We start from the raw sequence: 288,358 nt of genomic DNA, 5'->3' as shown, positions 1-288,358 counted from the left end.
TCAGTGCCAGGGGTACCATTTACTATGGACTTATAGGGGTGCCAAAGTTATTGCCAATTGGGGAACAATTGCACAGTTTTGGGGAAAGCGATCTGGCACTGGGGTCCTGGTTGGCAGGAACCCAGTGAACTTTCAGTCAAAATTGTATCGAAAACCGGCCAAAAATGGGGGCATGATCATGTCAAAAAGGGGCACTTTCCTCTATGCCCTCGTTAGAGTGATGATTTTCCAAGACTACTTGGTGAGAATACAGCACTGGCATTCATCTTTTCTACTTATGAGGTACAAACTAAGGGACATGGAAGTGCAATATATGCTGTTTCCAGCAAAATTGAAAACAATGGCAAGGACAAATCACTCTTACTTGCCGAGCCCTAAGTCATACAAGAAGCAGATCCTGATGAATAAAGAAGCCTTCCCAGTGGCAGATGCAGGATGGAAAAGAAGCTGCACTGGCAGCACAGCTGGGTTCAGAAACAGGCTGTTGTCAGGAAAAGGCTCAAAGAATACCTTAGAGAAGGATCTAGACTTACCAGAGATCTCCTAAGGATTGGCAGATGATTTGAGATGATTCCTATGCCAACTTATATCCCAACTTTGAGAACCACAACCTATGTGGCTGCTGGGTCCACAGTTGCAGTGTTATTTTTAATAGTATACATCTTAACAGTTATAATAAACATTCATTTAATAATGTAATAAAATTGTAGCATGGCTATCGAGGCTTAGCTATATAAAGAATATGCTGATGTAAAAGACTGAGAACTGGAGTACTGTCCTGGGGAGGCAGCTCTGTGTGTTCTACACAACACTTGTCAGATGCTTTAGAAGCCACAGTTAATGGGTTGGAAGTGAAGAGAACTGTGGGAGATATGACCCAAGGGAAGACCTCTGGGGCACATGGTCTTCTGGTGCAAATTTACTGTTATTATATGGACATATTAGCACCTATATTGGTAGAGATACATTCTGTTGCCTTTATAAAAGGTTCCCCAGTGAGTGAGACATTTAAAGTGTTTCTCCATAAACCTAGAAGAGTGCAATTAATGAATATCATACAATCTTATATCAAGGCTAGGTATTGATTATAAGATTCTAAATTAAAGTCTGGACTGTAGGGTCTTCCCATTACTTCCAGAAATGGTATATCCAGATCAAAATGGATTAATCCCTGTACATAATACTTTCCGGAAGGTAAGGACATTGCATCAGGTAGAGAACGTATTGAGACTAAATCATAAATTGTCTTGTTTACTTAATATTCTTTCATGATCATTCATGTCGGAAGGTTCAACTATAACGGAGTCACTGTTAAGGTTTTGTGGCACTCATGAAGAAGACTGAAATGTGGCTTTTTATTTTGAGTGCACCTTTTGTGTTAGCACCACTATGATATGAAATCTCTCTTTGACCTACTCCTTTATTGTGGTCCCTCGGAAACAACACTGACATTCTATTATTCATTAAATCATTCAATATGATCCATTATTGCTGTCAGGGAATATTCTTCAAACCTTGTTTGATTACATTTTCCTGTAGTCTATGTGTTGATATGAACCTTACCATACCTAGAATCCACTCTATTCGCTAGCGGACCCACAACCACTTCAGCAAATCTCTCAGTACATTTATTTCTGTGCAGGGTCCGAATGCATTTTCATTTGTTACTCTTTTGAAAGTACCATTAGTACCAATAGCTGAAATGAATGCTTAGTGAGGCAGAAGATTTCTTTAGTCTCTGCACTATTTGTTTCTGACACCTTTTAGTGTAAAGGGATACAATGTAAATTTAAAACATTGTGAATTCATTGATTACAGAGATTCATGTGGAATACCAGTTCAGCTATTTATGCATTTGAATCACCTAATGTATATGATTTATTTTAAATTCAGAATCCTCAAACACTTCTACTGCTAAACACGCAGCAGGGTATCACTGTTCGGTGCCTACTGAATGTGGTTCCTTTGCATCCATGTGAAAATCGTTCTGTGATTTTATTGATGTGTTATATTGAATTGCCTGCAACTATTGAACGCATTCCCATGTGTTTAATGTTGGCTCATACACAAACTGAATGTCTGAGCTGGTTTAGCTTGTGTCCTATTGCAGCCAATGCAGTTGTAAGACTCGAGATTTTGGTATGACTGATATAGACCACACTATAATCAATTTCTTACCTTACCTTGAGCTATAGATCTCTATTTAATGATGGCTGTGTGCACCAAAGTAACAACTTTAATAGAGAATGAATGTGATATGTAGGCACTTGTATAGTCTGTCCTTCATTGTATATTATGTGGGTGAACCCTGCTGACTAGAAAGTATTCTTATTACAAAGTCGTACTTGATCTCCCATTTTTGCAAATATGCTGTTAAAATCATATCTTCCTGTAAGTCCTTGAGTGTGTTCCACCTTCCAGTTCATCCCAATAAATGCAGAGGTCATTAACTAGAAGAATGGTTTTAGTACCACCAAATGATGTGGGAGATATGTTCAACCAAATTTCAGAAAACCCATTAACCTCTGTAGTTTTTTTAGAATGTTTGGGAGTTCAAATGTCCCACACTTATTTAAGGACGTGTAGTAATTGTGCATTGTTGATTGCAATTGTTAATTCCACTTCAAAGAATGCCTTAAAGCTTTCCCCTCCAAGATTAACAGGGCTCCTCTTACCTGCAGGCATTTCGTTTGAGTGTAAGCATTTTAGGTGGTTGGCTTACCACTGTGCTGGGGGCTCCAATAAAAAGAAGTAAATATACCTTTGTGTACTTGTGTTCTTCTTTTACAAGTTAGTGATGATCATCTCCTACGAGCCTCAGTGCCTGCTGCTCATGGCTAGGCTGGCTCTGGAGCCCTGTTCTGCCAATCTTCCAGCTGAGCCTCCGCCAACAAGTGTGCATTGTCGTGCTGTCTGTGTAACCTGTTCATCAGATCACCTAGGAAACATACATAGCCCTCACATCTGCCTCTACTGCTTCACTGACTCATCCTGACGCCTCCATTTGTATGTTGGCCTGCACTGTTCCCGTCATAAGCAGGGGACAGGGTGGACAATTTCTTCTGCTATAGCATTTTTTAGTTTCTTAGGGCAAAAGCCATTTGCCCCGTTGCCTAGGGTGAGGGCAGGGTCTGCCTCAGTTATTTATGCAATAAGAAGCCATACTGTGCAAAAACTGAAAGGCTTCCACCTTTTATACTGGTCTACACTCATTTGCTCCAGCCAAACCATTTGTTCACATTGTTTCAAACATATATTTCTTTTATCATGCTTTATTCTTCAGTCTTTCGTTTTTATTGGTGTTGGATGATCCTTTTCTGCCTAGCATACACTGTAACCCACCACTGCTTTTCCTAGATTTTTCTGTGGAGCCTTCTAAGACAAGGGAAGGTTGGTTTAATTTACTCTTTAATTACATGATCGCAGTATATTGAAATATTGATAACCGAAGGAAAACAGCATTGCTGCGTAATATGCCTGCTAAAGAAGCACAAATATTTTCTGAATATTTGCCAACACATCAAGCTCAGCAGGTACGTCGGTTAGTAATTATAATGAATGCTTTGAAGTAGTCGATCTCTTTAAGTGTCATTTCACGGATGAACTCTACGTTGACATGGAAAGATGTAAGCTTTGTGTTCTGGTTCAGCTGCCCAGTGAACCCGCTGACTCATATCTGGAGGCTCTAAGAAATCTGGCATCTTATTGTGCGTTTGAAAGCAATTTAGACCCAGATATGATATCAAATAGTCTTTTAATTAAAAAGGCACAAGATCAGTGGCGTGTTAAGATAGACTATTGGCAGTGAGAGAGAGGTAGGTGTATCACAATCATCTGTAAATTCATAGGGTGACTTGAAGCAGACTGTATGAAGTATGCGCCATCAAGAGCTGAGCAGAAGAAGAACAAGAATGTAAATTTAAGGACAACAATAACGGTATTTCTGCATCTAATTTCCATTGGAAGCATTATCATTGGAGATCATGCCCTTGTGCAGCTAGCTATAGAAGTTGTCCAGCTATGGCAATTGAATGTTTTAATGCAAACGACTGCTACGGCACTTTCAAGAAAATCAGCTTACATCGAAATGATGAAAAAGGTAATATGGATTTTCTCCTGTGACAAGAAGTGTCATGTTGATCAAACAATATGATTCTTCTTTTCACAGAAAATCTACAGTCAACTGAAGAAGAAATCATGTCAAACAACATGCTGGAATCAAAAACTGTGCATTAATGATGAACCATTTATTTTTCCTATTTGTGAAATTGCTATTAGTTATGCAAATATTACAGTATTAGTGGAGTTGGCTTCTCCATACAGTATACTGTGACTTAAGACAATATTTTTATGAGCAAATGATGTGACAATCACTTGAAGGATCTAGATGTTTCAACATTCTCCTTTTGTGGTAGTTTGTTAGATATGTTGGGATATTCCATTTAATACATTCGGTTAAAATATAGGAACATTGTTGAAAAGGTTTATTTAGCAAAAAAAGGTCAACATATTTTGATATAATGTTACAGGATCATTTAGGTATGACTTTGAGACCTGGTACTGCTGTACCCATTTATTATATTTCAGAGCAGAAGTAGAATATTATTCAAATTCTTGCTAAACATTAGAAAGGATATTTTGGGGAAATGTATAGGAAAAGTCAAGGGATTTCAGCATGAAATTAAACTTAATGGAAATGTTGTTTCAGTAGAACACAATCTACTCAATCTGCCTTGAAATAAGTGTGATCGGTTTTTCAGAACAAAAAAAAAAAACACGACCGCCATTGACATAGAAATAGGACTGACCGTTGTGAGAGAGGGAAGCCCTGCAAGACTTCTGCCTGTGATCTAGACTGGGGGGCCAAGGCCTGCTTGTCTCTCTGCTGGGTGAGGGGACATCACGCAGGGAAACGAAGATCACCTGCTATGTAGCCTGGAGCACAAGTGTCTGCTTGCCAAGATCAATGTGCCATGTGAGGAAGAGAAGAGTGTTGGAGGAAGCAAGGTCCAGTTGGAAGCCTTCCCGAGAGGACTCCCTGAGTGAGGTGGGATGAAATAGCTGTGACTTGGTTGGTGCCCGTGTGTAGGAGTGATTAAGCACTCCTGTATGCCAGGAGCGGGCCGCCGTGCCTGGTTGCATTGAACTTGTATACAAGAGGGCGCCACCATTGAAGTTATTGTTTTCCTGCAAGTCGAAACCTGTGTCCGCATTAGCAGCAACTACATATGTCAGGAAGGGCCATTGCGGTGTGGGCAATTGCAGCAGAAGAGTCTGCACCTATGCCAGGAAGTACCGCGGCAACCCCATATGACACAAGAGGCTGCCGGTACCAACATTGCCAGACGTTCAGGTTGTTGCCCGGAAAGAAGGTTTAGGCTGTGACCGGCAGGATGGTCCATACACCAAGACCTGTCCCCGACTGACTGCTCCAGCCCCCTCACCCCCAAGGACCATAAAGGTCACACCCTCACTGGGCTCCGGTCGGGAGTTGGAGGATAGAATCCTCTTAGCCCTTTAGAATCCCACTTATCTCATCTTTGGGGATTCTGAGCATTGCAGATCACTGGGAAAAGCCGGAAGTGCCGCTCGAGCGAAAGCGCCAGTGCCTGCCAGGTTCTGCTGCATGTACCGTGAGCAGCCTGCCTTCTTGGAATGGGATCAGGACTTGTGAGCGCCTGCAAAGAGGGCACTCCCGGCAGTGCTGAATGCTTCCAGAGAAGGGGGTAAGACTTGAACTGGGCACGTTTGACTAATTACTAAAGAATCAAAAGGGGACTCTTCTGAATTACCTACTAGTGAGCATTCCTTGGATGCAGCCACCAGGGAATGGAGAATATCCCCAACCATGCTGCAAGGATGAGTGGGACAGGAATTTGCCTAAAATGCTAAAGCCCTGATCTACAGGGGATTGTGTTATTGCTTAAAAATGTTGTTATTTGAATGTGCAGAGTTAAAAATAAATACTTAATTTCTTATAAAAGCAAGCATTTGATTGGACAGTGATTTATTGACAATAATGCAGTGTAGGTCGTGTTCACTCACATGTAGCTGCAGTTGCTTAGGATCAATGCTAGGTCAGGTCCAGGACATCAGGAGTAAAAGGCCTTCACACCCATGATTGGGCACAGTAGCTCCTGCATGCCCTGTGGCCCTCTGAAGGGGGTTCTGACAGGGACATTGCATTGCTTTGTTTGGCTTCAAAGGATGCCTTATGGCTTTCCCCTTCCAAGATTAACAGGGCTCCCGTTACCATCATGCATGTTATACTTCATAACCTAGTCAGGTCCAGTGACAGCCAACAGGAGGAGAGGAGGGGTGGGAGACAGCGAGACACTGTATAGCACCAGCCCACTGCCCCAAATATGCTATGTGCATTTTGAGCCTAGACTAATTAAAAACTGCCATCTGTTTCACAAATGGCTGTGTGTCGCATGTTCAAATGAGCGTTTCATGCCAATTAGAATAGCTAGATTTAAACACAGCATAACCACAACAAGTTCACCAGTTCTACTGTACTCATTTAATGATCTCCAAAGGGACACAATTTGGCCCTGCTACATTCTAACAGTATTCACTGGGGTACAAGCCACCCACGTTAGCAAGCATCTTAACCCATTAAGCTTTCCTGCTACCAAGTGTGCCTGTGTACTCCTTTAGCACTTGACTGACAGTGGTAGCGTGGGTCCAAGACTTCTTGAAAGGGAGGTAGACACAGTGGGTGAGCACTGGCTCACAACTGAAAATACTCTCAATAGAGTCAATAAATGATTGTCCACTCCTTACTTTTATGACAAAAGTATTATTTATATATGAACACAAAGTGAAATAAAACATAAACAAAAAATACACACAGCCCCCTGCGGTCAGAGCTCTAGTGTTTAATGGCAGTCTCCCAAGTCCCACTTACCTCTCAAAAGTGATAGTGGCATCATTCAGGTTAGGTTGCATTAGCAGTCTGAGTCCAAGAGTTCCATTCCGACTCCAATAAAAAAAACAAAATTGTTCCAGAGTCTCAACACAGACAAGTTCCCCCGGAGTCTTCCGGCCCATAGCTCAGTCTTACCCGCACAAGCAGGGATTGTCCAAACAAAGGGTCCAAGAGAGTCTCTCTCTCTCGTGGGCATGGCAGCTGCAGTGGCTGCCAACTTAACCCTGCACACGAGCAACAACCCAATCAGTGCTGTGCCGTCTCCTCACACCTCCCTACAGCGATCCAGTTGCCAGCATCCCGCACTGGACATCACTTCTTCCAGCTCTCCTCTTCCTCACAGAGCTAACTGGTCTTGGCAACTAGGTAGACATTGGTGCTCCAGGCTCTAGTGGTAGGTAGTGTTGGATGTCCTTGAGTGATTTTCCCTCACCCAGCTAGGAGACTGGCAGCATCCTGCACTGGTCACAGGCTTATCCTCCTTGCACAGCCCATCTGCTTGATAGTTGACAATTTTGGGGGTCTTGCGCTTCCCATCCTATTGGCCATTTCCAGGCACCAAATTTGATTTAGGGTCTGAGTCTTGAAAGTTTGTGTTGGGAGTCTGCTTCCTTTTGAAGTGCCCTTTCCTCTGCCCTTCCTCCAGAAAGAGGTCTGTCACAGTAGGAGCAACTCCTGATATGATAGCCCCAACAACACAGGCGATGAGAGTGAACAGAGGTTCACACTTGGTTGTCAGACACAGTAATATGAGTATCAAAAGTTCACCCTAGGGCTCAGCCCTACTCTTTATGATTCCCTTATTGGCTGTATCTCCTTCCTGAGTTGTGTCCAGACCCTTTAACTGTGACCTCTCTCTAAATCAAACAGCACCCTTTGAAGTGGGCTGGAGATCCTGGGTCTCCTTCCTCTAGTGTGTGCCCCACCCATCTCACAGGAATGTAGCAATCCACAAATCTGTCTGGGGGATTTCTCTACTGCCAGATGCTCCTCCATTCAGCCCTAGATCCCCTAAAATGGAACCCAGAATCTTCCATATGTTGTACCATTCACTGGCACACCTCCCCCCAACACATGCATACAAACCCACAAGCACTGCACAGCACTACTTACTAACATGATGTAGGCCAAGGGTGAGATAAGCGCGCTGCAGCGGAACTTTATATAAGTGAGTCTGTATGCCTCACTCCAGTGATAGAGGTAAAAAAGGCCTGTTCACTTCTATCTATCACTTCACATATGCTGCCATCATCATACTTGTGCAGCCTAACACCTTGCATGGGCAGTAGCCTTTTATCACTATGAGGGTAGTGTTTTGAGTGCCCTTCCCGGTCAAAAAGACCACTAGCTGTGAAACAGGCCTATGTCATGGTGCACAGACATGATCTATGTTCGTCCATGACAACAAAAGTTTGTACCAGTGGATCCACATATAATTGCAGTTGGGGGCACTCAGAACAGGAGTAAACATTCATCACCAGACAAGGGACTTTTCCGTCCCAATAGAAAATCTGTTAAATCAGAGAGTGTGATGATGGATTTGCTTCTTCTGAACAACTCATACTTTCATATAATAATGCAAGTACGTTATTCTCCTGTTTTTGAGGTATATTCGAAAACATGAACCCTAACTTGCAGGACAATTCTCTACCTATTAATATTGTTGGAGAAGTGGGCTTAAGCAAAAAGAAGTGCTTATTACTAATGGGAACCACAGAAATGGACTCTGGGTCAGTAATGGAGCAGAGAAGTCTTTGATTGGAAATACCGACTTTGTCTATGGGCCTGCCCAAAAGAGGTAAAGAAGGGAATTCAGAAGACAAAAGAGCTGAGTGACTTGCAATTGTCAGTAAGTGGCACGTTGTATGTTTAATGACCCAATTCACTCAAGAGTCTTTTTGATTTACAGGTATCCAGGATTACACAACACAGTTAAAATCTGTCAAGCTGTCCTAAAATTTGGAGTAAGGATTCTGAGTAATTTGATGATACCCCGGTTGGCCAAGGAATCCTGGCGCGTTGGAGGCAATATTAGGTCAGTCTCATCACCCCAGCTGACCACATGCAAAGCGAGAACGTCTTAACACTAGGGCCTCTTCTCAACCCGTTCCATTCTCCCCTTCTAATTCTCCCACACCATCTCTCCTCTCTTTGTTGAGCTCCTCGGTTTAACCTTTTGATTACTTGCTGAATATTTTGCAATTTCAGGGACCTCAGTTTCAATTCCACATTCTGTTTCTTTTTCTACTGTTTTGTGACAAAGGTGTTTCTCTTCGGACAGAAACTCTGCTAGTTTTTAAGTCTGCCATCCAATCCATGTGGCAGTCAATTGATTATTAATATTCCACCCTAATCCTTGCACAAACTCAGCACCCACATGATGCAGCTACTCCAGCTACTCCTTCCCGAGCGATTTACGTTGGAAGAGCCACCCAAATGCCTTTGAAACACATGATTAATTCTGTCTAAATTATTAACCAGCACTTCATCCCCATTGTTAGAAATTGAGTTTCTGGGTGGCTAAGGTATACACCAAAGCCAAGCAGAACTCATTGCTCTAGCCAGGGTAAGTTAGATACACATCGAAGATAACCTGTGCTCACCCTCTGGTAGCTTCGCACAGAGCAGGCAGACTAATCATCAGAGGCTATGTACAAAGTATTTGTGCAACACATACACAGTAAACCAATGAATGCACCACAAAAAGAGACTCCACACTGGTTTAGCAAAATAGGTTTCTATATTGAGAATAGAATAAGACCAAAATTATAGAAATCCTGTAATTACTACTCAAGTTATACTTAATTCAAGTATACAGGCGATTGCAAAGTTTGGGCACCCTCGCGCTCCGATTCAGTTGGTAATGGTAGTGCTTTCAATCCATATAAGAGATTGCGGAGTGTACACGGGCACCTGGCGTGCAAATGCAGCACTTGTCAATGAGTGGTGTGCGGGTCCGACATGACCGGCATGTGCAGGGAGAGTCAAGAGGCCCGAAGAGTGCAGGAGCATGGACCTCTCAGTTTGTGACACAAACACAGTACCTTTCTCAGAGCAGCGGGGACTCCCATTGAGTAAAATGGATGTCGGTATCCTCAGCATTGGATGCGCTGACTGTTACCCACACCACCCGGCGGGCCCGCGCAGACCAGGTTTCTCCCCTGGCACTCTGGGGCTGGGAGGAAATACACGCTGGACGAGTTGCCACAATACCACACAAGAATTTCTTAGTCGTAATGATGAAGTTGAGCCAACCCAGCTGGTGGACCAGCTCAGGGGTGTAAAAGGTGCAGGGTGAAGGTTGGACTGAAGTCTTTGATGTCCTTAAGACTTCAGGGAGTACAGGGGGCAGGCCAAAAAGCCCTTGGAGTCACTCTGGTTTTAGCCCTAGGTCCTTAGCAGGGCAGAGGTCAGATGGCAACAGGGCAGCTCAACGAGGGAGAGAAGCAGTTCCTCAGAACAGTCAATCACAGAAGAGTGGCAATCCTCCTGCATAGCAGCCTTTATTCCAGCACAGTTCTTGTCAGGTCCAAAAGTGTACTGATTTCAGGGTGTCAGAGACCCAGTACTTATATCAAAAAGTGCCTTTCAGGTGGGGGGTGAGTTCAAAGGATCTCTCTGAAGTGCACAGATCCTCCTTTCAGCCCACCCCTGGCTCCAGTTGGGGATAATCAGCCCTTTGTGTAGTCTTGGGCGACTACCCTTTGAACTGTAAGTCTGAGCCTTTCCCCTCCTCCCTGCCCAAGAAGACCCATCAGTATGCAGATAAATGCAGATGCAGTTGAGTGTCATGCATGTTGGGTGTCTGGGACACATGTAGTTCTCGCCCAGCCCAGACCAGACGTTTATTGCAGACAGGCTGTCAGGCACACAGAGCAGTAAAAGCATAGAAATACCCACTTTTCTAAAAGTGCAATTTCTAAAATAGTGATAATAAATCCGAATTTACTACTAAAGATGATTTATCATTACCATTCCAATGATATGAAATATGATTCAGCTACTCCTTTCTGATCAGGAATTACAGTTTAAAAGTATATTAAGGAATTCCAAATGCTGGCCTAGAAGAGGTACAGGCCTCATAGAAATTAAACACGACTTTTTCATTACCAGTACATGTAGAACCTATAGGTACATGTCTTGCCTTTTACTTACATGTCACACTGCCATGTGGGCTACCTGGGGTCTACTTTAGGGGTGATTTATATGTAAGAAAAGGGGAGTCTAAAGATTGGCAAGAGGTTTTAAATGCCAAGTCGAAGTGGCAGTGGAACTGCACACCCAGGCTCTGCAGTGGCAGGCCTGAGATATGTTTTACAGGGCTACTTCCTTGGGAGGCACAACCAGTGCTGCAGGTCCACCTGTGGCTCTTAATGTATATTCCCAGGATATATGGTATACCACTTTACACGGAACTTGTAGATAAATTAAATATGGCAATTATGGATACACCAATGTTACCAATGTTAGGGGAGAAGCGCATTAACTTTAACACTGATTCACTGTGGTGTAGTGCTCAGACTCCTAGGGCCAACAAAAAGATACAGCAACAAAATAGGAGGTTGTAGGAGGCTGGACTGGCTTGTAGTGAGTACCAAGGGGTACTTACACCTTGCACCAGGCCCAGGTATCCCTTATTAGTGTATAGGGTGTCTAGCAGCTTAGGCTGATAGATAATGGTAGCTTAGCGGAGCAGCTTAGGCTGAACTAGGAGACGAGTGAAGCTCCTACAGTACCACTAGTGTCAAATGCACAATATCATAAGAAAACACAATACACAGATATACTAAAAATAAAGGTACTTTATTTTTATGACAATATGCCAAAAGTATCTCAGTGAGTACCCTCAGTATGGGGATAGCAAATATACACAAGATATATGTACACAATACCAAAAATATGCAGTATAGTATTAGAAAACAGTGCAAACAATGTATAGTTACAATAGGATGCAATGGGGACACATAGGGATAGGGGCAACACAAACCATATACTCCAAAAGTGGAATGCGAACCACGAATGGACCCCAAACCTATGTGACCTTGTAGAGGGTCGCTGGGACTGTAAGAAAACAGTTAGGGTTAGAAAAATAGCCCACCCCAAGACCCTGAAAAGTGAGTGCAAAGTGCACTGAAGTTCCCCAAAGAGCACAGAAGTCGTGATAGGGGAATTCTGCAGGAAAGACACAAATCAGCAATGCAACAATGATGGATTTCCAGTCGAGGGTACCTGTGGAACAAGGGGACCAAGTCCAAAAGTCACAAGCAAGTTGGAGATGGGCAGATGCCCAGGAAATGCCAGCTGTGGGTGCAAAGAAGCTGCTACTGGACAGTAGAAGCTGAAGATTCTGCAGGAACGACAAGGGCTAGAGACTTCCCCTTTGGAGGATGGATGCCCCACGGCATGGAGAGTCGTGCAGAAGTGTTTTCCTGAAGAAAGACCATAAACAAGCCTTGATAGCTGCAAGTCATGCGGTTAGGGTTTTTGGATGCTGCTGTGGATCAGGAGGGACCAGGATGTCGCCAATTGCGTTTGGGGACAGAGGGGGCGTCGAGCAAAACAAGGAGCTCTCTCAGAAACAGGCAGCACCCACAGAAGTGCCAGAACAGGCACTACAAATAGGAGTGAAACGATGCTCACCCGAAGTCGCACAAAGGAGTCCCACGTCGCCGGCGGACAACTTAGAAAGTCGTGCAATGCAGGTTAGAGTGCAGTGGACCCAGGCTTGGCTGTGCACGAAGGTTTTCCGCCGGAAGTGCAAAGAGGCCGGAGTAGCTGCAAAAGTCGCGGTTCCCAGCAATGCAGTCTGGCGTGGGGAGGCAAGGACTTACCTCCACCAAACTTGGAATGAAGAGTCACTGGACTGTGGGAGTCACTTGGACAGAGTTTCTGGATTCAAGGGACCTCGCTCGTCGTGCTGAGAGGAGACCCAGGGTACCGGTGATGCAGTTCTTTGGTGCCTGCGGTTGCAGGGGAACGATTCCGTCGACCCACAGGAGATTTCTTCAGAGCTTCTAGTGCAGAGAGGAGGCAGACTACCCCCACAGCATGCACCACCAGGAAAGCAGTCGAGAAGGCGGCAGGATCAGCGTTACAGAGTTGCAGTAGTCGTCTTTGCTACTTTGTTGCAGTTTTGCAGGCTTCCAGCGCGGTCAGCAGTCGATTCCTTGGCAGAAGGTGAAGAGAGAGATGCAGAGGAACTCTGATGAGCTCTTGCATTCGTTATCTAAGGAAATCCCCAAAGCAGAGACCCTAAATAGCCAGAAAAGAGGGTTTGGCTACTTAGGAGAGAGGATAGGCTAGCAACACCTGAAGGAGCCTATCAGAAGGAGTCTCTGACGTCACCTGCTGGCCCTCGCCACTCAGAGCAGTCCAGTGTGCCAGCAGCACCTCTGTTTCCAAGATGGCAGAGGTCTGGAGCACACTGGAGGAGCTCTGGGCACCTCCCAGGGGAGGTGCAGGTCAGGGGAGTGGTCACTCCCCTTTCCTTTGTCCAGTTTCGCGCCAGAGCAGGGCTGAGGGGTCCCTGAACCGGTGTAGACTGGCTTATGCAGAAATGGGCACCATCTGTGCCCATGAAAGCATTTCCAGAGGCTGGGGGAGGCTACTCCTCCCCTGCCTGAACACCTTTTTCCAAAGGGAGAGGGTGTAACACCCTCTCTCTGAGGAAGTCCTTTGTTCTGCCTTCCTGGGCCAAGCCTGGCTGGACCCCAGGAGGGCAGAAACCTGTCTGAGGGGTTGGCAGCAGCAGCAGCTGCAGTGAAACCCCTGAAAAGGCAGTTTAGCAGTACATGGGTCTGTGCTACAGACCCGTGGGATCATGGGATTGTGCCAACAATGCCAGGATGGCATAGAGGGGGCAATTCCATGATCTTAGACATGTTACATGGCCATATTCGGAGTTACCATTGTGAAGCTACACATAGGTAGTGACCTATATGTAGTGCACGCATGTAATGGTGTCCCCGCACTCACAAAGTCCGGGGAATTGGCCCTGAACAATGTGGGGGCACCTTGGCTAGTGCCAGGGTGCCCACACACTAAGTAACTTAGCACCCAACCTTTACCAGGTAAAGGTTAGACATATAGGTGACTTATAAGTTACTTAAGTGCAGTGTAAAATGGCTGTGAAATAACGTGGACGTTATTTCACTCAGGCTGCAGTGGCAGGCCTGTGTAAGAATTGTCAGAGCTCCCTATGGGTGGCAAAAGAAATGCTGCAGCCCATAGGGATCTCCTGGGACCCCAATACCCTGGGTACCTCAGTACCATATACTAGGGAATTATAAGGGTGTTCCAGTATGCCAATGCAAATTGGTAAAATTGGTCACTAGCCTGTTAGTGACAATTTGAAAGAAATGAGAGAGCATAACCACTGAGGTTCTGATTAGCAGAGCCTCAGTGAGACAGTTAGTCATAACACAGGTAACACATTCAGGGCACACTTATGAGCACTGGGGCCCTGGCTGGCAGGGTCCCAGTGACACATACAACTAAAACAACATTTATACAGTGAAAAATGGGGGTAACATGCCAGGCAAGATGGTACTTTCCTACAGAGGTGAAAGGCAAAATCTCCAGGGTAAGACCACCCTAAGGCTGCCAGAACTAACATTATTTTACTTACAATTGAAAATGTTAGTTCAGTCAGTTTTCATAGGATATTTTTCCAGAATTGCATTCAACAGTGCATCCTTCACAGCATTCAACTCCCTATCATTCCCTGTGGCTGCTATGGACAATTGCGCATTCTCCACCTGTCTTTCACTGTACTTGGCACTATAAATTACAATAATTGATTCTTTGGAATCTATATAACACAAACACCCTGTAATTCCTCTAGGAATTGAGTTGACTTCTCCCAAATGTCGGGGAACTGTTTCTAAATGCTAAATAAGTGAGTAGAGGCCCAGGGAAGGTGGACCATAACTGTACCCCAGGCCACTGGGTATACTTTCAAAGGGGGAAGGGAGGAAGGGGATAGACCCTCAATGGGTGGGGAGAGGGCAGGGGATGTTTAGATGGAGGCCTGTGGTTTGTTTCAGGATTTCGAGAATGGTCGTAAAACTTAGCATTCGTCAGTCCCCATGGCCCATGGCAGAAAATGCATATCTTCTAGACCGATCCACCGTAGTACAGTCACCCTGCTGTCCAGCCGCTTTGCTGTCCGCCAATCGCATTGCAGTGCTTGCACATTATGGCCTTGTGCTCCAGCCACCAGTGATATTGGAGGTGCTGCTCTGTTTCTGGGTGCAACAACAGCTGCACCTTCAGCCACATCCGTCAGCATGGAAAACAAGTCCAGACAATCCTTTTCCGCTGGGTTTTCACTTTCTTTCTTTCTTTCTTTCTTTCTTTCTTTCTTTCTATTTTTCCTGCGGTTCAGTGGTCCGAGGGAATAGATATTGAAGAAGCAGAGCAGTTTGAGCACAAGCCCTCACTCTGTCCCAGAAGTGGCTAGTTTGATACTGTAGCTTCTCCTAAATATCTTTCAGATGTTGGACCTTGGATTCATGTTTTCACATGTGTGCCTCCTCATGCCAGTGTGTAAAGAGTGGGCACTGTTTGGCATCTATTCTGTTCTTGGGATCTTTCAGTCTTTTCTGTAAATTAGCAGATTTTTCTATGCCGAAGGTACCATGCTCTAAAAAGGATTATTTTCCCCGTCATCATTAGTGCATCCCTCGCACCCCATTAGATATTTGTTGTGCTTTACCATATTACTCCTAGTACGGCAAGGAGTCATTTTCAGTGGGAGCTTGTTATTCTAAGACTGTATAGCCGGCATTGTGAGATCATATATTCTACTCACACTCGGCGAAAGGGTCTGCAGGCCTTCTGTACACAGTTTATCCTGTAGAGTGAGGTAGGGAAGGAAATGTAAAGTTGGATATGGTTTCTCTTCGGTTAATATTTATCTTCTAACTGATCTCTTGAAGGGGGGAAAGGAAGGGTATACCCAAAGATCCCCTAGCATTCAATGAACCTTCAGTCTACACAGTATTGGCCTTGCAAAACAATTGCGGTAGCTAACTCAGAGGATAGTTTTCTCTCTGTGAGAAAGTAGCCTCTTTCTAGCCTTGTTACCCCCACTTTTGGCCTGTTTGTGAGTGTATGTCAGGGTGTTTTCACTGTCTCACTGGGATCCTGCTAGCCAGGGCCCAGTGCTCATAGTGAAAACCCTATGTTTTCAGTATGTTTGTTATGTGTCACTGGGACCCTGCTAGCCAGGACCCCAGTGCTCATAAGTTTGTGATCTATATGTATGTGTTCCCTGTGTGATGCCTAACTGTCTCACTGAGGCTCGACTAACCAGAACCTCAGTGGTTATGCTCTCTCTTTACAAATTGTCACTAACAGGCTAGTGACCAATTTCACCAATTCACATTGGCATACTGGAACACCCTTATAATTCCCTAGTATATGGTACTGAGGTACCCAGGGTATTGGGGTTCCAGGAGATCCCAATGGGCTGCAGCATTTCTTTTGCCACCCATAGGGAGCTCTGACAATTCTAACACAGGCCTGCCACTGCAGCCTGAGTGAAATAACGTCCACGTTATTTCACAGCCATTTACCACTGCACTTAAGTAACTTATAAGTCACCTATATGTCTAACCTTTTCCTGGTAAAGGTTGGGTGCTAAGTTACTTAGTGTGTGGGCACCCTGGCACTAGCCAAGGTGCCCCCACATCGTTCAGGGCAAATTCCCCAGACTTTGTGAGTGCGGGGACACCATTTCACGCGTGCACTATACATAGGTCACTACCTATTTATAGCGTCACAATAGTAACTCCGAACATGGCCATGTAACATGTCTAAGATCATGGAATTGTCACCCCAATGCCATTCTGGCATTGGGGAGACAATTCCATGATCCCCCGAGTCTCTAGCACAGACCCGGGTACTGCCAAACTACCTTTCACTGCAGCTGCTGCTGCTGCCAACCCCTCAGACAGGTTTCTGCCCTCCTGGGGTCCAGCCAGGCTTGGCCCAGGAAGGTAGAACAAAGGACTTCCTCAGAGAGAGGGTGTTACACCCTCTCCCTTTGGAAAAAGGTGTCAGGGCTGGAGAGGAGTAGCCTCCCCAGCCTCTGGAAATGCTTTGATGGGCACAGATGGTGCCCATCTCTGCATAAGCCAGTCTACACCGGTTCAGGGATCCCCCAGCCCTGATCTGGCGCGAAACTGGACAAAGGAAAGGGGAGTGACCACTCCCCTGACCTGCACCTCCCAGGGGAGGTGCCCAGAGCTCCTCCAATGTGCTCCAGACCTCTGCCATCTTGGAAACAGAGGTGCTGCTGGCACACTGGACTGCTCTGAGTGGCCAGTGCCAGCAGGTGACGTCAGAGACTCCTTCTGATAGGCTCTTACCTGTGTTGCTAGCCTATCCTCCTTCCTAGGTAGCCAAACCTCCTTTTCTGGCTATTTAGGGTCTCTGCTTTGGGGAATTCTTTAGATAACGAATGCAAGGGCTCATCAGAGTTCCTCTGCATCTCTCTCTTCACCTTCTGCCAAAGGATCGACCGCTGACTGCTCAGGACGCCTGCAAAACCGCAACAAAGTAGCAAAGATGACTACTGCAACCTTGTATCGCTTCATCCTGACGGCTTTCTTGACTGTTTCCTGGTGGTGCATGCTCTGGGGGTAGCCTGCCTCCTTCTTGCACCAGGAGCTCTGAAGAAATCTCCCGTGGGTCGACGGAATCTTCCCCCTGCAACCGCAGGCAACAAAAGACTGCATCACCGGTCCTCTGGGTCCCCTCTCAGCATGACGAGCGTGGTCCCGGGAACTCAGCAACTCTGCCAAGTGACTCCCACAGTCCAGTGACTCTTCAGTCCAAGTTTGGTGGAGGTAAGTCCTTGCCTCCCCATGCTAGACTGCATTGCTGGATACCGCGTGATTTGCAGATGCTCCGGCTCCTGTGCACTCTTCCAGGATTTCCTACATGCACAGCCAAGCCTGGGTCCCCGACACTCTAACCTGCAGTGCACAACCTCCTGAGTTGTCCTCCGGCGTCGTGGGACTTCCTTTCGTGTCTTCGGGTGAGCTCCAGTTCACTCCTCTTCGTAGTGCCTGTTCTGGCACTTCTGCGGGTGCTGCCTGCTTCTGTGAGGGCTCCCTGACTTGCTGGGTGCCCCCTCTGTCTCCTCACCCGAGTGGCGAGATCCTGGTCCCTCCTGGGCCACAGCAGCATCCAAAAACCCTAACCGTGACCTTTGCAGCTAGCAAGGCTTGTTTGTGGTCTTTCTGCAAGGGAACACCTCTGCAAGCTTCTTTACGACGTGGGACATCCATCCTCCAAAGGGGAAGTTCCTAGTCCTCTTCGTTCTTGCAGAATCCACAGCTTCTACCATCCGGTGGCAGCTTCTTTGCACCCTCAGCTGGCCTTTCCTGAGCATCTGCCCAATCACAACTTTGTCGCGACTCTTGGACTTGGTCCCCTTGTTCCACAGGTACTCTCGTCCGGAAATCCACTTTGGTTGCATTGCTGGTGTTGGTCTTCCTTGCAGAATTCCCCTATCACGACTTCTGTGCTCTCTGGGGAATAGAGGTGCACTTTACACCTACTTTTCAGGGTCTTGGGGTGGGCTATTTTTCTAACCCTCACTGTTTTCTTACACTCCCAGCGACCCTCTACAAGCTCACATAGGTTTGGGGTCCATTCGTGGTTCGCATTGAACTTTTGGAGTATATGGTTTGTGTTGCCCCTATACCTATGTACTCCTATTGCAATCTACTGTAATTCTACATTGCTTGCATTACTTCCTTTTGCTATTACTGCATATTTTTGGTATTGTGTACATATATCTTGTGTATATTTGGCATCCTCATACTGAGGGTACTCACTGAGATACTTTTGGCATATTGTCATAAAAATAAAGTACCTTCTGTGTATTGTGTTTTCTTATAATATTGTGCATATGACACCAGTGGTATAGTAGGAGCTTTGCATGTCTCCTAGTTCAGCCTAAGCTGCTCTGCTATAGCTACCTTCTATCAGCCTAAGCTGCTAGAAACACCTCTTCTACACTAATAAGGGATAACTGGACCTGGTACAGAGTGTAAGTACCCCTTGGTACCCACTACAAGCCAGGCCAGCCTCCTACACTCTCACATCTTCAGACTTTGAGGGTCTATGCTTCGGGTCCTGACACTCCTGTCTTTCAGCCCCGCTGCTGCATGTGTTGTAGCACTCACTCGCTCTACACTACCGGTTCAAATTTGTGCTCTCTTTACTCTTAACTTTTACACTGACCCCCTCCATTTCCTTCCTTCCCAACCATTTTCGTTTTTATTCTCTCCGTCATCTCCAAACCAGAAGGCAGCTGTATGCACCCCTTTTGATAATACATTATCAAAAGGTAAGTGCTGTTATACTTTACCTAAAATTTTGGTTTGACTTGCTCTCACAATTTAGTCATTTCCCAGGTCTGGTGATGAGCTGTTCTCCACCCAAGCTCACAAGATAAGCTTCTGGCACCTGGGGCTTTGCTAGGTCCAACAGGTCACTCCTTTCTTCTTCTGTTGAGCCAGAAACATCATCTGTTAAAAAAAAACAATATTTTGGGAAGTCTAAAGTTCAGCTAGCTTTTAATGCAAAAACAGCAATCAGATCAAAGAAAATTGTCGTTTCAACCAATGAGGTTGGTTGAAAACAGTCAGTTGGGCCATAGAGATAAAATTCATAAAACTCAACTATATATATATATATATATATATATATGTATATATATATATATATATATATACACACACATATCTATATATATATATTTATATATTCATACACTATTTCTCAATACAAGTCAATGAAAGTCAATGAAACTTGTGACAGAAACTAGGTACTCTCAGCGAAACCTTATCTAATGTGCAGATATAAGGATCCCTGCCACCCAGCCTTTGGCCACCCCTGGGGGAAGCACATGACACACTTGAGGGGAAGATATCGTTCATATGCAGAGTAATAGCCTTGTTGTCACAAAATCTTTCATCTGCCAAGTCTGAAAAGTGAGGTTATGCTATTAGGAAATGTGCAGAGCAGAACCCTGAGCCTATTGGCTTCTGGGCCTGCTTCACACAGCAGGAAGTCTCGAACTAATGTAAAACAAGATTCATATTTGAAATTAAGTGTTGATACATTCTGGGTTATGGACATGATTGCTAGCAATACATTGCACAGAAATATATGAATATGATACTGGCAAGACTTAAGATTTCACAATTGTTACGGTTGATGCTGGTGGTGTGGGCGAGGTGTTGATCAAACACAGAATCATGGTGAAGAGGTTGATTCCTTTAGGTTTGTTTGATTTAAGTCTCCCAGACTCTCTGTATGTGTTATGATAGAAGAGGTGTATAGAGCACCACAATGTCACTTTTGAAACTAGGGCTTGGCATGAGAATGAAAAGAGATACTCTATTGTAGAAAAAAGGCCATTGTGTGCCTGTGGTCTGTGGAATAATTTAAGGCTTTCCTTTGTGGTAGACAATTCACTCATTTACACATAGTATTGGGGCTAATAAGGTGTATTTGTGGCTCATTTTGATTCTAGTCAAGTTATGTTCAGTTTGAAGGCGGACTGCATTGTAGGCAAAGACAACTGTAGAGCAGAATGCTTGTTTAAATCATCATGTGGAAAAGATGATTAGTGTGGAGGGTATATTAAAGGAGTGCGCTGTTGTTCTAGTGTTTGATGCTGTGGTAATGATTGTTGAAGAGGTGAGAGGAGAACAGCGTCATTAATTTTAAGAAGGACTTCATGTTAAATCAAGTCAAAAATGTCATTAACAATTAGCCATATGAAATATTTTTGTCCATGGACTTGCGCGTGTTCCAAGACAAATTGTCACTCAAAGCTAAAGATGTGCTACGTGGAGATGTATGTGTACGGAAAGTGTTAGGATAAAGATCTACAATGTTGCTCACAAGAGGAACATTTAGGGGAGACTATTATTAAAACAGGCATTTTCAATGCAATAGATTTTGCCTTTACTTGAGTTAGAGCTATTGGCATTGTAAATTCACAACTGGACTTTTCTTGCCACATAAATTGGTCAACCCTGTCTCATAAATTCGTATTTTCCTGCCATATAATTTCAGTGGCTGTGCATATACCTAAAGCACTTCCACTTACCTTCTTTCTCTATCTGCAGCAAAAAATGAAAATGTTGCCATTTAGCATCCTAATTTAAATCTGCCATGCTAATTCGAATAGAACACTGCTTTCACCACCCCACCATCAGAGTTGCTGGCTGGCTAAAACAATCCCCCCAAAAAGACACAAATCAGCCACATAGGAGAAATAAACTAGAAGGGTCACCCAAACATATCAAGAGAGTTTAAACAGTAATGGTGTAATAAGGATGTTAAGTTGGCCTGAATCAAGGTCATAATTGTAATAAGGAGAGATTATTAAAACATATTCGATTATCATATAAACCTCTATCAGAAAGAAACATTTGGCATTAGACTGCAATGCTCAAAACAACCCCTAGAGGGCAGCATAACAAAAATATCATTTGGAAGAAACATGGGGCCAGATGTAGCAAAAATAAAAATTGCGACTCGCATTTTGCGAGTTGATGCGACTCGCAAAATGCGAGTCGCAAATTGGAATGTCAGAAAAAAAAGAGATCCGATTTTGCGACTCGCAGCCGGACTCGCAACACTGTGTGCGAGTCCGCAGTTTGCGAGGTCGCTGTTTGCGAGTGTGCAAAACACGAACTCGCAATTAGCGAGTGGGTGTCGCAAATTGCGATTACCTTCAAAATTGCTTGCAGGTGCAGCAGAACACTCCAGAAAGCATACCAGAACACTCTGGAAACACTTCCTGGCACATGATGATGACATCACAGCCAGGAAGTTAACAAATACACCTGGGAGGAGGCCTCAACAGCGAGCAGTGTCTCTGCCACTGACAGTAGGGTGCTGAGGAGTGGTAGGCACAGCACCATGGACGCAGCAGGGACCAGCCAGGCTGGCAGGAGGGGCAGGAGATCATAGATAACAGCCAGGACAGATTAATGTGGCACATGGCGTTAATGTGCCACATGACTGGTTGGCATTTTCCTGCCCATGGACAATTTCAACTTGTATATAGTTTCTTCATGACATTAATAAAACAGTTATTTTTGTTCCACTTAACAAATGGTTAATAGGTGAGTATGGTGGGAGTTGACACGTACCGTCCAAAATATTGCGTTGCAATGTGGTCCCGTCTCAGTCTGCCTTGATTAGCTAGACTCCTATCCCCATGATGGCGATGTGGTTGTTCTTGCTCTTCATCATCAGGATCTGGGTCTGCAGGGGTGAGAGGTAGCCCACGTCGGGTGGCTATGTTGTGGAGGATGGCGCATGCGACCACAATTTTGAAAGCGGTAATGGGGGTGTATTGGAGGGCGCCTCCACTGCGGTGGAGGCATCTGAATCTTGCCTTCAGCAGTCCGAAGGTGCGCTCGATCAGGTTCCTGGTCCTCTTATGCGCACTGTTGTATTGCCTCTCTGATTTAGTTCTGGGTGTTAAAAACGGAGTCATGATCCAAGGCCTGAGAGCATATGCACTGTCACCTGTTGGGCACAAAAGTACACTGTTAGGAAGTCCAGATTGTCGTGCACAGTGACCTGTGTGTATGTCTGCAAGTGTCTGTGGCTCTACCTAGGAGGTAACCGTCTCCAAATTCCCCACGTTCCAGGCGTTGATGTATCCCACTATGCCTAAAAATGTATGAGTCATGGGTACTGCCAGGAAACTTAGCTACGATGTCCGTGATGACATAATGGGCATCACAAACAACCTGTATGTTGAGTGAGTGGGTACACTTCCTATTGCGGAAAATGTGTTCCAGATTAGCAGGGGGGCATATTTGAATGTGTGTCCCATCTACACACCCTATGACATGAGGAAAGTGGGCAATGCGGTAAAAGTCCAGCTTGGTGCTGTTAATTTCTGCCTCATTCCTTGGTAAGTATATGAAGTGAGACATGTGCGTGACTAAGGCATCTAGGAATGCCCTGAGGAACCTTGACACTGCACTTTGGGATACCCCACCTGCCACGGCAATGACCCCCTGATAGCTCCCTGAGGCCAAGAGGTGCAGTGCGCATAGTACTTGCACATGCGTAGGGATGGTGCAGCCACGCAGAGTCTTGTGTTCTAGCTGTGGTTTCAGTAAATCTATTAATTCTAGAATGGCTGCGCTGCTAAGGCGGTATTTGTCATAGATCTCCTCTTCAGTTTGCTGAAAAAGAGTCTGCCTGGTTCTATATATCTTCTCCTGTCTGTGGCCCCTCCTCCTCCTCTGCTGGGCTGCGTAGACTCTCCTCCTCACTGCTATCAGGTATATCTCCGCCATCTTGAGTAACCTAGATGCCTTCTGGGTCCCCTTTTATACTTTGGTAATGGTTACCACCTGCTCTGAGTTAGTGGTAAATGGGACATGCAAACTGGGCTTTTTGCGACTAGTCGCAATTTGCGAGTTGCAATTGCATATGGGTTGCGACTCGCAAATTGCGACTTGCAATTTGCAGGTCGCAAAATGGGGTCGCACCGGATGCGACTCGCAAACGGGTCCCATCGCTTTTTGCGAGTCGGAAATGGGCTTTTTGCATCCCATTTCCGATTTTGCACTGTCGCAAATTGCGATTCGGCCCGTTTGCGAGTCGCAATCGTTTGCTACATCTGGCCCATGGTCATGTAACCATATTGTTAGCACCTAGAGGGGATAACTCCCTGAAAAAAAAACAATTAATGCAGAGAAACCATATACTTAGCCCCTACAGAACATTTAAGGCTAGCAGGCCTACTCCGATGATATAACAAACAAGACTTTTAAAACAAAACCTTTCTCAGTTATAAAACAAACGTTGTAGCCATGAAAAAAGCTTAAAAGACACTGAATGTTGGGAGATGTTATTATTTTGGGGTCCCCACTAACCTAGTGTGGGGACACAGAGATGACATAGGCAGAGAGTGTTTTGAAGGTGGTCCCATTGTCCGAAGACCACCATAGGCTGAGTTACCATACCATACAGCCTGCCTTTAGAGACCATAAACACTCAAAAAAGGAATGGAAGAATGCAGAAAACAATATAAGTAGCCCCTAGAGAACATAATGCATTACACATTTTCAAGGATAGCAGGCCTATTACAATGATATTACTAACAAGACCCATACAACATTACATCTCCAAGCTATAAAACAAACATTCCAACCACAAGAGAGCACTTATAAATACTAACGAATGGTGGTAGGGTTTATTATTTTGGAGTCCCCACTAACATAGTATGGGGATCCAGAGATGATGTAGACAGAAAGAGCACCTTGTGGTCAATGTTTTGAAGGTGGTCCCATTGTCCTAGGACTACCACAGGCTGAGTTATGACCAAAAATGTTTTGCAAAAGTAATGCCCTGCAAAGCATTATTGGACAAGTTTCCATGCTATGAATATTTTAATATGTTGATATGCATGTAACGCTTAGAACATCCTCTAGAGGACACCACAATGTAAATAGCATTTATAAGAAACATGGGCATGTAACTATATAGTTAGTTCCTAGAGGGCATAACCACACAAATAGAAAATAGCAATAAATAATGCAGTATAACCCTATATCTAGCCTCTAGAGAGAATAGTGCATTACATATATTCAGAAATAGCAAGCCTATAACAATTATATTACAAATAAAGCCCTTGTAACACAAGCCAACCCCAATTCTACTATAAATCAAAAATTCCAGCCATGAGAGAACTTAAATAGACATTGAATCATGGGATGGATTATTATTTTGGGGTCCCCACTAACCTGATACGGTGTAGACAGAAAGAGCACGTTGTTGTGAACGTTTTGGTGGTGGTCATATTGTCCTAGGAACATGACAGGCTGAGTTATGAGCAAACATGTTTTGTAAAAGTAATGCCCTGCAAAGCATTTTGGTTTGAGTTTTCCCACATGCAGTGAATATTGTAGTATCGGTTCTCCTTCTATGCCGGGAGAGCTGCTTTCGCTTTGAGGATTTGTACTTTAAGTAAATCATTCACCAATTTTAAGTGTTTTAAGGGGAGAGCCACAAGAAATTACTGATTAGGTAACTGTGAACAATGTGACCAGCACTTTAATACAGCCGATCTAGTTTATGCTGTTTTGCCTGTTGGCGCTGAGAGTGCCGTGGCTGCCATGCAGCACGAAGGGGAGAGACAAAAGAAAAAAATTGCCCATGGTGAAGCATATGGGCAATCATGCAATAATCTATGTAACAGGGGTAGTCTGCAAGGCGTGACGAAAACAGCCTTAAGGCAGGACAAATGGAAAGCTTTTACCAATGGCATCAAGTGATTTTTGAAAGGCAACCCATGAACAAGTGAAAATGATGGGCGTGAGGTTGGCATGGTTAAAAACCCACAATACTTACAACAGGTCAAAGCACTTGGATGCTTCACCTAAAAACTAGTAAAACCAGTTGTAGGAAAGTGAATTATTAATTGAAGTGAACAAGTTTTCATCTCTAAGGATAAGGCCACCAACTTCTAGATGTTACACAAATAAAATAAAATAAATTGCTGCTCTATCCTTAATAACGTGACACGAAGAAGTCAGGCTTAAATCAAAGGCAGCTTGTAAAGTATTTAAGCTGTCCACACACATTAAAAAAAAGTCACACAAAACAAGAAAACCCCACAAGTTCAAAATGAGAAGCTTTTTTAAAATAAAAGAAGACTAAAATGACAAAAACTCCAAAAAGGTGTACTGGAGAGGAAGTAACACCAAGATGCTCAAAGTGCCAATGATAGTCTTACGAACAGTAGAACAGGACTCAGGCATTATTTGAGACCAACCACGATGAAGCGATTTCTGGATACAACAAATGGATTGGTCCCAGTGAAAGCCAGGTAGTCAAAAAGTTAGAAAAAGCTTCAAAGTCTCAAATCAGAAATGGACTTCGTTACTTTTCTGAAGACAAATTGTTGAAATTACTTATAAGCAAACCAGTTGAACATTCACCCCCAGTCAAAGATCTGGGTTTAATTCATGGACTCTTTTACTCGGCATGCCACCCTAGTTTGGACCCAACCATATGCAATTCAGCCTTCATCTTGTGCCTCATGGGAACACTCCAGCCCAAACTACCAGGCCAGGCTCCCTAGATTGGAAACACGCATCCTAGGACCCATTTCACAGTATCACCCTTCATCAGCCAGGTTAGCTTGAATCCAGTGGAAGATTGAGCCCAGGATTCACATCTGGGCATACCCGGCGCACTTAGGGCAACAAAAGCAAACGAACACAAATGATAGACGGAATGCTGAACCAATCAAACATTCACCTACAGTCACAGATCTGGGTTTAATCCATCAATTCCTTTGCTTTCCATGTCACCCCACTGTGGACCAAGCTATATGGAAATCAGTCTTGATCCTGTTCCCCATAGGAACAGTCCAGCCCAATCTGCCAGGCCAGATCCTCGTGGACCAGAAAAATGCATCATGAGAACAGTTTCAGGTTATCACCCTTCATCAGCCAGGCAAGTTTGAATCCAGTGGCAAAGTTAGCCAGGACCCACGTCCAAGAATACCCGGAGCACTTAGGGCAAAAAAACAAAAAAAGCAAACAGAAATGATGAACGGAATTCGGACCCAATTAAACATCCCCCCAACCCCTAGTCATAGATCTGGGTTTTTATCCATCAATTCTTTTGCTCACCATGCCACCCCGGTTTGGACCCAGCCATGTGCAAATCAGTCTTGACCCTGTTCCCCATGGGAACAGTCCAGCCCAAACTGCCAGGCAAGATCCTCGTGGACCAGAAAAATGCATCATGAGAACAGTTTCAGGCTATCACCCTTCATCAGCCAGGCAAGTTTTAATCCAGTGGCACAGTTAGCCAGGTCCCACGTCTGAGAATACCCGGAGCACCTAGGGCAAAAAAAAGAAGAAAAAAAAAAAGAAATGATGAACGGAATTTAGACCCAATTAAACATCCCCCCCAACCTCTAGTCACAGATCTGGGTTTTTATCCATCAATTCTTTTGCTCACCATGCCACCCCAGTTTGGACCCAGCTATATGCAAATCAGTCTTAACCCTGTTCCCTATGGCAGGCCAGGCCAGGTCCTCTCTGGACCAAAACCAAGCATCCTGTGACCGGTTTCAGGATATCACCCTTTATCAGCCAGGCTAGCTTGAATCCAGTGGCATGGTATGTCCAGACGTGGGTCCCTTGCTCCCCCATGCCACTGGAGTCAACCTAGCCTGGCGGATGAAGGGCAATACCCTGAAAACGGTTCTAGGATGCTTATTTCCGGTCCAGGTAGGACCTGTCTTGGCAGTTCGGGCTGGACTATCCCCATGGGGAACAAGGTCAAGACTGATTTGCATATGGCTGGGTCCATACTGGAATGGCATGGGTAGCAAAAAAACAATGGATTTAGTTCCAGATCTCTGTACTGGGGGGGAATGTTTGACATTGTTCAGCATTCCGTCCATCACTAGTTCTTTTTGCCTTTGTCACCACAAGTGGGAAGGGTATGCCCATACGTGGGTCCCTTGCTTCTCAGTCCACTGGAGTTAAATTAATCTAGCTGATAAAGTGTGATATTGTGAAACCAGTAAAAGGATTCTTGTTTCTTGTTTAAAACTGACCACGCTTGGGAGTTTTGGCTGGACTGTTTGCATGGGGAACAGAATCAAGAATTATTTGCACATGGCTGGGTCCAAATTGGAATGGCATGGGTAGAAAAAAGAAATGAGGAATTTAAGCTCAGATCTTTGTACTGGGAGTTAATGTTTGACATTGTTCAGCATTCTGCCCATCACTTGTTCTATTTATAGTTGTGGACTCAAGTGGGAAGGGTATGCCTAGGTGTCGGTCCCTTGCTCCCTCCCCCACCCCATGCCACTGGAGTCAAGCTAGTCTGGCTGATGAAGGGTGATGCTCTGAATCCAGTTCTAGGACCCTTGTTTCCGTTCTAAGGAGGACCTGGATTAGCAGTTCAGGCTGGACTGTTCCCACGGGAAACAGGCTCAAAACTGATTTGCATATGGTCGGGTCCAAACTGGAATGGCATGGTTAGCAAAATACATGATGGATTTAGGCCCACATCTCTGTAGAGGGGTGAATGTTTGACATTGTCCAGCATTCAGTCCATCTCTTGTTCTTTTTGCATTTGTTGCCTCAAGTGGCAAGGGTATGCCAAGACGTGGGTCCCTTGCTCCCCGTGCCACTGGAGCCAAGGTAGTCTGGCTGATGTGGGTGATACCCTGAAACCGGTCCTAGGATGCTTGTTTCTGGCCCAGGGAAAATCTGGCTTGGCAGTTCGAATTGGACTGTTCCCATGGGGAACAGGGTCAAGACTGATTTGCACATGGTTGGGCCCAGCTGGAATGGCCTGGGTAGCAAAGAAACAATGGATTTAGGCCCAGATCTCTGTACTGGGGTGAATGTTTGACATTGTTCAGTATTCCGACCATCACTTGTTCTTTTTGCATTTGTTGCCCCAAGTGGGAAGGGTATGCTCAGACGTGGGTCCATTGCTCCTCTCCCATGCCCATGCCACTAGAGTCAAGCTAGTCTTGCTGATGAAGGGTGATACCCTGAAACCGGTCCTAGGATGCTTGTTTTCGGTCCAGGGAGGGCCTGGATTGGCATTTCAGGCTGCACTGTTCCCATGGGAAACTGGCTGAAAACTGATTCCCATATGGCCGAGTCAAAACTGGAATGGCATGGATAGCAAACAAATGATGGATTTATGCCCAGATCTCTGCGGGAAGGGGGTGAATGTTTGACATTGTTCTGCATTCCATCCATCACTTGTTCTTTTTGCATTTGTCACCTCAAGTGGCAATGCTATACCCAGACGTGGGCCGTTCCCTCCCATGCCACTGGAGTTAAGCTAGCCTGGCTGATGTAGTATGGTACTCTGACACCAGTCCAGATGCTTGTTTCCGGTCTGGGGAGGACCTGGCTTTGCAGTTTGGGGTGGATTGTTTCCATGGGGAACAGGGCCAAGACTGATTTGCATATGGCTGGGTCCAAACTGGAATGGCATGGGTAGCAAAAACAAAAAAGATGGGTTTAGGCCCAGATCTATGTACTGGAGGTGAATGTTTGACTTTGTTCAGCATTCTGTCCATCACTTGTTCTTTTTGTATTTGTCACCCAAGTGGGAAGGGTATGCCCATACGTGGGTACCTTCCTTCTCATGCCACTGGAGTTAAGCTAGCCTGGCTGATGAAGGGTGATACCATGAAACCAGTTCTAGGATTCTTATTTGTGGTCTAGGCACGACCTGGTTTGGCGGTTCAGACTAGATTGTTCCCATGGGGAACAGGACCAAGACTGATTTGCAAATGGCTGGGTCCAAACTGAAATAGCGTGGGTAGCAAAAAAATGGTGGAATAAGGGCCAGATCTTTGTACTGGGGGTGAATGTTTGACATTGTTCAGCATTCTGTCCATCACTTGTTCTTTTTACATTTGTTGCCTAAGTGGGAAGGATATGTCCAGAAGTCGGTCCCTTGCCCCCCATACCACTAGAGTCAAGCTAGCCTGGCTGGTGAAGGGCGATACCCTGAAACCAGTTCTAGGATGCTTGTTTCTGATCCAGGGAGAACCTGGCTTGACAGATCGGGCTGGACTGTCCCCATGGGGAACAGAGTAAATACTGATTTGCATATGGCTGGGTCCAAACTGAAATGGCATGGGTAGCAAATAAATTATGGATTTAGTTCCAGATCTCTGTACTGGGGGTGAATATTTTACATTATTCAGCATTCTGTCCATCACTTGTTCTTTTTGTATTTGTTGCCCTCACTGGGAAGGGTATGCACATGCGAGGGTCCCTTGCTTCTCATGCCACTGAAGCTAAGCTAGCCTGGCTGATGAAGGGTGATATCCTCAGACCAGTTCTAGAATTATTGTTTCTGGTCTAGGAATGACTTGGTTTGGAAGTTCGGGCTGGACTGTTCCCATGAGGAACAGTATCAAGACTGATTTGCACATGGCTGGATCCAAAGTGGAAGTCATGAGAAACAAAAAAAATATGGATTTAGTCCCAGATTTCTGTACTGGAGGTGAATGTTTGACAATGTTCAGTATTGTGTTCATCACTTGTTCTTTTTGCATTTGTTGCCCCAAGTGGGAAGGGTATGCCCAGACATGGGTCCGTTGCTTACCACCCCCTAACCCCATGCCACTGGATTCAAGCTATCCTGGACGATATAGGGCGATACCCTAAAGCTGGTCTTAGGATGTTTGTTTCCGATCCAGGGAAGGCCTGACTTGGCAGATCAGGCTGGACTGTCCCCATGGGGAACAGGGTCAAGACTGATTTGCATATGGCTGGGTCGAAATTGGAATGGCATGGATAACAAACAAAAATGGATTTAGTTCCAGATCTCTGTACTGGGGTGAATGTTTGATATTGTTCAGCATTCTGTCCATCACTTGTTCTTTTTACATTTGTTGCCATAAGTGGGAATGGTACGCCCAGAGGTTGGTCCTTTGCTCCTCCATACCACTAGTCAAGCTTACCTGGCTGATGATTGATATCCTGAAACTGGTTCTAGGATGCTTGTTTGTGGTCCAGGGGGGATCTGGCTTGGCAGTTCGAGTTGGACTGTTCCCATGGGGAACAGGGTCAAGACTGATTTGCACATGGTTGGGTCCAAGCTGGAAGGGCATGGGTAATATAAAACAATGGATTTAGGCCCAGATCTCTGTACTGGTGATGAATGTTTGACATTGTTCAACATTCCATCCATCACATGTTCTTTTTGCATTTGTTGCCCCAAGTGGGAAGGGTATACTCAGACGTGGGTCCCCTGCTCCGTATGCCACTGGAGTCAAACTAACCTGGCTGATGAAAGGTGATACCCTGAAACCAGTCCTAGGATGCTTGTTTCAAGTCCAGGAAGGACCGGGCTTGACAGTTCGGGCTGGACTGCTCCCATGGGGAACAGGGTCAAGACTGATTTGCACATGGTTGGGCCCAGCTGGAATGGCCTGGGTAGCAAAGAAACAATGGATTTAGGCCCAGATCTCTGTACTGGGGTGAATGTTTGACATTGTTCAGTATTCCGACCATCACTTGTTCTTTTTGCATTTGTTGCCCCAAGTGGGAAGGGTATGCTCAGACGTGGGTCCATTGCTCCTCTCCCATGCCCATGCCACTAGAGTCAAGCTAGTCTTGCTGATGAAGGGTGATACCCTGAAACCGGTCCTAGGATGCTTGTTTTCGGTCCAGGGAGGGCCTGGATTGGCATTTCAGGCTGCACTGTTCCCATGGGAAACTGGCTGAAAACTGATTCCCATATGGCCGAGTCAAAACTGGAATGGCATGGATAGCAAACAAATGATGGATTTATGCCCAGATCTCTGCGGGAAGGGGGTGAATGTTTGACATTGTTCAGCATTCCATCCATCACTTGTTCTTTTTGCATTTGTCACCTCAAGTGGCAATGCTATACCCAGACGTGGGCCGTTCCCTCCCATGCCACTGGAGTTAAGCTAGCCTGGCTGATGTAGTATGATACTCTGACACCAGTCCAGATGCTTGTTTCCGGTCTGGGGAGGACCTGGCTTTGCAGTTTGGGGTGGATTGTTTCCATGGGGAACAGGGCCAAGACTGATTTGCATATGGCTGGGTCCAACCTGGAATGGCATGGGTAGCAAAAACAAAAATGATGGGTTTAGGCCCAGATCTATGTACTGGAGGTGAATGTTTGACTTTGTTCAGCATTCTGTCCATCACTTGTTCTTTTTGTATTTGTCACCCAAGTGGGAAGGGTATGCCCATACGTGGGTACCTTCCTTCTCATGCCACTGGAGTTAAGCTAGCCTGGCTGATGAAGGGTGATACCATGAAACCAGTTCTAGGATTCTTATTTGTGGTCTAGGCACGACCTGGTTTGGCGGTTCAGACTAGATTGTTCCCATGGGGAACAGGACCAAGACTGATTTGCAAATGGCTGGGTCCAAACTGGAATAGCGTGAGTAGCAAAAAAATGGTGGAATAAGGGCCAGATCTTTGTACTGGGGGTGAATGTTTGACATTGTTCAGCATTCTGTCCATCACTTGTTCTTTTTACATTTGTTGCCTAAGTGGGAAGGATATGTCCAGAAGTCGGTCCCTTGCCCCCCATACCACTAGAGTCAAGCTAGCCTGGCTGGTGAAGGGCGATACCCTGAAACCAGTTCTAGGATGCTTGTTTCTGATCCAGGGAGAACCTGGCTTGACAGATCGGGCTGGACTGTCCCCATGGGGAACAGAGTAAATACTGATTTGCATATGGCTGGGTCCAAATTGAAATGGCATGGGTAGCAAATAAATTATGGATTTAGTTCCAGATCTCTGTACTGGGGGTGAATATTTTACATTATTCAGCATTCTGTCCATCACTTGTTCTTTTTGTATTTGTTGCCCTCACTGGGAAGGGTATGCACATGCGAGGGTCCCTTGCTTCTCATGCCACTGAAGCTAAGCTAGCCTGGCTGATGAAGGGTGATATCCTCAGACCAGTTCTAGAATTATTGTTTCTGGTCTAGGAATGACTTGGTTTGGAAGTTCGGGCTGGACTGTTCCCATGAGGAACAGTATCAAGACTGATTTGCACATGGCTGGATCCAAAGTGGAAGTCATGAGAAACAAAAAAATTATGGATTTAGTCCCAGATTTCTGTACTGGAGGTGAATGTTTGACAATGTTCAGTATTGTGTTCATCACTTGTTCTTTTTGCATTTGTTGCCCCAAGTGGGAAGGGTATGCCCAGACATGGGTCCGTTGCTTACCACCCCCTAACCCCATGCCACTGGATTCAAGCTATCCTGGACGATATAGGGCGATACCTTAAAGCTGGTCTTAGGATGTTTGTTTCCGATCCAGGGAAGGCCTGACTTGGCAGATCAGGCTGGACTGTCCCCATGGGGAACAGGGTCAAGACTGATTTGCATATGGCTGAGTCGAAATTGGAATGGCATGGATAACAAACAAAAATGGATTTAGTTCCAGATCTTTGTACTGGGGTGAATGTTTGATATTGTTCAGCATTCTGTCCATCACTTGTTCTTTTTACATTTGTTGCCATAAGTGGGAATGGTACGCCCAGAGGTTGGTCCTTTGCTCCTCCATACCACTAGTCAAGCTTACCTGGCTGATGATTGATATCCTGAAACTGGTTCTAGGATGCTTGTTTGTGGTCCAGGGGGGATCTGGCTTGGCAGTTCGAGTTGGACTGTTCCCATGGGGAACAGGGTCAAGACTGATTTGCACATGGTTGGGTCCAAGCTGGAAGGGCATGGGTAATATAAAACAATGGATTTAGGCCCAGATCTCTGTACTGGTGATGAATGTTTGACATTGTTCAACATTCCATCCATCACATGTTCTTTTTGCATTTGTTGCCCCAAGTGGGAAGGGTATACTCAGACGTGGGTCCCCTGCTCCGTATGCCACTGGAGTCAAACTAACCTGGCTGATGAAAGGTGATACCCTGAAACCAGTCCTAGGATGCTTGTTTCAAGTCCAGGAAGGACCGGGCTTGACAGTTCGGGCTGGACTGCTCCCATGGGGAACAGGGTCAAGACTGATTTGCACATGGTTGGGCCCAGCTGGAATGGCCTGGGTAGCAAAGAAACAATGGATTTAGGCCCAGATCTCTGTACTGGGGTGAATGTTTGACATTGTTCAGTATTCCGACCATCACTTGTTCTTTTTGCATTTGTTGCCCCAAGTGGGAAGGGTATGCCTACATGTGGGTCCCTTGCTACCCTCCCCCCCATGCCAGTGGAGTCAAGCTAGTCTGACTGATGATGGGTGATACGCTGAAACCAGTCCTAGGATGCTTGTTTCCTGTCCAATGAGGGCTTGGCAGTCCAGGCTGGACTGTCCCCATGGTGAACAGGGTCAAGACTATGTTGCATATGGGTGGGTCCAAACTGGATTGGAATAGGTAACAAAAAATTGTGGATTTAAGCCCAGATCTCTGTACTGGTGGTGAATGTTTTAAATTGTTCAGCATTCTGACCATCACTTATTCTGTTTTTGCATTTGTTGCCCTAAGTGTGAAGGGTATGCCTATCTGTGGGTCCCTTGCTCTCCGCCACTCCCACCCCTCTGTGCCACTGGAGTCAAGCTAATCTGGATGATGAAGGGTGATACAGTGAAACCAATTATAAGATGCTTGTTTTCTGTCCAAGGAGTACCTGGATTGGCAGTTCAGGCTCAGAACTGATTTGCATATGGTTGTGTCCAAACTGGAATGGCATAGGGAGCAAAAAACACGATGGATTTAGGCTCACATCTCTGTAGGGGGGGTGAATATTTGACATTGTTTAGCATTCTGTCCATCACTTGTTCTTTTTGCATTTGTTGCCTCAAGTGGCAAGGGTATGCCAAGACATGGGTCCCTTGCTCCCCCCGTGCCCCTGGAGTCAAGGTAGTCTGGCTGATGAAGGACGATGCCCTGAAAGTTGTCCTAGGATGCTTGTTTCTGACCCATGGAGGACCTGGCTTGGCAGTTCGGGCCAGACTGTCCCCTTGGGGAACAGGGTCAAAACTGATTTGTATATGGCTGGGTCCAAACTGGAATGGCATGGGTAGCAAAAAAAGAATGTATTTAGTTCCAGATCTCTGTACTGGGGGTGAATGTTTGACATTGTTCAGCATTCCGTCCATCGCTTGTTCTTTTTTCATTTGTCGCCCTTAGTGGGAAGGGTATTCCCATACGTGGATCCCTTGCTTCTCAGGTCACTGAAGTTAAGCTAGCTTGGCTGATGAAGAGTGATTCCTTGAAACCAGTTCTAGGATTCTTGTTTTTGGTTTAGGAACAATCTGGCTTGTCAGTTTGGGTTGCACTGTTTCTATGGGGAGCAGGATTAGGACTGATTTGCACATGGTTGGGCCCAAATTAGAATAGCATGGCTAGCAAACAAATGATGGATTTCGGCCCCGTTCTTTGTATTGGGGGTGAATGTTTGACATTGCTCAGCATTCTGTTCATTACTTCTTCTTTTTCATTTGTTGCTCTGAGTGGGAATAGTATGCCCAGAGGTCGGTCCCTTACTCTCAATACCACTAGAGACAAGCTTGCCTGGCTGATAAAGGATGATACCCTGAAACTGGTTCTAGGATGCTTGTTTGTGGTCTAGGGAGGATCTGGCTTGGCAGTTCGAGTTGGACTGTTCCCATGGGGAACAGGGTCAAGACTGATTTGCACATGGTTGGGTCCAAGCTGAAATGGCATTGGTAGCAAGAAAACAATGGATTTAGGACCAGATCTCTACTGTATACTGGGGATGAATGTTTGATATTGTTCAGCATTCAGTCTATCACTTGTTCTTTGTGCATTTGTCGCTTCAAGTGGGAAGGGTATTTTCAGACGTGGATTCCTTGCTGACCCATGCCATTGAAGTCAAACTAGCCTGGCTGATGGAGGATGATACCCTGAAACGGGTCCTAGGGTGCTTGTTATAAGTCCAGGGAGGACCTGGTTTGAGAGTTCGGGCTGGATTTTTCCCATGGAAACAGGGTCAAAACTCATTTGTATATGGCTGGGCCCAAACTGGAATGGCATGGTTAACAAAGAAATAGTGGATTTAGGCCCAGATCTCTGTACTGGGGGTGAATGTTTGACATTGTTCAACATTCCGACCTCACTTGTTCTTTCTGCATTTGTTGCCCCAAGTGGGAAGGGTATGCCTAGATGTGGGTCCATTGCTCCCTGCCCCCACCCCATGCCACTGGAGTCAAGCTAGTCTGGCTGATGAAGGGTGATACTCTAAAACCAGTTCTAAGATGCATGTTTCTGGTCCTGGATTGGCAGTTTAGGCTGGACTGTTCCCATGGGAAACAAGCTCAAAACTGGCTTCCAAAAGGCTGGGTCCAAACTGGAATGGCATGGTTAGCAAAAAACACGATGGATTTAGGCTCACATCTCTGTGAGGGGGTGAATGTTTGACACTGTTCAGTATTCTGTCCATCACTTGTTATTTTTGTATTTGTCGTCTCACGTGGCAAGGGTATGCCAAGACATGGGTCCCTTGCATCCTCCCCCCCACCATGCCACTGGAGTCAGGTTAGTCTAGCTGATAAAGGGCGATACCCTGAAACTTGTCCTAGGATGCTTGCTTCTGATCCATGGAGGACCTAGCTTGGCAGTTCGGGCTGGACTGTCCCCTTGGGGAACGGGATCAAAACTGATATGCATATGGCTGGGTCCAAACTGGAATGGCATGGGTAGCAAAAAAGAATGTATTTAGTTCCAGATCTCTGTACTGGGGGTGAATGTTTGACATTGTTCAGCATTGCGTCCATCACTTGTTCTTTCTGCATTTGTCGTCCTTAGTGGTAAGGGTATTCCCATACGTGCATCCCTTGCTTCTCAGGCCACTGAAGTTAAGCTAGTCTAGCTGATGAAGAGTGATTTCTTGAAACCACTTCTAGGATTCTTGTTTGTGATTTAGGGATGATTTGGCTTGCCAGTTTGGGCTGCACTGTTTCCATGAGGAACTGGATCAAGACTCATTTACACATGTTTGGGTCCACATTGGAATAGCATGGGTAACATAAAAATGATGGGTTTAGGCCTGTATCTTGGTATTGGGGGTCAATGTTTGACATTGTTCAGCATTCTGCCCGTCACTTCTTCTTTTTACAATTGTTTCCCCAAGTGGGAATGGTATGCCCAGAGGTTGGTCCCTTGCTCCCCATACCACTGGAGTCAAGCTTGCCTGGCGGATAAAGGGTGATACCCTGAAACTGGTTCTACGATGCTTGTTTGTGGTCTAGGGAGGATCTTACTTGGCAGTTTGAGTTGGACTGTTCACATGGGGAACAGGGTCAAGACTGATTTGTATGTGGCTGGGTCCAAACTAGAATGGCATGAGTAACAAAGAAACAATTAATTTAGGCCCAGATCTCTGTAGTGGGGGTGAATGTTTAACATTGTTCAGCATTCCGACCATCACTTGTTCTTTTTTTCATTTGTTGCCCCAAGTGGGAAGGGTATGCCCAGATGTGGGTCCCTTGCTCCCTCCTCCCATGCCATTGGAGTCACGCTAGTGGTACCCTAAAACCGGTCCTAGGATGCTTGTTTCCAGTCAGCAAGGACCTGGCTTGACAGTTCAGGCTGGACTGTTCCTATTGGAAACCGGCTCAAAACTAATTTGCATATGGCTGGGTCCAAAGTGGAGTGGCATAGGTAGCAAACCAATGATAGATTTAGGCCCAGATCTCTGAAGGGAGGGCTGAATGTTTGATATTGTTCAGCCTTCTCACCATCACTCATTATTTTTGCAGTTGTCGTCCCAAGTTGGGAGGGTATGCCAAAACGTGGGCTCCAAACCAAGGTGATCAAGGCCTTTTACTCCTTATATCCCAGAGCTGATCATACTATGGATCCTGCCTAACTGGGTCAAGCACCCACTACTGCACCTGACTCTCAGTTAACAGCGGGACACGAGCAGTCAAGGCTCCCTCTGAGGGGAAGTGTAGATACAGTTTTGGGAACATAACTCAGCATGCAAGCACTGTACACAATAAATCAATGGCCAGACAAATACTTGTTTTTGTATAAAAGGAAGTATTTTAATTCTAATTCTACAAATGCAAAAGGTAAATGACGTTCAAAAACCAATATCACAGTTCCCTCCTGTGAGGTAGGCACTCTGATAGTTGTCAGGCCACTCCCTGCTACCAGATGCCCATGTAATGAGTGTTGTTATTCCCCAGTCACATATGGCGACGTCCAAAGAGTATAAACTACTAGGCCCTGTCACTGGGCAATTCCCTCCCTGACTCAGTCAATAAGTTGCAGTCACTTTGGGGCATATTTATAATGCCCTAGCGCCACCTTGCGCCACATGAACGTCATTATTTTTTATGTTAATGTAGCCCAATGAGGCCGAAATCCCTGTGCCGTATTTATAGAGTGGCACAATGCATACATTGCGCCACTCTGTAACCCTTTGCGCTACATTAGGCCTGTGCCAGGCATAATGTATGCAAAGGGGGCGTTCCCCTGTTAGAGGAACTCAAAAAGTGGCGCAATGAAATCTATAGGATTTCCTTGCGCCATTTTTTACTGCACTTTTAACATCTGCTCAAGAGCAGGCATTAAAAGGGGGCATCCATTCTTTAGAATGGGCCCATATGTACTCTGCAGGAGTACTGTCAATATTTTGGCACTATTACTGCTGAGTACATCAATAGCGTCATGAGAAATTACGTTATTGCCCCATACCTTGTCCCATGGTGCACCGTATTTTAAATACGATGCATACATGGTGGTTGTAGGGGGGTGCTAAGGGACGCAGGGAAAAGACTCGGTGCAGCGCCACTTTCCATAAATCTGCCCCTGAGTGAATGTGCTGCATCTGGGAATGCTGGTGGTAGCATGGTACATGGGCATGTAGCAGATAAGGCGCGGGGATTTTGGCCTTTTTGAGCCACATTAACGTCAAAATAAATTACGTTAATGTGGCGCAAGGTGGTGCTAGGGGTATAAATTTGACCCTCAGTTTAGGCACACTGTTCAATACTACACGGTCTCTGTACTGCACCAAAGTATGTACCATGTGCATATTGTTCCACCCTGCACCCTCCGTGTAGTCTATGTCTTGCGCACCACCCTGCATTCAGCATGTTTTCATCACACACGCACTTCCACATGAACCTGATGTAGGCCATCGGGGTAAAAAGGACCTGTTCACTACTACTGATCACTACACGGTATGCTGCCACCTGTGCAATTATACTCTTTGTGAAGGCAGTAGCCTTCCACCACTATGAGGGTATCACTTTGGGTGCCCGTCCCGGTTTAATAACACCATAATCCATGAGACAAGTTTATGTCATGGTGCACATGCATGATCTGTGTTCACCTATGACAAAAAAATCAGCATTAGGGATCCAGATAACAGTACAAATGGGCTCTCAGGTAAGGGGTAGATGTCTACACCATGCAGAGGACTTTTCCATCCCAACGACCACATATGTTCCTGGATGCAATGGTCTAGAGGAAAGGATCAACAGAATTATGAGTGAGACAATACAATGTGCAGTGGCTAACAAAATAGATGCTTAAGAAGATTTGGGCATATCACTGCACTCTTCATTAAACAACAAGATGTTCTCCTTTTGAACTTCTGAGAGGTTGCATTTCCCTCTCTGATCTCCCCAAATTGGTTATCCGAATATCAGTGCCACTGGGTTTGTGAATAGATGCATAGTATAGCCCGTCAAAATGATAGACTCAGCCAGGGACTTGATTCCAAAGAGTAGGCAAAGACTTTAAAATAAAAGTTGGTGATTTCCTCAGATCAAGAATTCACGGTTACTTAACAATAGGATATTTAAATTTTCTAGTCCATGTAAAGTGGTTTTCAGGGCTGTGTCTGCCTGATGACGGGAGATAATGGAGTCTCAGTAGAGTGGTTAAATATAAGGAAAGGGGCGATGTGTTCAAAACTGTGAAGATGATCTCTGGTGGGTATCAGTCAGCCCCAGACATCAGACAAAGATGCCACTATGAAGCGGCAATGTCAGCAAGGACGTGATGCGAGTAAGTGACTTGAGTCACTGCAATTCTGCAGAGAGTGAGATGAACAATGTCGAAGAGCAGTCATACTGAGAACATGTTTCAAAAGCGCTGCAAGACCCGCCATTCGGAAAACTTTGTCAAACATTATTTTGATAATTAAGTCTAATTCAGTTTAAAAAAAACTTCCTAATGCATCAAAATAGTGGCGTGCGAAGCATAAAGGAACATTTGAGATTATTTGAACCTTTATACAGTAAATGGTGATGTCATAAATGCAAACAGACTTTGCCGTGTGTCCTTATTTTGCTGACAGGAATCAAATGATATAATAATGATTTGATCATGAGGATATCATAGCAGATTTTGCCACCGCAAAGTAGCAGGTCCATACCTGCAGTCACTTTTTTGTTTTGTTTTGTTGTTTTTTTAGTATACCTAATGTAACTCCAATACAAATATTAATAATACACATTTAAGTACTTATTTTTCTTTTCTTGAAGGCGGTGGTGGTGCAACAGTGCCTAGGGGAGTTTGAGAGGTTTATCTGACCTTGCATGCAAATTCTGCACGTTCTCTTCATTTGATCACTGTCCACTCCTTTCAATCTTTCACCACTCTTCCACTGCCTTAACTTCCCTTTTCCAGCTAGTCTGTCCCATACTGACCTCCACAGATTCTCTCCTTGAACTTCCTCTTCCACTTCCCTGCTACTCCCCCTTCACCTCCTCACTACCTAGTCCAATCTTTTCCTACTGGCCTTCCACTTCTCTTCTCAATTAACCAGACTCCTCTCCCACTTTAGTCTGGTCTCCTGCTTAACTTGCGTCTTCCATTGACCTCTCCTGCTCACCCCTCGGCTCCCCTCTGCTCACTTTCTACTCGCTCACTCCCTTCTCATTAACCCACCATTCCACTTAACTTTTGCACTTCTGCTTTTCCCTTCACACCAGCTTATACCTCCACACTTGCACTTACACCCTCCTCGCCTCCTTATCCCCACCACCACACATTGTGCCTTTTTTCTACTTAACTTTAGATTCCTGCTTTTTCACTTCACTCCTGCTAACCTACTCTGTTTCCTGCTGACCCTCTCTACTCCCACTTACCTCCTTCTCCAGCTTACTATCTGATCACCCTCTACATCTTACCCCTCTACTCCCACTTACCTGTTCCAGCTACCCCACGCCTCCCGCTTGCACCTTAAACTATGCTTATGCACTTAACTCCCGCTTAACACACTACTCCTGCTTGCCCCTCAGCTCCAACTTATAGCCTGCTCTCTTGCTTGCAACCAGTCTTGTGCTCATATCCCCACAGTGCTTATCCCTCCTCTCTTGCTTACCCTTTCCTCCCCACTAATCCTTTCCTGTCATGCTTAATGTCTCCTACCGCTTACCTCAGCCACTTCTACATACATTCTCTTCTCCTGTTTAGTGCAACTCCCTTGCAATCCACCTCTGTGCCCTACCACCTGTCCCTTCCACTTCTGCTTATGCTCTTGTCTCCTCCTTACCCTTTCTGACCCGCTTACTCCAGTACTCTTGTCTGTCCTACCATCTGCACTCCTGTGTACTGCCTTCTCAAATGCTTACCCCATTAACCCTCCTTACAGTCTGTATATGGCCTCGTCTCCTCTGCTCTCCTTTTTGGTGTTTATTTTCCTTTAGCCATACACTTTCTTATATCTCTTACATACTCTTATCCCTTACACTGCCCCTTACTACCACTCTCCCTGTAACCTCTCACATGTTTCCTTAGGTCTTTCAGCTTCGCTTGCCATTTTCAGTCTCCTTTATCCTCTCTGTTTCACTTACCTCACCCATTTAAGTTTTTCCCTTTCACTCTCCCTCACCTACCTTCTTGTTTCCTTAACCTGGTCCTCCCCTAACCTCCCTGCCTCCAGTCTTCCTCAATCTGCTATCCTCTGTAACTCTGCCTCCCCTCTGTTTAGTCTTCTTGTCACCTCAAGCTCATTTATGCTCTCTCTGTTTCAACTGCCCTTTATCATTCTACCTCAGAGATATCCAAACTTTGGGACAGGCCACCTGTGACACAAAGATAAACATCATGCTTAAAGCAGTGTTGTGGTTTTGGTAAAAGAAAACAGAGTGCGAGTGAGGCCATAAGTAATGCATTTTTTAAGTCTGGCTAGACTGCGCAAATGCCACCAGTTTGTTAAAAAAAGACCTTTCAGGAGGGAGAGGCATAGAGAGGCTGTAGTTCCATCCAAATGATGGTTCACTTCTGTACAGCTTTTGACAAATACAGCTTTTGATTTTTCAAAAGCTCTGTGCTGCCACAGAAAGAGTGCTAACCTCCAAGCAGCTGTGGTCATTTGTTAATCCAGTCGCACGAGCCAGGCTCTTTATCAAGTAAATGTAATATATTTTTCCACAGGATATAGCTTCACCTTTCGGTTACATGTCACTATAGGGAATTAAGCTTGCTCTGTAATGTCATACGCATGTGACTGCAAAGCTATTAAGCCTCGTCTCCTAGATAATTATGTTTTTTCTTCTCTTGTTTTCATGTTGGAAAGCTTATGCTCAATACAGGAGTGTGTTGCTAGTTAACGAGGCAAACAAATGGCCAAGGGGAAAGCTAGACTTGTCTATAATGAATCGTTGCAATGAAATCAGTGGGCCTATTTATTTTGAAAAAAGATACGCTTAAGTAGATAGGCATTTAATGTGAATTGTTTCTACTCTGTATAAAAACCTATGGAGTAGTATTTTGTTACATACAGTCTCACATTTTACAGTTGTAGGCAAGGGTTTTGGTGTTGGTTACCCCTCTGACAAATCTGAGCATAGAAGATCATCCGTATTAGGCCCTCTTAAGAGATATAGGCCCTCATTACAACCCTGGCGGTAAAAGCCACTTACCGCCATGCAGAAGACCACCAACATACCGCTGCAACCGCAGAAATCCGCTACAGTTATTACGACCCACAGCTCGGAATCCGCCACAATACAGACACCCACACAAGTCCGCCACACCAAAGGTCAGTGATAAACTGGCGATAACAAAACCTCCACTGTCACACCAACAGGAATACGCCCACACTATCACGACCCACGAATCAACGCGGCGGTCTTTCAACTGCGGTAATCCATTGGTGGTACACACCGCCGCGCTCACAATACACACACAGATAAAAAACACAACCACATTGGACAATTTGAAATACACACACCTGATACACATACTCACACCACACCCACACACTCACAACACTATAAAACACACACCCACATTACCCACAAACCCTTACTACCAGAAATTTGAAAGCAGGCCAGAGAGAGACACTACCTAAAACAACACCAGCATACACAGACACACAACACCATCACTTACACAACATCCACGCACCTCAAACAACACACACCAACACATCCCCTCACACATCACAAGACACACCACCTCACACATCACCCACACCATATCATGGCACCTCAACGACACCCCAGGTTCTCTGAGGAGGAGCTCAGGGTGATGGTGGAGGAAATCATCCAGGTAGAGCCACAGCTATTCGGATCACAGGTGAGGCAGACATCCATTGCAAGGAAGATGGAGCTATGGCGCAGAATTGTCGACAGGGTCAACGCAGTGGGACAGCATCCAAGAACTAGGGATCGCATCAGGAAGAGGTGGAACGATCTACGGGGGAAGGTGCGTTCCGTGGTCTCCAGACACCAGATTGCTGTACAGAAGACTGGCGGTGGACCCCCACCTCCTCCCCCACAACTAACAACATGGGAGGAGCAAGTCTTGGCAATACTGCATCCTGAGGGCCTCGCAGGAGTAGCAGGAGGACTGGACTCTGGTAAGGCAAATCTTTATTACCATATCCCCCACACCACCTGCATGCCATCACAAACCCACACCCTCACCCCATCACTCCAACACCTCACATATGCCCCACTATCACAACCCAGCCATACCAATACCAAGCCCTGCATGCAACACCAAAGCATGGACACCCATCACCAAAGCATGTCCACTACAGATACCCACACAGACCCCAAACCAACTATCACACAAGGACCAAGCCAAGAATGCTAGCACTGGAGTACAGGGTCACTAACCCATTGCACACAATGGCACACACAGATGCAATAATCATGCCTTTGCACCCCTACAGGACCACTACCCAACGTCACCGGACAGGAGGTGCCAGACATATCCAGTCCCCCCACAGAAGAGACCCACAGTGATGACAGCAGCTCTGCACAACTGGATCAAGATGACCCATCAGGGACCTCAGGACAGTCGGTTCCCCTGACACTGGCACAAGCCACCACAGAGCCTCCCCCTGCAGGAAACACCAGCACAGCACCCACCCAGCGGGCCCATCCCTCTGTCCCCAGGACACGTCAATCAGCAGTGTGTCCACCAGTACAGGGAACCCAGGCATCCCCACTAACACAGGACGATCAGGGATCTGGGGGCAGTGGCAGTGGGCACACGGTTCAGTGGACAAAGGCGCAGAAAAACATGGAAGCTGGGAGGGCTACTGTGCGACAGGGAGAGGACAGGCCCAGGGAACCCACTCTCAATGAGGCACTCTCCAACATCATGGGAGCTTACCATCATTCCCATGAGACGATGGCAACGGTACTGGTCAAGTTTCAGGAGACCCAGCGGCAGCAGGAGGAACACTACCTTGGGATCAGGGAGGACTTGAAGTCCATTAACAGCACCCTGGTCACCATTGCAGGGGTACTGCAAGACCTTGTCAACACCAGGAGGGACACAATGGCACAACAAGGTGCCCCTGACACTAGCCTGGGCGATGAACAGCCCTCCAACTCCGCCAGCGCTAGTGGACAGGAGGCACCGCCACAGGAACACGACACCAGCACCCTACCCTACCCCCTGCAGATGGAGAACCACCCCGCAAACGGTCCCTGTGATCCAGGAACAAGACAGAGGACATTGCCAAGAGCCCCGCCAGGAAATGAGACCCCCCTGAATGATGTCACCCTTCTGTCCCACTATGTCACCCTGTCCATCCTTCAACTGCCATTGCTCCACTTCCTAGGCCCCTTTGGACAATGCACCTGTGAAACAAATAGACTGGACTCTGCCATGGACATTCCTCCACCATCCCGCCAACCCATTTTACAACCCCCTACACTTATTAGCACAGAAATAAACACACTTCAATCACAAAACAATCTGGAGTCAGTCTGTGCTTTCACAAACGTGTAATTGCAATAACAATGGAATATAGCGATGTCAATTTCCTTGTGCACATACCGATGTAATACAGCTGTAGGCCTGGAGGAAATATAGCAGAGGGCACAAAGTGGGACCCACATCGGTGAAATGGAAAGGCAAAGTGGCAAGTCAGGGTCCATACACTGAGTGAAAAAGACAGACTTATGCTAGCTCCAGAAATTATATGAGATGTGGGAGGCAGTGACATCTTCTTGCCTGTGTCTCACTGAAGTATTGCATGATTAGGTTGTTTCAGCTGTCGATATCCTCTTCTTCTGCCTCCTCTTCTTCACTGTCCACAGGCTCCACAGCTGCCACAAGACCACCAGCTGGCCCATCCTCCTGCAGAAAAGGCACCGGCCATTGCAAAGCCAGGTTGTGAAGCATACAGAACGCCAAAATTATCTGGCACACCTTCTTTGGTGAGTAGTAGAGGGAACCACCTGTCATATGGAGGCACCGGAATCTGGCCTTCAGGAGGCCGAAGGTTCGTTCTATCACCCTCCTAGTTTGCCCATGTGCCTCATTGTAGCATTCCTCTGCCCTTGTCCTGGGATTCCTCACTGGGGTCAGTAGCCATGACAGGTTGGGGTAACCAGAGTCACCTGCAAATATCGAGGGACAACTGTTAAACACACACTAACCCTTAGGGACAACCCCATACCCAGACACCTATTCACACTGTATTGGGTCCTTGGCCTCACCTATTAGCCACACATGGTGCCTCTGGAGTTTCCCAATCACATAAAGGATGCTGCTATTCCTCAAAATGTAAGTGTCATGCACTGAGCCAGGAAACTTTGCATTCACATGGGAGATGTACTGGTCTGCCAAACACACCATCTGCACATTCCTAGAATGGTAGCTCTTCTGGTTTCTGTACACCTGTTCACTCCTGCGGGGGGGGGGGGTACCAACGCCACATGTGTCCCATCAATGGCACCAATGCTGTTGGGGATATGTCCCAGGGCATAGAAGTCACCTTTCACTGTAGGCAAATCCTCCACCTGAGGGAAAACGGTGTAGCTGCGCATGTGTTTCAGCAGGGCAGACAACACTCTGGACAACACGTTAGAGAACATTGGCTGGGACATCCCTGATGCAATGGCCACTGTTGTTTGAAAGGAACCACTTGCCAGGAAATGGAGTACTGACAGGACTTGCACTAGAGAGGGTATCCCTGTGGGATGGCGGATAGCTGACATCAGGTCTGGCTCCAACTGGGCACAAAGTTCCTGGATTGTTGCACGATCAAGTCTGTATGTGACTATTATGTGTCTCTTTTCCATTGTCGACAGGTCCACCAGCGGTCTGTACACCGGAGGGTGCCACCATCTCATCACCTGCTCCAGAGAGTCAGCCAACACTGAGGTATCCCAAAATGTAATTTGCACAAATTTATTAATCCGCAATGTGCCTGTAACTGTGAGTATTTCAGGCCTACATAGGTGTGACACAGTTATTATTAAAGCCATGTGGCCCCCTGAAATGGCGGATGCCTGACCTGTAAGGTCGGACAAGGGGATATGAGGTAACTGCGCTGGCATTGTACACCGTCGCGGCGGGCGGTCGAAGACCGCGGCACAATTCTGCATTGGTTAACATTGGGCCCTATGGGTCCAAGGAGCCAATGACGATGTACGCCGGCGGTGACGGTACGAACCGCCGCGGACGTGACTGCCATTTTCTGTCTGTTCACTCACATGATACCTGACCTTCAACAGGAGAGGACCTACACTGCAATTGCTGCTGCGACCTCAGTCTGGAAGCAACGATGGCTCATGTGACTGGGGAAAGGGCCCCTGCCTTCACTTTGGAGGAGTTGGAGAAACTAGTGGATGGGGTCCTCCTCCAGTACACGCAACTGTACGGTCTTCCAAACAAACAGGTGAGTACACTGTGAGCATGCTGCATGTGCAATGCCTGTTTTGAGTGGTGTGGATGGAAGATACATGGGGGGGGCTGAGGCCTGCATGTGCGGATGGTGAGTGTATGTGCGTCAGGGCAAGGGTGGGAACGGGGGGCAATGAGTAAACGGTCTGGACGGGTAAGTAATGTCCTTTCCCCCTGTACCATTCCTCTAGGTCAGCACCCACCAGAAGAAGGGTATTTGGCGTGCCATCGCCAAGGACGTCCGGACCCTGGGGGTCCACCACAGACGGAGCACCCACTGCCGGAAAAGATGGGAGGACCTGCGCCGCTGGACCAAGAAGACGGCAGAGGCCCAGCTGGGGATGGCCTCCCTACGTGGGAGGGGTGCCAGTCGCACCATGACCCCCTGATGTTCTGGATCCAGGCGGTGGCGTATCCGGAGTTGGGTGGGCACTTGATGGCATCACAGCAGCCACAAGGGGGTGAGTACACTCTCATTCAGCTGGCTTTGAGCGCATTACGAGGTGTCTGGGCGGCGGAGGTGGGCAGTGGGTTCCCTAGGCCAGGGCAATCTTGGTAGGCAAGATCCCTTGTGAGGCAGGCTATGTGGCACCCCAACCCCACTAGCGGTTAGAGACATCTACACCTAGTCAGGCTCCTGTGACTTCCAGGTGTGCAGCAATTGGGCTTAGGACTCGTACCCCATGGGCATGTGATTAATCTAGGAACTATAAGTGCATGGTGTAGTGCAGAGGGCTGCTCACTCTCTGTTGTGTCCGCCAACGGTAGTGGTGTTGCATGCACTGAACATGTCTTTCTTCTGTCTTTCCCCCCCTTTTTTGTGGTCTCCCTGTTCTTGTGTGAAATAGCATCATCAGGCGGAGGAGCATTGGCATAGGAGCAGGAGGGAGCTGCATCACACTTGGCCCTGGAGGGTGAAGCAACGGAGTCTGAAGCCACCAGTGGGACAGAGGGCAAGGGGAGCTCCACGGCGGGGACAGGAGCAGAGACCAGCGACAGCGACTCCTCCTCTGACGGGAGTTCCCTTGCGGTGGCAGGCCCCTCTCTGTGCCCACCGCATCAACAGGTACAGCCGCCACCCCCCCTACCAGCACCGCCCTCCCAGTAGCCCCTCAGCATGTGTCCTGTGCCCGCTCACCAAGGAGGGTGGGCATCTCCTTCGCCCCAGGCACCTCAGGCCCTGCCCCAGTCAGCCCTACTGCCCTCAGTGAGGAGGCTATTGACCTCCTGAGATCCCTCACTGTTGGGCAGTCTACCATTCTGAATGCCATCCAGGGTGTTGAGAGGCATTTGCAACAAACAAATGCATTCCTGGAGGGCATTCATTCTGGCCAGGCAGCCCAACAGAGAGCATTTCAGGCTCTGGCCTCAGCACTGATGGCAGCCATTGTCCCTGTGTCCAGCCTCCCCCCCTCCAACCTCCTCCACCCAGATCCAATCCCCTGTACCTCAGCCTGTCCCAAGCACACCATCAGACCAGCATGCACACACATCAACACACAAGAGTGGCTAAGGCAAACATAAGCACCACACATCCCACAGGCACTCACACAAGCATCATTCCCATGCACACATACCAACATCCACTTCCTCCATTGTGTCCCCCTCCTCCACGTCTCCCTCCTCCCTCCCAGTCTCGTCTCCACTCACACCAGCATGCACTACATCCTCAGTCACTACCTCCATCGCCAGCACGCCCATCACCACACACCGCTCACGTGCACTCACCACCCCCACTACCATTCACACATCCCCAGTGTCCTCTCCCAGTGTGTCAGTGAGCCCTCCTTCCAAAGTACACAAACACAGGCACACACCCACCCACCAGCCATCCACCTCACAACAGCCTCCAGCCCATGCACCTTCACCCAAATTCAGCAGATATACACCTCCTACAACCACTACCTCTTCCTCCACTCCCAAACCCCCTCCATCTACCCTTCCAAGAGTGTCTAAAAAACTTTTCCTGGCTAACATTGACCTCTTCCCTTCACCTCGCCCCCGTCCTTCCCCTAGGGCCGGGCTTTCCAGGTCCCAGCCCAGCACTTCAGCCACCACATCCCCAGGCACAGTGGTGCCAGCAACTGTGGGGTCATCGAGTGCGCCAACCATCAGGGCTGCCAGTGTGCCACGGAGCAAGCGCAAGGACATTCCGCCACCTGCCAAGGTTAAAAAGGTGCTCACATCCCGGAGGGAGAACCCAAAAACACCTGCCACAAAGGGGTCAGTGAAAACGAAAGGGGATAGTGGCAAGACAACTGCGCCACCATCAAATGTGGGGAAGGGCCAAAAACTGAAGGGCAGGTCAGGAGAGGGCATGGTGGCACCGTCTGAGGGACCAGTGTCACACCTTCTGTCCACGTCCACGCCAACCTGTACGGCGGTGAACACCGCCACCTGCACCGCCACCTGCACCACCACCTGCACCGCCACCGGCACGTCTACAGCCGCTGCAGGAGACATCCAGCTTTCTCCCTCAGCAGGTGCTGACACATGCCCCGCCGCCACAGACCCCGCAGCCAGCACTGCCGCCACAGACCCCGCCGCTAGCACCGCCGCCACAAACCCCGCAGCCAGCCCCGGCGCCACAGACCCCGCAGCCAGCACCGCCCTCACGACGGACCCCGCAGCCAGCACCGCCACGACTGACACTGCCACAAGCACCGCCACGACTGACACCGCCGCAAGCACCGCCAGCGGCCCCGCGACGTCCTCGGACAGTGGCACCACCGCAGACATGCCTACCATCCCCAGCGGTCAGTCGTCCGAGGCTGGTGGTGAGTTCCAGGACCCTGGCAGCTTCCATGAAGCATTGCTGTCATCACAGTTGTCACCTGCAGGTGGAATGCGAAGCCGCAGCAGTGTGGGGTATGTCGCAGCCTCCATAGCGAATCATGCTACCTGTACCTCGGCAATCTTGTGGCACACGCACCCAGGTGAGGGAATTGTACCGGCCACACTGCACATGGAGCACTCTGGGCACCAAGCCCCCTCCAGAACCAGTGGAGAGATACATCCACTGCCTCAGTCCTTGGCAGGATGAAGCACTCTGGGCACCAAGTCCCCTCCAGAATCAGTGGAGAAAGGCATCCACTTGCTTTGCACTCCCCAGGATAAAGCAGTGGGCAAACCACCCACTGGAGAGACTTGAGAGACTGTGGCTTTGCACTCCCCAGGATAAAGCAGTGGGCAAACCACCCATTGGAGAGACTTGAGAGACTGTGGCTTTGCACTCCCCAGGATAAGGCAGAGGGCAACCCACCCACTGGAGAGACTTGAGAGACTGTGGCTTTGCACTCCCCAGGATAAAGCAGTGGGCAAACCATCCACTTGAGAGACTTGAGAGACTGTGGCTTTGCACTCCCTAGGATAAAGCAGTGGGCAACCCACCCACTGGAGAGACTTGAGAGACTGTGGCTTCGCACTCCCCAGGATACCTCAAAGGACATGGAGCCCCCTAGTGCAGCAGTGGCGTCATGCGTTCATCTGGCTGAGGTACCCCCCCCCTCCCCCTGAGGTGCCTGTTTCATTTCGATCTGATGCCCCTGCAGTGTTCTCTCCGTTTCCAGTCAGGTATCATGTGTGGGCTTCGCCCATACATTTTGGGCCCAGTGGTCCACGGGCAATGATTGGTGCACTATCCGGACTTGTGTAGTTGGTGTACATAATTGCGTTTACTGGATTTTGAACTTTGATAATGATATTTCACATGATTCCATTCGTTCAAATCAATTCCTTTTGTCCTTGCGTTCTTCCAGGGGGTGGGGGGTGTATGTGTACTGTTGCTGCATGTATTTGTGTGTATGGTGTTGAGGGTGGGGGTGTTGTATGTTGCATGTGTGTGTCACTCTCTTTTCCCTCCCCTTCCCCTGTGTTGTAGGTGCAGTACTCACCATGGTTGTTGCCGCCGTTGTTGGTGCTCCTGCTAGAAGAGAAGGAAGACCAGCATCGGCAGTATCTGCAATTTGGGCTCCATGGCGTCCTGGTTCCTCTTGGGGTGTGGAGAGGTGAGTGTTTTCCCTTCTGTGTACTGTTTCCGCCATGTTTTTGTTTGCGTTGGTTCCGCCCCGGAAAAGGTGGCGGATAGGCATCTTGTGATAGGGTGGGCGGTACATTGTCTTCCGCCTGTCTGTTGGCGGTGTCCACCGCGCTGTTTGTTTGTACCGCCGTGGCGGTCAGAGTGTTAAAGTGGCTGTCTATGTTGCCGGTTTCCGCCACGGTCATAATCCCATTTTTTTTCTGCCGCCCTGTTTGCGGTATTACCCCCGCTTTAACACCAACCGCCAGGGTTGTAATGAGGGCCACAGTAGTTTGCCTAGCCAACTGTAATGTTTACATTTCCAATTTTGTGACTATATGCTTGATGGTTTTCTTGTGGCAAAGCTTACACTCAATAGGGCAGGCTTGAATTGGTTATAGTAACAAGATAATGAGAAAGGCTACACGCCTGATTGGTTCACTGGTACAAGTTCTTCATCATCATAAATTCTTTATTCGGTCTCCAAGGACCATAAAAGCAAAAGCATACATTTCTATTACAGTCAATATAAAATCATCACGTAGTCATTTATATATATACAAGGCACTATTAAGGACCCTGGATGAGTCCTCATTTAATCAATAACTTATATAAAATATAGTTTATAGACCATAGTTAAAAATCCATTTAAAATATGCTTACATGTAAAACATGATGTTTCATATTACTATAAAAAAACTCCTCACCGTTTCTACGCCAAGACACAAATATTTATCTATTGGTTATGCCCAGGTATAGATTATACATTACTAGCATATTAATCAATTACACAAAATTTAGCAACCCAAGTTTTCATATTGCTATCCTATCCAGACACTTTCTCTCAGAGATTATGGAACTTAAGAAATTAACTAAAATACCGCATGTTTCAATAGAGGGTATCATCTGAAGGTATAAATACGTGGGACCACATTGTCATATGTGAGAGGATCTTAAAAAAGGAATTAAAGGACACATTCTTTGTTTTTTATAAAATTTACAAAAGAGAACCACGTGTATTGTACTTTGTGCTGATGTTAAGTCACAGGGACAGGCCCCTAATATTGGTCTCCAATCATTCATAATAGGAAAGGTTACCAAACAATTAAACGTATCCAGCCTTAACCGAGTAAGAAGAAAGCGGTGTCTGGGTTTCACTACATGCATCAAGTAAGATTGATTTCAATCCGTGGTCAGAATCAGTTGATTGGTCATAACACTATATTTTTTGGCCTCTACTACCCACCTCAAGTCTTCTAATACTTCAGGGACAGAGACTTCAGCTCTTTTCTACTTACTGGTACAAGTTAAATCTGATGCTGTGGGTCTGATCGTTTGATTTTAATACTTTAGGACTAGGCAGTAGACTTGGCTTGTTAATTGTGAAAAACATTGTTAAAGCCAATAGTCTTTTAATGGTGAATTCTTCTTAGATTTTGATATAAGCTGTAGACAGGTAGACTGGTACACGAAATCTCACAGATTGCCGCAGTAGGCAGGGGTTTTGGTGTTGGTCATCTCCTATGACAAACCCTGGGGGTAGAATATTTTCATTTTGATAATCTTTGTTAGGGCTCTTGGAGAGGCGTTGTACATTGGTATTTCAATTGTAATTTTATACAAATTTGTGATTGTATCACTGTATGTTTGATGGTTGCTAGTTCATGCGCACGTCTAGAAGTCTGTGTTGGTTATGGTTTCAAGCAAATGATAAAGGCTATTGGCCTTCTTGGTTCACTGGGAAACGTTGTCAGATTTCATAGGTTTAAGCTGTTTATTATGAAAGGCAGGCAGTAGGCCTATCTTACTTATGGCAAAAAACAGGTGTTAAGGCTATGTGCATGTAAAAGTGGATTGCTATTACTTTATGATTGAAGCCTGTAGGCAAGTATTTTATGACTACAATTTATTATTCTGTAGTAGGCAAGGGTTAGTGATGGTGACTGTTGGAAATGGCCCTCTCTCCAGAGACACTCACAAATGATTTGCCTTCCTCCTCCGTCTTTTGCTGGATGTTTTTGCTTTGGTTGGCCTTAGGACTCTGTGCACTTTACCACTGCAAACCAGTGTTAAAATGCTTGTGCTCTATCCCTAAAACATGGTTTAATTGGTTTATACCCAATAGGCCTATTTAATTTACTTGCAGCTGCTTCTAGAGTGTTAAACCATATACCCAGGACCTGTAAATTAAATGCTACCAGTGGGTCTGTGGCACTTATTGTGTCACCCACCTAAGTAGAACTCTAAATCTTGTCCCAGGCCTGCCATTAAAGCCTGAATGCTGTGTCACACTGCTGTGTCGACTTGGCATTTAAACCCCCTTGCCAGCCTTAAACTCCCCTTTTATCAGCCATAAGGTAGGCCCTACGTAGCCCATAGGGCAGGGTGCTGTGTAATTTAAAAACATTTTACATGTCCTGGTAGTGAAAAACTCCCAAATTATTTTTCACCACTGTGAGATAATACTGTAGATTCCTTATCATGTTTAATAAGCTGTAATTCCTAAATGAGAGGAGGAAGATATGGCATGTTTGGTACCTATAAGAGTTTAATGATTAACCCTCTTTAATGGTAAAGTTGAATTTATCATTACAATTTTGAAAATGCCACTTTTAAAAAGTTGGCATTTTCCTGCCTTTAGCCATTTGTGCCTGCAGCCTGTCTGAAGTCACATCACTGGGTGTACCTGACAGTTAGGACTTTGTGAATTCCTCACAGACAGTCACACAATAGTGGGATTAGCTGAGCCTTAATGGGCCAATAATTGGCTTGATGGGAGGGCGAAGCTAAGCACAGCCCCACTTGCACCTGAATAGGCTGTGCCCGATTTCCTCACAATATGTTGTCAATGCAACCAGCTTGGAGCCAGGGCAGCGGAGGAAGGAAACCCCCAGAACTTTAAAGACCCTATCCAGAAACCTTTCCGACCTTCTATGAGCTGGGCACCAGGTATAAAAAGACCCACTCTTCCCTTCATTACTGGACCTGAGGAAGGACTATCAGAGGACTGCCTGCTGCTGCGACCTGCTGTGCACTCTGCCAGAATGCTGCTGTAGCGGGAAGGACTGCTATGCTGCCTGCAGCCTGCCTTGAATCCTCAGAGCACAGCCCTTCTGTTGAGCCCTGCATCTACATCTGCAACCAAGACTACCAGAAGTGACTCCCAGGGATAGTTTGCTGGCCTTCTGTTCAGTGCCACATAGACATAGCAGGCTCCCACCATCTTGAACCCGCACCTGGACCCAGCCTGAGTGAGACCTGAACTCCAAGTGGTCTCAATTTACTCCTTAGTTGTGGTGCTAAAGGTGACAAGATGTCCCCGGTTAGCGCTTTTATCTTTTAGCCACTATTTTGAACCATAAGCTTTAAAAATTCATAACTCTATTTCTGCTGTTTTGGATTGTTTGTTGTTTTGGTGTCAAGTAATGTTTTTGTGTTGTGTTTTCACTTTATTACTGTTTGTGTGCTGCAAAAATGCTTTACACATTGCCTCTAAGTCAAGCCTGACTGCTTTTTGTGCCAAGCTACCCAGGGTTAAGCATAGGTTAATTTAGTGAGTTTTTGTGGTTTACCCTGCAAGGGATTGTAGCTGTTGCTTGACCAGGTCTCACACCCCAGTCAACCAACAACCCAATATCTCACAGAGATCTGTATGGATAGAAGATTTGTAATGTTATAATACATATTAGACCTTCTTAGGAGGGATTTTGCATGGTTTTCCCAATTGCTAATTTGTAAATATTTCTAATTTTATTGCTGTGATTACGATGGTTGCCTTGTGGGAAAATGTATGCTCTATATAGTAGGTCTGAGTTGGTGATGATGACAAGTCTGTGCCTTTAGGAAACCTTGGTGACCTGGCTCTATAAGCTCTTACATTCTTACATGTCTGGGTCGTTCTATGTTTAGTTTAGTGCCAGGATGCCTTTTTTAGGGGATAGTTCTACGCTCTACAAATAACAGTAATAATAATAATAAATTTGTGCCTGGTTTGATAGATCTACCAGACCTTCCAAAAGGTCACATGTTCCATGTGATTCCTGACTCGATCCATGCCTACCATAGATATATTGATACATAGCATGCAATGGTATCAAATTGTGACTTAGGGCCAGATGTAGGTAAGTTTGGGATTGCGACTCGCAATTTGCGACTCGCAATCCCATATGCAGAATGGTGTCCCTGACACCATTTGCGAATCGCAAGGGGGTCGCAAAGACCCACCTCATTAATATTAATGAGGTGGGTCGCAATTTGCGACCCCCTTGCGATTCCCTGCCCTCACAGGGATGGTGGCCTGCTGGAGACAGCAGACCACCATGTCTGTGACTGCTTTTTTTTAAAAGCTGTTTTTTTTTTGTATTGCAGACCGTTTTCCTTAAAGGAAAACGAGTTGCAAAACACTCGGGAAAATGCAACCATTTGGTTTCCATTGGACCACTGCCTGCTCTTAAAAAATATTTTTGCCGACATTCAAAAAGGGGAAGGGGTCCCATGGGGAACACCCATTCCTATTTGCAAGTCGCATTCCCATTTTGCGAGTCAGTACCGACTCGCAAAATGGGAATGTGCATCGCGATGCCTGTTTTGCATGGCACAAACTGCAAATTTCACAGTTTGCACCATGCAAAATGGTTCCTACATCTGGCCCTTAATGACTTAATCTTTGTTGGGTGGAATTTAGCAAATTAATTTGAAATTTCAGTGTAAGAAAAAAGTTACTTGGCAAATTAATTTGAAATTTCAGTGTAAGAAAAAAGTTAATGAACATGTGTATTTTTAATACCCATCGAATAAGACATACACTATTCTCATATTTGAGCAAACACTGGATGTTGCATCAAAACACTATTTAAATTCAAATAAATTTAGGTAAAATGTTATTGGCCACTTGCTGCAATGTATTGTTTTGGTACTCTTATGATCTACATTATTATTTTTTTTCGCAAATCTTTTTATTGATTTTTTCCATTTAACAGTGTTTCTGTTACTATTATGTAGTTCTGTAGTAGCAATGCCACAAGTCAAACACAAAACACGGATTTACAATTTGCATATTCAAGTTCCATGTAGATAGACCAGTAACTTGCATGTTGCGAAACAGATTAATAATATATGTACCGGGTAATCCCATCTCCAACAAGTTTGAAGTCAGCTCAACTCTAATATAAGTGAGGACGTACATGTAAGCAGTTATTAATACGTATACAGGAGCAACAATGGTGAGAGAAAAAAGATTGCATAATACCAATAGAATTGCTAAAAAAACATTGGAGCCCATCCACAACCCCCAAGTCTCCAGAGACCAAGGGATCCAACACAAGATAATATTCCCACAGCCACATTTGCAAGTAGAGCAGGACATGAACATCAGTTAAATAAGGAGCATACAGGAGCAGCAGAAGCTTAGAAGAGAGAACATACAAATAGGTGACCTGGTAATAGTGTCGCGCCACAGTATAGCTAAGCAAGTGCCAGCACGTTGTTGATTGTCATTGGATCATCAACAATTGCAACCTGATCCTCCCCCGCAACTGAGTCAACATCTCATCCCAACTGGCTGAAAGAGGATACGTTCACAAGCCCATCACATCCTCGTGCCACAGTGCAGCCCCCTCCGCCTTCGCCCATATCATAAAGGAGCGCCTCCAAGCTAGTACTGTTGGGGTCACAGTGTCCTTCCATCTCTTGGTAATTAGACGCTTAGCTGTCAAAAGACCCAAACCTAGGAATCTTGTAGATGCTTTATGTTTTTTGGCTCTCAGGAAAAGACCTAAGAGGCAGGAGCCACTATCTAACAACAGCAGGCGCAATGTAAACTTGGATAAGGATGTTGTAACTCCATGCCAAAAAACGATTAAGGAGGGACAAGCCCAAAACATGTGGAGAAAGTCCGACCAAAGTTAGTTGCAGCGAGGACAAGTGGAGTCCATTCGATTAAAATACCTGTTAATACGGGCTGGTGTGAGGTAAGCCCTAGGGAGTATATAAAATTGAATAAGACAGAATCTAGCATTATGGGGGACACTAGCATGGCTGGACAGTGCTCCGGACCATGTGGCCTCAGTGAAGGGTCCCTCTAAATCACTCTCTCAAGTAGTTTGCAATGCAGTGAGGGCACCCTCTATGAGTGCCCTAAGCGCATCGGTGAACCATCGAATCAAATGTCTACTTTGTCCCATAACTTGTAGGTATTGCACCAATAGGTGCATAGGGGGCTCAAAGGACATATCTCCCATTCCGCGCGATAGTGCACGCAGCAGCGAATTGTACAAAAGAAATTGTCCGGACGGCCGTTCCGTCTCCAGCGAGAGCTCCGTAAACCCAATCCAACCACCCTCCCTGTAAAGATCACCCAAAGTGTGGATGTCAGCCGCATAAAAGGGACCCAATTCCGCAGTGGTCGTGAGTCGCATGCCGCGCTGCGTACCTAGCAACGCCAGTGATGGAGCATAGGGAACAGTATCACTTGTGAGGCGCAGGGATCTGCGGTAGCAGCGATGAGCTACATTCAGCAGGCACTCCGCAGGGGGCCGCAATTTAGCGAGAGGGTGAAAGAGATGTGCAGTCCGGGTTAGTGTCCAGGGCGGAGAATTGGTTGCAGTTGCAGGTTCGCTAGCCAACGCGCCACCCACTGAAGCTGAGAGGCCAGGTAGTAATGTTCCATATTCGGAACCGAGAGGCCACCTCGGGAAAGGGGTAAATAAAGCTTTTTCAACGCCACCCTACAGCGGCCCGATTCGAGATAAACTCCTGTATTCTACGCTTCAAATCACGAAATAAACCAGCTGGAACATAATGAGGCAAATTGGAGAAGTAGTATAGAAGGAGAGGGAGGACTACCATTTTCAAGAGGGCGATCCTACCAGCCACCAAGAGCGGCAGAGTCTGCCAGAAGGTCATCTGTGATCGAATGGAGGACACTGCTCTACGGAGATTGCCATCATGAAGCTCCCTCTCCGTGTGGAATATCTGTATGCCCAGATAGCGGAACGAGCACGGCTGCCAGGGGACATCTATGCCAGAGAGTCTTAGCCTCGGGTCTGACTGCCCCGGGTCAAAAGGGAAGAGGCATGACTTCACCCAGTTAACACGGAGGCCGGAAAAAGCAGCAAAGCTGCGTAAGATGTCCGCAATGCCAGGAGGGACATTATCAATATCCCGGACATATAAAAGGAGGTCGTCTGCATATAAAGATATGACATGCAGGCCATCACCCAGTGCGATACCCCAGGTCTGCCCGGTCCTACGGAACTCCACCGCCAGAGGCTCCATTGCCAGAGAAAACAGCAACTTTAACCCTAGAGCGTGGCCGAGTAGATAACAGTTGGATCGAGTGTCGGAAGTATGGGCCCATGCCAAAGCGACGCAATGAATAAAATAAGTAGGGCCATTCCAAGGAGTCAAGGGCCTTCTCCAGATCAAGGACCAGGCATCCTGCACAAGGGCAATCACGCGTTGAATATTGCATAACTTGAAAAAGGCGCTGGATATTGCTCGAGGTGTACCGTGAAGGTACAAAACCGTTTTGGTCTGGGTGCACCAGCTGTGGAACCAAGGACGCCAAAAGAGTTGCTAGAATCTTGGCCAGAATTTTATAGTCTGTATTAAGCATCGCCAACGGCCTATAGGAGCCCAGTTCAGATGGATCCCTGCCCAGCTTAGGGAGCGACACCAACAGTGCCTCGCATTGTGAAGCCGGCAATATTGCCTCTCGCAGTGCCTGCTCATAAAGAGAGAGAAGACGGGGTGCAAGCGTTGCGGAGAAAGACTTATAGAACTCAGATGGGAGTCCATCCAGGCCAGGGGTCCTGCCGGCTGATAGGCCTCGCATTCCCTCACACACCTCCTCCAAAGTTAGGGGCACCTCTAGCTCTGCCCACTGATCATCTGACAATCTGGGCAGGGTGGGTGCTGAAAAAAATCAACGCTCATCTCCCTGTCATCTACCACCGCAGACCGATAGAGTGACTGGTAGTACTCAGTGAATTCAGAGTGTATCTCCTGGGGGGTATGAAGAATATCCCCAGTTATCGAACGGATCGCCATAATGGGGCTTCGATCGTGTTCTTGACGGATAAGCCAGGCCAGCAATTTGCGCGAGCGGTCTGCCAGAGCATGGGTGCGAGCCGAGTGAGCTGCGTAGTTTAAGCAGCCCAGTCTCTCTAATAACAAGGTGCGTTCTGTTCTGGCCTCAGTTAACTTCTGCAAAACTAGCGCAGAATGAGATTGCCTGCGTTCATATCCCATCAGGGACCTCTCGACTCTAGTCAAGTCACTCTCAATAGACTTCCGCAGACTCCATTGCGTGCCCATGCAGTGGCCCATGATAAATGCCTTAAATGCCTCCCATTTAATTAGTTCAGAGGACGCGGTGCCCATATTATGATGAAAATACTCGGGGATTGCCTTGTCCAGCGAGGACCTAAACGGTGCATCCTCCAGGAGCTCCGGACGGAATCTCCAAGTGGGGATGGCGGGGCAGGGTGAGTCCCATCCCAGATGAAGTAGTTGTGGATTGTGGTCCGAGTGGGTGCGGCCCAGATAATCGGACCACTGTACCGCAGAATATAAATTAGCAGTGCACATCAACCTGTCAAGACGGACATCGAAAGATGCGGCGCTGAGTAGAACGAGTATATCCTGGTAGTGGGATGGCGCTGATGCCACACATCCACCATCTGCCAGTTGCGAAGCCAGTCGTGCAATGCCAGTGCAGCTCTTACTGTGGGAGCAGTGGCAATGGCAGGAAGGAGCGATCCAGTGAGGGGTTCATAACCCAATTGAAGTCACCCCCCAACAACCAGGGGAGGTTGCTCCAACGCGCCAGAATGGGAGAGAGTGCGCGAAAGAAAGAGGCCTGGTCGGTATTCGGGCGTATATAGATCCCAACAGGTCAGCACGGCCAGCAAGGCGTCCGCGCAACAGAACATAGCACCCCTGGTCATCTACAGTATAACCGTCAACTACAAATGGGGTACACGGTCTAACCCAGATAAGTGCCCCCCTGGCATAAGAGGAGAAACCTGTTGCATAAAGCTGCCACACCAGCGCCGTTGTAATCAAACCACTTCCGGTTGCCCAGATAAGTCTCCTGCAGGAACGCTATGTGTATTGAATGCCTCTTGAGATATGAATAGATGGAATATCTGCGAGCTGGCGAGTGTATGCCACGCACATTCCATGTAAGGAATTTAAAAGGGTCCATGGTGGATCAGTAAGTGGACAAAAGGACAGTGGCCCAACTCGAGGGATAGGGAGAGCGAATTGCAAGACAGCGGGGTCCCAGGAAGAGAGCAGGCTGAGCGGGCATAGGCTCCACACAAAACATGACAAGAACAACTGGGGACCAACAACAGGCCCAATAGTAATATGAGTAAATACCATAAGGGCGGAGGAACAACAGGTGTCTGCCCAAACCAGGTAACGTGCTTATAAGGCACAAACAATTTGGGGGTAAAGAAAAGGGAGGGAATCCCCTCTAGCGGGAGTATGAGGTAGACCAGGCACCAGAGAAGCGGTAGTACTCAGGTCGGGACCCGAAACCCAACATGAAAGTGGGGAAGCAGTTACAGCGGAGCGCAGCATGTAGTGTAGAGGACAAAGAGTGGCACATCCCCCAGCAGTCTCTAGGCTGTCACTCAGCATATACATGGCAGACAGCCAACTAGCATAGCCGACGTTTGACCCAAACACAAACTGATGTACAGTGAAATGCGTAATCTGTGGGTGAGTTCAAAGTAGTTCATCAGCTGTCTGAGGCGTTACCTCATGGCGGCAGTATGAACCAAGGTCAGAGGATGTCTCAAAGGAGGAACCCATATCTCCAGCAGAGTCTGCGGGATCTGCTTCACCATCCGAAGTCACTGAGAGGACACCAATGGCCGCTGCGGTTTGCAATGCACAACGACGTTGTTGTATAATTTGTTCCAGATCGGGGGCACATCGCACCTCCCCCAACACAGCCACTCTCTTTTTGCGGTTCCGACGTCTACGGGGCTGTAGATTCCGAGTCACCCGCTCTGTCATGACGGGATCACATCTATTGACCAGTTCCGAAGATTCCAGCCAGTCCCACGTCACCTCCGGCGTGCTGAAGAAGTGCGTTTTATTGTCTGCCACCACTCGTAGTCTGGCCGGAAATAGTAGAGAGTATGACAAGTTGAGGGAACGGAGTTTGCGTTAACCGCCAGGAAGGATGCCTGTTCCCTTTGTACCTGTATCATGACCGGGGCATTCTGCACACTAATCGGAGGTAGTGTTTGTACCACCCATAGTATGATATCCCTATCCGCATAATGTAAGAGCCGGAGGAGGAATGGACGTGGGCCAGCGCCAGGCGGTCGGGCCCTAGTAGGAACTCTATGGGCCCGCTCAAATGAAAAAAAGGCATCAGCGAGCCGTCCGGCAGCAGCCCTCGGAGCCAAGACTCAGCAACAGCAACCGCATCTGGAGCCTCCACGCCCTCCGGCAGACCCATTATTCTGAGGTTGTTCCGCCTAGTGCGACACTCTGCGTCCTCCACATGATGCTCCAGTGTTTCTATCCGTTCCAGCGCAGTTTCCAGTGAGGCCTCCAGTTGGTTCAACTTAGGCGTGAGGTCCTGTAGCTGTTCCTCTACCGTGCGGGTTCTATCTGCTAATTTGCGATGGTCCGCATGTAGGAGGGTGAGGTCGCTGGCCACCTTATTGATTTTGCCCTCCAACGAGGTCCGAGCTTGTTCCAGAGAGGTACCTATGCGCTTCACAGCTGCCAGCACTGCGTCCAATTTAGTGTAATTTAGGGACGTAGATTCCGATCGTGACGTCTGAGTTTTGGGGCCAGTACTAGAACGGAGGCGACCCGTGCCCTCCATATTGATGTCCAGAAGGAGGTTATGCACCGTGGAACCGGCTGGCGTTTCACCTTCGAAATAGGAGGCCCGCTTGCGTGCGAAATGTGACAATCCAGGCGCAGCAATACGAGCAGCCTCCCTCCCCGTCCCGCTCAATTGCACAGGATCACCGCCAGTCCACCAGCATCACAGGCTTGCCGCTTGTTTGACCCAATGTGCCAGCCGGTGTGTTAAAAAGGTATCAGCTGTAGAAGCTGGATTGTCAATGCTGTGTTCTTTCACCTCAACTGAAAGCCCCAGATACCAAAAACAGGCAACAACCCAGCTGCTCCTCCTCTTGGCACCGAAAGGGTAATAAATGGTGTCTCTGCAGGCCTGTACCGGGCAATAGATCCAAGGGTCCCCTCGATTTCCGCCCTCCAATTCACCGTAGTCTCCCAGGCCGCCTCGTCATCTAGGGCGATCTAGGTTGACAGGCTCCGCAGGTTCAGTCACCGCCAGACCAGAAACACCACATCTAGCTCTCACCGCCAGGTAGGTCGCCGCTCAACTCATGCTTCGACAAAGCCCGACGTCCTCTCCCGATTCCCTCGTAGCAGAGGGAACCTCCACAGGGGGCCAGGCACCTCCCGGCCGGCCTGTGCAGCGTACGCAGGCTAGGCCGCACTTCTCGGTTCTTGTGAAGGGAGCTTGTTCTGCCAATCAGCGGGCCTGGCACACCCCCTGCCACCGTGCCCCCAGCTCCAGAGGTGTCGGCAGTCGGGTAGACGCTGTTGTAGCCTACGGACTGCTCCCCGAGCACAGTGAAATGGAGGATAAGCACTGTGTCGCCACGGAGCGCTACAAACTTGCGTCCGCCATCTTGGCTGGCAAGCCACGCCCCCCCTCTTTGAGATCTACTTATTGTGTGAGGTATTCACCTAAAGTGGTCTATCCGTGGTGCAGCATTATCTGAAAACGTTTTTTATACTTTTGATACTTTTGATGCATTGTATGGGCTGCTGGAGTGTGAGCCTGCCCTCATATCCGGAAAAGTCAAAATATTGTAATTGAATTAAAACTGGATATGCATTCGTTTTGGGGATCAGAAACACAATACCTCTTTATTAAAGTAAATAGAAGGGTTACTTAACTAAATTAGGATACAGGAAAAGTGATATATGTTGAATTTATCTTACCCAGTTTGCACAAGCATCACATACATTAGTGCTTACATTTGAACTAAAGTGTGCTAATAGGGAGACATTTGAGGCTGTATGCTATGTGAGACCGGTCTCTAAACTTATAGTGTTCCCTCCTAAAGGCTATTGTCACAAATGGAAGCTGTTGGACGTCTGACAATGTTTGGTCTGTGTGGAGTTTGTTCATGGTGATGGGGGTCACTATTTTGGCACTTGCATGTTTTTGGGCCCTGCAGGAAATACACACTGATGTGCACCGATTATGACTATGAAGCGAATGCAAGCCTTCTAATGAATTCATTTGAAATCCACAAAGTTTTCTCAGGAGAACCTCGGACCTCCTCCTAAAAAGTTATCAATCCTTTTAAGTTTTTACTAATGGCACAGATGATCTCAAACATATATTGCAGTATATCACCAAACACAATATTTTTCAAACAGTTTTCTCGAAAATTCCTGAGGGGCAAATAATACCATGATCAACAAATATACAGGGAGTGCAGAATTATTAGGCAAATTAGTATTTTGACCACATCATCCTCTTTATGCATGTTGTCTTACTCCAAGCTGTATAGGCTCGAAAGCCTACTACCAATTAAGCATATTAGGTGATGTGCATCTCTGTAATGAGAAGGGGTGTGGTCTAATGACATCAACACCCTATATCAGGTGTGCATAATTATTAGGCAACTTCCTTTCCTTTGGCAAAATGGGTCAAAAGAAGGACTTGACAGGCTCAGAAAAGTCAAAAATAGTGAGATATCTTGCAGAGGGATGCAGCACTCTTAAAATTGCAAAGCTTCTGAAGCGTGATCATCGAACAATCAAGTGTTTCATTCAAAATAGTCAACAGGGTCGCAAGAAGCGTGTGGAAAAACCAAGGCGCAAAATAACTGCCCATGAACTGAGAAAAGTCAAGCGTGCAGCTGCCACGATGCCACTTGCCACCAGTTTGGCCATATTTCAGAGCTGCAACATCACTGGAGTGCCCAAAAGCACAAGGTGTGCAATACTCAGAGACATGGCCAAGGTAAGAAAGGCTGAAAGACGACCACCACTGAACAAGACACACAAGCTGAAACGTCAAGACTGGGCCAAGAAATATCTCAAGACTGATTTTACTAAGGTTTTATGGACTGATGAAATGAGAGTGAGTCTTGATGGGCCAGATGGATGGGCCCGTGGCTGGATTGGTAAAGGGCAGAGAGCTCCAGTCCGACTCAGACGCCAGCAAGGTGGAGGTGGAGTACTGGTTTGGGCTGGTATCATCAAAGATGAGCCTGTGGGGCCTTTTCGGGTTGAGGATGGAGTCAAGCTCAACTCCCAGTCCTACTGCCAGTTCCTGGAAGACACCTTCTTCAAGCAGTGGTACAGGAAGAAGTCTGCATCCTTCAAGAAAAACATGATTTTCATGCAGGACAATGCTCCATCACACGCGTCCAAGTACTCCACAGCGTGGCTGGCAAGAAAGGGTATAAAAGAAGGAAATCTAATGACATGGCCTCCTTGTTCACCTGATCTGAACCCCATTGAGAACCTGTGGTCCATCATCAAATGTGAGATTTACAAGGAGGGAAAACAGTAAACCTCTCTGAACAGTGTCTGGGAACCTGTGGTTGCTGCTGCACGCAATGTTGATGGTGAACAGATCAAAACTCTGACAGAATCCATGGATGGCAGGCTTTTGAGTGTCCTTGCAAAGAAAGGTGGCTATATTGGTCACTGATTTGTTTTTGTTTTGTTTTTGAATGTCAGAAATGTATATTTGTGAATGTTGAGATGTTATATTGGTTTCACTGGTAATGATAAATAATTGAAATGGGTATATATTTTTTTTTGTTAAGTTGCCTAATAATTATGCACAGTGATAGTCACCTGCACACACAGATATCCCCCTAACATAGCTAAAACTAAAAACAAACTAAAAACTACTTCCAAAAATATTCAGTTTTGATATTAATGAGTTTTTTGGGTTCATTGAGAACATGGTTGTTGTTCAATAATAAAATTAATCCTCAAAAATACAACTTGCCTAATAATTCTGCACTCCCTGTAGAAAGAAACGTATCGTGGATTTTGAAAACTCACTTATGGTCTAGTAATCTTATCTGTAATTGTTTGGAGGTATAACTCGCTTAATTGAACATTATGATCATGTTTTACTCCCCAAACCCAAACAACTATTCCTCCCTAAAGGTCTGGAGCTCCTCTTCTTGAGCTCAGCACGAAATACTTGCACGGAACAACTCCTTGCTGTTTTCCTTTAATCTACTTCTTGCAACCAAACCACATATCCCAATACACCCCACTCTAAGGCAAGCTTCCGCTATCCATTCACACTGTGCTAGGCGGGAAATGTAGTCTCTGCGTTACTCTTCTTTCGTACCCATAGACCACAGCTCTCCTAAAGTCCCCAGCTGTCCACGCTCTCATCAACTCTAGGTCCCGCCCTCTTTTTGCTGTGCCCCACGGTTAGTGTAGTCTTCTTTTGGCTTCTTGTTGTCCCAGACGCAGTGCCAGAACTACAATCCCCTGCACGCCCCGCTCAGGCCTCTTGCAAGTGCTCTGTTATTGTTGTGGATAAGAGGTCAGAGGCACAGCTGATGCGGGGTAAGAGATGCCGTATGTAAGGGTCCTTGGGTTGTAGTAAGGCTGCCTTTCTCTGCGCAGGTGGTGTTGTCACCTTGAATTGGAGCCGATCGTCGTGTTTTGATAACTAGGGGCAAAAATGGTTACTTGTCACGGCTGCCCTGCGTATCATTCGTATACTCGGGGAGGCCTGCAGCCGCTGCACAAGAAAGTGCCTCACGTTTCGGCTCTTCCAAACGACGTGAGGTCACGATCATTAATGGAAAATAAATAGATACCTGCGATTTTCCGCAAGAAAGATCTGTAACCAGTAATGTAATAATTACTTGTTTTATATAGTGCCCCGCGACTCTTCTGCTGACCCTAGACCTACAAATAACAGGCGTTACCCTTTTCCAAAATAGCAGTACTCAATTTCCCGACCTCAGAAGGATGGAAGGCTCGATTGGCCTTAACTGATTGGAGCTTGTGACGCGGAGATAACACTAATTTTCATTCACTATAGAAGTCAGTGGTGGCCATTCAACTTTATGAATTATATTGCCTGTTACCTATTAATATTGGCAATATTAATAATGATTTGCTTCCTGTGACCAATAATTGTTCTAGTGCACCCATGCCTCCTTTATTAATGATCGGGGTTCTTCCTTGTTTATGTCTCTTCTCTGAAATTTGACCCCCTCGCCTTACCTCGTTTCTCCATGTGATATGCCATTCGCTCTAAAGACATTGGCCTGTGTGCGGTCCGATTTCATAGGGAGCTGTGTCTCATTTTTCTCTTACTCCCCTGTGCATCTCAAATTCACCTTTAACTCTCCTGCATCCAGATGGTATTGTGGCCCATATTTATAATTTTTTAGCGCCGCATTTGCGCAGCTTTTTGACGCAAAAACGGCGCAAACTTACAAAATACCATTGCATAATGTGTTTGCACTGCTTTTGGGTAAAAAAATGACGCAAATGCGGCGCTAAAAAGTATAAATATGGGCCTGTATGTCCACAGGGCGCAGTGGAGAATGGCTGCTATCACCACTTATTTGCTTGAAGTAGATATCACTCTGATACATGAAATGTGCTTTGTTTAGAAATGCGACATGGGTTCTGAGTACAAACCTGTCCTGTTTTTGCCAATAGCGAGAAGCACATTTGGACTTGGAATTTGGACTATTGATTTTAAAATTGTGAAGCACGAGCATAAAAATCCAAGCATGCACAGTTCTGTAAAAAGCATGACCCACTAAGGGTTTTCCACATGACGTGAAGCCATGTGGCATGCATTCCAACCTTCTTGGTGATCTTTTGGAAACCACGCTTTTGAGCTGTGTCTTTGTCACTGCAGTGCTCACTGTTGCTTTGAAATCTGTGGTATTTATTTAAGTATGCATTAAAGCAGACCGACCAACAACTTCTCATAACTTGAAAGCGCTCTTATACAGAGTCAGAGTATTGAAGCAATATTCAGTTGCCATTCAGTCGTTAGAGTTCAGTGAGATGATGAAAGCACACCCGCTGGGTTCTCTTTCTATGTGCAAGGTGGATGGGTTTCGTTCTGCATGTGGGAAATTACAATGATTGGTTTTCTCGTTGTGGGAGAAGGTCATTTTATAAGCACGACATAGACCAGGCTCTCTGTACATGGGACTAGCCGCATCCCATTCTGTGAAAGAGAAAAGGAGGCTCTCTGTATTTTAGGCTAGGGATGGCATCTGTATTTGGGTAAAAGCTGAGGTGCATAGTCCCAAAATAACATTAGTACTAAACAGCAACTGGCCGAAGTCCAACTGTGATTGCTGAACTCCCTCTGTGGGTCAGTTACTCTTTTCCCAGCTTAAAACAGTTTTCACAGTATTGAATGGACTGGCCTAGCCTTGTAGTGAAGGGTGAGACAAGCCAAGTTTGATTAGCCTCATCAACTCATTTCCTTTAAAGCGAGTCCGGTTGGTGACTTTCCTGAGGCTGCTCATGTTACCCAGGCTGATGTCTCAAGATGTCAAGCCAGAGTCAAACTGGCTGCTGGAGGAGTGCATGCTGTTGTTCAGAATTAGAGCACATTGCAGAAGTAAGGTACAGACTTCCTACTTTGCTATAACCCAACCACTATTTAAGGGGAGAAAGGTTAGTTGACTGGCCTTTTCTGGTAAAAGAAAGTGTGAGCTTGTCAGCTCAACGACTCGGGCACCTGCTTCCTGTAAAGGCCAGTCAATACTGCTTTGCACCTTTAAAAAAAAAAACACAGTTACTGATTGATCTCAGTGCTAGTTCCACAGGACTGTATTATCTGCTGTACGTAGTGATCGATGCTGTCCGTCTGTTGGCCAGCCACTGTTTTCTAAATTAAAAACAGTATTGACTGGAATGGCCTACGAGTTGAGCAAGAGTCAGTCAACTCTTTGTGACAGGTAAAGCTTCTTGGATAGGCCAGGCCAATTAATGTATACAAACAGGAACAACGTAGTGTTCCATGTCAAGCAACAAATACAGAGTGAGAGACCTGGATAGTGGACTATGTGTGCGTAAGGGCACAGTCCTTTTGAGCCGGATCCATTGATGGATGCTCTGGATTCAGATGTCAAAGGGCGGAGTGAAGGTCCCTGGTAAGAATGCAGTATGCAGACAGTTGTTGATCTGTACATGTAGAGACCTATGGTGGACCAGAGGGAGTGTACGTATCGTGAAAGAGAGCTTTTGAAATAGAGGTTGTTTACTGCCCTGGTGTTAAGCATACCAAACAAGATTGCGTTTGCAACTGCTGCTCCCCTTGTTCGCTACAAAATGTAATTTTACTGCTCCTGTCAACCACCTCAACTATACTTCCATGACTTCATGGTAGCTGATGAAAAAATCCTCTGGAGAACTGGCAGCTGTTTGAGCACGCAAGGGCTTTGACCTGTTGTAAGTATTATGGGCTTTTAACCACACCCATCTCACGCCCATCATTTTCATTCATTCTTGGGCTTAAAAAAATCTCTTGATGTCATTGGTAAATGCTTTATGTTTGTCCCGTTTTGAGGTTGTTTTTGTCACGCCTTGCAGACTGCCCCTGTTACATGGATTATTGCACGATTGCCAATATACTTCAGCATGGGTAAACCATTTTTTTCTTCTTTTGTCTCTCCCCTTCGTGCTGTATGGCGGCTATGGCGCTCACAGCACAAACAGGCACAACAGCGTGAACTCGATCGGCAGTATTGGAGTGCTGATCCCATTATTCACAGTTACTTAATCAGTGTCATTTCTTGTGTCTTTCCCCGGAAAACACTTGAAATTATTAAAACAGAAATCCTCAAAACAAAAGAGTCTCTCCTGGCACAGCAGGAGAGCCGATACTACAATATTCACTGCACTCAGGAAATGCGCCCCATAATGCTTTGCAGTGCATTCATTTTACAAAACATTTTTGCTCATAACTCTGCATGTGGTGGTCCTAGGACAATATGACCACCACAAAAACGTTCAGCACAATGCACTCTTTCAGTTTAGGAAACCTCTGGGTCCCCACACTAGGTTAGTGGGGACCCACAAATAATAACCCCTCCCACCATTCAGTGTCTTTTTAAGCTCTTTCATGGTTGGAACTTTTGTTTTGGCGCTAAATATGTAGTTGATCTGCATTATCTATTGCCATTTTCTTTTTGTGTAGTTATGGCTGTGTTTCTTACAAATGCTGTTTTCATTCTGGTGTCCTCTGGGGGGCCATTCTAAGCATTCCAGTCATGTCAACATACTAAAATATTCGTGGCACAGAAATGTGCCCCATGATGCTTTGCAGGTCATTACTTCTACAAAACGTTTTTGCTCATAACTAAGCTTATGGTGGTCCTAGAACAATGGGACCGCCCTCACAACATTCACCAAGATGCATGCTTTCTGTCTACATCATCTCTGATTCCCCACACTATGTTAGGGGGTTCTCCAAAATAATAACCCCTATATTTTAAAGCTCTCTTGTGACTAGAACTTTTATTTACAGCTGAGAGAAGTTATGTTTTATGGGCCTTGTTGTGGTATCATTACAATGGGTCTGCTAGCCTTGCAAATGTGTAATGCACTATGCTCTCTATGGGCTTTATATATGGTTATACTGCATTACTTTCTCTCATTCTTTTTTACTGTGGTTATGCTCTCTAAGGGCTGTGTATGGTTACATGACTGTATTTCTTCCAAATGCTATTTTTATTGTGTGTTTCTCTCAGTCTGTTCTGAACATTGCAATCAATATACTATAAATTTTGCAGCACGAAAACCTGTCCCATAATGCTTTGCAGGGCATTACTTTTACAAAACACTTTTGCTCATAACTTAGGCTGTGGTGGTCGAAGAACAATGCAATGGGACCACCTTCAAATCGCTCGTTCTGTCAACATCATCTCTGGGTCCCCACACTAGTTTAGTGGGGACCCTAAAATGATAACCCCTCTCACCATTCAATGTCTTTTAAGCTTTTACAGGACTAAAACTTATGTTTAACAGCTGGGAAAAGTTTTGTTTTAAAGGCCTTGTTTGTAATATTGTTGTAGTAGGCCTGCTAGTTCTAAAAATGTCCTCTAGGGGCTAAGTGTATGTTTATACTGCATTACTTTCACCTGTTTTTTCATGGGGTTATTTTCTTTAGTGCCTAACAATATGGTTACATGACCATGTTCCTTACATATTATATTTTTGTTTTGGTGTCCTCTAGGTCAGTGGTCTCCAAACCTTTTAATGCTGTGCCCCCCAGTTGAAAAGAAAAAATCATTGCCCCCCCCTCAGAATTTTTCACAATTATTTCATAAAGATGGCAATGTTTAAATATGTCTAGACCTATTTAAACATTGCAGTTAAGTACTGGTAACTTTTTAAATATGCAATAACATGCTTCTGCTTAGAACAAAGGCCTGTTAACTGTATAATGGTTCTTTTAGCAAGAGTCTGGCGCCCCCCCCTGGAATCACTTGAGGCCCCACCTAGAGGGACCCGCCCCCCAGTTTGAAGACTTCTGCTCTAGGGGCTGTTTTCAGGATTACAGTCTAATGCCAAAAGTTTATTTCTGGTAAAGTTTTACATGATAACTGTATATGTTTTTTTTTTAATAATCTCTCCCTATTACAATTATGGCCATGATTCAGACCAACTTAACATCCTTATTACACTATGACGTTTTGAAAACTCTTGATATGTTTGGTTGGCCCTTCTAGTTAATTTCTCCTCTGTGGATGTCTTGTGTCTTTTTTTGGGAAATTGTGTTAGCCAGCCAGCAACTCTGATGGTGGGGTGGTGAAAGTGGTACTATATTGGAATTAACATGGCAGATTTAAATTAGGATGCTAAATGGCAACATTTTCATTTTTGGCTGCAGATAGAGCAAGAAGGTAAATGGAAGTGTTTTAGTTATGCGCAGGGCCACTGGAATTATATGGTAGGAAAAGACGACATTATGAGGCATGTTTGACCAATTGATGTGGCAAGTGATAGAGCGGTCCGTACTAGTAATTTACCGGTACTTTGGACGCTCTTTAGGCCGATGAATCTTTTGACTAAGTGGGACCCTCGACACCCTTACTCAGTCAATTTAATCAAACCAATAATCAATAACGAACATAAGCAATGCCCTGATCCACATAACATTTAACAATCAATCCAGAATACATTTCGGCGAACCCTGACCTTCCAGTCAGGAATAACCACACCAGTTTATTCAAAGTTAGTGAATTTATTTCCCTATATTAACAAAGCTAGCACAATATAGATGTGTCTCAACACCAAATGATAAACATATATGAACATTAATAGCTGTCCGTAACGGCGAAACAGGTGCAATCTATGTAGCATTTGAATAACGAGGCATTCGATAATAGCAATGCAAATCACTAGAACTATAATCTGTAATGAACTAATTGCATACATTTAGTCAGCATAACAAGATCTCAAATTGCATCGTGCGACAAAAGGAATCCTCGTCTAACCTCAAATTAGCATCGGCATGTGGGACTTCATGCAAAAACAATTTAGCAACGTTAATTTAGAAAACTCCTAACTAGGGCTCTTATCAAAATCAGCAGTTGGTTACCTAAAAGAAACACAATGCAATTGTACAATTTCCTTTCATATTTACCAATTACAATCAGCATTCAAGGAAGTCTTCGTCTCGCAGGTACCGTTTCTCGATCAGCATGGGACGGGGACAAAGGGGCAGGGGTGGACGGGGCAGTTGCCTCACGGCGGCAAGATAAACTACTACTTCATGCAAGGGACTAATTAAAGTTAAAGTCCCTAGGGTAAGAATCATTTAAGTCTCTCTCTCTCGATTAGAGAAAGCATCAAAGTCTCTCAAAATGGCGTCGCAGCAAGGTGGGCCATAATAGCTGCAATGTCCTGCAAAATGGCGGGTATGGGCGATGTCCAATAATGGCTACTTTCCTCTCGTGCACCTGGTTTAAATAGACAACAGTTCAAATCCAGTAGGGTCTTCCATTGGAGGGTTCATAGGTTAGCTTCAAATTGTCCAATCAAAAACAACAGTTCTCAAGCTTTTACTTAAGCATACATTATCCTTGGAGACGGGTACGCAAGTTGCAACATTTTATACCAATTAACTCACTTTCAGAGCTTCCATTGTCCGCACCTGCAGATTGACCTTGGAGTAAAGAGAAAATATGCCAGGCTGGCACGAAACCTTAAGATAAGCATGTGAACGATCTCAGTGGAAAAGTACAGCTTCAAGCAGAAATACACGTTTAATAGCACATTGGAAAAATACGAGCATCTAAATCGTGAGACCAGGCAACTAGGCCGAAGCCTGCACTAAAGTAATGCTAAGCTAAAACATTTCAAACGAGCAAATCATAGCACACGTTTACGATTATGTCGGATTAGTGCAATTCTAATACATCACGTTATATAAGCACGCTTATAAATGTTGGCAAACTACTCTGAGGGCACATTTTGTCCCCGTACAATCTTTATTAGTTCGGTTAAAGTCACACATGATTATTTCACACTACGTTTATGCGTCAATAAATGTAAAACCTTCGTTTTCTGCTTCATCAATCCCTCCTCTGATGACTACTTGTCATCACACCAAATCATGCCCACAAATTTTATTCCATTAAAATTCTGTCAGTTCTCTTTTCCTTTTAATTCCCCTAGTTTTCGCTTTGTATTCTTCTGCCATTCTCTTCATTATTTTCTCTTCCTTCCTTCTTCTAATTCTTTCCATAATCATTATTATTCCCCTTTTTATTCCCCAAATTCCAAATATGCAAATTAATACTATTAGTATTCCCTGTATTATTTTTAGCAATATTCCATTCCAAATTCCCCCAATCCAATGTCCCACTGAAGCAAGTCCTTTTCCAACCTTCTCCCACACTCCTGGTTCTTTCAATTCCTTCAAATCTGCACTCTCTTTTGTTAGATTAGCAAGCATAGTTTTAATCTTCACACTATTGTCTGGAATATACGTACAACAGTGTCGTGCACCAAGCATTTTGCAAACGCCGCCATCCTTTGCTAAAAGAATGTCTAAAGCAAGCCTATTTCGAAGAGTCATAGCTCTTTCCGCTGCAAGTTCAGCATCTATCAGGATTATAGCACCTGAAAACTTTGTCAACATGTTATCCACTATAGTAGACAATTTTGATGGAATTCAGCACAACTCCCAACGAAGGAATCATGGCTCCAAATATATCTCCTACCACAGCAGCTGCGGTCTCTCTTTTCTGGATACGATGGGATCCAGGTGTCTTTTGAATCATCGATAGGTCATCCAGTTGATAAACCTTTGGGAACACTATACCCAAATAACATCTCCCCCACCATCCCTTTGGAAGACGATAATAGGCATTATACCCACAAATGTAATATACACCTGGAATGACAGGGTCAAGTCCGTTCATCATGAATGTCCATTTGGCCTTAAAGATAAACGTATGTTTACACTCACTCGCTCCTACAAAAATATTGTCATAATAGGATTCACCTCGATATATACAAAATTTCCCTACATGCCAAGCATCTAAAGCTATTCTCCCTTGTGTCTTTATTGCGGCAAAATCATAATTATCTACTGAAGTCCTCTTATGTAGCTCTTTTTCTAATTTCGCCTTCATTTGTGCTCTTCTATCATCTGTGCGATCTAAAAAGCTTATTTCTATTGCAGAGAGCGAGCAGGTAAGGTTTTCCCTATGAGCGTGAGCCGTTTCAAAAGGTTGCATTGGCTCGAAAAATTCCCTCATTATTTTAGCATCCCAATCTTTAGCAATCTGGCTTAGCTGCGCTATTATAGGAACATATGCAAAGGTAACATCATAATTTGAGTAGAAATACTGTATGTTAGTCTGACCATAAAACCTAGACATTACTATACTACATGTAATCCCGTATGTAAGAGGCATGTGGTGATAAGTCACCCCTTCCTTTACTGATTTCGGTATCTGTGTACACACATAACAATCTTTCGCGTCCATAGTCTCAACATATTCTGTTAACAAGCGATAGAAAACATTATATGAAAGCTCTTTCTTATCATGCAAGTGTCTCTCATCTAATTCTAATCTTTTCAGTGCAGTTAGTTCAGTGACAGTAACAGGAGCAAAAGTAGAAGCATCAATTCTCTCATCCTCACCCTTTCCATGCATTGTAAGCACTATTGCCATTATTATTAGTACACATGCAATTACCAAGCCTATACACACATATTTACAATATTTCTTTCTACTGTTTTGTGTCATGATCTGTATAGAATCAGAGAGCTAGAAGCACCTGTAAAAGAAACTATTTAGCAATTCAGTTACAAAGCTGAGCGAGCGCAATGTTCACACCGTCTTCTTCAAGAGGCCAGTCACTTATCGGTTAGCAGCATTTGTCTCAATTCGGCAATAACTCAGTCTTTTATCAGTTCAGCAAGTGTCTTATCCGGTTTAGCAATGTCTCAACTGGTTGTTTGTATCACGTTAGATTGTAGCAAGCAATGTCATTTATCACCCTTTCAATCGACAGAGTCCATGAAACTTTTCTTTTCTATTGGTATCTCTTCTTCTTCGTTCTCGAGGCTAAGAGATACAAATTCGTCGGTCCAATCGTCATGAACTACATATGCCCATTCAGGACCGGAATATCTTCTGTTCGGTATCCTTTTCCTTTTCAATTTTGCTTCTCTTTTCGACCCTGCTTCGCTGGTACTTTCCTCTTTGGCCAAGTCTTTTCCTTCAGTTGAGGATGGTACCACGACAGTCACTTCCTTTCTTTTCTCTTTCACTTTTGGCCTTTCTCCGTCGTTCAAACTTTCTTTAGTCCTTTCTTTTATGGGTGATATGCTTAGTCTTCTCTTTGCACCGTGTCCATTTGATGGACTTGCAATCTTTTCTGTGGAAGCTTGAACTGTTTCGTTCTGTTCTGCCTTGTCCCCTCCTTCTGGGGAATCAATCACGTTCTCTTTTTCTTTTTCTGTATCGTCTGCTTCTGGGAAAGCCCTCCTCTGATCAGGCTCCCCTGCTTTTTCACCTTTCTCGAGCCCTTCGTCACCGTTACTTTCTTCAGGCTCTTTATCACTTTCAGCTGCTTCAGGTTCCTTGTCACCTTCAGCTGCTTCAGGCTCTTTGCTACCCTCAGCTGCTTCAGGTTCTTTGTCACCTTCAGCTGCTTCGTCGCTGTCTGAACTTTCTCCTTGGTCTCCCCCAAGCGAGTTGGTCTCTTCGTCCTCAGAGAATATCTCTCTCTCCCGTTTCTGCCTGTTCGCTTTCAGCTCGGTTTTGCTCTGTCTCAGCACTCAGCACTGTTTTGTCAGGCACTGCCAGTTTCAGCGCTTCAACTTCCTCATCTGTGGGACACAACACTTTCTTTGTGTGACTGGCGTGAATCCAGTTGGGAACCCCCGCCCACTTCACAGCGGTAGTTGTCGTCAGGATCACTTGGAAAGGGCCTTTCCAACGGGGTTCCAGACACGACTTCCTCACGTGCTTCTTTACCACGACCCAGTCACCTGCTTTCAGTGCGTGTCCTGGACCTTGGATCGGTGGCAAGGTGGTGGCTTCCACCTGGTGAGAGAAAGAGCGAACCACGTCAGCCAGACCCTTGCAGTAGTCTAACACCATATCATCTGTGATATTCAAGAGCGCGTTTGCGGGAACTGCAGGAAGTCTCATAGCCCTGCCCATGAGAATTTCGTGCGGAGACAATCCAGTCTTTCTATCAGGGGTGTTTCTCATTGACATTAGCACTAAGGGCAATGCGTCAGGCCATTTCAAATTTGTCGATGCACATATTTTCGCCATTCTTGATTTCAGTGTACCATTCATCTGCTCCACCAGTCCTGATGCTTCAGGGCGATAGCTACAATGCAGTTTTTGCTCAATGTTCAGCGCTTCGCAAAGTAACTTTATCACCTCGTTATTGAAGTGACTTCCCCTATCTGATTCTAAAGAGATCGGGAATCCGAAACGTGGTATTAACTCCTTCAACAATAGCTTTGCAACTGTAAGGCTGTCATTTCTACGTGTGGGGTATGCCTCAATCCAGTGACTAAAAATGCACACAATCACCAACACATACTTCAAACCCCCATGTACAGGCATCTCAATGAAGTCCATCTGCATTCTGCTAAATGGGCCACTGGCTCTGCCAATGTGGCTCGCGTTCACAACTGTTCACTTTCCTGGGTTCATCTGCTGGCAAGTGACACATCGATGGCAAACTGCTTCTGCAGCTTGACGAAATCTGGGGTTAAACCAGTCGGTTTTGAACAATCGTATCATGGCATCTCTCCCTAGGTGAGCTTGCCCATGATAGAACCGCGCAAGCTGTGATAAGAGACTATTTGGCAAGACAAATTTTCCCTCATTTGAAACCCATAACTCATCTGGTCTTTTTATACATTGTGATTTAATCCAGGAATCTCTTTCATCCTCCCTGACATTATTCTGTAATGCTTTTAGTTCATCTATTGTATCTACGACCTTCAAGGCAAATGCTTCAGCTGGTTCGAGTTCTGGTTAACTTATCGAATTCCATTCATCTCTGAGTAATATACAGTTCAAGGCACAAAATCTTGCGACTTGATCCGCATATACATTTCCCAGAGAAACATAGTCCTGTCCTTTTGTATGAGCACTACACTTTACCACTGCAACTTCGGCTGGCATTTGAATGGCGTGTAACAATTCCCTTATTCTTTCTCCATTTTTCACTGGGGATCCTGAAGAAGTCAGGAAACCTCTCTGTGACCATAGTTGTCCAAAGTCGTGCACAATCCCAAACCCGTACTGACTATCAGTGTAAATGGTGACTTTCATCAATGCAGACAGTTGACATGCTCTTGTAAGGGCTACAAGTTCTGCTACTTGTGCAGAATAGACTCCTTGAAGCCATCCCGCTTCCAAGACACCTGTTACAGTGCATACAGCATATCCTGCTTTCAAAATTCCCATCCCATCTCTTAGACATGAACCATCAACGAAAACAATTTGGTCATTTTCATCAAGCTTAGTATCCTTAATATCAGGTCGAGGTTTTGTGCAAAATTCAGTCACCTGAAGGCAGTCATGCTCGACGTCTTCAGGGTTCTCAATTTCAGCATTTTCTCCAGGAAGCAAGGTTGCTGGATTCAACGTAGTGCACCTTTTCAGCTGCACATTCGGTGAGCCCAGAATTATCGTTTCATACCTTGTGAGTCTTGCTCCGGTCATGTGCTGCGTTCGGGAGCGGGTCAAAAGTATCTCAACTGAGTGAGGGACCATGACTGTTACTGGGTGTCCCATCACTATTCCTTCACTCTGAGTGAGGCTGATACCAACTGCTGCTACGGCGCGCAAACACCCTGGAAGTGCTGCTGCGACCGGATCCAAGGTAGCTGAAAAATACGCTACTGGTCTGTTTATGCCACCATGGGCTTGAGTCAAGACAGACAAAGAACATGCATCACGTTCATGACAAAACAATGTGAAAGGCTTTGTGTAATCAGGCATACCTAAAGCTGGAGCCCTGCACATGCATTCTTTCAATTCAACAAAAGCATCCATCTCATCTCCTTTCAGCTCAATTTGATCCAAGGCATCCTTCTGGGTCAACTTCAGTAAAGGCTTTGCTAGAGTCGAGAAGTTGGGAATCCACTGGCGACAGTAGCCCACCATTCCCAAAAACTTCCTCACCTCCCTCCTTGTCTTTGGTGGACTCATCTGAAGTACACTCATTATTCTTTCCTTCATAATTCTCCTTGACCCTTTCTCTATCTGGTGACCCAAGTATTTCACTTTCTTCTGACAGAACTGCAATTTGGAAGGGGACACCTTATGTCCATTCCTTCCCAAATGGTTCAACAGAGCAATGGTATCGGCTGTGCAGCCACTTTCTGTCTTTGATGCAATCAGTAAGTCATCGATGTACTGTACTAGGGTTGACTCGAATGGCAATTCTAATGCTTCCAAGTCTTTCTTTAGAATCTGATTGAATATTGACGGTGACTCAGAAAACCCTTGAGGAATTAGACACCAACTGTACACTCTATCTAAGAATTTGAAACAAAAGAGAAATTGGCTGTCCTCATGAAGAGGCACCGAGAAGAACGCTTGTGACAAGTCGATGACTGAGAACCACTCGGCATCGCAAGGGACCTGGAACATTATCACGGCTGGGTTTGGTACGACAGGGCAGCATTTGACTATGATGTCATTTATTTTCCTCAAGTCCTGCACGAGTCGGACCTTTCCACTCGGCTTTATTAGTCCCATTATTGGTGAATTACATGGACTGCTTAACACTTCTTTCAGCACTCCCTGTTTTACAAATTCGTCAATGAGTTGGGCAACTTTCATGAGGGTGTCTTGTGCCATGTGGTATTGTGGGGTCTGGGGAAAGATTGCATTGGGCTTTACAGTCACTTTCACTGGTTCCACTCCTTTCATCAATCCCACCTCTTTCCCTGTCATATCCCACACTTCCCTTCCGACTGTTTCCCGTAATTCAGCTGGGATATCTTCTTCAGTTATCATTGGGAACAGACAAATCAGAGGATAATCTTCATCGACAGTTTCCATCTCATCCCCCTCTGCACTGTCCTCTTCTTCCCCATCACTACTAATCTGTATTTTTATTCCCTCGTTCGAACACATAATCGAACAACCCATTTTACACAATAGGTCTCTCCCTAACAGTGCTATCGGGCTTGAGTCACATACCACAAATTGGTGTAACCCTTGATAGTTACCAATGCTGACTGGTACCGGATTTGTAATTGGGTTTGTCAGGTGCCTGTTTGCTACTCCCACCACTTGAACTGTTCTCCCTGAGAGTGGCAAATTTGGTACTTCAATGATCTTAACAGTTGAACGGGTGGCTCCAGTGTCAACCAAGAATGAGACACGATGACCCATTACTCTTCCCTCCACGTACGGACCCTTTTGATCAACTTCCAAGGATGCTGCAAGCACACAATCTCCTTCTTCTTCTGAACTTTCACTCTCCCATACATTGTTTATTCCACTCTCACTGTGTAATGGGAACTGTTGTACGGTGCCATTTGTACTCATTACCTGACCCGAAACCTGTGGAGGAACCATCACTTGCTGCTGACTCATTGGTGCCAAAGGTATTTGCATTTGCTGATTAGGTACCATGGGTAACTGCTGTTGCATTGGCTGCATTTACGTCATCTGCATGCGGGGCATCTGCATCTGCTGCGGCTGCATGGGCTGTAACCCCTGCAGCTGATTTACGGTCTGAAAATTTGGATTTGGACCTCTCATTTTCGGTCCCCTCATTGTCTGAAATGCATTGACATCATTGTTTTGCTGACCAACACCTGCACCTGCACCTTCCTGCACCACCATCGGGCACTCGCGTTTCCAATGACCGACTATCCCGCACACGTGACATGGCATCACCTTCTTCATTGCCTGCACACCATTCACAACAGTGTTCAAATCCGGACCATTATTCACAAAACCTCCTCTGCCTCTGCCTCTCGCCTGTGGCTGAAACGCCATGGTTCCCTGCAACTGCGGCTGCGGTTGCGGTACCTGCTGTTGGAACCCTTGCAACCCTTGCAGACCTTGTAAACCTGTCTGAGCTGCCTTAAGCTGCATCATCATCACCTTCTCTTTCAACCTTTTCTGTTTCACTTCAATTTCGTCGCTACAGTATTTCGCATAATTCAACACTTCATCAATAGGTCTCGACTGCCAACAAATCAAATGCGACTTTATCATCTGACTTATCTCTGGTCTCAGCCCTTCCACAAATCTGAACACAAAATGAAGCATGTCCTTCGCCTCTATTGTTTCCGTGCCACTGTAGTTCTTGAACGCCTTCAGCAACCTCTCATAGTAACTATGAATCGACTCTTTAGCCTCTTGGGCAGTTCGATCTATCTTCTGCCAATCCACGTTTTTCGCGGCCACCTTTGTCTTCAAATGCTCAATCACCTTGTAGTACAGGCTCATCACCATAGGTGATGGTGCACCCATATCCCTGTCTCTCTCTGGTTCACTTGTCGGCCAACCTACAGCTCTTTTGCAATCCTCCCACAAATCTGCCGGAACCACAATCTCAAAAAGAGTGTTCAGGTCTTCCCAGAGACATTTTGCAAGCTTCACAAACCTGTCAGTCTGTTGATACCATTCAATCGGTTTCTCTCTCAGTTTGGGAAAATCATCCGTAAAAGACTGAATGTCGCTTCTGTGCCATGGTACATGTATTAATTTTCCCCCTGCTGTCTCCCTCAGTGGTAACATGGTTACTGCCTCGCTACTCTGTGGTCTTTTCTCATTGTGCTCTGTAGCACTGTCCCTCCTCTTTTCCTTTCTCTTTACCCACCTGCTTTCCCACTTGTCTAAACACCTCCATACTTGTGCACTCTGCAACAATTCTCTAAGGTGCGCCTTCATGCCTGCTGACCTCATGTGTTCAAAATCTGTGGTCCCAAAATCCAACCTGTAGCTTCTGCTCAAGTGTTTTGTCTTGTCTATGTCAACCCCGTTTTTGTCGGCTATTTCCTGCAAGCTTTTATGTACCTTGTTCACTTCCTTCGTAATCCTGGGACATAGATACCTCAGCTCTTCTTCCGAGTAGGACTCTAACCTATTCACACCCATAGTCCCTTCCACCAATTCTTGTGCTTCCATGTTCAACCTCATCCTATTCATATAATCTTCTCCCTTCCCACTGGCTGAGCTTTGTGTGGAATTCAGACTGTTGAACCACTGTGTCAGTTGTTGCGCATTCAACCCCATAAGTGTAGCATTTACATCGACTGCCATTGATGGTTGCGGCAACTTTTCAGTGTTCGATGTTAGAGGTATTATCAGTGGGGGACTCGACCTCACCAGTGTTGACTGAGCACATATGGGACTAAACTCCATCAAGGATCCAGATCCAGTTGGCTGAGCAGCTATCGGAGTTATCCCTGGAGTGTTTTCTATGCACCTTCTTTCTGTCCCATTCTGCAGCATTGATCCTTGACTGCTCATACCCAAGTTAGGCTGACTATACAAAGGTACCGGTGGACCTACAGTAATGGGTAGTGATATCGCATCTGGGTTTTGTCCATTTCCCATGTTCTGAGACATGTTCATTCCCACACTATGGGTCATCATTGCCGGCATGCCCATCTGACTCCCCGTCATTTGAGCATGTGCTGTTCCCCCCTGCATCTGCTTTTGAGGCATCAAAAACTGGGTTGATTCAGCTTGTGCCATGGTTGGGTTGGGACCATTCTGTCCTCCCATTGCGGCTGGATCTAGAATCATTCCCGTACTATTGTCGCTGCTGTAATACCTTGGGACCTGCGGCTGATAATTTTCTGCAGGTTTCAACATGGGCACATCTGGATATATTCTCCTAACCTGCGGTATCTGCGGGGTGAACAGTAAACTCTGGTCCTTAGATCCCGATGATGCTCCTGAACTCTGGGTTTCACTGTTCTGTACCGGTGCCGGAGGGGCAGAACTGGTACTTGGACCTTGTCCACTCTCCGCATAAGGTGGTGGACGGTCGTTCAGCAATTGCATGATTAACTCCTCATCCTCTAACTCCTCTTCTCTTCTCAACTTTTCCTCGTCCTCTCTATCCTTGGAACTCTTCCTGTTTGTCTTACAGGTAGCTTTCTTACCTGTCTCCTCTTCTTCCTTAGTAATTGCGGGAAACAATTTTATCCCCTGCAATACATCTGACCTCCACACCTTCTGTGCATTATCCCACCTAGCGTCCGCTAGTGTCTTTTCTACCTTCCTTATCCTAGTCTCGAACTTATTTTGCTGCTGCTGTCTAGCCATTAGTTCCCAAATTGCTAGAGCCTCAAACTGTGCTGGCCTTGGAGGCACCTTCATGTCATACATCGCAAATCTCAAATTCTCTAGAATCCTTATATTGAATGTTCCATGGATCGGGAATGCTACGCTCCCATGTTTCTCTGTCAGCTTGTGCCATTGCTTTAGCCAAAGACACGGAGCTACCCCCTTCTCTTCCATTACAATGTAAGCTGGTGTGCCCTCGGGCGGCGTCTCCTCTCCTACGCTCGCTTTAATGTAAGACTCCCCCTTCATCGCACTCCTAAATGCTTTAAAAAATTTCATTTTCTCGTCTTTTATTTCACAAAGTTTGTAATCAATAGGTGACTTTAATTCCCGGAATACTCTTCGCTTGCCTTTCCCCCTCCAATCGGGCCCCACGGACTGCGTCCAATCCGTGCGCGACCCTTCTCTGCAACCAACCTATCCCAGCGCGGCTCCTAGTGACGTCACACTCACACACACTGCGGCTGACAAAGCCTCGCGGCTAGTCCTCCTTCACTCAGCTCCTCTCGTAACAACTTCTGACATGTATCGCGAGCTACCAAAAATATAAAACAGATCTGTCGGTTTACTACAGGAGGGGTACCACAATCGCTTCAGGACCTTAGGGATTTTTCACTAGCCTCGGCAGTTATTCCATCTTTCTCGGTCCCCACGTTCGCAAGCAAATCTGACCCGCAGACCTACTCTCAACTTGTCAATGATCTATTCTAGTGCACTTAGAATCTTGTCAAAGCCCGAAGTCGAAATTTCTTTCACTCCCTTACACACGTACCGACTCGTTGACCACGCCCGATCAACCTACTAAACCGCCCAGACCACAACATAAAACAACATACTCCGGAGTCTCTTGACCTCGCAGGGCCCGTCTCAACAACAACAACCACGTGGACCTTTTTATGCACAAAGCGCCACACGCACATGAAGTTCGACGACTTCCCTACTCTCACACTCGGAGTCGCACCTCCGCTATTTCTATGAAGTTCGACGACTTCCCTACTTCTACACTCGGAGTCGCACCTCCGCTATGCTCTAAAAAGAAAAAATTCCTCGCAACCTTCTCACACAATCCGCGGCAATAAGCTGTGCAAGCGCAAAACCCTAACTTCACTCATACCATCACTAGTACCGCCAACGCCGATTCCACACCTCCATTCTCTCCATTCGCAAGCTCCGAGATCCCGGGAAAGTCGCGGTGGACTTAGCCCCTCATCATTCTGTCAATCTATTTTTTTACCCAAGAAAAATCTAATTCAACTTCCCGAGTGGGGTCTCAAAATGCGTAACCGTTAATTCAACACCATGTACTTCAAGAGTACGGGGTCCCAAAAGACGAAACCATCCTCTGCTACCATCTACTGATAGAGCGGTCCGTACTAGTAATTTACCGGTACTTTGGACGCTCTTTATGCCGATGAATCTTTTGACTAAGTGGGACCCTCGACACCCTTACTCAGTCAATTTAATCAAACCAATAATCAATAACGAACATAAGCAATGCCCTGATCCACATAACATTTAACAATCAATCCAGAATACATTTCGGCGAACCCTGACCTTCCAGTCAGGAATAACCACACCAGTTTATTCAAAGTTAGTGAATTTAGTTCCCTATATTAACAAAGCTAGCACAATATAGATGTGTCTCAACACCAAATGATAAACATATATGAACATTAATAGCTGTCCGTAACGGCGAAACAGGTGCAATCTAAGTAGCATTTGAATAACGAGGCATTCGATAATAGCAATGCAAATCACTAGAACTATAATCTGTAATGAACTAATTGCATACATTTAGTCAGCATAACAAGATCTCAAATTGCATCGTGCGACAAAAGGAATCCTCGTCTAACCTCAAATTAGCATCGGCATGTTGGACTTCATGCAAAAACAATTTAGCAACGTTAATTTAGAAAACTCCTAACTAGGGCTCTTATCAAAATCAGCAGTTGGTTACCTAAAAGAAACACAATGCAATTGTACAATTTCCTTTCATATTTACCAATTACAATCAGCATTCAAGGAAGTCTTCGACTCACAGGTACTGTTTCTCGATCAGCATGGGACGGGGACAAAGGGGCAGGGGTGGACGGGGCAGTTGCCTCACGGCGGCAAGATAAACTACTACTTCATGCAAGGGACTAATTAAAGTTAAAGTCTCTAGGGTAAGAATCATTTAAGTCTCTCTCTCTCGATTAGAGAAAGCATCAAAGTCTCTCAAAATGGCGTCGCAGCAAGGTGGGCCATAATAGCTGCAATGTGCTGCAAAATGGCGGGTATGGGCGATGTCCAATAATGGCTACTTTCCTCTCGTGCACCTGGTTTAAATAGACAACAGTTCAAATCCAGTAGGGTCTTCCATTGGAGGGTTCATAGGTTAGCTTCAAATTGTCCAATCAAAAACAACAGTTCTCAAGCTTTTACTTAAGCATACATTATCCTTGGAGACGGGTACGCAAGTTGCAACATTTTATACCAATTAACTCACTTTCAGAGCTTCCATTGTCCGCACCTGCAGATTGACCTTGGAGTAAAGAGAAAATATGCCAGGCTGGCACGAAACCTTAAGATAAGCATGTGAACGATCTCAGTGGAAAAGTACAGCTTCAAGCAGAAATACACGTTTAATAGCACATTGGAAAAATACGAGCATCTAAATCGTGAGACCAGGCAACTAGGCCGAAGCCTGCACTAAAGTAATGCTAAGCTAAAACATTTCAAACGAGCAAATCATAGCACACGTTTACGATTATGTCGGATTAGTGCAATTCTAATACATCACGTTATATAAGCACGCTTATAAATGTTGGCATTTTGTCCCCGTACAATCTTTATTAGTTCGGTTAAAGTCACACATGATTATTTCACACTACGTTTATGCGTCAATAAATGTAAAACCTTCGTTTTCTGCTTCATCACAAGTAAAGTCCAGTTTTTAATTTACAATGCCAATAGCTCTAACTCAAGCAAATGCAAGACCTATTGCATTGCAAATGATGTTTTTTTTAATGCCACCTCTTCCCATCTCATCACAGGGTGTGGGCGGGACTGTGAGGCTCACTGACACCACTCCAGTATGTCACACGATGGGAAAGGATGGGGTTTGAAGTTGATTGAAGTGTATCTTCTGGCACTGCCAGGTTTGAGTTTTTGAGCTTAAAGCACCCAGGGCTACTTTTGTGGGTCATGCTACTGTGTATCATCCAAGGCAAAGCCCTGAGCTGTGGCAAGCATTTTAAGCCAGGGTTGTATGTCTTCCAACCCTGAACAATCTTTGTTATGGTTGCCACAGGTGCTTTCTTCCACATACGCCAGCCTTAACACAGATTGGCTGAATTAGACTGCCTAACTCTAGGAATTGGTCTACACTTTTTTTTAAATATTAGCCACTATCAACCAAAAAAAAGGGGGGAACTCCAACTCCCAAATCACCCATCGGCCACAAGCATACAGATCCCATTACAAAAATCTGTGTGGCTCATGAACAAATACAACAGATGGTTTGAAGGAGGCAGAACATTTTTCGGAGCATGAGAGGTTGCCAATCAGAGTGATTTGGGTGAGTGAGCGAAAGGTCCATGTCAGATAAGCCCCCCTGGTATTTGGCTTGTAGTGGGGTAAATAGGGGAATTCTAAGGCTAGAAGATTATTTGAAGGGGAGAGGCATATTGCGCTGTCTTTCCAGGTCCAGAATTGTATTTTTTCATTGTGAAAGCAGAAATAACTTTCTCTTATCCAGTTATAGGTGTGGTCGAAATAGTTTGTGATGTTGGACCAGCACTAAGGGTTATTTTCTAGGCCAGTATAGAATTTAGCATTGTTTTTATACATCTTCAAATTAATCTTATTCTGGTCTAGGAACAGTCATATGAGTAAATTTAACAGTAGTAGCAGGGTAGAGCAGAGCCTTGGAGGACACCACATTGCCATCCTTGGAAGACTGGTTCTGAGGATTCCAAGTGTACATCTTGGTTTTGATCAGTGAGAAATTAGCTTATCCCATCTAGCGCGCTTCCACCCATCCAAACTATTCTTTCAATCAGGTCAGCAGAATATTTGTGGTTGACAGTGTCATCGGCTGCTAGATGGTCAAGAATAAGCTGTACATCTTATTCCTAATTTTGTCTTTAATTTTGTTTCCCTGCTATCATTGCACACCTATCGATTTTAAAAGGTGTAAACAAGTGAAATTTACCTCCATGTGAGTAAGAATACTTCTACTGCTGTCTATAATGAGTGATCACCCAAGTACATGACATGGCTTTTCTAAATATGTGACTTTGTCAGAATGAGTGTCACTGTCCTAAATGAGTGAGTAAGTGTTAGATTTAGGATGGTTGGAAAGAATTGTATTCATTCTTCTATTAGCTTCTGTAATAATAATTTCTTCATGACTATCCATGTAATGTAAATTGTATTATTCTTTGTGATGGTTACATTTGTCTTATCAAGTCAAAGTCTCACCTTTAGGGTTTGATTATTAAATTCACTCACCTACAGAGATTTACTCTTACTTATCACACACTCAAAATGCTTTATTTTCTAACCATTTATTTTTGATTTTCAGTACCACAGGAAATGTCAGGTTGGAAGGATATATCACAAAGGTTAAAAATACACTTTTCATCAAATGGGTAATGACAAGCTTTTCAGCTACCAGTTAGTAAATTCTCCCACCAAATGTGACCACAATTATTACTGTTGTTTCTATACAGCACAAACAATGAAACAGTTAAAAAACAATGAAATAAAAACATACATTAGGAGAGACACACGACAATCCCAATCTGTCTTTGTCAATACTAATCCGTTACGATCAAAGTTCCAGACACATGGGGGCACATTAATACTTGTTTTGCGCCGAATTTGCGTCATTTTGTTAACACAAATTTGGTGCAAAAGTAACTCCATATTTATACGTTGGCGCTAGACCCACATAGCACAAAATTTACGGAGTTAAAGTCGTTTTTTGGGCGTGGAAACCTACTTTGCGTCAATGAGATGCAAAGTAGTCATTCCCGTGCAAAAAATGACTCTATGGCCTCAGCGCCATATTTATCCCCGTGCTAAAATCATGCACTGGAGGAAAGAGGGACAGGGGAGGATGGGGGCCCCCATCCCGGGTAAGTACAGGTAAGATTTTGTTTTTTTTAAGTGCCATTGGGGGCCCTGAAATGGGCCACCCTACATGGCACTGGGTGTAGTGGCCATACCCTGGTCCCCTGTGCTGTCCAATGGGGTGGTGGGCATGACTCCTGTCTTTTCTAAGACAGGAGTCATGTAGTATAGATAATTTTGCGTCAGGAAATGACTCTGGGCAGGTCAAAGTCATTTTTTTTTTACTCTAACCTGCCTAATGTCATTTTTTGGTGAAAAACCCCCTTCTTCCAAACCGCAAGCCCCACCCGACTAACGTAATTTTTTTTTTTACGCTAGCCTACCATTGCCCCGGCTTGCACCATTCCATAAATATGGTGCCCATCTGGTGCACAGAAATTGTGCAAGCCGGTGCTAAACATTTTGGTGCAAAACTGCGTTAGTGCAGTTTTGCACCAAAAAGTATAAATCAGGGCCATGGTGTTTCCCAGCATTCGTCTATTGTATCTCAAAGTCCATCATATTTAGCCAACACCTGTACATCGAAATGTTTTGGTGGTTTTGTAGAGATATTGACCACCATCCTCAGGACCAAACTTCAGATAATGTCTCCCACATATATATAAATGATCATAAAAACCTGCACAGAAAATATATACCCCTAATTACAATAATATTTAAGAAATAATTTATTAATCACATTTGTTCTTTGTGACAATTTAAAACTCCACACAATTTCAGCACCCAAGTAGTACCACTAGCTCACATTAATCCATTCATAAAAATTACCTTTCTCTTTCACCTTTCAATACTGTCCTATTTCATCAGTACAGTTACACAAACAACTGTTATTTTTTTTGATCTTCTTCACTTCATACATCATTATCTACTATCATCCTACCAATCATTTTCTTTCACATACTACAACAGTCACACATTGACATATCACACTCACCCACCTTTTCGTTTTATAACATCTCAAATGTGGGTCATAACTCTTGGGTATGGACTCCCAAAGGGGTTAAATAAGTACCAATATGGGATGAATTAATTTCTCGGAGGTTCGATTTAGAAGAATTACTGTAAGGGAGAAGGAACTGTCTTAATCTATCAGGAGTAACAATTTCTTGCCGTTATTCTAACTTCTTCCCAATATTTCTGTACTCATCATACTTTATTTACCTGGTGAGGAACAGCCCAGTCCTCTTCCACGTTTGTTTTAAAAACCTGAAAAAGATCAGAATACTATTCTAACCCCTTGCTTGAATCATAATTCCATTTTAAGAATCTTTTCTGTCGCACTCCGCTTTTATTGTTATAACCTAACACCTTCATTTTACCTTTTCCCCAAAGTCTGCGAGTCAACATAGTGACTGTTTTTTTCAATTTCACTGGCTCATATAATTCCTTTTGGCTGAAAAATAATGACAAAGGAATATCCATCACTTAAAACAGAAATGGACTGTTGTTTCTAAGCAGACCTTTCTGTCCCACTCACCTTTACTCAAGTGTGTATCTATGGTTCAAAGTGGGACTGCATTCAAGTGAAGGTCCATTATACCACAATAAAATGTACACTCCCTTAACGGCAGTAGCCAGAGTGTATATCACAAAATGACACCCAAATGGTGCAGCCCCACATATTGGGCATATATTGCCCTATACAGATACCTCATAGCCCCCACCCCAGGGGAATTTGAGTGACTACTTCTGGACCCCCACTCATTGTTAGGGCCCACGCTATATGCGACTATCGTCCTCAAGTTTTTATCAAACAGGCCTACAAACCAACTGCCATGATCTCATCTGTCCACCCTTCGTTACCCCCAGTTAGCACTCACCTTCTGAGCAATATTATGGATCATAATATCCCCACGCTTTCAGTCAAATCAACTGTTCTTTCCATTCTGGGTGTCTTTAAGTACTTCAGGTGCGAGCGTCTCATCATAGGTCTATGCTACATGTTGGTAAGGCTTCACCTCCTGTAAAAACGGGGCCTCCATCTTGGATTCTGTTTTTAATCTACCGCTTATAATGGCTATCTAATTTAAATGGAGCTCAAATGTCCCCTACCCAAAGGGTATCAATTATTATTTCTCAGATAGTGACTTAGTTGAACTATATTTTACTCAACCTACATCTTGTCAAAATAACTCCCCGCATCCTTTGAGTTTATTGAATCACCATTGTTGAGAACTCACACAAATATTGAAATCTCGTACACTGTTATTTGTTCAATTGCAGACATCTTGTAAAGTATGCACCATAGTAAGGAACATGCCCCTGTTCTTCATCTTCAAATATGAATTAGACTACTTATGGGAATATCTAACCAAATCCATCAATATATAAAACTACCTTTCAGTTATCCAGCCACTCTCTCCCAGTCTTTTTTAGGATTAAGACCTTTCCAAACAGTGTTTAACTTAGATATATAACACTGTTCCCTACGTTTTCTCCTGTTTTCTACATTTCCCCCTCGCCTGCTACCAACAATTTTCTCTAAAACGCACCAATGGAAATCATTGTGACTATATCTTTTCAGGAATTGATCAACAAGTGGGGCCTTATTTTACGGGTTTTAATGGTGGATTTGTATTTCTGGATATGTGCCCTCAGTTCTCTACTTTTTTCGCTCACATAAGCTAATTTGCTAGAGCGTAGAAGAAAGTACACAACATAACAGCTACAGCAGTTATTCAATGTACTAGCCACAACTTGAATCCCTTAGTACTCATCAGTTTGTCCACAAAACAAACACTGATCACAAATGCTACAGGTTCCTCATTTTCATTTTTGGTTTCTTGTTGCTTTAGAAATCTGTAAAGTGGCTTGATGATTCAGTCTTACTTCTCTGCTTGTTTGAACTAGGGAATTTTTAAAGTTCTTATTTCTCCGAAATGCAAACAAAGGCCTCTCCAATTGGATCTCTTTACTTTCATTAATGATCTTCCAATTTATATTAATAATATTCTTTATTCGAATGCTGATTCCTAAGAACTAACTTTCAAAGACAATCCTGTCCACTTTTTTCTCTTTCTCTGCTTTACTGCACATAAATTCCCTGTGGTAAAAGCTGTCTCTTTTTAAAAAATGATTGATGTATTTTTTGGGGTACCCCCTGTATTTCAATTTATCTTTCAAAACCCCTGCACGTTTAAAGAAATTATCTAGTGTTGAGCATTTCTTCTACATTCAGAGAAACTGTCCCGCTGTGATGTTATCTTTCTGAGATTTAGGATGAAAACTGGAATAGTGGAGTAAAGTGTTCTTATCTGTTGGCTTAGTATAGAGTTCTGTTTCCGTTTGTCCCAGAAGCATTGGGTAGGCCACACAGCGAATCAGATTCTCATGGTGCAACCATTAGGCTCTTTTTTAGATGCTAATGAATTTACCCAGTATTAGTAGAACAGGGGCATAATGAAATCCTTGCTGCTCACCTAGAAAGTGTTTGGAGGACCTTTCCAAACCCAGGCTGACTAGCTTTTGAAAAAGAAGCATTTTTAAATAAATGCAGACGGAACAGGGCAAGGGTCAGAGGTGGCTGTGGACCCACCCTCAGGACCAGGATCCATTCCTCTCCCCAGACCGCAGGGTATGTGAGGACCTGTATGACATCCTAGTCGCAGCTCACATCAAGTCCTCTGCTTGTTTACGTGTTCCAGCAGTTGAAAATGTTACTACTGGAGTAGGACCACGGCTGATTTGGTTATTGTTTGTCCCTGTCTTGAGTGAGGAAAGAAATTATGGATTGGAATGCAGCCCAGACTAATTACCAGTGGGAATTGTTTACTTTAAGCCAGTGGGGCAGGTGGGGCCAGTCCAAGGTCGGAAGGCTGGAAGGGTGGGTGACAGCTTTTGTTACTGAAGGCTGGTTTTGTAGCGGTGCAGAAGTTTTACAAGTACTGCAGAGTTCCTTGTATATCCAACAGTTTTCTGGAAATAATAAAATGCCAAGATGACGCTGTTGATTAATGTTCCTGCTGGAGAGGATGTGGTTTTGTCTAATTGCAGTTTTGACTCATCTAAGGTTGCGCAGTGGGTTAATAAGCCTGTTGTACCACGCAAATCACAGAACAGTATTTTATGCCCATAGCTCAGTGGGATACTGCTTTTTGTCACAGAGATCCTTTTGTTGCTGTGCTGTTCATAAATTGAAATCATAATCTAGCACAGTGAGCTATAAATTGCCATCAAAGAGCTGCTCGCAAACTGCATGGTACAGGTTAGAAAATTATGTTTTTTCCCAGTCTTTGATTAGACTAATTTTGCTATAAAGGGTTTATTAGTAAAATGAACACTAACCACTGTGGTACGTTCTGAATCCTGAATTTATGCTTCCCCAGAACGATCGCTCTTAAAACAATGCCTACCAGTGTGGATGACTTGTGAATCCTACATCTTGTAGTCCCCTTTGTCAACATTTTCTATGCATTGATTTACACACATATGATTCATTATCTCTGTATGTGTGTGTGTGATTTAATGTGCTCCAACTCTCTGCGCTGGTAAGAGAGAGGTGCTATAAAACAAATTAATGTGAGAGAGGGGCTATGGAGAGGTGAGAGGCACTGTTAGAGGGTGATAATGAGGGTAATCATTGAAGAACCCCACATAAGTTTGCCATATCCTGGTGCACTGTAAGGTCATCATTAAACATGCTTTAAAAATGAATACATTTGAATATTTCATGAAAAATGTGTTGGAGAATGCACCAATCGTGCTATTTTTCCCAAACTTTCTTGAGGGGGCAGTCTCCCCAAGTCTTATTGTAGTGGTCAGGCTCACTCACTATGCACCCTGTGGGGCCTGGCCCGACAAAATTTGCCTGGTCTTCTTTTGGTTCCCAGTCCGGCCCTGGGCTTGTATGTACTCATTTTTGGGGACCAGAACTTATTTTTCCTCAATAGACTTTGACCTAGTGCAAGAGAGAGAAAAACACAGTAGCGAATAAGAAGGCAGAAAAGATAGGCACAAAAAGGTGACAAAGGAAAAAAAAGCAAGGAAGAAAAAGAACCTAAAAGAGTGAAATAAAGGGACAGAGAGTGTCTGGATGAAAGAAGCATGGGTAGCATCTGAACTACACAGCCTTGGTATTCGGTATCCCCACATTCAAGAGCGCAAGCGGTGGACTTCTTACAAAAAGCACTGACACTTATTCTTTTATAAATTAGGCTGTGCCAGCTGCTGAGAATAATTCAAGCATTTCCTACATTACTTTTTAGAATTATTATTCTGTGTGGCTAAGCTGGGTCCTAGTCACATTGAACTGTCGACCACGACTGACATCCTTCAAGCTGAGCCTAGAATTTTATGTGATCAGCCTTGGCCGCCTTTTCCATGACTTTACCACCAGTGCTTTAAAGGAAATATAGAAGTGGTGGAACTCACTAACCACAGAATCAGTTTGCTTCTTGGAAGTGCTAGTATTCTCCCATTGCATATATTGGATCAGACCTGAGAAGTGCAGGTACTCTGTTCTACTTGAAAGAAGGGCAGGTACCCAGTACCGGACAGTACTTACTTATTTAAAGCACTGTCTAGCATGCAGACGAACGGTTACTGGCCTTTCTTCTCACAGAACATGCATCAAAGATCTATTTATGTGTTTTCGCAATAGCTTTTGTTTATTTTTATTTTAAGAAATCACCTTCGGGGGAATGCTTCCATTTTAAGATGTCCACTACAAAGCCCGTCTTGTTCTGCATATTTATTTATTTTGTTCCTCAATTGCTTGGTGTTTTTAAAGAAATCTTATGAGATGGAATCTTCCATTCTGACGTTCTTTCTGAAAACCTCATCTCTCTGCGTAGATTGTATTAGTCGAGCCTCTTGGCGCGCGGCCTGCTTTCTTCCAGATCGCCTCTGGGCCGGACGCCGTTCAACTGTTCATTTTGGGCGCCCGCATGCTGCTTCTTAAAAAGTTCATGAGTGTTTTTGCAGTACGAGGAAAGTCGAGAGCTGTGCAGCTTTCAGGTTTCCGTTGTTATGCTTCAGAATTGGGTTGCGCCTGTTGCCAAAAACCAAAATGGGCCCATGGCCTCTCTGCAAAACAGAGTGTAAGTTCTTTGAGAGAGGCACTTACACTTGAGCTAAAGCCACGGGTATGGTTGCCTGAGCAGGTAGGGAATGGGCGGAAGAAATTCAGCTTCAAGTTTATGACCGTGCGTTAAAAAAAAAGTTACACGTGTCAGGCGTACAACCTATGTGAGTGAGTGCCTCATCCCAGGGAATGATTCAGTGTTCCAGCATGAACTCAGTTTCTTTGCATTAACATTTTTATTCCTGCCTTTAACAGAGTTATTTTGTTTAGGTAGCATTGTGCAGGCTCTATTCCTGGGTGTCAGTCTTAACATTTTCTTGTAAACTGAATTACTTTATATTTATATTTGCATATTTTTGCAGGTCGAGTTACTTTGAATAAGTGTTTATGTAGGATAAGTTGTTTTTTTAATGCTTACTTTTATCGACAAATTGAGTTATTATCTATTAAAGTTTACATCTAAACGCCGGATGAGGTTTTTTTGTATAGTTTGCATTTGTTCCCTGACATGTTTACTAAGTTTCAGATTTATTTTTTCAATTTGTACAGTACTTTGTAAGAGTTACTTTGTATAATAGTTCGTTTCAATATTTGCGTTTCATCGTGCAGTCTGAACATTTTGTAGCCGGACTTTGTCGTTTGTAAGTGTGTTGTCTTCGGAACCTATGGAGGATTTTCTTTCACCTAATGCTGCTAGCTATTTGCATGTGTCTTTCTATGTCCAATACACGAGGGACTATATCAAAGCTAAAATGCAGGCTTAGTCATTATGCATTAAATTATTTTATTTTACATCTTAAAAGTGCACCCAATCAATACTCATTGAATTGTTTATGCTAGTGGTTCCTAACCTGTGATCAACGGCCTTTAGGGATCTGCTGCCTATTTCGGGAGGTCCACAGACCCACATGAACTCTTAACATTATTTACTGTCAATAATCATGAGCATTTTGAGACACTTAATCATATAGTGGGGTCCCTCTTAAATGGATTATAGTTTCATCAAGAATCAATAATACTTGATTTGGAGTCCACCATGTTGCCTCCCAAATGTATTTGACCTATGTATCAATACAATCTTGAATGCGATGTTTATGAAAAAAAATATTATAAGCATTTTGAAAAAGTTTTTAGTTAGAAGCTGATTGCTAGTTCAGGATGGTGCATGTGAGAATGCGCACAGTCACTGTTCCTGTTAAGTCACACTCCGATTTGAAATAGCAATCATTTTATGACTAAACAAATGTTGCTTTTAATTTTCTAGAAAATAATGCACATCTTTATTTAGAAAGCTAGTCATCTATACATGTATGCATAGGTGGTCGGCCCATAAGGCTTTTCCAGGCTCCAAGTTCTCCCATCCACTGCTATACATAATCAGGCATGTGCATAGTTCAGTCACGCACATTTCATGTTTTGGAAAGGAGACATGCCTGTACATTTCAGCAGACACCAATTCCCGAATGGGGTGGTGTACTCTGGCATGAGGATCACATGGTCTTCTAGCTTTTATGCAGTTGCTTTCTTTGTCACTTTTTAACACAGAGATCCTGCATGGTCTCTAGCATTGTCCATTCCATGCTCTATTGCTGTCATGTGTCTGCTAGAGGCCAATGACAATCTTTATTTCCATCACTTGGCTTCAGTCTCTAAGTTTCTCTTACCCTCTCTACCCCCTTCTCTCGCCCCTCTCACTCACACACTAATCTGTCCTGTCTTCTTCCTCCTTCTGACCCTTTTCCTTCCCTGTTGTCTTATGTCTCTTTTATCTGGCTTTCCTCATCGCACTTCATATCTCCTCCCTCCCTCTTGTGCCACTCACCCTCTCGCTTACATTGTCCTCTTCCTCCCTCCTGACTTTCTCCTTTCCCTGGACTATGGTGCCTTGTCTCCCTCTCTCGCCTGTACTGGCTCAGTGGCAGGCACTAAAGTGCCTTTCCTGTAGCAGAGGCCTTTCACTTTATAACAATAAAACTATATTGTTGCATGTTTTTTTTTTAATTTTACTTTTTGTTTTCAACTCAGAGAGGAAATATGGGATGGTTCCCTGCCCTGAAAACTGCTTTTCTGTGCTTTCCTCCTCCCCCCTCCCCCCCCAGGGCAGGGATGGAAGGGGAATCGCTTCCTCTCTCACCTCCTCCCCCCACCCAGTGACATCTGATGACGTCAGCGCGCAATCGCCTATTTTTGTGAGGCCCATCTGCTCCCACGGGGGGCAGAAACTTCACCAGACACCAGGGAAGATTTACAAAAAACAAAAGAGGGTGGAGGTATGGCCATACCCCCCCCCCCCCACCCCCCCAAATAAATAGGGACAAAAGTTGTTCTTCCCACCGGTGAGCAGATGGAGCAATTACCCCTGATCCACTCCCCGGGAGGGGCAGAAAGCCTACTAGATGCTAGGTAATTACAAAAATAAGAAATAGTTGGGTGGTGACTACCAACCAGTATGGGGATGGTTATGCCCTCACTCCAACTGAAGGGGGTAAGAGCCTTTCAGTTCTCCCCCCACATCCTGAAACATCTTATCTCACGGCAAGCAAGAGGACATTTGATTATTTTGGGTTTTGGTTTCACATGGGGGCCATGAGAGCTTGTCTAACTCTCAAAATTGTCCCACTTGGAATGGTGAGGGCTGCACTTTTTGAACTTTGGGACGCTGCCATGCAGAAAAATCTACGAGACCTAGACATATCTGAAAACTAAACATTAGGGTGAGTCCAGGGTGGTGTGCTTTACATGCACCCTGTTCCATTTTCTTACCCATAATGCCCTGCAAACCTCCAACTTCTCTTGAAATGACACATTTTCCCACATTTTTGCGATGGAACCTTCCCGAATCTGCAGGAATCCACAAACTTCCTACCACCCAGCAATGTTGCATCTATAGCAATACAATTTCTGCCCCACTTGTCAGCCTAAAAACATTTTTTTTCAAACTGCCCTTTTGGACCTGCTTTGGTTCCCCCTCATTGTCTACATGTTTTTGGCTCTTCCCTCTCACAGTGAGGTATCATTTTTACCAGGAGACTGAGGGGAACGTTGGGTGGTAGGAAATTTGTGCCAGTGCGGTGATCCCACACAGAAATGTGAGAAAATGTGATTTATTTTAGCTAAATTTGAGGTTTGCTGAGGATTCAGGGTAAGAAAGCACTGGGGGATCCATGCAAGTCACACCTCCCTGGACTCCCTCGGGTGTCTAGTTTTCAGAATTGTGTGGGTTTGGTAGGTTTCTCTAGATGGCTGCTGAGCCCAGGACCAAAAACGAAGGTGCCCCCAGCAGAAACAGGTAGTTTTGTAATTGATAGTTTTGAGGTGTCCATATAGTGTTTTGGGGCATTTCCTGTCGCGGTCTCTAAGCCTACCCACGCAAGTGAGGTACCATTTGTATTGGGAGACCTGAGGGAACGTTGGGTATATGGAAGTTTGTGGCTCCCCTCAGATTCCAGAACTTTGCAGCCCCAAAATGTGAGGAAAAAAGTGTTTTTTTGCTAAATTTTGAGGTTTGCTAAGGATTCTGGGTAACAGAACCTGATGAGAGCACCACAAGTTACCCCATCCTGGGTTCTCCTATGTGTCTAATTTTCAGAAATATCCAGGTCTGCTAGGTTTTCCTGGGTGCCGGCTGAGCTAAAGGCCAAAATCCAGAGCTTGGCACTTTGCAAAAAACAGGTCAGTTTTCTTTGGGAAAATGTGATGTGTCCACGTTGTGTTTTGGGGCATTTCTTGTCGCGGGCACTAGGCCTACACACAAGTGAGGTACCATTTTTATCTGGAGACTTGGGAAAACGCTAGGGGGAAGGAGATTTGTGGCTCCTCTCAGATTCCTGAACTTTCTGGCACCGAAATGTGAGGAATTCTTTTTTTTGGGGCAACTTTTGAGGTTTGCAAAGGATTACGGGTAATAGGACCTGGTGAGAGCCCCACAAGTCACCCCATCGTGGATTCCCCTAGGTGTCTAGTTTTGAAAAATGCACAGGTTTCGTAGGTTCCCTAGGTGCTGGCTGCGCTGGAGGTCAAAATCCACAGCTAGACACTTTGCAAAAAAACAGGTTTGTTTTCTTTGGGAAAATGTGATGTGTTCATGTTGTGTTTTGGGGCCTTTTCTGTCGTGGGCACTAGGGCTACCCACACAAGTGAGGTACCATTTTTATCGGGAGACTTGGGGAAATGCTGGGTGGAAGGAAAGTTGTGGCTCCTCTTAGATTCCAGAACTTTCTGTCGCCGAAACATGAGGAAAGCATGTTTTTTTTTGCCACATTTTGAGGTTTGCAAAGCATTCTGGGTAACAGAACCTGGTAAGAGCCCAACAAACACCCCATCTTGGAATCCATTAGATATCTGATTTTTAAAAAAGCACAGATTTGGTAGGCTTCCCTAGGTGCCAGATGCGCTAGAGGCCAAAATCCACAGCGGGGCATTTTCTAAAAAAACAGGTCTGTTTTCTTTGGGAAAAATGTGATGTGTCCATGTTGTGTTTTGGGGCATTTCCTGTCGCGGGCTCTAAGCCTACCCACACAAGTGAGGTACCATTTTTATTGGGAGACCTGAGGGAACGTTGGGTATATGGAAGTTTGTGGCTCCCCTCAGATTCCAGAACTTTGCAGCCCCAAAATGTGAGGAAAAAAGTGTTTTTTTGCAAAATTTTGAGGTTTGCTAAGGATTCTGGGTAACAGAACCTGATGAGAGCACCACAAGTCACCCCATCCTGGGTTCTCCTATGTGTCTAATTTTCAGAAATATCCAGGTCTGCTAGGTTTTCCTGGGTACCGGCTGAGCTAAAGGCCAAAATCCAGAGCTTGGCACTTTGCAAAAAACAGGTCAGTTTTCTTTGGGAAAATGTGATGTGTCCACGTTGTGTTTTGGGGCATTTCTTGTCGCGGGCACTAGGCCTACACACAAGTGAGGTACCATTTTTATCTGGAGACTTGGGAAAACGCTAGGGGGAAGGAAATTTGTGGCTCCTCTCAGATTCCTGAACTTTCTGGCACCGAAATGTGAGGACATTTTTTTTTTTTGCCAAATTTGGAGGTTTGCAAAGGATTACGGGTAATAGGACCTGGTGAGAGCCCACAAGTCACCCCATCGTGGATTCCCCTAGGTGTCTAGTTTTGAAAAATGCACAGGTTTCGTAGGTTCCCTAGGTGCTGGCTGCGCTGGAGGTCAAAATCCACAGCTAGACACTTTGCAAAAAAACAGGTTTGTTTTCTTTGGGAAAATGTGATGTGTTCATGTTGTGTTTTGGGGCGTTTTCTGTCGTGGGCACTAGGGCTACCCACACAAGTGAGGTACCATTTTTATCGGGAGACTTGGAGAAATGCTGGGTGGAAGGAAAGTTGTGGCTCCTCTCAGATTCCAGAACTTTCTGTCGCCGAAACATGAGGAAAGAATGTTTTTTTGCCACATTTTGAGGTTTGCAAAGCATTCTGGGTAACAGAACCTGGTAAGAGCCCAACAAACACCCCATCTTGGAATCCCTTAGGTATCTAGTTTTTAAAAAAGCACAGATTTGGTAGGCTTCCCTAGGTGCCAGATGCGCTAGAGGCCAAAATCCACAGCGGGGCACTTTCTAAAAAAAACAGGTCTGTTTTCTTTGGGAAAAATGTGATGTGTCCATGTTGTGTTTTGGGGCATTTCCTGTCGCGGGCACTAGACCTACCCACACAAGTGAGGTACCATTTTTATCGGGAGACTTGGGGGCGTGCTGGGTGGAAGAAAATTTGTGGCCCCTCTCAGGTTTCAGAACTTTCTGTGACTAGTTTTCAAAAATGTATAGGTTTGCAAGGTTTCCCTAGGTGCCAGCTGAGCTAAAGGCCAAAATCCACAGCTAGGCACTTTCTAAAAAACACATCAGATTTCAATGTAAAAATGTGATGTGTCCATATTGCATATCCTGTCACAGGCAATAGTCCTACCCACTCAAGTGAGGTACCATTTTTAACAGGAGACTTGGGGGAACACAGAATAGAAGAACAAGTGCTATCACCCCTTTTCTTTCTCTAAATTCTTTCCTTCCAACTGTACGACAGTGTGTAAAAAAGACACCTATTTGAGAAATGCCCTGTAATTCACATGCTAGTATGGGCACCTCAGAATTCAGAGATGGACATATAACCACTGCTTCTCAACACCTTGTCTTGTGCCCATTTTGGAAATACAAAGGTTTCCTTGATACCTATTTTTCAGTCTTTATATTTCACCAAATGAATTCCTGTATACACATTGCAAGGTGCAGCCCCTTTATTGGCTCTGGGTACCTGGAGTTCTTGATGAACATGCAAGCCTATATATCCTCGCAACCAGAAGAGTCCAGCAGACGTAACGGTATATTGCTTTTTGAAAATCTGACATCGCAGGAAAAAGTTACAGTGTAAAACGTGGAGAAAAATGGCTGTTTTTTTCACCTCAATTTCAATATTTTTTTTATTTCAGCTGTTATTTTCTGTAGGAAAACCTTGCAGGATCTACACAAATGACCTCTGCTGAATTCAGAATGTTTTCTAATTTTCAGAAATGCTTAGTTGTCCGGGATCCAGCATTGGTTTCACTCCCATTTCTGTCACTAACCGGAAGTAGGCTAAATGCACAAAAAATCGTAAAAATGCGGTATGTCTGAGTAAAATGCCAAAATTGTGTTGAAAAATGTGGTTTTCTGATTCAAGTCTCCCTGTTCCTGAAACCTGGGATGACGCTCATTTTAGCACTGCTAACTCTTTGTTGATGGCATTTTCAGGGAAAAACCATAAGCCTTCTACTGCATCCCTTAAAAAAAAAAGTCATTTGGCTAATTTCTTAGTCTCCTCCAGGAGAACCATCAAACTCTGCAACCCTCTAGAATCCCTAGGATGTTGTTAAAAAAGGACACATATCTGGTGTGGGTAGCTTATGTTGACAAAAAGTTATGAGGGCCTGAGCGTGAAGTGCCCCAAATAGCAAAAAAAAGGCCTGGCACCTGAGGGGGGAAAAGGCCTGGCAGCGAAGGCATTAATGCTACTGAATACAAGCATATGAACAAATGTGCACTTGTTAATGTTTATGTTTACATGTATTACACGTTGATACCAGACCTTATATCTTTGCCAATTCTTGTTTGTAGGTCTTGACTAGAAACCGCTTTATCTGTCTTGCCAGCTTTCTGTAATCAAAAGAGTCCTAAATACTAAATACATGAATATATACAAACATACATAGAAAGGATTGGATCAGCTCACTTCATCTATAGGTCTGTTGATCAAAACTTTATTCTGCTCGCCCCAGCATACAATATTAGCACTGAGTCAGTCCACTTCAGCAGTTAGCTGGCATCGTTATCAGCTCTCTGTAAAACCAGAAAGTAAGGAGAACAGGAAAATCAGGCATTTTCACAAATCTGCAGTGTTTGGCAATGCAGGACAGGAATGCCCTAATGAAGCATCCATTCTTTATAATCCCCCAATATTCCAGAAACAAACCATACATTTGGAATCCTCCTTTAACATTGCAAAGACCCAGTGATATTTGTCAAGTATTGCTTATAAACCGTGGCCTTAACATTGAAGGGATCTAGTAACTTCCACGCCTCAGCATGGCTAGGAAATGCATGTCTTGCACTGAAGCAAGACATTATTTTCCAGAGGTCTAACTGATATTCAACGAAATGCCACTTTGATTCAGTAGAGATCTGATTGTCTGCTCATTATGGTCATCAAATGCTAGTCTTCTAAATTTGGCCTTAAGACAGGAGGGATCAATTGGCTACGGGAGCTTAAGGGTGTGGTTAACAAACCATGGCTTCAGTACAGAAGCGATCTGATGGTAGCCATGTCTCCAGAACAAGATTAAGAAATTCTGGCCTTTATAATGATGTGAGGAATTGATTTCCATTGGTCCATAACATATTTAAATAACCTGTGCCTTGGTTCCAGGGGAATCGTTTGGTGATGGTCATCAAACCCCAGCCTTCTAAACTTGGCCTTAAAACAGCCGGAAGGGTCAGTTGGCTGTAGGTTCATGAGAATGTGGTCAACAAGCCAAGGCTTTAATGCAGAGCGTGGTTGAAAAGCATTAGCACTCTTTTAGTTGCTATGCAGGAGTAAAGCTGCCATAAAGAGAATCAGCTTTTCAATCTTATTTCTACTTTGGTCATTGTTGTGCATGTATAATGGTTTACCAAACATAGGATTAGTAAAATGGGGTTAGTAGTATTTGATCACTATTGCTGCATTGTGGGTGTTAGATTAAAATTACCCGATCTCTCATTGAACTTCTGCATCACGCTAGGTTTGCATTGGTGTGTTGGTCTCATTTGGGTGTCCCAGGCAAACCTCTGCACTGGTTTGTGGCTGATTCTGTGCTGCTGATTCTGTTTTTTTTTGTTTGCTCACCTAAGTCTGAATAGGTAAGTGATGTGTGTGTTCCATCTCATGATCTGAACTCCCACTCTCGCACCAGTAGGAATTGTTCATTTTGTGCCGTTGGTTGCAGGTGATGGGCAAGGCTACTCATTTATGGGACCTGCTTTCATATTTCATCATCATACTTTGACCCAGAGCTAGAGTGAGAGAGAGAGGAAGAGAGGGACAGAAAAGGAGGGAAACACGAGGAAGATAACATTGGAAAAACTGTGGGAAAGGTAGAGAGCGCAGATGGAAAGGAACCTGGAGGGGGACAAGGATGGTGGAAGTATAAAGTAATGGGAGAAAACTACATGACGGGGAGGCAAGACTAGGCACCCTTGGTATTTGGCAGTCTTGGGTCTCAGTCCTCAACATTCAGCTATAATCTCTGGGAATTTACTCTTACATATTGTGCAAATTAACCAGCGTGGGCAGTTTCACTGCAATATTTTGTGCTGTCTGTCATTGTGGCAGCCTACCTGGCTCCATCAGTGGACTCTGTGGCATATGAAGATGTATTTTGTAGTAATTGTATTACACCAGGTACTGTGAGCCTGTGATGTGATATCTACATAAGTCCAGGAGGACTGGATCCATACCTGATTTTGAGGAAATTCACAGAATATACGAATCTGTTGTCTTGAAGTTCTGGCCTGGATTCGTAACACAAAGTGCACTATAGAGGAAGTGCACTTTCCTGCACCTCGCGGGACACTTCTGGTGCTTCCCTACTGGACCATTCCTAAACAGGGACAACTGTTTGCCTTTACGCTCATATGAATTTCTGTTCTGATCTCTCAAGCACATCCACTGTCTGTGCCATGAAACAAATGAAGACATTGGCAGAGAGTTAACTCGAAGCAGTTGTAGGGCTGTAGAACCCTACAAGCATTGGCAAATCCAATAGGTTGCGCCTTGGCGAAATCTGTTGGCTTTGTCAAAGTTTTTAAACAACATGGCTCAAAGTTTTTAAAAAGTGCTATGACGCATCCAGCGTTGACTGCATTATTACACGTTTTTTTCTGTAAGCCATGTTGCACAGCAGCCTGCACTGATGTGCAGCATGTAAAAAAAAGTGCTGGGGTATTTGAGGGGGTAAAACATCCGAGAGCAGAAGGAGGCTGGGGGATGGGTAAAAACAAACAATGGAGGATGGGGTGGGGGAAAACACGGGCGGGGTGAAGTAGGGTTACCTTTGGATATGTACTCAATAGGAGTGGATGTCCTAAAGTAGCAAAAGAGTGCCTGCAGAAGCCTGCGGCCAGTGAAAGGACACTGACCACAGGAAGCTGTGTTTGATCCAGGCTCCATGGCATAGACATGCAGAGAAGCCCGAGGAGGAAGCTGAGGAGAAGAGGGGGTGCAGACCATTGGTAAATAAAGAAATGGGAGTGTGAAGTGGGAGCCAACCACTGGAAAGCAGAGGTAAGTAACGGGTGGGCTCTGAGCCCCTTTTTAAGATTTTTTTTTTTTTTTTTTTAGCACAGTAGCTTTTGCAAACTGGGTCGCTTTGTAAAGGTGTAATCATTTATCCAGTTTCCATGAGATAAGGCCACTCTTGTAAAACATGTAAATAGAAATTAATTTCCAAAATCATGCCCTCCAAAATATGTTCTTAAAAGCAGCAGACAGCTTTTTATGTTTCACCCGCAAGAGCCTAGAAATAAATCTTACAAAGTATCTGTCTCTTTCACAATGAAATAAGATTAGCAGCATGATCCGATCCTAAATCCGCTTTCCGTACAGTGTCTGTGACCACAACCCCAGTTCAGGGCACAGCCATGTCCTTCACACTGTACCAGCATTATTACATCAAGGAGTGCTGGGTGTTCACCTAGGACGCCGCTATATGGCCACTAAAAGTGTCAGATATTTGCATATTAATGGGAGAGTACCTTCTCCCCCCAAAAATACCTTGTCAACGACCTTGCAACGTGGGCAGCATTTTTAATGTGCAATCAACAGCCTTATTTTGTGGTTTTACGCATCAATGAAAAACCAAATCAAGTTAGTCATTTTTTGGTGTTTTGTGGGTAGCAAAGTGCTGCAAAATTCATTAAATTTCGCCAAGTGCCTCAAATTTGCAAAACCTAGATTTCATTCTGCAAGCACAGCTGTTTTGCAGGTGAATTTCATGAATTTCCTCTTTCAGCAAAATGTTTGACCTAGATGTAGCTTTTGTCAACAACGCACAGATTTTGCACGCAGACACCAAGAAGGGCCCTGCTTGTCAGCGCAGGCAGATCTCTGCTAACTTCTTTCCAAGAGCTCTTTGCATACATGCTTTGCTTCCGCCTGCGGCTGCACGCTGTTGATGAAACACATGCTGTGCCTGGACTCTTGTTGTCACCATCTCAGGTTACATATGTTCTCAGTCCTCCTGGTCCCTCTGCTCCACATTTCGCTGACTGTGTGTAAGTGCACTGGTTTTAAGTAACAGCTAGTGGCTATGTCCTCTGTGACATTTGTAGAATAGAGTTTTTGTGGGGCACTTAGTACGGCATTGTCATTCAATGACACATCAACAATGCTGTATTACTTATTATGATTTATTTTATGATAAGCCCTTAGTACATGTTGGTGTTTATACAGTGCTACAGTGCAAACGATCAGCCATTGCACAGGCCTCACAGAGACTGTATGCATACATTAAAAAAATAAAATAAAGCAAGCATTAGCAAGGTCTTGCCTATGTGACGACTATTGGCTTTGCCATTGTGTTTTAACCATATTGTACACAAGCGTGGCTGTTGTTTGGCATGGCTTAATGTTAGTGGCATAGAAGAGAACGACATGGAGAGTGGGGTGTCATAGAGTGGAGTGTTGTAGAGTGGAGGGGAGTCTCGTAGAGGAAGGTGTTGTAGTGGAAGGTGTTGTAGATGGAGTGTTGTAGAGAGGAGTAGAGTGTCGGAGTGGCTTAGAGTGGTATGGAGTGTCAGAGTGGAGTAGTATGTCACAGAGTGGAGTAAAGTGGTCTGGAGTGGCGTAGAATGGTTTAGATTGTCATTGAGTAAAGTGTCAGAGTGGCATGGGTCTAGAGTGGAGTGACGTAGAGCGTCATATGGTTTTCTGGAGTGGCATAGAGTGAAGGTAGCCTAGAGTGGAGTAGTGTTGTGGGGCAGCATAGCGTGTCGTACAGTGTTATGGAGTGGTTGGAGTGGAATAGAGTGTCGTAGAGCACAGTGGCGTAGAATGTCGTGCCATACTGTAGTGTTGTGGAGAGGCATAGAATGAAGTAAAGTGAGCGTAGAGTAAAGTGGCGTAGAGTGATGCAAAGAGCTGTTGAGTAGAGTGGTGTAGATTGTAGTGGAGGTGAGTGTTGTAGAGTGGCATAGAATGGAGTAAAGTGGGATAGGTGTATCTTGCTGATTAGGTGTGTAGTGTGTACGATGTAAAGCACATTGGTCTAATGCAAATATGACCACATTAGTTAAAGTGATGCCTCCTTCTTGTGAGAAAGGTCTACACAAGGAAAGATACCCTGCAGTGTTCTCTTTGTACAGAATGCTTCTCTTGTTGCTTTAATGACATGGATTTCCATTGAGAGGTGTGAATCCATGATCATGCCGAGATTTTATATCTCCGTTGATGTGTCCTATCTCTGAAGGTCAGGCTGTAGTTTTGCTGTGATTCACAGGTTTCTAAGTAATGGTCTCTGGATTCAATTGTGTTTCTAAAAACAGTCCTATAGACATCCTCAGTTTACTGCAGGGCCTACACTGGGGGTACCTTTGGTTGCATAATCCCCTTGCTACAAGCCATCCCTGAAGCCTTCTCAGTCTATTTTTTTGTTTCTCTTGCAATAAGCTGCAAACATTTTATTTTTTTAGCTCAGCTTTCCTGATCTGCATTTGCCCTCTTCCATCTAAAATAGTGTGTCACTGTGCTCCCTGATTGAATGTTTACTAAGAGCTGGGCCCTGGGCCTTTGAAAATGTAAAGTTCCAACCTCCTCACACTTTGAATTGTCACACTCAGTTCAAAATATACTTCCTGATTCCATACACTTCTTTGTGGACATGTTCTTGTCTGTCTTATCAATCATCAGCTTGTCTGCAGCTACATCAGACAGTTCAAAATTATAGTGCATTATAGGAGAGATGACGGGAAACTCCCTTACAGCCACAGCGAAGTGGTGTCTCCTAATTATTTGGGTGGAAACCGAGGTGGCTTGTATGATGCACATATGGTGAACACTGAGTCTGATGATGGCCAAACGTAAACTTGCAAGGTAATGGGGAGATGAGCATCCCCCCAGGTTGGGGGAGTGGAAGAAAGACACGGATTGTATCATGTTGCCGGAAAAGGTGGTGTACAAGGGTTGGGGTTGTCCCTGAAAATGGACAGAGATCTGGGGATCCTGGAACACCTTTAAAAGGGGGCATTTGTAACAACTTTATCTCTATGAGACCGACGGCTATACGATAGGGCTCTCCCAGACCTACCATGATGCTTGCTCTATCAATGTATAATTTTGACCTGCAGGAAGGGGTACTGGGGCGCAACTTGTTACTCTTTACCATTGTATCATCAGTGCATTATTAGGCTGTTTCTCTGCCATCTCTATTAATGTCAGTAAGCAGTTGTGACAAAAAAAATTATAGTGCATCAACCTACAATAAGTAGCACTTTCTTTGGCTCTAAGGCTGGTCGTTCCAAGAGTGTGTTGTTTAGTGTTACTCAAACACAACACAGTCGACTCCAAGAACTTTGGAACACAGGAACCAGGGCCATAACGCACACTCATTGTAATCTAATCTTAATGATGGTGACCACCAAGTGCCACAAAGCCCAAGATGAGAGCCAGTGGAAACTCCTGGATTGTTGGGAGAGTCACCCTTGCCTTCCTCAACATTTCTTGTCTGGTGAATATGAAGGCCAAGACACACAAGCCTCTGTGAAGCTCCGAATGCCATAATTAAAGTTCTTGGATCTGCTACTGAATGAGCAACAACGCAGAAAATTCTGCAACACACTGCATACAGAAGAGGTATTCTATGTTTATTTACACACAGAAATATGGAGGATACAAATCCATATATATATATATATCCTTTCAGAAATATAGGACAAAGGGACACCAAACCAGCCTTGAAGAAGTCTGCTGTGACACCCAGGAATGTGACGAAACATGTGCTGGCTTGGGCATTTGCAATTCACCAGTACAGGGATAAAAACCTACTCATGATACAAATGCAATGTGGATTTATTGAGAGTGCTTAGAGATGGTTTGTGGTTCATGTGGACTTGTTTTTATAGCGGAAGATTAAGTGGCTCTTCCTCTTCCTTGAGCACCAGATACCAGTGAACAGTTTTGATACTGTATATTGTACAGTTGTGATATTTGAGTGTGGGCGGCCCTAGTCCCAGCCACCTTCTCTTATTGTCAATTAATTTAATATTGCAAGTTCTCCTGTGTATCTCCTATGCTCCAGACTTGGTATTCATGCTAAGGTTTGTGCGCTTCCTTTATCCATTTTGTTGAGAGGCACCATTGTTCTGCATCTTTTTTATATTTAGGATCTTTCATTTTTTTTTTGTAAATCAGCTAATCTCTATAAATCGAAGTAACCATGTTCTGTAAGGGACTTCTTCCCATCCTCATTAGGGAGTCCAACTCTGTTGTAAATATTTCCATATGCCTTTACTATATTCTTGACACAAAGTATGGGCATGGGTCCCTTTTAAGGGGCTCACTATATTTAGAAATGTCCGGCCCCATCACTGTTCCCTACAGTTCACTCGTACCCAGGTAACCGGATAACGGTGTGCATGCCTTGTGCCTGCAACATTTTGGGTGGAAGGAGGTAGAGATGGAAATGGAAAATGGGATATAGTTCTCTTCATTTGTGTTGTCTAACTGATCTTGTGGGGTGGGAGAGAGGGTATCAAACACCTGAGGTTGTTGACTGGAGTTTCACCGGACCCTCATTCAACAAGCAGAGGAGCTTGTAGACCCGAGGGTCTCTATTTCTCACTTGTTCATCCTTCAAGGGTCTGAATTTTGGATCCTTGAACCCCTGCCTATTTGTCCAGTTACCACACTATTTCTAGATCCCTCTCCCACTACAAAATGCGGCCACACCTGTACTCATTTTCTCTTCTCTGAACTCCTCCCAATCCTGCATATCACCTCAAGTTTTCGTTATATATTCTCTATCCTCTCCTACCCAGATGACATTTTGCGCACCTGTTTTGACAATACATTAACTACAAGATAAAATGTGCCATGCAAGCAACAAACAAATCATAAACAAAGATAGACTTTACCTCAAGTTTTGGTTCAATTTGTGCTCATACTTTTAGCCTACTTACCACTTCGAGCCCTGGGCCTTTTTCCACCCAGTTCCTCTGGTGAAACATCCTCCTTAACTCTGTTGCCTGGGATTGTCACATGAAGCTCTTTCTAGTGCTCTCTAGCTTTTTTTTGTTGAGACAATTCCCAGCCAGTGCACCATCTGTTAAAAAATAAAATATAACACGTCAGGACGCCCAATGCGAAATGGCAAGCAACACAGCAAAATTGTCTTTTCAGATGACCAGAGCTCTCATTAGAAAAGGGTCAATTGGAGCATAAAGCTAAAATATAAATTGGGACAGTTTATGTAGGTGATCCCCCAATACAAGTCTGTGAAACCTAATCATGTGACAGAAACTTGCTACATTCAGCAAAAACGTATCTAATGTGCAGGTGGCAGAATTATATCCCAGAGGAAGCAGAAGACATCTTTGATGAGAGGTTATCCTTCATGAATACAATACTGCGCTCATTATTCTTCCAAAATCCGGCCTGCAGTTGCCAGAACTGGAAATGAGGTTACACTTTGCAGAATGAACAAATGTACATCGTTGACTATCATGACTTCTGGACCTACGGGAGCGATGAGATTTAGCTAGCATATTTGAGGTTAATGGATACTTCAGGAAAAACATCCATATTTGATTATAAAATACATGGCTATGTGCTTCTAATTCTTAAATCTAAAACAATAATGATTTAATGCATAGGAATATTTGTTTTCATATTGCAGACTGCTTTCACCAGATAATTCACAGAAATTAATGCCGCAAATAAACAGGCACATGCATTCCCCAAAAATTACTTTTTCGTTCAGGCTGAAGGAGATCCTTCAGGAGCATGGGAAAGAATTAAGTCCGTTTTAATGCCAGTGTTTTCACATAAGATCAGTTTCTCCTTTGTTCATTCCATTTTCAGTCATTCTTGGATTACTTGAAAGCCTATTGAGATTTAGGTTTCTATCTTTTTGTTCTGGTTAGTGTACAGTGAGACAATGTCTATCAATTTATGTGATGTCACTGAAATAATGAGTAGGTTTAGCATATGTTGCAGAGGTGTGCAAACGTAGATCACAATTTAAAATCCTGACACGGCCCTCCAATGGTCGATTAAGCCACCTTAATGAGCAATTAAGCTAAACTACTCTGTGAATTTAATGCAATTTTCAAAAATCTGCATTGATCTGCAGGTCCTACTTGGAATCCCAGTAATGTTGACCTGTCCTTCCGCTCTTATGTGGTCAGTAAATTAAGATGCATTCAGTTTGGTCACAGTAACAACCTATTATTTATAGCACTATAGCACTATTATTTATAGCACAGAAACGGTAATGTGGCGTGTTTAGTGTTATATGAAAGCAGGTTAGCAATACTATTAGTAGTAAAATTACCATTGAGATTTGGGTATCATAGAACATGTTAAGTGCCACAAAACATCCGATTTCAAAAAGACAGTTCAACAAATATTAATTTCGGGTTATGTGTTGAAAATCTTCTGAGTCTAAAGCTATGGAAGATATCACCATGAAATGAAAATATATTGACAAATGTGGGGTATTCGTAAATAAAAACTGATGTGAAGGGGTGAGATACTACTTAGAATGAACAGTATCATTTTAGAGTTGGAGCACAAAGAATATAGAGCCAAATGGATAATGTAGGATGTGCGCAAAGCTCAGGAGGGAAGTTCTACATAGCTTTTGAGTGACACTGTAGAAATATATTTGGAAACAAGTTGTTATAGCATCTGAAGTGTAGTTGCACTTGAATAAACCAGTGTGCTTCTTTTATGAATGTGTGCTCCCAGCACAGTGAACCCAGTGTGGGTTTTTGGATTTTGCGATAGCAGGCAGCTTCTAGCTGTCTATAGACTAAAGCCTCTTGCGGACCCCTTCTGAAACCCTACAGTGGGATTGGAACTTGCACATTGCTTGCTGTACGTTGGCTTTATTGTCACTCTTGTTTGCTTGCATCTTATTCAACAGCTTGCATTTCTCCTTATTTGTTTGTCCATCGTATGGAGCATAGCTTCTTAACGGTCCTTTTGACTGTATGATTAGTATTCTTCCACTGTTCACATCCAGGGAACTATTTTTTCTTTTAGAACTCTATGAAAATGCACATCCTTTCTAGCTCTTTCCCTCTTGTATTCTGCATCCTAGCCCCCAAACTCCTCTACTCTGCGCAGTCATTGTGTATCCCTAATTCACCTTTCTCCCTTGCACCCAACCCCTCCCCATGCCCCCTCCACCTCTCGAGTTCATCCATTGCTTTCCCTATTCCCTCTCTGGCTGTTAAAAAAAAATATATGTTTTTTTGTTTCTTCCCTCAGGCCCGGCCTCATGCATCTTTGCCCTTGCCACCTTCTTGTTACATCCTCCCTATGCCTGCTCCCCGCCTTCTTTTACCCCCGGCATCCTGCAATCCTTAAAAAAAAATTTTTTTGGGGGGGGGGGGGAGGGACAGGCCAGCTAATGCTGTTTGCTACCAGGCTGCTCTGACTTCCCATTTTTTTTCCGCCAAAGTCAAATTTCATTGTTGTGTTTACCGGTCCTTGTGGCATCTGCCAAATGGTGCCCATGTACTTTTGTAGGTATGCTCATGGATAGTAAGACATTCACTCATACTTCACCATGCATGCATGCACCCATAAAATGATGGAGCCACAAGCAGTGGCCGTGTCATTGCACACTGTTTTTTAAATTTTATTTTGGACCTTACTGCACAGCATCAGCAAAAAATGCTTTTCACTAATACTGCATAGCATCAGCAAACAGCTTTGGCCAAGCAAATAGGTCCAAAACGCGAGACCTGTTAGCTTTGCAAATGCTTGTTTATTATGTCATCTCTTGTTCGGCATCTTAAACTTGTAATTTGATTAATTTAGTAGTGCACTTTCCTGATCAATGTTTCAGTTTTAGCAAAGCTAATCAGAGGAACTCAGCACATCAATATAAATAGTCATTGTTAGGTCCAGCTGGACAGTGCAGCTGGTGACCTAATGCTACCAGTTCTTTAAAATACAAACATAGTAGCTCTGGCTGTGCCCAGATGAGTATTTCTCCCTCAGATCGTGCTATTGGCTGGTGGGTGTATAAGTTCTCCTTCTATGAAGGGCTTGCATTGCAATGCATAAGGGACTGTTGTACATCTCAAAAGTACATTGAATCATCACACCTTAAATACAATAACTTGTAGATACGTTTGATGCAAAATGCAATTGTTATTTTTCTTTTCATTTCAGTAGACTTTTTGTTTTAAATATATTTTAGTCCAAACTTGAAATGCAAGCCATATTCATTTGTTCCAGCAGTGTTTGTTTTATATGCAAGCATCAACAGTTTTACAAGCAGCCTTGAAAAGATAGTGACTACGTGCCTGATTTATATGTTGTCAGAGAGATGACAGTGAGGGAGTTCCCTACTCACCAACATAGTGACCTGTCCACCTGATTTAGATATGGGCGGGCCTACTTTGTCTCTGCCACAGCTAAATAAGTAAGGACTGAAAGAGTATTGGATATATGTCTTTCTGCCCAATTAGGGTGTGCAGACATGTAGCTGTGGCGGCGGTTCCTAGCCATACTTTAGAAATGACCTGCCTGCTTGGTGGTCATTTCTAAATCTGCTGGACAGTAGCTCCACCAGGGCGACAAAATAATTTACTCTGTCACCCTGGCAGTACAGGTTGTCACTTTACCAAGATTGCAGGGATACCAAGTTGAGTGAGGACTCCTGGGATTTAAAACTGAATCCTTCAGTTCGCTGGGTAATGGCCTAGGCCCTAGAGCTATCTTACAGGTAGATTGTTGGTGCTATTTCAAGTCAAAGTCAAGACAGGTCTGAAAGCCTTGGAAATATATTTGAACCAGCCCCAAACTCAGGAAGCCTAGATACAATGATTTGGGTCATGGCAGTCCATCAGGCCTGAAAGCAGCCTTCAGGCAGCAGCCTACAAGGAAAATGTTGGAATGGAAGGTCCGGCCCGGATTAAAATCATGATCCCAAAAAATGCATTGAGGATACTCTGTCAGTCCTGCCTGCAGACTTAGGGCCTTATTACGACCTTGACGGAGGAGTTTCCTCCATCACAAATGTGACGGATATCCCATCCACCGTATTACGAACTCCATTAAATATAATGGGAACATAATACGGCGGACAGAATATCCGCCACATTTGTGATGGCGGCAACTCCGCCATCAAGGTCGTAATAAGGCCCTTAGTGGCTAAAGCCCGTGGTTTGTTACAGTGAAGGTGTGAACCAGGCTTATCATATTGAGAAAGGTCACAAGTCTGGCAGTATCAGCCCAAAAACCTTCAAGACATAGAAACAGGACAAAGTATGACAGTTTGGAGAAAGTAACTGGTGGCCATTAGAACTTCACTTGAGGAAAAGGGCCCAAAACCTAATGCATATGTGAGTTGATCTAATATAGCTCAGAGGCATGAGAACATAGGGTTAAGAAAAAGTCTCGATTTTGCCAAACACCTGTAGCTAGCATGGATGCCAATCACACACCCTTTGACCCCAATGATATCACGGGAAGAGACATCATGTAGTGCTTCTCCCACCAGACAACAGATGATTGTACTTTTTTTAAACCATGTTTATTGAAAACGCCAGTCTGCACAACGTAATTAAACATTGATTGAAAATAAGGACAGGTAAACAGCTGCCAAATGTAGAAATAGCTTAAAGTATCTATGAAGATATCTAAACATAAAAAAATCAGATTAGTTACATCACAAAAGTAGCATGATGAGGCCAGAGAAGTTGCAAATAGCAATGCATGCTTTGACTTTGCTACATCTGCAAAAGGGATGGCAAATATGATCCAGTAGAGCCTGATGTATATCTATTCTGGATATCCACATATGATGTATTTTGAGTAAAATATTTCTAAATGGAAGTTATTTCATAGTCAGTGGTTACTTTGAAATGTTGGCCTTGATGTACACGGATGAACTACCCCTCTTTTAAGATTTTAAGATGAAACTAGGGCCTTCTTTTGGAGAGGCTTCACTCACTAATTGAATTGACTGATATTACCTTCTGTTTAATAACTTGCTTTTTATCTCCTGTTTTGTAGGTAGAAAAGAGACTTTTCTTTGTTGGGCACCATGGAGGAGAGCTTTGTGAGCGCAGATGCATCAGACAAGGCCCTGTTAGGGGTTGTGTTCCTGAATGTGGCTCGTACCTATATCCCCAACACTAAGGTGGAGTGCCACTACACTTTGCCCCCTAACATTAGCTGGTCTGCCAGTGACTGGATTGGTATCTTTAAGGTAAGCATATCTATTTCCACGTTGGGCATTGGGTTCTAGTGCGGGAAGCCTTTAGTCAGGCCCAGAGTCTGACAGGCAGGTAGCCCCCTCTCATGCATACACTCTCTTTGTTTCCAAATTCATATTTTAAAAAACACACCTGGACCAATCGTAGGAGTTATTAGTTATTCCATCTGTCGCTGTCCTGTATTGTATTCATACCTGAACAGTTACAACTATGAGTTTACTTGTGTAACAACTTTTTCAGTCCAGTAATGACGGCTTCACTCATAAGCCAACCATCGCCTGCTCATCAGCTCATGAAAAAATGCTTAGTTGTGAAATGAGACTGCATCCTTTTGTTTGAAGGGTGGTAGAAACCCAACCTTTTGTGTCAATTCATTTCTTCTTTTTAATTCTTGAGATGTGAAAGTCTCTGAGGCTCTAAACTGTAGCATTCACTGAGTGATGTTAGCCTCCGACAACTTAGTGGAAATTAGTCATTGATTAGTAGTTTCGAAGGCCTTATTGCATCAGATTCACTGATGAGTTGAAGTCTTTGAGGCTCCAGTGGTTAAAAGTCACTGAGGAATGAAACTATGCAGGGCCTCAATTAATAAGAGTCACTGAGAAGTGGAAGTCTCTGAGGCTCCACAGATTTGGAATTACTTGAGAAGGAAAAGTCTCTGATTCTCCAATAGATAGGACTCTTGGAAGAGTCTTAGTCTCAGAAGCCCAGACAGATAAGAGTCCCTGAGGAGTGAAAATCTCTAAGGCGCCCAATGAGTAGGACTCTCTGTGAAACGGAATTGTCTTAGACCCAATTAACTGAATTCATGGTAGACTAGAAGTCGAAGTCTCAAAGGCGTCATTGAGTGAAGGTTTTTGACACATGATGGTTGAAGGGGGTTGTAATTTTTACAGCCTTGCTGGTTAGAGGTTGAATCCCCCAAGACACATATGGGTGTGATGTGTCAGAAACACTCTTCTGTCTTTGGATATATGTAGTGCAGAAACACATTTACCACTAGACAGAGAAAGGTTTGTTTCTGTGTTTTATTTCTCTGCCCATTTTCCTTACGGTGAATTCAAATTAGTATTTTCTTATTTCCATCCAACTACTGGTGTTTCAGTCGTTTTGTCTAGTCCTTTCTTTGTACTGCTTTGCTCTTTTTTGAACTCACCCGCAATTTTTTTTAATTGATTTACAAATCAGACTTAGGCCCTCATTAGGAGCCTGGCGGTCTTAAGACGGCCAGACTTGCGGGGCGGTTGGACCACTGTGGCAGTCAGACTGCCACATTAGGACCGTGGCGGAGCCACCACGGTCCGACCACGGACACCGCCTCAGGATGTCGACTGACAGTCTCAACGGTTTTAATCTGCCAGGGTGGCGCTGCATGTAGCACCGCCTTGGGGATTAAGACTCCCCAATCCGGCAGCCTTTTCATGGCAGTTGGACCGCCATAAAAAGACTGGCGGAATGGGGTCGTCGGGATCTCCTGGGGGCCCCTGCACTGCCCAGGTACTTGGCATGGGCAGTGCAGGAGCCCCCCCATGGACAGCCCCATCGCGCTTTCTACAGCATGAATTACGGGCAGCGGAAAGCGCAGCGGGTACTGCTGCCCCCGCCGCACTGCCACATTGCCGCCTGCTCGATTACAAGCCGGCATCAATGTTAGGGCCCTCTTTCCCGCCAGCTCAGTGGGAAACTTGTAATAGGGCCGGCGGTGTTCTGGCCACACTGGTGGTCAGATGACGGTATGAGTTTGGCGGGCAGCCTCTGCCACCCGCCAAACTTGTAACGAGGGCCTTAGTTGTAATTTCACATAAATCACAGATCTCCTCCCTTCCTGTACTGCCAGCACAAACTAAGAGTATTGATAAACTGTCAACCACTTTTCACATTTAAAAGCTACACAGGAAGATGCCATGCTGCTTCTGTAAATTGCAAGTTGGTTTTATTACGTCATCAATGCTTACAAACATTTTTGTTAATGTGCTTCAGCAAGCCACCACCATTGCCTACAGAGCTACACTGTGATGTATATTCCTATTTGTATTACAATCAAGAAGTTATAGCATGGTATTAGCAAGAGCTGTCGTGATTTTTCTTTCAAAGTGGCCCTTTTTTTAGAAACCCACCCACTGAAAGAAGAATATTGATCATTTGCAGCAAAGCTTGTCTTTCATCAGATAGTTTTTTTTCAGCACTGTTTATTCCACCCTGGAAGTTCTCTTTTTAGCTATATGTCTTCAAAATAAAATTCTTCTCCAGAGACTTCCATAAGAGCATCAGTGTTTACACGATCACAGAACTGGAAAATGTCATCCCTCCTTGGCTCTGCTGACTTACACCTCTTTCCTTCTATTCTTCCAGGTGGACGCGACCTCTGTGAAGGACTATACTACCTTCGTCTGGTCTTCAACACATGATGGCAGTGGCGAAGGGAACTCACTTCACTGCAGTGTCCAGTTTCAAGGTTGGTAAAGGTAGATCTGTAAAGTCGGCTGGGGCGATGTAGGTAGAGGCCAGACAGGATTTAAATGTGTCATACTAAGCCATTTTTTACTATATTGGAATGGGAGGCTTTTGTTAAATTATCCTGACAGCACATATGTCACTAGACCTTATGTGAGCACCAGAAAAACAGCTTTAAGAACCAGTACTGAGAGAAAGACTAAGGCTCCACCCATCTACTGATATTTCCCTCAACAAATTTTGATTGGATCAGAGGTGTTTCTATGGGTCTTTGTGGAAACAAAAGAAAGTGTGATTTACTGTCTTTAATTGCTCTTCTAAATAAACCAGCTGCATACCAGATCTGTATTGGAGGTGTAAAAGAATTCCAGTCTCTTGAAATGAGTGCTCATGGTAACCACTGGCAGAAATTAAGAGCTGTAATTTCTATTTGCATGTCCTCCTTCAATGAGCTCTTCCAATGGCAAATTTAATCACTTAGGCAGAGACTGTTAAATATGATGAATTTTCAAATGCTACCTTGTCTGAGGAGAAAACTACAGCAAACTGAGTGCTGATTTACTGTGCCAAAATTTTTAAATTGTGCCCAGTGTCCAAGATTCATACTATTTGTGCAGAATAATTCATATTCCTTTTTTATCAGCCCATCAAGCATGTTTTGAGGCACAAAATCTATCACTTAGCATGTGAAGAAAATTCGGGATTCACACAGGCTCACAGGGCACTTCACCTCTGTGACTGGACAGTCAGTATTGAGACAGGCATGCAGTGCCTCATGTATAAGATGAGGTAGACTTAGAAAATTTGCTTATGGATCTAAAGCTTTTCAGCTCTGCTTTATAACACAGAGAGATAAAGCGACTTGCAGCACTGTAACAGAACAGCCTTGGGGACTTGGACAGCATTATACATTTCCCTTCCTCTCATAATTTAAAGGCCTGTGGTAATGGCTAGGCATACAGAGCCTTTCACCTCTGGCGGACTCGGGTTCATACAGTTACTTAGGGAGACCCTGTGACCATAAGCGCTGGGTAGCTCTTGATATGACCCAGGGCTGAAAAGCATTTGACTATTAAGATTTTATGAATCTGCATATAGACAGAGAGGTTCAGCACCTTTCAGTTTTTTGAACTAACAAACTCCAGTCACTGGAGTAAAATGGCCCAAGACACACAATATTGTGTCCTGTGATACTTGAGTGTATTAATTATATGTGTCCACTAGTGAGATTTGCTTAGTTTTACCTTCCTACCGTACTCTGAATGTGTGTATACCACTGATCAAAGCTCTTACTTCATGTCTGTCTCGCTGATTTCTCTTCATACCGGCCCAACGAAAGCTCACACTTAGCAATGTAATTTGTGTTTACTATTATCATTATACAATCCGAGCTTCCACTGCTCACTTGATCTTCTCAGTATGCTGTGGTTGTCTTTCTAATCTCAGACCCTGTACTGCACAGATCGCTTTCACAATTGTCCTAGAGTTTTTGCAAATCATCATTTGCACTGTGAACAATATGAACCATAGATCTACGTGTTCCTCAGATGTTTTGTAATACAGTCAGAGCTTGCACTTCTCTACTTCCTTTCTCCATCTCCCTGGGATGCCTGTATCAGACAGTTAACAGGGCAATGGTGTAGCCTATCTGACGCACCATTTGCTGAATTTTGTTTTGTTTTTAATTTAAAAATATGACCCGGTCACTCTATATATGCTGATAGTAACGATTACGTGGCAAATTAAATCGTTCACAAACAAGATAAAATGAAGGAAACAAATGGACCTGTAGCTAGATAGTCATCTTTAAAAAGGTTGAAAACATGCACTGTACCTTTTGGTGAGTCAGTGATTCAAATATCACATTATGCCTCAGTCACAGTGCTAGTTAGTTCAATTCTGTTTCATGGCTTTTGAACTCAGGATCTCTGGTCAACAGCTCTGCATTTTGTAATCTTTATTGGAGAGACAGTCTTGCCATACCAGTGTCTTTTTTAAATTCCACTCAAAACTTTGCATGCAGACATTCTTTTCCATGGATTTTGTGTCATAAATAGTCACAATTTTCCTGTATCTTTACAACATGCATTCACGTTTTGTAAACGGTTCCAAGTGGGTGGAGGAGACTATCATAAAAGGGCTCATGGGTTATGGAATGTCTGCCTACCCAAGTCCTACGCACTGTGTCCAAAACTGACATAGGAAAAAGACCTTTGAAATAAATTACCTCAATTATGTCACTAATTAACACTGAGGCATCTGATGTCTGTCCGGTCTTTTAGGTTGAGACTCAGCCACCAAAGGCTTCAAGTGCTCCTGAGCTGCCTAAGTCTACCAAAATCCATAATTGATACCTGTTAGACCCCTTGAATTAAATTGTGTCTTTACGCTATAGAATACTTATACAACTGTAATGGGGTTTGAGTTTATTACTTGTTAAAATTGTGATTTTTCGAAGAACATAGCATAAAAATCAAAGTTCTGAGAGAAGCAAAATGTTATACAAATAATAAGCATCTACTGAATTGTTTTTTAAAGGAAAGACTGACATTCACGTAAAAGGCAAACCATCACCCATCTAAGCCTTAAACATACATCAAAGCCTTAAACATCTAAATAGTCCATTTTCTGTTTAGTCATGAAGACTATAGAAAAATGTAAGTAGTAATTTCTTTGTTGTAGCTCCAAAGGAGAACCGTAAATAAATGCATTCTGTGCTCTTTAAGGAGTTGAGTCAAGACCACTTAATGTGTATATAGGAATGCTTTTAAATCTTTGATTCTTAGAGTACCCAGTGGAACAATCCCCCACTACACATTATGGGTAACCTATGTCTGCAAGGCTCTAACCTATTGTGAGTCTCGAACTCCGAAGAGAAAGTGTTTCATACACCAAGGAGAATGTCTCCAAGAAGATTACATTGGTTTCATAGTAATAATCTTAAAAAAATAAGACATCATCAAATGCCTTTGTCATGGGAGATCACACGCTCCTCATACAGTGTAATCATTTGGACATGATACTAGAACAGGCTCAGACTCGACAAAAGTCTTGTAATTACCCACTTTAACTCACCTACATTTTTAGTACTCAGCACTTTATGTTCAAAACACATGTAGATCTCAATCTTAATTTTACCTCCTGTGACTATACAGGAGGTAACATTAAAATTGAGATCAACATGTGTTAGAGCCCCCTTTTTCCTCACTCAGGTGCCAGCTAAATTAGCTGTGCCAAAGCTTAGAAACAAGAGCAAGCATCTGAACAGCTTCCATTTTTACTGAGGCAAACCCACCTGCGATACATCGTAATGGTATGAGCTACCAGGAAACTACTTATGACTGTACTCTTTTCAACTATGCCACCAGATGATGAAAATAAAAAAATTAAATTCACAAATAAGAAAGTAATGCGACTGCAGCAACTACTATAAAAATGACTAGTGTCCTAGTCCTGTTAGTCTGTTATGATCATCCACTGTGGGACTTACCGCAGACGTTTGTGGATGATATTCTGAGATATCAAAGTAATTACTTCTGTGCAGTCAAATCAAAGACGTTTGTTTTGAATCCAATCATTAGTGCTACAACAGATTTACCTGAACATGTGGCTCATGAGTACTATCATGACCTGCCCAGAGATCTTCCTGGCTGCATCTCTCAGGATTAAAATCAGATGCCAAGCAAACAATTGTGAACCTTTTTTTTTTTTTTAAAGAACAACCTTATTCGACCCTCATGCACATGACAAAATAAGTGAGATGAAGAATGAAGCAGGAAATCCGAAGGCTGTAGGCCTTCTAAAGAAAAATAAAATCATAGGTAGGATAGGATCATGGGTAACATTGAAGGTCTCAGGATTGCAGATGCCACCAACAGCATTCACACCCCTCAGTGCCAGCAACAACACTAACCTTAACAGATGCCAGTGTACAAGCACAGAAAACCTGTTAAAGGAATAGGCACACATCATCTCTCAGTGGTAGAGTGAATGCCTAAACTGGAGAAAACCATTGACTTCATCTTTCTGTCAACCTGTCCACTTTGGAAACTTCATGACATTTCTAGCAGAATTGAAGAAATAACAAGAGACAAATGTATATTTTTCAAGTTTAAAGTCTTCATGTCCATCAAGAGAGCTGGCTCAATTCCATCTAAACCTCGGCAAATAAACTGCTAATACAGGGTTTCACTTTCTGCTTAAAAATCCACCCAGAAAGAATTCAAGAAATGTGCATGTATGTGTCAGTGGTTAGTTGCAGTAAATGAAATTCTTAATTTTTCCATACCTAGACTACTGTTCAATAACAACCTTGCTGTGCCAAAAGGTTATACAATATTTCCAGAAAAAAATGTCTATTCTCTTCCTGCGGTCAGTCATAACAATGCAATATCAACCCCAATTCAGGTCTCATCTCAAGGAGCAAGAATGTTTTGTTTGGAGGAGAAACATGTTTCTATTCTAATCACATGTCAAAATCTTCTCAAACTACTTTACCCAACAGTTTACCAAATTTGATACCTTCTAGGCTTCATGGTTTAGTGCATCCTACTAGTTTTGCATGAATGTCTCAACATGTGTCCATGTAGACGGTGGCTATTGGATCATCGGACCAAATCTTCTGGCAAATGGGTAGACAAACTCACTCTAATGCCAGAAGCTCATTAATCATTTCTATGGCGATGTCAACCAAAAACGTTGGTCAATGGGGTTTCTTTTCATCAGGACTTTACCGTTCACACTGTAGTGTCAGATGCTACTCTAACCGACTTGGAAGCTCAAAAGTGCACCTTTGCTGAGAAGGAATCACTGTACCAAATAACCTTCTGAAACTTTATGCAGTCCATGTGCCAGTGAAATTATTCACAAATTCTGTGATGATTAAAACAAAACGCAACCATGATGTGTTACCATCTGAATCAACAGCGTCACCACATCAAGAACACTCAGTCCTTGGAAGCTCAGTCTGAAACCAGATTCTCTCAGCAAGGATTTTTTGGGTAAACATGAATAGGTAATAGGAAATAAAAGGTTTACACAGTATTCTCAGAAATTCGTTTTTCTACAGAGAGATCTGCTGGAAACAAAAACTGCAGTGTCTTTTCATCCAGATCCTAACAGCAAAGGAAGGCAAGGAAGGCCGTTTTCTCAGCTGTAAAGCACATTTTCTGTAAGCCTTTCTATCAAGTCTGCTTGTTGCTTGATGATCCCAGGAGTTCTCATTGAGCTGCCCTACTATAAAGCCAAAATCATGATGATTGTAGGGACCACAATGATGGTAGCACACTGATCGCCTCTACATATTTAAACAATTACACAAGAGACTTTTGCAGATTGTAACTTCTATCAAGACATCATAGTCGGATCGTGCACCCCTGCCTTGATTTTGGCAGCCTGGCTATTAAACTCAATCAATTTGAGCATTTAAATCTTCCCCATTATACAGACAGTCTCAGAGATCAGAAGAAGGCATCCACCAAAGCCTCTTGTACTTTTAAATGGAAAATACTCTGCTTTGGGTGCAATTTAAACACATAGATTGGCAAGATTCAGACGCCCTGACAGGTTTTTCCTTTAGCATAGGGCAATCATGAGGACAAAGCCATCTGTTTTTTATACCTAAGTTTTTCTCAAGACTTCTACGTTATTCACTCCATGTCTCTACCTATTTTTCCTAAATCCTTCATCTCATCAGCCAAAAACGTTTGCACACTCTGGGTTTGACAAAGGTCTTACATTTTCAACTGGATGAAACTGAATACCTCAAAATCTAAACAGCTTTTCAGCAGTTGTGGACCATTTTGTAGGGTTCTGCCACTTCCAAATAATCCAGTTTCAGGTGAATAGTCTAATGTGCAGGTTTATGTTATCTAAACGCTAAAAAACAAAACTGTTTTGAGAACTCCAAGGTCTCATTCCTCAAGCAAAGAAGTAGCTACTAGACCCTATTCTCTAACATGTCTCAGTTGTGGAGATTTGCAAAGCAGCAATATAAAAGTCTTTGCATCTCTTTTCTAATTATTGTTGACTTGGCTCTGACAGCTGTGCCGATAGCTAAGTAGGGTTACATCAATCACATGGGCGGGCAGCTTTAATGTCTCCAAATGCCTTTTTCAGGGGGACAGGTATGTGGCTTTACTAGCCTCCAAAATTTTAACCTGGAGACCAATTTACACGTTTTACGCATCTGCAATATGGTAATGCTCTGAATAAATTGATTCTGTCTTTTAATTTAACTTTTCTTCTGATGATCAGGGGTGTACAAAGGATAATCTGCCTACATGCACTGACAAAGTTAAAGTCAACATTATCGATTTTGTTTTGGTAACACGTGATCTGGCCAAGCTTTTAGGAAACTATGAGATTTTGTCACTTCCCTTTAGTGACCATAATCCTTTATGTCTGAAATTTCAACAAACATGCCTCCATTCATCACCACTAAGTCTTCCTGCCCCATTAGTTACAGAGCAAACAAAGGGATGCGCCTCCAGTGGGATGCAATTGATCCAAACAAGTTTTTAACTACGCTGATAAAAAACCCATCGAGAAGATCTGCAGAGCTCTCTTCCATTTGAAGTCGATCCTACTAAAATCCTGGGTTATTTTGAGCTAATCATAGGTGCTACATCCAGTGGGCTTACTTCAAATAATTCTTATAATGAGAGGCTGAGACACTCATGTTTAACCATGAGCGCACATTAGCCTTAATAACCTTAAAAGTACCCTCAAACACCACACCACATATAATTAACAACATCAAAATTGCCAGGTTAGGTTACAAACTAGCCCTCCAACAGAGGAAGTAAGATAGAAGAGAAGAGCTTAGGAAGATCTCACAAAAGCAGCTATGTTAAAAGATATTAGCCTATTCTGGGAAGTAGTCAATTGTACTTTCTTCTCAGATAATCAGTTATCAGAGGCGTTCTGTCACATCCCTGCTCATGAATGGGTGACCCATTTTAAATCTATGGTTAATCTGGACAATCAGGTGGAAAGGAGTGCTACTGTAAATAGACCTGACTTAGCGCCTGTGGAGGGAGCATGGATAGCAGAGCTTATCAACTGATCATCAGTCACAGAAGCAATCATAAGTGCTAAGAATGGAAAGGCTCCAGTCCTAGATGGGGTCCCGAGTGATTTGTTTAAATCAAATATATCTTTTTGAGCCCTTCTAGTTACTAATTGTCTGAGTCAGCCGTGAGGAGCGACTTGATCACCTCATGGATGGAATCTGTAATCGTTTATATCTTCAAAAAGGTTGATAAGAACCCCCCTAGTTGTTACCGACCAATCCCTTTTGCTTGATTCCATGGCAAAGATTTTCGGCTGTGTTATCTTCGGAAGATTAGGATTCAGGGCAGAGGCCTATTCCTTTTTTAATCCCTTTACAATATGGGTTTTGTCCAGGTTTTGGCACAGCAGAGCAGCCCTTAAACTTAATACTTATAAAAGATAAATATGTCCTCACCAGAATAGAGGTTTTGCACATGAGTTTCATGGACCTCCTGTGCTTTCGATTTGGTGGACAGGGTAATGCCTTGGGATCTGATGAAACAGGCTGGCATTGAGCCCCTCTTATTTAGTTTATTCAGAAGTTTACATCGGGATTCTTCAACAAGGGTTCGCTTTTCAAGATCTGTTGGCTGTACTGCGCCAATAAGGGTAACAGGGGGAGTTAGGCAAGGCTGCATATTAGCCCCCTTGCTCTTCCTTGTTTATATTAATTCACTTGAAGCAGCTCTAAAGACTTGTAGCGACGATGTCCCTAGGATCGGCTCCAGAGGAATCCCTGTGCTGTTATACACAGATGATGCAATTCTTTTAGCACGCCCTGGTGAAGAGTTCCAAAAACTGTTAATTGGCTTCAGTGCTTTTATCTCTGACCTGAGTCTAAAAGTAAATCAACAAAAATCATTCAAAATGTCCTGCAGGCCTAGAAATATTAAATCCAAAGCGTTTTTCTTGAGGTGAGTCCCATTGCAAAAGTTAATACCTTTAATTATTTAGGCATCTTTCTAGACGAAAGTGAACATTTGGACAGGCTCTTGGTCAATAGGGCACAAAAAATGGAGGTAGTTGCGAATGCCGTCTTTAGGTTTGCAAAGAGGCTGGGGCAAAAACCAGTGAGGGACCTGGTCCATCTTTATAAAAGTAAATGTCTTGCAGTGGGAACCTACAGAGCAGGTGTCTGGGGCTGTGCTGCAACTGGGAAACTTCAGGCAGCTGAAAACAGTTTTTATGTAAGCTTCAGGCCCTGCCTAGAGCCACTGCAAGCTTCATAGAGGGTCTGAGGCATAGAGGATCAAATTAATCTTTCACCTCTTTTGCTATGGCTAAAAATATGGCCAAATACCCATTTTTCTAGGCAGGTGTTAGCTTATTGTATTAGTTGTATTAGTTTGCTGTGTATCAAAAACACTTTCTCTATTATAGGGTGTGAACATTTTGTTATTAGCCCTGAAACTATTGATAAAAAGTCGCAGTCGCAGCCCAAAGTAGCTTTTATGTCTTACAGAGAAGAGAAAAGATTTCAGGTGTCCTGGACAAGTCTTCAGTAATTACATACATGCAAATCTCTCCAACAGCAAGCCTGGAATCATATTTTGTTAGGATAACCCCCAACATAGATTTTATCGTACACAATTTAGAATTAACACTGTACACTTTTTAGTGGCTTTTCCCACTGCAGTCTCTTGGCACTCTTCGCTTCCATGTTGTCCCTGCATTATAAATACCCCCAATCCACTTTGCACTTTACACTGTTTGCACTTGAAATTAATCTTTACGGTTGTGGTTCTTGCGACCAGTTCTCCTTTGAAAACCTTTCACCTCCCACAAACACAGATTTTCATTATTTATAGTCTCTAATATTGAAACTCGTAATGCTGTCCTTATGTTTAGTATTGTTGCTATTAAAATGTAAAAACTCTGTGCACATTAGGTCATTTAAGGTAATGTCTTTGATGGAGTTTTCTGGATAAATTGTACATGTTTTAACTGAATGTTCTGTTGTTTTAAATTTGTATTATGTCTTGCAATTTTAAATGTGCTTTCATGGTCAAAACATTTGGCTGAATAAAGATTAATTTGACTTGATTGACGTAAGTGGGTGAAGCCTTCTTATGGAATCTCTTTAATGAAGACTTCTGAGTATTCATCTCAATGTTTTCAACCGCTTTCTGAAGGGGATGGGCCTTCTTCTCTATGCAGTCGTTCCATCAAAGCGAAGGAAGAGTTACTCAACTGTAATCCTAATTCTCTTCTATGGGTATCTTTATTAAAGTCACCACCTCTTGGGTGGTAACAGTGAGATTCATATTTTCATACTTTATCAATTCTGAGGCCCCCTAAAAATGAATTGAAATGGCTGCTACTGACATGCTTGATCGGTTACTTGTGTGGCTGGCTCCCTTATTTGAGCCCTGACTACTTTCAGCATTTAAGTCTTCTACCTTTTAGCTGTATTTCCTTCTGTTTGATTTCTTATTCATTATAAAAAGTTTGTGAAAGATTCAATCTGTCACTTAATTTCTACTAGGGACATATTTAGAGTTACTCTGTCTTTGCTTTAAATAAAAAAAGAAAAATCAATTCAGCCAGTGTAGAATTAGATAAGCTTTAAAGTTATTATATTTTTTATAAGATATTATTTACATATAGCCTCTTAAAATAGTGCTCCAGAACCTTTGGGTACAATTCATTCCTCATGACTTAAATAAATATCCCCATGAATGAGAAATAGAACTACAGGTGTAACTTTTCAATCTTTTGTCATCTGGTTGTCTTATTATAGTCATACCTTGCACTGCGCAGTATACTGTCTCCACATACACCGGACAGCTGTTTTGTTTATCTGCCTGACTTCTGTAAATATACTGGTTGAGTGTTGGGCATCATAAGTGTTGCTCTGAGTCTGTGGTCATTTACCATATATGTATACCCTTATCATAGGAATCGCTGTATTTTAATCGTGCTGTTGGGTATTTTCTTGCAGAATTGATTTTGTGTAATGTAGTTTTAAAATTATTTTGATTTATTCCATAACTAAATGATTGGCTTCTGCTTTTCTCACTTTCCTCCTCCCTCCTTAACTCTTCTGCGTGAACAAAAAGTGATTGTAATGATGGTCACTATCCTGTACTATTACTGCTAAACTAGCAACCCCCGAACATGTATAATAGATGCCACAACCATTGAAATGCCTGCCCAATGTCGACCTTAAGCTTTTTGTACCAAATATGAACTACAGCTGTGCCTAGGCACCTATCACAAAAAGTGAAACAAAATGTGTTTTTTCGCAGCATACTATCTTCCAAAGGCCGGTGAGCAGCAGTATCAGTTCCGCTATGTAGACTGCCATGGGATAGTCTGCGGCCAGAGCACACCCTTCACCTTTGGTGACCTAAGGCCCTTGGATGATCTGGTCACACTAGAAGATGACGAGGCCAGCACAGACATGTTGCTGGTGGTGCCAAAAGCCACAGTACTGCAGGTGAGGTTGACTTCTTCATATGGAACACCTGCTGTGCCTTAAGAAATATACTGTAGGGAAAGGAAACGTAAGCGATTTCAGAAAAAAATACTTTGTGCTTGATAGTCACGTTTTCTTACCAGACTGTATTCATATTACCTTCCAGCTGCCAGAAATGTGGGTAGCGTGAATCAAAAGACAGTGCCACATTAGACCCTGAAAATATAGGGTATAATGTGTCTCTGAAGGGAAACAAGCAATAGATGTTCCACATGCAGAGTTTAGCAGACCTCAGAAAGGGGGGGAATAAAATGATGAGGCTTACAATGGCAGAGTGTAGCAGGCCTTAGATGGCATAGAGCATAAAATGTGAGGTCTCCTAACAGCACCGCATAGCAGGCCTCAAAAAGTAATTTAATGTAGCATTCCTTATTTCAAACACATTATTAACTCATATTGTGTATAGGAAATAAAGTATTTTAACCCATTTAACTTTTTAATGATGACAAAATGAGAAAGAGGTACCAAACTATAAACTTTAAGGTGTTCTTTTTTAATCTTCCGTACATTTTATATATATATATGTGTGTATTGTCACAGATATATATTTTGAACAAATAATAGGTTGTGTATTTTTGTATATATGAAATCTTCCTTAGTTTTTTGCCCAGCTGGGGCTGTAATCTGATTTAATTTGATTTTATCTTTATATTGGACTGATTGAGTCCCAGTTGTTCTGGGGGGAGTTTTTTTTCTTGCTTTTAACAAGACCCAGTCCCCTTTGTTCTGAGGGGCATCTTTTTCTTATTCAGAAGACAGAGATAATGACATATGGACAACAGCACAAACACTAGTCTATAGGTATATTGCCTAAGTAAATTGATGCATTGCCAGCTGCATCAATAGAAGTGAAAAACTGAAAAATAACCATATACTCAGATCTATCCCTGATACCCATGACTAATGTCACAAGGATCACCTTCTACATGATGTCAATATTGTGACTCATCTTCCCATATCATGGATGCCAACAAAAACTGCAGCTATCCTCAGTCTTGTGATTTCAGTGTTGACTATGCCAACAGTCTATTCTTTGGCAACGCTTGTTTGATCAGGTTTAAAATTCAACAAGTCCAATATGCCCCATAAGGTTCCAGTCTCCCTGAAGCTGGATGATAAATGTTTTGCATCATTCACTGAGCCTCTCAAAGAAAAGGATCACTATACCCACAAATTAATTTTAAACAATACAAAATATAGGACACTGCGCTCCATTATAGCACTATGGATCCTTATACTTCCTTACATTAAGAAACCATAGAAAGCCCTCCTTTTTCGCTAGAAGTCAAAAACTTGAATCATCCAAGATCATTTAAAGTTGAGAGGTGAGCTGAAAACATGATTGATTATGAGATAATTACATCAGCCACTGACCCTGGATAGAGCACAATACGACAACCCTTATAAAAGTATAAGCACAGTCGAAAGCTGTGCAGCAGTCTCAAGCAGCACACCATGCCAAGAAGATTGATACATGCACCCAGTAGAAACTGTGGAGCTTCATCTCACATGACTTTGGAGTAGCCTTGCTATATCAGTGGAATATAATTACTATGCCTCCCCAATCACAAGACATGCCTCTCCAATCAATACTAGAAGTAACCACTGCCACAATGCACCTGTAGGACTGCAGCCTGCTTAATGACATATATGACTCTAGCCACTGAACCCCCACACTTCACAGACATACCATCCCACCTACCTCTAACCATTATTGTTTACAAATAAAATATAATCATGTTATTTAACAATTCATTACCTGATCCCCCATCGTCAACAGGACAGGTATATAATGTATTAAATGGCTTATGGCAGCTTGTTGGCAACTGGATAACAGAGATTAAGCCTGTACTACCCCTCTTATGTTGCCACTCAACACTAACTAGACTGCATGCCAAGACCAAAGAGATCTCTCCACAAGACTCTAACATAGTCCACACTGCAGGTTCCAGATAGTTGCATAGTCTGACCACTGACAAAAGGATAACTCTAACTCAGTGCGTCTTCTTCATACAAATCTCCTCAAATGACATTTCAAAATGGCAATTTTATCATGAGAACTCTAATGCAGTCTACCAGGGGAGGCCACCTTAGCCTTTAGCTACACCTGTTACCTTTTTAGATCCATACGATCACAGAGTTGATGGCCTACTGCCACAGGCAGGATAGGAAATTGGATCAAGAACATAAAATATAAACAACCAACACAATAGAGGAACCTATAGAGTTAATCAGAAATGCCAGCATAACACAAACTTTAAAATCGTGCATCTGTCTCTCAAACTTCCTCTCCCATTATACTGCTAAGTACTATGTCCAATAACACGATAACTGCACCTCAGTAGTCATCATGCATAACAAGGGAACATTTTCTATATACAATGAAAGCACGGATAACAGACTTCCAACCATACACACACATGTGTAGCTTGAGCCCTCCATGTATAAGCCGTTCTAAACCCCTTAGAAGGGTAGTGGGCTCTATACAAATTCTTAAGTATGTTACAGTACAGTACTTTATCTGCCTCCTTTTTTTTTTTTTTTCCGGGGCACAGGAGAGATACTTATCCCAACCATTGCTTTTCATTATTTCCTCTTTTTCTCACTTTGTACACCCTCCTCGTCCACTGATCTTGCGCAGCTGCACAGTGTGTTTTTTAACATACATAAATACTTTTTTGTTGCCATTCCCTCCCTGAAATCTGGGTACTCCTGACTGTTCCGATTTTTCAACTTGCCTTTTTGATCTGGGATGCACCCTGGCAGCATCTCCTCCAGTCCAATAGCTTGCTGCTCTAGCTGTGGTTGAGATGGAAAAAGAAATGTAGTACTCTTGGTTTCTATACTAATTTCATTTCTCATTTCCTATCTTTATAATTAATATCAATTTCTTCCTTTTTCAGGAATCTGATCACGTTGGGTTATTTCTTAGTTATTTTCTCCCTGTAGCGGATTACTGAATTCTTGTATTTTTTCATTGTCGTTATTAGCTTTGTGTTTGCCAAGTTAATTTTTATCAGAAAAGGAGAAATTAGGGTTACTGTTTTAGGTTATATTCTTTTATATTTACGATTGGACAGGTTAATATGAGGGTGTTGCTGTATTAATATTACTTAAGCATAAATAGTTGAATTATTTTTTAGTCAATATTTTTCTACTTTATTCATGAGCCCCCTTCATTTCATATTTTGACCTTAGATGATGTGTGACTGTTCTAAAATGTTTGCTTCTAAGATCACGTTCATTGCACTTAGGAATCTGAATGTCTGTATTATTCTCTCACCTCTGTTCATCTAGTATTGATTTCTTTGAACTACTGACCTTTTGAATATTGGATTTGGCGCTCAAGCAATTAATTCTAAGGTCACCAGTAACTGGACAAGCAGTAGTCCATATTTATCATTAGGGAACATGGTTTCCTGGACTAAATACAGTTCTCCAGATGAGGATACCAATGATATGTATATTGGATATACAGATACTTCTTTTTTGCAGTCTCCTTGAGCACCCCAGCATTCCACCTGTTCTTCATTTGATCTTATCTCAGTTTTTATCCTTATTGATATAATTCCATATGTACCTGGTACTCTAGGGATACCAGGGCCATAGGACAGAAGAAGTCCTGCCCATGGGCTGGTGTCACCCTACACACCTGGCTGGTGTACTGTTCTGGGGAGACAAGCCTTTCCACCATCATTGTATGGTTAGCCCCACTGTCCCTCAGAGCAGTGACTGGGACCCCATTCACTGTTACCTGGTGGAAGTGACGACTCCCACCCTCAGGGATCACCAACTCACCCTCTGAGTCAACCTCCCAACTAAGGAATATCATGGCATGGTCTATGACCTGCCCCTGGGGGCTACCTCCCCCTAAGGAAACATTAGCTACCTCGGTAGAGGGGCCACCAATGTGGGTTGTTTTAGGACAGACAGAGTCCCCTTTCATGTGTCCTGACTGGGAACACTCAAAGCACCGGGGTTGAAAATGGGGTGCCCTGGGCCACCGCCAACCAGAACCTCCCTCCTTCCTGTCAGAAGGGGCCTGGGACTCTTTTTCTCCCTCCTTATCCTGGGACCTGTCTGCGTCTCCCTTGACTTCCCTCTCCTTCTTCTGGGAACCCTGCCCACCTTAGGCGGCGTCTCCCCCATAAACCTTCTTGTGGACCCTGGTACTCACCCAGCGGTCCGCCTCCATGGCAAGCTTCCTGGGGTCAGTCAGCTTACTATCAGTCAAGTGCTGGCGCAGCTCTGCAAAACACAGACTAGACAAGTGCTCCCACGCAATTAAGTTGTACAACCCCTGAAAATCTGTCACATTACTGCCCTTCACCCAACCATCCAGTACTCTTCAAAACGAATCTACACACTCTTACCAGGTCTGGGACTCATTTTTCTAACTCTTCCTAAACTGATCCTGTACTAGTCAGGAGTGAGACCATACAGAGTGAGAAGGGCCTCCTTCATGTCAGCGTAGGTGAAGTTGTACCCCTTACCCAAAGCTAGCAAAGTGTCCCTCCCCTGCTCTGTGATGTGGTTCCACAATCCTGCTCCCCAATTCTTCTCATGGACCCCATTCATGTGGATGGATGCCTCATATCCCTGAAACCATCTCCCTTTTTGTACTCTCTCCCTACGTTTTTAGGAATGTGCTCAATTCTGTCTGATTGCACTGAGGAATTGCTGCCACCATCCTGGCTGGACCTGCTTCTCACGTCCAGCTCTTTTACTTTAAGCTCATGGTCCAAAAGCATCTTTCATTCCTCCATGGCTCGCTGCTCCCTCTGAGCCTCCATTTTTAATCTCTCCAACTCAGTCTGGTGCCTCCTGGCTTCTCTCCTGTCCTCCATCTCCTCTGGAGTCAGTCCTTTTGATCCACCACTGCTGCTTGGCACAGGGGGTAACTCCCCCCCGGCAGCACCTGCACCCTCAGTACATCTTCCCTAGAATTTGTGTCAGTAGACTCTCCATTTGGATCCTTAGACTGCCCACTGGTAGTTCTGGCTGCTACCCAGGCGCTCAGCACCTTCTGTAGCTCCTCCTTTTTGGTGAGGCCTCTGATCTGAACTTTGAGGTTTTTACAAACTGCCTTCCGTTCCTTCATGGAATAGGTTTCCAACCTATCCTCCCCAAAAAACAAATCCTGGGTTACCACTGAAGATGCTCTTGATCAAGACATGATGTCGTTGGGGTTCACTTGAACTGAAGATCCAAAATAGGTCAAAGAGAAATAAAATCAAAAACAAAAAAATGTATGTGGCACGTAATGGTCTGCGATATGGTAGTAGTGTACACCAATCACTGTAGGTCAAGTGCACATGCAAGTCCTATCCCACTGCTGCCACCAGTGTTAGAAATGGGGTCTCTAGTTGGCAGTCGGTTTGCACCCTGTCCAAGTAGGGACCCTCACTCTAGTTGGGATAAGGGAGATACCCGCTCAGATAACCCCTGCTCTCCCCCTTGGTATTTTGGCACGAGCAGTCCAGCTTATCTCAGAAGCAATGTGTAAAGCATTTGCACATAACACACACTAACAAGTGAAAACACTGCAAAAGGACACCACACCAGTTTTAGAAAAATAGCCAATATTTATCTATATAAAACAAGACCAAATACGATAAGAATCCAACATACAGTAAGAAAAATATGAATTATGCAAGATTTACTCAAAGCTACATCCTTGAAGTCAATAGCTCCACCTGGGGCTATCACGGCGTAGTGATCAACAAAACCAACAGTTCAGGCCGGCCGCGGCCTTTCGAGCCAGCTACGGTGTCGGGAAGACCCGCAAACAGTACCTTGGATTTGCAGGGCGTCGTGATCCTCGCGGTGAGCTCCGGAGGGCAGCGTCACCGACGTTGCGGTGTCGGGTCCGGAGTCAGTGCAGGAGTCGTCTGGCCCTTGAGGTCACACGCGTTGCAGATCGAACTCCAGACTGATGAAGTCTGGTGTGGATGGCGTCGGGGCTGCGGTGCGAAGTGGGACGATGCGACGTGCGGTGCCCACAGGTCACGGTGGAGGCAGCGGTGATGGCGTACAGCGGCGTCGGTGAGACCAGGGCTGCGGTGTGAAGCAGGGCGGTGCGACGTGCAGTGTCCACAGGTCACTGTGCAGGCAGCGGTGTCCTCGTTGCTGAAGCGCTGTCGTCGGTAGACCCCAGCCAGCGGAGCAGGACAGGATGGTGCGTCGTGACCCTCACGAGCGGTGTCCACAGGCCACGTTGCAGGCAGGATTCCTGGGGGACGACACAGGAGTCGATGGTGCTGGCGTCGGTGGACCGGGGCTGCGGTGCAGGATGGGACAGTCCTTCGTGTACCTTACGAGCGGTGTCCACAGGCCACGGTGCAGGCAGCAGCGCCGGTGTGTCAGCAGGAGCGTAGTCGTCTGGGATGCCCAGGCTGCGGTGTGAGCAGGCAATGCCAGAGTGCGGGCCCACAAGTCGCGGTGCGAGCAGCGGCTCTGTGAAGTCGTCTGATGAAGGCGTTGGTGAGAAGCAGGGCAATGCGACTCCGTGTGGCGTCAGCAGGTCACGGTGCAGGCCAGTGGCATCGTTGGCGGCGTCGCAGTGGTTTCTCCTCTTGAACAGCACAAAACACACAGTTCCCAGTGCTGCAGGTTGAGGAAACTGAAGTCTTTGGTGTCCCTGAGACTTCCAACAGGAGGCAAGCTCTACTCCAAGCCCTTGGAGAATATTCTCAAGCAGGACACACAGCAAAGTTCACCCTTTGCACTCTTTTTTAGGCAGAAGCAGCAATTGCAGGCCAGTCCAGCAAAGCAAAACAGCAAAGGGACAGTACTCCTCCTTCAGCTCTTCATCTCGTCTCCTGGGAAGAGGTTCCTCTTGATTCCAGAAAGATTCTTAAAGTCTGGGGGTTTGGGTCTGCTTCTTACACCCAGTTCTGCCTTTGAAGTTTGCAAACTTCAAAGCAAAGTCTCAAGTGTTTGCAAGATCCTTCCTTGTCCAGGCCAGGCCCCAGACACTCACCAGGGGGTCGAAGACGGCATTGTGTGAGGGCAGACACAGTCCTTTCAGGAGTGAGTGACCACTCCTCCCCTCCAGCACAGATGGCTAATCAAGATATGCAGGCTACACCTCAGCCCCCTTTGTGTCACTGTCTATAGGAGAGGTGTGAACAGCCCAACTGTCAAACTGACCGTGACGGGGAATCCATAAACAGGCAGAGTCACAGAATGGATTAAGCAAGAAAATGCCTACTTTCTAAAAGTGGCATTTTCAAACTAACAATCTAAAAACCATCTTCACTAAAAGATGTATTTTTAAATTGTGAGCTCAGAGGCCCTAAACTCCACATTTTTATCTGCTCTCAAAGAGAATCTGTGCTTTAAGGACATTTAAAGGCAGCCCTTGCACAGTGAAAACTGAATTTGGCAGTATTTCACTGTTAGGACATATAAAACACGCTAGTTTATGTCCTACCTTAAATATACACTGCACCCTGCCCATGGGGCTACCTAGGGCCTAACTTAGGGATGCCTTACATGTAGTAAAAGGGAAGGTTGAGGCCTGGCAAGTGGGTACACTTGCCAAGTCGAATTGGCAGTTTAAAACTGCACACACAGACACTGCAATGACAGGTCTGAGCCAAGGTTACAGGGCTACTAATGTGGGTGGCACAACCAGTGCTGCAGGCCCACTAGTAGCATTTGATATACAGGTCCTTGGCACCTCTAGTGCACTTTACTAGGGTCTTACCAGTAAATAAAATATGCCAATCATGGATACATTAATTAACAGTACAATTTCTATAGGGAGCAGTTGCACTTTAGCACTGATTAGCAGTGGTAAAGTGTGCAGAGACAATAAAGCAGCAAAAACAGACCTGAAAAAATAGGAGGAAGAAGGCAAAAAGTTTGGGGATAACCCTGCAAAAAGGGCCATTTCCAACAGTACCTTTAATAGAACACATTTCAACCAGTGACCCGTAGAGCCTCGTGTAATACATTATCTTTCTTACAACAAGTGCTATATTAAGTTTAAATTCCACCACCAGGGTTGTGTGATGTTCATTACTTCCCAAATATGTGAAGTTTCAAGTCCTTTGTGCTTTGTACAGCTTAGTTGGTGAGCAAAATGCCCCTTAAAGAAAACTTTTACTGGGATTGTTGGGCAAAAATCATTTTTTAAAGATGTTTCTACAAAACTTTGGTTTTCAGGGTTTTAATGCACAAAACATTTTTGTCTAATATGTCTATTCTTTATCCCACTTTTCCAAGTTTGTGGTGAAATTAAAAACAGCCTTCACATAAGTGTCAGATGTACAAAGGTACTCAACTTTGAAGACGGAAAATTCAAACAGTTCATATTTAAAAAAAACATTAGTTTAACTGTATAAATTAGATTGACATTGGCATGACAGAAAATCCAAGGGAGTCATACATTGTTCATGTTCGAGATGCAGGGGTTGATGTCTAGGTGCGATTGATGCATCTACACTAGTAATGGTTTAAGATAAGTTTTATGAGTGTAGAATTATGTTTCAGTGGTTCATAAATGGATTGCCTCAGCATTCTGAGAATCTTCTCTCTCTTACTAACTGGAAAGGTCTAGTCTTGTGCAAATGCAATAAATGGGAAAATGTATTCTGGATCATCAAGTAAAACTCTTGCACTTGAAGATTTATTCTTGTAGCTCTTGCTCAACCATATTGACTGTGGGGCTTTTCCCTCTTCACATCTTATGATGACTCAGTCTTCTGTCTCCAGGTTCTCAAAAAATGAAATCACGAGAACATCATTAATTCACGCAATTGAATCCTATCAGAGTTTACCTTACTTACTAATCAGGCTGAGATTTTGTTTCTTAAGGAAATGTTTTGCTCCCAGTACTCTGACCTACCTACTTCATTCTGACCTTTCCTGAAGCACATTCCGTTAACTGTTTGATGGCATCAGTTACTGCATCCTCTTGCCTGTCCTTCCCCTCCCTTTATAATGATTCTTGGGCTAGAAGTATATGATGGCTTCTAGTCCTTTCAAGGGTTGGGTTTGTTGGGGTGTATTTTAAAATTATTCTAGCCATTGTGTTGGCATCCCTTGATTGGTTTCAGGTGCCTTGGCATGCTTGGGAAATCTTTTCTTTTCCATCTTCCAAAGCAGTTTCAGTATTTACTCATGATGTGCCATTATTTTACACAACGCTTCCTTGAACATCAACAAGTTTTTTTTCTTCAGTTTTGTTTTGTTTACTGTGACATTCTCACTTTCTGAATCTGTTGTTTTCTCACTACTCAGACCCAGGCTTTGGTTTTCACTAGTCCTCCTGTCCTGTGTACATGTGGAAACTGGCCAAATACATTGCTCTGCATGTAAGCCATGGGACACCTGTTACTGGTCTTTGTGGAAACTGAAATATGTATTTCTGGGCATGTAGAAATTGGCAAAATGGAAGATTATTTTAGATGATGTTGGGACACTAAAATCACTGAAAGTTATATATAAACCTCATGACAGTTTAGCCAATGATGCTGGCTAATTTTTTGTTAGAATACACTATTTTGCTCTTATTGTTTGAAGATTTGTACAAAAGACCCATTTTCAAGTAATTTTGTTTTTGTTTTTGTTTTTAAATCATATCCAGTTTGACAGTTCTACTGGTGTGTGGTTTAAATTTACCATTTGAGAAAAATGTCTCCCAAAATCAGTGTGATGGATGTACCTTCCATAATGTTTATTACTAAATTGTGCTTACTCACATATCACTAACATTTACGAAAAACAGATTACTTGTAGGGAGCCCACCATGATTAAAGCAAGAGTCATATTTTTGGGGGTTGTTGGGGAAGAATACAGTTAGTCAGTCATGGTTACACACAGAGGTAAATTCTCAAAAAGTGCTTAAGGGTCCCTCTTCTCTGTATTAGTGGCACCAAGAATGCTATGCTTAGTCCTTGTGACGGGCATCTTTGGACATGGAGTAACAGCATGGGCCATAGCTGTGTCTTTTTAACATTTTGTATATGTAGTGGGATTATCATGTTCTTGATAATGTTTGTGCTTGAGCAACATGATAGTAAAAATGGCCCCCCCATGTAACTTACAAATCAGTTTAAAAGTCACAAAGGAAGTGGTGTCATAAAATACATATGTGAAAGGAGGAAGCACCCTCTTTAAAAAAAACAAGAATACAGCGGGAAAATGAAAGGAATAGCTCCCCTGTCTGTTGTTATAGGATAACTACAAATAAAAGCACCTTACACCACTCTTCTACAATGTCCTAATTAGTTTCCCATTTCCCTCTAAAGGTTTCATGAATAGAGGTGTAATTGACAGTGGCCCGTAAGCTGTGGTTATCGGTCTGTCTAACTTGCTCTCATCCACAGCACCAGTTGGAGGAAAGCCAGCAGGAGAGGAACTCGCTCATGAGGAGCAAGCTGCAGCTAGAGGAGGAGGTTGGCAGCCTGAAGGCCAAGGTGGAGCAGCTGGAGGAGGAACTTAAGACCTCAAAGGAGGACTATGCTAAACTGATGAAAAAGTACCAGGTGAGCAAGCTAAAAGTTGCGAGTGGAGGAGCTATTGTTGTACTGGTGTGGAACTGACAGGGAGATGGTGTGTGTGTGATGGAACGCTGGGTCACTTTTTCTAAATCGGTCACCTGATGGATCTTTCTTGTCATGTTGAGAGGTGAAGGGAGTTTAGCGTTAGTCAAAACCATTTCAAATTAATAGTGTAACACATTAGGCCACACAGGGAGGATTAGGAATCAGGATCAGGAATAAGGAATAAAATTAAGGGTTTTATTACAAACTAATAGTTACTTTAATATAAATCAGCCTCAAAACATGCTGTAAAGATATAAAATTATAACAGGATAACCACATCTCCTGAAGAAGTTTAGTTGAATCAACATGAGACGTACCAGTAGTTCATTTACTGCAATACCAAATATTAGCAATAAAACCTAGTGCTCTGAGAAAAGTCTTTGATCCTCTCTCTTAAACATGAGTCATGTCTAAATCATCTAGCTTAGGACCTAAATGAATCAAAATGAATAAACTGGGGAAAGTCTCAAGAAGTCCTGAAAAAGTTTGGAAAAAGAGGAAAAGTTATATGCGCTTGTATATCAGCGAAGATGTCAGCAAATCAAAAGCTCGGTCAGGTGTCTTCTAGAGAAAAAAGTAAGTACCAGCGTAAAGGACAATAAAGGGAAAGAAGAGAGGTCTGCACCTCTCATAGTCCAATTGGAGAGTCTATCATCTCAATCTGTGAGGGCACTCGTTAAAACCACACAAATCTTCCAATCAACACCCCTCGTTCACAGCATCAGAGGTTCCATTGTCCATTTCTTTCTCACGTTGTGAACTGCAACATTTGTGAATTCTCCCAAACCAGCCCTGAGAATGCCATTGGCCTTGGACACCTGTAAATCCTTGATATGTTACTGAATAGTGACTGTCAGTGTACACTCCATTTCTCCATGTTCCTCATCAAGGTCTCTTTCTCAGGCTCTTTATCGCTATTGCAGTGTACATCTATTTGCCATATAAAAGAAAAAGACATGCAAGCAAAAATGGAAAATACCATTTCATGTCGAAGAAATTCAGGCCTAGTCATGTCAATGGTGCACATTTAATTCGTGTTATGTATAACTACAAATATATGAGAATGTTGGTACATGAATTAAAACTAAATTCATATTACGGTTTAGTTAAAAAGTAATGCATCATTTTGAACACATGAGTATAAATGGAACTGTGGAAATGTGAAAACATTAGTGCACATGTTTACATGAACTCTTCTAATTTTTAAAGTAAATACAGATCAAGAATGTAAAGGTATTTTCTATCTCATTTCAAAATACTACATTTCATTTATTAATGTTAAGGCACGCTGTATATAATTTTCTAGTCCTATGTAAATGACCTCCAGCATTGAGTTCAAGTGCAACACTTGGCATAATTACATTAGAACACACAAAGTATGTAGTGCTAAGTGCACATATATATTTCGTATTTCTAACATGTAAGGGTGGAACCAAAATTACACTGCTCCATGTGTATGTGCGCTCGTGTGTAGGGATCCACCAGTCCCTCCAACGTGTCATGCCATTTTCATGGATAATCATGTATTGTCGACTTAAAATTATATTGAAAAAGTCGTGTGACTGTGAGATTAAAATAAGAAAATGCTTAGGCAGACCTACATCTTATCAAAGTATTCTTTAATGTATCAGATTGTCGTTTGTGAATGGTGTTACATGTTAGACTTTTTCCCAAATGGTGAGGACACTAAAGCCATAATTCGTATCCATGATGCCATTTGATTGCTTTTTTTTTTTAGTGATATTCTGGATTTATTTAGGAGTTAGTAATGAAATATAGGTGTTAACCAGTGGTAAGCCACCTTTTTTACGCTAAATATAAAAAAAAATCATTTTTGTTGTGTCCTATGTTGCCATAACACATTCTGGTGACTTTTACATACCACTCTGCTCTTGATTACATTATGAGACCATGGCAGTCTATATATGTCTATATCTCCATATAGATCCAGGCCCCAAATGTAGTAGATGTACACAAGCAGTATATAGATGTGGGGCATGCAATCAGTTGATAGCTGCAAAGAATGTAAGCACAAAACTAGTAAATAGAGACAGAGTTCCAACTAGATATACAGATGCAGGGCAAAAGGGCAGAGTATAGATGCTGGGCAAAAGGCAGTCCATAGTTGCAGTGCTTAAACGCAGTAAATAGATGCAGGACATAAAAAGTGTTTTTTGTCATGGCATAAAATGTGCTTGGGCCCTTCCATGGGCCTGTGAGGAGCAGGAACAGCGTCAGAGTTTGCATCAGGGAAATCATAGGAACTAATAAGGGCAGCATTCCCAGGATCCAATGGTCTCAGGAACAGAGTGGAGTTCTGTTTTTCCGAGGGAATTTTCCCAGCTGGAAGAAGAAAGAGTGCCAGCATGGTAGCTGTGTCAAGGTGCGATCTGACGCTGTCGGCATATCAGCTGCAGCCAATAGAATGGGGACTGTTTTTGCCGGGTTACGCGGGCTGGTGGGAGGTTGCTGTTTCTGGCTAGTACCTGGCAGCCAAATGAGCTGAGTGGGTCACTATTACTGGAGCACTCATGGACTCCTCCAGAAGTGCTGGACAAGATCTGTGAAGAGTGAGGGTTGGGCACCTGTGGGAGTGCTAGGGAAGAGATGCAGTGTACAGTGGCTGTTCTGCTGTTAACTAGATAATCAGCCATAACACGTACAGCAGCTGTCCTACCCATGCTGTGAGTACACAAAGAGCCATTATGCCACCAAAACAGAGACAGCATTCCCAAAGAAAAGAGGAACATTTTTGATTGTAAGGGTCATGGCAGAAAAAGAGTACATGGTGTGGAGCATGCAATGGACAAACCTGAAGGAGCGGTGCTTCTGCGAGGTGAGTCCATGATCAAAGACATGCTGACAGACTTCTGGTGTTCAACTCCTAGAAATGATACAGTCATCTCTTCCATGGAAGGTAATCAAAGGTCACATGGCTAAAACTGAAAATTAAGTGAGGTCCCTTGTGCATGGAGCATCATTGGAAAAAGGAGGAACGACATGAAGATGTAGTAGAACAACTTGAAAAACTTGAGGAGTGTGCAGTTGCTGGAGAATAAGATGGTACATTTAGAGAATTTAGCACATGACTCATACTTGGGAAATTGTAGCCCCCCCTCCCTCATCCTTTAATTACTGAGCTCTGCTCTGATAAGTATAGTACAGACATTTATATATTTTGAGTTTGTGAGCTCTTACTCATAATGCCGGCTTGAGGTGTACACCGTTGTCACACTTCCCACTAGAGGCCAAAGAGAGGTGGAAATGAAAATGGGTGCAGTGCTGGTGGTGCTGACAGACCTGAAACAGAGGGAACTAGTAGCCAGAGCAGCCGCTTAGAACCTGTCTTCACCTCTCTGGAAGCACTGTGCATATTTTCCCACAATTGAGCAGGGTGACAGTATATTGAGATGGCGATAACTGCAGCTAGTTAAGAAGGCGCATATAATGATAGGATTCAAGCATCACTGTGGTTCCCTTCAAGGTAGGATTGAAGCCTGATTGTGTGGTCTACAGCTTCACACAACTGGAGGCAGCCAGAAACGTTTTGAAGCGGTACTGCTGCTGAATATAGAGTTTCTTGACTCTCTTCTTTGTTCATTCATCGAGTAGGGGATTTGATCTGATGTTAGTATTCCTGTCTGTCAATGATAAGGAGTATTTCTATGTAATCTAGGACTATTCTAGTATACATAGTTGAAAAGAATACCCTGAGGAATGTGATAAACATTATAATTCTTCTGACTCTTGCGATTATTCTCACTTCTCTACATCATATTTAGGACATGGACCTTCACTATGGCACCAGTGTCTGATTGTGGTGTTTTAAAGCAAGCCAGTTGGCTTTAAGATTGTTGAGTGTGTTCTAGTTTGTTTTTAGTGAGATGCTCACTGTATTCTCTGAGCTTTGTGTTGTACATTCAGTAAGAAAATATTGAAACGTAAAATGCACTTGGCTCAATGCTTAGACAGTTTTTAAAATTGCTGAAAGCAGAAATAATAAGAGAAATATGCAACTATTTTGAATGAAAATTGATCTGACTCAATCTGAAAAAAATAAACATGAGACAGGAACACTGAAAGAGAACACCTGCATCATAACGGCCACATTTTAATTCAGATATTTTTTGGAGGGACTATATGGGTGGAAATAAAGGTGACACACTAGGAGGGCCATTTGCATATCCTTGCCCATTGACTTGTAACTTTCAGCTCAAATATTGTGGCATGTCAGCACTCTAGATGCTTAAAAATGACCTTTTACCTTTTCGTGGTCTACCAGCCAACAACTCACCTGTACCTGTCACCTCCCTGTGGATACATATTCTAGGACTTGTCTGAATCCGAGGCAGCAGTGACAGAGGAGCGGGATGCTCTGGGTCGCCAGCAGGTTGACCATGTGGCGCGGATCCTGGAGCTCGAGGAGGGAATCCAGTTTGTCTCTGAGAAGGTGCTAGGCAAGGAGGAGGAGTTGGAAAGGTAATAATAGTGAATACCTAAGTACTGTGAATAATAGCATGCTGCTTTTCGATGACGTCGATGAAGGGCTGAGCATTTCCATTCACTTTTCATTTGTTATAGTTGTACAAAGATATAATTGTGAAAATTGTATTTGTTTGTTTATTAGTAAGGCTGATCTAAAACAACACGAGAACCCCAGAACTAGATACAGTGCTCCATCCTTGCACTTCATCCGCTACATATGGTTTTTCAGTTGTCTCCCCTGCCCCTTTTCTCCTCCTCTTCGACCGGGATCTATCCTGTCTTGTGCCTCCTTGTGCAGTGGTGATTCTGCAAACCTATTAACCATGTTGAATTGCGTGCAAATTTGAGCATTTAAGTAGACAGCTCTAAACGCCAACATGCATCTTGGTTTTGTCTGGCAGCCAACAGAGGTTTCTTTCTATTTTGACAATGGCACGGTATTTAAATACCAAATAAAGTGCCTCAGGAGACCCTCACATGGAAAGCTTCAGTGAATAATAATGTGGATGTTCCTGTGCTGGTCCCTAAATGTCTGATAGCACTAATTTGACTCTCACATCCACCAATTTATATTTATGCTTTTATGTAGTTACCTTACTTTAGAAGTTGGTCTCCTTGTTCGCTTGGTAGGTGCCCTTGTGAGATAGTGGGCAATTGTATCTCCTTTTCCCAGGCTGAGACTTTTTCATGTGGTCAGAGCACTTCTTACCCCATCTTATTCCTACTTTTAACCAGATCTCTCTCTGTCATTACGTGAAGGGCACATCTCTAGCGTCCTTGCAGCTATCGCAAAAATGTGTACCTAGAGGGTGGTGCCTTCATTCAACCCCTCACTTCAAAACCTCCACTGAATCCCACTTCCTTTGGGGACATAGTGACCAACCCTGGTGATTTGCTTTTTCCTCTAATACATTTCACCATGTAGATGTATCGAATTCTCTGGTACCCAGCCCCACATATTCCACTTTAATAGGTAGATATGATGAAGGAAAAATGTTAGAGAATTGAAAAATAATAGCTTATGCTTGTTAATCCTGCCAGACAACGTTTCCCAAAGACAAGAAATACAGAAAATGAAACCCCACGGTGAATGTCCAAATTCCCACGAGAAAGTGTTTTCCTGAATATTTTTGCAGTTTGAGTCAGCAAGTATCCTTTGATCTCTTCTAACACCATAATTCCTCTGATGCAGAGCAGGTTCCCCAGTCTGTTCAAGAGAACAACCTATGTCTGTGTCTTGTAGATGACCCTTAACCTATGCTAGTTGGCTAATCTCAGGAACATAGTTTGGCACACATGCCCAATGTCCATCTCCTAGTAGACTTTGTTTAACTTTGCTGGGCGGGGGGAGGTTTAAAATATATTTTGAATGAATATGCATTGAATCATTTTTTATAGGATGTATAACATATTAAGATATACCGGGTAAATGTATATTGTTGCAGCTACAAGATTTCTAAGCTCTCCTGATTTTCACAGATAACTTAAGTGAATAACAGGAAAACAAGACTAGTTATCCGATCATTTGGCTAAATAGAGGAGCATAGGTTTCAGCACCAGTTTCTTTGGTCCACAAACTAACAGTGTATTGAGGTGACCATAACTTTTTTGTCATTCTCTGGGTCCTACCAGATTTTTAGAACATACTTTTGGGACTAGGTGATGGTGACCATACACCTGAGGATCAATTAGTCCTCTCATTTTTGATGTGTTTGAATGAGCTGCCCTAAGCCGTAACACTGCTTCTCGTACCTGGGTCTAGCTTAAGAAAATTATTTTGTGACAAGCATATATATGGCTTAGAGTGATAAAGATTTTTTTAAGGTCAGACTGAAAAGTATGCTGTTAGACTTTTGCTTATGCAGGGTCATCCCCAGTCTTTTTTGCCTCCTGCCTCCTATTTTTTTCTGACCTGTTGATGTTGGCTTTTCAACTCTGAGCACTTTACCACTGCTAACCAGTGCTAAAGTGCATATGCTCTCCTGTTTAAATTGTATGTAAGTGGTTTATCCATGATTGGCATATTTGAATTACTAGTAAGTCCCTAGTAAGGTGCACTAGAGGTACCAGGGCCTGTAAATCAAATGCTACTAGTGGGCCTGCAGCACTGGTTGTGCCACCCACATAAGTAGCTCTGTAATCATGTCTCAGACCTGCCACTGCAGTGTCTGTATGTGTAATTTTACACTGTAAATTCGACTTGGCAAGTGTACCCACTTGCCAGGTCTAAACCTTCCCTTTCCTTACCTGTAAGGCACCCCTAAGGTAGGCCCTAGGTAGCCCCAAGGGCCGGGTGCAGTGTATGGATAAGGTAGGACATATAGTAATGTGGTTTATATGTCCTAACAGTGAAATACTGCCAATTTCGTTTTCACTGTTGCAAGGTCTGTCTCTCTCATAGGATAATATGGGGGCTACCTTTAAATATGATTAAAGTGTAGATTCCCCTAGAGAGTAGATGGACATGTGGAGTTTGGGATCCCTGAACTCACAATTTAGAAATACATCTTTTAGTAAAGTTGATTTTGAGATTGTGCGTTTGGAAATGCCACTTTTAGAAAGTGAGCATTTTCTTGCTTAAACCATTCTGTGACTTTGCCTTGTTTGTGGATTCCCTGTCTGGGTCAGTTTGACAGCTGGGTTGTTTTTCACCTCACACCAGACAGTGACACAAAGGGAGCTGGGGTGTGATCTGCATTTCCTGATTAGCTATCTCTGCTAGGAGGGAGGGGTGGAGTGGTCACTCTCATCTGAAAGGACTGTGCCTGCCTCTGACAATGCTGTCTCCAACCCCCTGGTGTGTGTCTGAGGCCTTGCCTGGGCAAGGCAGGATTTCACAAGAAGGTGTGAGTCCCCTTTGAAGAAAGGTGACTTCAAAGACTAAAATGGGTATAAGAAGGGCACCCAAACTTACAAACTTTAGAAACACTTCTGGAATCAAGAGGAACCTCTGCCTGGAGAAGAGCTGATCGCTGAGGAACAAGTGCTGCCCTGCCTGTGACTGTGCTTTGTGGAGCTTTCCTGCAGTGCTGCTTCTGCCAGAGTAAGAGGGCAAAGACTGGACTTTGTGTGCCTTCCATCTTGAAGAAGAAATCTCCAAGGGCTTGATGTAGAGCTTGCCTCCTGTTATTGAAGTCTCAGGGATAGCAAAGACTTCTTCCTGCCAGCACCTGGAGTCTCTGGAGAGACCCCTACTTTGCTCTGTGGTGCCCTTACAGTTCCTGGGACCCTGAAAGGAGAGGCTGGCAGCCTAAGGACAAAAATACACGCACCGAGCGCCGTGCGGAGAAAAGATCGACGCGAATCCGATCGCGGCTGAGAAAACGACGCGACGCCGGCTCCGCAGCTGAGAAACGACGCCGCAGGAAACGCGACCGGAGAATCGACGCCCGGAGCAGGAGAAACGACGCGCCGCATCGCTGACGAAGGCTGAGAGATCGCAACCTGCGCCGCGGGACTTTCGGATCGTCGTGTGGCTGGCTTTTTCAACGCGCACCGCCGTGCCGAGTTGTTTTCGACGCACACAGCCGTGCAGGGTTACTTTCGACGCACACCGCCCGTGCGGGGTTATTTTTGACGCAAACCAGGTACATTTTCACGCTAGCAGCGCTAGTGTGGTGTTACAACTACCTAAAGACTCTTTTTATTTTAAACCTTTAAAAAAATCATAACTTGACTTGTGTATGTTGGATTTTTGTCGTTTTGGTCTTGTTTTGTCTAGATAAATATTTCCTATTTTTCTAAACTGGTGTTGTGTCATTTTGTAGTGTTTTCATTAAGTTGCTGTGTGTGTTGGTACAAATACTTTACGCCCAGCACTCTGAGGTTAAGCCTACTGCTCTGCCAAGCTACCAAGGGGGTAAGCAGGGGTTAGCTGAGGGTGATTCTCTTTTATCCTAACTAGAGTGAGGGTCCTTGCTTGAACAGGGGGTAACCTGACTGTCAACCAGAGACCCCATTTCTAACATTGGTGACCAGCGGTCGGGATTGGACTTGTATTTGTACTTGACATACAGTAATTAAGTGTACACTACTGTTTTGATCTCAGACCACTACGTGACCACATACTACTTGTTTGGTGATCTTTTGATTTTTCTCTTAAGGACTCTTTTTATTCTACTTCCATGATTTTGCTGATCCCTTGACTGATTCTTTTTACTTCATTGGGAAATTATTTTTTTCTGCCTTTTGGAACTTTACACTTGTGACCATCATGTCTCAATCTGGAGATGCAACAGCTGGAGCTGTGTTTGAAATGGAGAAACTGAAGGAGTACTCAGTTGCTCAATTGAAACAGTTCCTTAAAGATCTTGACTGTCCCACTGAGAGCTCCACCAGGGAGGAGGAGCTGCAACAGGCACAGAGGGCTTGGGTGACAATCAAGAAGGCTGGAGGGCACACAGAGGAGGAGAAGATGGGTGGGGAAGTGCAGAGGATACACAGTGGTGTAGTGGAGGAACCTGTTACGCCTGGGGGGAGGGTCCCCAGGAGGGATGGCAGGGTGTCACCCAAGGGTCTGACTCCTGAAGAGTTACAGGACAGACAGGCAGAGAGGGAGTACCAATGGGAGCTGAAAAAGCTCGATTGGGAGTTGGAAGAAAGGAAGAGGAACTTAGAGATTAAAAAAATGATTTATGCTTACGAGCTTAAATTGAAAGAGCTGGAAGTCATGAGGGCTGAGTCCAGCTGGAATGGTGGCAGCAACAATTGTATATCCAGTGATGCTGCAGAAGTGCACATGCCCAGAGAGGTGGTGCCCTACTTGAAGGAGGGAGTTAACACACGCCAGGAGGTTCAGGGGTATGAGGTAGCTCCAGTGATGCACAGGGTCCCTGAGGTGGATTGGGGAACTGGCATGGGGAGTCATATTCCTACTGGTGGGAGGGACACTCTACTGACTCTAGGTGAGAGTGACAGGGAGAGGGGTTCCCCCCAGGTAGAAGTCCTGGTTATGGAGTGTGAAGACATCCCAGAAGAGTGTGGGTTGAGTGTCAGGGACAGTCAGGTACTGTCTCACCAGTCTCAGGAGGGTGATGTGGGGTGCTTTGTCAAAGCAGAGTCACTGGATGGTTGGGTGAAGGGTACTTTGGTTAATTCATGTGAGGGGCTGAGTGATGTAATTGCTGGAGAGCATATGTCTAGTCCTTATTTTCCAGAGCTATGCCAACACCAGGTGGAGTGTGAGTTCTCTGACCCCAGGGAGCTTACAATGGAGGCAGACTTCTGGGTGAGTACCAGAGAGTCTGAAGAGGCATTTGGGGGTGCTCCTGAGAGGAGTGGTCTAGGTAGTTCCCAACCAGGTGAGGTAGGGAAGGATTGTAGTGTCCCAGGTAGGTCCCAGTGTAGTGGGATGGGTGAGGGACCCCATGTCCAGTCTCAGAGGAGAGGGAATGGGGATGGGTTGAGGCCCAAGGTGCCCGAGATCCGGTCCCAGGTCCAGGAGGGTTCCCTGCGGGAACACCAGGAGGGGAGCCTAGCCTGTACCATAGGGCCATCTGTTGAGGGAGACCCCACAGTGTCAGGAGGACTTGGGGGGGCGGCTGTAGCCAGCATCCCACCAGTTCTGGTGTCTGGCAGAACCACTCCTAGTGAGGGGGTGCAGAAGTCCAGACAGAGGGTTGAGAGGGGGTTGCGGACCCCAGTGGAGAACCTGGAGGGTCAGGGGTCAGCTCTGAGAGCAGAGCCCCCCATGAATGACCTTGGTGAGACCATTTCTGGGCTGGGGGGAATCCAGACTCTGTCAGATGGGCAGAGGTCAGGAGACCTGCGCCAGCCAGACTCTTGTGTGGCCCTTCGGGACAGTGTGTCCCTTGAGGGGGGTAAGTGTGCCCCCCTGGAAGTCCTGGTGTGCCAGGCAATGGTTCAACCGCAGGGTGGTGACTCTGGGTTGAATGATCAGGTTCAGGGGGTAAACTCTGACCTGATGGGGGGTAAGTGTGCTCCCAAGGAAGTCCTGGTGTGCCAGGCAGTGGTTCAACCGCAGGGTGGTGACCCTGGGTTGGATGACCAGGTTCAGAGGGTAAACTCTGACCTGGTGGGGGGTAGGTATGCCCCCCAGGAAGCCCTGGTTTGCCAGGCAGTGATCCAGTCTGTGGGTACAGACCCTGGATTGGGAGGCCAGGTTAAGGGTGTCCCCCCTGACCTGGAGGAAGGGGCTACTGCTAACAGTGCCCCTACCATGTTGTCTTCTGGGGGGGTCACTCCTAGTTGGGTGGTTCAGGACCCCAGAAGAGAGGGCAGGGGGAGGGAAGCCTCACCCCTGGCCCTGGTCCAACCTGAAGGTACAGACCCCAGGTTGGAGGATCAGTTGCAGGTTAACATCCCTGCACTGATGGAAGAATTGTGCAGGACTGCTTCTACAAGCACCCTGACAGTTTTTGACTCTGGGGGTGCCGCTTCTGCAGGGAGGGTACAGAGCCCCAGAGGGGAGGACCAGGGTCAGGTTGTCATCCCTGACCTGGTGGAAGAGAGAGTGGTCAAAGGGTGCCAGGCACCTGGGGCTACCACCCCCCACTCTCCACAGTCACAGTGGTTAGAGAGGCCTGAGGTCGGGCTCTCATCCCTGACAGTTGTCTGGGGCCACTGTGGCTTGCTGTCCTGGTGGACAGAGTTGCCCCTGGGGGGGGGAGGACGAGAGTCACACCCCGGGGGTGGAGTGGGCAACACCACTGTGTTGGCCCTGGTGGTACTATCTGCCCATTGCAATACATCTGTGAGCAAAGTAAAGTTAGGTGTTGCACAGATGGTGTCTGTAGATGTGGAGAAGGGTTCCCCATGGGTTAGCTTAGTGGGCCCTGAGAGTATGGACAGAGGGATCCAACTGGAGTCAGGAAGGCGTAGAACTGGAACATGCCCCTGCTGTTGTGGGCCTGGGTCCCTGTTCTATCGCCCCAATCAGGGAAGTACATCAAGGTATTGATTGTTCTCCCCTGGCTTTAGGCTGGTAGGGGGTCGTGTTAGACTTTTGCTTATGCAGGGTCATCCCCAGTCTTTTTTGCCTCCTGCCTCCTATTTTTTTCTGACCTGTTGATGTTGGCTTTTCAACTCTGAGCACTTTACCACTGCTAACCAGTGCTAAAGTGCATATGCTCTCCTGTTTAAATTGTATGTAAGTGGTTTATCCATGATTGGCATATTTGAATTACTAGTAAGTCCCTAGTAAGGTGCACTAGAGGTACCAGGGCCTGTAAATCAAATGCTACTAGTGGGCCTGCAGCACTGGTTGTGCCACCCACATAAGTAGCTCTGTAATCATGTCTCAGACCTGCCACTGCAGTGTCTGTATGTGTAATTTTACACTGTAAATTCGACTTGGCAAGTGTACCCACTTGCCAGGTCTAAACCTTCCCTTTCCTTACCTGTAAGGCACCCCTAAGGTAGGCCCTAGGTAGCCCCAAGGGCCGGGTGCAGTGTATGGATAAGGTAGGACATATAGTAATGTGGTTTATATGTCCTAACAGTGAAATACTGCCAATTTCGTTTTCACTGTTGCAAGGTCTGTCTCTCTCATAGGATAATATGGGGGCTACCTTTAAATATGATTAAAGTGTAGATTCCCCTAGAGAGTAGATGGACATGTGGAGTTTGGGATCCCTGAACTCACAATTTAAAAATACATCTTTTAGTAAAGTTGATTTTGAGATTGTGCGTTTGGAAATGCCACTTTTAGAAAGTGAGCATTTTCTTGCTTAAACCATTCTGTGACTTTGCCTTGTTTGTGGATTCCCTGTCTGGGTCAGTTTGACAGCTGGGTTGTTTTTCACCTCACACCAGACAGTGACACAAAGGGAGCTGGGGTGTGATCTGCATTTCCTGATTAGCTATCTCTGCTAGGAGGGAGGGGTGGAGTGGTCACTCTCATCTGAAAGGACTGTGCCTGCCTCTGACAATGCTGTCTCCAACCCCCTGGTGTGTGTCTGAGGCCTTGCCTGGGCAAGGCAGGATTTCACAAGAAGGTGTGAGTCCCCTTTGAAGAAAGGTGACTTCAAAGACTAAAATGGGTATAAGAAGGGCACCCAAACTTACAAACTTTAGAAACACTTCTGGAATCAAGAGGAACCTCTGCCTGGAGAAGAGCTGATCGCTGAGGAACAAGTGCTGCCCTGCCTGTGACTGTGCTTTGTGGAGCTTTCCTGCAGTGCTGCTTCTGCCAGAGTAAGAGGGCAAAGACTGGACTTTGTGTGCCTTCCATCTTGAAGAAGAAATCTCCAAGTGCTTGATGTAGAGCTTGCCTCCTGTTATTGAAGTCTCAGGGATAGCAAAGACTTCTTCCTGCCAGCACCTGGAGTCTCTGGAGAGACCCCTACTCTGCTCTGTGGTGCCCTTCCAGTTCCTGGGACCCTGAAAGGAGAGGCTGGCAGCCTAAGGACAAAAATACACGCACCGAGCGCCGTGCGGAGAAAAGATCGACGCGAATCCGATCGCGGCTGAGAAAACGACGCGACGCCGGCTCCGCAGCTGAGAAACGACGCCGCAGGAAACGCGACCGGAGAATCGACGCCCGGAGCAGGAGAAACGACGCGCCGCATCGCTGACGAAGGCTGAGAGATCGCAACCTGCGCCGCGGGACTTTCGGATCGTCGTGTGGCTGGCTTTTTCAACGCGCACCGCCGTGCCGAGTTGTTTTCTACGCACACAGCCGTGCAGGGTTACTTTCGACGCACACCGCCCGTGCGGGGTTATTTTTGACGCAAACCAGGTACATTTTCACGCTAGCAGCGCTAGTGTGGTGTTACAACTACCTAAAGACTCTTTTTATTTTAAACCTTTAAAAAAATCATAACTTGACTTGTGTATGTTGGATTTTTGTCGTTTTGGTCTTGTTTTGTCTAGATAAATATTTCCTATTTTTCTAAACTGGTGTTGTGTCATTTTGTAGTGTTTTCATTAAGTTGCTGTGTGTGTTGGTACAAATACTTTACGCCCAGCACTCTGAGGTTAAGCCTACTGCTCTGCCAAGCTACCAAGGGGGTAAGCAGGGGTTAGCTGAGGGTGATTCTCTTTTATCCTAACTAGAGTGAGGGTCCTTGCTTGAACAGGGGGTAACCTGACTGTCAACCAGAGACCCCATTTCTAACATATGCCTTTTTAAATTGATGCTCTATATTTCTTTCAGGATGGGGGTACTAATAAAAACTCTACAGACTGAAAAGGAAATACTTAACAAGAGACTGCAGCATGAGGCTGGGGAGAAGCAGCAGTACCAGGTGAGACAAAGTCAGACTGTGACTAGAGTCTGTATTTCTGATAGATACTTGTAACCGAGGATCCCTCAACTTTGAATATTCGCCTGGTGAAAGACTGGTGGCATTGTGCGGCTCCACGTCAATGTTGTTCCGCTCAAGTAGTGATACACATAACCACATTAGGCGCCACTCATGCATGCTGAGATCAGTCCCTTTCTCCCTACACCACAAAACGCAGAACTGGAGATACCTCTTGTCTCATCGGAAGACCCTTATTTTCTCACATTGTTTGAAAATCTAGTGTTCAAGGGAACCATGAACACTACCATGTTTATAGGGTTTAAACCTTGTAGAGACTGTGGTGAGCTAACATCTACGACAGGTTACTATCGAGTTTGTAGGTGGTACCTGGGTACGGACACGGGGTACGGGCACCACTCCAAAGCCTGCAGTGACTATGTTCTAATGAAACTCAAGGTTGTTTGGTACCATGAGGCAAAGCTCTACGACACCAAGCACCGCAGAACTCCACGCTGTGACCAGGCGAAAGGAAGGTCCTGCTTCTGAAGTAGTTCCTATGGCCAAATATCGTCACCTTCAAAGTCTTCAGGTAAGTAAAAAGAAATTCCAAGTGGGACTCAAGCCCTTCCCACCACTCTCGGACTCCAGCAAAGGCACAAGGGCATCAGCATGCCTCTCTGTATCACTCCTAAAGCTGTTCTCCCAAACCAACTGAATTTCCAGGGCCATCGACAACACACTGCAGCAAATCGAACAGTGCAGTGAAATCACGCTGCAGCTGTTTGGCAAATTACCAGCTCCATCTGTCGTGTCTTTGGGCCCCAAGGAACTGCAAGTACCTCCATCTGGGACACCACAGACAGGACCACTTTCAATACCAGCTGTACCGGCAAATCCTAATGCAGGTTCCGTACCAGCTTCATTGCCCACTCCGATCCTAGCTTCACGTCCCATGCTGGACCCTGGAACATCTACAATAGATGATGAAGGGCACCCTATTGAGTTTTTCAACTTTGAGCCGGCACCACCTCTAGCTTGACTGATGATGTGCCCTGATCCTCTTGGGCTGAAGCCTTTAGGCAACCTGTCAGACTCTGATACTTGCCCTTTCCTCTAGGGAGGGCTCAAACTCTGCATTCTTTATCTGCAACAGATTCCGATAATGATGCTGGGCATAAACTTGCCAAACCATATACAAATGATAAATGGTGTGAGAACCGTCAAGGAGCCAGGGTCCGGGAACTTTACCATGAAAGAAAGCACATCGTTCACAATGGTCGTGCAAAGGTTGGACAAAATTCTTGACCTTAGTAACCAACCAGGGAGGTTAAGACTAATGTTCTTACTGAGGTGCTTCAGCCTTTACAAACAAATACTGTTCCTCTACCTCCATTTAATAAAGCCCTACAGACACCCTTCTCGGGACTTGGGCAAAGCCCTGTTCTAGACCTCCAGTGAAGAGATAGATCGCACAATGCAAACATCCAACCCTGAATCCATTCTTTGAATGCCTGAAAACCTAGTTGTGCAGACCTCAACATGCAAGTTCAACCTTAATCTTTTTCTGGCCACTCCTCTGGGTAGAGAGTCAAAATTCATTGAAACCTTTGGGAAATGCTTGTTTTCTTCGATAAGTTTGGCACTATGCTTTGGTAATGCCAGCTACCTCCTAGTACATTAAACTTGCGCTTTGGGCATCTGTCGCACAAATTTCACACAGTATCCCTGTTGACTTGCAACCTGTTTTTACACAGGCTATCTAGTATGGCCGCAGTGTGGATACATTTATGGTCCACTGAGGATTGGACATCACAGATTGCCTAGACAAGGAAATTGGCATCGGTATAGCCATCTAGAGTCATGCCTGGATGAGGTCCACTGGCTTCTCCAGCAACATATCTTGTCACCCCACTGCAACTTCCACTGTCCTCAGAATGGTTAACGCAGAGCCACTTTTCCCTCTTGCAGCAGGAAGTACAGTCTCTTCTGGCGTCAGTCCATGGAGGCACAATTGTGTCTTTAAGATCATGTGCACAGATTCTTTGGGTTCAATTTATGTGATCCATGTTACCGTATTTCCTATTTTTGGAGTGCTCAGTCTTACAGTCATTGGAACCTTTTTTCAAATCCTGTAAGTTATGTCTTTACTCTCCTAAGCTCATCAGTCACTCTTCTAGAGATATTTTTTGTGTGCTCCTAGGAGTAATGGTTTATATGGTGCCACACTGTTCTGGAAGGTGCTTTTTAGTTGTCTGTTGTAGTCCTCCATGTTTCATGTCATCTGATTAGGATCCCTGGTGATTGTCGATTAGTGTTTTAGAATGTTTTTTTCTGTGAGATGTATCTTGTCTTGGAAGGTTTGACTTTATGGTTTAGAAATGTTGTCATTATAGATTTCTCCTTATGGTTCTCGAATATTGATAAACCTAATTCTTAAACACTGTGCTTCATGGTAGAGGGAGATTACCTTCCAAGGTCTTGTGATCGTGGAAAGGTGTTTCATCTCTTTGTGTACTTTATTTTTAATAGCATTCCTGTAACGAATAATGTACCTCATTTCCCACTCTATAAAAAATTCTTGTACACCCCATTTAAAGTTTCAGTACTCAGATTTTGCCCCTGGTACCTTAAGGTTATTTCCTGATGCCTGCATCTTTCTTTTTGTGACTTCCAGACAGCCTTGCGGACTGCGGAACTGGGACGAAGTGAGCAGGATCTAGAATTGCAGGCCCTTAAATCTCATCTAGAAGAGAAGGAAGCTAAAACACTGCAACTCCATGCTGAGGTCGGCCAGCTGCAGCAGAAGCTGGTGCTGTCTCAGCAAAAAAAGGTTCTGACCGGGCGTGGGATAGGAGATGGGGTAGGAGGTGTAAACTTAAATTTGGGTGAAAGAATAGGAAGTGAAGAAAGGTATACCTCCACTCTGCATCTAGTATGCGAGATTTTGGTTAACATTTTTCCTGCAAGTTCTCTGAAGACTCTCAAAGGCATCCAATTGATTTTTTTTGTATTAGTCTATTTTGAAGAGGGTCCTGGTTATACATAATAATGATTGTTCAACAATACAGTAACAGTTTCTTTTTTTTAACGTAGGCTCTCGCTCTTTGCAAATTTTTTCAAACATAATATTTTCCTGATACTTCTCTTTCAGAAGCAATGTATTGAAGCTAAATTACCTTTCTTATTATTTGTAAATGTGAGGTAACGTTGTGTACTTTTTAGAACCAACACAGTGTCTGGTTTGACACTTATCTTTACTTTGTGTCCGACAGCTTCAGGTAGATTCATTGTGTGAGCAGCTCCGCTCCACCCATGACCTACTCTCTGCCAACCAGCAGAAGGTGGTGCTGCTAGGGGAGGAGTTGGCCACCGCCTCATCTATTAGAGACCGCACCATCGCAGACCTCCACAAGAGCCGACTGGAGGCCGCTGAAACTCACACCAAGCTAGCAGACATGACTCTGAAGTGGAACGAGGGGAGAGGCCAGTGGTGGAAGGAACGAGCAGACCTAGCGCTAAGTCTGGAGGTACACATGTCTATGGTGCATTGGGGCACAGATAACCACTCCTTCGCTGGTGTACAGTATTCTGGTTTCAGCTTATGATCTATTAGCTTTGCTGTCACAAGAAACCACACCTCAGTACCCTTAGCATAAAAGCATGTTAATGGTGTTATGCAACCAACAGCCAGTGACTGTAATGCACAGCAAATTGAATGCAGGAATCAGATCAGTAACTGGCAGTTTTTCCTCACAGGGTTTGGCATTTAAAGTGCAGAACAGCAACATGAAAATATGCCTCGCAGACTGCAGCCATTTTAACTTTGTTGTCAGTCTCTAACCTGCGAGTGAGATCCAGGCTCCTCCAGAGGCTCAACATTTTATGTTAATGTATTTTATTGCCTTCATTGAGGTTTAGGATTTTTTTTTTTTAAGCTGCGTGCTTAAGGCACATACATTCATTAACCTTTAAATAGAGGGCTATCGTTACTTAAGTTGAATATTGGATTGGGGAGAGCACATATGCATGTTTGAAGCATATGATTTGTGGAGTGCTTTATACCATCTTGCAGATAATATTTTGTGTTTAAATCACAGGTGGTTTGCCAACAAAGATTTCTTATTTACTGCTAGGAAGATTACCACGCGACTTGTAGAGTTTACAAGCTAGTCTTATTGAAGATACTGAACCTAGTGAACTATTTTAATTCTAGAAATACAACCATGCAGAAAGCATTGTCTTTTACTCTAAAATGTAAAAAAGAGAAGAGTTTCACCCTGTGGCTGATTTGTGGGCTAATTTAACAGAAACTCTGTGATGAAATCACGTTAGCCCAAATTGTGTGATCCTTGGCAAACATATTTAAATGACTGTATCTCATTGTCTTTAACAGCAGATTTTGGGAAGTCTAACAAGAAATCAGACTTAACCCTGTTCTTAGATAATTTGTTAGAGGGTATTGTTGCTTGTCGAAGTGTAGAGCTTTGTGGGTCATGCAAGCAATTTTTAAATGAATCCTCAACTGATATGGGAGACATTTTAGAGATTTCAGATCAGGCGTTATGTGATTGTTTTAATTCCTGGGATGAGCCTAGTAGCAGCGTTAAGGGGGGCCTTTAGTAGTGCCAACTTAGATCTGGGAATGCCGGTGAGGGTTGCACATCCATACTCCAGCCTAGGGATCACTAGAGCATGAACAGCCGACTTGAGGTCATCAAGTGGTAGGGAGGGTTTTATTTTTCTTAAGATATTCATGTGGAAGTTCGCTCCTTTGGTGTGGTGGCAGCACTGATAAGCTCCTGTATATTTAAGTTCTTGTCAAGTATTATTCCCAGAGATCTCGTTGAATCGATAATGTCCGGTAAGCAGTTAAAAGCTTTTAGTTGTTTAATCCATTCAGCGATGTCCAGGGAGTGATTGGGTGGGGTGATTAGGAGGAATTCCATTTTGAAAGCGTTCAGTGTGAGGTGGTTATAAGCTAGCCAGTTTTGACTTTTTTGTAAGGTTATGTTGTGAGATCTAATATCTTCAGGGGAGGAGATTTTCAGGTACAATTGGGTGTCATCAGCGTGCATGTGATAGTGAATGTTAGATCAGTTCAACAGTTCGGTTAGAGGTTCCATGAAAACATTGAAAAGAGTGGGTGAGAGCGTGGACGCCTGTGGGACCCCTATTGTGACCAGTGTGGGGTTAGATAATGACATATTTACCCTGAATCATTGAGATCTGTTGTTGAGAAAAGAAGCAAACCAGTTAAGGATAGACCCATCCTACGTTCAGGTAGTTCAAGGAGACTGTCATGTTTTACCGTATCAAAGGCTGATAGGAGGTCGAGGAAGATTAGAAGGCAAGATTCATTCTGATACAACATTTTTAGAGCATCATCCACTATATGCGTGGGAGACGATTCAGTGCAGTGGCCGTGACAGAAATCGGATTGGAATTGTTCTAGAAGGCTGAAATGCACTATGTGGTTGCATAGTTGTACATGAACACATTTCTCAAGGAGCTTAGCCAGTGTCGGTATATTGGAGATTGGTCAAAAGTTGTTTGGGTCTGACTGATCTGCTGTGGGTTTTTTCAAAATGGGGTAACCTGCCCTGCTTAAAGGCAGTTGGGGATCGATGTGTTAACAATCTTAGTCCAAAGAGAGAGTAAGGACATTTTGATCTCGCTGAAGATACTCACTTGAAGAGTGTCACTAAAATGGTTGTGGGTTTTAGTGTTGTAAGGATTTTGAGAATGGCGCTTTCATTAAATGTTTTGAGTATGTTCCATGACGCATTGTTTTTGGTGGTATGCACTGAACGACCTGATGGCTCATCAATCAAGGGCGAAGAGCTGCTATATGAGGTGTGTAAGGCCGGTGCCCCCTAGCTGACCGCAAATCATTTTCAAACTTTCTTTTCTTTTCTGTGAAGAAGAAGGCAAAATCGCCCCAGTTTGATTGTGCATTAGATCCCACAGGGGAAGAGTTTAGTTGCCTGTTGGATTGTAGCTTGACGAGCTCAAACAATTTTTGTGGAGCTTTGTCAAATTTGTTTCTAAAGAAATTTGTTTCTAACTTCTGTTTGTTGTAGATGTTCCTCTAAAATCCTAGGTGTTGAAGGTGTTCTAGGGATGGAGAGAGTCTACAAGAACTTTCAGCTAGTTTGAGCTTACGTCTTTCTGAATTTAGGCTATACCTGAACAATGGTTTGGATTCTCTGGTGGAAATTATTTTTAGCTGCAGAGGTGCTTTCGAGTCAACAATGTTCCACATGGAATTATTGTAATGGTCAGTGAGCGCATGGATATCCGTCATATTCACGGGAGGTGGCAAGATGTTATTGGGGAGGGATGTCAGATCATTCATGTTTATGTTACGCAAGCTCCTTTTCCAATGTTTGGGTTTCCTTAGTTGTAGCATTTTGTCCTTACTAGCTCTGATATGCGGAAGGTGATGCAGTGATGATCTGTCCAGTCATAAGGTATGATAGATTCCATTTGGATGGCATTACTTTTGGCAATGATAAGGTCCAAAGTGCACCCAATTTATAGCGAGACATACTTTATGATTTTCATCAACCATTTCACCATAACTATTCCAAAACCAGAATGCATACTGGTCAATTAGAATAAAACTACATGAGACAAGAGTAACAACAATAAAGAGTAAGCTCAAAATTTCAGACAATAAAAGACAGTTGAAATCTGACCATGTGCAACCAATAACCCAAAGATCTTGAAACATTATCTGACACACAATGTGAGATGATGCTTGTACTCTAGATGACAAAACACCTCACATCATTAATTTACAGAGAAGAGGAGCTCACAGTACACACTAATGATTGAGGAATTTTCTATTGTACACTAAAACAAAGACCACAAAAAACAATATTGGACATGACTGGCAGCATCACTACATAGATGAGAGTGCATCCACCAACCTAAATTAATTATCCTTAATAGTATTAAATTGACAAAATCACGTAGCAAAGACTTCTGAAACAATTAAAAATATGCTCCTAGAATACAGCAAGTTTATCACAATTTCATAGTCATGCAAATACCCCCAGTTTACATATCAACCTTCGATATATGCCTCCAAGAATCTTTAAAAGCTGATGCACCAAACCTTCCAGGGTATGAAACAGCTGGCAATCAGCATTAACAACAGCATTGAATGGAAGACCTCCAAGGTCATCGTGGTTGTAACAAGTTTGCAATTAAAACTAGAGAAAAGTGATACTAATGATTAAAATAAACCATAAAAAGCCCTCATATCCAATTTCCAACAATACAAAAATCAGTATATGCAACCAGAAGGTGGAAATAAAAAACTCACTGACTTTACTAAACTGCTATTTAACTTGTTACCAACAATCAACCCAAGTGGCTTAATATTAATAGGACATTAAAATCACAATCCAATGTCATTACGCCCCTGAGGAAGATGAACATTGTGAACATAGGGCAAGATGTATCAAAGATAGGTTTTGCATTTCTTAAAAAGCAAATTTTAATAAATCGCTATTTAAGAAATGCTAACTGGGATGTATGAACTTTGCGATTCGGTATTAGCGATTTCTTAAAATTCGCAATCGCTATTACCGAATCGCAATTAATGGACACGACTCCATTCATCCCTATGGGCCTGTAGGCCCATAGCTGTGAATGGTTTTGCATTTTCCAATTTGCGAATTCCAGTTCAGAATTCGCAAATTAGGTAATGCAAACCCCAGTGTGCTGATGGCCTAAAGCCCCTTCTGATACACCCCAAAAAAATATTTGCGGACATGTGAATCACACACTTGCCCTAGGGGCATGTGTGCGCTACATGTCATTTAAAAAAAATGGATTTACAATGCATTTTTTAAAATTACACATGCTTACCACCAAATTGGATTTGGTGGTAATTGCATTTCCTAAATGCACAATTCGCATTTAGGAAATGCTTGATACATGTGCTTTGGAAATCGCAAATAGGAATTCCCCATTTGCGATTTCCTATTTAGAGAATCGCAATTTGCAATTCTCTAAATGGGGTCGCAATTTTAAGGAATCGCTATTTTAGCGATTCCTTAAAATTGCACAGTGAATGCCTTTCATACATCTTGAAAGACATCTTTGCATTCGCAAGCGGCTGAATTTTGCGATTCGCACCGTTTGTAAATGCAAAATTGCTTGATACAACTGGCCCATAATCTACTATGGCTGGGAATCTGTCTCAAAGAGGAGGCCCACTAAACAATTGGCTACTCAGATCTCTGTCAAACAGGACGTTAAGAATAATTAACAGAAATGTGCATAAGGGTATCCCAATGTCATACACACATATCGCAAAGACAATAAAGGCGGTGCTAGATTAATTAATTACTTCTAATGAAATTGTTAATTGTTTCACTCGCCGTAAGATAGAGCATCAGCTAGAAAGTAACCATTTTCCACAAACCATGTCACAGTCAATGTGCAAAATCTTAAAGTGTCATTGAAGGAGCAGATAAAGTAATAGGAATAAAATGGTCTTCAAGCACCGATACAAAATTAGAAAAATAGACATCAAAAACTGCACCAGACCTCTCCTGATCACTCTATACCAATGCAGGGAAAGAATACCATACATTCCACATTACAGGCCCAATTTACAGAGAACCTAAGCTGCAATCTATTTTTAAAAAATGACCAGACAATTTTCACAACATAAGGAAACAACGGAACTCCATAATAAGAAGTGAGAACTCACAAATGAAGTGAAACTGCTAAACCATGAAAACAACTATTCCAGCTGTGTCTCAGAGGTTAAATCTTTAAAAGAACGTATTTGTTGAGCAAATTGCTCACAAAAAGCACAGCACTGTCTAGATCCCTATAGCCCTTGCCTATCCGGAATGCCAGAGATTTTTGAGTTATTTCAATAAAACATCAGGCATACATGCACTTCTCCTAAACAATAGTGTCAACATCAAAGCCTGGGTTGTGTTTGTAAAACCGTTATATACACAAGATGACTAAAGTGGATAACTGACATTAAACCAAATAACTTCCAAAGTACTTTTACCCTTTCATCTTTCCCAGAAACAACATCTTCCATGAAATAATTAATTATGTAACCACCAAAGAACCTTTATACAACTGAATGAGCATCTACAGATGGAATTTTGCAGTTATCAGTAGAAGCAAGAACGTTGTAGCTTCAGGACTGAATGAGTTACCAGTAGCTTGTTTTAAGTAAAACCTCAAATATTGGCAAAGAAGCTTTAAAAATCTCTTTGAGAGATGCTACAATAAGGCCATGGTTTCTGGCTCTTGGAAAGGTTCATAGCTTCATCCACTTTATAAGAAAGGTGACAATCAAGATCCTGCTAACTAAAGATTATTTGTGCTTTTGGATGTAGACTCAAAATACTTTGCAATGTTGCTCCTAGATGACCTAAATTGTTGAGTAGAAGAGAAGGCTTTACTTTTTATGGTTTCAGGCAGGTTTTCAATTGACTCCAGTACCATAGACAACGTCATGGCAATCAGTCACCTTGAATACAAAGCAGTAGCCAACCAATCCCATTTATATGCTAATTTGTAGATTTCAAAAAAGCTTTTAATTCTATCAATGGGGGCCTTATATGTGCAAAACCCTGACGGGGAATCCCAGATAAATTTGTAAATCATTTTAGAACATTATACTTAGCCAATTTGATGCAGCTTAAATTAGGAAACAGTATTTCATTGACTAAAAATGTCAACAAAAGGCTAAAACAGGGATGCGTTCTGGCCCCACTTCTTTTTAATCTTCATGTGGCAGATATTGAAAACACACAGGTCAATCCAAGAGCATGCCAAAATTTCAAGAACGTTTTGAGACCATAATTTAGTTTACCGATGATAATATATTATATTAGCCTATACTCGAGTCAGCATACTACACACACTAAACAAGCTCAGTTCCTACTACTTTAAAGAAAAATCAACGTTTGAAAACCTTTTCTGATAAAAATGACCTCCTCGGCTAATCTGGAACAAAGCAAGCTAACTTGAACAAATTTCCAACATCTCCATCAGTCTTCAAGTCAAGTCAAATTCATTTAAACTTCAACTTGAATAATCAGTTAATAGGAGAAAATTTCACTCTTTTAATATAATGGCTTAACATTAAAAGAACCAAGAGAAATTCATATACAAATATTTTTTGCACCTTATTTGAAAGCTGTAATTAATGAACTGAAGGAACATTCTGTGGGGGTGTGAATTCTGGGTTTTAAGGTCCAGGTCTGCAGGGTTAAGGATTCTAAACCAGGGGTGCACAGACCTTGTTCAGTGTAACCCCACACAACTCACTGAGCATTCCTGCAAGTGTTACTAACAGTCCAGTAAATATTTAAAGGACAACCATGGTAATTCAAACCCCATTTACATCTTAGACTAGCACACTAGAGCATTGCACTAACAAAGTCACTATATATTTAAAAGTGTTTATTTAAACCGTTTCATTCTGCAGTATATAATAATACACAGAACATAACTAAAACAGCACTTGTGCATGGTGGCAGCAGCAACAATATAATGAACAGTTCAGGCATGTTTTGGAATGTCCCTAGCAGGCTACCACTCTAACGCTACCTCTTTGCACTACAGTATGAGAATGTGGAATTAGCTAACTTTTGTCTGGAGTTTTTTGGAGCCCTGCACTGCACTGCATACCTGTTCACAGCAGATCAGCTATGTTTATCAGTCTTCATCCTGAAGAGAATATATCCTCAGAAGGAAAACACACAGTGAGCTGGCTTAGCTCCTTTCATCACTGGATCGAATTTTGACACAAGAGTGAATGATCCAGCAGTCTGCCAAGACCTCTTGTGATAACCTGGTGCAATTACTTCTCTAATTCAGTGATCGATTCCAGTTTTTTATGTAGGATATTTACCACTCTTGTGATAACCTGGTGCAATTACCTCTCTAATTCAGTGATCAATTCCAGTTTATTAGGTAGGATATGTAGCACTGACTTAAAGACTGCATTGCAAAATCAAGTACGGGATTTTCCAAAATCTGACATGCTATTGATCTAAACCAGCAAGATGAAAATATGTCTACTTGGACCATGTTTAACCTTCATTTCTACTTTTAAACTTTGAGATGCATTTATTGAGTATTTTGTGACAGGCTTGTTTTGCCCGATGTTATAACAAATCAGTTATTAAATGAAAATGGCACCTTCACAATTTATCTGAAAGATAATGACAACCTGAATGTGGATCAATGCAGACAGATTAACTTAACGCATTAAAATCAGAGTCTGACTTGGGAGTTCATGACAGTGGCACATTGCTATTACAGATACTCCTGTAAAACTAGGAATGGTACAACCATGGGATACTAATGGTACAACCATGGGATACTGAGATATTATATAACAACTTTAAATGCCACCTGAAGAAAAACCAAACCAAGATGTCTCAGGATAGAGACCTCAAAAAACGTGGAACGAGATTACATTCCAATTTGACCAAGGGACCCATGCTCACTGTACCACTTGATGCAAGCTAGCCTGGCTGATAAAGGGTGATACCCTGAAACCGGTCCCAGGATGCTTGTTTCCGTCCATGGAGGACCTGACATGGCAGTTCGGGTTTGATTGTTCCAATGGGTTCCCATGGAACAGAGACAAGACTGCTTTGCATATAGCTGCTTCCAAACTGTGGTGGCATGGTGAGCAAAAGAACAATGGATTAAACCCATATCTGTGACTGAAGGTGAGTGTTTGAAAAGTTTCAGCACTCCGTCCATCATCCTTTTGTGTTGCTATTGTAGAAAACATGCTGAATGTCTAACAAGTTAAGGACTGAATATCAACTTTATAGAAAATACATTCATGTTTGTACACTTTTAATGGACAAGTTAACAATCTAATCATGAGAATTCCTTATCATTGTTCTATTGATGCTTTTAATTAACTACCAGTAAATAATATTTTCTTCTTATCATTTCAGCATGATTTTTGTAGAGACTGCAATTGTGTTACATTGAGAGGTGTTTTGCTAACAATAGCACTATGTTTGTGATTGAATGCGAATCTAAAATGGAAATAAATGTTTCTTAATAATTGTGTTGCTTCACGTCAGCCATCATGGGAAATGTTCTACTCCTAAATGTCTATGAAAGTAAATACCCTTTAACCAATGACCTTAAGTAATGAATGTGTATATTTCTAGGCTGAGAAGGAAAAGGTTGCTCGGCTAAATATTGAACTCTTGAAGCTTGAAAAATCTATCCAGGATGAGAAATCCCAGAAGCACACACTGAGAGCTGAGCAGTCCAGGGAAAGAGACACCAACCTGGTAACTCATCTTGGGAAGGGAGCGTTATGAATGGGTCACCCACTGATTTGATTATAAATACAGCAGGAGAAAGAGAGAGTGACTTGTACGAAAATAGCTTCCTTAGGCATCAACCTATACTTGTATTTAAGGAGTGTACTTTAATGTAAGGAGCTATATTCGTGTAAAGACACTTGCTGAATAGTTCCTAAGGCATTGCACAGGTTTGAATTGCCCGATTTGGATCATCATAGTTAAGGACAAGATGACCAAGTTTCATGGGAATAACGACGGTCTAACCTCAACAGGATTAATATGTGTTGAGTGTTTTCTATTGTCTGTTTATTTATTGTTGGCCTACTCATCACTGTAGTAGAGCTGTCCAGCATTACTCCACGCTGTCTGGCCCCATGCAAATGTCTGCTGTTTACATGAAATCCATTTCCATACATTGCATCTAAATAGGAAGCATTTACACAGCAAGTATTTTGGAACTCATGGACAAACATTTGCTTCCTTTGAACCATATGGTCAGGTTTCGGCCCAAACTCAACTCTTATGGTAAGAATTTGGGCTGAGGCAAAGTTATAATGTACTGTAGTGAACACTCTTTGCTCTTTAACAGGGTTCAGACTGTTTGCAAGGGCACTGTAGGGGTAAGTCAGTCATGTTGCTACACATGTGGACTTCCAAATCAGAGCTTGCCCAACACTTCCCATAAACATTTTTTTTGTTTTATTTTTCAGTTTTTCAAAAGCATTATATATTTCATGAATGGTGCCATAAAGCACCAAATGGGAAAAGTAATAGCAAAACATATTTCATGTAGTTGAGGCAAAATGTTCTGCTGATTCTCAGGTTGTCAATGGAGGCGGCCATACACCAGATTAACGGGGTCAGATGTGTGCAGTCTAAAAAGAGAATTAATATCACATAGTGTTATTGCTGGATGAACCCAACTGTAAAACATATATAGTGATGCTGAGAGATACATTACCTCTTGAAGATCGAGTCCAGATAGCTTAGTTATGATAAGTGGAGAAATTGTTAAGTCGTCTTATATTTTCGCGTCTGAGAGTACTAGAAAATATTACTGCAATTAGTAGAGAATTATAATTATTGTCATTTGGGCCTGACTGGTTGAAAACCAAAACAACCAGATTTCTTGTAGTACAATACCTATTTGATACGTTGAAGAAAGGGCTTCAAGGTCTGTGAACATTTCTTAATTTTGTAACAAACCTACTTTGTCTTAATAGTTACATGAATTTGGGCTGATCATTCTATAAGTACCAATCTATACTATGAAATGGAAAAGGATGGGAATTAAGAAGGTAAATTTGATTGCCCATCTGTAAATCACTTTATGTTCTTTTGGCAGTGTTAGAAGTTGGTTGTTGCCAGTCCAGTGGGTTATAGCAGTATGGCATTTTAACATTGCCAAAAAGTCTTATTCTCTACCAACTGACTTAATGTAGTCTACTGTGCTTCTTATCATATCATTAAGATACAGTTGCTACAATCTAGATAATCTACCTAATAAATAATATGCATTATTTGAAGTAGTTTGATGATTATTATCAATACCGCCGCTGTTAATAATGGAATAATGTTGAACCTAACCAGTGATAAGCACCTAACAGCTTTAATCTTCTCATGTATATAGAAGATTTTAAGCTGCATTGTGATGTTGAAATGTTGATACCATATGTCTATGGTTTAACAGAATTTTATAAATAAATTTAATGATGGCATGAGGGATCATGCACTGCAAAGTCCATAGTGGGAGTGCAGTCTTGCTGATGTAGACTGCACGGTAGAGATCAGTTTCAGGCATCTAGCCATTTTAGGCAAAGTCTATGGCAAATGGAAGACAAAAACGGAGTATTTAATTTCTAGTTTGGCGTTATATCATAGAATACATGGAAAAGGTTGATTTTAAGATTTTCGTTGAACCTTAAGAGAAAGGATTGAACCTTGCACATACAGACTTTTCAACCAAAATCATTGAGTGTGTACAGACTGACAGTAGACTCAAAAAGACCCGTCTCAGCAACTGAGAGGCTCTTGACAGTGGAAGTAAAGTGAGGCAACATTGGGCAAAGTCATGGAAAGATTTGTGTTCTATACAAAGCATGTGAAATTTACAATCTCTTCTTGATCAGAAAGCATTGAGGGCCTCAACCGGGAATATGATATGGCGATGTCGTTTTAGCCTACATTTGAGAATGGTGGCATTGTTTTGTACTCTTTGTAGCTTTATTAGTGACTTCATATGGGAGGTCTGTGGCCCATCGGTATATAGTCTATTAGAGCGGGAATGTCCCCGGCATTGCGTATAGTTTGGTAATGTGCCCTAAGTGCCCGATTACAATGATCTGGTATCCTTTTTTTTGGCCCAGTCTCCCACTAACCTGGAGTGTGTGTAAAGGCCCAGGCTTGTCCCGTGACATACTTGAGGTCATGAGCCTGTCCTGGGACCTGGAGAGGTGCATCAAATACATTTGCCTGACAGTCGACTATCGTCACTCATGGATTTAGCATGTAAAACTGTTGTGAGAGCTTAAAATGTTTTGTTAAGCACTAGTTGGGACCGTTAAGCACTAGTTGGGATGAAAGCTTTTTATAGGAACAGGAGTGGAGGACTACTGGCCCACTCATTTAAATTTCGGCTTATTTGCGCTAACCCAGTTCCAAGCCCGAACACCCCAGTATATATTATGCTTGTTTGTATGCATGGTCTTTTTGATACATGCATTGTGTTTATGGGTGAACCAGAGTAAAGGAGGCCTGCTGGTTCCATTTTGGAAGCCACTAGCCTGTTAGTGTGCACAGGAGGAAGGTGGGGTTCTTTTCCCAGACAGTTTCTGTTTATCTGTGAGGTAGCCATTCTGTGGTATATGGCCTGAGGGAAAAGCCTAGTCTTCAGGTTTCTCTTGAAACTCAAGTGGTCTGGTTCTCTCTTCAGTACATCAGGGAACTAATTCCATCTCTGGGCTGCAATTACCCCAAAGGTTCTACCTTGTGTTGTCTTTTGTTTAGCTACTGGACCTACAAGATTCACTATGAAGGCTGATCCCACAGTGTGTGTGGAAAAATGCAACACAAAACGAAATTTCAGATGTGTACTACTCTGTTTCAGTACTGCCTTATGCACCAGACAGAGTAATTAGAACAAAATTATTTCTTTTATTGGCAGCCAGTGTAGCTTTGCCAGCATAGGAGAGATGTGGAACCTGCATTTTACACCTGCAGCCAATCTTGCCACAAAGTTCTGAATCAGTTGCAGTTTCTTTATAAGATAGACTGGTAGACCCCAGTAAATAGAGTTGGGATAGACTAGGCGAGATGAGACAAAATTCATTTAGGATTGTTATCTTTTGAATTTGAGCGAAAAGATGAAGCACTTGTTTAAGGGAGCACAGTTGAAATAAGCAATTCTTAGCCACTGTTAATACTTTATCTGTAAGAGTCAGTGCAGATTCTATTTTAACACCTAGGCCTAATTACGTCCCTGGCGGACGCCAGGGTGGAAGTTGGACCACCGCCAATATGGCGGTATGGCCTCCACATTACGACCGTGGCGAGCGCACCACAGTTGGACCACCGGCACCACCACGTTTCCGCCAGCCGCCGGTCAAATGGTGCCTGCGGTCTCAGTCCGTCAGTGCAGCGCTGCAAGGAGCGCTGCCCTGGGGGTTTACGACCCCTCTCTCTGCTGGCGGTTTCACTGCCATGTAAGGGCTGGCGAAGACGGGGTGCAGGGGACCCCATGGGTGCCCTTGCACTGCCCATGCACTTGGCATGGGAAGTACAGGGACCCCCTTGGCCAGACCCATCAGGCTTTTCACTGTCTGCTTTGCAGACAGTGAAAAACGTGATGAGTGCTAGTGCATCCTACGCACCGCAACATTGCAGCTGGCTCAGTTATGAGCCAGCATCAATGCTGTCGGCTGTTTCACACTCACCTAGCTAGAAACTCTTAAAAGGAGCTGTGGGAAGGGTATCGCACTGGTAGTAACCCGACCGCGGGAGTTTTGCGGACGACCTTTTCCGCCCACCAAACTCATAATTAGGGCCCTAGTCTTTTTCCTGTTGGTACTATTGGAGGAGAAGGCCCTAAACTATCTGGACAAAATCTGGATGGAAGTGGTTTAATAAGTTTCAAAAGTCTAAAAATATCTGTTTTGGAGCCGCCTTGTTTTAGATGGTTCAAATTTATCCAACACGGCACTTCAGACATTGCCACAAATGTATTGCTGCTTTAGAATAACCCTACAAAAAGGTGGCTTTTATCTGTGTGTTGTTTGCATATATTAAACATTTTAAACCAAAGTATTCGATCAACAGAGCCAAGGGAGTTAAATACAATCTAAAAGGCAAAGGTGACTGTATAGAAGCCTGAGGAACCCCACATTTTCACTGTCACAAAGACTCATGAGACGTTAGTTTAACTTGTTAAAACCTGTTTGATAAGAAATCTTTAAACCATTTTCATCTGCCATTAGCCTTAGCTCTTCCTGAGCTGGAATAATAGTTAGTTCAGTACTGCATCTCTTGCAGAAACCCATTTGTGTGGGATTTAAGAAGGTATTTGAGGACAAAAGACTAGATAGTTTCTGGAGCACTGAGCTTTCCAGGACGGTAGAGTATTATTGCTGACGTTCCTGAAACTGGAGGGAGGAGACCTAGACAGTGAAGTGGGGACAGAGGAGAAAAGACCCCTTTATGTTATGTTAGGTCACTGTGGCTTATAGCAATTGCTGATATCTGAACACCTGCCGCAGTACCATTAATTTCACCTTCAAATTGAGAATTGCTGTGTCTTGATTTCTGGATGTGAACATTACCATACAAGACCACCAATTTTGCACAGACCTATATTTTAAGTCAGTGGACAAGAATATTATACTGGGTGCAAAATGATTCATCCTTAAGCACTGACCAGTAATCTTCCTTGTAGACAGCTATTAATTAATCATCAATGACAAGATTTTGACACGGGGCATTTTACAATTCTTAAGCAGGAACCAGTTTGTATACATAATAAAAGAAGAAGACTCTCCACCAAATGTTAATGAAAGCAGATATTCAGAAGACTACTACACAGAATGTTTTGATGACCTAAACTTAAGGAACTTTTCCTTGTTAACATTGCAAGTATTGCAATAATTTAAATGGAGATGAACATGTTACACATCCAAATACACCACATCACTGTATGTGACACTAAGAATGTTATCTAGTTTACTAAAATGTATGAACAGAACGTCATATATACGCCAAACATCGAGAAATATGAAACTGAGGCTCACTGAACACATATCAAACAAATGCACAAACAAGACATGTGGCATTTTAGTGAGAGAGGGCATCAAATAAGCCAAATCAATTTTCAAATTTGTGAAATACTTGAACAAAACCCATGAGGAAGATTATTGAGTTGAGAATTATGGTGGAAGTTACCATCCAGCTGCAATGAATTACAAATGTTCCTTGCCTTGGTATTTGTGAGACTCTGGAATCAATGTTTTAATTATAAATGTGAAGTCAGCATTAATATTAAGAACGTTATATGATTCAATATAGCAATGAGCTAGAAAAAGACCACTGTAAATTACAAAGTAGACTGAAAAACGATTTCATATTGTGTAAGAATTGAGAATGAAAACACCAGAAACTACAATAAAGAGTGAAGAAAGATGTGATACCATCAAACAGCAAAAATAAAGCCTGTAGTTGTAATGAATACAACCACTCATTGTAATATTGGATGTACATCGAAAAGGGGGGTTCATATTTTATTCATGATATACATTAGCATGACACGTAGATGTTAGACACTTGGCAGGTCGTGCATTAGATTTATTTCTTGCCTGTGTGGCGGCCATATTGCTTCCTGTTTAGTCCAGTGGGCTTTGTACCATTCCAGACTTCCTTGCCCTTCTGGTTAAAAAGCTAAAGAAGGTGAACGGATTAAAACTAGATTTTCCACCATTATTACTTTTAGAGCTAACTCCATGGTACTGTAAGGATGCTTAAAGGTGCTAATGCAGCCTCAGACTCTTTAGCAAATCTGAACAAACAACTTTGTGTTCATATTAGGGTCAGTAGTTCTAAGGACTGCACAGTCACCTCCCCTGTCACTACTAACAAAACAGGCAGACTGGAGCAGGTTAGCCACAGCCTTGTATTCAAACAACAAAACAGTCCATTCCTAGCACAGCACACACAGTACACCGGAAGTCGATGCATAATTCCCAACTTTCTCTCATATCATGAAATGTCGCCAGACTTAAACAATTATTAGCCCAGAAAAGAGACCTGTTTTAAAAAAAAAAATCTTGGAGAATTCTTTGTGTGCAGGAAATGTGGCACTCCAAGCAAATACTGATCAGCTTCTTACAAACATTTAGTAGACGGTCATAAGTGTACTCATTTTGGAACACCCTCATAAAGCCTATCCATTTATGTGTCTACTACAATAAACCTAGTAATCTCCTTGATTAACTTTAAAAAAACTCACTACTAGCAATTATACTTAATCATTTTAGGGACAGTGGCAGGTGCATACAGATTCTTATCTCTGCACAGGGGTGCTCGAAAACAAATAGCCATTAAGTTATTTGTATCATATTAGTGTTACTCTATTACCATGCTACTCATGAGATTGTTATCACGGCGGACTTATCCCATCAGTCTGGGAACTACATCAGAGTGCACTAAGGGGCTCATGACAGACAATATAGTCTCTCTGGGTCAAAGAGTAGCTGACTTCTTTGCCTTATACAGATGGTCTTGCTACAAACATGACTGCAAACAACCTAAACAGGTCTTTCTTCCTCAGTACATATGGTGGGGGCTCCACTTCGAGTGACATCTTTACCGCTGAGCTGTTCACCTCAATTTGTACTAATTTCTTGACTGTACCATGCAATTAAAGTGGCCAACTTTGTTTGGTAACATTGTTTAGCACCGAAGCTCCAACAGCAGACTGCTTAAAGGCGAGAGAGAGTGCAGAGGGTCGTGAATCGAGGGCACTCATAAAGAGGAGCTGGGTTTCTCTGCAAAAGATTTTCTCCATTCATAACTGGGTCAGAATCATTGTCTCAATCTATAAACATCAATAAACATCTTAAAGATAAAAATAATTTTCAAGTCAGTGCCACGAGAATCATGGTTTCGTCGAAGAACCCCTGGTACACTCCCAAAGTAAGAAATGGAAAATGTCTCTCAGGCACGTGCAAAATAATTGCACCAAGAATAAATCTAATATGGAAGCTTTTCTGACTGTTAAAAATATAAGAAGTTTAAATCGCATCACTATCTGGGAGGGGAAAGAAAATATTACGAAGGTCATGTCCTGTATAACCACCTTTTCCTTTGATGCCCTTTTGTATATCTGTTTTGTCCATGATTTGGTGGCTTTTGATGCGGTCGATCGTGAAATACTCTGGGGCATACTAATCAAGAGACGTTTTCCATTACCCCACTCATCGCTATTTACACTCTTTGGGTGAAATTCAGACTTCAGTTCAGAATATCCTAATACATTAGCATGAACAGGAGTCTCAAACAGAGGTGTGTTTTAGTTCCTTTGCTAGTCAATCTTTACACTGCAGAATTAGGTGAGGCCACATCAAATAGCAAGGTCTTTCCCTCCCAGGATAGGTCCGCATAGGGTTCAGATTATCCAATATCCTGAAGACTTGGTCATCGTTGAACAGATAGAAATGGGCCTGGAGCACTCTCTGGAACAACTACACTCTTAAAATCTGAGTATAAACTGGCTGTGAACATCTCCAAAACGAAAGTGACATGTTTCGAAAGTATAAGAAAGTATAAAACAAATTCAAAACAATATTGTGTTTTGGGCCAGTCAGACTGGGGTACATACTATTATTCAATTACCTGTAGGACTGGTTTTCAGACACTGATAAACCACAGTTACATATAACTCAAATGAAAAAAAAAAAACAGTTTGACACTCGCCCTTTGCAGGCTATACCCAGTACTCCTTTGCTCAACAGTGGATGTGATAATAAGGGTCCTACAAGCAATATTTCTATCCACCATGTCATACGGAAATCAGGGCTTTCTCTCACATTCTCATTGATGTTACACAAGCTAGAGTATATGACATACATAAAGATCTTTCACCTACCTTAAGTTACATGCCGGTCCCTTATTCTTCTGAAATTTGGGCTGTCTGGCATGCAAATCTGAGTTTATAAATTACCATCAGATCATGGAAGCCAAACTAGACTTTCTTAAGCTGGTCCTATGAGAGATCTTCAAGGCAAATAACTGTCGCTGGTCAGTGTATTTAATACTGGCCATTGAAGACCTGAAATTCAACATGCTTACAGAAGATGACATATCATACAGTGATCTAACATTCCCAAAATAAAAATCTAAGGTAAAGAGTTAATTACAAAGGATATCTATAGCTACAGATTCAGATGACCTTGAACCATCCGACCATGTCACGCCAATCATTGCTTCCTGAGACACAACCACAAAGCATTATTGCTTAAGGCAATCAATTAGTAGGACTTGCAGACAGTGCATACAGTGAGTAGGATTTATGGTCTTACCAGTTAAGGAATACATACTTAGATTATGCAGTCACAAAAATGAATCAATCCTTCACTTACTCTGTTGCTGCTCTAAATTTAAATTGCAATGGTGTACACTTCTCAAACCATTGCCCTTAAAAAAACAGGATATTTTTCCTGTGTGAAGGCACTAAAAAGAATGACTAAAACATAACCAAACCCGTTTCTGGCAACAGTTTTAAATATAGAGCATAACAGACTGAAGGTCACTCAACCACTGGATACTTAACTAGTTTCTGTGACTCTTTGAAAATATATTTGATATACTTTGATATTCCTACTTCAAACCACTGTGTAATGTGTAAATTCACTAGTAGTGCAGACTGTTTAAAAGCATAGTTTTAATTCCTCATATCCTCACATTTTATGTTCATAAGCTATATATATATATATATATATATATATATATATATATATATATATATGTTCGATGGCATGTGTAGCTGCAGATACACATGCTGTGCATACGTCTGCCATCTAGTGTTGGGCTCAGAGTATTACAAGTTGTTTTGCTTCGAAGAAGTGTTTTAGAGTCACAGGATCGAGTGACTCCTCCTCTTAGGCTCCATTGCGCATGGGCATCGACTCCATATTAGATTCGGACGGGTTTCCTTTCGCTCCAATAGTTCGAATCGAAAAACTTTGAAAACGCTTCTTTTTTCAACTATATTGTATCAATCGCGTTACATCTTCTATCGACACTTCGGTACAGTTGGAACAGACATCTCTACCTACCCTTCGGGGTGCGCTCGCCCGACTTGGGCTTCATCGGGCCGACCGCGTGAAAGCCCCATGGATCGGACCCCATTCCGATTCTGTCCTCTGTGCCACGCTAAATTCCCTTATACGGACCAACACCTCGTCTGTAATCTCTGCCTTTCCCCTGACCATTGGGAAGAAAATTGCGAGGCCTGCAGATCCTTCTGGTCGAAAAAGAGGCTCTGAGACAGAAGAGCACTGAGACTCGAGATGGCATCAAAAAGCACCGAACATCTCGATATCAAAGAGGAAGAAATCATGCAGACCGCAGTCTTGAGGAGGACAGACCGGTCACAGCAGGACAGCACGTGAGTACGCCTGCCCCTGTGTCATCTAAGCCCAAGCCTAAGGCCTTGGGAACGTCACTGCCGGAAGGCCATGTCTCAACCTGAAATAAAACACTCTGTGACCAACCCACCAGCTCGGCACCGAAAAAGGCCACCCCTCGAAATCTCGGAAATCATTTTCGGAGCCAAGACCATCTTCAACTCCAACGTTTTCAATATCGAAAAAGCCAGCTTTGGAGCCCAAAAAGCCTATTTATACTGAGGAGCATGGGCTTTCACAAGCACTTAAAGAAAGCCACAAAACTACTGAGGAGGATTCACAAATAGAGGCTATGGATGAAAGGCAAGGAAGGATTCATATCCATAGAGAGACTAGCAGAATTTTAACCGCACCTCCTCCAAAACCAAAGAGGAAATTAGCCTTTCAGGAGGAATTGGACACTACACAGCCTCCAGCTAAAGTGCCAAGAACAAAGGCGAGACCTCCACCTCCTCAATTTTCTCCTCCTCAATCTCCTCCTCACTCTCCACATTTACATACCTCTCCTCCTACCAGTCCTACACCTATGCAGTCACCATCGCACTCATTTGATTCGCAACAGGACAATGTGGATCCATGGGATCTTTATGATCCAGACCCCATGCCAGATAATAACCCAGATTGCTATCCCTCTAAGCCTTCACCACCAGAGGATAGCACAGGCTACACTCAAGTGATAGGTAGGGTGGCAACATATCACAATGTCACCATGCATGCTGAGCCATTAGAGGATGACTTCTTATTTAATACACTCTCCTCCATGAATGCAACATATCAGTCGCTTCCTATGCTTCCCGGCATGCTAAAACATGCTGACCAGATATTTAAAGAGCCAGTAAAAGCAAGGATAATTACTTCTAGAGTGGAGAAAAAATATAAGCTACCTCCTTCCGATCCTGTCTATATTACCCAACAGCTACCTCCAGACTCAGTAGTTGTGAGCGTTGCCGGAAGAGAGCAAGTTTGCAGTCATCAGATGATGCACCCCACCAGACAAAGAGAGTAGGAAGTTTGATGCCTCAGGGAAAAGGGTGGCTTCTCAGGCAGCCAACCAGTGGAAAATAGCCAACTCTCAGGCATTGTTGGCTTAATATGACAGGGCCCACTCGGACGAGAGGAAAGATATAATCCAACATCTCCCCAAGGAACAGCAAAAAAGGGCACAACAGATAGTAGAGGAAGGGCAAGCCATCACTAATAATCAGATCAGGTCAGCCCTAGACTCTGCAGATACAGCAGACAGAACCATCAACACTGCTGTAACCATAAGGAGACGTGCATGGCATAGGTCTTCAGGATTCAAGCCTGAAATCCAACAGGCAGTGCTCAATATGCCATTCAACCAAAAACAATTTTTCGGCCCAGAGGTTGACACTGCAATTGAAAAGATGAAAAGGGATTCAGACACCGCAAAAGCCATGGGTGCACTGTATACCATACAATACCGGGAATCCTTTCATAAACCCCAATTTAGAGGTGGATTTTGACCCCAAACTGCCGATGCATCCACATCACAGCCAAAGTCGGCCTACCAACCTCAATACCAAAGAGGTGGTTTCAAAAGCACTTATAGAGGCCAGTACCCCGGAGGCAGGGGAAAATATCAAACATCAAAACAAGCCTCACAACAAAGTAAGCAGTGACTTGTGCCATTCCTTCCCACTTCACAACTCCCCTGTGGGGGAAGATTGCAAAGGTTCCACAACAATTGGCTAAACATTACCACAGACAACTGGGTATTATCAATTATCCACAATGGCTATTGCCTAGAATTGACACAAACTCCACCAAACATTCCACCAAAACCACACAGGTTATACACAGACCAGGTCACTCTGTTGCAGGAAAAAGATAAATCTCTATTACTCAAACAAGCAGTAGAAGCTGTCCCACAAAATCAAATAGGGACTGGAGTTTGCCCACTGCATTTCCTCAATACCAAAAAGGACGGACCTTAAGGCCAACATTATATCTCAGGACCCTCAATCTTTACATCCTGTCAGAACACTTTCACATGGTGACACTACAGGATGTTATCCCACTACTTCAGCAACACGATTTCATGGCAACATTAGGCCTCAAAGATGCGTTTTTTCACATACCCATCCATCCTGCGCACAGAAAATATCTCAGGTTTGTCATTCAAGGAAAGCATTATCAGTTCTAAGTGTTACCCTTCAGAATAACAACAGCTCCGATGGTATTCACAAAATGCCTGGCGGTAGTCGCAGCCTACCTAAGAAGACAACACATTCATGTCTTTCCATAACTAGACGATTGGCTAATAAAATCAAACAGTCATACACAGTGTCAAAGCCATGCGCATTATGTAATACAAATCCTGCACACCCTAGGGTTTGCCATAAACTACCAAAAGTCGCAACTACAACCTGCGCAAAATCAACAGTATTTAGGGGCAGTACTAAGTACTCAAAAAGCACTTGCAAGTCCAAATACGCAAAGTATACAAGCATTTCAAAATATATTTGCACAAATAGAGTCAGGTCAACAGTACACTGTCAAATTTGTGATGAAAGTATTAGGTATGATGGCATCCTGTATTACAATTGTTCCGCATGCAAGACTAAGCATGCAGCCCTTGCAACCGTGCCTTGCACAACAATGGTCACAAGCACAGGGTCAACTTCAAGATCTAGTGTTGATAGACCGCCAAACATACATGTCCCTTCAGTGGTGGAATTCCACAAATCTAAACAAAGGGTGGCCATTTCAAGACCCCGTGCCTCAGACCATACTTACAACAGATGCATCAATGATTGGCTGGGGAGCTCACGTCAACAATCACAACATTCAAGGACATGGGATGCCCAACACAAACAGCTACATATAAATCACTTAGAGCTGTTAGCTGTCTTCCTAGCACTCAAAGCTTTTCAGCCTCTCCTTATTCACAAAAATGGCTTGATCAAAACAGACAACATGACCACTATGTATTATCTAAACAAACAAGGAGGGACACATTTGTCCCAACTCTCCCTCCTAACTAAAAAAATTTGGAAATGGGCAATACACAACCAAATTCACCTGGTAGCTCAGTACATTCCAGGGATACACAACCAATTAGCAGATGTTCTCAGCAGAAATCATCAACAGACACACAAGTGGGAGATTCACCCTCAAGTACTTCAAAAATATTTTCAGCAATGGGGAACACCCAGACATAGATCTGTTTGCCACCAGCGAAAACGCAATATGCCAAAACTTTGCATCCAGATACCCACATCCCCTATCCAAGGGCAATGCTCTATGGATCAATTGGTCAGGGATATTTGATTACGCTTTTCCCCCTCTCCCACTCATTCCATTTCTAGTCAACAAACTGCGTCAAAACACGCTCAGCCTGATACTCATAGCGCCAACGTGGGCACGTCAGCCATGGTATACAACACTATTAGACCTGTCAGTAGTATCACACTCCAAACTCCCAAACATACCAGATCTGTTGACACAAAACAAAGGGAAGATCAGGCACCCAAATCCCACCACACTCAATCTAGCGATTTGGCTCCTGAGGTCATAGAATTTGGGTATCTACACCTACCAACTGAATGTATGGAAGTAATTAAGCAAGCAAGAAAACCCACTACCAGACAGTGCTGTGCCAACAAATGGAAAATATTTGTATATTACTGTCAATCTAAACAAATTGCCCCTCTTTGAGCATCAATAAAAGATATTGGATGCTATTTCCTTCATTTACAAAAATCAAATTTAGCTTTTTCTTCCATAAAAATACATCTCACTGCAATTTCCGCATATTTGCAAAATATACAGCACAGCTCTTTATTTAGAGTTCCTGTTATCAAAGCCTTCATGGAAGGTTTAAAACGCATCATCCCACCTAGAACACCTCCAGTGCCTTCGTGGAATCTAAACATAGTGCTCACGCGACTTATGGGCCCACCATTTGAACCTGTGCACTCATGTCAAATGCAATTCTTAACATGGAAAGTTGCCTTATTAGTCGCAATTACATCACTGCGACGAGTTAGGGAAATTCAAGCTTTTACAATTGAAGAACCGTTCATAGAAGTACATAAACATAAAGTCGTACTACAAACTAACCCTAAATTTCTTCCTAAAGTAGTATCACCTTTCCATATCAATCGAACTGTGGAAATACCAGTCTTCTTCCCACAGCCAGATTCTGTGGCAGAAAGAGCTCTACATACATGAGATATTAAAAGAGCTCTAATGTACTACACACATAGAACAATTCAAGAAAACTAAACAGCTATTTGTAGCTTTTCAAAAACCTCATGTCGAAACAAGGTTTAGCAAGATGAATAGTAAAATGCATCCAAACATGTTACCTTTAAGCTAAAACACAACTCTTAGAGCACATTCCACAAGGAAAAAGGGGGCTGCAATGGCCTTCTTAGGAAATATACCAATGGCTGAAAAATGTAAAGCAGCTACTTGGTCAACACCACATAATTTACTAAACATTATTGTGTAGATGTTTTAGCAGAGCAGCAAGCCACAGTAGGTCAAGCTGTACTAAGAACATTATTTCAAACAACTTCAACTCCTACAGGTTAACCACTGCGTTTACGAGAGGAATAACTGCTTTCTAGTCTACGCACAGCATGTGTATCTGCAGCTACACATGCCATCGAATAGAAAATGTCACTTACCCAGTGTACATCTGTTCGTGGCATGTTCCGCTGCAGATTCACATGCACCCTCTCACCTCCACGGAAGCCTGTAGCCGTTTAAGTTAAACAAACACTTGTATATATGTAGATATATATATATTCCATTTGCATGGACATCTCTTTTCTTTATACTCTATCACTCCTACCTTACCTTCTGCTGGAAAACAATCTAACATGGAGTCGATGCCCATGCGCAATGGAGGCGAAGAGGAGGAGTCACTCGATCCCGTGACTTGAAAACACTTATTTGAAGAAAAACAACTTGTAACACTACGAGCCCAACACTAGATGGCAGACGTATGCACAGCATGTGAATCTGCAGCGGAGCATGCCACAACCAGATGTACACTGGCTAAGTGACATTTTCAATGTGCATATATATATATATATGTATATATTTATATATACATATATATATATATATTTACATACAAAAAATTACTGGGACATTATAGGTAGGTTCAGAATTTACTCGCATAACGTCTCTGTGAATTTCTATGTATCTTTAAATCTATTTCCAAAGTATAACGTCCCTGTAACTTTGTTTTTTTTAATGAATTTCTATGTTTTTTTTAAATTCTATTTCCTAATTATAACCTGCCTGTAACCTTTGTTTTTTCCAGTGAATTTCTATGTATTTTTTTTAACGTAAACTCATTCTAATTACTTGACGTTAATCCACCCCCTGGCCAATCCCTTATAACCACCCAACCCTGTGCAATGAACTGCCTTCGCCTCTGTACAGTAGGGATTGTCCTAAGGGCCTGTGGCCTACCCCCTGTACCCATTCAACCACATGCCACTCATGAAGTGCTTCTCTTTTTGGTCGAGATGTGATTATATTCCTGTGCATCAAGATAACATCTCCAAAATCATCGGGAAATGTGCTTGGGGTTGCTTTTAGTAAGTTAGCTGCCCATCATTCTGGGAAAATGTCAGGATGATGTTGCATACCACTTATGTATATGGGGTGGGGCCAAAAGGGCGGGCTTCTAGGTCAGTTTTCATACTTTAGTTTTTAAACGGGAGAACATGATCTCCTGTCTCAGCAGCGGATTACATGAAATAACCCATTTGTTAAATCACTACATGAGATATTGCACTTGAGAAAAGCGAGGATGCAGACACCTCCATCAAGGTTTATAGAGAACTTTTCAAGATGGAAATGCAGAGAAAAAACACTTTGACTATGCACAAGAAATTCGGATGATTAGTACTTTACAGAAGTGGGGCTAGAACTTGGGCACCTGCTTTGTTTATATCTGTTTGTACTTCCCGTTGAGGTTTGATTTCTGTGAAATGAGCATCAGACAAGAGTGAATCCTCCCCCGCGTAGTTATCCAATAAGAGGCCACTATCTACCCAAATGGAGTACTTTCTACTGGCTAATTAGTAAGTGATACTGCTACCTCGTAGGAAAAATTTATATTGAATCTCCTACACTACAGCTGCTAAAGGATGCCGAGGTAAAGTATCCAGTAACCTGGTGTGTCCGTAACTTTGCTAGTGTGATTGTTTCTCATGTGTTTTAATAACATTACTTTTGAAGGTGCGACTGTAGAGAAAACACACTTCGTTGTTTTCTCTTTTTTAATCTTGTAGGGGACGGTGGGGGGAGCCTCAATAACCCTGCGGTCCCAGTCAGCTCCCTGCCTCCTGCGGGAGCCAGCATTTCTCCTGCATGCAGAGAGCTGCTGGAAATACAGCTCCCTGCGTGCAGGAACAATGTTTTCATCTCTTTCTTTGCTGCATGTCTGCGGGCAGGAAAAGAGATGAAAACTCTGCTTCCAGCAAGGAGAGCATTTTAACAGCTCCCGCTTGCTGGGAGTGGAGTGTTTGCTTTTGCTTGGCGGGAGCTGTCAAAGATAAACAGCATTCTCCCAGGGGTAGGCACCTCGAGAGATTGCAGGAGCCAGCTCTGAAGGGGCAGCCCCAAGGACTTATTTTACTCCAGGAGATGGGCCCCCTCCTTTATTCTGCATGGGCTGGCCCAGGGGAGGTGGTGGTCCCTGTGGCTGGACATTGGCCAAGGAGGGGAGCCAGGTGGCCCCCTCAATGTTGTATAAAAAGCAATTGGCCACGGGGAGGTGGTGGTCCCTGCAGCTGGGGGTCTACGTGCCCTCCCTAACATTTTTATGTATGTAGCCCGAGGGAAATGGTGGTCCCTGTAGCCCTCGGGGGGCCTGGGCACCCCCCCTGTATATTTGTTGTTTGTAACCCCGGGGAGGTGGTGGTCCCCAGGGCTTTAAGAGCCCAATGAGAAGGGCCCTGTGCGCCGCCTCCTTAGTTATTAATTTTGGCATGCCTCCTGGACCTGGTTCAACCATGGGAAAAATTAATAATAAGCGCAGGAGACTGTGCTTGTTTTTTTTAAAAATTCTGATCTGTGGATCCACCTTGGATTTTGCCCAAAAATGTTTTTAAAAGTACTTTTTTTGCGTTGGTAAGGTCCCAGGGGGACCCCAAGGACCAAGACTAGGGGGTTACGGTATTTGTACCCTTCCCTCTTTTCTTTTTTTTTTTCTCTTTTGTAGTTTTTCTTTTGGGACTCGGCTGAAGCTGAGTCCCAAATGTGGCCACAGAGGATCCCCGTCCCTGGATATCTATATATGTTTCCTTTAAAATCTCTAAAAGGACTGAACGAATGTACACCAAATCACAAAAAGCACCATCTGTGGGCCAAGATATAGATTACTGCCATATTTGGTGTAATTCTGTGGATGTGGTTCGGGTGTTAACCCTAACCTCCTAGCCTAGGTGCATGGGTCTCCCACTTTAAAAAATACTGAGGCCCCTGGGTGGGCCAGGTCCTGGGAGCATTAAGGGGGCAACAAAAGAAGGGGCGCCCGGGGCTCCCCTCCTAGGGCTTTTACAAGCCCAGAGGCCCCCAATCTCCCCAGGGCATATACCGTTTAAATAATAGTGGGGTACCAGTGGACCTCCCCTCAGCCCGAAGATCGCCACCTCCCTGGGGCTTTTTATAAATTATGTGGTGGGGCTGGGCCCCCCCCCCCACACCCCGGGGACCTCTACCTCCCTGGAGCAAGGTATAAATGTAATAGAGGGAGTCCTGTGGATCCCCGGGACCACCACCTCTCCTATACAGGTGGGCTGCGTGGACCCCCATGTCCCGGGGATCACCTTGCCGGGGTAATACATTACAAAAAAAAGAGTGTCTTGCAGACCCCTCCTCCCCAGGCCTCGGAGACCGCCACTTTTCAGGGGCTACACATACATAGGAGAAGGGGGTCCCTAGGCTAAATTGAAAACAAGGAGGGGGGTCTGCGTGGCTCCCCTTGTGGAGACATATATTGCCTTGGGGACCACCACTGCCAAGGCCGGCTCCTACTACCTCCCGAGGTGCCCATCCTCAGGAGGTAGCTGTTTGCTTTGCTTGGCGGGTGCTGACAGCTCCTACCAAGCAAAAGCAAACATAACTCCACCTTCAGCAAGCGAGCTCCCGCTTCCTGAAAGTGGAATTTTCATCTCTTTCCCTGCCAGCTAACACGTCGGCATGGTAAGAGATGAAAACATTGCTCCCACACACAGGGGCCTGCTACTTAAAGCAGCTCCCTGCGTGCTGGAGCGATGCCGGCTCCCGCAGGAGATGTTGAGACGGCAAGGGCATTGAGGCTCGGTTTCCCCCTCAGCCTCCATAACTGATAATTAGGTGCCCTAGGTGGGGCCAGGGCACCCATAATTGTATTGTAGGAGTTGCACTATACATTTACCCAACAGGGTAGCACTTACTTATTAGCCAGTAGAAAGTATTCCAGTTGAAGTTGAAGCTCCACTTCTGCAAACTACTAATCATCCAAATTTCTAGCACATGGTCAAGGCAAAGCAAGTTTTGTTTTCCTGAATTTTCACCTTGACAAGTTATCTGTAAACCTTGGTGTAGGTGTTTGCATCCTTGCTTTTTTAGCATAACATCCCTTGTAGTGACTGTGACAACTGGGTTCTTTCTTGTCAACTGGTGCTGAGAGCCAACCCTCACCAAGTGTGGCAAAAGGCTGTGCATTTGGTTGAGGGAGTTGGCCCCAAGGCCTGGCAACAGGCCAGTTCCCGTGCCACACCCTCGCCATGCACAATTAAAGGCTGTGTGAGGTGCTGGGTTGGGTGGTTCAGGGGGTTGGCGACAGGGTCTGGCCACAGGCCACACCCTGCTGCCAAGCCCTGTCCCCATCCTCCATTTCACACGGCCAAAGGCCGTGCACAACTTTGGTTGCATTAACGTATAGTAATTAAAACTACTTAACCTTAATAAAAACATAGAAATTCACTGAAAAAAATAAAAGTTACTGGGACATTAGAGTTAGGAAATAGATTTTAAAAAACCATCGAAACTCACTTAAAAAAAACAAAGATTACACAGACGTTATAGTTAGGATCACACTTTATACATACAAAACCGTATAAATTCATCAGTTATAGTTAGAGTTATTTCAAGTAACTATAACTTGTGTTCTAAGGTAACTATAACTCGCGCCCTCACCATGCACTGCTAATTACCCCTACATATTGCAACACTTATGACATCTTTGATAACATCATTCATAATATGAATGTATTATTTGCTATAAAACTATTAAGGAGAAAACTGTGCATGGCAGAGGCGCGAGGTACAGTTACCTCAGGGCACGAGCTATAGTTACTTGAAATAACTCTGACTCTAACTTCTGAATTTTTGTGGTTTGTCCCTTTAAAATGTGACCCTAACTATAACATCCCTGATTTTTTAAGTGGATTTTTTATGTTTTTTTAATTCTATACAATACTACTTTTTTCTCATATTATTATACCCATTATTATATTCCTTGCACATATATTCCCTTGCTATGTATTTGCATATCTTTTTATTTCTCTGGTTCTACTCTACTAGAGAAAAATAAATAAAAATAAATAAAATTAAATATATAAATAAAATTCACAATATAAATAATTCAATTAAATTAAAAATAAATAAAACAAACATTAAAAATAAATATATACATGTATATATTAAAAAATATATATACATAAATAATATAAATTCTCCTCGTAAGCTTTATTCTGTCTCCCCATCACCCTATGTTTCTATCAATCTATTGTCCGTCCCCGCTCTGACTCATCCCAAACCCATTCTACTACTTTCATCTCCAAAATAGCCCTGCCTAAACTCTTCCCTCCTCTACCGCATCTAGCTCACCCCAAACCTCAGTCTATTACTATGAGCTCCCAAACAACCCTACTAAATTCGCCCTCATTTATCTGTACTTTGACTCACCCAAAACCCCTACTACTGCTATGATCTCCGTAACCCCCTTCCACAGACTCTTCCCTCCTCCATCTCTCCTTTACTCATCTCAAGCCTCATCCTATTACTATAAACACCCATTTAACACTTCTGGTTTCTAACCTCCTCTATCCCTCCATTGCTCTAGTCCGACGTTACTCAAAGTACGGCCCGCGGGCTGCCAGCGGCCCCACGGACCTATCTTGGCGGCACGCGGACGTCCGAGAAACGCCATATAATAATGGCCACAGTACATAAACATAGAAGAGGGCCGCGGGAGCATGCGCAATAGTGGCTACTTCGCGCATGCTCCCGCGGCCCTCCTCTATGTTTACCTACGGCGGCCATTAGTTATGGCGTTTCCATGACGATCCTGGCTAGTGGTGGGAAGCCAAAGCCCCTTAAAAGTTAGCGCTTGCAGCTAACTTTTACGGGGCTTCCTGTCACCGTCTCCACGTCTGCCGCCCGCCCGCCTGCCGTTGTACATTTGTGGCATCTTTACAGTGCTTTATTAAGGCAGGTAAGGCTCTTTGGTTATTTATTTATTTGTTTTTAATGTGGTGTGTGTGTCACTGGGGTAGGGGTGAGAGCAGATGGCGCAGTGTGTGTGCGCTGTGTGTGTGTTACTGGGGTAGGGGTGAGAGCAGATGGCGCTGTGTGTGTGCGCTGTGTGTGTGTTACTGGGGTAGGGGTGAGAGCAGATGGCGCTGTGTGTGTGCGCTCTGTGTGTTACTGGGGTAGGGGTGAGAGCAGATGGTGCTGTGTGCAGATGGTGCTGTGTGTGTATGGCGCTGTGTGTGTGTTACTGGGGTAGGGGTGAGAGCAGAAGACGCTGTGTGCAGATGGCGCTGTGTGTGATACTAGGGTAGGGGTGAGAGCAGATGGCGCAGTGTGTGTGCGCTGTGTGTGTGTTACTGGGGTAGGGGTGAGAGCAGATGGCGCTGTGTGTGTGCGCTGTGTGTGTTACTGGGGTATGGGTGAGAGCAGAAGATGCTGTGTGCAGATGGCGCTGCGTGTGATACTGGGGTAGGGGTGAGAGCAAATGGCGCAGTGTGTGTGCGCTGTGTGTGTGTTACTGGGGTAGGGGTGAGAGCAGATGGCGCTGTGTGTGTATGGCGCTGTGTGTGTTACTGGGGTAGGGGTGAGAGCAGATGGCGCTGTGTGCAGACGGCGCTGTGTGTGTTACTGGGGTAGGGGGTGAGAGCAGATGGCGCTGTGTGTGTGCGCTGCGTGTGTTACTGGGGTAGGGGTGAGAGCAGATGGCGGTGTGTGCAGATGGCGCTGTGTGTGTGCACTGTGTGTGTTACTGGGGTAGATTTGTATTTATACCTGGATTCAAAATGCAGCATTGTTTAGCAATGTTTTGAAAAAGGGGGGGGGGGGTTGTGCCCCCTATAAGCCCCGCCCCCGCCCACCCCTGCTGTCACTTCAGTGCGGCCCTCGGCCGCAAACCATACTGCAATTTTGGCCCCCGAGAAAATGTTTGTGAGTACCCATGCTCTAGTCAATCCAGCTAACAAACTCACATATCCTCTGCTCAAATTAACTCACACTAATCCTGATTATGTACTCATATTTCCCTATACTAATCCACCACTGATTCCTCTTGTGTTCCTGAGTAGCGTGCTACTCGCCGAAAAGCGCTTCAACACCTCATCAGGGGTAGTAAGCGCTATATAAATACAATTACAATTTCCTAACTATATCTATAAAGTCCCTGTAACATATATATATATATATATATATATATATATATATATATATATATATATATATATATATATATATATATATATATATATATATAAAAAGACTATCTTATCATTATTTTATGGACACTGGGCTATTTATTTGTAAAAGGGGGTCTTTTAATATTTGTAATGATCTTAAATACCTAGAAACAATAAAGAATGTACTTACTTCACTGGACACAAGGGTGTCTGCATGCTGTGTGAAAAGTGCAAACAAACTAAAGGAAAGTAGGTGCTTTTGGAAGGGTTGATTAATTATTAGGTATATTCCCTGTTGATTAGTTATTTTATTCTATTCCTGATAATATAGTATTTCGTTTCTTTACTCCAGAGTATCTGTTCAGCAAATGACACTCCCCTCATGACAGAATAGATTGATCCCGAAACGCATTGGGAAAATAGAATTAATTGGGCAATATTTAACCCTTCAAAAATAATGATCAATTAATCATTCATACATAGGACAGTTGAGAAATAAAATATGGTGAAATAAGTTTAGATAAAAGGAATTTGACAAGTCTCCTGATTTTCAATGAAATCATTGACGTTGCAGGAGAGTCGATCTGTTCATTGCTCGTATCATTAAATGCTTGAGACCATATTATAGTGTGTTTAATTGTGGTGTGAAGAAGAACAACAAGGGTCCTTTCTAAAAAATAAAGCAGGATTCAAAGATTGTAATGTTGGGTTGCTAGTTTTTGGCTTTCACAGCATGTTTAGTTCTATCATTATGCATGTCCTCATTTGCAGGTTCAGCTCTCGGAGGGCAAGAGGGAACTGAAGGAACTTCGCTCAGCCCTGAAAGTTATGCAGATGGAGAAGGAGCAGCTTCGAGAGGAGAAGCGGGTAATTCCTGAGTGCGATGCATTCTCTTTACACTTTTCAGCCCATCTTGCAGCCTCAGCTCTGACTTTATGCCTTTGTCATCCCAATTAGGAGTTGCTGGAATATGTGAGGAAGCTGGAGGAGAGACTGGAGAAAGTGGCAGATGTGAAGTGGAGTGAGGTGGCAGCAACTGAAGAGGAGGAGATGGCGAGCACAGAAATGACCCTGAGTATGTACAACTCTTTGTCCCTCCGTTTTCCAGTGGAAGTGTCTGACCCATTGAGGAGCTTGATAGTTTAAAAGGGGTTAAACCCACAGTTTTCCTTGATCCTCAGCCATCTGTATCCATCATTGCCATAATCATCAAGATTTATATGGTGCCAAAAATGAATTCATAGGCAATAAGGTGCTTTATCAGAAAGAAAGGCTTCATCATCATCCACCAGGCAGTTGCCTTCCCTAGACAGAGAGCAATATATGTGCAGGGATGCAGAACTCTCCTCTTGCTCTTCTCACTGGTTACTTTAAAACATGACTGTTCTGTGTCCTTCCATGTGGAGTTGGATCTATGCGAGGCTTTCAGGACAACCATAGGTTTGGTAAATGACTGCAGGTTAGACTAACTGTGCACAAATTTAGTCCCCCTGGATATCCTAAAAGTCTGCCATGGATCCAGCCCTCATGAACCAATATTGAATAACTATGTGATTAGGAGACCATCCACTAGAACTGATTTTGAAATCTTCTTTCAGTTCTGACTTAGGAGCCCTCAATAGACATGCAATGGATTGATAAGGACAAACATATTATATACATTACTCAGTTAAAAGACACTTTGTTTAAAGTAAACTGTCCATTGTTGGTTCATGATGACTTGACCCATGCAAGATTTTCAGGATATCCACGTGAGACAACTTTGCAAACGTGAATGTAAGCAGGAATCATGTGCATAATCAGTAGCTATCCTGAGAATATGGCTATATACTGCCCTCCCTGACTAGTGTTGTGATTATTCCCCACAAAACAGAAAGACGTTTTGTACAAGAAACTGTCTTTCATCTACTGGACTACTCACATGGAACAGCTTAAGTTTATACTGGACGCCATCATAGTAGGACCGAGTAAATTTTTGTAGCCCTTCATAACATGGGGTATTTCTCTCTGTGTCAACTACGTCATGTGGGTAGGTTTATGAATGTGTGTGCATCCCTTCTTTTCCACAACATTCAGTTTTACCAAGATTTTCATTAGTATCCTTCCTAAAATGTTAGTGGTTGAAGGACATTTGGTCTTGAGGACAAAAAAATTATTTGTTGAATAATATGACCTTCAATAGTCTTATCTGTTATCACTTTTTGCCCATTTTACATCTTCACTTCCAAAAGCAGTAATTTGAGCGTACGTCTTCTTTGAATTTTCTACTGCAGTGGAATCTTCCTACTGGCTTTTCTTGTATCCTTAGGCTTGACAGAATCTCCCCTCCCTGACTCTGAGGATGAGTCCCCAGAAGATATGCGAGGGCACACCAAGCTGAGCCCCTACAGCTTGTGTGATAACCGGTCTCCCACCAAGAAGCTGTCAAGCTCGCGGGAACCAGTGCAGGAGGTGGTCATCAGCCAGCCCGCCCCCATATCCTCTCAGAAGAAACAGGTGCCTGATGACAGCAGTTCCGACTCTGTGAGTTCTATGGGAATGTGATACTCTCAGGTGTTTGCATGCAGTAGAATTGACAACTAGCATTACCTTTTATCTTAAATAATTCCTCTAACCCTGTGTGAAGCGGCAGTCTTAGTGAACCTCCAGTGTGCTTTCTGCAAAGCTTTGTCTCAATCTGTGTTTGAGGCAGTCTGTGTAATTAGGTGTGAGGGTATAAACCTCGGATCTCCAAACTATGGCCTGCAGGCTACATCTAGCCCGCTACAAAATTTTATCTGGCCTGCAGCAATTGGAAATGTTTTTTTCCCAACCATCGGTCAGGCAGTTAACAAGTGCAGTCTATACCATAAGTCTGTGCCATCCATTGAAGTGTATGCTGCTAAGCTCTGTGACAAATGTGGCAGCTGCCCGCTCAACCTACCCTGCCCCTCGTTCCTCTTCATAGCGTTTACTCTAATGATTCCAGCGTGAACCAATCAGATGCTGTGTCCTGTAAGATCTGTCTTCATATACCCAATGGGAGGTATGGGAGGTGGGCTTAGGGACCTTGAGGATTTCTACACTTGCTTAAGGTGACCTGCAGGGAGAGGCTGGTGTAATCGGTTTACGGGAGGGAGCACAGTGCAGGTCTAAAGTCTGAACTCTTCTATGAATTTGTGTGTCAGTGCAGAGCAAAATGCCTCTCACTGTCAAGCTCACCTTAGAAAAAGTTGATGTGAAGAACAAGAGAACTTTGAGGAGGTCAATGCTTGAATTTTGGGGATGAGGCGTTCTCCTCTAAACGGTGAGCTTATCACTGCCTAGGTAAGGTGACTCCGAGATGCAATGCTCCAGTCTTGCTCTTTTTCTTTACAATGTATTCATTTCAGGTTACTTACATTGGGTAAACTGGAGTGAGCTAAGACTTTAACTCCTGGCATGAATTAAGTTGTTGAATTAAGAGCCAGGACTGGAGCAATGGGTAAATGGTATCAGGGAGCCATCTGATAGTCCTATAAAGAGAGGAAGCAGGTGTGGCTGCCGCTTTAGGGCTGCAAGGTGGGAGGGGCACAAGGTCTTCTGGCTGTAAATAAACAGTGTTGCTGCTTGGGTTTTTAGCTCCTGGTAAGGCACATTGGCAGGTAAATGGTTTGAAACTATGAAGCTGGCTGGAAAATGGCTATTTACTGCTTGAGAAAGCTACATGCAAGTCAGTAGTGGGGGGCGTAACCTTCTGCATTGCATCAGGTTCCACTTACTGGCCTACCCTGTGTCACCGTGGCAGAACCCCGCAGCCATTGAAGTTGACAACACTTGGGCAATGGCAGAAAGTGGAACTCCTTTGTCATTAAAATTAAAGAGTTTCACATTTATGGATAAGTCATAGGTCCATCAATATTTTTTCCATGGGGTCTCATTAATGGGATACCTATGGTGTTAGTGCATGGGGGCTGCTGCCTGAAGTTGGTGTTGGCCCTAAAGGCTAAAGGGCTGCTGGCTGTGAGGAACATGGTATCTGCTGGCTCGTATGCGGGTCTCCGGCCCTGCACCTGCTGCAACAAGAATCTATTTTTTCATCACAGTGATTAAAGTTAAATGGGGAATGGCCGAAAAGCCCGCGAGGAACAGTGGTGTACCGGGAAAAGGGGAAACGGAGATTGGTGGATAACAAGGGATATCGGTAGATGCAACAGAGGTGGGAGGTGATAAATGTGATGGGAGAGCTGTTGGTGTAAGAGTGGAGGAAGCGGAGGGTAGTACGGGAGTGGTTGGAGGGTGATAGAGCGGCCGGGTGAGTAGGGGTGATGGGAAAGATGCAGTAGTAAGGGGAGAGTGTCGGGGTGAACTGAAGTAGAGCAAAGGTAGAGTTGAGAGAATGGCAAAATGAAAGAGTATGGGCTGTGGATAGGGATATTTGTAAAAGGTGATGGATGAATGATGGAGGGGGCTTAAAATATACTATTTGGCCCTCATACTGAAAGGTTTGTAGACTCCTGGTATAAACCATGGACTTCCTAATAGCCTGGAAACTGACTACTTTTCAACAGAATGGAACATTGAGTGTAGTTCACGTTTACTTTGAGAGCACGTCTAAATTGTCATCCCAAAAATGTAGACAGTGTTATATTGAATGGTAATGTAACCATTGGGGTACACAGGTGTGTTTCTGTACAATACAGTGAACAGAGTGTAATGCACACTGGTGTTACACTGAGAGTGGCTAATCTGCCGTTAAAAAGTGGAACCCAAACAGTAGTGTTAACTCCCTGCAGCGAGCTAAATCTTAGTGTAGGAGGCTGGCCTGGCTTGTAGTGGGTACCAGAGGTACTTACACCTTGTGCCAGGTCCAGTTATCCCTTACTAGTGTAGAAGAGGCGTTTCTAGCAGCTTAGGCTGATAGAAGGTAGCTATGGCAAAGCAGCTTAGGCTGAACTAGGAGACATGTAAAGCTCCTACTATACCACTGGTGTCATATGCACAATATCATAAGAAAACACAATACACAGAAGTACTAAAAAATAAAAGTACTTTATTTTTATGACAATATGCCAAAAGTATCTCAGTGAGTAACCTCAGTATGAGGATAAGTTATATACACAAGATATATGTACACAACCCAAACTTAGGTAAGTAATAGCAAGAAAAGTAATGCAAGCAGTGTAAAATTACAGTAGATTGCAATAGGAGCACATAGGTATAGGGGCAACACAAACCATATACTCCAAAAGTGGAATGCGAACCATGAATGGACCCCCAAACCTATGTGAGTTTGTAGAGGGTCGCTGGGACTGTAAGAAAACAGTGAGGGTTAGAAAAATAGCCCACCCCAAGACCCTGAAAGGTAGGTGTAAAGTGCACCCATTACCCCCAGAGAGCACAGAGGTCGTGATAGGGGGGTTCTGCAGGAAGAACAAACACCAGCAATGCAACAACAGTGGATTTCCGGACCTGAGTATCTGTAAGACAAGGGGACCAAGCCCAATAGTCGTAGAAAGACCGCAAACAAGCCTTGCTAGCTACAAGGGTCGTGGTAGAGGTTTTTGGGTGCTGCTGTGGCCCAGGAGGGACCAGGATGTCACCACTTGGAGGAGGAGACAGAGGGGGCGCCCAGCAACTCAGGGAGCCCTCACAGAAGCAGGCAGCACCCGCAGAAGTACCTGAACAGGCACTTGGAAGAAAAGTGAACCAGAGTCCACCCGAAGTCACAAAAGGGAGTCCCACAACGCCGGAGGACAACTCAGAAGGTTGTGCACTGCAGGAAGGAGTGTCGGGGACCCAGGCTTGGCTGTGCACCAAGGAAATCCTGGAAGATTGCACAGGAGCCGGAGCAGCTGCAAATCACGTGGTACCCAGCAATGCAGTCTAGCGTGGGGAGGCAAGGACTTACCTCCACCAAACTTGGACTGAAGAGTCACTGGACTGTGGGAGTCACTTGGACAGAGTTACTGAGTTCCAGGGACCACGCTCGTCGTGCTGAGAGGGGACCCAGAGGACCAGTGATGCAGTCTTTTGGTGCCTGCGGTGGCAGGGGGAAGATTCCGTCGACTCACAGGAGATTTCTTCAGAGCTCCTGGTGCAGGGAGGAGGCAGGCTACCCCCAGAGCATGCGCCACCTGGAAACAGTCGAGAAAGCCGGCAGGATGAAGCGATACAAGGTTGCTAGTAGTCGTCTTGCTACTTTGTTGCGGTTTTGCAGGAGTCCTGAGCAGTCAGCGGTCGATCCTTTGGTAGACACACTGGAGGAGCTCTGGGCACCTCCCCTGGGAGGTGCAGGTCAGGGGAGTGGTTCCTTTGTCCAGTTTTGCGTCAGAGCAGGGCTGGGTGATCCCTGAACTGGTGTAGACTGGCTTATGCAGAGCTGGGCACCATCTGTGCCCATCAAAGCATTTCCAGAGGCTGCTGGAGGCTACTCCTCCCCAGCCTTCACACCTATTTCCAAAGGGAGAGGGTGTTACACCCTCTCTCAGAGGAAGTCCTTTGTTCTGCCTTCCTGGGCCAGGGCTGCCTGGACCCCAGGAGGGGAGAAACCTGTCTGAGGGGTTGGCAGCAGCAGCAGCTGCAGTGGAGACCCCGGAAAGGCAGTTTGGCAGTACCCGGGTTCTGTGCTAGAGACCTGGGGGATCATGGAATCGTCCCCCCAATGCCAGAATGGCATTGGGGTGACAATTCCATGATCTTAGACATCTTAGACATGTTACATGGCCATGTTCGGAGTTACCATTGTGACGCTGTACATAGGTAGTGACCTATGTACAGTGCACGCGTGTAATGGTGTCCCCGCACTCACAAAGTCCGGGAATTTGCCCAGAACAATGTGGGGGCACCTTTGCTTGTGCCAGGGTGCCCACACACTAAGTAACTTTGTACCCAACCTTTACCAGGTGAAGGTTAGACATATAGGTGACTTATAAGTTACTTAAGTGTAGTGGTAAATGTCTGTGAAATAACTTGGACGTTATTTCACTCAGGCTGCACTGGCAGGCCTGTGTAAGAATTGTCAGAGCTCCCTGTGGGTGGCAAAAGAAATGCTGCAGCCCAAAGGGATCTCCTGGAACCCCAATACCCTGGGTACCTCAGTACCATCTACTAGGGAATTATATGGGTGTACCAGTATGCCAATGTGAATTGGTAAATTTAGTCACTAGCCTGTTAGTGACAAATTTGGAAAGCAGAGAGAGCATAACCACTGAGGTTCTGGTTAGCAGAGCCTCAGTGAGACAGTTAGGCATCACACAGGGAACACAAACAGGGCACATTCTTATGAGCACTGGGGCCCTGCCTGGCAGGGTCCCAGTGACACATAGACTAAAACAACATATTTACAGTGAAATATGGGGGTAACATGCCAGGCAAGATGGTACTTTCCTACACTTAGTGGACGTGCATCGTTCAAATAAACCGCTGTAATAGACATCTACTGAGATTTATGGATGTCCGATGTTGTCAGTGGTGGGGCCTATGCTGTCCATGTAGGGCAGTGATCAGTGGCTTAGCAGGTGGGGTCCCGTGACATATGAGATTATGTTCCATGGGATATTGGGTGGGGGGCTCCCATGGTATATAAGGCACTGTCCAATGCCATTCAATGTGGTTCTTGAAAAGGTATTGCTTAGAGTATACAGTGTGGCCATTGCATTGTATGCAGGGGTCCTCCAGTATAAATAATAGTGTTGGATAATCTTCCTGGCTCCACTTTGATGGCTGAATGACCTACAGGCTTTCTACTCAGACCACCTTGGCCCAAAGAAACTTTCTTATTCAGCTCTGAATGAAGGTTTTCCGGTAAAGATGTGGATATTTTCCTATTTTTATTATTGCTGTGTCTCGGTATTTTTCTCCTTCTTGTTTTCATTGGATGGCAAGCTCCAAGAAACCCTTAGGTATAAACACGAACTATACCAAAGAGGCATACCTTGTAATAATGTGGAGTCACTTGGCATATAATGCGATGTTGTGTGTCATATAAGGTATTGGTGTGATATATATAAGTCGAAGTCACATTGAGTGTAGGACGTCGCGTGAAGTTTAAGGTGTTGTACGGATTACAAGACAGTGTAACATGTATAAAGAGTGTTTCATGGCATGAGGAAGCTATGTTAATCAGTGTAGCACTGCGGCAAATATGGCATTGTAAGTGATAAATATGAGGTTCGGACCAGTAGCCTTTAAGTTGGGGGTGTATATTGTGGTCACATAATTAAAAGGGCTGTCTCAACATTGGGTATCATGAGGCATCACATTTCATATAATGGGCATCATATGGTGACTTATAGGGCATCCCATACTGGGTGTCTGGGTAATGCATGATGCTATGTACATTAACACATCATAATGAACAGCACTGGAAGATATGCAGGGAGGAGACATCATGATCCTTTACACAGAAACTGTTTTAATGCCAGCACTATTTCATGCTCTTCTCTTTCCTTGGCATCTGGGCTACGGTTCCCATTTTGTAACCGTGCATTGGCTATGCTCACTACTTCCAGGCTCTCCTCCTCCTCCCCAGACACTGCGGCTCCCTTTTACCTTATTTCAGAATTTAGCACTAGGGATGAGCATGTCAGAGCGGAGTGAAGGTCTGAATTGTCTCTAAGGGCAATAACACGACCCGAGCTATCAGCGTATTTGGCATGTAAATCGTTCAACAAACGTCATATAAAACGTCATATAAAAACCAGAACAAAGACTTAAGATTTCAGACACGGACGTGTTTCTCTTTTGCATCACTATTGTATCACTACATTGAGTGGTATGTATTGCAACATGTATCTAAACATGAACGTACAAGCATGTCAATGGAGATCCTTAAATTACCACAGGAAACCGGGAAATCATGGCTCCACAACCACCCATTTATTGATCTGAATGCAGGCCACCCACACACCTTAGCAGGGCTACGAGATAGATTCAGTTATAATGCAACCACTGCCAAACAGTGAACATTTCAGGGGTATTAAATACAAGGTTCCTCCAGGCCAGGAGCCATTCAAAACTCCCACCTCCAAAGAAATGCCAACAAACGAGCAGCAAAGAAAATGTGTGAGCCTCAACTTCACAATAAAGACTGTCAATATAACCACCATGAAAACTGACGTAAGACATGGATGCCTTTTTGTTGCCTATCCTAGACAGGTAGTGAGTGAGGCCAGCGAAGACCCATGGCTCAACCGTCATGGTACATCAGTTCGACATGGCGTCAGCCGGTGTCTGAGACTCTACCATCATAAGTGAGTCAAAGAGCAGTTGTACGCTAATTTTAAATTAGGGATTTCATTTGTTTAAGGTGAAGAAAGCTACGGTAGGTGCAAGCCTTTATGCACTTCTGGTTGCCTCACAAGAGCAGAACATGATTGGAACAAAACTGTATGACGCGACGTGTGAAAGGTCAAACAAAGCCAGTGAGTGTAAAACTGACTAGACCTATATCTTTCTAAAGGAGTATCCGCCTATTGTATTACAGCAGCAACAATTCCCACTTACAGCGACTGATGTGTCGCAGAATCATACCTGGGGCAGTATTACACACCAGTGGTTTGCACAGTCTGCCTCGCTGGCAGCAGGCGTTAGTGGCATCAGTGTTAGTTGCTAGACTGGGGTGAAATGAAATCTGCGGCTGAAGGTCCTCGTGGCTTTCTCCAGGGTGCAAGTCAGGAGGACAAAGAGCCGGGGACAGCTCAGGCCCCCCTCTGTGTACTCCTCAGAAGAGACACAGCGCTTGGAATGAGTCGGTGGCAGGCCAGCGAGCTCGCCTTTCATAGGCCGAAGCGAGCCGGATGGGGCGACTGGGGAGCTAATGGTAGGTGATGGGGTTTGTCGCCAGCACCCGGCTATGAAGCCGTTCATGAGCAGTGTGAGGAGGGAGAAGGAACCAGCAGCGCTTTATTCCAAATCGCCCTGCGGCGTGCTTAATGGAGCGGCATGCGCTCCTTCACTGGCAGCGATTCTGATCTGCCACCAAACCCCCATGACTTGATGAGCTTTCATTTTTTATTAAATGTTTTTGCCCCCAGGGCGGGATGGCTGGATTTAGATAGCCGGAAAGGTCCCGCAGAGACAAGAATAAAATGTCCATTGTCTGTGCCTTACCAATACCCATATCTAAAGGGATCATTGTGGTTTAGAAGGAATGCGCATCTGGGGTTGGTTACTTTTACTGTCGTAAGTAGTGGTGGGAGATTGCCTGAAAGCCAAGGAGGTGAAGCATCGGTAGTAGAGTGCAGTAGTGGTCTCCTATATCTGTCATTCGTTGCCTGACAGCAAACCAGGGAACGTAAAGGCAGGGGTAGCCCATATTCACCCTTGTGGTGTCTCTTGGTGGCTGATCGATGGTAGCTCTGAACACATGTTGCCTAGATGTTGGTTTGCAGCAGCCTTTCTGAGGGTGAATGTTGTGAGTGTGTGGCTGCAACATTGCGAGAACCCTGTCTCCTGGAATGCGGACATCGTCTTTCCGAGAGACCGAAGAGGGAAAGGTAATGGTGTATTCCTCTTGCATATCCTTTGTCTGTCTTCCTTTCTGCCTCCTTTCTCTCTTTTGCAGAGGATGCACGTGTGATGCTGCGCCCAGGCTGCTTGCTATGTGTCCTTACAAGCATATGGTTTTGTTTACTAAGCTCTGCTAGGTACAATGCTGGCAGGCTGCCTGTGAGTGCCTGCAGGCATGGGTGGCTCTGTACTAATGCCGCGCTGCTTGGGCACGTCTGCTGTGCACGGGCAACGGTGTGGAATGTGCAGCTTTGCTGTGCAGTAAGAACACAGTGCGGGTGCCACTCCGCTGACTGCTGTGTACTCGGCTGTCGTACGGAGGACACTGATGTATTTACATCTCCGTGCACTGCGGGCACCAGTCCAACCCCAGTTCATGTGCAGCGCTTTGTTTTGTGTAGGCCTCGATGCGTCCAACCCCGCTTTGTACTGGGGACATGTCCGGCTCTACATCTTAATTGGGATACAGGTGGATGTGCACCTCTGCCGTGTCCTGACAATGCTAGTTTATGTATGCTGTATCAGAGCTGGGGACACCGGTGCATGTTCACATCTTCACCAGGGCACGGGATGTGTGACGCTGCTGTGCACTGAGACCACTACTTCACGTGCAGCTCTGAGTCTGTACTGTGGGCAGTGGAGCAGAGTATCTGTGCTGTCCACCCTGGCGGTGCTTGTGCAGCTCTGAGTCTGTACTGGGGACACTGGACCCATGTCTCTGTGCTGTCCACCCTGGCGGTGCTTGTGCAGCTCTGAGTCTCTACTGGGGGCACTGGTGCAGTGTATCAGTGCTGTCCACCCTGGCGGTGCTTGTGCAGCTCTGAGTCTGTACTGGGGGCACTGGTGCAGTGTATCAGTGCTGTCCACCCTGGCGGTGCTTGTGCAGCTCTGAGTCTCTACTGGGGGCACTGGTGCAGTGTATCAGTGCTGTCCACCCTGGCGGTGCTTGTGCAGCTCTGAGTCTGTACTGGGGGCACTGGTGCAGTGTATCAGTGCTGTCCACCCTGGCGGTGCTTGTGCAGCTCTGAGTCTCTACTGGGGGCACTGGTGCAGTGTATCAGTGCTGTCCACCCTGGCGGTGCTTGTGCAGCTCTGAGTCTGTACTGGGGGCACTGGTGCAGTGTATCAGTGCTGTCCACCCTGGCGGTGCTTGTGCAGCTCTGAGTCTGTACTGGGGGGGCTGGTGCAGTGTCTCTGTGCTGTCCACCCTGGCAATGCTTGTGTAGCTCTGAGTCTGTATTGGGGACACTGGTGCAGTGTCTCTGTGCTGTCCACCCTGGCGGTGCTTGTGCAGCTCTGAGTCTGTACTGGGGGCACTGGAGCAGTGTATCTGTGCGGCCACCTTGGCAGTGCTTGTGTAGCTCGGAGTCTGTAATGGGGGCACTGGAGCAGTGTATCTGTGCGGCCACCTTGGCAGTGCTTGTGTAGCTCGGAGTCTGTAATGGGGGCACTGGAGCAGTGTATCTGTGCTGTCCACCCTGGCAATGCTTGTGTAGCTCTGAGTCTGTACTGGGGACACTGGTGCAGTGTCTCTGTGCTGTCCACCCTGGCGGTGCTTGTGCAGCTCTGAGTCTGTACTGGGGGCACTGGTGCAGTGTATCTGTGCTGTCCACCCTGGCGGTGCTTGTGCAGCTCTGAGTCTGTACTGGGGGCACTGGAGCAGTGTATCTGGGCGGCCACCTTGGCAGTGCTTGTGTAGCTCGGAGTCTGTAATGGGGGCACTGGAGTAGTGTATCTGTGCTGTCCACCCTGGCAATGCTTGTGTAGCTCTGAGTCTGTACTGGGGACACTGGTGCAGTGTCTCTGTGCTGTCCACCCTGGCGGTGCTTGTGCAGCTCTGAGTCTGTACTGGGGGCACTGGTGCAGTGTATCTGTGCTGTCCACCCTGGCGGTGCTTGTGCAGCTCTGAGTCTGTACTGGGGGCACTGGAGCAGTGTATCTGTGCGGCCACCTTAGCAGTGCTTGTGTAGCTCGGAGTCTGTAATGGGGGCACTGGAGCAGTGTATCTGTGCTGTCCACCCTGGCAATGCTTGTGTAGCTCTGAGTCTGTACTGGGGACACTGGTGCAGTGTCTCTGTGCTGTCCACCCTGGCGGTGCTTGTGCAGCTCTGAGTCTGTACTGGGGGCACTGGTGCAGTGTATCTGTGCTGTCCACCCTGGCGGTGCTTGTGCAGCTCTGAGTCTGTACTGGGGGCACTGGAGCAGTGTATCTGGGCGGCCACCTTGGCAGTGCTTGTGTAGCTCGGAGTCTGTAATGGGGGCACTGGAGTAGTGTATCTTTGCTGTCCACCCTGGCAATGCTTGTGTAGCTCTGAGTCTGTACTGGGGACACTGGTGCAGTGTCTCTGTGCTGTCCACCCTGGCGGTGCTTGTGCAGCTCTGAGTCTGTACTGGGGGCACTGGTGCAGTGTATCTGTGCTGTCCACCCTGGCGGTGCTTGTGCAGCTCTGAGTCTGTACTGGGGGCACTGGAGCAGTGTATCTGTGCGGCCACCTTGGCAGTGCTTGTGTAGCTCGGAGTCTGTAATGGGGGCACTGGAGCAGTGTATCTGTGCTGTCCACTCTGGCAGTGCATGTGCAGCTCTGAGTCTGTACTTTGGGCACTGGAGCAGAGTATCTGTGCTGTCCACCCTGGCAGTGCATGTGCAGCTCTGAGTCTGTAATGGGGGCACTGGAGCAGTGTATCTGTGCTGTCCACCCTGGCATTGCATGTGCAACTCTGAGTATATACTGGGGGCACTGGAGCAGTATTTCTGTGCTGTCCACCCTGGCAGTGCATGTGCAGCTCTGAGTCTGTGCTTTGGGCACTGGAGCAGAGTATCTGTGCTGTCCACCCTGGCAGTGCATGTGCAGCTCTGAGTCTGTACTGGGGGCACTGGAGCAGTGTGTCTGTGCTGTCCACCCTGGCATTGCATGTGCAACTCTGAGTATATACTGGGGGCACTGGAGCAGTATTTCTGTGCTGTCCACCCTGGCAGTGCATATGCAGCTCTGAGTCTGTGCTTTGGGCACTGGAGCAGAGTATCTGTGCTGTCCACCCTGGCAGTGCATGTGCAGCACTGAGTCTGTACTGGGGGCACTGGTGCAGTGTATCTGTGCTGTCCACCCTGGCAGTGCATGCGCAGCTCTGAGTCTGTACTGGGGGCACTGGAGCACTGTCTTGGAGCAGTGTCTCTCTGCTGTCCACCCTGGCAGTCCATGTGCAGCTCTGAGTCTGTACTGGGGGCACTGGAGCAGTGTGTCTGTGCTGTCCACCCTGGCATTGCATGTGCAACTCTGAGTATGTACTGGGGGCACTGGAGCAGTATTTCTGTGCTGTCCACCCTGGTAGTGCATGTGCAGGTCTGAGTCTGTACTGGGGGCACTGGAGCAGTGTCTCTGTGCTGTCCACCCTGGCGGTGCTTGTGCAGCTCTGAGTCTGTAATGGGGGCACTGGTGCAGTGTATCTGTTCTGTCCACCCTGACACCGCATGTGCAACTCTGAGTATGTACTGGGGCACTGGAGCAGTGTGTCTGTGCTGTCCACCCTGGCATTGCATGTGCAACTCTGGGTATGTACTCGGGGCACTGGAGCAGTATTTCTGTGCTGTCCACCCTGGTAGTGCATGTGCAGCTCTCAGTCTGTACTAGGGGCACTGGAGCAGTGTGTACGTGCTGTCCACCCTGGCACTGCATGTGCAACTCTGAGTATGTACTGAGGGCACTGGAGCAGTATTTCTGTGCTGTCCACCCTGGTAGTGCATGTGCAGCTCTCATTCTGTACTGGGGGCATTAGAGCTGTGTTTCGGTGCTGTCCACCCTTGCATTGCATGTGCAGCTCTCATTCTGTACTGGGGGCTTTAGAGCAGTTGCTATCCACCCTGGAATTGCATGTGCATCTCTGTTTCTGCTCTAGGGGCAGTGGGGCCGAATCTCTGCTTTCTTCTGACTCCCAGAGGCACTACCTAAGGCACTATGTGCTTCAAAATGCCTAATTTCTGTAAAGGGGCAATAATTCCTGTGAAACTCTGTTTGTAGTTGTAATCCAGCAAGTTTTGTGTTTTTTATATTTTTAAAAGCAACTTCTTTTTAGTTATTAAAGCATTACTCCATAAGCAATTGTGTTTTTTCTTACCAGTACGTTCACATCTTTACAAACTATTAATCAGGTTGCGCGCTTTTGATCTATGTCTGAAAGCTTTGCTCAAATACATCAAGTGGTTAAAAAGCGATAGGCGCAGAGGCTCCTGGATCCCGGCACAAGGTTTTGGAATACTGAAGTGCTAAAACGACTGAACTAAGTAGAAACAACATTCATAAGCACATAAATGCCACTGTCTTCTATGTGCGTTCGTTTCCAAATTGGTGTAATTCTGTTTACTACTTGAAATCTATTTTCAAATTGTATACGAGTAGGATGATATTTTGGAGGGAAATGTAAAAATCTGTAGCCGGCTTATGTTATGACTTTCTGTAAGCTCCATCACCCATTAAAATGTCAAAGGAATCCATGCTGCAGAAATCCAAAAGATTAAAATATATTAGCATAGGAGTCAAAGGGCATATCCAAGATGAGAAAAAAGCGCTGTAATTTAGGGAAGGTACCTGCTTTAGGTTCCAGCATTGGAGGACTTCATTTGAAAGTTCCTGGACGTTACACATTGCCATGAAGAAGCGATTATAAAACTACTGCATTTCAGAAATGGCGTCAGTTGGGCTCCGGAACAGGTGTATCTGCACAAAGCAAGTCAAAGTCATTGGCGAAACCTTGGTTTATATATACGTATGTGATTGTCTGTATTATGTTTGTTCCTCTTGCGATTGCTGTCTTTTTTTCCCTGCCCTCTCGCCACTTCTTGTTCTTCACTCTGAGCAGGTCTATTTCCCTGACATCTCCTTGCCCTGCCTCCGTGTTCCAGGGGCGTAACAAAGGTCCCCCGCACTCCCCCCTGTGCGGCTGGGCCCCAGAGCTCCAGTGGGCCCCCTCAGCACATCACGTGGCCAGAGTGAGTCTGGATTGGGGTGGGGGGCTCCATGTTCTGTGGAGGGTGGGGACTCCAGCCTCGTTACGCCACTGCCGTGTTCACCCTGGGACAGTTCTCCCCCCCCCCCCCCCCACCCCCCCCCACTTCTGTCCTTCCTGTCCCATCGCCTTTCCCACCTTCCTCGACTCTTCGCCGCCGCGCACCCCTCCTCCCCTTCTCTGCCTCCTCCGCCTCCTCCGCCTCCCTCCACCTCTCCTCCACACGGCTGAAGTATTTTTTGTTCGCGATCGTAAATGCGATTGATGCCCCTTCAGCGCAGAGGACTAAATTTGAGGAGAATTAATGGAAGCGGCGTGCTGTGTGCCAGCGCGTGATGGAACCATCGCCGCGCCAACCAGGGGAGCAGAGCCGGGGTTATTGTTCGGTTATATTGCCTTCTCCAAGGATTCCTTCCACCTGAGATTGGAACCGTTAAAAAGAAAAGTCTCCGACCTTCGGCGTCATCTCCATTTGCGCAAAAAAGCATCTTCCAGAACAGATGCGTCTGCAATGAAGCTTGTGTCTGCAGAAGCAGTCACCACTTGTTTGCAGCTCAGGCTTCTGCCAGCTCTGATGTGAACATGGTTCCTGCAGGTCCTCTGGCATGAACGTCGTGCCAGCAGCGTCTCTGGTGACAGTTGTTCCCCTAATGCTGGTCTGAAACCCACGCCTGCAGACATTGCTCCGTTGAAAATCATCTCTGCCCCTCTTCTAGTGTAAAGATAGTTCCTTCCCCGCTTCTGGTGTGACTATAGCATCAGCAGCCAACTTTACCAAGGTCATGCCTGCATCCGCCTCTGATCTGAAGATCTTACCCATAACCAAGTTCTAGTGAAACCATCAGGCTGGCAGACACCAAAGGCCATGGCACAGTCACCTCTGCTGTGGCAAATGATACCTGCAGCCATGTATGGGGGAAAATCACCCCTTCTACCACCTTCAGGGTGGATACCATGTCTGATCTACCTATAACTTGTAGATTATACTGCCAGCACCATTATGTGTGAAAATTATGCCTGCGGATGCATCTGGGGACAGAATCTATCCTACAATCATCTCTAGTACAAAGGCCATGACTGTAGCTGCCACTTCACCACTTTTGAGACAGTTATGTCTGCAGTCTGCTTCTTTGCAGAAGCTCATATAGTCAACTGTTGGGGAGATCATAATTTCAGCAACATCTCATGTATCTATTGTGCCTGCAGTCACCTCTTGTGCACATGTCATATGTTTTGTGAGATTAGACCTGTGGGTGACCTCTGCTTTGAAGATCGTGCCTGCAACCTCTTCTGCTTGATGTATTGTGCAGCAGCCATCTCCGCCCGAAGATTATGGCACAAACACCTTTGGTGCCTCGAATATTCCTGCCTTCACCTGCAGGCGGATTAACAGGCCTGCATCCAGCCCTGCCATATCTGACACATTCTCAGTTGGCCAGTTCCTTTCGGTAAACTGCTATCCCTGTGCTTGATCAGACAATGTATGTACATCACTTGTATATCCTGATCGTATCGGCGATCCACTTTTTCCTACTTGTCTTTTGTCAAGGTTGGCCCTAGCTGTCTTTGTTTCTGCTTAAAACGTGGTGCCTGGCATTAACAGCCTTTATATAAAAAGTCGAGCAGTGGGAAAGAAGACCCAGTGAGTTTAAACCTTTTTAATGAGTTAATTTTGCCTAATTGTGCAATAATTCTAATAATCTCTCCAGCTGTTTTATTAATCATCATCTTCACGGCAGATGTTCTGCACATATTTCCCTGAAAGAACGTGATGACAGCGGTAGAAAACGCCTCGCTTTGCTCAGATATTCACGCCATCAATTTGAGTCTAATGAAAGTAAAATAGGCTAGTTGTGACGATCGGAAAAGCCAGGAGGATAATTAACTGGGCATTTATAAAGGATGATAGTTATTTCAGAAAGTGGTTGCTGGCAGATGTGGGTAGATAGTTGTATCTATAGACTTCACGACAGGAGGTGGTAGTAGGTTTAAGCATGGCACCAGAAGTGGCTGTAGATTGTGGCTGCAGGAATGGTTTTGCCTAAGCCTGTGTTGAAGCTCTGACCAAAAAGTATGTTGAACCTTGAAAGGTCATTGCTTGACATCACAGCCCCAAAGATTGAGAAGGTTATGGGTAATTAAAATTCTCATTATCCGGCAACATCATATGCTGAAATGTACTGTTTTTTGGACCCCTTAATCAGCCACAGTCTTTTACAAGGCTAGATGTGTCCTGCACAGCCACGATGTCTCTGCTAGCCTTGACCACAACACTAGGAAGCACACAGAGGACTAACCCTTGTTTGTTACAAACGTCATGATTGGACAATAAAGGGGTAAAGTAATGGGCAAGCATCCCTCAGAGTGGAAGACATGGGCAGAGAGAGGCTTGCTCAAAGCATGGCTCAGTCGGTGGTAGAACAAGTAATTAGGTAATTATGCAATTGCAACAATATGTGATTGTACGTTTTCAGTTCACCATCTGAGCACAAATCCATGGCCAGTGGTGGAAGTACAATATACTAACAGAAGTTTTTGTGTAGCATTCTCCTCTCCTTATAGAAGTCGCCCAATTGTACGCATATATTCCATGGAAATCATATCGTTGAGAGGGAACAAAATTGGTTAAAATTACTTAAACGTTCTAATCTAATCTTTCAGATCCTAAATACATTACCCTGTCACCAAATTGATATGCCAGGTATGATGCATGTGGCGTGTTGAACATAGAGGACATTGCAAAGACTCTCTCCCTTTGACTATCATCTCTCTATGAATTTGAGACCGGTCATATAGAAAGATTCTATGCATGTGTCCGATTACGGTTACTTTATCCTCATTTTTAAAAATGTTGCTTTATTTAATGTTTTTAAACAATGATTCTACTAAAACCACAATATTTATTCAGCTGAGGCTCATTTCGTGGCCTAAGAGGATAAAAACCCATACAACAGTGTATGTCAATTGTGATCCGGCGGCATACGTTAAGACATCCAATATCATACAGAGATACAATATATATCAGTAGTTCTCAGTTATTATGGGAATGCACACATGTATCAAAAATTTTACTCAGGCGAATCAAACGCACTACACAACAAAGGAGAACCTTACATAAAGTAGAAAAAAAGAAAGATAAGTTGTGTAGGGACATTATTGTCTTTCCGAATGAGTAAGCATATATACACACATCCAGAGCTGACTGATACAATCTGAATATGGGGTGAAGAGCTTAAGCTTCTTGCATGGCTGCTACCTGGTCATTACTACAATATGCCATAACAGAAATACAATTGTTAGTAGCCAGACAGAATATAAAGTCAGCTCTTCTTCGTATTTTTACTTGTGGAGATTGCTTCAAGTGACCATATCATCGCATTTAGCTTCTAGTTATGCCAGAAGCATGGTCCAGTTGCCATGTGGGATGGGTTTGCCGAGTATCCTTTGCTGTGTGGTTATGGCTGCCATTTCATCTTCCTCTCTTCTCTCAGCACACAGTAATTCAACCACATTAGGCATTCCACTCACTTTCCATTTAATAGTTATTTTGTGTTTTGCTAACACCAGGGCCAAGTCGATAAAGCTGAAATTCTGGTTATTATTTTTGTTCCTCAATAGCTTGCAAAACAAGCACTACTTTGAGTAACGTCTGCAACCCCTACAGTGCTAGTGCTAGGGGCGTAGTCAGAGAGGGTTCAGGTTTGTCAAGCATTCAGTTTGACTGGGCCCATTACTGCAGCCACATCTCTGGTCCGAGTCCAGTTGTGCCCCCAAATACAAGCAGGGAGCACTCACCATCCCCAGGGCTCAAGCTGAACTGTCACATGCTGCTGTGATGGCACGTGGAGGGAGGATCCCGCAGCACCTCCAGGCACCACTGCCCTTGCCACAGTGGGTCGATCGGGTCCTCTACCACTGGTCCCTCCAGGCCCTTATCCGAGGCGAAGAATTGGCACAGTGTAGGACCCCTCAGAATACGGCTGATGACGGGTCCTCATTGCACCTGTTTTGAGGGTCCCAGTGGTCTTGAGCAGATAGCAGAGCGCTTGAAACCGCCAGTGCAGCCGCCACCTTGGATGTTGGAGCTCCACAACTTGGTGTCTGGTCGCGAAGAGGACCTGAACTCACAGCTCCAAGAGGGGCGCCCAACTTGAGGCCCGAGCCTCTAGGGCTCAAGCAACGTCACAAGGTGAGACTGTGAGTACAGTGGGGGCTCAGAGGCGCAGGAATAATAGCGAGCTTCCGGACCTCGGTGAAGGTGTGACTGTTCACATCACTGCTGAACCCATGCCACCTCACTTTATCCTCTAATTAAATTAGATAAAATCAACCTTCAGCAAATTACTCCCAGATCGTTATAGTTTAGAATGAGAACAAGGCAACAGCCTCTTAATCAGACGCATCTTCTCAGCTCACCTAATCTGATAACCGATATAAGATGTCATCTCATACAAACAGAGACCGGACCCTTATGCAATGAAACATCACTCACAGCCCCCATAATCCTAAACCTAACACAAGATAGTATCTCGTAAACCATACAAGACATCGCTCACAGCTTTCACAGCTGTAGATATATACCCAGCCGATGATAGCATCTCTTGTACAGTCTGAGGCATCACTCACTGCTCATATTAACTTCAAACTGGCGAAAGATAACAGCTCCTTAAGGATCATCAGCGGCTGCTCCAATAATCCTATATCCAGCAGGAAATGACAAGTCTCATAAAGCTCCCTCACACCATCTATTAGCGCTCACCCGGCCGGTGCGCGGCGCAGTGCTTCAGCCACAAGAGACGCTGCTCGCAGCCCATACAATCTTGTACCAGCACAGAGCGGCCATTTTACGCAGAACGCGTGGCATCACCCTAGCCTTCTTTGCGTTAGGTCTAGGGTAGATTGACGACTCCATTATAGTGAGGCTTTTCACTGACTAATAAATCTATCATCCAGTGTAAAGTAGCATCATTTAGACTGCCACACACATATTCACAATCACAGTATGTATTATGAGAAATTGGTCTCAGTTCATATTACGTGTCAGCAGTGTGAGACAGCAGTCCTTATACAACCGTACACAGTAATTTGGATTACTCTATTCCCATAGCTGAAGTAAACTTGTATCAACAAAAGAGAAATACTGCAATTTGCGTTTGCTTGAAATTAGTGAGTGATAAAGTCCTTTGCACAAGTGTAAGCATCACTTGCAGCCGATTAAAACCCATAAATAAAAGACCATATCATCTTGTAACCACTTAAGTCATAACTGGCAGCTATTCTTACACTTTATCTATTATAACACCGCGCCATATGTAATAAGAGACATTCTGTCAAACTCCTCTCATCCTGTAACAAACATGACAGAGCATCTATTGTACCACAGTGCCCATCACTAGCAGCAGATCCGAGCCAACTCTTGCATCTCATGTACCGCAGTGTACATCATTAGCAGCTCCTGTCATCCCACAGCTAACAGCCTGTTCCATCTCCTGTACCATCTCCTGTATCACAGTACATATCACTAGCAGCTTCTCTCATCCTGCTGTCAAGACACCGTAGCATCTCCTGTACCACGGGACATTACAAGCAGAGCCTCCCATACTATAGCTGGCAGACAGTACCCCTCCTTTACTAATGTATATTACATGGAGAGCCTCTCATACAGACAGGTGCATCCCCTGTGCCGCAGGGCATCACAAGCAGAGCCTCTCACTGTAGCTAACAGACACCAGCACCCCCTGCAGGACATCACAAGCAGAGCCTCTCACTGTAGCTAACAGACACTAGCAGCACCTGTGCCGCAGGGCATCACAAGCAGAGCCTCACACTGTAGCTAACAAACACTAGCAGCACCTGTGCCGCAGGACATCACGAGCAGAGCCTCTCGCTGTAGCTAACAGACACCGGCACCTCCTGTGCCGCAGGACCTCACAAGCAGAGCCTCTCGCTGTAGCTAACAGACACCGGCACCTCCTGTGCCGCAGGACCTCACAAGCAGAGCCTCTCGCTGTAGCTAAGAGACACCGGCACCTCCTGTGCCGCAGGACCTCACAAGCAGAGCCTCACACTGTAGCTAGCAGACATCAGCACCCCCTGTGCCCCAGGGCATCACAAGCAGAGCCTCTCGCTGTAGCTAACAGACACTAGCACCCCCTGTGCCTCAGGACATCACAAGCAGAGCCTCTCGCTGTAGCTAACACACTAGCACCTCCTGCAGGACATCACAAGCAGAGCCTCTCACTGTAGCTAACAGACACTAGCACCCCCTGTAGGACATCACAAGCAGAGCCTCTCACTGTAGCTAACAGACTCCAGCACCTCCTGTGCCGCAGGACCTCACAAGCAGAGCCTCTCGCTGTAGCTAACAGACACCGGCACCTCCTGTGCCGCAGGACCTCACAAGCAGAGCCTCTCGCTGTAGCTAACAGACTCCAGCACCTCCTGTGCCGCAGGACCTCACAAGCAGAGCCTCTCGCTGTAGCTAACAGACACCAATCATTGTAGCTAACAGACACCAGCACCACCTGCAGGACATCACAAGCAGAGCCTCTCACTGTAGCTAACAGACACCAATCACTGTAGCTAACAGACACCAGCACCACCTGTAGGACATCACAAGCAGAGCCTCTCACTGTAGCTAACAGACACTAGCAGCACCTGTGCCGCAGGACATCGCAAGCAGAGCCTCTCACTGTAGCTAACAGACACTAGCACCCCCTGTAGGACATCACAAGCAGAGCCTCTCACTGTAGCTAACAGACTCCAGCACCTCCTGTGCCGCAGGACCTCACAAGCAGAGCCTCTCGCTGTAGCTAACAGACACCGGCACCTCCTGTGCCGCAGGACCTCACAAGCAGAGCCTCTCGCTGTAGCTAACAGACTCCAGCACCTCCTGTGCCGCAGGACCTCACAAGCAGAGCCTCTCGCTGTAGCTAACAGACACCAATCATTGTAGCTAACAGACACCAGCACCACCTGCAGGACATCACAAGCAGAGCCTCTCACTGTAGCTAACAGACACCAATCACTGTAGCTAACAGACACCAGCACCACCTGTAGGACATCACAAGCAGAGCCTCTCACTGTAGCTAACAGACACTAGCAGCACCTGTGCCGCAGGACATCACGAGCAGAGCCTCTCGCTGTAACTAACAGACACTAGCAGCACCTGTGCCGCAGGACATCGCAAGCAGAGCCTCTCACTGTAGCTAACAGACACTAGCAGCACCTGTGCCGCAGGACATCACGAGCAGAGCCTTGCATACTAAAGCTAACCGACAATAGCGCCTCCTAATTCTTACAGGTATGACTAGGAGTTCCTGTCATCTTATATCTAACTTAATATCACGTGCTAGGATAAGAGATATCCCAGAAATCCCAAGCAGCCAGCCCACACAAATAGTAGCAAAAGAGATATCATGTCCTACAATCAAAAGACAAAAGTCTCATCCCACAGCTCCTCTGTTCTCATTCCATAGCTCGTCTCTTCCCAAAACTCACTTATATATTATCTCCTGTGTAGCAGGATACATTATTCACTACTACTACTACTTTTCTTTTGTACCTCAAATGGCATCCTTCACAGCTTATGTAAAATGTGCGTTAATATATACTGGTTGAAGGATCGTATACACTAAAGAAGACCCCCTCGCCCCCCACAGGGACCTGAGACATCATATGTAGCAGAGGTGTTACCCTTGGGCTTTCGGGAGCATGAAGTCGCCTCTGGAGCCTTGGCGTCGCTCACAGCACATTTTACGTTCAAACTATTACTAGGTGACTGCTCAGAGCATCCTAACATTTATTGACGCACAAGTCCCAGTGTCCAAATATGTAGATTGGGTGTTGAGGCGCTCGCTCTCACAGTGAAGAACCTTCGCTATCTCGACCCAACTCAGGAATGAGGTTCTTTGCCGTTGGCTCCTTCCCAAAAAAGTAACCGACATAAAGACTCCGTCCTGTGAGAAAGCCTATAACCTGACAGGAGAGGTACACCCAGTGCTTAATTTGAGCCGGTGGTTTCCATTGGGGGGGCACCATATTTCGGCGGTCCGGCAACTATTTTTCTGCATTGGGCATTTACTGCGAGCAAAAGACACATACGAGAAAGACGGAGGAAGAGAAAGACGGAAAGGCGCACAAAGGGAGAAAGTTTCAAGAGTGAGCTGAAGGGGCAGGGAGGGGCTGTAAATTGATTAAAGAGGCCCGAGATGGCGCTGCCTCAGTAGCCTGTGCTCGAACATTTAATTGCAGCAGCCTCGTGTTTCAAAGAGAGCTTTGGGTACCGTCACGGTTTTATTTACAAATTAAGCACTGGGTAAAACATTTGACATATTGGCGGGGAGGCGTGATAAAATGCAGTGGCGTAGTCAGTGTGTCATGGACCCAAGTGCAAGGAAGGAATTGGGCCCCCGGCTGCTGTTAGAATTCTGAAATGCTACAATAATCTGGGTTCCTTAGGCTTGTATGCCCTGGTGCCACTGTGCCTGCTGCACCCGTGGAAGTTACGTCACTGAGAAAAGAAACGAGGTTGAGGCGTAAGCTGTGCATTCAGCAGGGCACTGAGATACGTCACAGAGAGGGCCAGGAAGAGGTGGCAGTGTCACCGTGTGTTGCGACCGTGCAGGTTCCCGTTTCTGCTCCGCCTGGTTATGGCTCGTAAATTGCGCGGGACGTGCTGAATGTCCCCTGAGAACTAAGCAGGCAGTAGCCATACAAAGCTATTCACCCGTGATGGTAGGTCGCTCGGAACCACGAACACGGCACACACGGCTGCAGATTTATGGATCTCCACGCTGGGATGCCAGACACCAGCGCTGTCAGCTGTGCTTCCACGGAGCGGTGCTGTCCCTTCACACGGATGTGGAGAACCACATCCTGTTTTCAAAACCCCAGCCCTTTCCATCCAGCTCCCATGGCACAGACATGCCACCACGAAAACTAGTTTTCATACTTTTGACCAATTGTGCTAATCTACTCCATGTCCCCATAAAGGCCTGAAATCGCTATACAAGTGCTACCGAAATATACCCCCCCCCCTCCATGCACCTGTGTTCTCCGACATACCACCTCAGCATGACCCTATACCGATTCTGACTTTGACCAAAGTAGGTGTTTGAGGTGGAAGCCTTTTGACCTTTCGACCCGAGGGTTACGGGTAGAAGGCAGGCTGTGCTGTGAATCATTGTCCTTGCAAACCCTCTTTTAAAAAGTACCCTGGTGTAAGACTTTCCACTTCTTCGCCACCCCCTGAGGTAAGACCACCATTCTCTGTGTTTTTTGCCCTTTCTTCACAATTGCACTTGTAGCAATCAGTTGGCAGACGCAACTGATATAGTGATAATGAACAATAAATTAGAAACTCATTATACCATCATTAGCCTGAGGGTCAGAGGAATGTTTTTTCCAGTTTGTTGCAGATTTTGGTGATGTTCTTTCACTTCAGTCTGGATTAATACTCAACAAACATTGACAATGCCAAATAGTTCTGGTTTTAAAGGAGTGTTCTAAGATAATGTAAATCATTGCAAGTAAATAACATGGGGAAAGATATAGGTTTTTAGTAGAAGCAAAAAACTTAAAATAATATTTCTGTTGGTTAAGAGGTCAGGTGACAGTTGCACTGTCAAGCCAGATCTAAAAATCCACGCATGTTAATGACTGCCCTACTATCTTCTGTGCTGCTGGCATAGACAAAATAAAGTATCTAGTTATTTAAGACACTTTTATAGCTTTCAATGTCATGTGTGTGCCCCTGAAAGTTCAAACTTTGGAAGCTAGATAAGTAAAATAATCACAGGTGCCAGAGGGCAAGCAATTTTTTTGGGGGGGTTGCACATGATGCCTGCTCAATCAAAACATGTTCTTCTGGATATCAACATGTAGGGGTTGCAAAAGCCCCTCTCCAGTGATGATCACGTAATTGTCTGTCAAGCCAGGCCATAAGAACCACCCCAACTGTGACTGCCTGTGATGTAATGTGGTAGAGTTGTGCGTCTTGCTTTGAATAAGAGAGGGCAAATGTCCAGGTGTGGAGGTCAGGTGGAAAGCCATTGGGCACATATGGTGAGTAACATTAGGCTCTGTATTGCCTTAAGTATGCACCCAGTTACTGCATTTTTAGCATTTGTTTTTATTTATTTTTAATGACAGTTAATAATACACTTTAATGTGACCCTTGGCCCATCTTATCACTATTTTCCAAATACATTCCCTACATTTTAACACAACACAAAATTGTTGTACTTAAATACTTACTTACAGGGAATGTACAAGCAATAGGATTTGATTAGCCTTCTGTGGCTGTTCAATTCATGACAGGGGTGGCAGCCACCTCTGTTAGTGAGGTGGTATGGAATAAAATACATAATGTGCACAAGCGCCCCCCACACACACTTTTTGGACTCCTTCCTATTATACTTCTGGAGAGATCAAATCAACCGCAAAGCTGTCATTGGTACAGCAGCGCTGTGGTACCAAACCTGGGTGAACTGAGGGCGTTGTTGGTTTATCATAACTGCCAATTGACTGGTTATGGCTGTCCTACATTACTCAAGTTGTATGGAGGGGGCATTTTATTTACTTGAATTATTTTTATTGTATGTGCTTATTTAGTGGGGACTTGTAGAATGCACAGTTACTTCAAGCAGAGTCTTGGTGCGCTTCTGTCACATGTATGTCTGGGCAGAGAAGATGCTTCTCATGAGGGAAAAAACAGGTTTTTGGGGCTTTTCTGAATTGTGAGGGGAAAGTGGGATGTCGGGGAATAGCTTGTAAGGCCTAGGCGCGAGTTTGAGGAGAAGAACTTGAAACAGATATTAGATTCTGGATCTGAGTTTGTGGGTGACGGTGGAGTGCTGGTAGTTATTGCATTTATGAGACAGGAGTTTGGGGTCATTGCCAGAGTGGATTTTATCAGGTAGAGTTGAACTTACGTACCTAAAAGAAGATTCTGATATGGGCATTTTTGACAGTCTTGCAGTTGAGATTTTGGGGATGTCCAGGTAATCTACATTGCCATCATCCAGTCTAGAGTGTACTAATGCATTGGTAGTCACTAACATACGTGGGAAGGAGAGAAAAGGTAAAATTCTCCTGAGGAGCCTTATCTGGAAGAGGCAAGATTTGGTGATGTTAAAGATTTGGTTATTAGGATCCAATTTATGGATTTATTTATGCTGATATACCAGACTTTAGAAACATCAAACACCATATCAACTTAGCTAAGCAATTGGACCTTACTGAGTACATGCTCATAGAAAGTAGTGATGGGCTGATCTCAGTTGAACGCAAACATTAAGATACATATTGAAAAGTAAAATAAGTTGTTGCTTCTCCATGCAAGAGCTGACTGGTATTCCCTTACAGCAGTTGAACCTAACCATAAACTGTTTAGATCCTTGATGGTAGCAATGAGCAATACAACATGACGATCTCTCCATCTTTAGGCCCTTATGGTGTATAGCATCTAAAACAGTGTGAAGTGTGCCATGTAGCTCCGTCACTCATCCCGTTTGCATTAAAAATGGTTACGTCGGCTAAGAGAAGGCAACAGCTGTGTTATGATGGATGGTGGAGAAACATGAAACTCAATAACCGTAGTGTTTGGTACTAACCAAGAAATGTGACAGCCATACTCATGACTTACGTCTAGTTCATTGTGTGAGGGACTCCAATGTCTTTGTGTTACTCCACCCCTTAGGAAGCCGAGGATGAACAGGCAGCCATGATGTCACCAGCGAGGAGCAGAGGGGAAGAATCGAGTCTCCTCCTGCCGAGGCTGGGAAGTGCATTCCAGGACATGGCGAGGTAATAGTGCTGAGACTGTGATGAAAGCTACCTTAGTTAGAAAGTACCTGTAGCCTGTTGTATTTCCCTTAACATTTTCAATTTGACGGTCATCTGAGATTGATGTTGTCAAGAGTCCCACTATGGTGGCTGATTCCCCTTTTTGGGCAGAATGGTAAAGTAACGAGCCACCACTATGGTAGATTGTCACCTCAATGTGTAGGCGTAAATGGAGGCTATAGTTGAACATGACATTTAATGTCATCCATGATTCATCACCCCCACCACCCCAGTAGTGTCCTTGGATTTCCAGTTGACACATTTAATTGTGCAGCTGCCGTTTGTGCTGTGGATTTCGTTAGATAGGTGCTGCGTTTTTGCCTAATAGAGAAAATGGCTGCTCGACTACTGGTTTCTTTACATCGATTAAACTAATAAGCGTTCATTTTGTTCTGCAAGGTTTGAGATCCCGCTCATGAGTATCATGTGGCCTGGAATGCACTATATGGTTGCCTACTACGAGCCTACATGCAGACATTGAGGAATCCCTTTGAGCCAGCCATGAATCAGAAACACACCATTACCTTGGTTCTCCCCTGGCTTCAGGTGCTTAAACTAGAGTACAGCACTCATGTGCATCAACACTCACAGCCATAACTTGTCTGTTGTTGTGAAAGAGGGGTGTAATCTATTTTGAAATCTCGGGGAAAGTCCTCTAAACTGATTTATCAAAGAAGGGACAATTCAGTGTAACTGCTGAATGGTTAATGCTTTCCACAGAGAGTAGAGTGGAGTCTGAATACAGAGTGGGGAAAATTGTACAAAGAATTACTATAATGGCTTGTGATGAATTAGACAGAATAAATATAAAACCTTGATTAAAGGGCATCCATGGCTATCAGCAGGACCAGGTTGTATGACCATTTGGTTGGCTTGTCAAGTAGGGCATCAGGGCTTGCTGATCATATTTGCAGTATCAGATTACGCCCATGCGCAATGGAGCCGAAATGGGAGGAGTCCCTCGGTCTCGTGACTCGAAAAGACTTCTTCGAAGAAAAACAACTTGTAACACTCCGAGCCCAACACCAGATGGCGGGATGTGTACAGCATGTGAATCTGCAGCGACTAATGCCACGAACAGATGTACACTGGGTAAGTGACATTTTCCATTTTTGGCATAGTCCAGTCCTTTTAACGCAGTCTGTGCATGATGTGCCCTGGTTGTCTGATCCATGCTGTGATCAAGCATCAGGCAACCAGACGCTTTCAGCGGCCCACAGCAGAGCTCTACATATGGTTAGGAATGACGAGGCACCCGGTAGGGCTCACCTTTTGCAGCCCTTTCACCGCTGTAGGAGTTGTAGGAGTTGTTGATGGGTGAAGTGGTGGTGATTTATTCAACCACGTGCTCAAGCATGCATGACTTAAGGTTACCTGCGAGCTGTGTTTTTATATTTTACAAAGCGTTCATCACTTTAGTGGTCCACCCACGTTCTAGATGCTAAGGCACGCACAATTTTTTGACGCAATGGTACCCAGGTTGGGTTTGCCAAAAAAAAGAATCAGTCGAAGCGCCAAACTGCCAGGAGCAGCTAAATAGCGAAAACTGTGCTAACTACACAAAGGGCCAGATGTAGCAAAGGGTTTTTCCCATTCTGTGTCAATGGGAAAATGTGTTCGTACATATGGCCCAAAGTGCCTTAAACCAACCTGGTCCCTCTGTCGCCCCACAGCGATCCTATCAGGTCCCCAGCGCCTCCAGCTCGGCTGCCATAAATACCAGTCCTCTCCCAGCAATGAGCAGCCATAGTCTGCCGACTTGTCTGCATCCATTAAAGACCAATCTCTTCCCCAGGGGGGTTCTAGTGAAGTCCGGCACACCTGCTAACCTCTTAGAAAATCTTTTGAACATACGCGCACTGTGTACCGCGCACCATGCCATCCCAGCCTTGGTGTTCGTCCCATTGGCGTAACAAAGGCCCCCGCAGCCTCCACGGTGCTGGGGGCCCCGAGCTCCAGGGGGGCCCCTTAGCACGGTATGCGGGCCTGCGAGCTACTGCATGAGTCTGAAAGGGGGGACGGAGGCGGGAGGGGGTCATGTACTGTGCAGGCCCCTCACCCGCAAATTTCATTACGTCACTGGTTCAACCTCTTGAAAAGTTGAGATCCAGAAGCAAGGGACAAAATCCAGCCATTGCTTTGGGATGCCTTTGCCCTTGGGAGGAGCTCTGCAGTCCTTCTTAAGTGATCCGACAAGGTGTCTGAGTACCAGGACAGGGGGCAGTACTGCTATGTGCGTGCCAGTTGTTCAACCCTTCCTCACTGCACAAACACCGGAAGTGACAGGTGGAATTTTGAGAGTGCAGGTTACTCGAGATCAGAAGAGAAAAGTGCTGCCACAAAGATGAGGGTGTCTGTGCTTTCCATGCTCGGAGGGGGGAGGGCGTCTCTATAGAGCTGTTTAATGAGGGAACGAACAGCATGGATAAAAGAAAACCGAGGGAGCAGTGTGAACAGAAAGGGCAGGTAGCTGAGATACAGGTGAAAGTTCAAAGATTGGTGAACAGAGGAAGCAGCGGGTGCGGGCAGAAGGGGCAGTGTATGAAGAGAGGGGCAGTTTGCGTGTCTGTGTACAGAGGAGGCAGGAGCAGAAACTGATCACGTGCAAGTGGCTACCCCACTGTGCTCCGATGCTACCTGCAATTCCTGCCAGTTTATATTTAAAAAAAAAAAGACCTCGGCCCTACTCCTAATTTTGTTGACCTCGCTCCCATGGTTGACAGCCGTGTCTGAAGCCACACATTCAGTCTCCCTCGTGACCCCACCCTTTCCCATTGTCACTGCTGCATGAGTATATATGTGTAGATTTGTAGGGGCTATGGGGTTCTGGGATGGCGCGCTCGCACATGCGCAGCTAAGACTAGGTCATTTGCCCCTACTCAGCGAGCGGACCATTGCAGGCCGTAGGCGATTTCTGCATATTGAAATAAACTTACGAAACCACTCGTGAAGCGACTCCTGTGCGGTTTCTCCTTACTACCAGTCACCAAGCGGGGTGGCCACTTTCACATTGTTAGAGGCACTAGATCAAAGTGAGCTTGTCCATTAGACACACCAGTCAGTTCTGAATAAGGGCTGTTTCCAGCAGAATATTCGGCACGTCTGAAGCTTAGAAAGAAGTTAATCCCGTTCTGTCACGGTGGCCACGAGGTGGGCGGATTCAGACGGCCACAGCGGCTCTCCCGCTTCTTTGATTGGTGGGACCTGTCTGGCTGTACTCTCCTCTGTTTCCACTCTGTCTCTTATATTATCCATGGGCACTCCTTTACTATCCTTTTCTTTTCTTCATCTCACGGATTGTTCCCAGTTCCCTCCTTCAAGTGGTATGGTGGATGTGGACACAGGTTTTGTTTACAATTGTTGGTCTTTCAGTTTCTGCTTTGGCGTGAACCACTGTAGTTTTCCTAATATTTCACTGAGTGCAATAACTGTTTGCACTTATGGAATTAATGTCCTTCCCTGTGACAGAATGAGGCACCATAGACTTAGTACAGAATGTGGAGAATAGAATTTCGCGCCATTAGTGATTGGGGGGGGGGGGGGGGGGTGTATACCATAGTGTGAAGGAAGCGAGAGGACCGGTCGGGAGAACAGTATGTAGAGCTGGAAGGAAACGACGACAGGCTCTGTATTGTGGACTTCCCGTTCCAGTGCATGAAATGTCCGGTTGTGTGCAGTGCATGTGGATAAGAATGAGTGGCCAAGCTATTTATGTTTCTCATCAAAGAGTGCCTTGCGCAAATACTGAAACCGCACAGATTGGACCTAGGTTAAAAGTGGATCCATACAGTACACATGCATAAAGCAACATATTCCTTCAGTCTCAAAAAAAGGGTGGAGGTGGGAGTGTGGGGGATTTAGAATGCAAGTGACCTCCATGAGTCTGCCATTTCCTCTCTACAGGGAAGATGTACAAAGCATTTTGGCATTTTCAGAATCGGGCCTTTTGCAACTGCAAAAATGCCATTTTAAAAGTGCAAACACCGAATTTCTATACCTAATCGCAATTTGGGTTTCTGGCCAAATACAGATTCGGGATTTGGAGGGGGCATGTTTGGAGCGCACTTCCAAATTCCAAGTCATAGAGATATGTATTAATGTTTTGCAACCGAAATGCGGTCGCAAACCATTAATATTTTACCAACACCTCAAAGGAGGTGGTAAACTGTTAGCAAATGAGAAGAAATCCCAAAGTCACCCCTTTTTCTTTGTGAATGTTAAAAAATAAAAATGTTACTTTTCATTTTTTTAATGTTTAAACTCATCCTGTTTTCCTTTAAGGAAGACGCATGGCATTTAAAGAAAAAAATTGCGCTTTTTAAAAGTAGTCACAGACATGGTGGTTTGCTTACCTCAGCAGGCCACCACCCCATTGATGGCTATGATTCCTAGTGGGTCACAATTTGTGACCTGCTTCATTAGTATTCAGGCGGTAGGACAAATTGCGACCCACTATGAATCGGTAATTTGCAAAACGACCAATTAGTATATAGGTCCCTTCACAAATTACCACATTGGTCACAAAGATACTGGTCACATGGTGTTGTCAACCCCAGGTATTGTTTTGATTCACTTATAAGGGTTGTAATTCATGGCATGTAGTTGCCATCCATGACAAACGGAACATGTAAGTCAGAATATATCCATATACGTACACGTAAACATGCCAAAAAGGCCAAACTGATATTTTGGGGAAAAAATATATTTACTTAAAATAAAAATAAATATTTAGGTATAAAAATATATTTCTCCAGTACTGAATCTTCATAGACTCACATGCTTTAATAAACTCCGCTGAACAGCTGGGAGTGCCATTGTAACTTTGTAAGAGCAATCCCATGTTAAACATAGCTCAGAGACTGTAAACACCGCAGTTAAGTTGGCTAGTCACATCATTTAAAAAGAACCACATTTCAGCCAGTGAGTGACAATCACAGTGAAAACCACACCCATAGAGTACACCATTCTTCAGATTTCTATTGCCCATTGTGTGTGAAAAGAGTCCCCTGTGTTCCCGCTAGCATCACACCAGATACGTTTTTTTTCCAAATGCTTTTAGACATATAAGACACATTTTATAAGGGCACTCTATACCTCTTCACCCTAAAGTACTTCAGAATGTCTCATTCTGCTAAAATGAGCATTTGCAGACCTTATGACTCTTGATGGAAAATGATTATACACTGACGACCCTCATAAAGACTATGGCCCTCATTCTGACCCTGGCGGTCAAAGACCGCCAGGGCGGAGGACCGCGGGAGCACCGCCGACAGGCCGGCGGTGCTCCAATGGGGATTCCGACCGCGGCGGTAAAGCCGCGGTCGGACCGGCACCACTGGCGGGCTCCCGCCAGTGTACCGCCGCCCCATTGAATCCTCCACGGCGGCGCAGCTTGCTGCACCGCCGCGGGGATTCCGACCCCCCCTACCGCGGACCGCCGGGATCCGGATGGCGGTAGGGGGGGTCGCGCGGCCCCTGGGGGCCCCTGCAGTGCCCATGCCACTGGCATGGGCATTGCAGGGGCCCCCGTAAGAGGGCCCCTACATGTATTTCACTGTCTGCTGCGCAGACAGTGAAATACGCGACGGGTGCAACTGCACCCGTCGCACAGCTTCCACTCCGCCGGCTCGATTCCGAGCCGGCTTCATCGTGGAAGCCTCTTTCCCGCTGGGCTGGCGGGCGGTCTGAAGGCGACCGCCCGCCAGCCCAGCGGGAAAGTCAGAATTACCGCCGCGGTCTTTCGACCGCGGAACGGTAACCTGACGGCGGGACTTTGGCGGGCGGCCTCCGCCGCCCGCCAAGGTCAGAATGAGGGCCTATATCTATTGCCTTTGCCCAAGCCACAAGCCTAAATACTGCAGGGTATGTAGAAGAGTTTTTTATAGAGACTGCTAGCCACAGATTCCTTACCTTAGAATTAATCCCAGGCCTCAGACTGTATCCAGAAGAATTTTTGTGAGCAGTACCACTCCACACCAGTAGGTGGCGTTGTTCGGCACCATTGTCACCTTCCGTGCTGGAAGTGGTTTGTGGTGCCTATATAGGCACCACCCAGGTGCACTGACATAATTTCTCCAGTCAGCGCAGATCCGGTGAAGAGCTACCCCAAGAAATTTGTTGACTAACCTTTTTTTGACATTTTGTCTACTCTTTTTGAGGTGCTTTACTCCTGTGTGGGAGGAATGTCTTACAGAATGGCTGGCTTCAAGCCCTGAGGCACCTGCCACTGATCGATGTTGGTGATTGTATGCCCTTGGTGCCTTCAGCAGGACCACAACCTGAAGGCCTGTGCCAATTGCTGCACCATGAACCTTAAGTCTTTGAGACAAACAATCCCTCAAGCTCCTGGCAGCTTGCCATGCAGCACTGTAACAATCCACATCCCGATTCAGAAGGATGGTCCCTGGGGAGGACGTGGAGCCCAAGATCTTTGTCGCACTCAAGGTTGTCGAATCACTTGGATAAGTCCCACCACAAAAAGGAAAAGTCAAAGAGATCTTGGACTTCACCTCATCCATCAGCATCGAGACTTCACCTCATCCATCGGCATCGAGACCTGTCTCTGAGATTGAGTCAGCGCTTGGGCGTCTCTGCGCCGCCCGGAGTTTTCTGGAGCATCCCCCATCCAATTAAAATAATTCTATGGGGCCTTGTGCCTCATGTTTGGGTAGCCCATTCCCTGTGGCGTGCGTTTGAGCCCTGAGGGTTTGTGGTTGCGTGCAGACAGTTAAAACCTTGACGCCAGTAGGGCACCTTGTATAGATCCCTGAATCAGGACAGATGTCAGTCGTACCATGTCAACCTTCCCCGGCGCCAGTCCCGATGCCAATGCTCCTGGTGCCGCTCAAGCCTCATTCCCTACTCTGACATGGAACCAGGAGGGCATTGTCTGAAGCCGCCTACAGAGCAGAGTGGAGCTATACCCTCCAGGCTTTAGCCTCAGACCTATTCCTACAGGCTAAGACTTGGGGAGGAGTGGGAAGGGTCCCTGGGCCCTGAGGAATGCCAGTATTATGAAGACCCTAACATGGACTGGTGTGAGGACTTGGGTGAAGTCAGTGGACTGAGTACTTCTCCAGATACTGGTATGCTTTCTCCCCCTTCCATGGCTACAGAGGAGGGAGCATTATTGGCAATCGTGGTGTTGCAGAGGGCAACTGAGGTCCTGGAAGTTAGCCTACCCTTGGTGGCAGTGAAGACTAACGCCTTGACAGAGGTACTGCAACCGGGAGTCTCTCTCTCTCTCAGAACCACTACTCCTGTTCAAAAAACCCTCACTGATGTCCTACTGGGGACACAGTCCAAACCCAGCATAGGGCTCCTGTCAACAGGACGATGGCCCGCCTCCACTACCCTGCTTCAAGGGACACATACGTCCTCACCCAACACCCTACCCAAGAGAGCTTGGCGGTCCAAGCCTCTATGTCGTGCAGTCCTCATCGTACCCCCGGATAGGGAATCCAAGAGGCTTGGTGCTTTGGAGAAGAAGTTGTTATCTTCCACCGGCCTGACATTACAGCCTTTTGGGCCACTACTCCCAGGCCGTGGGGGACATGGTTGCGCAGGTGCTGCCATTGGTCCTGGAGGAGGCCCTGGCTGTCCTCTCTCAGGCCATCACCGACTGAGAGATGCTGCAAAATTCACCACATATTGTGAACTTGACAGGACCAACTCACTGGGCAAAGCATTTTCAGCAACAGTGGCCTTGAGGTGCCATGCCTGGTTGAGGTCCACTGATTTTTCTGGGGATGCCCAATCTTCTCTTATGGGCACACCTTTTGATAGCTCCTGTCTCTTCTGAGACAAGGCGGATTCGGCGCTGGAGCTCTCCAAGGACAGCAGGGCTACTGCCAGGTCCCCGGACCTTGCTATGACCCCCTCATTCCACTCAATCCAGCTTTCACTCTGTTTGTGGCCATGGAAGGGGTTTACAGCTGTGCATACTCCTCAGTCTCTGTGGGACCTACAGACCTCATGAGTCAGACAGCCAGTAGTCAGGTCAGTTCACCACCAACCTGTAGCCATAGCCTCCAAACCCTCCTAATCTACCCTTATACCATCATGGCTATCCAGTTGGTGGCAGGATACACCATCACCTGCCCCACTTGCAGTCCATAACAACAGACAGGTGAGTTTTGGAAAATGTCAAAAGGGGCTACTCCAGCCAGTTCATGTCACCTTCTTATAACAGGTTGATGGAGGATCATCTATCACTTCTCCCCAAGAAGCCACAGCTCTCTTTGCCAAGGAAGCCTTAGAGAGGGTGCCAATGCCAGAAGTGGGTGGTCATTTCTATTCTCACTACTTTCTGATGCCTAAAAAGTACAGAGGTCTTCAACCTATCCTAGACTTACGCCCCCTTGGTTACTTCCTCAAGAAGGAGAAATTCCAAATGCTGTTAGCTCAAGTCCTGTCTGCCCTGGACCCAGGAGACATGATGATAGTATTGGACTTGCAGGATGCCTACTTCCACATTCCTATCCTGTCTAACCACAGGCATTACCTGTGGTCCACGATAGGTCAAGAGCATTTTGAGTTCATTGTGCTCCCTTTTGGCCTCACCAGTGCCCCTCAGGTGTTCACCAATGTGATGTTGTGGGTTGCAGCTTATCTGGAGAGATCAGGTGTGCCTGTCTTCCCCTATCTCAATGATTGGCTGTTCATGGTGAGCTCACCCCTGGCTGTCATCTCCAACCTCCAGATTATGGTGGACATCTTGCATTCGCTGGGGTTTACTATCAATGTGCCGAAGTCACACCTGAGTCCCTCTCAGATGCTCCCTTTCACCAGAGCTGTTCTGGACACAGTGCAGTTTCAGGCCTAGCTTTCCGAACAGCGAGTCCAGGATATTCAGGTTAAGATACCAATGTTTTAGCCTCACTCCTGGGTTTTGGTCAAACAGAACTTGGGGCTGTTAGGACTCATCGCCTCCCGCATCCAGCTGGAAGCACATGCACGCAGGCATATGAAGGCTCTGCAGTGGGTCCTGAAGTTCCAGTGGGCACAGCATCAAGGGAATCTCACTGACATTGTCCAAATCTTGGAGGGAACTGCATAAGATCTGCAGTGGTGGCTAACAAACTGCGACTGGGTCAGTGAAAGTCCCCTCTATCTTCCCCAACCAGATCTGACAGTAGTGAAAAATTAGACACTACTGGGATGGGGCTGCTATCTGGGAGAGGTGGAGATCAGAGGCCTCTAATTTCCAACAGAATCCAGACTCCACAGCATATTGGGGCTCCAAGTGATCTGCCTGGCATTGAAAGCCATAATTCCCTCCATCAAGGAAGGCTAGTGCAAGTGTTCACAAACAATATCATCGCCATGTACTACTGCAACAAACAGGGCGGAGTGGGGTTGTGGACCCTTTGTAAAGAGGCCCTGCACTTATGGACATAGCTGTAACATCAGGGCATATCTCTGGTGGTCAAACACTTGGCAGATTCACTGGATGCTAGAGCGGATGACCTCAGCCATCAATGGCTTGCAGATTATAATGGTGTCTCCACCCTGAGGTGGCCCAAGAGTTCTTTCATTAGTGGGGAGAGCCTTAGTTAGATCTGCTCACCAGTGCCAAGAATGCACAATGCCAGCAGTGTTGCGTGCTGGAGTCTCCAAGGCGGCTCTGGCTCAGAGATGCTTTTCACCTCAAGCAAAGCTCAGGCCTCCTGTACGCCTTCCAGCAATACCACTCTTGCCCAGATTTCTCAAAAAGACCTAGAATGAGCAGGCTCAAGTCATCCTTGTGACCCCAGACTAGGCACTGAGAGTCTGGTATGCCAAGCTTTTGTGCATGTCCATCGATCCTCCAACCAGGCTGCCCATTCAGGAGGGTTTTCTGTCTCCGCAGCCCGGGAGGGTTCTCCACCGAAACCTGTCCAATCTCCGCCTTCTTGTGGGGAGTTCAAGCTTTGACAGTTGACATCTTTCAATTTTCCTCTTGAAGTCTGTGATGTCATCTTGGCAGCCATTCGTCCCTCCACCAAGATGGTATACGCTGCAGTTGGAAAACATTTGTGGCCTGGTGTGCAGAAAAGGACATGGATCCACTTTTTGCCTCTCTTTATCCATCCCTTTTTTTCATTCTCTCTTGCAAAGCAAGGCTCTGCTCTGGGCACTCTTAAAGGCTATATCTGCTATCTCTGCTTTTTTAGTGGTTGCCTGACCAGCCATCTCTCTTCAAGTCCCCTATTGTACATAGGTTTCTTAAAGGTCTTGTTTATCTCTTTCCTCCTTTTCCATTTATCATGCCTACGTGGGACCTTAATCTTGTGTTAACATTTTTTGAGGTACCACAACCACTTCATAATTGTTGTCTCACGCTCCTTACAAGTAAGAAAGTCTTCCTTGCGGCGATGACATCTGCCCGAAGAGTCAGCGAGCACCAGGCTTTCTCATCCAAGCCTCAATACCTCTCCATCCATCCTGATAAACTGGTGCTTCGTGCTAGGGCCTTCCTTCTCCTTAAAGCATTCACTCCATTTCATGTAGGCCAATTCATCAACTAGCCTACTTGTTATGCTCCTCCAGATCCCTCTTAAGAAGAGGAGCGACTACATCGTCCAGATCCAAAAAGAGCATTGTTGTTCTACTTATACCACACAAAAGGGTTCCGAGGTGGTGACCAACTCTTTGTGGGGTTTGTCAGAGTGAAGAAAAGCCGTGCAGAAGCAGACCATCTCCAGAAGGGTCATGCTCTGTATTAAAATCTGCTCTGCACTGACCAAAAAGCGCCTCTATTAGGGCTTGCAAGCTTCTTCCCCCAAAGCTGTCCCCACTACATTTGCTCCCAAAGTTCCTGCCCTGGACTTCTGCCAGGCAACAATCTGGGCTTCCTTGCATGTGTTCACAAAGCACTACTGCCTGGATAGTCTGGTTCATAAGGATGGGCATTTTGCCTGTTCGGTCCTGAGGGCTTTCTCGTCTGAAATTGGTCTGCATTCTCACCTTCGGGATAGCATTGTTTGGGTATCTATTTCAAGGTAAGAAATCTGCAGCTACAAGTGTCTATCAGATGAACAAGTTACTTACCTTCAGTAATGCCTTATCTGGCAGAGACAATATCTAGCCGCAGATTCCTTACTGACCCACCCATCCTCCTCACTTTGTGAACGTTTTTCTAGGGACAGGGCATTACCCTTTCAGGTCCCTAGTTTTCTACAACACTGATCAATGTTCTTTGTGGCTCCGTGCTCCTGGCATGGAAAGTTGTGAAAAGAAACTGATGTTAGCGCACCTGTGGTGCACGCACAGGCACCACAAACGTCAATTCCAGTGCGGATGACATTGACGACACCACCTACTGGCATGCAGGGGTACTGCTCACAAGAAGTCTTCTGGATCCAACTTGATGCCTGGCAATAATTCTAAGGTATGGAATCTGAGGCTAGATATAACCTCTAGCAGAATAAATGTTAACAAAGGAAAGTAACTTGTTCTTCATTGAAGACTTTGAAAGATAGAGAGGCACAGTTTTTGCTTTGGTTGCAAAAATTAAAAGGGACAACTGCCTCAAATGAAAGCTCGGACTCACCTAAAAAGACCCAGAAGAAGTCTCAATCTAAGGAAAAAACAGTCTCTGAACTCGTACAGGTGAAGAAGATCCACCTACTTCAAAACTGGCTGACAAAAAATATACACATTTCAGCAGGTCTCATGAGTTACCTTATGCCCTGTAGAAGCCAAAGCTTCAACTTGAACCACTCTCTCTAAAGAAATGGCATTCTCAATCAAGAGCTCCTTCTCCAGATCCTCAATAGGTGCCTTTTTCATCATCTGCCTTCCTCTCACCTTCATTGAAAATATCATTGTCTAGGAAAGTTCACACTTTGACACCATCAATGAACAAAAAAAGGTCTATCACACCAAGACCTCCGTCAGTGCCACCATTGATGTCATAGTCTATTACAGTCATATAGATGAGAACATAAAAAGCCAAACACTCCAAAGCTAGCATTCGCTATGAAAAAATTGCCACTTCCTCCACCGCCGAAACATAAGACAACAACACTGATGACAAACCACCCATGGACGTCATCATCATCATCAACCAGACAGCCTTTGACAAGACATCTTCCTCCACAAACTTCATCTGCAACTGAAGAACCTTCTTCAGCTCAAATAACATATATTTATGAATCAGGGGTGCCATCAAAAAATTATGCTACAGCCTACTTCTCCTATTAAAATATCAGAAAAACTAACCACGAGGATCATATGATGAAGGCCCATATGGACATGCATATAGTCCAGGCTAGTTAATAGTAAAATATCAGAAATATGATGATGACCAAGAATATCCTATATCCATGTCACAAGTAGAGTCGAAGTACTCAAGGTCATATGAGCATCTTGAAGAAAATGTCTGCCTGGTATATTGGCAGTCTCACCAAGAATATGAATTATATTGTAATGACAAACAATTTCATGACCCGGAAAGATTACAAATCCTAGTAGCCCTCGTGCATGATCTTAGCCTGATGATGCAGGATGTTTACATATTATTTCCTGAAAAGGCTCAAAACCAAGTTACAGCAGATCATCTGAAGCCACAAAGAAAGCCTCCAGTGACACCACTTAAAACATAAAATCCAAAATCTGTTGCTCAAGCTGTATCTCTGGTAGGAATGACTCAGTCATGTAATCTGACACCTTTGCCAGCTCAGTCGGGTTTTACAATGGATTATGACCAAGACAGCAGACATTTATCTTTGAGAACCCCAGAATGGGATGACTATAAAGCTCATTCGTCTGATTCTCTCATACCAGACCACTTAGCAGGATTTCTTGCTATTATTGAAAAAGCATCTAAATGTTTTGACTTACTTTTACCAGCAAAGGATATTGACTTTTTCCTTTAATATTTCAAAGATGCACAAAAGAGTGTAGTGAAGTCAATGCCAAGTATCAACTATATATGGAACAAATTCCTTAAAATCATGCACAACCCAACCACAGTGTCAGCACTGATTCTGCTATTAGATAAAAAATATTAGGTGCCAGACTACCCAGCCTGTCTAATAAGCCACCCAAAAGCAGACTCAGTCATTTTGCAAGCGGCACAAAGATCTAAAAATCAGTCTACCCTTTTTACTGCATGTCTAGAGAGTTGAGGGTAGGGGCTTGGATAACACTGAGAAAAGAGTTGATGTTATGGCTTCAGCAACAATCAGAGCTAAATATTTCCTAGCTATCTTGGGCCGTTTTGACAGGCAAATGTGGTCTGATATCCACCAATGTTAGACCATTGTTTAGAAGACAAAAATTGTCAAGCTATGGCCAGTTTGAAAGAAGAGCGAATATCAGCAGCAATTATCAGCGCATCAATGAATGTAGCCACTGCAGGGTTCAAAGAACTTGCCAAGCTGCTGGCTTGAAGGAGAAAAGGAATGGAAACAATGTTTTCTTGGTGTAACTCATAGCAATTATATCATATGTCTGCAATGCCAAATTAAATGCTTCCTTTCTTATTCAGTCTCACTCAATCGGGACTGGCTTGAGCATCTATTAACGTACGAGTAGCAGCTATTTCTGTTCCAGGAGAGCGTTTAATAAACCATGGCTACCTACCAGTAGACTGATTAAGGAGTTCACGAAATGGCTGTCAGGGTGCCCCACCCCCTATAAGAGGACCCCGATACTTTGGCAGTTCAACACAATCCTGTCACAAATTATGCAACCACCATTTGACTCTGTCCACGGTCAAGACTCAAACTGCTATCAAGGAAATTGGCCTTTCTTTTAGCATTATCTTCAACACAGGGTGGTCAGCGAAAACAGACTTTCACAATTACCACCAGTTTCCTGTGACAGAGTGACATTGAGAACTATCCAGTAGTTTATACCTAAAGTGCCTTCTGAATTTCGTTTAAATGGGCTAATGATACTAACGACATTTGTTCCAAATCCAGCATAGTCCCAGAAAGCCTTACACTCTCTTTAGATAAAAAGATGTTCGAAATTTGACTTATGACCAAAAATTTGAGACAGCCAGATCAGCTCCTAATTGCTTTTGGGAATCCACTCAAAGGAGAAACCATTTCTAAAAGCAGGTAGACAGCCGCACAACATAAAAGCCCACTCCGCCAGGAGTGTTGTTCCTTCAATTGCTCTGTTTGCTGAGTTTGATTAACAGACATAGGCAGAGCGGAAACATGAATGAAAGTACACACTTTTACACTACATTACTGGAAGAGGCAGTATGGAAAGATGCAGCAGTAGGCCAAGCAGTATTGTCATGTTTTTCTATAAAGTAAGCAATACTTTGATGTCCCTCCATTCATGGAATAAATTTATTATGAATATTATGTACTTCTTATTACGCTGATTAAAGCATCTGAATGTTCATGAAAGTTTCAATACTGGAGGAGGAAAGTGTTCCATGTAATGGTAGTTCTCCAGTATTGATATCGTTCATAGATTCAGTTGCAACCCACCCTCCTCCGCACAAGAGGTCACCCTAGCAAAATTGGTTCTTCATACGAGTGCCTTGAAATCTGAAGCATGGTAGCCTCTCAGAGTATGGTCTTGAGTCTGGTTATCTGTGGCTGAAGTCTGGTTCTTTTTATAATGACGTGGCTAGGCTACTTCCAGCCTCTAGTCTATGTTTAGATTGGGACTGCTATTATAATGTTACTGTGGGATTCCCAGCTTGACAAAATGTATGATTCAAGCATGTGAATCTATAAAAGATATCCGCCCTGGAGAAGTGCCATTACGGGTAAGTACCTTATTTCTTTTTTCATGACAGGAAAAGCTGATGTGCTAGCACGAAATTATTGTATGTTCGGATATATGTTTAAAGATTATGCTTATTGATTTTGCGGACTGAGGAATTAACTTGTATGTCTGGCATGATTTGCCTCTTGTACAAACCTAGAGAAGTCTCTAAAACCAGAGTGAAAGCACTGATGTATGAGACTTTAAAAACTGTAGCCCTGTAGTTGTAGTCTGTCCTGGAATTGTAAGATATGTCTAATTTTTCATTTTTACACTCTGCCACTTCTAAACACCAGAGAGCGAACCTATCTAGATGTTGCATGAAGGTAAAATGAAATTAAAATTATTTACAATATGAAGGTTATGTGAAGTTACGCAGGCTGAACTTCCTGTTTCACATATGGCCTTTTAGACATTATTATGAAATTGTCATGAGCAAATGCACCATTCTGCCCCTATTTTATTTTTTTCAAGCCTCTGCCTAGAAGTTTTCTCAGCACACCTGTGGAGAATCTGTCTTGCTTCTCAAACCATGAAAGTATTGAAGTATTTCATGAGACCTACCCCAGAGTCAGAACGTAAAGGCTAGTACAGGGGTCCTTAATATAAGGCGAGGAAATATATACTCAAAAACGATATTTGCTATTATTTAATCATGTATCATAAACAACAATAAAAAGTGCAATCCGCCAAATTAAGGAATGTGTCCTGTGGCCCTGCGGGTGGTTTATAATATGTGACCTTGAAGACAGGAATCATTCATGCTCAGGCATTGACATCTTCAGGACAGGGCATGGGCCCTGCTTTTGAGTGCAGTCGCTCCCTAAAGACGCTCTCCCCATATTATATGAGAATGTTGGACAATTGTTCCAGTTCCTGGTCTAACGTTTTGTACGTCCAATACATCCAGTGTCCCATCTACGATTGTTCAGTGGATGTTCAGCATGTCCTCATAATACAATGTCCTACATAAAACAATGCTCAGACGGTGCCACTCGAGCTCTTGTTACAGTTAAGTACTGATGATGATCCTATTGTTTTCAGAGATCAAAAAGCCATTTACTACAAAAGTGGACCTGCTGTATTTTAATTTGTAATTGCTTTTTAGGCTGTGTAACTATATGACTACTAATACTCTACTCCATAATACATTATACGTGTACCACACTTAGCTTGAGCACTGAGCATGCTGGTTCACCTCACTGCACTTTGTTGTTTACTGATGATTCATATTTATTGATTTTTATGATAAATTATCGAATGCAAATACCCTTTTGAGTATGTTTCATCTCTTTATATTAGGGACAACTGTGCTAGCTATACATTGAAATCCCAGGGCCCCTAGAGATCCCACGGTGTAACCCCTGTGTTATAGACCATCGGAACCTAGGAAGCGTAAACTGATCTGGGGTTGCTTGTTTTCTGCTCTTTGGGAAACCTTATCTTTCTGTTTGGACCAGTACTGATTTGCATATAGCTGTTCTCTGTGTAGAGTGGCACAGTGAAAAAAAAACAATGAACTGAAATGCAACCTGAGCGATTGTTAGTAGCTAGTTAAATACCTTGTATCTTATTAATCATGAAGCAGTTAACCTTTACATGTTAAAAAGCATGCTCACATGTGGAAGAAAAAGAAACGTAACAGGTAAAAGATACAAGGTACACGAACGTCAAGGGAGCTCTTCAGTAGTTGCCCTTAATGGTACTGAGCATACGATGCTAAAGAGTGCCAGTTCATGGAAAGTGCAGATAAAGTGTTTGGGTGGGGGGACTTTAGGCCTAATAAAAGCCACTGACAGGTGTAACACGAGCAATTAAAAACAATACCAATACGAGTCAGAGATCTCTTCAGTAGTTACCTTTCGTGGGTTCAAAACATACGAAAGTCAAAGTGCCAGTGAGTGAAGTGTTGTTAGTTGCTGAGATAAATTCTAACATTCTTTTTGTCACTTTCCTGATTGCTCCTTCAGAGCCTATGGCTTTTTAGCAAATGTTCAATAAATAAATAGGGCTGTAGAGTGTCCTATATTGGCCCATTTACTCAAAAGTTTCACGGAGTGGGGGGCACACCTGGTAAAACTTGCCTGGATGAAGTCCATCTCCCGGAATGTCATTCTAGGGCAAGTATATAAGATACCCCTTTCAAAGATCACCAGACGCCTGTGAGCCCTCCTAGTGCTCCCATGGTGTTGAATTCCTTCGACTTGAACTGGTCATGAAATCTTAGCTACACCCCTGAGCACCCGTGAAGCCACAGTGTTTCCTTCCTCAAGGGGTCATTCTTTTATGCTGTGAGGGACAGTTTGGAGTCTCACTGCACTGCACTTCTTTGCTGCCTCGGCTAGAGTCCGGCTGTATAACTACCCACAGTAACATGGTCTTTGGGAAGTGTTGCTGACGCTGATTTGCCTTTGAATTCCACTATCAATCGTCTGTTGCCCAAGCCAGCTCGACTGGTTCCCGTGGTTGGCCTGTTGCTATGGCTTTTCTTCCTCGCTTCAGGCTCACAGACCGCGATCATGCGCAGACCATCTGCTCTGTTTGATCATCGGAGACCGCGAGCAGAGTGTCTACGCGACAAGCGGGGTACTTTTGACTATGGGGAAATGTGCCTGACAAAGGATGCACAAGAAAGTGAGTCAGGGAGATGGATGCAAACCTGAAAATTGAGTGGCGAGAAAAAGAAGGGAGAGTAAAAAGCTGCTTAAAAGCACCGAGGGAAATAGACACTATTGAGCGAATAAATGGAAACGCATTAAAGGTCGTAGTTCGAAGCTGCCTTCTCGAATCTTGAATGGGTAAGACTGGGTGATGAAGAACAGAATGGATGGAAAGAGGAAGGGAGGCTACAGAACTCTAACCAGGCAGGCCAGCAAGGAGATCAAAGTACAGGAAGAGGAACCATGGCTAATATAGATATGTAGACGCCAGGACGTGAGCAGAAAGGCAAATCAAGGAAAAGAAAGATGGGGATGAAATAGGTGGGGTTGGTCAATTACGGAGTACCTTGGGAAAAAAAGCCTGTTACTGGTATAGAGGATGAGGGGAGAGAATATAAAATAGTGAGAAAGAGGAGCAACGACAGAGGGAGCTGACAGAGAGAGAAATAGTTTTAAGTACAGACAGCAGGGAAGAGATCGCTACAGGTAGAGTGGAAGCTAAAAAAATACTAATAAGAACAGAGAGATGAAGAGGGAAAATATGAAGACAGAGTGAGGCGGGAATGGAAATACATTGTATAGAAAATTAGAAAGAAAGGCTCCTGGTAATGGACAGAGCATAAGTGAATGAAACCGTGGGGCAAGGGGAGAAAGAGAGAAAAAGAGAAGGGCAATGATGGGTGGTTGGTTGGTGGGTACAGGAAAATGGAAAGTAAAAAGAGCAATTATACCAAACAATTAGACTACATGATGGAATGAAAAATGACATTGATGTGGGACAGTGAGAATAAGGCAACCGTAGTGGGCAGCTACACAAATTGATTGAGAATTGAAACTATAGGTGGGAGCGAGCAAAGTAAAGAAAAGTGCAACCATTCAGAGCATCTAAATAGATATAAAGAGAGTCGAAAAGCCGGTAGAGGCCAGTTTGCAAAGACAAAACTACGAAAGGTTTGCACAAGCAGATAGGAAGACAGCTAGAGGGCGAGGTGAAACAGCGCTGAAAAGTAAACGAAGAGCAAAAGATGGGTCGTGGTCCGCTGTATGGGCCCAGGCAGAGCCAGCAGAGGAAGAGGACCCCTGACGAGAGAGCAGGATGGGAAGAACACTGGAGAGAAAGCACGCTAAGGAGGCAGTGATGAACTAGAAGAAAAGAGTGGGAGGGTGAGCGAGTCGAAGCAGCCAAGATCTGACAGAGTGCACTGGCAAGGCAGAAGCCAGCTTGTCGCACAGTCAGATCTGAACGAAAAGCTTTCTTTCTTTGGAGCGTGGCGTTAACACGTTAGCCAGTCATTCCGTCGCTGTGCGTCTCAAGGGAGAAACGTCAACAATAAACTTCGAGTAGGGGTGCGCCCACGCCCGACAGACCCTGATATGGCTGGTGCCTGTTTGTGGGGGGCCCCAGCTCTCCCTGAGGCATAGTGTGTCGCCCGTTCCAGCGTCTATTGCATTGACAATGGCGCAGGGCAGCAGGTCACTTAGGAAATGTAGGTAGGAGACGAGAGGGGGGGCACCAGGACCTGGGCGAGCGAGGCAGCCATCTTGTACGGAGGGGGAAACAGATAAATTTCCGACACTCTAGTGGGAGTAAAGATGACTTTTACAACCGCTAGCCATAAAAATGGCAGCGGAGGAGGGGGGAAGATGGAGCGCGCTTGTCAGATGTTTCCGAATCAATTTTCAGCATCATTAGATTCTATTCTCCGGCAGACAGAGAGGGGGGGAATAAAAGGGGCTGTAGGGGGCGGCGGTGGCAGAAGATGGGGGGAGAAGGAACCGTTTGCAAGTGAGATAGATATTACCAGAAAATGGCTGTGCGCGCGGGTTCATTCAGGCAATGTGGGTCGCTGGTTGCTAGTGCTTAATTTGATCCGGTGGGGGGCACCTGCACTTATTTTTGAGGGCCGGTACTTATTTTTCTGCATCAGGCAATTACTACGAGCAAAAAACACATATGGGAAAGACGGAGCAAAGAACGACGGGAGAGCGTCACAAAGGGAGAAAACAGAAAACCTCAAGAGTCAGCTGAAGGGGCAGGAAGTGGCTGTAAATGGATTAAAGATGCCCGAGATGGCTTTAGCATTACGCTGCCTCAGTATTCTGTGCTTCAACATTTAAATGCAGCAGCCGCGTGTTTCAGAGGAGAACTTTGGGCACAGGCATGTTTTTATGCACAAATTAACTAGTGTTGGTTGCTTTTTCAGCGCCGACCCTGCCACAAAAAACCCAACGCAGCTAGTGATTGCGCCCGTGGGAGAGGCGGGGTTTTCTTCTGCCTTCGATTGCAGAGCGGCCGATCGAAATGTTATTTCTTTTTTTATTGTTTTGTTTGCCAGCACATACATTCTAAAGCAAGCGAAAGAATCCAGATTGCTTGGCTGCGGGTTCCGTGTGTTTTTTAACCTCATGATACATGAAAAGCACAGGTAATGAATGCAATGTCCTCATGCACTGAAGATTTGTACACCAGAGGCAGCAGGCTTTGCAAGCCATCGTCATATTCTGCAAAAGTACATCATGAGCAACATAAGCGCAAGCTTCCCTCACACACCGAGAGCACTAACAGCACGCAGCCAGCAGCAGTACAAGCTCCCCGGTGCACAGAAAAGGCACGGCTCATGTTGCAGTAGCCCAAAGCCCCACCTACACACGTGACAAGGTGCAGCACAAACGTCCCTCACGCACAGAGGCAAAGTAGAGCATGGGCGGTCGCAAGGTAAGCATCCCTCACACACACAGACACTGGAACAAGCCCTACATTGGCAGCAGTAACTCACGCTCCTCGTACACAAAGTAACCACGAACAGCCATGGCAGCAACACCGCAAGCCATCGTCACACAGCGCGAGTATATCATGGGCAACTTAAGTGCAACCTTCCCTCGCTCAGATGTCTGCACAACACATAAATCTGCAGTGCAGGCTTCCACCCAGACACACACACACACTCTTAAAGCAACGACAGCAGCATCCCATGCTTCCCTCACATACAGGAACACAGTACAGCATGGCCAGCAGCAAGGCAAGCTTCCGTGCATACAGCGAAGCAGGACCTGCACTGCGAGTGACAATGTGCGCTTCTTTCATGCGCAGAAGCCACATACAGCAAGAGCGGCGGCCTGTGCAAGAAACATCGCTCTCATCACACCTACGCATCCACAGCATCAGTGCAGACGTCCCCATCACACACATGCATCCAGAATAAGTACGTAGCCAGGTGGTAGTGAAAGCTTCCCTCACATGACAGACTAGTAACAGCAGCACAGACTGACTGTATACATTTGTAAATCTGAAGGATGGGCTGAGTTCATTTATCTTGTTCAAGGCTGACAGCTTAGCGCAAGAGAGGATAATAAGACCAACAAACGATAGGGCTTTAAACTCCACCCTAGTTGCTGCGCTCCATGGGCAGGGTTCCAACTAAAATACAGTTATTTAACAGTTTCTGACGTACTAAACAGAACGTTTGCCTCTGTCTGTGATCAGAGGTGGTCGGCAAAGGCCTCTGAACTTAACACGCTCTAACGTCAGTTCCAGTACGATGGTGGTAAGCAGTGCCTTATCTTTCATAAGTAGCTGTTCAGAATCAGGGACTCTTGTCCTGTCAGAGCGCTGGTCATAAATAGTTGCTGGTGGGAGTGTGGTCCAGTGCTCTAAAGGGCACCATATACATTGCAAAGCTGGAGCCGGTTGTACGATAGACTGTGCGGCCAGTTGCATTGCAGGACCCATTGTGCAGCAGGGCTGGGAACCAGTTTCATGGCGGACGTGGAGCGTGTGGGTCCAGTACTGCTAGAATATCCAGTTCCATGGCAGAGCCTAGAGTCGATTGCATTGCAATATCGGGAAACAATTGAATTACAGAATATGGAAACAGTTACATCATAGGTGTTGGATCCAGTTATACTGTGGATTGGGAACCAGATTCATCTTTGAAGTGTGAGGCTGTGGTCTAACTGTTCTGATAAACAGTCTTGTCTGGATTCCTTTTCATTTTTAGATGGACTCCGGTGTTTTCACCAGAGTAGGAGCCAAGGCTGGTGACCATGACCATGCCGGGCCTCTAGCCCTGCACATCGACTGCCTTTCCTGTGCACAGGAGCCGTTATGAGAACCAGCCCTGCTTCCGTTTATCGAAGCCCAAAGGAACCGGCTCCAATGCAAAGAATCCATTGTTGGTGCTTCGCACATTGTCAGAGACCTACAGTTACCGTGCTACGAGTGAGCCATTTCCACTGTTTGACAAAAGTGACCTTAAGAGCTTAGGCAACAGTGAAAGAGAATGCTCAGATAGAAGGGAGAGAGACTGGGTATTTTCCACAGAGAAGTGGGGATTTTGATTATAGAGTCATGGCTTTGGTGATGCCAGTCTCTGCTTGTACAGAAGCCAGTGTCTTGGCAGAAGTTGAACAAGCTAGATATGCAAGAGTTAGTTCTGTTTTGGGACAGTAGCCAGAAACGTGTTCTTTTGACTGTGCAGGGTAAAAACTGCAGCTGGTGGGTACAATAAAACACCAAGTGTGGCTCTGGGCCTATGGTGAAGTGGCTCAGAATTGGCATAAGCCTGCTTTCACTTTACGCCCGCTTCCTAATGTGACTTCTCTTTTATGTATACTTAACAATTTTTGGTCTTTCAGATAGCAACCAGGAACCCATCTACTCTCTTTGTGTGCTGTTATAGTTCATCCAGCGCAGCGGGCCCCTGAATTCCCAACATGTGGGACCCCATTTACACTTGTAGGCTGAACTTTTAATATTTTGCTTGATTGGTTGTGTGACTTCTTCCCAATTGGATACTGTGATTTCCATGATTTAATTCAAACGATTGTGCACCTCCTTTTCCCTTGCAGGCTATATGCCTGCCACTTTGAGGAAACGTTTATAAGGAGATACCATTACACACTAAACACCTTGTAAAAAATAGTATTTTTTAGTGTACTGTAATGAAAATACAAGTCAAATTTAAGAAATGTACGGAAAGCAAAAATCACATATAGTTAACAGACAATGTTGTCTAAAAGGTAGGGTTATATGTTATAGAAGGTCTCAATGTTCAAATTAGGGTTGGGTTAAGGGCAACACTTAAAGTAAGAGTGAAGTTTGGGTTCATAGTGAAAGACTAAAATATCAGCATTCTTATGTTGTTCATAAGGGCATTTCGTCATAAAAGTATTCGTCATCCCTAGGTAGATCCTTACATTCTATGACTTGATCAATTAAATCTCTTTGTGAAATATTTTCCTGTTAATTGTACTTCCCTTGACTTTGTCATTTGACATTGAATGTAAGACTTTTTCCCCTGTTTGCTGGGCCATACAGGGTGATGAAATGCAAGATCCTTCCTCGAGCCTCAGAACATCCCACTTCCATCTTTGAGTAATGAATTAACCTGAGGTAGTATTGTTTATTCACCTGAAGGTTTGCCTTCCAGATAGTAGACTTGGATTGGGACTGCAGGCAAATTTCTGATTTGAGGCATCTGCCTCCCGCTGTGGAGGTATGGTGAGTAAGCAAGGCATGTGAAACTACTTTTCTTGCCCATGCTCATGTAGCTGATCATCCAACTGGCTCTTTAGTAAATGTTGGGCCCAGCTTGCTGGAAACTGTATACAAATCACTTCTTGTGCAGGGGCTGCAACTGGGTTTCCTATGTTCAGCAGACCGCAGTCATTTTATAAAAGCCTTAATCATCTGTAAAACATTTGTTAAAGGCAAGGCTGACTTTTTAGGCCAACTGTCAGGGAAGAAAATGCATTTTTGTATATTACTTTTTCTATTGGCATGTCCACTTTCGTTTAATGTTGAGTTTGGGGGGGAGGGGAAGGCACTTTCAACTCCAGTGGTAGAAAAAAAAAATCCTTGTACAGTTTAACCATTGTGGGTGATAAACCAGTATCACAGTGAGGCATTCGAGACATACTTATGGTCCATGTAGTTTTTAAGAAAGACTAAATGCAATTCTGAGCACAATCTCAACAAGGCAGGATTATGCAGAGTTTGTGAATTGATCACATGAATAAGTTAAAAAAACATTTTTACAAGTAAATCACTTTTTTCTTTTTATCTGGCATGCACATCCTGAAAGGAGTATGTATACTTTGGAACAAACACTTCAAATTAATCTCAGAAACGAAGCAGGTCAACTAAAGCATGGAGATTATAATTATGACATGTATAACTGCATCCTGACCCAAAGGCCTTATCTTGTGATGTGATTTTGCTAATGGCTGGTCGTGAGCCTGCTTGTTTTAAGAACATGTGTCCAATAAGCTTTGCAAAAATTACATAGTTGATCTATAGGCTACTGATCTCATGCAGCAGTTATTTACTGGGCTTGAACCCCCCCCTGGTATTTTTACTTTGCTCTTATGACTCATGTCTTTCTTCTTTCAGGGGCAGCTCCAGTGGCCAGACGTGGCAGAGGATAATGGCAGCCTCTGACAGTGTCCCGGTGGCCAGGCTTAGCAGCAGCACCCGGCGAGAGTGCCCAGTCTGTAAAGAACGTTTGTCTTCGGACTGCAGCCTAGCAGCCTTCCAAGAGCATGTGGACAGCCACTTCTTTTACAGTGCGCATGACCCATTCACCTTTGAGTAACCTACTAAGTAACTTTATTGCGTGTCATTTTAATAGCCTTCAGGTAACCGTCAAATGAGACCACCTTACAATAGCCATTTTTGTTTACTTTTGTGTGGACGATCTTTGGACTGTGTGCTTGTCTCTCTCACTCCCTCTCATTCGCTCTCCCCTTTTGCCCACCACATTCAGCAGCCTCAAGTTGCTTTTACGTTTGTAGATTTTGAACTTGTTTCTCCAACCAGCTGACTTAGCAGAACTGTTCGAGGCATAAGACAAGAACTGGTTGCAGTGGATGGATGCAAATATATCACAAGTGAACATGCGGGATTTGGTCATTAGTGCAGAGTCTCTTGCATGGACCTCAATTCTCCAAAATGGCATGGGTAGCGGAAGTGACGTCACATGCCCTATGACCTCCTCTTTCACTCACATGCACGCACATACTTACATATACACACAAATTCCCACTTACATACACTATCGCACATAAACATACTCTCACCCACAAGCATGAACACAGCATACCTTTAAAAGCATTTTTACTTATTCCATATTAAAGATAAAGATTGACAGAAAACAGAGTGGAGCCCCAACTGATGTCCATAAGGACAAGCTGCCACTGTGGCTCTGGCACTGAATTTACCTCCTCTGAGGCTTGGGGTCGCAAATGTAGTGCCAGAGGTATCAAAGGCCAAGCCAGGAGTTGCACCTGCAACCCCTGGCTACCGCTAAATGGCACCCATGGTCTCTTGTATTGCTAAAGGTCTATCTATAATTCAAGTACAAAAGATACCGAGACTTTAAACATTCTTGTCTTAGAAACAGTTGGTAGTCTCTCCCAGGAGAAACAATGCACTCAGTACATCTAGTGAGTGTGCCCCATGTTTGAGGTGGTACTTGCTGTGAAAGCCTGCAGACACTACAACTGGAGGGATTTCTGCAAGGTATAAAATTGTCAGCCATTTAGGGTTTAGTTTCTCTGCCAGTTACTGCATTGCTCACCCCTCTTTTGTAGGTCTGGTACAAGGACCTGTGGCGCCAGTGGCAAAATATTTTGCTATTTGTATTCTTTTTTTAATAAGGCCATGTTGGCACTTACAATATGATGCCCCTGTGCTCCACTGCTGACGTCCGTTTGAGGGGTGTTAGTGCATGACCAGCTCCGAGCTATTGCTCAGGTATCGTACAGCTGAAACCCCTATGTGTGTGGCCAAGGCTTATTCTCTTTAAGTTTTTGTTCCCTCATCACATCTTGTGCGTGCACTAAACATACTAGCAAGACTCTAGCTTGCTAATGTGTTTCAGGGGGATTCATATTTCTTTTATGTATATTTCCCCAGTTTGAATTCTTTCTCACTACTTGCTCTATAAATCACTGCTGTATGCTTGTCCTAAGGGCAGACCGAGGATGAAAGTAGTATAGCTGTATGTTAAAAATGGTCTCTGTGAGGTGGCGTTGACTATACGTTGAGCATCCTGCTGTATGTAGCTCATTGTCAAAAGACTAAAATGCCAACTCTAGAGATTCACCTATACACAAAAAACATGTATACACAGCAGCATAATAAGTTTAGAAAAGAAACTACATCATTTATTATTAATACATAATAATTCAATAACTTCCAAGAGTCTAAAAGCCCCCATATCTCAACCTAAAAATATACAGGACAGAATAAAGTGCTTAAAATAAAGTGCACATGATTATCAGAGAAAGAGGACAGAAAAGTCCATTCAGCCAATACATACATTCACAAACAAATACATACATACAGGGAGTGCAGAATTATTAGGCAAGTTGTATTTTTGAGGATTAATATTATTATTGAACAACAACCATGTTCTCAATGAACCCAAAAAACTCATTAATATCAAAGCTGAATATTTTTGGAAGTAGTTTTTAGTTTGTTTTTAGTTGTAGCTATGTTAGGGGGATATCTGTGTGTGCAGGTGACTATTACTGTGCATAATTATTAGGCAACTTAACAAAAAAAAATATATAACCATTTCAATTATTTATTATTACCAGTGAAACCAATATAACATCTCAACATTCACAAATATACATTTCTGACATTCAAAAACAAAACAAAAACAAATCAGTGACCAATATAGCCACCTTTCTTTGCAAGGACACTCAAAAGCCTGCCATCCATGGATTCTGTCAGTGTTTTGATCTGTTCACCATCAACATTGCGTGCAGCAGCAATCACAGCCTCCCAGACACTGTTCAGAGAGGTGTACTGTTTTCCCTCCTTGTAAATCTCACATTTGATGATGGACCACAGGTTCTCAATGGGGTTCAGATCAGGTGAACAAGGAGGCCATGTCATTAGATTTCCTTCTTTTATACCCTTTCTTGCCAGCCACGCTGTGGAGTACTTGGACGCGTGTGATGGAGCATTGTCCTGCATGAAAATCATGTTTTTCTTGAAGGATGCAGACTTCTTCCTGTACCACTGCTTGAAGAAGGTGTCTTCCAGGAACTGGCAGTAGGACTGGGAGTTGAGCTTGACTCCATCCTCAACCCGAAAAGGCCCCACAAGCTCATCTTTGATGATACCAGCCCAAACCAGTACTCCACCTCCACCTTGCTGGCGTCTGAGTCGGACTGGAGCTCTCTGCCCTTTACCAATCCAGCCACGGGCCCATCCATCTGGCCCATCAAGACTCACTCTCATTTCATCAGTCCATAAAACCTTAGAAAAATCAGTCTTGAGATATTTCTTGGCCCAGTCTTGACGTTTCAGCTTGTGTGTCTTGTTCAGTGGTGGTCGTCTTTCAGCCTTTCTTACCTTGGCCATGTCTCTGAGTATTGCACACCTTGTGCTTTTGGGCACTCCAGTGATGTTGCAGCTCTGAAATATGGCCAAACTGGTGGCAAGTGGCATCGTGGCAGCTGCACGCTTGACTTTTCTCAGTTCATGGGCAGTTATTTTGCGCCTTGGTTTTTCTACACGCTTCTTGCGACCCTGTTGACTATTTTGAATGAAACGCTTGATTGTTCGATGATCACGCTTCAGAAGCTTTGCAATTTTAAGAGTGCTGCATCCCTCTGCAAGATATCTCACTATTTTTGACTTTTCTGAGCCTGTCAAGTCCTTCTTTTGACCCATTTTGCCAAAGGAAAGGAAGTTGCCTAATAATTATGCACACCTGATATAGGGTGTTGATGTCATTAGACCACACCCCTTCTCATTACAGAGATGCACATCACCTAATATGCTTAATTGGTAGTAGGCTTTCGAGCCTATACAGCTTGGAGTAAGACAACATGCATAAAGAGGATGATGTGGTCAAAATACTCATTTGCCTAATAATTCTGCACTCCCTGTATATAGAGCCTGTTGTTTCAACTTTCACCACATTGAATCATTAAGACAGGAAATAATCAATCCTCAATATTGTCCCAAGAAATCATTGCATCCAGGCTCAAAGAATTATCGTCGACGTTTCGACCCATCCAAATCACGGGCTAAATCCGAGCTCACATCAGGGTCTTCATCAGGACTAGAACAAAAGGAGTATTCATCACAAAATTTGATATCAAGCCTTCATCCACGTAACGCCACACGTCCCATCAAAAAGTGTCACCAAATGGTCCTCTTTATACTCTTATTGAAATCATTTTCATCCACAGCATCGTCCTTAAAAATTATTAGAGCATGTTAACAGCATGGCGACGTCGCTGCGCTCCTTGAAGGACCATTTGGTGACACTTTTTGATGGGACGTGTGGCATTACGTGGATGAAGGCTTGATATCAAATTTTGTGATGAATACTCCTTTTGTTCTAGTCCTGATGAAGACCCTGATGTGAGCTCGGATTTAGCCTGTGATTTGGATGGGTTGAAACGTCGACGATAATTCTTTAAGCCTGGATGCAATGATTTCTTGGGACAATATTGAGGATTGATTATTTCCTGTCTTAATGATTCAATGTGATGAAAGTTGAAACAACAGGCTCTATATATGTATGTATTTGTTTGTGAATGTATGTATTAGCTGAATGGACTTTTCTATCCTCTTTCTCTGATAATCACGTGCACTTTATTCTGAGCACTTTATTCTGTCCTGTGTATTTTTAGGTTGAGATGGGGGGCTTTTAGACTCTTGGATATTATTGAATTATTATGTATTAATAATAAATGATGTAGTTTCTTTTCTAAATTTATTATGCTGCTGTGTATAAATGCTTTTGGCGCATAGGTGAATCTCTAGAGTGGGCACTAGTCTTTTGATAATTTTCACCCATCCCAATCTGGGTTTATTTGGGTTACCCTCTGTGGTTTGTAATATAGTATGTAGCTCATTGAGCAGCGTATGAGACACAGAACTGTACGTGAAAAGTAGAGCAGTATGGAGTGCACTGGGACTGTATGTGAAACACCGAGTAGTATGTAGAATCTAAACCGGTGCATTGAGCGTTGAGTGGTATAGAAGCATTCGCTCGCTATACGTAGAGCAATCAGCAACATGGGCGACATTGAGAGGTATGTGTGATTATTGGCGTGACGTCGAGCACTGGGCAGTGTATGAAATACAGAGCTGTGTATAGAACATTGGATATTATGTGCAGCGGGGACCTCTGCTGGAGCGCGGACCGGTGTCGCATTGGGTGCTCTGGGAGCACGGAACTGCACACAGCTATGCAGGGATGCCGGACTTTATTGGAGGCATCCAGCAGCCTGTGGGCCCTGGAGCATGACACGGGACATTGAGTGCGCATGCAGTGCTAGACCTTAAGGGGAGCACAGGTCTGCTTGTGGGACATTGAGCGGTATATCACATAGAAAGCTGCACTGCGCGGTATGTGGGTCCAAATAGTCGTTTCTTGATGGCACACCGGGAGGTTGGACAGTAGGACGTAGATGTTTCCCAGGCTGTGAACGTGTGAAATCCTGCCTAGGGGTGGGATCAGTCAGGCTTTTGCAGTAGTTCCAGCAGTTCACAGGCCGGTGTTCTGTACAGCCCATCACCCTTCCTCGCGCTTTCCACATCCTCTAAGTTCCCTCGGCCTTCTGATCCCCACTCATTCCCCCTGCCTGCCATGGGCGTCATTTAGGGGACGCCGGGGGTTGCAGCTACGACCCCTGGCTTGCCCTTTGCGACCCCCGGCCTCAGAGGTGGCGAATTCAGGTGCCAGGAGCACAATGACAGCTCGTCCTTATGGACATCAGTTCGAGCTCCTCTGTGTTTCGTGTCATTTTTTTGCACTAATAGTGAATAATAATATATCATTCACTATTAGTGTAATAAAAATGGAGTACAGTTAGCTGGAATATGCCGCGGCAGCTGAGGTAAGTAAAAATGCCTTTAAATGTATGTTGTGTGCGCGCTTGCCGGTGAGAATGTGTTTATGTGAGAGTGAGTGTATGCACGTGTAAATTTGTGGGTATGTGTGTGAGTGAAAGTGAGGGTCAAAGGGCATGTGATGTCACTTCTGCTACCCCTGGCATTTCGGTGAGTTGACGTCGATGCTGCCACTATCATTTCTCAACATGCCTCCACCCAACTCCTCTTTTCTCTGGTCACAACCCTCCTTCACCACCTTTCTTCCACCGACGCAAGGGGGCTGGGAGTAGGGGTGCGGCGGGTGCTCTCGCACCCCCAGATCTGGAGGCCTCTCGGAAAGATAAGCGGTATTTAAGAAAAGCATAAAGAACAACTTAAAACAAACCCAAATACATTCAGTTGTAAAACACATCTATGCTTATATTATGCGGCCAACAAACTGTTGTGACTCGGGAGATGGGGGTGTGGGGAGAATGAGACTGAATGAATGAGGCACATGGCAGGCATTCCTGGAGTGCCTTGAGAGAGCTGGTCCTCCTAAAGCATGGAGCGGTGTTAGCAGGGCATTGTAAGTGGCTTCAGCTCTGTGGCAGGGCCTAGGTGATGTCTTGTGTTTTATAAAACTCACAGACATTGGGAGCAGGTGGCTGCAAGAGCAGAGGTTTGGGACACTTTCGGCCGGGAGCAGTGTGGGAGAGAAAGATTGGGGTCTCTGCCAGGAGAAAGGGGCTCCTTCAGTACTAACGTGCTAGAGGATAATTTCCCAGGCATGGAGCTGTGCTGCAGGTGCTCCCTAAGTATTGAGCTGCACTGGGCGGAGCTCTTTAAGTGAGGGGGGGCGGGGCTTATGTGTTGTTGGAAAGTTCCATTGGCATTGAGCTATGCTGGGGTACTCCGCAGTTAATGGACTCCGCCAGGGGAAACTCCTCATGCAGTGAGCTGTGCTGGGCGCTACGTAGATATTGGGCCATGCTCGGGAACTCCCTTTGTACTGAGCTATGTTCAGAGCTCCCCAGACATAGAGCTGGGTCGGAGGCAGCTCCGTGGGTATAAGGACGAGCGGTGGGCTCCATACGCATTGCTCTGCATTGAGCACCGCGCCTCCCTGGGCATTGAGTCATTTTACATAAAGGATGGTCCCATAGTTCCGGAGCTGTAGGACAGTCGCCTTCCCCACCCCCACCCCCTTGAGGTGGCCGCATGCACTGCACCCATGAGTGACTTCATTATTCGCTGATTAGTTGCTGCTGCGGCCTGCGCCGTTATGGCCGCCCCATAATAACCGAATGGTGACTATAACATCTGCTGATTTGTTAGAATGTCAGACCCATAAATAATTTCGCAATTGTGCCCTCAATCAGCAGCAAGGGAAGTAGCTCAGGCCATTAGCGCCTTCTGAGTGCTGGCTGGGACTTAACTGCACGTAACTGGCTGAGATCGATACCGTGGGAGAAAAACAGGAGGGAGAAGGGGTTCCCATCTTCTGTTCCTACATCTCTTCACTCGATCCTTCCCTCCCTTTGTGATCTCCTTTCTCTTAATTCTGTTTTTCCATTATACAATTATTTTACATTTTTTTAGTTTGAAATAATTCAGTTATGTAACCATATAATTAATAAGCATTTGCAATACAGTAGGTCTAACGTTTGCTCGAGTTGAAGCTATTAGTGTTGTAAATTCCTAACTGGACTTTTCTTGCCACATAATTTGAAAATGAAAAGTGTAACAGATGACATAAGCGAGTCAATTCAAAGCGCCACAGTCCCCATGAGCGTGAGCAGATAGGAGGCACAGCAAAGGAAAAATACGTTTGCTTGCAGTCAAACGTATCAGCAAAAGTGCAGTTATCCATGTAACAGGGTTGATGTCCTAGGTGGTAACAAGACTGCCCCAAGAAGGGACTAATGTAAAGCATTTACCAATGATAACAAAGGATTTTTGAAAAGCAAGATGATGAACGAGTGAAATTGATGGGCGTGCGGTGGGCGTGGTTAAAAGCCCACAGATAAATTACAACTTATCAGAACACTTGCATGCTCGACCTAAAAAGCATTGACCAATTGTAATAACCTTATTTAATGAATCCCTTGAAGATCTGCACCCTTTGATCATAGGTTAACTTGTCAATGTACCAGATCACTTATCACCTTCTTTGCTTCATTCACATTCAGTGTGTTTCTTGTTTTGGATCTTCCCTTTCTAGGTTCTCCTTCTCTCTGCCTCCTCTCTTTTCCTCTCCAACTTCCTGTCGCCCTTCTTCATCCCTGCCCATCATCTCTGGATGACCCGGGGCATGTGGCTAGGAATGAGCAAGTTGACACACCAAATAAATATTGTTTGGTTAACTTCCATGTTATTCACAATTAATGTGAATGATGTCAATTTGCAAATAATGAGTTTGATTGAAGATTACTTGCATATTTGGTAGCCAATGTGAAAACCTGACTTAAGAAGTAGGTATGCTTTCATCAGCGGAGGGTTTGTATGGGTGTAGTTAGGCTTTTGCTTCAGTTAAGGGAAGCAGTACTACCAGGGCACTGGGACATCAAGCATAGCAGCAGACAGACTGTGGGAGCAGGGCATAGAGTGCATGTTCATCAAGGTGGTCTTTCCAAAGTGGACTGAGTGGCGATGTCTGGAACATTGTGCTTGGCCTCTTGTATAGGTAGCACGTGTACGGATGAACTGCGCTAAGAAGAGTACCTTGTACGTGAGATAATGAAAATAACCAGTGTGGTACTGTATGTAACAGTGCCTGTTATTTCATTGTGCTGTGAGTAAACCATTTGCAAATCTGTATGTGGCATACACCGCTGAGTATAGTTAACAATACTGGACTGTATGTGGAAGTGCACAAGTGTGAATGGTAACAGTACTAGAGTACTGTTCGTGTACATGCGTAAAATGTTATTTTAACAGCTCTGTATTTTAGATATACTGTTCAGGTGCATGTTGAATGTTTATGTGTGTGCGTCCACGAGAGAGACAGTATTTGTGTTAGATGCTACATACGTGAGAAGGGCAGTGCCTTTGGTACTCCGTGTAAATGTAACAGCACCATGTGTGCCACTGCGTGTTCCAGTGTGGAAATGTGAGTATACATGTGAGACACTGGATATATATGTGTGTGTGTACATGTGCGTTTACACACTTGCTTGTACAATATGTGTTTGTGAGAGAAACAGAATGTGTGTGGGTACCAGTGTGTGTTGCTCTGTCAGTTTGTGGCTGTACACACGGTTGTGCTGTTTGCGAATGTAAGTGTGCGTGTGTGAAAACACAGTATTTGTCAGTGTGTACACACTTGTTGTCTACTTATTTACTGCCTATGATCACGGTTTCTAGAAGAGAATGCAACAAAGCAGCAGTTTTTTCAAGACTGTCCTACAATCGAAGGGTATCTGGTTGTGCTGTTCTTGGTGTGTTGTGCCATGTTTTGTGTGTTACCGTTCAGTACATTGTTACAGTGGAGACAGTCGTGCGAGGAAGAGGCCATGTGCGTGCTCCCTTGCTTCTGGATGTTCTCAGCCCCTTCCACCATTAGTTGTCCCTATGTTGCAATGGAATGCCTTCCAGATCCCCCCTTGGTCCCTGCAGTCCCAGGACAAGCCTTTCTCTCTAGAAGCGAGGGTCTCTCCTCAAAGTGCATCTACGGTGGGCTCTAGGCTGCTCTTGAGGAGCAAAGTACATGTGCATACTTTCACATACATCTCAGTTCTGCTCTTCGCCTTCACCAAACACCTATCACTTGTTACTCACAGTAAGAATGTATTGTTTTTCCTTCTTACTGGGACAGAGAGAGGGGGGAGGGAGAGAGAGAGACAGAGAGAGAGACGTGTACATGTTCCATTGGCACGTGTAGTAAAATGTGCAGTGTCCTTATGCCCTGTTGCACAACAGTTGTGTTTACTTTTGAGTTTGCCCTTTTTGAGTGTTTATGCTTGTCCACAGGCACTGCCTCTCTTCTCTTAACTTTTGGGGGATATGTGACATCACCCAGTTTGTTTGTCTGAGTTGCTGTGTAATTCTCTTTTTTGCATGTTTTGTTTTATTAATGGGTATTTGGTTCTTCTTTCTACATTATCAGTGTCGATTCCATGTGTTCTCTACCCATTCTATACAACACTTCTCTCAAGACGATGTTGCTCACCTTGGGCTCACTTTTAATTGTTCCTGTTTCGATGCAAAATCAGTTTATTTTTTAGAAAATCAAAAAAACAAGGTAACTGTTGCACAGGGAGGCAGAGAGGTTTTTCATACACCATACAACAGTGCAGTCATGTGGATTAAGCTGCGATTAGAAGGCAGGCCTGTTGGTTCTGCAGACAGCAATTTAGCTATTGGACTACTTGAACAATATTACAATGTCTATTTTACTCCGCTGCCTTGGTTCTCTCCTCCGCTCCTTTAATTCATAACGACAGGAGAGCAGTAGAACTAGGGTGTTCAGAAAGAATACGATAGAGGGTTTCTGTAAAGAAAAAAAAGTCACATTTATTCTGTTTCAAACAGCAAATTAACTTTATGTAAAATCCAGACTGCGAGTGAATAAACATTGAAAGAACAATCTTTGCAGCCTTCGGTAAAATAAAGCACACCCCGTGAGTGTGTACCCTATTCTACAGAGAAACATCTACTGTGTGGACATTCCTCTGCAAAAATGTACAAAAAACATGTTTTTGAATAGTTAGAAAGCTAGTGGGGTGCAGCTAAAAATATGGTATATACTCATACGGGTCATTTTTATTTTACTGTGCGCCGAGTAAAAGTTTATTTCCTCTAAACGAATTCAGTGTTGTAACAAATAAAAAGAAAGCGTTTGGTGTATAAAAACAATTAACAGGAGTAGGTGTTGGGTTCGGAGTATGGTGTCCCTGGGTTAGCCCATCTGCTTTACATTCGCTCGAGACACTCGGTTCATTATGGTCTCCCAGGACAACAATAACCCTGGGTAGGAGATTAGCCAGGAGGCACAGGGCAGTCGGTGGGCCAAAGAAGCGCGCGGAAAGACTTAGAGGTCAGGATCATTTCATTTGACTGAAGCAAATCCAAAAGCAATTACGCTGAAATGAAAAAAAGATCATTTTACTTTTTAATTAGCAGAAATTAATTGAACATCGTAGCAAAATGGCCCACGCAGCAGAATCTCGCCCTAAAAGTTGATTGGTACAGTCCTGAGGCTCCATCTTCACTCAGTTGTCGAGTTTCCCTTTCTGTGGTGAACTTGCTGCTCTGGCGCAGTTTCTCTTAAAGGGCCCTGCTGCCTTCCACAAGCTCTGTCACTGACCGTAGTTGCTTCCCTGTCGAACTGTGTTTCAAGCCCCGGGTTTATTGCAGTGCTGAAGCTGCCATCTTATACCTTAGTTTTCCCAGCTGCCAGTTATCGAATGGCTCTTTAAAGAGATGTCTACAGAGCAGTGCTTTAAATGGGCCGGTACTGTCCGGTACGGAGTACTTGCACTTTTTTATTTTGAGAGGGGGAGTACAGGCACATCTCGCGAAAACCGTAATACTTTTAATTGGAGAGTACCAGCACTTCTCAGAAACACGCAGGTACTCTGGCACAGAGTACCGGCACTTATATTTTTCCATTTCAAGCACTGCTACAGAGGATGGAATGACAAAGATGTTTACATGTCAACAGCCACACAATGTGAGATAGTATGGCAGGGAAGTACACAACAGCATTCTTTACATTCATATCATATTAAATACATTTAAGCCACATGTCTCTGTCACCTGGCATGCAACTACAGTTAGGTCACTTGCCATATAACTTAAATAGAGGCTTCAGGAAGAAGGGTGGTAGGGTAGGGTAGGGTAGGAAGATTGCATGACGGTTTTTGTTTCAGGAATGGGAGTCTTTGTGTTTACTTATTTGGTTAACCACTCGGAGGAGAGTAGTTATGGCATAAGCCAATATGTTCTAGTCGGAAATGCAGCACCGTATCCTTTTTGCAGCCTCTTCGCCCCATTTCCCTTCAATGCTCCCTCTTTCCTTCCATTGTCTCAGTTCTCAAATGCTTACATTGGTACATATGCCAATGGTGCGCCCAGCACCCATCCTGGTAGTGTATGTCCAGCTCCTCGTTAGGAGTGCAGTGGAATTTAATGAGGGGGTAAGGACCAGCTTTGAACCTGAAATGTTACACCGCTACTTGCAGCACAGCTGGCCCTCTCTTTTCCCCGCAATATTTCTGGGATCACAAGAGATAGCTTTTCATTGCAAACATTTCTTATGAAAAGCCATGTTGTTTAGGAGTAGTATTGGGGTGCAATCCAATACTTACTCTGTGGTGGTAGCAGAATGGCTGAAAATGTGCTCCCTCATTAATTGTCTTGGAGTGGTGGTTGGTGGGGAATAATTTAGTTATAGCAGATCAACCACCTCATTAATAAGACGTATTCCTAGGGTGCAAGAGGATCGCTGTCCGATCCTTTTGCACCACACCATTGCATGTTCCTATTCATTATCGACTTGTGTTTTTTCTGCCAAGTTCTCCACATTTTGGTAGTGTAGTTTTGTTGTCTGCTGCCTTTTCCTCCCCTTGCAGTACTTCCGGTTAAGACTTCAAGTTCAGGGGGCTGTTTGAAGGCAGTTTTTCCCCTTCCCTCGCTTCACTTCCTTTGCACTCACCCACAGAACCCTAAAATATCGAAAAATGTGCAGTAAGTACTCAGTTCTATATACTGTAAAACCGTCAGTCTGGCCACAATGACAGTGTGATCTAGTGTTGGATGCCAGGCTTTAAACAGCGAACAACTCAAGCTTTAGAACAAATCAATAAAAAACATGTAAGGCCTTTTTATTTCAAATATTTTGGAAAAAAATAATCATTTTGGCTCCAAGTAACTGCCAGATTGAGTGTCCAGGCTTATCACACAATGGCCAATATGTTCTCTTATAACAATAACTATCTTGTTAGAGCTAGGGCTTTCCGAAAAACAAAAAATATAGACTATACCACCGACCAGCGTTAGGGAAAACTGCAAATAATTTGTGTATCAGGGAGGAGCCATTGATTCTGGTGGCGGCATCTTCCTGAGACTACAAACACCGCCTTAAGCTTTGCTTGTCTGCAAGCTCTTGAAATATGGATCTAAAACTGACCAAACAGAGAGTACTTCAACGTTTTGTTTCTTATTATTAATTATCATTGTTTCTCGGCCTTGATTTCAGAAAAACTTATGGATGTGTTGTTTGAGAGGGAGGGTGAATGAGCATTAAAAACAATGTTAAGGTGCCCCCTGGGTGGAAATTGTGGAAATTGCTGTCCGTTGGCGAGGTTCATGGTTAATGTGTTATTTTGTGGGATGGAAGGATTTACTCGGAGCTGTACAGTGCCCGGAGGTTCAGCTTCAGTTTGCCCTTTTTTGGGTGCATTTATTTTATGGTGAGATACACTGGCCACTCAAACACAAATGTCAGCAGCTTTGCTGTACATTCTCCACCCTGAATTCTCCCTTGCTTCAATTCCAGTCAGAATTACATCTCCAGAAAAGTCAGTATCTCCGTTCTCCCTATGTTTCCTCTGTAAATCCCTTGAGGAAAATTGAAGGCGGGAGTTACATTCTTATGAATTTCAGGTATCTGATGTTGAAAAAAAATCCAAAAACTTCTGATGGGGTGCAGGGTACAACTAAAGAGCGGAACACCTTTTAGAGATGGTACAGTGACTAGCAGACGAGGCCTCGCCTAAAGTGACAGACACGGGGGGATTGTGAATCATGAATGTGTCCATGTTTGTTGTGTTGGAGTTCGACAGAAGTAACTTTTGCTACTGAGTTTGTAAAGATCACAATGAGTTCTTTGTGCGAAGGATGCTGTTCTAACAATGAGCAATAATACAGTGCCCACAGAACGCATGTACAGTATAGTTTATATATATTTATATTACATGTAAACTTCTTATGATAAAATATAACCTTTCACTACGTCTTCTGTGTGAAGTGTTTTGTCTTTGTAGGCGACCGATGGAATCCGCAGTTTTTTGGGCAAGATTGCTTCTATCCTTCTGAGTTGATTACTGACAGTTTGCTATAAATTAAAGGAAGGCTCTGCACACTGTGCAGAGTTATGTCGAGGATAACGGAATGTTATTGTTGTAAAAATGTATATGCATTCAGCTAAGATGCTATTACCTAGAGAAAGAGCTTTTGTCATGTTTTTCCAGACCTCCACCGGGCTGTGGATGCGAATTAGTCTGAGGACCACCGAACACCTATTCACTACAGAGGGTGTTCAAGGCTACCAATCAGCACTGAGGAGCTGGGAGACCCGACTGAGGGCACAACATGTGTGAATCACAAGGGAGAGCTGTAATGACACAAGATGAAGGTCTGTTAGAGGTTTCCCTCTGCCGTGCCTTCCTCCCCCTCAAGAAGGTCGCCTCAACACAGTGTACAAGTGCCTGCAGCTTCGTGTGCTGCGAGATTGGTTCAGGAAGCAGCAGCCCTGAAGCAAAGTATGAATTAGGGGTGGGCAAAACTCACAGAGTTACATAAAAACTCCATAAGATTCTGCGGCGTTCCACTAACGGCTGGAAATATGACTGTCGCTCTGCAATTTAGTGCAAGTAGCACAAGGAGCACTGAAAATCAGTGCAAACAGTACCACGAAGTGCACAAGAGCGCCTGGCCCTTCGAGTTGATATTGCTGCTGCTCAAGAGAAAATCTACTTGAGCGGCAGCAAATCTACTTGAGAAAAAGCCCTCTCACGCATTAGAAAATAATGTTAGGGGACGCAAAATTTCACTCATGCTTGCAGTTCTTCTGCCCTGCCAGGAAAAAATTCTGCAACGCGGCCATTGACAGAATTTAGCTGCATCTCCGCATTACAAGATTAATGCAGTCGCCAAATTCTGTCAATTCCGTGGGTGGAACGAAACATTCCGCTCTCCCCTAGTATGAATTTCAATTGGCACAGTCATGTTCAGTCTTCTGAATGTTCGTAGAAAAAAACACCTTGATCGGCCAATGCTCAAAAAGAAGTCATACAAAGTAGCAACTAAAAGCGAAGTAGTCATTAGTCCCTGCTCCGTGTATAGGAGACCCATCACATGCTCTCCACAAAACTTAGTGGAGATGCCGACTCTGTGGCATAAGTAATGACAGCACTATCATCACTGTGCTTTGTGATAAGGAATAATTCCTAAAATGTTGGAGGTTGGACTGATAACTTCCATTAAAGTTAATTATTTAAAAAAAATGATTAAGGTGGTTTATCATTTGATTATTATTAATTGCCTCGCTTCAATTATTCAATAATTATGAGCACCATAGTATATTTAGACTATGAAATATGTACATAAATAGTTTACACATTAGACATTATATATTTCCATCATGACAATAAACTACATGCAGGTGCATAGTGCTAATATACATCACTACTCGATGTGAGCAATACCGAATAATGCAGAGAATTTATATAACTTTTATGGTGCAATTGCAGTCCCAAAATTAATGTGGAAACAATAGGGTAATGTCGTTTATTAAGATGTCAGTCTGTGTTGCCAATATGTTATGCAGGAGATTTTGGCAAAAAATACATTTGTAAGGGGGAGCGGGGTGGCCTCTAAGTTGTCTAATTTTTGGCTTCCACAGCTTTTTTTAGCACCTAATCCTCCTTCTTATTGGCGTTGATGCATTTTCACATCTGTGATAACTGTGGCATCCTCAGGACTGGGTACTTGTAAGCCTTATTTTAGAGTTGCCTAGTATAATATCAGTGTGCCTTATCATGAAATGACTAGGCAGTAGTTGCAAGTTATTCCCTCGTGTTCCTGCAGATAGGTAGCCAATCACAGAAGTAAACTGAGATGCCAGACTGACCCAAAAAGGAGACATGGTGAAGGATCACCACACAAGTAGTGAAGGTACAAGCTACCTATCCGCAGGCACATGAGGAAATAACTTGCAACTACCGCCTATTCAGTTAATGTTAAGGCACTCCTCTGCTGCTAGTCAGAAGTGCTTGTAAAGGTAAACAACAGAGCACCTTAGCAGTGTGAGGGGGTGTTCCACAGGGTCCTCGTGCCTAATGGTTTCTAAGGTGGGTGGTGGTGCACTGTTAAATAAGGCTGTATGAATAGGTCTGCATCACTATATATTCCCTCTGCTTCTGAGCAACCTGTGATCGTGTTTGGGGTAGTCTGCCCTTCTGGTATATACCACATGAGAAATAGGTTCGCCAGCTGACTGGATGGTCTTCGAGGTTTTGCGACCGAAATATATGAGTCTACTAGCGTTCGCCTACAGGACTGGCTATGCTCAAGACATTTCTCAGGGACAAAGAGATCGATGCTCCCAATGTGTAAAAGAGGAAAGGTCATCTAGCACTGGGTGGGCTGTCAGAACTGACACTGGGATACTAGGACCAGTCACTTCTTCACTAGAATCGGGGCATATGTTTGAGCATGTCCCAAGAAAAGAAGTTTATATCTTACATTACGGACAGAGAACAAAATACCAACTCATCAGCTCTTTTTCTCAAAATTACAGATTTAGAATGTAGGACCACCTACTATCCCCAGTATACTGTTAGATTCCTCTTGTCACTAATTGCAAGGTAACCTGAATGTTGAAACTAGGCTGGCATTAAACTGTATTAGAAAGTTAACAGATCTTATTATCAACCAGTAGACAATTCTAAACTTTTGTGTTCACAAATCTAAAATTGGATTGTGAGTAGGTTGCTTGATCTTTGTGCTCAAAAACGAATGTGATCGGTACCGGCCCTAGTAAACTAAGGAAAAGTCAGACAACGATATCTCATTAGAAACTTGGAAGTGATTCTGGATGAAAGCACAACATGCATTGCAGGAATGTAGGGGAGGTGAAGACCATTTTCTTTCAAATCCATAAGATTCGAACATGCTTAACATAAACCTAGCTACTAAGCAGCATGGGACTGGAATCAGCAATCACCTCTCAAATTGATTAACATCCTATAAAGCAGGCTATGCAGTATGAAAACTGGACTTTTAGCTGATCCAAAATGGTAGCTCCCCCCTAACCAGGAATAAAACTAAATCACATCTCCTAGAGTCTCAGGCCAGTGTGACCTTAAGCATGACTCATAGAAGCCTCTTAGGTGACCACCTTCCCCAGTACCTTATGAATTAGAAAATACAGTTCTAGGGAATCCTTAACTATCTTTTTTGCAGCCAAATTTCAGGCAGGTCACTGAAATTAGGCCAAAGTTTTTAACATGAGAGTAGACAAACTCAGGAATTGGTTGTTTGAACCCGAAAAGAAGAATACTGCTTCGCATGTATATCTCTGTAGAACACAATCCTGCTTTGTGATTTTCTGGGAAATTCTCTAGCCTTGAAACCTCCATGGTTATGTGGCTTCTTCATTATGACTATAGCATGTAGCGAAAGATCCCTGACTTTCACTATGTAAGTAGAGTTTTGCAGCGAAAGTCTCACCTAGACACATGCTGCACGTTATTCAACTATTGAGTGGTTGGGTCCAGAAGTGTTTACAAACTTTGAGTACAGTAACACTAGCAAACAATATTACGATGCAGGATGTATAGGTAAAGGGCCTCAAGCCAGCTACACCAACACCACTTTCAAACCGTGGAACTGAGATGCACCTACGGTGACACATCCTGATGGGTGTGGAGATGTTGCTGTAAAATTAAAATTGGCAAAAATCCGTACCCACCACAGACGACTATGATGGCAACTCCTGTAACTGAGACAGGTCTCCCGTCATACTCATGGGACAACATAAATGTTGTCCTTTTTGGGAAAAAAAAAAGAAAATCTACACCCTAACTTGGAAGTAAACAGACAATTAAATGAGAAGCAGAAAGCAAGAGCTGGAGGGCGGCCAGAGTATGCTGAACAGGTCTTGACACCATATTTGATCTTGAGTGCTTTGTTTCAACTAGAAATTATGAAAGATTAAAAAAACATGTTGAGACTTAATAAAACATCACGAGAGCTACCACAATAGCAGGCGGACCGATGGAATTTCTTCTGCTACATGATCGGGAAGGATGCCTTGTCTCTAGAAATAAAATAAAAAAGTGGGTGTTGGTGAGAAATGGAAGGTAAGTCCTCTAGCACAGCAAGTGGCACATTAAACATCTCTGTTTTTTTATGTGGCAATCATTTCCACACCTCTTCTACAATTTTTCACACACATACCTAAACCCCCTGCATTTGCAGCATTCTCTGACTAGTAGAATTTTCTTGGTTCCATAGCGTCCCCTACATCTTCCACCACTGGTAGAAACTGCTATAGCCACTGGCATGAACATAGACACAAGCAGCCTTCACATCCGGATCCTCTCCTGGACATTTAATTACATTGTGCATTTGCACTTCTCATCTCTTGCTGTTTCATCACAATGAACATCTGGAAAGAAAAACGTGATTGTGCTTCTTAGGATGACTACATAATATAAGTGACTTTCTGGATTACAGAAATTGTGCTAAGACTGTTGCTCATTATTTATCTTACTGCCCCAATTGAGACACTTGCAGGTTTTGTGCTACAAATACTATGTTCTTTTTGCCCATCATTCTCCCTGATGACAATTCATAGTTACCCCTCTGTGCAAGCATGGCAGAGGTCTTCGCGGGACTCAGTTCAACAAACTTTAGTGGGGCAGTCATAGGTTGCGCACCAGTTTATAAGTTTACAAAGCGCACGCCCTACATTAGAAAATCGTGCAGGGCAGGTAGAGCATTTGGCGCCAGTGAGTGGGATCAGCTACCATTAATACACACGGTAAGGATTATTTAAAATCTATAACTAAATGTTACAGCACTAGCTGAGGCCCTGATAAAGCTGCAGGCCTCGTATAATGCTCCCTCTGTGCCTTCCTTCCCGGCCTGTAAGTTAATGATACTCAAAGACTTATCTCTGTTAGTGCCAGTAGATCTCAAGGATAGACCCTCTTTAATGCTGGTGACTGTGCCTAGGAGTCTGAACGGGATATCCGATTTACTACACTAAACAACCCATGCTTTCTAGTTTAATATGAATCATCTAATACAACAGTGTCCAAAGTAGGCTCAAGACAGCCGGTTCCATGCCAGGTTTTCAGGGTAATCACTACGTAAATGAATTGCAATTACACTGATACTTTTTGTATGTGGATTCCCGAAAAATATGTAATGGTTCTGGCCCTCGCAGACCTACAGATCTATTTCATACACCATCTGGGGCTGACAGAATGACTTCATTGATAACTTCAAGATGAGGGCTTTGCTGTTGGCAACATTTTGGCATAAGTAGAGGAAATCCAACCTTCTGCTTCATCAAGCTCAGTCCATGGACAGAAAGATATTCATGCCTCTCTCTGAAGGTTAGAGTTCCCATTTGAGTTTGAACACCATGGGCCAGATGTACTAAAATGCAATTTTGCATTTCCTAAATAGCGACTTCATAGAAATCGCAATTTAAGAAATGCAAAATGCTATATACAAAGATACCGATTTCCAAGTAGCGATTCCTACAAAGTAGGAATCGCTGTTAGGAAACTGCAAATAAGAAATCCAATTCCATTTGACACAATGGGCTGGATTTGAATTTCCCAAATAGCGATTTCCTGTTAGGAAATCGCAATTTGGGAAATGCAAAACCAAGGATGGCTATGGGCAAAATTACCCCATTGGTGCACCCCAAAAATAGTGGTGCACATTTAGAGCAGACATATGCTCGAGGGACACATGGGTGTGCTTTACTGCACTTTAAAAAAAGCATCTTGCGGTGCATTTTAATTTGCACATGGTTACCATTGACTTCAAGGCGATGATAATTGCATTTCCTAAATGCCCAACTCACATTTAGGAAATGCTTAGCACAAATGAATTGGAATCGCAAATAGGTTAATCCCAATTTGCGATTTCCTATTCTGGGGATCGCAAACTGCAATTTACAGGGCAGAAATCACAATTTGTGATTTCTTAAGGGGCCTTGTACACCAGAAAAGCCCATTTTGCATTTCTTAATGGACCGAAATAGCAATTTGGACCGTTAAGAAATGCAAAATGGCTTTGTACATCTGGCCCCATATTTCCAGACTGCTACTTCCCTTTTACAAATCAATGTATCCCTCCCTTTCCTGCTTTACCATGTTGTCATCTACGTTTCTTGATTCCTGATGGGAGATGCTATGTTGCTTCTCATATTGAACCTGTTCTGTATGCGAGTGGACACTTGGGGGCATATTTATAAGCCCCTAGCGCCACATTAACGTAATTTATTTTGACGCTAATGTGGCCCAACAAGGCCAAAATCCTTGTGCCGTATTTACAGAGTGGCGCAATGCATGCAGTGCGCCACTCGGTAACTCTTTGCGCTACCTTATGCCTGCGCCAGGCATAATCTATGCAGAGGGGGCGTTCACCCGTTAGGGGAGCCTGAAAACTGGTGTAAGGAAATCTATGAGATTTCCTTGTGCCATTTATTACGGCACTTTTAACGGCTGCTCAAGAGCAGGCGTTAAAAGGGGGGGCTTCCATTCCTTAGAACGGGGCCCTATGGCGCTACTACTGCAGAGTACACCAATAGCGTCATAAAAAATTACACTATTGCCCCCTGCCCTGCGCCATGGTGCGCCGTATTTTAAATACGGCGCACACGTGGCGGTAGGAGGGTGCTAAGGGGCACAGGGAAAGTGGAGCTGCACACTTTTCATAAATCTGCCCCTTGGTTTGCTGTTGTCCAGTCTGTTCCTGTGGTATATGTAAGAGCAGGCTTCAACTGCTGAAGTCTGCTAAATTGTTTATCGCTGCTTCTACGTGTGCTACATCCATTCTGTGCTCGAGACGATTGGCGCTAGCACCCCTCCTCAAACACCCGTGCCTTGTTTAAATTTGTGCGCATCTTCCACCAGTACCTTTGCCTTCTACGTGACCCTACGTTAACCGCACGAGCCGGGACGTAACCCGAAGCTACGTAGATTTGCCGCGCTGACTTTTGGGACTGGGCTCATGCTATACGGATACCCGCAATACAACAAATGTAGACACTTGCAAAGTGACTGCAATTGCTTGCTTTGTTATCTGGGTGAAGTATAATTTCTCGGCACTAGATTATGCCCCTACCACTACCCCACAGGTTTTCGTGTAACATCCGTAAATTCACTATGAACGCTCGGAAGCCTAGGCGAAGGCTGGTGCTTAAATCTAGTTTATGACCAGCCGTTGGTCTCGCTGCAGTCAGACCACTGAGCACCTCTTTGCTAAAGCATATAACCTGCAACCCCTCCAAACAAATATCAACATTAGAATGGCCCGGGCACGACATCTCCCTTTTATTTCGCTCTGAAGTAACCCCCTTCAGGAAAGGAAAAAAAGCCCCCAACTTTTCTTATGATTAACAGTTTTTATAACTGAGTCGCTCAGTGTTCCAGCAGCAGAGCAGATAACGGCAAAATCAATTTTTATCGCTCCTCTGGTTTTAACGGTCCCTTAAAATATAACAGCAAATCATTGAGGAATTCATTATGCCCTTTTTTCGGTAATTTTATTTAATTAGAAATGTAAAATTCAAAGACCCCGGGCAGGTGAGCAGAAATTGCAGGGTGGCCATAATGCGGGCGGTGAGTAATTGCGTTGCGTGCCGGGATTTATGGGCCCCGGGACAGTGGGTTTGCCCTTGTGTAGCCAATCGTAATGGAGCGTTTCAATCCGAGTCTTAGGCAGAATGGCCAGCCGGGGATACATCGATCATCACGAGTACCGGTATCACTGCTGGAGCAATTATGTTGGGGGGGCGAATGAGGCAGCGGAGTGCCCAGCACCGATGCCAGCACAAGTGGAAAGGGTTGAGGGTTTAAAGGAGCAGGGATGATGACATTCCAGCACACTCCATGTCTGGTCCTTCAAAGATATGTTTTCACGAGCCACCTTGGGTTCTGATTCAGGTGTTAGCTGAGGACCATGTCGCTGCACGTGACGTGTGTCAATTAATTCTGATTGGTTTCTGAATCACACTGCAGGTTCCTTTCTCAGTTGTCTATGCCCATCGAATCACTGGCATTACATCCCCTTCATTATTTGTGATGCCACATTCACCCACTCAAGACCGAAACCTTTTCATCTCTAGACCGGCCTTAGTAGTCCAAGTTGGCCTCTGTAATTACTTCGAGATATTCTACCTGTAATGCGCTCATCCCTGTGCAGTGTTCACTTCCCATTCTCTCCCCAACCACCCTAGACTACTGGAACAGATCCCTGGTCTTTTCATCGTCGCCCACTTCACTCACATCAGCTCACTTCACTCACATCAGCACCAAGTCTGTGGGGGGAATGATGGGACCATAGACTAGGCAATGTGAAGGAAGCGCCAGAGAACAGTGGTGTTGCCCAACTCATGCTACCGCACAGTTAAAATCAGGCAAGGAAATAGTTCTTTAACATCTCCCCTTCTAGAAATGTAGCTTTTTCACTATCCTCCGATTTTGTTTAACATAGTTTGCTGACTTGTACGGCTCAAAATGTATTACTTTTTACTGGGTATTTGAGCAGAAAATTTGAAAGGGCGTATGACTGACTTGCCTGTTACCTTTTCTTCAATGACGCAGATGAGCAAAAGGAAAGAGGGCTGTCCCACTGAGGGGTTGAAAGCAATATATGATATGTCTGCTCTGGCAAGGAGTTACCAAAGATTCAGCACAGAGCAACGAGACCAATACTGATGTCAAAGCCTGAGCCACAGTGGCAGCTCCTAACGATTTGAACCAGTACAACACAGCTAGTGTTGCAAGGCACATTAAAAACGACCGGTGCGCGTGCATTCAAAACCCTTTTGAAAAGAATGGCACACCTGTGTCTGACTTGTGCATAGTTCACTTATGAGGTGGCGGAGTTGTTCCAAATAACACTGCTGCAATATGTCACAGTTACTGTTAAATGTAAAACCAAAGAATCAACACAAAATCCATAAATTGTCTATGGCCGTAAAACTTTCTTTTACTTCTTGTAGCAGGTAAATATCCACGTTTCATCTTGAAATCAACACTGCATTGAGTTAATTCTGCAATCTTCTTCAAAATGTTCTCTGCGGGTCTCACCATGACAAGTCGATATTGCCTATTTGTGTAATACAGCTTTACTTTCACTAGTGTACGTTTGAAAATTGATAATTCAACGTTTGCAGCTGTTCTAGTGTAGTAGTGCCCTCTCACAGAATGTGGCGATTCATTGTGCTTCTGAATGGCGTAGAAACAGACATCTGTTTAAAGAATGCATGTGAGAAATCTGTTATTTGATGGTTTGTAGGTGATGTAAGAGAAATCGATTGTAGCTCACCTACTGTATGAAGGTTTCATTGTGTGCCTGTCTGAAATAAACTTTCGTTTAAAGCCATCGTCATTGTCCCTTAACTAAATCGCTCACAGTTTTGCAGCACAAAAATGCTAACTTTACTCTCCAGGGTGGGGGCTGAGATATGCCAGCCAAAATCTTTTGACACTGTATCAAATCAGACTTGTGAGGGAAGGTTGATTGCTTCGTCTGCAGCAGTAATTCCTTACTCCCACCTCGACTCCTTCTGGCTGAAGTAAAACTTTACACACTTTCATCAGAATTTGACGAGAGTTTTTTTCCCTCTATAGCAGGCAAAGGTATCAACTATATATTCCTGTTTAGCTTCGTAGCCGTGAACGTTCGACTTAATATGTGCTGAATAAACAAAAACAACATAACCTAAGACTGGCAAACTAGGTTCTGGTTTACATCTGCAATTTCTCTTTCACGGCCTGTAAGGTATTTGCCAAGCATGCTTACTGTGAGGATCTGCAGCATCTGTGTTCCACCCTTGGGCGGTTTATTGCTTGTTCTTCTATCTAAATTTGTCTTGTATCATTCTTTTAATTGCTCAGTTCCTTTCTTCTCCTCTGTGTGCATTGTCTATCTATATTTCACTCCTGGCTGACCCTATTGCTAGTTCTCCAGCCTGCTCTTATCATACACCACTCCTTCAGTTAGTCTTATTAAATGTTCTCTTTCAGGTATTTTTCATAATTGCCAGTCTTGGCTGGCTTTATCATTTGTTTTTCAGTCTGCTTTTTTCTTGCATCGTTCTCTCGGCTGGTCTTATTCTTTATCATCGTGCCGCTTCTTTTTCAATATTCCACCCTCGGCTGGTCTTATTGCCTGCTCTTCTGTCTGCTCTTTTCCTTATTGTTCCCTCAGCTGATATTATTCTTGTTTCTCTCTATTCTTTGTCTGTATTCTCTCCTCGACTGACCTTATTGCTTGTTCTCCTGTCTGCCCTTTTGTTATATCACTCCCGCAGCTGGTGTGAATTTTTGTTCTTTCTGTTCTTCTTCTGCTCTTGGCTGATCTATTCATTGCTCCGCAGCAGTGTTCTGTGCCGAAAAAGTAATTGTAAATACTGGTAATGTACCTTGTATTCATTTGCTTGTATCCTATGCCCATCTAATTCTTTCTCTCCTGTCCTGTTCCTTACGGTTGGTGATTTGAAAGTGATCCTCTAGTGCTTTTCTTTGCTGATGATGTTCTTTTTTTGTGTTTAATAATGCTTTATTGAATACGTTAGCATACACTGGTACAATAGAATAAATACATTGTAACCAGAAGAAAAAACAATACTTAAAAAAAAAATCATAATCATAAAGATAATTATATCTATAAGAAACAATTTGTATACACAACAAGAATATAATATTGTACTGTAGAATAATAGCATTTTTTGTTATGTTTTAGTAAAGAAAGAAAGAGAAGAGAGAAAGGAAATAAAAGAAAAATTAAAACAATGCAAATTAAAAATCACATAGTTACAATAAAGCAACCATTAAGTATTAACAGTAGTGTGAAAGGTCTTGTGTTCCGAAAGGAAAGAGGTGAGAGGAAGCCAAAGCATGTCCCTTTTAATTAACAGTTGAGTAGTATTAGCATTTGCTCGATCCATTCTGTGATTATAACAGATCAGATTCCACCAAGTTTCAACAGATATTTTCGTAGTATCTTTCCAATTAGAAGTTATAATTTGCAGTGCACTAGCAATGAGCAAATCAGCCAATTTACCAAGCAGTGGTTGGGAATACCAAATAGATAAAGTACTAACCACAAAAACATGTAATAAATTGAAAGGTACATTGATGAAGAAAATCTGATTAACTTTATCCCAAACTTGTTCCCAAAAAGTATGAACTGCAGGGCACTCAAAAAACATGTGCATATAATGACTGTTTTCTTTAGAGCACGACCAACACTTGCTATCTGTAGTAAGTTTAAATTTATAAAGGTCTACAGTAGTATAGTACAACCTATTATAAAAGTAAAATAACGTTTGGGTTGTAGATGCTGAACGGGATGTTGTATGGAGTTTTGACCATATTTTTTTCCATGTAGATATAGGAATGTTTTGATTGAAATTCTGCTCCCCTGCTAATTCTGTTTTAGATTTTGGTCTCACAAGACCGGTATGTGTAAAGGTTCTGTAAATAAAAGACACTGGGACTTGTGAGGAAAAATGATAAGGTTGGGAATTAGGCTTTGTAGAAGAGGGAGCCTACAAAGATTGAGACAATAAGTTATAGAGGATAGCAAAGAGAGTTTGATATTGCACAGCGTAATAAGTGGAGATATGAAATGTCCATTGAATATCTTGAAATTCAAGTACAGCATTAGCTAGAATGAAATGATTTAAAGCTATAATGCCTTTGTGCATCCTCTCTTTCCATACTAAACTTCTATTATGAAATTTAATATCATTATTGTACCATATAGGAGTTTGCCTAAGGTTCTCATATGAGGAGTGAGAGGCAAGAAGTAATGGCCTGGCAATAGAAATAGAATGAGTTATTATCGGAAAGAAAAGAGATTTAGGAGGTTTTGAAAGCCGAACTGCATCTCTAAATGTAAATGGTTTAATTTGTGAGTGTTCCAATTGACTCCATAGAGAGGTCCCTTTATGAAAAGTGGGAGAGAGGGACAACCATACTTGTTTTAAAACAAATGCAGAGTGATATCTTCTAAGGCATGGAAAATTTACACCTCCATTATCTCTAGATTCCTGCAGTTTAACTAGAGATATATGAGATTTACGTTTGTTCCATAAAAATTTCATAAATAATGCATTTATAGTTTTAAAAAAAACTAGAAGGAAGTTTAACAGGGAGCATAGATAAATAAAAATTTAAAATGGGCAACAACCTCATTTTAATTGTGGCCAGTCTTCCCCACCAAGTTAAATAAAGAGGATACCATCTGTCAAGTAATTTCACAATCCTTGACTCTACCTCTTTGAGATTAGTTTGAATAGTGTCTTTAAGAGAGTTGGAATAGGATATGCCCAGGCATTTGATATGCTTAGAGTTCCACGTAAACCCAGTATCTTTAAACATGTCTGGTAGACAGTAAGCATTTAATGGCAAAACCTCTGATTTATCTACATTAAGCTTATAACCTGAGACACTTGAGTATTCTTGTAATAATTTCAAAAATTCCACAATAGTTTTGTGAGGATTAGAGAGAACAAGTAAAATATCATCAGCATAAACTGTGAATTTAATCTCAGTGTCTTTATGCTTAAAACCATAAAAATCAGATGACCTACGTATTTTCTCTAGAAGGGGCTCAAGGGCTAATATAAATAACAGAGGTGATAGAGGATAACCTTGTCTAGTACCTCTGTGCAGGGGGAAGTAATGGGATTGTTTACCATTGGCTAAAATTAATGTAGAGGGTGAAGAGTATAAAAGTCTAATAAGTTTAATAACATGAGGACTAAAACCATGCCATTTTAATGCTCCAAACATAAAATCCCAACATACTCGATCAAAGGCTTTTTCAGCATCTAGAGTTATGGCAGCTATAGGATCGCCGGACTTAGAGGCAAGATGAATAATATTGAGAAAAGTTCTAGAATTATCCGATATGTATCGCCCCTTAACAAAACCTGACTGATGAATGTCTATTAAGTCTGGGATAAAATGATTAATCTGAAAGGCTAGGTCATTTGCAAAGATTTTACAGTCGACATGAATAAGGGATATAGGTCTGTAATTACCGCATTTGGATAAATCCTTATCCTTTTTACGAATCAAACACAACATAGCTTCATAAAAAGTGCACTTTGCTTGATCTTTTAATATGAAATATTGTATAAGTTTTAAGAGCTTTGGAACTGAAATAGATGCAAAAGTTGAGTAAAATTCTATTGAAAAACCATCTGGGCCAGGAGCCTTATCTTTAGGAAGCTTGGTAATGGCGTTTTTAATTTCTGTTTCAGATAGGTCAGAGTCTAATGGTGATAAATCTATTTTTTTGTTTCGAAGGAATAGAGTGGAAGAAGGTATCTACTTCAGTCATATTAGGAGTATTTTCGGGAGTATATAATGTGGTAAAATAGTTGGTAAAGCATTCCAGGATTTTTGAATCTTTAGTGTGTCTATTTCCAAATGTGTCTGTGATAACAGTAATTTTAGACTTTTGTTTTTTGATCTTTAAATAATTTGCCAATAGTTTACCTGCTTTATTTTTCCCCCGTAAAATTTGGATTTTATTTTGAGTAGAGTTCAACATGCACTTTCCAAGGAATGCTTATTGTATTGTAATTTAGCATCAATCAACCTGGATAAGGTGTCTGGTTTGTTAGATGAGAAATATTCATGCTCAAGACATTTTATTTGTGTGATCAGATGAGAGGAAACTTTTGATTGTTCTTTCTTTTTAATGGCAACATAATCTATAATAAAGCCTCCAGCAGTAGCTTTAAATGCATCCCATATAAAGTTCATCTGAGTATCAGAAGGTAATTTGTGCATAAAAAATTCTTTAGAAAACATTGTAAATTGTTCAATAAATAAATGATCTTGCAATAAAGTGTTATTAAACCTCCAGCGATTAGAAAAGGAGGAATTTACTGGAAGGTTCATATCAATTATTACTGGGGCGTGATCTGATAAAAGAATAGACCCAATATCAGCACGTGAAATTGTTTGTATAACACTTTGTGTAGCAAATATATAATCTATTCTAGAATATGAGTGATGTACTGGAGAATAAAACGTGAATTCTAATACATCTGGGTGAGCAAGTCTCCTACATCACATAAATCTCTGGAGGAGATTGCTTGATAAAATGTATTTTGCATTTTATTAGGGATATAACGAGTTTGAGAGCGACAATCTATAAAAGGATCCATAAGTTGATTGCAATCACCTCCTACCACAAGATTTTCAGAGTTGCAAGATAATAATAAAGAAGAAAAGGTAACCCAAAATTGAGGCTCTACGCCAGTTGGACCATAAACATTGCAAATGGAAAACTGCATACCATTAATCTTAACTGTCAGTAAAATCCATCTTCATATATCAACCTTAATCTCCTCCACAACTTGTATTTGTAAAGATCTATGAAACAATATTATTACCCCATTCTTATTATGAGCTGCAGAGGAACCAAAAACATGACCAACCCAATTTCTATTCAAACTTTTAAAATCCTGCTCTTTAAGATGGGTTTCTTGCACAAGAGCAACTTGACAGTTCAATTTAGAGAGATGTTGGAGCACTCTTTGTTTCTTAACTGGATTACGTAAACCCTTAACATTCCATGAGATAATACGAAGACTGGTCATTTAACTAGTAGAAGACATTGAGACAACAGAACCTTACCGAAACCTAAGAGACAATCAACATGTGAATCATAGAAGAAGGTGGAAGGGAAACTTATGAACATATATCTAAGTGAGGTTACGTGTTGATGCCAATCTTGCAATGTAGGACATAAAAAATAATAAAGGAAGAAAGAAAAGTAGAAAGAGAAAAAAAGAAAGGGGTAGCAAAAGCACCCCATTGATAAAAGAAAGAAAAGATGACAAAAAGCCAAGAAGTTTCAGTCATAATTGTCTTAAAGAAATGAAAAATGCTTTGCATGGGAGAAAGGGAGGAGCAAGAAAATAAAAAGAGGCCAATCAGCAACAGTACCCCCGAGGAACTACAATGATTGGATAACAAGAGAGAGGAGAGACGAGGAAACAGAATAAATACATTACAATACGAATAACTGACGACGTGACTTACCAGCAAGGGAAAGAACACTATGATGTCGAGATATACAGGAATATAGACACAATCGGAAAGGGGATTTTCTCAACCTGAGATTTCAGTGGTTTCAATATCTGTAAAGAAGAAATAAATAATTGAAGAATTTCACATTAACCAATCAAGTCTTGCTGAGTTCCATTGCCTCCCCTTTGTGAGTATATATAAACTGTTTCAGATCAGAGGGATTTTCAAAAGTAGTTGTTCTGTCCTTGAAGGTGACCCTAAAGAAGCAAGGGTGAATAAGGCCAAATCTAGCATTCGTAGATCTTAAGGCTGGTCGGAGATCCAGAAATTCCTTCCTTCGTTTGGCGGTCGCCGTGGCCACATCCTGGCTAAAGAAAATCTTTTGGCCCAACCAAAACATTTGTTTACGTTGTTTGTCAGCAGTCAAAACAGTCATTAAATCTGAGTACTGTAGGAAGTAGGTAATCATTCCTCTTGGTTTTGATGGAGGAGAGGGACCAATTCGATGGGCTCTCTGGATGTTGAAAGCAGTAGTATTCTGAAGACCAACAATCTTTGGAATATGAGTTTGCAAGAATGTTATCAAATCTTGGCCTTCTGAGCCTTCCGGAATGCCATAAATGCGAAGATTATTTCGCTGATTGCGATTTTCCAAATCTTCTGTCTGTTTTTTAAGTAGTACGACTTCCTTAGTCAAGTTATCAACTTTAGTAGTAGTATCTTGTATGTCACTGATCTTCTGTTCCACCTCAGAAAGTCTATAATCCAGACGTGACCATTTCTCCTCAATTCGCTGTAACGTAATATTTGTCTCCATAACAAAAGGCTTTATTAGCTTAAGCTCATCCATAATGCCATCCAATGTGAGGGGCAATGGAGACTTAGTTGGAGAGGATGGGTCTTTTTTAACTCTTTTGTGGCCCCCAGAGTCTTTACGACCATTAGAGTTAGAGACAGAGGATACAGATATTTTGGAAGTGTGAGGGGCTTCCATTTCAGCCACACAGTATATATTTAATACAATAGTTTAGTTAATGTTCCTGCAACGTCGATTAAGTCACCTCAGAGGACAAATATTGAAAATTATAGCAGAAAATCCAGAATAAAATAACTATGACAGCTGCAACGGTGGCATCCAAGAGTGTCAAAAAAGTACTAAGTTCTCCACATTAATTAAAGTAGCCAAAAGACAAAAAAGAAAATATTTTTTAGGAATAAAAAATAAATAAAAAATAAATAAAATTCTCTCAAAATGGCGGCAGCATTCCTGTCAGAAAGGGAGCAGTAGGTTGAAAAGATTAAACTCTGTAAAATACCAGAGTTTAAAAAAAAGAAAAAACTCACCATACTGCTCCCTGCTTGTTCCAACATCAAATTCTGGGGAAAGAAATAGCCAGCTGTCAAAAATGCCTCTCTCCGATAGAAAAACGTCCTTGGCAGCTTGGGAGCATCGTTATCGAGCGGCCATCTTAGCTGCTCCGGCGCGCGATCTCGCCGCTGATGATGTTCTTTGAACTTCTTTTTAAATGCTTCCAGCCGATAGTATCTCGCTCCACCAGAGGGACCCCCAGAGATAAAAAGCGTTTTTTAAACATTTTCGCCACAATTCGCTCCAAATCTGGTGAAAGTGTTTTTTTTAAAAACCTCCCACGCCTGTTTTATAAACAGGTCCCATGGGCTTTGAAATTTTAATGCAGTGGGCCTGCCTGCCCCTCCCCCACACTGCCCGGGGACCGCCACCTCTTGGAGGCACTCAGTATAAATCAAATGAGGGAGGGGCACCCAGTTTCTCCCCCCCACCCCCAACAGCCCAGGGGACTGCCAGCTCCCCGGGGCACATATTTAAATCAAATGTTGGTGGGGCAGAGCTTGGCTCCTTGCAGCCCTGGGGACCACCACTTTCGTGGGGCACATATTCAAATCAAGTGTGGGGGGGGTCACTCGGCAAATATGAAAAAAGGCAGTGGGTCAGTTTTGGACCCCCACATTTCAGACCCCCCCCACAGCTCGGAGACCACCACATTCCCAGGGCTAAATGCAGAGTTGGGGGAGGGCCATGCGACCCTACTCAAGGAGCCACAGACGGCCCTGAGGACTGCCACCCCCCAGAGCCAGCTCATGCTATGTCGCGGGGTCGCCCCCCTGGGACAGAGTGACAGAGTTGTTTGCTTTTGCTAGGTGGGGGGAGATTTACAGCTCCCACCAGGCAAAAGCAAACAAAGGTCGCTTTCTGCAAGAGACAGCTGTCAAACAGCTCTCACTTGCAAAAAGCAGAGTTTTCATCTGTCTTCCCTGCACCAAATATGCGTGCAGGGAAGACAGATGAAAACATTGCGTCTACACACAGGGAGCTGCTATTAAAAGCAGCTCCCTGCTTCTGGGAAAAATGCCGGAACCCGCAGGATGCTGGGAGACAGCTAGGACCGCAGGAGCCTTGAGGCTCCACCGCGGTCCTATCACTCTCTCTCTGTCTCTTCCAGCCCATAGTGGGATGGAAGAGAGAGAGAGATAGTCATTCCAGTGGTCTTTTCATGCAATGGCATCAGAGAACAAGGACTCACCTGTGGCATGATGGTTAGGGTCACAGACTTTCACACTGAAAGTTGGGGGTTCTAGTTTAACTGTGTCTGTTGTCATTTTCCTACTTTAATTTGTTTTCAATCTTGAAAATTGAAGGTTCATTATGAAAGGTGATCTCACTCTTTTTAATTCTCAATTACATCTTTGTTTTCATATTGTCAAAAAATATCTAATTCTAAGTATATCGTTCAGCAAAGCCTAAACAATAGTTTATCTATCTCCCTCTCACTGTCTTTATCTCTCTCTCGCTCAGTTTCTCTTTTTTGATCGCTTCCCCAACTCACACACCCACTCAGACCCTCGTGCATCCACTCACAGACCCTTACGCACCCACACATATACCCACTCAGACACTCACACACCCACTCACGGACCCACTCAGACTCTCACACACCCACTCACAGACACAGTGAAACCCTTATGCACCCACTCACAGACCCACACACCCAATAAGACACTGATGCACCCACTCTCACACCCAGACACTCTAAGTCACTCTCACCCCGGAGACAACAGCTGACACCTATTCTCTCACCCAGAGGAACAGGCCAAAGCCAGCTCCCGCCATGCATGCATGGCCAAAGGGCCATGCGCACTGTAGCGTTGGGTGGTTAGGGGGGGTTGGCTGCTGGACCCGCAGTCAACTGCCGCCTCGCACGCGCAAAGGCTGTGAGGGGCAGAGGCTGGATTAATGTATAGTAATGAAAATTACTTTACATTAAAAAAACGTAGAAATTACAGAGATGTTGTAGTAAGGAAAAAGAATTAAAAAAAACATAGAAATTCACTTAGAAAACCAAAGATCACAGGGAAGTTATAGTTAGACACACATTTTAAACTTACCAAACCATAGAAATTTGCCAGTTATAGGTAGAGTTATCTCAAGTAACTAGAACTTGTGCCTTAAAGAGCTATAACTCACGCCCTCTTCATGCACTGCTAACTACCGCACAAATTACAGCAGTTATGACATCTTTGATAACATCAGTGATAATGTCACTGCGACATCTGCAGTAAAATTATTGATCAGATAACTGTGCATGGCGGGCGTGCGCATTATAGTTACTGTTGAATTTCCATGGTTTGGTACATTTAAAATGTGAGCCTAAGTATAATGACCCTGGAAACTTTGGATTTGTAGTGAATATATGTATATGTATATATGAACTCCAATTGCAGGTGCACAATAAAAATTAAATGGAAAGATTTTGCTTTATATATATTCCCGTAGGAAATTTAGACACAGCTACAGCATAAACCGCTGAAAGAATTTACACCAAATTTGACAGAAAGCAAGATCTTGGTCCAGCAGAAAGAGTGTTTTTTTGTGTTTTGGTGTAAATCTGTTCTGCAGTTTTTGAGCATTTAATGCTCAAAAATGTTATATTTCTAGGGACGCAGAGCCTACCTGTATCCCGAGAGATCTCAAGCTGAGATCTGAGTGGCTACCACCACCTCAACCACCCACACCTTGGGACTCATTCCCGAGTCATAAAAAAGTTTTTTAAAAAGACATAAGCGGGCAGGGTGCGACTCCTCTTCCCCAACCGCCTCCGCCTCCATGGGCCCCAAATGTTTTTTTTCCTTAGTTTTGCCACAAATACAAGGAGGAACTTCTAATCCACAGAAAAATTATAAAATAAAACAAGAAACAAGCGTTTGTTTTTAAACCCCCCAACCCCAGTGTAGGCCAGCACCTGGAGTGAAGAAGGGTTTATTTTGTAGGGTGAATGGTGCAGGTGGACCACCTCCCCAGGCCGATTTCAGCCTAGAGGACCTGATCCATCTCAGTTGGGAGTGATGGATTTGGGAACTGGTTTGAGGGGCCGAGAGGAGGTGTTGTAGTAAGGAAAAAGAATTAAAAAAAACATAGAAATTCACTTAGAAAACCAAAGATCACAGGGAAGTTATAGTTAGACACACATTTTAAACTTACCAAACCATAGAAATTTGCCAGTTATAGTTAGAGTTATCTCAAGTAACTAGAACTCGTGCCTTAAAGTAACTATAACTCACGCCCTCTTCATGCACTGCTAATTACCGCATAAATTACAGCAGTTATGACATCTTTGATAACATCATTGATAATGTCACTGCGACATCTGCAGTAAAATTATTGATCAGATAACTGTGCATGGCGGGCGCGCGCATTATAGTTACTGTTGAATTTCCATGGTTTGGTACATTTAAAATGTGAGCCTAAGTATAATGACCCTGGAACCTTTGGATTTGTAGTGAATATATGTATATTTATATATGAACTCCAATTGCAGGTGCACAATAATAATTAAATGGAAAGATTTTGCTTTATATATATTCCCGTAGGAAATTTAGACACAGCTACAGCATAAACCGCTGAAAGAATTTTCACCAAATTTGACAGAAAGCAAGATCTTGGTCCAGCAGAAAGAATGTTTTTTTGTGTTTTGGTGTAAATCTGTTCTGCAGTTTTTGAGCATTTAATGCTCAAAAACGTTATATTTCTAGAGACGCAGAGCCTCCCTGTATCCCGAGAGATCTCAAGCTGAGATCTGAGTGGCTACCACCACCTCAACTACTCACACCTTGGGACTCATTCCCGAGTCATAAAAAAGTTTTTTTAAAAGACATAAGCGGGCAGGGTGAGACTTCTCTTCCTCAACCGCCTCCCCAGGCCGATTTCAGCCTCAAGGACCTGATCTATCTCAGTTGGGACTGATGTATTTGGGAACTGGTTTGGGGGGCCGAGAGGAGGGGTTGCTTTGAAAAGTTCCTGTGTCTACCCCCCTCCTTAATGTTTCCCCTCTTAATTTGGCGTTCCTTTCCCTAGTGCTCCCACTGACACAGAACACTCACCTTTTGACTCATTTACCCATTCATTTCTTCCTACACCCATATTTTCCCTTCCAACTGACTCATTTGACTCAGCATAGACTACTTCAAGACCTTCACTACCCAGATTCATCGGCTGCATTGGTTGGATCAACATATCCACAGCTTGGTACAAAAGGTGAGGGCTGAGGGACATTTCCCCAGTGCTCAGGATTAATATCACATCACCTAAATTGTTAGGCTCACTTAAATATTAGTAGTTATCCCACTAGACTTGACTTGAAAACATTGTGTATGGAAACAGTGCAGCTAGACAGTGAGGTAGACTGCTGTGTGCATCGCTTCTTCCCGCACCTCACACGCCGATCGACAGTCTGAAATTGAATTGGCCTCCCTCATGCTGCAGAGGTTTAGCATTCTTGTCAGCTGCAGCTGTATAGTCTCAAGGTGAGCTGCTGGAAGCAGTCACCTTAGAGAGGGAGGGAGAGGGGAGGAATAGGTTGCTGCCTTCTACTGTGGGGGACGGTGGGGGAGCAGGGTCAGTGGAAACCTTTAAAGTGTCAGGGTTGGCATAAACCTAAGATATGACAGTACACAAAGCAGCCACCCACCGACTCATAAAGTGCTGTCATAAAACAATCTCCTCAATGCACAGAGTTGTGGACACATGCTCAAAGTTACAATTTGAAAACAAGCATTTGCAAAGCAATTCTGTCTCAATTATACAAGAGCTATACAAGTGTTGTAGACTTGATTTGTTGAAGTAGAGTGTCGTATATTGGAGTAGGTGGAGTAGTGTTGTAGTGGGGAATAGAGTTCAGTGTCAGAGAGTGTTGAGTGGAGTGCCAAAGAGTGGAGTGTTGTGGAGTGGCATAGAGCGGAGTGGCGTAGAGTATATGTAGCATGGGGCCTGATTCACAAAGATAAACGTAGACGTCTGATCTAAACATAGACTAAACATCTAAGTTTACGACTTTTGGAATTTACAAAGGGCATTTACAAATAGTATCTTTACGTCCGAACTTGGGGCGGATCTCCCAGTGCATGGAGTCACAGGCTCCACCCTAAAACTAGGAACACTGATAGAGGGGGCCTGTGCAGGTAAAGGCCATAAGGCGGCTTGTGTGCTAGTGATGCTAGATCCATATTTTAAAAAAAAACTAAAAAGTGCCATCTCCTCAAATGCGACGCAAAAGAGTAAGGGGTGAACCTCATCAAAGAAAGGTTGTTTATAGGCATACCCAGATCAATGCTTGAATTCACTATTTATTTTCATCAAACAGCACATTTTTATATTACCTAAACCAGTCTCCTTGACATTTTTAAATCATCCAATCTGATTTCATTTATCAGTTGGATAGTTGTACTACTCTACAATATTTCTATTAAAATTTTTAGTGCTGATTACAAATTAAATTCGATTTGCCAGGAAGCCAGGAGTTCAACTTCCAGTTTAAATGGTTGATTCTATAAGCACTTTTGAGCAGATGAGTCTTTTTATAAGGGCCTTGTGTCCTCAGAACCTCCTATCTTGATTGTTCATCAGATTCTGTGTTAAAACAATCTTATTATTTTTTTAACCCTCTTTAGGCACCACTGGCGACTGCCACCTTCCCGGGGCTAACAGCAGAGTTGGAGGGGGGCCATGCGACCCTCCACGAGGAGCCACAGACGGCCTTCGGGACTGCCATCCCCCAGAGCCGGCTCATGCTGTGTTCTGGGGTGGCCACTCCCAGGACATAGCTGTTTGCTTTTTCTTTGTGGGAGATTTACTACTCCCACCAGGCAAAAGCAAACAAAGGTCACTTTCTGCAAGTGAGAGCTGTCAAGCAGCCCTCACTTGCAGAAAGCAGAGTTTTCATCTGTCTTCCCTGCGCCAAATATGCGTGCGGGGAAGACAAATGAAAACATTGCTTTTACATGCAGGGAGCTGCTACTAAAAGCAGCTCCCTGCTTGTGGGAGCAATGCCGGCTCCCGCAGGATGCAGGGAGCCAGCTAGGGCCATGGGGGACTTGAGGCTCCCGCCACGGTCCTATCACTCTCTCTCTCTCTCTTCCATCCATAATGGGATGGAAGAGAGAGAGAGAGAGAGAGATAGTCATTGCAATGGTCTCTTCATGCAATGACATCAGAGAACAAGGACTCACCTGTAGCATAATGGTTAGGGTCACAGGCCTTCACACTGAAAGTTGAGGGTTCTAGTCCAAGTGTTTCTCTGGTCATTTTCCTACTTTAATTTGTTTTCAATCTTGAAAAATTAAGGTTCATAATGAAAGGGGTTCTCACTCTTTATAATTGACAAATACATTTTTGTTTTCAATTTATCAAGAAATATCTCATTCCAAGTATATCATTCACCAAAGCCTAAATAAATTGTCCATCTCTCTCCCTCTCACTCTCTTTCTTTCTCTCTCTCAATTTCTCTTACCAATCTATTTCCCAACTCACACACCCACTCACAGCCCCACTCAGACCCTTACGCACCCACTCACAGACCCACTCAGACTCTCACCAATCCACTCACAGACCCAGTGAAACCCTCAATGCACCCACCCACAGACCCACACAGAAACTGGTGCACCCAATAACACACTGATGCACCCACTCTCACACCCAGACACTCTCAGAGTTACTCTCACCCCCAGAGACAACCTCTGACACCTATTCTCTCACCCAGAGAGAAGAGGCCCTGGCCAACTCCCACTACACACAGCCAAAGGCTGTGAGCGGCACAGGTTGGATTAATATATAGTAATGAAAATTACTGTACATTAAAAAAATAGAAAGTCACTGAAAAAAATCATCAAAGGTTACAGGGGTGTTATAGTTAGGAAATAGAATTTTAAAAAAACATAGAAATTTACTTAAAAAAACAAAGGTTACAGGGAAGTTATAGTTAGACGCACATCTTAAACGTACCAAACGATAGAAATTTACCAGTTATAGTTAGAGTTATCTCAACTAACTAGAGCTTGTGCCCTAAGTTAACTATAACTCACGCCCTCCCCATGCACTGCTAATTACCGCACAAATTACAGAGCTCATGACATCTTTGATAACATCATTGATAATGTCACTGCAACATCTGTAGTAAAATTATTGATCAGATAACTGTGCAAGGCGGGTGCAGAAGTTATAGTTACTGTTGAATTTCTATGATTTGGTACTTTTAAAATGTGAGCCTAACTATGACGACCCTGTAACCTTTGGATTTGTAAGTGAATTTATTTATATGTATATGTATATATGAACTCCAATTGCAGGTACACAATAATAATTAAATGGAAGGAGTTTGCTTTATATATATTCCTATAGGAAATTTAGACACAGCTACAGCATAAACCGCTGAAGAAATTTACACCAAATTTGACATAAAGCTAGATCTTGGTCCAGCAGAAACAGTGCTTTTTTGTGTTTTGGTGTAAATCTGTTCAGCAGTTTTTGAGCATTTAAAGCTCAAAAACATTGTATTCCTAGGGACGCAGAGCCTCCAGAGAGTTTTCAAGCTGACATCTGTGTGGCTACCCCCACCGCAACCAGGAAGTGGTGGCGCCCATCTTAGGACTTGGAACTTAGTCCTGACTCATAAAAAGAGTTTTTTTTTAAAAAGACATAAGCGGGTAGAGTGCAACTCTTCTTCCCCAACCGCTTCGGCCTCCATGGGCCCAAAATTGTTTTTCCTTAGTTGTGCCACAAATACAAGGAGGATCTTCGAATCCGCAGAAAAATTATAAAATAAAACAAGAAACAAGCGTTTGTTTTTAGACCCCCCAACCCCAGGGTAGGCCAGCACCTGGGGAAAGAAGTGTTTATTTTTTTGGGGTGAATGGTGCAGGTGGCCCACCTCCCCAGGCCGATTTCAGCCTCAACGACCCGATCCTCTGAGGCCCAACATCTTATTTAGGGGAGGGGGACATGTGATCCCCTCCCTGGGCTGTGTTTGGCCCCAGAGATCACATCCCTCAGGACCTGATGTCTTTTTTAGGTGTAAGGGGGCACACACCCTCCAGTCCTCAGGGCCTGATGTCTTTTTGAGGGGGGCACACAGCATGCCATACTCTTGGGCCTGACATATCTTTTAAGGGGAGGAGATCTGCGTGGCCCCCCTCCCTTAGCCATTAAGGGCCCTGGGGACCACATTCCCTGGGGCTGGCTCACCAGCTATGTTCTGGGGTGTCCACCCTGGGGATATAGCAATTTCCCTGCCTACACTGGTGCAGTCAGGAAAACCTGCGTTTGCTCCTGGTAGGCGGGAGCATTTTCAAAACTCCTGCCACGTGGAAGCAAACACAAAGCCTGCTGCCAGCTGGCAGGAGCTTTGAGCATGCTCCCTCTGGCTATGAGCAGACTTTTGATCATTTTCCCTGCCGACACTGATGCGGGCAGGGAAACGTATCAAAGTATTGCTTCTGCCATGAGAGAGCAACATTAGTAGCTGCTCACTTCAGACAGGAGCAATACCAGCTACTGTTACATGCGGTGTGCCAGCTGGGGTCACGGGTGCCTTGGGACTCCTCCCAATGCCCCTAGCAGGTACATGGTGAGTGCCCTGGGTGGGTACCAGGGCACACACTTTTAAGAAATGTGTGCATCAGGGGATGTAGTTTTCAAAGCAGATAATGTCTCATTGCGGGGGGGCCACGTGACCCTCCTCCCCTTTATTTTAAGTAATGGCCCTTGGGGATGGGGCCACCAGAGCTGTAACAGATTTGAGGATAGGGGCATGCGGGACCCCTCCTCTTTAAAAATAAAAAGGCCCTGGGGAATGTAGTCCTCAGGGCCAAGTCCTGTGGCCAACCCCAGCCACTCACAGCTGAAGGCCTTGTGCAGTGTGGGGTTGGTTGCCTTTGTGGGGGTTGGCCCCATGGCCTTGTGGCCAACCTCCCACAGTGCACTGCTGAAAGCTGTACCCAGAGTGGGGTTGGCTGCATGGAAACTCCCTGCTGTACACGACTGAAGGCCCTGCACAGTATGAGATTTGATGCCTTTATGGGGTTGGCTGCAAGTGTCGGGGTTAGGTTTACTCATGGTAATCAAATATTACTTTACGTTAAAAAATCTAGAAATTCAGTGAAAAAACCCAAAGGTTAAAGTAGCGCTATAGTTAGGTGAAATGTTCAGTAAGAACAACATTTTCAACTCTAAAAACCACTGAAATTCACTAGTTATAGTTATTTTAAGTAACTATAACTAGTGACCTAAGGTAACTAACTATAACTCGTGGCATTGCCAGGCACTGCTACTTACTCCACATATTATATCACTCATGACATCTTTTATGTCATCATTGACAATACAATATCACTGCAACGTTTGCAGTGAAATTATTGACGAGAAAAATTTGCATGGCAGGGCTGTGTGTTTTAGTATGAAAAGCATGGCCCCGGATAGACTAGTGTCCAAAACAAATATTGTAGTACAGTGTAGTTTCCTGTATTAATGCAAGTGAACGTAGACACAGACTTTTACCTCACTGTTGTCCTTTTCTCATGTACTGCCACAGTCACTAAAGGCGTTCAAAGTATTGTGCATACAAACATTTACACAGTTGCAATGCTTTTACTTTTGCAAAGGCTACAAAATTCCCCAGAGGCAGATTTTTTTTACATTATGAGACCTTTTCATTCTAATAGAACACATCCACCCCAAGCACGACCGTGCATTGTGGGCCCCATTTCTTTCCTTTTTGTGACATACTGAAAAAATTATGCTGAGTGTTTCTGTACAAGCTCACATTTGGCAGTGTTTCCATGCACAATGTCACTTATAAGGAGAATAACACCAACTTGTGTTTCTCTTCTTCATTTTGCAGAGCCTCTATCTGCAGGACCATTTTGGTAGCATTAAAAATATATTCTTGCAAAATTGACAATTGTACGTGGAAGTGCGCATTTTGAAACTTGTCAAACAATGCAGTTTTCCAGATTCTTTACCCTCCCCCACAAATGTTGCAATAAAGGTTCCAATCTTCTCAGACTTCTAACTATATGGTCCTCCGATCTGATAATTGCCAGGAATTGTGTCAGCGTTAAGCAACGTCTAACACACACACAGAGAGCAGCAGCTACAAGGACTAGGTCCCTGATTTATACTTTTTTAGTGATGCAGTTGTGTCATTTTTTTACGCGAATTCAGCACAAACTTACAAAATTCAATTATATTTAGTAAGTTTGCGCCACTTTTGCATCAAAAAATGACGCAAATGCGGCTCTAAATAAGTATAAATCAGGCCCTAAATTGTAAAACCTGTAACTCACACATAGGAATAGTGGTCTCTGGGATTTTTAGTTTTTATTTATGAATTTTATGTGCTTAAAAACGAACCAGTGGAGTTATTGTGTAATGGACACTGACAAAAACCTAATCCAATTGGAGTCAGACAGTAATCTGAGACGCTGGTATTGTGCAATGGACACATTGACCAAAGAACACCTGACTGGCCCTTAGTTTAATCCAACTGTGTCCAACTTAGATCACGAGGGCTGGGCTCCTGCCATATTTTCAGAATGATCAAAACTGCATAAAGGATTTCCATATAGTATTTTCTATGTAAGTTTATCGGAGGTGGAAATCCTAAAAATTAGTCATGGGTCCATCCTCCTGGACATATTCTGGACACCCATAGTTCAAACTCTGCAAAAATAAGTAAGATAGCTGAGTGTGTAAGACTTTTTGAGATAGGAATTCAGCCTCCACGTCGGGTATTTCAGTTAATTCCAAGTTCTTCCTTGAATGGAAAATGAAATCCTCGAAGTGGAGTTGATGCTGACCAAAATGCATTATTAATATTAGAGAGCTATCACTTTATAAAATATATGTTCTTCTTATCCCAAGGATAGGGATGTGCCCTGACACAATCTTCCCTAAAAACTGAGTTCTGAATCAACACTCACCAGCTAGGCTGTCTGCTTTTCTAGGAATATCTGTTTGCCTTCAGCGGGAATGATTTTCCGGGTAGGGGGGATGTCCTTTTACCTCAGTAATATAAGGTCCAGTCAAATTGTATTCATTAAATATTGAATATTGTTGCAGGCAGCAGCTACCCATCACTCAGCCGCAGCCACTGGGACTTGCTTTCTTCAGACAGACATGAAGGCGTACAGACTTTTTACTCTTTCGTGCTTTAGGTGACCGGACAGTTCCTTGCTATCAAGCAGCGTGTTGGTTTGGCAGCACAATGTACTCTGGGATTTGGAGTCCTTTTAGCCTCAATTGATCCAACTGGACTAGGAGTCTGTACGAGGGAAGACTGGGCTGGGGGATTATGATGATCTGAATCACAGGGACTTCTTACCAAGAGCCCCCCTTCAGTCCATGGGAACCTGGGTATCCTGTAATACTTGTGAACAGTGGTTCTCATTGGTATCTTTTATACACTTTACCACTAATCAATGAAATCACTGTCTGTATTTAATGCGAACATAATACAATATATGACACTCACTTTAAATTGATTGCAATGCATCTTTATCCATTTGCCAAATCAGATCGACAAAAGAACAATATGAGAAAAAACTTTTTAGTGTAGTGTGTCCCGTGTGAATAAGAGAAAACTCACAGCTGAGAGAAATTGCAACAGAGGCGAGTGTTGTGGGAACTACTGTGTGTTCCTAACAAACACCTTTCTGGACTGCATTAGTCCTTTGAGAACACATCATTTAGTTTAGCATCATATGTTGCCTGACAACTCACCTCTGTTGTAATTTATCTCGGTTGTGGGTTTTATTTTCTTCACTCAGGACACACTATGTCACAGGGAGATATCTAGTGAATGTATGTTTGCCATTTTAAGTCAGTGCACAGGTACCAAACACATTTCCCACTAAAAACCTTCATGTTACTGGTGGAACTTGGTTTCCAGTCCTAGGCGTTCACTTAATAAATTGATGTATTCTGGAAGCTGTCATTTTAGTTCATTTTCATTGCCTCAACTCGACCAACATCTGGACAAGGTTAACGTAAGCCCATGACTGGAAAAGTTGTGTCCTAGTGCTTCAGCTCACCTGGTAACATTGCCCAGAAGAGGATGTCACACACACAAGAGACTGAAGCAGAGGAAACTGTCCGAGGAGAGCTAGGTGTGTTGCAGCAGGTACACAGTGGATGCCATATGGAGAGAGGTGTTGGGCAGGGTCTCTGGTATAAGAGACATGTGGAGGCGAAACGTGCACACTCACCTCTGAAGTCAGAAAGTCCTTTTCAATGAGCGCCCTGGCTCTTAGGTTTGCAGAAATACTATTTTCAGTCCCGGCACTGGTGGGGGTTTGTTAGTGACATAGAATCTCTCTGCCTCTAAATTGTGCAGACACGCTGCTCTGGCCCTGAGGTGGTGTGTTAGGAAGAGAAGCTCCCAGTCACTGAGGCAGGCCATACGCATATTCTCAAGATTTAGTGCTGATGTTGGGTTGTAATCAAAAGAAGGTCTCTGTCTCTGAAATATGCAAAAATACTATGTTGTTCTCTGATGTTAGGGTGGTTTCTTAAAATGTTTCCTGTGAGGGCCTTGTGCAGGCAATGAGGAATTGACCAAGACATAACTAGACAAGGCTGAGCCACGATAGCTCAAGCCTGGCTCATTTCAGGTGTCTAACTCTACCCAAGGTCCTCTTGGATGCTAAAAGCCACAGTTGAGCCAAGTTTTTCTGTGGCTTCTGCCCGGTGCCCACACCCCCACCTCGCATTCAAGCCACCTCCCCTTGCTCCTGCAGCAACTAAGGAGGTACTACCCAGTTCAACACCTTGCTCTTTCTGCAGATGGGCTGAGCGTGGGAACACCCTGGAGTGTTGGGCCCATACTCCATGTGGAACATTGTGATTTTTCAATCATTCCGTTGTGTAATTGTAGAGTTTGAAAAACACAAACAATAAAGCATTTTGATAACTTTCACAGCACTCTACGGGGTCTTAATGATCAGCCCATCTCAACGGCTGCCCTATCCCATTGGGTATTATGTAACTCAAAACACAAACAGTGACAGTATCTAAAACAGAACTCTGAAATTCACTTTTGGCTAAGTGAAGCCCTCCAACTGTGTGGGCTCTCCTGCGCTTTTGTTTTGTCAAGAAGTGCCATTTCCTTCACAAGGTGTTGAACCCAGTGTTTAATTTGTAATGGATTAAGTGCTGGTGCCCAAAGCTTTGCTAGAAACACACAGCCAGTGCAATCAAATGTTGGTGCACCGAATAACAAGGCTGCGTAGTCTCAATACAACATCATGACTCTTCAATCCCCTACCAGACACTCCCTGCCCCTTTATCTCACTCTTATAGGTTCCTCCTTTCTCCCGTTGTGACAGTTTTCTGTCTATCCTTTCCTCCGTCTTTCTGCTTTGTGTGTTTTTCCCTCTATTGCTCTCGGAAAATGACTGATGTGGAAAAATAAGTGCAGTTCTTCCAAAATGAGTGCCAGTGGCAACCACCTTCTCAAATTAGGCATTGATTGAACCTTTCCTGAATTCTATTTTCTAAATTAGGAAAAAACAGTGATATGAATATAAAAATAGTGTACCCTGCATTGCCTTTACCTTTTATGGAGACTTCTTAAATTAACTTGATTTAACATGTAATACTGTCAGGATGCCTGCTGAAAACACAGACCGAAAAATTAAAGGGAGAGCATCTCCTTTGTAGGAGCAAGGATTTTACGAAGGGAGTCGAAATTTATTCTGTTGCACGAGTACTTACAATCATAGCAAACACTGCAGTCTATAAGCACAAAAGTACTAAAAACAGCACCATACAATTGAGAAATATCACAACCATTAAAAAAGGCTGCTTTGGAAGAAAAATAAAACATAGCCTAGATATTAAAAATCGTAATGAAATCACACATTCATGCTAGCAGGAGTCAAAAGCCAATTTACAGGCTTAAATGTCACCAATAAATGTGATGAGTAAAAAAAGTGTGAGTGCAAATCAGTGCATTCCCAAAATAAGAAAAAAGAGCCGACCCTCACCTTACATTGACTGTGGGTAAAATGCAAGAAGTTCTGTTACCAATTAGTGTCAGTGCCACTCATAAAGTCAAAGTAAAGGCATGCCAGACAGGGCCAACCTCCTGGTGCTCAGATATGTAGGCTTTGAGCTTTGCATTTAACATATTATATTTTTAAGCATTGATGAAGCAATCACCAAAAAGGAAGGGGATGGTTAGCATATACAAGGCAGTACTTGAAACCCAGGGCGAGGAGAAGAACAGGACAGAAGCTGACCACTGGAGCAGGTTAGAGTGGGCTGGAATCTAAATACTGAACAAGAACTGGGTAATACCCATTAAAGACAAAACTAGAAAGACTACACATAGATGGCACAAGAAACAATGAAACGTCAATAGGAAAGTACTATGCAAAAGAATAACAATCTTGTATTATGAATTATTATAAATGATAGTTTGTGTGCTCCGTGGAAAATACACTGCAATGGAAAAGAGATCACAATAAGTCAAGGCAGTTATTTTCAGAGTCTTGGGGTCACCCAGGAGCTGTCATGGAAGAAGAGGGCTAAGGGCATCTTTGTCTGTGAGGCACCATGCTTTGGAATCACTGGCGCCTTCTGGTAAGAGTAATGAAGGGTCAAACACAAGAGGACAAAAAGAATGGTGCAAGAGGCAGAATTCAGAAACTGGACTGGATTCTGAAAAGCAGATATGAGTTGAGATGAACATTACAGAAAAACGCCTCAGAACTTGCAGTACTTGATCCTGGGAAATGTGGAAAGAGAAAAGCAAGAAAGAACAGAAAAGGATCATACAGACCAACCTCATAACGCAACTGCATAAAAAGACATACGCAGGAAACTGTGATAAGAAGATATTGTGACCAGAGATATGTAGTAAAGAAATAGAACAAGGATATAAACGGGAACTGCAAAATAAACCAGGGCAGGACTGGGTAAGTGCAGACAGAACACTGAACTGGAACTGAGGAGCTCTGGCATGTAGACAGGTTCCAGGAAATCAAGTAACAATGAATGTGTAATCACACCGCAACAAAGAAAAGACCTTCATGAGCAGCAAGTCAGATCAGATTCACACTGGAAAGCATATATTTATGGATCAGTGAATCCATATGGACTAGGAACCATGATAACACACAGGGTCCTGCCTCCAGGATGTGTTCTCTCCATGATCTGAGCAAGAAAAGCCAAGGTTTGAGGTTGGTCAAGGAGTGTTTTGTCATACTTGTCTAAAAGCACGACACCACAAAGCTCTTTCGTACATCAAGGTGCCCTGATGGTAGAATCCTGACACATATGTGCATTTATTTAACACAGTGTACTCCTTTAGCTCCTCAAAGGACTACAAATAAAGCACCGCTCTTTGCTGTTAAACAGAGGAGAAAGACACCCATCTAGTGGCTGAACTGCACAATGTGAAACCAGAAAAGCTGAGATCAGTCTGGGCTCAGCTTAACCAAATTATGTGATATTTTTCAATGTCCTTTTCCTTCATCATCGCATTTGAGAGCATCTTGAAATAGATCAGTTCAGGGTGTGTGATGTACAAAAAACATTTGAATGGTTTAATTGTCTAGGATATTTCTCTCTCTAAGATAAGAATGTAAGTAGCATATTTGGGGCACATGACTGCCTCTTGGATCGACAAATGTCATCCTCGTCGGGGGGGGTGGAGTTTCATGAGTGTGTCTAAGTTCATGTTTATATATTATCACTTATTGAAAGTGCAGTCAGACAATCAAATATACGAAATGAAACGCTTCTCTGTGTTAAAGATACAGTTTTTTTTTTTTTTTTTAATTTTGACCTGTGAATCATATTTTAACCTGACTTCTGTTGCATGATTTACATGCCACACATTTTGATGACTTAGCCAATCCGGAACACCGCTCGGCTCTCTATGAACTAGAAGCCGGAGGCGTGCTCTGTCAGCCAGTGCTTTGTGTGTGTGACCCTCTGTACCTTCTCACTCACCCTGCCGTGGCCACTAACTCACTGCGGCGTAACTAGCAATTACCACCGCCACCCTGCGCTGACAGGGCCGAGCGGCGGCCAAGCCTGTGGCCAAAAGCTGCACATCTGGAGTGAAAAAAAATGCCATCAGAGCTGGAGGGGCCTGCTGTTCTTTCTCGCAGCAGGCAGGCCGAGCATGCGTTTTATGGCTCAATCGATAGCCTCCTGGCCTCTGACTCCTAATACGTTCTGTTCTCATTTGTGAGGAGTCTGTCTAACTGCCCCTCCCTTTGGCGCGAAATATATAGAGAGTGCCGCGCTTCTGTTTGTCACCAGCACAACCCTATTTCAGTGTTTTATATCTTGTCATCATGCCCCTCTTGGCCACTTCGGAGCGCCATGCATAATATCGGGAGTGTCGCGCCACTGCAGCCTACCTCTGAAGTTAGTATCATGGGAAATGGGGCACAAAGGTCGCAATTGATGAATCACCCCGAGTAAATAATGGTGGAAGAGGTACCATAGGCAGAGTTTGTAGGGCAAGACGTGGTAGAGATGATATACTTTCTGCCCAGTGCCACCAAATAATCCAGCGGGTGGCAGCAAAACCTAGTCACGTAGCTGAGGCCCACAATCAGGGGGATGTAGAGGAGGGCATTCATTTCTGATCCTGGAGGGGCTTAGCAGGCCGTATTTACAGCCTATCCACATACGGTTCATTTACTTACAATACGCCTACATGGAAATCATTTACAAAGTTAGTGGTTGTCTTGAAATTCTGGCATGGACATAATGATGTAGAATGTGAAGGAGCGGGTGGACCGCAGCGGAGCCTCAAACGGCACTCTTCACCCAGCTCTCTATGTGTAACCCTTGCTGCCCTAGAGTTGCAGTTCTCTAACGCAGCTCTGTTAGGCTCTGTGTTCTGTTCACTCTGGGTGTCGGGGATCAGTGGCACCAAAGCAGCGCTCCTTCTCAGTGGCCTCCACACAGCCCACCAGCCAGAGTTGCTCTGGACATCCAGGCTCAGCATAGGTGGGCAGTGGGTTGCTCTATTGTGCATGCTTTACTCTTGAAAGCTGTCCTACTCTTCATTGCAATTTAGGGGGCAACAGTCAACTGCTCTGGCTATTTAACCCCAGCTGCTGTGTGGTGGTCTTATATAATGTATCAATTGAGACACAGCTTATTGCAGGCTGCATGCAAGATCTTGTTCAGATAGATCCAGCGGTGCTGCAAGGCAGCACCCCAGAATGTTCGACTTCTTTCCTGTCCCATCAAACACAAATTACCTCCCTTTAACTTTAACCAGCCATGGTCTCTTACCCACTTCTCAGGTCAACGTCAAATCTGCTTCTTTGCTTCAGACTGGCCGCCGACCCACCACCGCAGCGTTTTATAGCCTCTGGCGCAGCAGAGGCCCTTCTTGTTAGGACGGAATAGCCATGATTCATGATTTGATGTTGCTTTTATATTGCCTTATAAATTTATTTTATTCCAGGCCAGATCCTTTTCCTATTATTTACAGCCCAGCATTTTTGCACCACATACAAAATACCGTGATAAGCAAATCAATTAAATATTTCTGGCCTGTTTGTCAAGAACGCTCCATAAAAGGCAGTGCTGTATTTTTAAAGGTATAGCTCACAGAAAGAGCACTCTGGGTTCTGCTTTTTGTGTGAGCGTAGTGAAGGAGGGATGTGTGGATAGTGCAGAGCGAATGTGCGGATAGATTCCATGGGCTTCTACGTTTTCTCCAGCAGCTGCCTTATGGCTTGCAGTTCTCTGCAGGGTTTTGGCTGAATAGTCGGTCTGGGCTCATCTACCAGAACATCTCACTTTGGGTCAAAGGGCTAGTACAGAAACTCATTTTAAGATAATTGCATCTTTTTATTTGTGTGGATGGACACCATGTGTCCTTATTCATCACGAGAACCACCATTTTAAGGAAGTCTTGTTGATGAGTTGGCCGATTTCTAGACCTGTGCCCAGACACTGGTGAGTGTGTCCCACATTATTTCTTGTGTCCACCTCATGTTCCCTCTCTGTCTGATCTTGTATATAAGTACAACCTTGGCCGATGGCCATATTTCCTCCGCACTGTTTCCTGGAGTGAAAGTGATCTGAGCTGTTCTACAGCTTTTGCCTTGATATGAATGAAAGGGAAGTCCACATGTCCTTTTTTTATCACAGTAATATTAAGATTCCTTCTCTGCAATTGTTCTGTTATGTGACCAGGAAGTTTACCGCATGCCAAACGCTTCCTGAGGATACTTTGTAAAATAATTATCTCACTTCCTTTTTATACCATCTTGTGTTGACCTCAAACCCAAGTTAACACAAGGTACCTCAAGCTCTCTGAAAAAAACAGAATCAGTGACATTGGAGATGGTTTCCAGTAAAATCATAATGAACTGGGATGGGTTTGTACTTAAAATCCCCCCTTAAGGAATAAGTGTGTCCTCTAAATATTAAAGGCTGTGCCTGGGGAGGACGAAACTGGCCCAAAATTCAGATGTCTGAGAACATGACATAAGTCAGTTAGTTCATATACAGAGCAAGAAGGAAGACTAGAGCTCTAGAGAACGTTCTGGTACGTGAGATGACTGGATATTTTGTAGCACAAAATCTTGCAAATCAGGCAGCTCAATACATAGTAGGGACACTAAAAATGATAATATTGCATTTGGTACCAAGATTCATATTACCATATATCAATACATCAGATTCTTAGTTTGACGTAAATATACCTTATTCAAGTTCCTGCTTTTTTCACAAATACCCGAACTGAGAGTTTCTACCAAATTGAAGGCTGCAGTGGTGGCAGATGTAAGAAGTTATGGATTCCAGTTTCACCCCTTTTCAGGCAACTCATTGACATGGACAATGAGAGTGAGTTTGATGTTCTACAAACGTTTGCGTCTGAAGAAATAACGGAATGCATGTATTTTACCTAGCTGCTATGCTGCATTTTTTTAGGGCATTGATGGACATAGTGCAGGTTTGAATTCGACCCTCCATCCACAAGATTCAGAACCTCATGAAAGCAAACAACATTTATCAATTCCTTAACATTGTAATAGTCAGAAATGCACAGCTCTTGTTGGACTTGTGTCATCTATCATACATGTGATGCGACTGCGCGGGTTATGAATGAGTTCTCTTGTGCAGGACTAGGCAAGCAGTGGAGGGGTGGCGATAACCAGTGGGTCACTGAGACATCAAGTTCACAGTAACAGTTAAAATGAAAGAGGACTTGACGTGATGGACCAAGTGGCACAACTTGAAGACAGGGTTGCATTTTTACGAACTACAACGAGAGTTAAGATTAATGACCAATGTCTCCCTCTCAAGGTGGATTGTAAATCCACCTGGCGATGACAGCAAGAGGTCCTTGGCCCTTCCAGGAGCAACATTTGCACTTAAATGTCTGAAGTGAGTTAGGCATTTTGCTCCACCTTCCAACTCTTCTTGGGAACAGGATTCGAGTAATGAAGGACCTACTGCTACTAAACCTAAATGGTCTATAAAACGTAGGGCATGCGTGAACCTGAATCATATTCATGATATAAACAATAACATTTTAGATGTGCTGACTAGGGTGATATAGCCTTCCACACACAACTGAGTTTAACATGAAATGCCTTGACACCGTACCCGGGCTTTCCCTGACTGCATTGTAGAACATGTTTGTATGTGCTTTCCTTCAAGTTTACCTAGTAGCACCAGCTCCTCGGGCATCCTTGGTATGTAGGGAAAGTCTGAAAATTCAGTGTTTCCAAATGCAAGATTCCTTACTATCAAAGATATGGGTGATGCAGACATGGTTCTCAGACATCCTTCAGATGTCTTTGCAGTCTCATGTCCAATCACCTGTAACTCCAATTTCTGTATGATGACACACCTCTCCGAATCTTGGAGCTGGACCCATGAAGTATTAGGGCATGGTCATTTCCACATAGCAGGTGGTTGTGTGGAGCTATTGAAATAACAATTTCAAACAGAAGCACTTGCCACCATATAAAGGTTTAATTTTCTGTCACTGTTTTATGACCAAGCTGTGTGTTACTATATCTCCTAGACTTATCAATCTCATGTTAAAGCACCCATTATTAACGGCCACTGCTAAATACCCAAAGCAAGATGATCATCCATGTCTCTTCGTCGAGCCCTTGATCAGAGATTTTTTGAGTACCCTCGTTAGATTTTTTTTGTGCACTTGGAAAAAAAACTGTCTTATAAATTATGGCAGTACATTTATTCCCTAAAATATTGTAAAACGAGTACATCTAGTCCATTTGTAAAACATAATTATAGACAAAGTATCTTTACCTCCCAAACCCATAGTGCACCTACAACATTGTGGGTAGAGGTAAATTATGTAGAAAGGATCTCATGTACATGAAAGTACTTAAGTGACCGAAAAAGTTCAAGTGAATCTAGGTTTCCTTGGAGACCCAGAGGGCTTTTAGTGCACATCCCTGGCACTGCACACAAGGCCCCAGGGGCCAAATGAAGCACATTTTCCATTCACAGAGTCACATATCATCAGGACACTCTTTCATGGAGAAGCAGTGCATAGAGCCTTTCCATCAAGACGGCTTTAAAGATGGAGCCCTAACAAGGAGTGGTTGCCTAAAGTCAAATTGCTGACATAGGCTATGGGCTCCAGCATGGGAGGAAGTCCCAGAGTGAAATTCATGCTAAAGGTGCAGAGATTATTGTAACATAAGCCAATGAAGAGTATGGGAAAAGCAAATTATTTAACCCAAGGACGTGTTTTGGATGACAGTAGTATTTTGCTTGTTTTTGACATTTGTGTTAAAAAAGCAACCTCTGGAAGAATCTGCGCCCCTCTTTTGACTTCCTTGTCATGTATCAAATGATGACAGGCAGACGTCCAGTGGCGGGTTCTCCTTTAGGGCTGTGCCCCTCTGAACTTTCTTTCACATTTATAGCAAAAATAATAAATAGATGGATTTGTTGAGAGATGCCATCATAACTCTAAACAAATCAATGCATTTAAGTCTGGGTTTTCTGTCCCAGGCTGCCTGGCCCGCCTCACCTTGAAACAGGAGATGGAAGCCAGGCAGTAAATCAAATGCCTACACTATGAAGTACGACGCAGGGCTGACTCCTCTAAAGTCTTTCATTTCCACTGTGGTCTATGGCAGTATCCACTATAGGCCTGTGACGCTTTTAGCATCATGGTTTCAGGCGTCAGAGTCTTCATCCATGCGTGAGGGCAGTTATCTGTCATTCACAGGTAGAGACCCGCCCTTTCCCCACTCGTCACGCAGTAGGAGTGGATGCAAGTGGGTGTGATTTAGTGCCTTGGCTTCGGTATGAGTTATTATGCTAATACTGTGTTATTTTTTATTGTACTCAGACCCCTTGTCACGCTAACCTCCCTCACTTTGATACCCCAGGCCCAGGCTGCAGATCGCTGGCTCCTTTAGAAGTGGAGCTGCTGTATTTGTTCCCTCACAAAATTGATCCAAAAGAAGATCAGGGTTCTTATCCCCTTGTGAAACTGATCCAAGTATTAGACTCAAGCGTAAAGGGAGAAATATGTGCTTACAGTAAAAGCACTTATCTGCTGAATGGCTTTAAAACTGGCCAGATCGTCATGCTCTTAGCATTAATGCCAAAAACATGGATTTATATGCAAACAATGAATGTTAAAAAGCAATTTAGTTTCTCCATTGTTTCAAATGTTTTACTTAATGTTGCATTCGCCAAGAGAGTTAGCTGTTTCATCATGCTGGTACTGTATTTTTTTCATGCATTGTACTCCTCTTGTATAGTTCATACTTTGACTCGTGCCAGCTGTTTATGAAGGGTTTTGATTGAGAGCGTCTGTGCTGAGGCTGAAGGTAAAGCAAAGTGCCTGTCATTGTGTTGGCGCCTCTGAGGAGCAAACAGAACAATGGTTGTATAATCCAGTTACAATTGAAATTTAGTGTGTGTGTGTGTGTGTGTGAAGAGGGTGCACAGAGATCAAACTATTTAGAGGACATAAGCAAAAGGAAATAACATGCTAACTTGTGAAGGAATGCAGTGTATGTTTGGCATGGTAAAATAAGGGAGATGAGAAGAAGTGCAGGCAAAAATGAAAAGAGGGTGCTCAAGAGGAGAGAGGAGGTTGAAAATGTGCAGATGGCTGAGATGTGAAGAGAAAAAGGGAAAACATATCTAACATAAAGCACACAAAACTGAAGGCCCTAATCCTTCCATAGGCCCCAATGTTATTTAATTCACAGTCTCACAATTTTAGAATTGAAACATTTCCAATGTTAAATAGTTATAACTAATCATAATTGTTAATCATTTTTCTTAAAGAGATAACACCCACTGACAAAGCCAACAGTACTGATAGGTGTTAGGTGTATGTCAGTTGTTGTGTCATATTTCTGGATGCAATAACAACTCAGAGACAAACCAAAATACAGGCCAGGTGGTGCACTATAGGAATCACAGAAAGTTATTTGGCATGTTCCCTTTTAGAGAGCCCCCACTTTTTTCATCCTACTCAAAGACCTGCCTGCACATATTTCTGTATGACTGATTGCAGCCAGCAGCTGCGGGTACTTCCTGATGCCTGGTTAGAGCATTTTCTTCCAAAGTTTATGCTGCATGCAGTGCAAGACACTGGCTAAACACACACTTTAAAGGGCCTGAAATTGTTGCAGTGTACAATTCACTCACTGAAGTCTAGGGTGAACATATTAATGCAGTAAGATATGGGTCCATTTTTTAATGTGTTTAATATTTCACGGCTATGCATTCCCACTGATTTGTAAACCTTGCTTATTTCCTTTCAAATGCACCATTTGTCAATCTTTTTTCTAATTTTTCTTGGAAGGAGGGCCCACCCTGGACCCCAGGTTTGTCCATAGAGCTTGCTCGCTTCACTCGCTAGATAAAAGTCATACCCAGACTTTTATGCCCCACCACTTGCAAATGTCACCAGCCACCTCTGCAGACGTCAATCAAAATTTACTGCAAGTGAAGCACAGAGAAAAGGCATGACCTTCTGTAAAATCACAACTCACTATTTCTTCATGGAGCTTCACCATCTTTACACTGATTTCATTGCTAAATTGGCATTCCACAGCCTGCAACCTCTCGTTGGTCAGTAGTTGTGAATGTCAAAGTTGCAATCTCACAATAGTAACGTTGCCTGTACTTTCTCATGAGGTTGTCACTACGTTGTTTGTATTTGCAGAAAAAGTTTACACTTTCCCTTGAACTTTCTGAATGCTCAGGACGCTTCTGCTCTCCAGAGCACAGACTTGTTGTTTTTTTCATACTAAGATTCCCTTTCCCCTTGACGCCCAATAAGACAGTGCACGCTATACACATGGGAGAAACTGTAGGCAAATATGCAGTCCCGGCTTTCGCCAAAAGGTGAAAACACTCTCAAATCTGAGCATTGTATTTGGACACGTGGCTCATTGTAGGCATAACAAAATCCCCTGGAGGTGCAACATGGATTTTCAAATCCTCAACACCGGACCACACATGCCTTAACATACAATCTATTTTGCCTCATTCATCAAAACATAATTCCTTTTTTCTGCCCAGTCTGTCTACATTTTATCTTCATACATTTGTAGAGAAAAGACTGATTTCTAATATGCAAAGGGCCAACTTTTTTTAATTAAAACCTTAAAAATTGAATGGCCTTGAGAGTAGCATTCAGCATGAAAAGCTGTCATCTCAATCACACATGGCAGAACAGATTATCAATGAAATGCCATTAGAAACCCACGTAGTAGGTTTTCTAGCAGCAAACGGTTTGCATTGTTGTATGTATGTGGTACTTGTATGGTGCAAACGCAGCCAAAAGCAACATAGTTTGTACAGGGTTAAAACCAAGGATAAATTCAACATGATTTGAGATGTAGCTGATTTGCAGACTGTTACTGCATCACAATGTAGTGTTCTTTTTAAAGACGTGTCTTCAACTCTTTCCTGAACTGGAGCATAGC

At 44.1% G+C, this 288,358-nt stretch overlaps 1 protein-coding gene across 2 annotated transcripts; it reads left to right on the top strand.

The window, feature by feature from the left end:
* The first annotated feature begins 65,152 nt into the window (after positions 1 to 65,152).
* On the top strand, positions 65,153 to 236,835 carry CALCOCO1 (calcium binding and coiled-coil domain 1). Of its 2 annotated transcripts, XM_069230985.1 has the most exons (15): positions 65,153 to 65,225; positions 112,370 to 112,565; positions 114,925 to 115,027; positions 125,328 to 125,518; positions 135,895 to 136,053; positions 140,444 to 140,592; positions 149,714 to 149,804; positions 152,479 to 152,634; positions 153,077 to 153,331; positions 161,996 to 162,121; positions 184,260 to 184,355; positions 184,446 to 184,563; positions 185,797 to 186,011; positions 210,661 to 210,767; positions 234,576 to 236,835. In XM_069230985.1, exons 2-15 carry the CDS (start codon positions 112,401 to 112,403, stop codon positions 234,775 to 234,777), a joined length of 2,133 nt encoding a protein of 710 aa, XP_069087086.1. In that variant the 5' UTR covers positions 65,153 to 65,225; positions 112,370 to 112,400; the 3' UTR covers positions 234,778 to 236,835. The 2 variants fall into 2 exon arrangements, with proteins under 2 accessions (XP_069087086.1, XP_069087087.1); XM_069230986.1 differs by lacking the exons at positions 152,479 to 152,634; positions 153,077 to 153,331 and having other exon boundaries at positions 234,576 to 236,740.
* Positions 236,836 to 288,358: the final 51,523 nt, after the last annotated feature.

Source organism: Pleurodeles waltl, chromosome 4_2 (genome assembly GCF_031143425.1).
Source record: "Pleurodeles waltl isolate 20211129_DDA chromosome 4_2, aPleWal1.hap1.20221129, whole genome shotgun sequence".
In the NCBI taxonomy this organism is placed as follows: domain Eukaryota; kingdom Metazoa; phylum Chordata; class Amphibia; order Caudata; family Salamandridae; genus Pleurodeles; species Pleurodeles waltl.
This window is presented reverse-complemented; position numbering and strand designations above follow the sequence as displayed.

Excerpts from the sequence above, each read along its gene's own strand:
- CALCOCO1 (XM_069230985.1), top strand. The coding sequence starts at position 112,401 with ATGGAGGAGAGCTTTGTGAGCGCAGATGCATCAGACAAGGCCCTGTTA. Across the intron at positions 152,635-153,076 it reads TGCTGTCTCAGCAAAAAAAG|CTTCAGGTAGATTCATTGTG; the intron begins GTTCTGACCGGG and ends TGTGTCCGACAG. Across the intron at positions 153,332-161,995 it reads ACCTAGCGCTAAGTCTGGAG|GCTGAGAAGGAAAAGGTTGC; the intron begins GTACACATGTCT and ends GTATATTTCTAG.